The sequence below is a fragment of the Alosa alosa genome, chromosome 2 (assembly GCF_017589495.1).
Source record: "Alosa alosa isolate M-15738 ecotype Scorff River chromosome 2, AALO_Geno_1.1, whole genome shotgun sequence".
NCBI lineage: Eukaryota > Metazoa > Chordata > Actinopteri > Clupeiformes > Clupeidae > Alosa > Alosa alosa.
The window spans coordinates 14,205,114-14,488,593 of NC_063190.1; the positions used below are offsets into that span (position 1 = coordinate 14,205,114).

The 283,480-nt window shown below is 43.0% G+C and overlaps 6 protein-coding genes across 11 annotated transcripts in view; 4 read left to right on the forward strand and 2 right to left on the reverse strand.

The window, feature by feature from the left end:
• klhl13 (kelch-like family member 13) overlaps positions 1 to 10,965 on the reverse strand; it is a gene marked incomplete in the record, with an annotated part of 49,098 nt that extends 38,133 nt beyond the window's left edge. Inside the window, 1 exon segment of the mRNA XM_048233360.1 lies at positions 10,064 to 10,965. Coding sequence (XP_048089317.1) covers positions 10,064 to 10,161 — 98 coding nt within the window.
• Positions 10,966 to 45,938: 34,973 nt separating this feature from the next.
• Positions 45,939 to 64,333, forward strand: wdr44 (WD repeat domain 44). The gene is made up of 19 exons (XM_048266656.1): positions 45,939 to 46,556; positions 48,089 to 48,122; positions 49,051 to 49,128; positions 50,278 to 50,950; positions 52,129 to 52,262; positions 52,483 to 52,575; positions 52,736 to 52,872; positions 53,419 to 53,502; positions 54,083 to 54,341; positions 54,601 to 54,739; positions 57,236 to 57,300; positions 57,860 to 57,979; positions 58,714 to 58,836; positions 59,124 to 59,315; positions 61,113 to 61,214; positions 61,472 to 61,587; positions 61,838 to 61,965; positions 62,330 to 62,467; positions 63,489 to 64,333. The coding sequence occupies exons 1-19, from the start codon at positions 46,480 to 46,482 to the stop codon at positions 63,575 to 63,577; spliced, it is 2,781 nt and encodes a 926-aa protein (XP_048122613.1). The 5' UTR covers positions 45,939 to 46,479; the 3' UTR covers positions 63,578 to 64,333.
• A 540-nt stretch (positions 64,334 to 64,873) lies between these two features.
• On the reverse strand, positions 64,874 to 82,794 carry zgc:163098 (uncharacterized protein LOC100037380 homolog). 2 transcript variants are annotated; one of them, XM_048266679.1, is made up of 23 exons: positions 82,706 to 82,794; positions 81,758 to 81,842; positions 81,504 to 81,615; positions 80,967 to 81,082; positions 80,777 to 80,844; positions 80,567 to 80,661; positions 80,403 to 80,467; positions 79,961 to 80,126; positions 79,093 to 79,298; positions 78,265 to 78,308; positions 76,676 to 76,780; positions 76,284 to 76,350; positions 75,652 to 75,821; positions 75,061 to 75,223; positions 71,539 to 71,618; positions 71,320 to 71,407; positions 71,044 to 71,172; positions 69,320 to 69,545; positions 68,991 to 69,096; positions 68,066 to 68,213; positions 67,326 to 67,436; positions 65,655 to 65,833; positions 64,874 to 65,496 (listed from the first exon to the last, which is right to left on the reverse strand). In XM_048266679.1, exons 2-23 carry the CDS (start codon positions 81,833 to 81,835, stop codon positions 65,370 to 65,372), a joined length of 2,649 nt encoding a protein of 882 aa, XP_048122636.1. In that variant the 5' UTR covers positions 81,836 to 81,842; positions 82,706 to 82,794; the 3' UTR covers positions 64,874 to 65,369. The 2 variants fall into 2 exon arrangements, with proteins under 2 accessions (XP_048122636.1, XP_048122626.1); XM_048266669.1 differs by having other exon boundaries at positions 69,320 to 69,548.
• An 8,108-nt stretch (positions 82,795 to 90,902) lies between these two features.
• lrch2 (leucine-rich repeats and calponin homology (CH) domain containing 2) lies at positions 90,903 to 168,363 on the forward strand. Of its 5 annotated transcripts, XM_048231138.1 has the most exons (22): positions 90,904 to 91,170; positions 117,958 to 118,102; positions 119,875 to 120,001; positions 120,440 to 120,545; positions 120,646 to 120,782; positions 121,794 to 121,924; positions 122,271 to 122,358; positions 123,034 to 123,142; positions 123,346 to 123,452; positions 140,467 to 140,534; positions 144,194 to 144,298; positions 146,928 to 146,996; positions 148,426 to 148,485; positions 148,893 to 148,941; positions 151,137 to 151,175; positions 151,354 to 151,494; positions 151,962 to 152,012; positions 152,167 to 152,230; positions 156,556 to 156,668; positions 161,000 to 161,137; positions 163,505 to 163,582; positions 164,796 to 168,363. In XM_048231138.1, the coding sequence occupies exons 1-22, from the start codon at positions 90,930 to 90,932 to the stop codon at positions 164,913 to 164,915; spliced, it is 2,286 nt and encodes a 761-aa protein (XP_048087095.1). In that variant the 5' UTR covers positions 90,904 to 90,929; the 3' UTR covers positions 164,916 to 168,363. The 5 variants fall into 5 exon arrangements, with proteins under 5 accessions (XP_048087131.1, XP_048087095.1, XP_048087104.1 ...); XM_048231147.1 differs by lacking the exon at positions 151,137 to 151,175; XM_048231156.1 differs by lacking the exon at positions 146,928 to 146,996.
• Positions 168,364 to 171,251: 2,888 nt separating this feature from the next.
• On the forward strand, positions 171,252 to 222,813 carry il13ra2 (interleukin 13 receptor, alpha 2). The gene is made up of 11 exons (XM_048238062.1): positions 171,252 to 171,528; positions 199,555 to 199,670; positions 200,275 to 200,360; positions 200,635 to 200,795; positions 206,196 to 206,349; positions 207,586 to 207,706; positions 209,176 to 209,360; positions 210,135 to 210,292; positions 210,580 to 210,718; positions 214,410 to 214,527; positions 221,984 to 222,813. The coding sequence occupies exons 3-11, from the start codon at positions 200,297 to 200,299 to the stop codon at positions 222,078 to 222,080; spliced, it is 1,197 nt and encodes a 398-aa protein (XP_048094019.1). The 5' UTR covers positions 171,252 to 171,528; positions 199,555 to 199,670; positions 200,275 to 200,296; the 3' UTR covers positions 222,081 to 222,813.
• Positions 222,814 to 231,669: 8,856 nt separating this feature from the next.
• si:dkey-111e8.4 (uncharacterized protein LOC793802 homolog) lies at positions 231,670 to 240,080 on the forward strand. The gene is made up of 5 exons (XM_048237486.1): positions 231,670 to 231,830; positions 232,107 to 232,205; positions 232,312 to 232,416; positions 235,796 to 235,955; positions 239,680 to 240,080. The coding sequence occupies exons 2-5, from the start codon at positions 232,163 to 232,165 to the stop codon at positions 240,068 to 240,070; spliced, it is 699 nt and encodes a 232-aa protein (XP_048093443.1). The 5' UTR covers positions 231,670 to 231,830; positions 232,107 to 232,162; the 3' UTR covers positions 240,071 to 240,080.
• The last annotated feature ends 43,400 nt before the right edge of the window (positions 240,081 to 283,480 follow it).

Here is a 283,480-nt window from a genome sequence, read left to right on the forward strand (position 1 = left end):
AAAATGGATCAGTATGACACTTGGGAAGAAGTCAGTGTTGTTGATAAAAAGGCCCTTTATCAGATCCACAGACACTGATATGCTCATTCTGCTCCCCACTCTTTTGCATTGTATTTACTAGCAGTACTACAATACAGTAATTGCTTTGCTTTGGCTGTATATAAAGGCAGGAGAAAGGGACAAGAAAAAGCGAGTGAGAGGGAGAGAGAAATATACATATAAAAAAGCATGAGCAGAGGAGAATAGCATGAGCAGAGAGGAGAAGAGCATGAGCAGAGCAGGAGAAGAGCATGAGCAGAGAGGAGGAAGAAGGAAAAGAACATGAGCAGAACAGAGGAGAAGGAAACATGAGAGAGAGCATGAGCAGAGAGGAGAAGAGCATGAGAAGAGCATGAGCAGAGAGGAGAAGAGCATGAGCAGAGAGGAGAAGAGCATGAGCAGAGAGGAGAAGAGCATGAGCAGAGAGGAGAAGAGCAGGAGAAGAGCATGAGCAGAGAGGAGAAGAGCATGAGCAGAGAGGAGAAGAGCATGAGCAGAGAGGAGAAGAGCATGAGAAGAGAGGAGAAGAGCATGAGCAGAGAGGAGAAGAGCATGAGCAGAGCAGGAAGAGCATGAGCAGAGAGGAGAAGAGATTGAGCAGAGAGGAGAAGAGATTGAGAAGAGATTGAGCAGAGAGGAGAAGAGCATGAGCAGAGAGGAGAAGAGCATGAGAAGAGCATGAGCAGAGAGGAGAAGAGCATGAGCAGAGAGGAGAAGAGCAGGAGAAGAGCATGAGCAGAGAGGAGAAGAGCATGAGCAGAGAGGAGAAGAGCATGAGCAGAGAGGAGAAGCATAGGAGAAAATATGAGTGAGGAGAAGAGCATGAGCAGAGAGGAGAATATGGAAGGAAAATGAGTGAGAGAAGAGTATGAGCAGAGAGGAGAAGAGCAGGAGAAGAGCATAGCAGAGAGGAGAAGAGTGAAGGAGCAGAGAAAGGAGGAAAGCGGCTATAGAAGAGCTCTATAGATAAAGGGCAATATCGTCGGCTCAGGAAAAGCTCGTCGAGGCGGCTATCGTCGAAGAAAAAGCTCAGGAAAACCGTCAAAGAGCGATAGAAAGAAGCTCAGGCAAACTCGTCAGGCAGCTCGTCGAAGGCGGCTCGTCAAAGCTCGGCAGCTCCTCGACTACATGAGCAGAGAGGAGGAAGAGCAGGAGAAAGACGGAGCAGAGAGGGGAAGAAAGAACAGGAGCACATGAGAACAGCAGAGAGGAGAAGAGCAGGAGAAGAGCATGAGCAGAGAGGAGAAGAGCATGAGCAGAGAGGAGAAGAGCAGGAGAAGAGCATGAGCAGAGAGGAGAAGAGCATGAGCAGAGCAGGAGAAGAGCATGAGCAGAGGAGAAGAGGAGAGAAGGAGAAGAGCATGAGCAGAGAGAAAAGAGATTGAGCAAAGAGAACAGCATGAGCAGCTGTTTGGCAGTCAATGAGCCACCAGCTGTGCTTCATCGGAGGTAGCCCAAAGCTAACAGGAGTCATCAGGCTTTACTCCCAGCGTAAGGGCACAGGGGGTAGTCATGAGATGGACGCTTTTGTCATTACATTTTCTTCCAGCCATATTAGGCGGACGAGAGTCTGCTGCTGGACGCCGCCGAGGCTCAGCCTGCTCAATGCACAGGAAGCACCAGAAGCAGGTGCCTCCTGCACCTTCATGCTAAACCAGCAAAAGCGCTTCAAGAGCTGCTCTATTTAACTGCTCTAGGAGCACCAAGCCCTCCTCAGAGATGACCATCGCAAAAGACGCAAATAAAGAACAAGGGAGACGGAGGAAAAGGGAAAAAATGAAAGATTGAGGATCAGACACAATCAGGCTGCTCTTTGTCTCCGTATGTTATTCAGTTTGCAAGGGTAAACAACACAAATGTGTGTGTGTGTGTGTGTGTGTGTGTGTGTATGTGTGTGCGTGTGTGTGTGTGACGGCCAATTCTGCTCGTTTGTTACAGTTGTGAAGTGTCGCAGCCAGCCATGAAATTAATATGGTGGGTGCTTTTTGGGCCCCTCATGGTGATTACAAAAGAAGAGGATTGAGGCTTAGATGTGGGAACCCCACCCGCCACCACCAATCCCACCCCTCTCCAGTGCATGTCTTCATATGTTTGTGAAAGCAGCTTGATCAACCGGACTAATTTAGTGAACAGCAGTTTGTGTGTGTGCTTGCGTGCGTGCGTCTGAGTGAGAGATGGTTTAGAGCATCTGAGTGAGCATTGGGTTAAAAGGTCAAATCATTATTAAAGCATCAAAAACAAAGGCATCAGTAAAATCAAGACACAATGCACGCTAAAGGCTAACACAAAGTCCCAATACCATGATAATTATAACTATATTTACTATACATAACTATATTTCCTCATCGTCCTCAAGGTTAACAAATCGAAAAATGCTTAAGGACGAGGTAAAGTGTGTGTGTGTGTGTGTGTGTGTGTGTGTGTGTGTGTGTGTATACACACACGAGCACAACTGTGACTGCACATACAGCGAATTCAGCAGGCCTAGTGTGTGTGTGTGTGTACACACGTGCACATCTGTGGCTGCACACACACTTGGTAATGTGTGTGTGTGTGTGTGTGTGTGTGTGTGTGTGTGTGCGTGCGTGCGTGCGTGCGTGCGTGCGTGCGTGCGTGTCTGCACGTGTGCATGTGGTCTTTGGATAGATAGCAGTAATGGCCTTGAGATGGGAACAGGGGGCCCACTCCCCTTCTTTGCCTTGGGGTAACAGTCAAGGGCTTCTCTAAAGTCCTTATCATCATCATCATCACCACCACCATCGCTCTTAAGTAAAATTGGACTTTTCCGTTTCCTCTTGTTGCAACGAGATTAAACATCACACTCGTCAGGGGGAGAAAGGAGGAAGAATGGAAAGGAGAGAGAAAGAGAGAGAGAAAGAGAGAGAGAAATAGAGAGATGAAGGGAAAGGGCAAAGATGCAGGGAGCAAGGAGGAAAATAGAATGAGAAATGGTTAGACTAATAGAAAGGAGGGAGAGACATGCGCAGAGATGTGAGAGAGGGAGAAACTAGAGGGAGAAAAGAGGGGATCGTGACAAATCAGCTGTCATCTTCCTTTCTTCCACCTTGACGGCAGGTTAAAAAAAGACTCGATGGAGCAATGAATGGAGTCACAACAGAGGAGACCTACTCAACAAAAAAAGACAGATAAGAGAAAAGAAAGAAAGAGGGAAATAAATAGGAAGAGAGAAATGTGAACATGAGACCGAAAAGTAAGAAGTAAGAGAAAGAGTTACTCAAAGACAGGGAGAAAATGAAGACAGACATGGAAAGGGGAGAGAGAGAGAGAGAGAGAGAGAGAGGGAGAGAGAGAGAGAAAGAAAGAGAGAGAGGGATTGCATTTCCTATTCAGTAATCCTTTTACCTCCCAAATCTAGTAAAAGGTAAAAAAAAAGAGAAATGGAAATGTCAAACTGGAAAGAGAACTGTCAAGTAACAGCACAAATGAACTCTTGGCAAAATGTTTGCAGACGGGAAATGACGTTTGGATGGCACAGCAGTCACTCAGTGCAGAGGGCTGGGTAGGGTGGGGGTGGGAAGAGATGGGACAGGACAGCTCTCAGACAAGTGATTTGATATAGAGGTCAGGAAAGTGCATTTCATATAAAAACGCTTCCCAAAACCCCTGTGTGATTCAGCAGAACAGAGCCAACTGTCACAGCGATTCTTATCCACTGTCAAGATGCAACACTGCACGAAAGGGAAAAAAAAAAATATATACAATGCAGTGGATATGGGGGATGGGGAGTCTTTGATGTGTTACATTCTGTGAATTATTGCTCGATTTTACCTTGTCAATGTAGACATTGTTTGTTGTTTCCATCGAAATGAAAATGCATCGAACATCCAAAAAAAGGAAATAGCCTACAGTACAATTCAGACAAAACGCTTTCATCCAGGAATTGCTGCTTGGACAAAACATTGTCGCCCAGGAGGTACAGTTTTACAAAAGTACCATCTTCAAGGAAGATTCAAGGAAGGAACATTCCTAGCCTTTAATGCAGCTCTAATGCTACAGGCTAACAAAGAAAAAGTGTCTTTGTGACTTGTAATGCAGCCTACTTTACAGTCTTCTACTTAACCGTCTTCAAGACAAGCATGCTCATACACTCTTATACCATGAATACACACACAAGCACAGATTTATGGTTATGCAGACACACACAAACACACACGCACACACACAAACCCTGAGGATTTTGACCGTCATGCCTGTCTGGTCGTCTTAAGGGTCCGCAACGATGATGCAGCCAATTCCTCCCCCCTGCGTAACCTTCAGGAAGCACAGGAAGGTCAGAGAAAGCCTCCTGGTCTGAATGCTCGCAGACAAAAAGGGACACAGGTGCAAAGAGAAAATCCAGACAGGTGTGAGGAGAAGATAAAAAAAAAAATGAGAGAAAGAAGGAGAAAGAGAACATCAGGGTGCCACTGCTGTAGCTGTAGTTTTAACAGCCCCATAGACGGGTTTGTGCATGTTAACCTAAGGGGACAGAGGGGTTGAGAGAGAGAGAGAGAAATAATTTATAATTAAGGGAGACTTGAGCGAGTGCTGGCTGACAGGTTATTAATATTCACACTGATTAAGGGTGAGTGCTCCATCATGGCTGCATTTGGTTTTTTCTATATAAATATTGCAACGAACAAACTGTTATTGTTCTGTTTTTTTTTCTATCTGTCTGGGGGAAGAGATGGGTGGTACTTTTAAATTTACAAACAGACACCGTGAGATTTAAAGAGGGAGATGTGAAAAAATATCAATATGGCGTTGAAGACAGCCGGATATGAACTAAAACTATAAGTGGTACTGTAGTTGTTAAACCAAAAAAGTTCTTCCTTCACTCTGTTTCTCAGCACTTGTTGCCTACAACTAGCTAAATGGTGCTTACAACAGGGTCTCCTAACTCACTTTGGCTTAGATAGTTATGTCACTTTGCAGGTCGCTTTGGATAAAAGCATCTTCAAATGTCACATGTGCCTTCATATGAATCTCCACACTGAGTAAAGCAGATGGGAGCACTTAGGACACTGGGAGACTTCTGGTACTGGTCTGGCTCTCTGTGGCTACATCTACATTATGTCGGATACAAATGTATCCAACACACTTTTGTTACGATTTGCCCTCCCTTCCACATTAGACCATCAGATCAGCATATCCGAAGTGGAGCAATTTGGATCCGCTGGAGATCCTGAACTCATTTTGCTTCCCAGCCGTATCGGACGACTGTGGACTGTGTGTCTGTAGTGTGTTGCGGAACCATCTGAAAACAGATGACGTACAAGCCCATGTTCCCTTCCCTGATTCGTTGTGCTCGTTTCACGTGATGATGGCCATGCTGCTTTGTTTTCGTGAGAAGTAGCCTTTTATTCATTTGACAGCCATACAGTAAATGGCAACAGATTATATGCAATTTAAAGACACTATATTGAACTGTGTAGGCTATGTGAAAAATAAATCTCTCTTGATCATTAGGAGCACTGTGTAGGCTATGTTATAATGTCCGTAACACGAGGTAGGCTATTTTATTTGTTTGTCGTTAGTCGACAAAGCTACCTGGCATTCTGTGTAAACTATAGGCCTATTCCACTGCGACCAATAGGCACATGTAAAGAAGCAACAATCTAAATCGGGGATGGGCAACTGGTGGCCTGCGGGCCGCATGCGGCCCCCCTCCTCACTCAGTGCAGCCCGCGGATCAATTTTGAAATGTCATTAAAATGTTCGTTTTTACCACATCTAAACATCCTTATTGTAATGATACGGTCCACCGATAGGGGCGCTTCCTATATAAATAATCCCAGCGGAGTCAAGCTGTCTTCACTACAGCCAGCGAGCGAGGAAGTAGTAGTGTTGTAGTAGTTTAAAATTTACTTGCCAAAATGCATTAATACAAATACTGTATACAGCATTGGTGTTTATTGAGTTATTAGCGTTTTCCATTACTACTTGCTTGAGTGGTTGTCTCAATACCCATTTTTTAATTTCCTGATTGGTCATGGAAATTCAGGATTTTTGTCAGGGAAAAGTCATGGAATTTTACATTTACTTAGAGTGGGAACCCTGGTAAAGATACACTAACAACAGAGCCTTTTTACAAGAGCTATTACCCATCACAGTGGAAAAAAGGTGTATTGTGAATGTGTAATATTTTTTAGTTTACTTCAAGTTCATTGGTGAACAGAAGTAACATTAAAAATGCATTTGAGTATAGAAAATATTAAATTGATGCATGTTGGTTTAATAAACCGTACAGCCATAGGCTATACTGATTCCTGATTTCCCAGTGGTGGACGTGCACGGTCACATTTGGCCCTCTGACACCGACAAGAAAATTTTGTGGCCCTCTCCATCATCAAAGTTGCCCATCCCTGATCTAAATGTCTAAGTTGATTTCATTGTTGTTCTTTATACAATGACTGAAAGTGAGTGGGAGCAAAAACTTCTGACAGTAATATGTTTTTTGCAGCATGGTCACATGAAATTCACAACCCAATTATACAGATTATAATACTATGCGATAGCCTAGCTCACTGGGGTACATTGTGTACTGCCAAGTCGCAGCATGCTCATTAAGAAGCTAACTTTAAACATAGCCTAATTATTAGTGTTCGTTTGTCGTTCGTTGACAAATACCTGGCATTATAATGTGAATTTCTATAATGCCTTCTTTTGCACCCAGGCAGTAGCCTAAACATCCATTTCCCCCCAGTTATCAGATTTTATCTAATGGTTATTTATTCCCTTGTATCCATACTTATTGACTATGCGTTTGTCATAATTTTCAAGGATTTTTAAGGCTTCCCAACTGATAGGCTACAGTGTTTGTGGACGCAGATCGGATTTGATCCGGAACCCCGTATGGAAACTGAATCGGTGTAGTGTAGCAGAGGCCTGTGACTCTGTCTCTCCCTTCCTCCAGACAAGAGCGTGGTCAGGGTAGAGCATGGACACTATGGTGTGTGTGTGCGAGTGTGTGTGTGTGTGTGTGTGTGTGTGTGTGTGTGTGTGTGTGTGTGTGTGTGTGTATGTGTGGCTATGCCCACCCCCTTCCCTTTTACCAGACCCCAAACACAGTTTTTGTCAGGGAAGAGGAGTATGATTGCTTGATTAATACACAGCATATAACCACACATACTGTACACACACACTGTACACACACACCTCATCTCAAATGCACACACCAACAGGGAGCACAATCTCATTTCACTGTGACCCACCCCCACACCTCTGAATAATCCTCACCTTTCCTGTAGCGCTGCAAAAATAATCCTGACTGTGCCACACAATGTCTCACTCAAATCCCAGGCATACACACTCACTCACACACAAACAAACACACACAGTATATGAGAGGCCAGGCTGGAGGATATTTCAGGGTGCTGGTCCTTCTAAAGCCACCACTTCCACATCCTGTTCTGCTCACTGTTGTAAAAAATGACCAAATCAACACAGAGGAAAAATGCAAGTATATAAACACAGATGCACACACACACTCACACACACACACACACACAACTGACAGCTAAATTTTCTTTCAAAGCATGGCGCTTCCTCTCCCTCTGCAAACAGTGAGGAACCACAGCAAACCTATAATCAGACGCTCGCCATAAAACCCGGCTAAAGACACGGTGCACAATGCCGAGGGGCCAAAATAGCAACAGGGCAGGGTCACTTTCACATTCTGCCGCTCGGCTCGGCTCGGCTCAGCTGAGCCCGGCCAGGGAAGGGCACTTTAACAGCCTTTACAGTTCAGTGTGACAACACGACAAGAGGATCTGAGACAAAGAGCCCTAAGCAGCCTAACAGAGCTGTGACCCCGATGTGCCGGGACCATCAAGTGTTCCTGTCAGCCTACAAAAAAAGTAACAACTACATAGGATGAGGAAAATCTGTTATATAGGTGATCATGGATGACCTGACGTTTGGATAACAGAACATTTAATGGACTTTGAGGTTGCCACACATAGTGACATACACCACACATAGCAATAGTGTGATCCAATTTCCTTTTGGCTAGACTGCTAAAACTGACAAGTTTGTAGAAGTCTTTCTTTAAGCCACACATTGAGACTTTTCTTAACAGGACAGGACAGGACCTCAAAGGACAAACTGCCAGTACGACTTTTAAATGCATGGTTGTGTTGGTCAAAGCCCAGTGGTTTAGTTCCATGACTCTCGTTGCCAAGCGAGCATATCCCAGCATTCTGATGAGCATTAGCTTTGTAAAATCATGGTTGTCCTTAGCGTAGTACAACTAAATTAAAGCTATGCTAGACATATTTATTCAACATGTTACTACTTTCTGCACCTCCACTGATCCACCAATATGTAACAGTCTATAAAGATACAGCCTAAACTTTACACCATACCTGGCGAATTGGTATGCAGGTAAATATAGTCAAATATTGGGGATACATAAAAGTTTACTGATGTTCTAAAGAGCGTGTTGGAATAGGTATGTGGAAAATGATTGTGATGTGGTATACAATTTCAACTGAATAAAGAAGAGAATATCTGAATGCTTTGATCATTTGCTTTAATGTGTATGTTTTTTTGTAAATATTAATCATGCTAAGTGAAAATGAATAACTATAATAATGCTTTTTGGGGGAAGGGTGGGGCGCCACAGAGCAATTCTGCTGATGGCATCCAAATGCCCAGTAGTGAGAAAAAACAGAGAGATAAGAGCTTTACTAAGAGGCATTTGTGATTCCTATAATGATCGTACATGGTTTTTTTTTAATTGCCTTCTTATATATATATATATATATATATATATATATATATATATATATATATATATATAGCCTTACTGTATCTACCTAAACAATGCGAGTTCGGGCATTTCCGACTAACCTGCCCATCACCATCAGGAATTTTGACATTTTGTGAGCAATGTTAAGATTTAGCAGTCTAGGTTATGAAGCTATTTAAAACACCCCTTTCCAGTTTTTCACAAAAATGGGCCGTATTCATTCCGTGTAGGTTGGAGTCAAGGGAGGGGAAAGAGAGAGAGAGAGACACACACTGAAGTGAGGATCAAAGATCAGCATGTGCCCTGGGTTTGACCTAGAACTGTCAAAGTATTTATCCAGCTGATCTTCAGATTCATTAATCCACATGCCTGTTTAAAGCAAGAGGACAACACAAATGCAAGAGAGAATGAGAACGTCAGAGACTCCCCTAGACATATTTCTAGGAATACTGCAGGAATAGCTACACCATTCAAACTGTAAGACAATAGACGCACATATAAAAACAAACTCATGTATCCATATAGCGACGAACACAAATACTCTATCTGGATTCATCTATAAATATGCCTATCCTGTTTTATTTACCCTTAATCGTTGTAAGCGATCGTTTTTGGCCTGCGCATTAGGGATCTAATAAAGTTCCGTACTTCCAAGAACAGGGATACCGGAAAGGCGCTCACGGGCATGCGAATAGGCATACAAGCCCGTCTGTACCTTGCGCTTCCTGTTTTAGAAAAGGGGAAAGATTAAAATTTTGAGAAGCCACAAAAACCACTGGAAGTCACGACAGATAAAACACCCCGGACAAAAGACAGGCTCCTCTCGAGCAAACGCAAAGACACGTACACCGTGGAAGCGCATAAACATGGACCCGAGGAGGAGAGGAGAGCATCCGAGTCAGAGAGAGAAAGAGGAGAGAAAGAGAGGGGGAGAGTATATGCTAAGTACCACGACGGGAACGCTTACAAAATCACATACACACGGAGCCACTAGACACATCTAACAGAAAAGAATTTCACCGTACAGCCCTGGATCAAATAACATTGGATCCATCCATGCGCAAAACACCAGCACACAACAACCTCCGAGGTCCAATAAAACCGAGGAAAAGAGGGAGGGGAGAGGAGAGGATAGCGGTGACACAAAAAAGCAAACAGACGGAAACATTAAACCGAAAGAGACGTAAACAATGTAAAATCCTATCCATAACAGGTTCATATCATGCTACCTCCACAACAACAACCACCGTGCATGGTTTCGCTCGTACTTACATGTAGGCTGGCGAGAGTGGAGAGGACCTGGAGGTTTTAAGGACGGGCACTGGGAATTTCCAGCTGACGGGAGAACCGCTTTTCCATTTCAACGGCATGTTGTCACCACCGAAAGGCTACAGCTGCGATAACGACGGCAAACTGCGATTCCATGAACAGAGCAGCAGCGAGGGCGTCCATTCCACACTACCCACACCGAGAGCGGAGGGGGGGAGGATGGCAGGACGCAGCCAGCAACAGCAATGGAGGTAGCGGTAGCAGCAGCAGGAGCCGAGCAAGTTAAAGGTTAACAGCTCAGGCTAACGACAGTCTAAAGCTAATATCACTGCCACCCGCAACGCGAAATCGATGCCTCCTTTTCTGCCCGCAGCGAGATACGTGAAGGCTGTGTGGTATACTTCCTGAGAGGATGGGGGGGAAGAGAAGGCGCCTGCGTTCCTGTCAGATGTGCAGAGGCGCAGCGATGCTACTGCCCTGGCAGCTCAACAGTAGTGGCACCTTGTTAAAAAGCCCAGCAGCCTGCAGTGCCGGGTTGTTATAGGAAGAACTGGGAAGGAGGGAGGAGTGAAAGGGAGAGCAAGAATGACACGGAAAAAAAGACTGCGCAGGCACAGCGACTGATTTTCAGTTCAAATATATCTAGCGAAAGGAACGCAATGAATCATTACTAGACCTATAAAATCCAGAAACTTGCTACAAAAAAAGCTCTGAAATACATGCGATATGAACTAATCTAGACGAGCTGGTAAGTCAGTTGCTCCGAGGTCATGAGTGGTGGTGGCGGATGACTTCAGACGCACTTCGCACCCGGCAGCGAACTCAGTCGGGGCAATAACTACCATAGCTTCGCCCACGGCATCACGGCGGATTCGGGACTTGGAGCGCAGAATCTGCTGCCAGCGTTTTTCCGCCGTTGTCAGGTCAACTGCATCTCCGAGCAAGTCGAGTGCGGGACTGTCAAACCCAGGAACAGTGCTCGTTTTAGCGATTACGACCCAGCCCATCCACAGAGCTGTCAAGCAGTCAGAGAGGATGCCATCTCCTAGGCACGCACTGTACAATTCGCACCAGAATTCTCCTGTTTCGTCGTATAGACTACAAAAACTGCTCGCCCCCTATGGCCAGTGCATATTTGGGTCATAAACAGAATTTTGGCCTACATTTTTCAAAGCAATTTGGTAGACTCCAGCATTACTGAAAATATGTGTTGCCTCCATCTCTTTTGTTGTGCATTATCAAAGCCTCAAAAGAATGTGTTGTGTAATAGGTGACTGAATACAGCAATTGTGGCCAGTCAGTTATTGTGGGTTACAAGGCAATTCTCTAAAATCATACACACAAGCAAAACGGGGAGAGTTTGGGTGCTTGTGACAGACAATTAATTCTACAGAAATAATGCCAAGCCAGTAAATGTGATCTGACATTTTAACTATCTGTTAACTATGAATTAGGGGTCGACCAATTATCGGCCTGGCCGATTATTAGGGCCGATATTTAGCATTTTTATAATAATCGGTATCGGTCATTTTTTCCACCGATAAGCTGATATTGAAACGGATAAAGAAGGAAACGCACTATTTTGTCTGTAAAGCGTCTCACACTCCCTGCATTTACTACTCTGTGGTCAAGAACATTGTCCCGCCCACTACACCTTCTGATTTGTTAGTTAGCACGAATGCAGCCAATCAGGATCGAAGACTGAACACAGACAAAGTTTAGGATTCTCACTGAGGCAGACTGGGCTTCAGCTGTATAGCCTATGGAGCTATTTTCCGAAGGTAAGGAAGGTAGCCTACATTGCTGAAGTTGCAGTGAATCACAATCATCTACACTGAAGTTACAAAAACACCACTTTGTAAGCTATTGTCTCTTTGATCCGGATCAATAATTAAAAGCACCCACTTCCTTCATTTAGCGAATTCCCGATTAATGCACGTTACTGATGCTGTTTACTAGTTAGCCCACAAACTCGGGTGCTGCGCGTCGGGAGTTCTCTGCCTCCTCCTCGCTCGTTAATTGTGAATAACGGGACACCTCGGCAGACATAGTACAGACAAGTCCTAAATTATGCGATAGCGAACGTCAAAAAGTCTAATTGCTCCTTTTTGAAACGGACTGTTAGAAAAGATTACATGCACCAAGGGCCAACCGTAATTTAATCCGACCTGAACAAAATCGCGTCATGAGCTGGCTATTAACGTGCCTTTTAGGCTCTCAAAAGTGTAGATTATAGACTACACATGGACACAAATTGCATGCTTAAATAGCCTAAGAACTATTTTAAAACTGTTTTGTTAAACTATTCAACCGTAACACTTGCCATCACGCATGCACCTCTTCCTCTCCCTCTCTCGTGCACTCACACACACGATGGCAAAGCATCCTCTTTGTAACAGGTCCCTTAACAAGCACAAGTGATGCAAGTTGATAGACAATTGTGTGTCAAAAGAAGAAAGAAAAGTTTGCATAATTAAATTATATTTAATTAAATTTTTGCAGCATATAGCCTTTACTATCTACCCCCCTTTTTGACAACTGACATATCGGTTTTACATATCGGTTATCGGCCTCCTGTTTTGGTAATAATTGATATCGGTATCGGCCCTGAAAAAAACATATCGGTAGATCCCTACTATGAATGTCCCAAGGCAGTTGACAGGCCCAAAGAGGCAAGGACAAAAAACAGCATTCAACCAGAATTCAAAGGCTGCTGGCATATAAAGTCCAGTAGCGTTCTAAACCAAAAGATATGTGCAAACAGACCTGATCAATCTATCCTACCAACTCAAACATCTTCACACAGGGACAACTATGGGGCTCAAAAACATCAGATCTCCACTTCCTCCAGGCATTCTCCACACCACATCAGTCAGCCAATTGGACAGCACTTTTCCCGATCACCCACCAATCACATGCCAGCGTCATCCCCACATCTGACCCCGCCTTCTCGTCATCTTGGAAAAACCCAACCTCTCGCCTTGCATTAATCACTATCCACCAAAAACAATGGGGGGAAAAAACACCACTTCAATCTTTTTTTTCCTCCTGTGCTTTTTCAGGGCACAATGAAGAATCATTTCTCGGTGGTAATGGTGGCCGCAATGGTAGGGCTTTGGGGAGAGAGCGATAGCAGTGGAGGGCTCCCTCTTTTGTGTGAGTGGGGGGGCGAGGGGGGTCTGGTGTGATAAAGGGCGGGTGGGTGTGCAGACAAAGGCCATCCGAGGGGATTTATCCTCTTTTGTCTACAGGCAGAAGGGCTGAGTGGGGCCAGATTAGAGCCCATTAAATCGACAAATGAACTACAATGATTCATATTTCACTGTGTGTGTGTGTGAAGTGGGGGTCTCTGTGTTTGTGCGTGTGTGGGGATGGGTGTGCGTAGGGTGTGTGTGTGTGTGTGTGTGTGTGTTTGTGGGGGAGGGGCTGAGTGTATGCATGCGTGCGTGTGTGTGTGTGTGTGTGTCTGGGTGCAGTTGAGCAATTTGAAAGTATACAAGCCATTGTGTGTGGGTGTGCGTCTTTTCAAAGAGTGCAACAGTACATTGAGATGGCCACTTTGACCACTCACGGAGAACATGGGCCAATTAAACATACAGAGAGATTAAGAGGGCATACCCATGTGCCACAATAAACAGCAACAAACAATCACGCAAACACACACACATCTACAAGTGACTATGCACTCCCCTACAGTTCTGCAACCAATAGTCTATACATCCCACAGATTTAAGGATTTTGAGGGCTACGACAGCAGAATAGCATAATAAAGGATAATGCTTAATTACCAGCATTGCAAACGTCACTGACAGCATTCAAAATATATCAATTTATTCAAACCATTCCTATTGTCACCGTCAGAGTTGAAGCTGTCATTTATCCTCATCCGACATTCATTACCTCCCACACATTCATACCATCACACACGCACACGAACGCATGGACACAGAAATAAACACCCAGAGCGTGGAATTGGAGGAGCCAACAGAGTGATGGATTCAGCTCTGGGTAGTGCGAGCTGCTGCCGCCTGCACACCATGCTCCCTGAGCAGATCTTCCTTTGACTCATGCAGGAGGGGAAAGAAGCCGGGCCAATCACTAGGGGCGTGCTGCGCACACACGTTCTGTATGCAGACTGGTTGAGTTGTAGAATCAGGGGCATAATAATAACATAAGGGCAACATAATAATCCTAAACAAGACATTTGTTCCTCAGTCAACCCAACACAAATAACTTGAGGACACAAAATATAGTGTGCAGTGTGTTTATATTACATAAACACACTGCTTTACAGTAAGGTAGTGATGGGCAAATGAAGCTTCGGTGAACCACTAAACCACAGCAGTGTGAAGCTAGCAACAAATAAACCCCAGTAGATCTGCAGCACCGGTTTGGGGACATTAGCTTGGCTAGCAGAGTATTGCTGAATGCCTTACTGTAGTGATGGGCAAATTAAGCTTTGGTGAACCACTGAACCACAGCAGTGTGAACCTAGCAACACTAGCTGAAAAGCAAAAAGATGGCTGCCACATGTAGATTTTTCAACATAAAAGTCCTTACCCAAACCAGTAACCAAAAATATTGGTTTGCTACGGACTTTTATGTTGAAAAATGTATGTGTGGCAGCCATCTTTTTGCTTTTCAGCTAGTGTTGCTAGGTTCACACTGCTGTGGTTCAGTGGTTCACCAAAGCTTAATTTGCCCATCACTACAGTAAGGCATTCAGCAATACTCTGCTAGCCAAGCTAATGTCCCCAAACCGGTGCTGCAGATCTACTGGGGTTTATTTGAACTGGGATTGAGTTTGGGCATGTGACCACAATAATCACACTTTATTTGACAGCAGTAATAGCTTAACGTGAGACTGTTTAATGTTTTAAAAGGGGTTCATTGACATGACACTAGATAAGTACAGACACTGAGCAGTATTATTGGCAATGTACGGTATATAAGTACTGACCCTTTTGGGTATATGTAGGCGGGTATGTATATACATGTAAAGGTAAGTGTATGCATGCATATGCAAACACACTGTATTTGTTTGTTACTCTTAAAAATGTGAGAATGGGGGGACACAAATAGTTTCTGTCTCTGGACTGCTGACAAAATACCATCACTCTTGTAGATCTTAACATCAAGGTCGATACGCTTATTGAAAAGCATGGTAACTACCTTACTTGGCTTGTGGGAAAAGAAAATATCAAGATCTGGTCCATTAGCTAACATGCTGGGTCCACAGTGATCCAAGAGTGGCAAAATCGAGATGAAAAATTCATGCCGTCCAATTATAGCTTTTAATTAAAGAGACAGATTTCATAACGCAGTCTGTTTAGGCACACCTCCCTCTCTACATCCTTTTACCACTATTTGCAATTCCAATGATTCATTAAAAATCATAAAGCAACCCCTCCACCACCTCACCACATCCCTTTATCCTCCCCGCTCAAAAACAAAGAAACATCTGAACATGACAAACCGCATCCTTCCATGCAATCAAGTTCAGACGGTTCACTTTGATTTTTTCAAAGGAAGGGCCCCCGTGCCAAATCCAGGCAATCACTCTGAAACCGCAGCAGGCTAATGCGATGTGATGGAGATGGTATTGACTGCTAAGATATGCAGCACCAAAATGGTCCATGACCTGTAAGTCTATGGTAAACTTAGAGCAGATAAAAGAAGCATCATCGCATTAAAGCAAGCCACACAGATCCCTTAGGCAAAGCTTCTAAACGAAGCCCGTAACTAGCCCAAATTAATGTATTAGCACGAATGCAGTTAACCGCATGCTATAACCACATGGTAACCACATGTTCTCAGGCAACACTAACTGCCTACTAAGGCACCCAAAGGACAAAGACGTTGCCCAATGTATCCAATGGCAGCTAAATGCCAACATTTTCAGCAAAGCCCATACCACCTTATCCTCAAGCCTCCGTGTTACTAGATATTTTTGGCAGCTCTCTCCTGTTTGCCAGCATCACTTACCTAATTATGCATCTTAAAAACATGAGTGTGCTAAACAGAAACAAATATTACAACAAAATGAAAGCACACATTAACAGAAATTGCTCTATGTAGTACAGTGGACATTCAAAAGATGTACAGTCCCATAGGTTTGTTCACTCACTATACTTATTCTCCAAGGTAAACGTATGCTCCTGACATGAAACGCCATCACAAAAGGTCTTTGAGAACATAACATGCAATTTTTAGTAATTACACAAGGCCATTAAAACCAGTAGTCAAACACGCAAGGAGAACAGGCCAAAAGTGACATTCACACGATATATAAGACAGCAGATAAACCTCAGGTGTCCATTAGCCTCTATTGCCCTTGCTCCTTATAACATGATGTAATGGTCTCAGTTTCTTAAAAGCAAGCAGGTTACCTTCTGATGAAGGGGGGTCAGCCATTACACTTTGCACTGGACATACCTGTGAATTTGTTCTTCATCAGCCTGGGCTGAAAAGAATTCTTCATAAAAAAAAGGAGTTAAAAACATGGATGGGAGCAAATGAGAGCTGAGAAATTCGCCGGAATAACCTGCAAGACACCACAAGACAAATGGGCCCATTTTCCGCCTTGCAACAGACACCTCAATTAGCGCGCTAATCAGTATACAAATGAACAACCAGAGGCGAGTCTAACAAGTTAAGGCCAAATCCAAATCAATGGAGTCCACAGCCAACTGCAAATGGCCTGTGCTCCATCTGAAAGACGGCATCCATTAAGATGGTCCTGATAATGTGTGGAAAGAGACCAGGCAAAAGACCTACTCTTCTGTTCCTCCCATAGACAGACTCCGTCTATACACTTCAGGCTGCAAACCTATGAACTAGCATGCAGGGTACATAAATAACAGGCAAGAGACGCGCTGACAATAGCATTCATTACCGTTATACATCACCGTGGTTGGCAAGGGAGGAATATGTGAACATCCTGTTTTCCTGTAGTATTTTTATATCAATATGTGAGATCATTTCGGACACGAGACAGAGCTCTTAAGCTTGACAATGGCGCTTAGTGAATGACCGGTGTTGACTAAAGTGAAACAAGACAAAATTATCTGAATATTGAATATCACCAGGCAGGCTGTTTCAGATAGGACACACTAATACTATTAGCCAAACTACAGTGCACATATTTTTAACTTGGGTGGTTGGGACTGACTCTCTAAAGTTAGTGACTTCCACTCCTCTTTGTGGTGTGAATGGAACGTTCACATTCTTTTCCAAAATAGATGCGAGTGAGCGATGGCTGGCTGAGGATGGCTTAGGAGCAGCTGTTGGTGCAAAGTCATCTCCAGAAGGCAAAATCCTGTCAAACCGATTACGAAACCAATGGCAAAGGGAGAGGTAAATAGAAAGGGCTAAAAGCTATAAACATCCAAATTTAACAAGGAAAAAGTAACAACCTTACAACTGGACAATCTTAGCAGTGTGCCTTTGAGATCACTGGCGCATCCGTTTTATTTTTGCTTTCCTTTTTTTTTTCTAAGATCTATTGGTGATCTCATTTTCTTGCATTTTCAGTCTGGTGGAACAGGCACTGTAGCCTGCACTCTTCTATTCCGTTACAGCTGCGAATTCAATTCAGTACAAGTCAAGTTTAATTTCAGTCCTACAGGGAGGTTTCTTTCTCAAAGACAGCAGGCACTTTAACAAAACTGCTTTAAAGAAATCCAAAGCCGGCATCCCAAAACAGTGAGTGTTGGGTGACAAGAGTCATGCGACACTGTGTTCCAAACTGAGGACTGAGTGTGAGAGGGAGGGAGGGAGGGAGTGAAAGAGTGGAAGAGTTATCGACAGAACAGAGATGGCCCGGGCTCTGGGTGTTATCCGCCGTTTAGAGGGGAACATAGGCGTGTAATGGCCAAAGCCATGTGAGCGGCACTCACACTCCCCTACGGACACGAGGACATGCAGGGGGGCATCATTACTACTGCAGAGGAGCTGGACATGGCTAATGAGAGAAGGAGAGAGGGGGAGATGGAGAGAGAGCAATGGAGAGAGAGAGAGGACGACAGGGCTAATGAGAGAAAGAAAGAACAAAAAGAGGAGATTGAAGTGAGGTGGGCTGAGACAAGGAATTAGAAAGCAACTTCTGACATTTTATTAATTTGTGATTTTTCGAACTAAAAAATGACATCAGTCCAACTCACCAGAAACAACGCACCCAAACTTATAACTTGTTTTAAGGTTAAAATTGCAAATGTATAATGCAGCTCCATTTGGGCAGAAATGGTGTATGAAGGAGTGAAAAGGAGAGATGGAGTGTGTGTGTGTGTGTGGTCAGAGTACAAAACAAACCATCAAGAAACTCCCTCTCACTCCCTTCATGTGAAAACTATTCCTAGAGGAGGGCTCTAAGAGGAGCACTGAGGCATCAGGTTCCCTACTCATGTCATCTTAACACACCTACATCACTAAGCTCTGGTAACTCACCAAGACAAGCCCACAACAGTCCACATGCATGAGATGTGTGGGCAGTTACAGGTTTATACTATTTCAGGTGTATCCACACATGTGGACTGCCTGTATCCCTTGTCTGTTCCTGTAGAAATACCATTCTGGAATGATTCTCTCTGGTCAAACGTGTTGTTTTTAAAGACATCTTTGGCATTTCACATCCAAACAATGTCATTTACTTGTGCCATTACAAATAAACGTCCCAAGTGTGAAGTCTTTCGCACAAGCAGGGCAAGATATGCGACGAACAGACTGACAAAATCAAATGTACAGACAGACAGACATTTATTACTTTATAGATAGATGGGTAAGAGGGCTTCAGAAAGCCTGTGAAAAGACGATATCCCAAGCTATGGACTCACGGGAAATTTGTCTGTGTGGTTTGATGTAATAATAGTTGTTTTTACACTGAGATTGCACAACATTCCCGGGAAGAGGAGACGTCTTTATGCCGCATAGTGTGTCTAAAAACGAGGCAAAACATTGCCAGCCTGGTACTTCATACTGCGAGTGTTTACATATAAGCCGGCATATTGAGGAGCCAGGACCAAATAGCAAAATGAAGCGGGACGTGCAATATTGGGTGTGAGGAGTAGCCTGCCACATGGGAACACATGGGAATGAACAAATGATTTTCTGAACTGGGGATAATCACTAATTTTACCCCCATAACTGAAAATAAAATGTGACCATGAACAGAAAGCCTCTTCAATGTGCTTAATCACCATGTAGGCTAGCCTACATGTTAATCAAATTAATGTATGAAAATAAAGTTCAAAGAGTCAGATGTAGGCTACAGTTAAGTTATGTTGGCCATTCATCTACAAATGCTTTTCTTATTGTTGCCAAGGAGTTCATGCTTTGTTTCATCGCTGGATTTTAGGATAGCCTATAAGGCAACCGACTGCATTCCGACCTACAATCAACTCTAGCAGGCGTTAAATGACTGGAAGCTTTGGGGATTTAAAGATTGTCGTAATGTGCGGTCTCTGCTATTGCTGCTTTTGATTAGTCAGATTTTAAATCTCCTATGGTGGGTTGGACACATGTAGTGTCATCAAAACGCCCGCCCAGATTACCCCATTCCGCCTTAATGCATTTACACTGGTGCGGGAATGAATCGCTTCGCCTTTATGTCTACTCTACCTGGTGGTAAAAAGGGGCTAAAGAAACCTCTGTCCTACTAAAACAGGCCTACCTCAATGCTTCCTTTAGAAGTTCATTCTAGTCTTGACTACAGAGAAGAATACAAGAGAAAAGATAGGTGGTAATATTGAGATGCTTTGAAATTTAACAGGTCGTTCCTGGCAGTCGAATAATATGTTGTTTAATTATACAATGAGGCCTCTAGATCATCTACCTGAATGCCCTCTTATTTAAGTTCATTCCACGTTGAAATTGAACGTGCTGAATATGATAATAACCCTATGGGGATGAAATTCTTATGCAGGAACCCTGCTGACAAAATCTGTCCATGTAGCAGCAGATGTGAAGCGGGGCATCCTGCAGGTGGCCACAGCATTTGTCAGGGGTGAGAGATCACACAAACCTGGCAGAGAACAATACTCAACTTCTTACATGACTGATGGCTTCCTCTTCCACATTGCTTGTCAAAATACAAGCATTAAACAGAAACGTTACATTAGAATTAAAAAAAAAAAAAAAAAAAAAAAGTCTTTCTGATGAGACTGACCCATTTTCTCAAAAGCATAAACGTAAACCATGGAAGACAGACACAGAATTCATTCATCTGAGGGCCACTGTGCTATAGCTGGATAACCGACTAAGCACCTTTCTGTTTACAATCCGTGCAAAGCCTCGGTGCTGGCTAGCTTGCAGCTGAGCTGCAGGTCACTTTAGTTATGCTGAACATGCGGCCATTGAGAAGAGAGAGGCTGAATAGGGAATAGAGAAGAGAGGGCCGATAGGAGAGGACCCCCCCTTTCACTTCCAGCAGGGGTGTCATGGACGGATCTGCTGCCAGTTGAGGCAGCCTGGAGGCTGCCAGGTGCTTAAGGAAGCTGAGCTAACTCCATTACAGCATTAAACCGCACTAATGACATTAGGAGAGCAGGCACTGCAACTCCATGTCACACAACAGCACAACATGCAAAGGTTCATGAAGAGGGTGAGAGTGAGTGTGTGTGTGTGTGTGTGTGTGTGTGTGTATTCGTATGCACAAGAATAGAATGTACATGTGTACCCTATGTGTGAGAAAGACGAGCAATGCAGATGTGGTTTGCTTAATACGCATACTAGAGGAAAAGACACACAAAGTATACGTGCAGGTAAGTCTGTGGCTAAGTGTGGGGGTCAATATAAGACAATATATAGAATGCAATATATAGAAGTCAGTCTGCTTGTCTGCACTGTTCAGCTTTGTGAGTGGTTTGGTTGCGAACCGTGTCTGTGTGTTAGAATGTGTGCGACACAAAAGGACACACTCAGACAAGAGTTAAAATGGGCTTTTCTGAGTGCTTTCCTGTGTTCCAACATGTACACCTCTGAGTGCGGATTAATGTTCCATGTTTGTGTGTGTGTGTGCCCAAGAGAGCAAGCAAACGAGAGTATGAATGAGAGAGAAAGAGATGGAGGGAGAGGAGGGGGAGAGAGGAGGAGAAAGAGGACTGAACAGCATTAGTGACACACATTCTCAGGAAGCGGCTTGTTATTGCAGATAAACTCCTACCATCTACTGGCCACATGGGGAAGTGATTGGACTTCTGCAGAAATGCTGCACCGTCCTCCCTCTTCTCAGCAGCGCTGGCCACCACCACACAAACATGCTACTCAACACTTGTTGCACTCCGTCTCCGGTGTCACTTCAACACAATCAACATTTCAATTGCAAATATTAATCTACCAACAAATTGAATCTACCTCTCAGAATGAGAGAGAGAGAGAAACAGAGAGGGAGCAGGCAGGTGTGTGTGTGTATGACAGAGAGAGAGAGAGACAGAGAGAGACAGAGAGAGAGAGAGAGAGAGAGAGAGAGAGAGAGAGAGAGAGAGAGAGAGAGAGAGAGAGAGAGAGAGAGAGAAAGAAAGAAAGAAAGAAAGAAAGAAAGAAAGAAAGAAAGAAAGAAAGAAAGAAAGAAAGAGAGAGAGAGAGAAAGAAAGAGAGAGAGAAAGAAAGAAAGAAAGAAAGAAAGAAAGAAAGAAAGAAAGAAAGAAAGAAAGAAAGAGATCCCCTGTGACTAGGCAGAGCATAAGCACAGGCTGGCACCACACCTCTGTCCTCACCCACTTAATTAAAACCCAATCTACTGGCTCTGTGTGACACTGCTATTCATATACTTCTATAATTAGAGCAACTGAGCCACTGGGGCCTATATGGAGGGAGAGGGCTGAAGAAAGGGGGGCACAGGACTGTGCCCAGTGGAAGAATGACAACAACTATTCTAGCTCACCCTCTCTTCAATAAACTTTGTTTTGAAGAGGTAACAGATTTGGATGGTCAGGTCTGAACAGGTCAACATGGCATACTGTAGATAAAGATAATGGTATGGAAAACCATATAATTCTATGAGGAAATAGTTGTAACATTACCTAGCTGTAGCAGATCAGCTACATATTAATGGATCCACAGCAATGGCAAGAGAGTCGTGTGGTCAGGTGCTATAATGACGAGAAACGAAATCTGTCTTTTTTCGGAAGATTCAGTGTTTTTCGTGAAACCCATGTTCGGATAAAGGGACTCGTGTTCATGTTGATGGAAAAGTACCTGTATTTTGTGACCACAGTATACAAAATTATACTGACTGTATGGAAAAATGTAGGTGGTTTTTAAACAACATTGAGAGAGCTCTGAATTTTGCATGCAAGTGTATGGGAGCCATAGACTTTGTCACACTCACCAGCCCCGTGTGCCGACATAAAATTATTACCAGACAAAGCCCTAAAAATCCTCCATAAAAATGCATGGGGTTAGTTCGTAACGTCAATAAGTCTTAATGGCTGTGCAACATTTACAGGTGTTTAAATATATCTTTAGACTGTATTTGCAATTTCACCACCCAAAAAATGTCAGGTGGCACAACCAAAAGTTTCTAAAAAAAAAAAAAAAAAACACACACTTTTCTGAGTGTCAACAGTGCTTAACATTATTAATTAGTAGTTGACCTTGGTATTAAAAGTAACTCATGAATACTTTTCAATACTTTATTAAAAGGTGAATAAATGCTTTACAAATTAATTATTAATTAATTAAGTAATTGGTAGAATAATTAGGGAAAAGTACAACATATTTTTCAACCATTTGTTCACTTTAATCTACTATGCCTTGGTTTAAATTAGTATTTTATCTGGTTGCACCACCTGACAATGCACAATGTCACGTCAGCCTTGTGCACACGCAGTTCTGCCCGAAATTGATGCCCAAAGTGCGTTGCAATATGGCCGCCGAGTGGAGGGACTTTCCTAAAAGGACTTTGTTATTGCTTTGTACACACACAAGAAGTGGTTGTCGGCTCTACTTTCCCCATTTACCGTATGAATAACCAAATAATCATTTATGGATGTCGACACTTAAGGACAGTATTTTTTGTTGGTGTTTCGTTTTCTTACATTTTATTATCTAACAAACACACACACACAACTTTTTAAGTAATTGTGTGATCTAGCAGGCCTGAACATGGTGAAATTGACAGCAGAGGGCAAATAGAAGGACAGCGATTACTGATGGGTTTTAAAGAACAGTTGAGTGCAACACTAAAAAGGGAATTTTAAATCCTGTCTAACACATTCGTCTCTTTGAAAGTGGGTTCTCTCTTCTTGAAGGCTGCGTGTGGCAGAGGATGTGAACAGAGATCAAACATTTTTAAGGGTTCGGATTCATACTGCTTATGTCTTCTCTTACAGGAACAATTACTCAGAAAATTCAGTGTGTGTATGTGTGTGTGAGTGGGTGAGTGTGTGTGTAATGTTTTGTAGGTGCCCTCAAGAGCGTAAATGACATCTTAGTTTCAAAGTATCATCACGCTTGCTTCCCTACAAAATAAAGAAACATGACAAAAAAATAAAAATAACCTTACACCCCCTAAAAAAAAAAAAAAAAAGTTGTGCAGCTATGAAAATGCGCTTGTTCAGCTTCAAATCCAACAGTGCATTTTTAGCAGGGCTCAGCGCAAATCCACAATTAATCCGCATTTGTCATTTTCAAAGCATTTCTGCAGGGGAAAAACCCTTGAAAAAAATCGTGCTTAAGTACTTAGAGGAGAGGGAACTCAGCAGACGAGAAAGCCAAGAGAGTGAGAGAAATGGAGAGAGAAGGAGAGAATGAGAGAGAAAGTGCAGATGAGGGTGATGGAGGGAGGGTGGAGTGTTAGAAATGAGATAGAGGAGAGATAAACTGAGTAAGTGTGAAAAATGTAGTCTCAGGAAAGAAATAAGGAATGGTGTGTGAGAGAGAGAAGGAGGGGATTTTTTAAACGAGGGGGAGTGAAAGAGTGTAAATAAAATCCAGAAAGCTTTGGCATAAGAAAAAAAACAGTGAAGGATCATGGGAAGGCAAAGAGATGTATGACGTTTTGGATAAAGTGCCCTTTTGGATAAAGCAGGTGTCTTAGAGACCAAAGGATACTGAAAAAGTCTTGATGCCAATTTTTTACTTAAGTTTACCTTATCGCTGTGGTGATACTCGGTAGCCACTTTGGTCTACATTACCTGACATCAGGTACATAGACATAGGATAGTTAGTTTGTGGCCAGAGCATTGTGTGTTAGAGAAGTTTAAATGTTTTTTTTTTAAATCGATGCTGGTAAGATATTTTAAAACTTTCAAAAGGTGGGACCTTACTAAAAACATTACAAACAACTAAAACCCCACACACACACACACACACACACAATTTAATGCAACTTCACTGAAGGGCCTAGGGTTTTTTTATGCTTAAAACATTCCAAATTGACAACAGAATGTGAAGGAATACCCATTTTGATGTAATATCAAAAACATCTGTGATCAAGCCAGCTAGCTTCAGACTGTACTAGTCAGCAGTATCGATACAATGCAAGTCAATTGAAAATGACCATTGTGAATGTAGCCTAAATGTGCGTTCACCATCATTAACTCAAATCCTACAAAATTCTACACACAGCTCCTTCAAATTACAATTTGATATTCAATTTGAAATAGGTTATAGCAGCTTTCCACATTCGTCGAGATGTTCAAAGTTTCAATAGAAAAGACATTTACAAATACAAAGTCAAAGTAAACAACACAAATACATATCAGCCTAAAAAAATCCATCCATTCATTTTCAGACTGACGTCTTCCATCTCCCCAGGCGTATTAAAAATACTAACCTATGTGTCACATGACCTTCTTGAAGCATAGCCTCATAGCCTAACAAGGATATTTCATCACCAAATTAACAACACCTTCAGCTGTGCCGCATTATTCGCCTCACACCAATCCTCAAGCCACAGCTCCTGTTACTTCCAGAGAGCCCGCTAACGACGCAACGTTTACTAACTGCCTGGAAACAATCACCAAGGTCTCAGGATCCAGCGCTAGATCTGGTGTTTCATTTTCACCTTGTCTCCCAAGCTGGCTCCAAATGCCCAGGCAGCCAACAGGGACTTGATTATAGATACACACTGACGTCAGGCCATCAGCCTCATGCCATTGGAATGAAACCCTGTAATAACAAAATAGAATGGAAAAGAACAGAATACAATGGAATGGAATGACAGACCATTTGGAACCAAACAGAACCGTCGTGTTGTGGATTGAGCTCTTTGGTGGATTATGATGGAAATGAATACTGGATATGAGGGGGGACGGGGAGGAACGCAGTTCCGCCACCTCAGATAAATTAATAATAAATATATTCTTTCATACCAATGATATAGCGCGATGATATTGTTAAAATAAATGGTGAGGGAGGGAGACCTAGAAACACAAGTGGTTATCTGAGTGGGCCATGTCAATAATGGCATCTTTGAAGTGAGGAATAAAAAAAAACATATGGCCACCATCCTACACTGAGAATGCTCTAATAAGGAGCATATGGACAGAGTGGTATTGAGGAAGAATCCATAATGAACATTTTGAGAGCAATACATACTTTAAAAAAAAAGTTATCCAAGAATAAATCTACGCCTTTTAAATAAGCTATACAGTTATTTCTAGAGGTGGCGGGAAGGCTCTTAACAGAATGCAAATCACAAAACCAACACTGAACCTGCACCTGAGGCAGAGTAATCCACTCAAGGAATTTCTTTTAGTGGCTTTGACATTTCCCTCCAGTTCTACATCACTGGCCAGTGGGCATCACATTCCCTCATTTAATTCCTTCATCACCTCTAAACAAGTCTGTAGGCCTATATGAAAATAACATTTGGTGCTACAAATATTAGACAACACACACAACACAATTACCAAGTACGTAGGTGTTTTTTACGAGCTTTACAACATTATTAATAGTAGCCCCTCATGAACACAATGGCATTCATCAGACTGCAGGTGGCTTCAATGACAGCAGCAGCGGAAGTTGCTCAGTCGAGCAGATGGTTCTCTCCTATAGCCTGCATGCATAAGCAGGGTGGTGGAATGAGCCTGTGCGGTGAAAGTGTGGAAAATGGTATGAAACAAATGTAAGAAATAAACCTGTTTGTGGAGAAGCCAACAACACCTCTTTCAGACACCTTCCCATTGATATGGTACAGTTAGAAGTGGTAAACTCGTATTAATTAGAGGTGGAAATTGCAACAAACTTCATATTGCAATATAACTTCACTGCAATTCTTCCTATTTTGCAATACAGCAAGTACCGGTAATGGGATTCAATTCTGTGATAGAGTGATCTGAGTGATTCTGTGATAAATCTCAATTTATTATGTTTCTTATATTGAGTGCCTGAAGCGATCTTGGCCAGGGAAAACACCTCTACTAATCAAGGATTTAAAGACTATGCATTCAGTAGAAAACTCATCTGAGTAGATTTGAACCTAACTCAAGGCCTTGGTATTGTTACCACAGAAAGCAGGAGAAGAAATGAATGAGAATTGTACTGATAAGAGAAGAGGATTCTGACCCCACCGTTCAAATATAGCAGTCAGCATTATTTCAGCACCTTCATCCATGATGGCCCAACACCAACAATCCAAGCAAACTGAACAAGACCAGTCTGATTCTGGATCAGATCTGTCCCTGATCGAGACCGAATCCCTGCTAGATCATGCCATGATCCACTCCCCAAGTCTGTTGCCATCTGGGGCACCTATCTGACAGCGGGCACTGGTGTGTCACCACTGACACCACGTGGCAGGAGGATCAGGCTGGCACCACGTCATCCACACTGCCTGAGCACACGACGGCCAGTTAACCCAGTGCCACGACAGCACCATACCAACAGCTCCCACCAATCACCACTCGGCTCCAAAAACAGAAACACATGAGAGCCATTACGATCATGCAGACATTAAAAATAAGCACCAAGACTTGTAGAAAATGCCACAGGTGTTTTTTTAACCAGTGCTTCAAAAGCAGGTTAGCAACAGTGACAGAGGGCTCTGGGGAGCAGGTGGCTTTCTGTTACCGGATGAGAAAGGCACCCGTCTGCTGGGACACGTAATACTCAACACCCTCCACTCCAGCCAGCCGCAGAGTTGGGTTATGTAAACACGGACGCGACACCTCGGGTCTTCCTGAGCATCAAACGCTTCCAAGCACATAAAAAAAAAAACCTTCATGAGATCAAACAAGTGCTTAAGTGTGTGGGTTTAACATGTGTGTTGGCAGAAAACTGCAAATAAAAAAACAAACAAACATGAATAAAATAGAAATACAGAAAGAAGCAAACTAAAAAGTGTGTGCTGGCAGAGGGTGCCCAGTGGGTTGCGGTGGCAGTGATTCACGAGCAGGGTGGAAGGGGGAACGGCATGTGATGTGGGTACAGGAGTGGTGTGACAGGCGCAGGAACAGATGGGCCCTAGTGGAAAACAGCTTAGGGAACACAGGGGAACAATCCCTGCCAGGGGCACTCTCACCCACACCGGCCAGCCTCCTCCACTGTCAGCTGGGCCTCTTTCTGCGCCCCAACTGTCCACTTCAATGTGATGAGTGAGTGAGTGTGTGTGTGTGTGTGTGTGTGTGTGTGTATACACTTTCCTGTCTATCTTACACTGTGAGCCCTGAGGGTGTGTCTGTTTTAGTGGATGCTTTTAGGCTTCTGTACTTTTAGACCCTCTCTGTATGCTGCAGCAGTTTCCTATAAATGAACCAAATGCAATCAAATTGTCTGCAGACTCTGGGTGAGTCACTGCTCTCATCTGGTAAAATCTGATCAATAAAAAACAGCGAAGTTCCTCTAAATCAATTTGTTCTATGATAAGTGAATACAGTCACATATCAGCCCTATATCATAACAGGGACTCAGGGCTATTAGAATGCAGCAGGTAGCGTGTGCTGATGCGACTTCTATTTGTGCTCCAGAGAGGTGAAAGAAGGTTCAAGCTTAGTGGTTCAAACATCACTGGGAGACCAAACAGAACACTGGTGGATCCCATTACAACCATTATGTAATAGACCCTTTCAACAATAAAAACAAAAACAATGCTTGAACGTTCTATTTGGGCCCCAATCTACTTCCTCTGCATTAAGATAACATATGGAATGTTAAAACGGAAGTCTTGTGGGGCCAACTATGATGCTGATAATGGAACTCTCTTGAAAGGGTCCATACAACACGTTGCTTCTTGGAGAGGTTACAGGCTATTTCCATCGGCGCACATGCCATTCAAATCAATGTCAGAGCCTGGTTGGGCACCATGGGAAGGTTCTGCCCTCACATTCCATGCAGAAGTCAATTTAACTGACTAGGATCTGTCTCTCACACATGTTCACATGCACTCTTTCTTTCTCTTTGTCTCTCTCTCTCTCTCTCTCTCGTTTACACACATACACACACAGTGTCTCTAACTGTCACACACTTTCTCCCACACATGCCTCAGTGCACAGCGGTCTGGCAGTGCACTCTCTCGGCAACGAAAGCCATTGCCTAGCAACCCTTCACAAGCAGCCCTGTGAGAAGATGGCTAACTGCGAGGCAGTCTCGTATGCGCGCGCACACACACACACACACACACACACACACACACACACACACACACACAGATCAGAGGTGGCATGCAGCAGAGCCATGTTTTACAGGCTGTCAGAATCTACAAGCTTTTCTGCACATGCTGTAACCCTGCAGAAGAGGAAGGAAGGAAGGGATGGAGTCAGACTTCTGGACACAGAGACTTACCATCATCTTCTCAAGAGACACACAGATACACAAATTGCAGTTTAATTGCAGTTGCTTAATAACACGATGATCAAGGTGAGAAGTAAACATTGCATAAATTAGTTCAGCATTTTAGACTTTAAATGGTGCCCAGCTATTTAGAGGAGTAATGGAAATGACACATGGCAAGTTTTGACTGTCCGAAATGCCTCCACATGTGTGATTTGACTGTCCGAAATGCCTCCACATGTGTGATTTGACTGTCCGAAATGCCTCCACATGTGTGATTTGACTGTTCTGAAATGCCTCCACATGTGTGATTTGTCTGTTCTGAAATGCCTCCACATGTGTGATTTGTCTGTTCTGAAATGCCTCCACATGTGAGGAGTATAGATGCTAAATGTTGTATTGGAACGTCACCTATTTCCGCCCATGCCCTATTTCTGTGCATGTGTCATTTAATATTAATTTCTATACAAACCAAGACAGCGGATTCCTAAATTCCTAAATTCCTAAAAAACCCACCCCATAAGTGTATCTAAATTAGCTATGTACCAAAAATGAAATTTTACCGTGACCCGAAGAGCTGTAAACAGTGTTGTAAGGTTGCGTGTAAAAATCTGTTTGGGCCTCCAGTGGAATTTTGATTTTGTGATGAGAATTCTCGGCCTAACCGTTGAAGAGCCGTGTGAGTGAGCGGAAATAGGGCAATAAGGTGGTAAATGCTCCCGTTAACCCGTTAAGAACCAAACCAAATTTTGTTCAAAACATGACACCTATGACTACTGAAAAATATTTATCAAATGTTGTTTTAGAATTTTTGAACGAAAGGGGCAGTAATTGGTGCTTTTATGATACCATGCTAAAATACCCACGATGTGTGTGTGTGTGTGTGTGTGTGTGTGTGTGTGGAGACATTGTGAACCCTGAACAGCTGAACCAATGGCATAGAGAAAAAAAGCTCAGCAGAGTGAGAGGAGGGCTGTGTTTAACATAACACACAGGGGAAAGCAGGAGCCAGCAGAAACAGGAGAAAAAGCAGTCATTCAAAATATCACCTAAATTCAGTATTCTCAGAACACTCCACTCTGCCTCTCATTCCACACACACACAAACACACAAACCCAAGTGCAATGGCAGCTTCCAGGCTGAGCAGTGTAATTTACAAACTGCGTGGAGGACCCCAACAGCCTTGAAGCCGGCACCACACTCAAGGCTTAAGCACAGGCCCTAATCACTGAGAGCCCAGGTAGGCAATCTTCAAAAAAAAAAAGAGGGGAGAAGACTGACGAGCCGCTTAAGGGAAGTGCACTAGAGGAAAGCAGGAAGAGGGAGAGAGAGAGAGAGAGAGAGAGAGAGAGAGAGAGAGAGAGAGAGAGAGAGAGAGAGAGAGAGAGAGAGAGAGAGAGAGAGAGAGGAAAGGAAAGAGGGGAGGAAAGATGGCAAGAAAGAAAGCAAGAATGTGAAAAAGTGACAGTGAGGGGAAAGAAAGAGCTAAAAAGAAAGGAGCAAAATAAAGAGTAAGAAGAGTAGAGTAATAACAAGGCCAGTGCATTGAGATGGCAGGACAATTGTGACCTCTCTTTCTCTCCTCTGGGAGACCTGGGAGTCGCCATCAATTATGCCAGCTGAAAGTCCATTAGCTGAGAACCTGACCTGACCTGGGCCAGACGGAACACCGACAGCATTCAAAGAGTCGCCACATGGGCCACTCAATCCACTCCATTTTACCTCACATCTGGGACATTCGGCTGAGACTAACAGACCGCTCCATTAGAGCCGAAACGTGAACAGAATGCCATTAGATGTCAGACAGAGACATATTCACACGTATTTCATCAGCTGATTAGTGCGACATCAGGATATGCTTCCAGGACCACTCACTCACACCTAATGTGAAAGTGAAGCATGGCAGGCTGCTCTTCAGAAGCATGTGAAATATTGATGGGAAAGTAATGAACCCATTGTCTGCTGATGCAACAGGTGGTAAAAACATAAAAGCAAGGCTTATTAAAGTTAGCTGCTTTTATTCAGAACAAATACAAACTGCCTCAGGGTTCAAAAGTAACTTTGTGGTCCATCTCCCAATGGCTGGTAAACTGACAAAAATGTAAGAGGCATATTATTTTTCAACCTGCCATGAAGGCAGGCCAACTACAACTACAGTACCTAGAACTAGCCATTTGTAGCAAAGCATTGTGAAACCAGCGGTCATGGCCCCTAAGACAGCTTACAACAGGACCAATGTCGCTGACCCCTAAGACAGCTTACAACAGGACCAATGTCGCAACACTTGTCAAACTCCTTGTTGTTGCCTGATACAAGCAAGCTGGTTATTGGTTGGCCAACAAAGTTAACCAACAAGCTCACTAGGCAGTAGTCTGTGAAATAGAGATGCACCGATTGATCGGCTGGTGACCGGCCATGACCGGCGACCACATGCCGATTTTATGCCGGTCAAATGCAATCGTGGGCCGCACTTGAAACAGCATCACCCATCAGAGTTTGCAAAGTTTGAAGGAGCTAGCAAAAGCCAGCACTCACAGCTGGATGTACAAAGAAAGCGCTAATACCGAGTTTTTCTATGTGCAGAAAGTGAACGCTGTGCTTTGCTTGAAGCTGTCACTTCAGGCTACGTAAACAGCGCTCATCACCGCCCATCCCTGCCGCTAATTGCGTGCCCACAGCTGAACCACAAGCGCAGCTGAGCGGAGTTAACCGATTGAGTCATTAAAAAGAATCAAAGTTTAGCGATCACAGGCTACATGATAATAAAATGTCAACAAGCAGCGACATACAGAGTAGGCCTAGTAGTTCTACTCCACTTAAAAAATACTCAAACTATTTACTGCACGTAGACTATAGGGCTATGCCTTTATACCCTAGTCTAGCAGATTGGGAAGTGGATGTTGTTGTAAATGTGAACATACGATAACCAATTAGAAAGGCAAACAAAAGTTGAAGTTGCTTTTGACATAGTAGCCTACAGTAAAGAAAACTGGTGCTCGGAATATCCTACTAAGTTCTATGTATTTAACCGGAATTAAATGGATTAACGTAAAAACAGACGCGCAAAACCGCAAAACAGACGCGCACTGTTTTCATACATATAATATATTGCGGAGCACCTAATCGATCGCTTTTAGCACTTCTCCCCCGTGTTAGCGTTATACTCCCATAAATGCATCAATGCATATGAAAATATGTTCCATGGCAGCATGTTCAAATGTATCATGACATTTTAAGTTGGATATTAGATGGAAGAAGAAAAAAATGGGTGTTCCATAACACAGTGCATTTAGTAGTGTGTGAAATGAATGTCCCACACTGGGAAGCATTATAGTTTGATACTGCAGCTGAAGTTAGACTTGAAGAAGAAACTGTCACCTGATCCATTTTTGTTAACAGCCATTCCATTATTGATAAGTTCATTACATTTCTATGTTAACATGTTCTATTAAAGAAAAGATGGAAAATAACTCTTTGTGTATGCTGTAAAGTGGTCAGAAGAAATGAAATCGGAATCAGCAGATCAAATTCTATGAAAAATCGGAATCGGCCCAGAAAATTGCAATCGGTGCATCTCTACTGTGAAATTGTGTTTATTTTTATGAAATTGTACAACATCTGTAAAAAGGTGTATGCTTACTGACACTGGCGTTCTTCAAACCAAGTTAATACGTTTTTATGTGACCAAAAGCCTGAGATGATGCCATGCCATGTCTTTTGAAACAGCATTAGATGGCTTGCAATGAATTCCCTCCATTGCAACAGTTTTGTCTTGTAGTGATTCTTTGGTGTGATTTGGTCTGAATCATCATCGCTTGCATCAACCTATAGCGACTGTGGACAGCAAGGGTCATTCAAGATTGCAAAACTTAGACATCAACTTTATGTGTTACAGTGATGGAAGTTTGTATTGATGTAGGCTTATTTCAGCAACCCACCAATTGGAACTGACCTCACTTAATTTATTCGCCAAGAAGATTTTTTTACTTTTATCTGGTGAGTGGTGGGTGCAAATTCTGGACCCTGAGCTCCCCCACGGCATCTCTACCTATTGTAGATGCTGGTGCGTACTGCACAGAGACTAAAATGACAAAGTATCTTTTTGCAGGAAAGTACAAGGAATGAGTAATTGCCACTGATCTGTGCTGGAAGCTTTCGTAAACAGATCGATGGTGCGCCGAAAGGAAAGGGGGTGTGTTTGAAGTTCTTTACGAGTAATAATAATCGTGGGATTTTTTTTCTTTTTGGGGGGGGTTGTGGGGGACACCTGTTCATGGACAGTCGCGGATGTCCAGCTGTGGGGGGAGTGCCTGAGGAGATATGATGGAGGTGAGGAAGCAGAGGGAATCTGTGAAGGAGACACACACATTGCACAGTACCTGTCATGAAGTCCGATGGACATCGTATCCCCTCGATGTACAGGGTGGTCCATGCCCTCGCCAAAGCCCACGCCACTGAAAGAGATCAGGAGCAGGTCAGTGATCAGAGATCTTGGGTCATGTCGTAATATAGTTAGTAATGTGAAATAATACATGGATGCACCAAAGATCCTAAAACCTGGCAGTAAATTGTCATTTCCCCTTGAGGACTTGAATTTCCCCTTGAGGATCAATAAAGTATCTATCTATCTATCTATCTATCTATCTATCTATCTATCTATCTAAATGACAAAAACATTGTTTTTAAATTAATAAAGGTATGTTTAAAAACAATGACAAGAAAAATGGCAACAGTGTGTGCGCTATATTGACAACTAGCATGTTTTTACTGGAAAACAGTTTGATTTAATTCAATCGTTTCAATTATTTAATTAAGTCAGTATTACTGTACTCCAGTGATATTTTGTTCACAAAATCACAAAACCAGGTTTGCACTGGAACCATCAATCAGAAAGGTATTGTCAAGGCCCCTGCCCTGCAAATGAAGCCCTGGACCAAAAGCCTAATATCTGTCGAACTGAGAAATCCAGTGGCAAAACGCTGCACAATCCCCTACTTTCATAACACATGATATTTGTGACGTCATTTCTGACCTTTGTTTGTGTTTCCCTACGTCTGATCCCAACACTCTTACAGTGGTACAACACAGACAGAGGAACCAAACAAATCACCATGGACAGAAGAAAACACCCACAACACACATGTAATCATTTGCAGCGTCTCTTTTCTGCCTGATCCTGCCAAAGTGTACTTCTTTGTCTCTGAATCAGTGAATGATTCTCTTACATTATCCAGCTTTTCTCCTCTCCTTCTTTTTTACCTTTCCCAAGGTTCCTCTCTTCCTTTGTTTCTCTTTCCACTGTGCATCACTGCTCATTCAGATGAGACGAGTGCTGGAACTAACTTCGGAGGGACTCAGTCCTGTCTCCCTCTCTATCCCTGCTCTACGTCTCACTAATCTTCCTGTCTGTCTGCCTGCCAGTCTGTCTCTCCTGCTCTCCTGTGCATCACTGCTGCTAAATAAGGAAGTTTTCTGCCTCTCTAACCCCCGCTACTTTCACTCCTTGTGAGAGAGCAGCATGACGTCAGGCATACAGAACACTGTCTCTCTCCCTCTCTCACTCACACACACACACACACACACACACACGTGTGTGTGTGTGCATGTGTGACCACGGACACATGTATGCACACATTAGCTCCTATCTACTCTATTCACGTGCTGGATCCTCGCTCTCCCTCTGCATGTAGGCTATTTGTGGAACGAGAGCATATGGCCTTTCTATTAATATTTCAGACTCATATTTTGGGGCGTTGTCTGCCTTCTGGCTGGACAGCCCCAGCACCCAACAGTTACGAGCGTTAGCCCTCAGAGAGACAAAATCAGCTGGGGTGATAACAGCATCAGGGCCCTCCCAGAGGCCCTTAGGCAAAAGATAACAGTGGCTATGACTGATGGCATGTGTGTGCAACAGACATGCAACAGAAGATGGACAAGAGGAGGACAAGTTGAAGAAAGAAAAAAAAACATAATAGATAAGGCCAGATATGCTAGATAATACAGAAAACATAAGGCCACTGTGTGGCCGACATGATATCAACCTGCAGAAAGAGAGAGAGAGAGGAGAGAGAGAGAGAGAGAGAGAGAGAGATCAGGGAAAACACGGGAATCCTCTGGAGGGCAGCGAGAAGGAGCCGCACTGAGGATGAAGAGGAAATGGAGTACAAACTGAAGTTGCAGACCCCAAAACTAGTCAGAACACAGACATCATGGCTCATGGATGAGGTCATCATGAGCAGACAGCATGAGCCATGAGATCATCCACTGGGGACAAGATAGGGCAAGATCTATGAGGGCAGCATTTCCTCCTCACGTGCTGAGCTCACATGCTGCTGTGGGTGCTGGACGGTCAGACCCCTTGGGGATTTCCCATCCCACGCTCCTCATCATGTCATAAGAGACAGACCCCATGGTCCACTCCCCTAGGCCAATCTGCCCAATACTAACAGCAGGAACATGATCATCTTCAATCATCTGAGTGGGAGTTGACCCAATTCTCTATAGAAGAATCATATTCCTTCATTTGCTACTTTTTAGACTTTGTAATAGCCTTCCAACATTTCCTTACCAATATGCATATGTAATAGCCTTCCAACATTTCCTTACCAATATGCATAGACATGGCAACCTGGCACCCTGCATAACACATTAGGCCTACACAAACATACAAACAATGTTAACAAGTACAAGACCCTTCAATGTTGATTGTGACATAACACAGGGCCACCACATCATAACATTAGTGCTTAATACAAGCATCAGTGTTTTTGTCATGTTTGCCTAATGGAAACAATTTTGAACTTTTTAAATCACTGCAACTTCTTCAAAGACATTATACATAACAAAAAATCATAATAATATTGTATTGTGTGTGAACTGCGTATAACCTAAACATTTCTAAAATGAAATCAGTTACATTTTGTCAGTTTTAATTTAAATACGTCTAAGGTCCACAATGGCTTATGTCTGATCTTTAAAAACAACTGAACTCCAGTGTTTACTTGGAGCAAGATTTGTCATGCAATGCTTAGGCCCAACATCGCCATTTTTTTTAGCAAAGTGCTCATTTTCAATTCAATGCAATCGTCTGAGGTTATAGTCTTCAGATATGTCTAAATCAACTAAGCTTACACCGAGCTTTTTGACAAAAGATGAAGCGGCAAAGCTGCTTTACCCAGAACTCATATTTAGGGATTAAAACACACAAACACACACACATACACATACACACACACACAGAGTAATATTCTTTCTGCCCCTCTGTGCCCCTCTGTGATTCTGTTGTGATGGTACAGTACAGGCCATTTCTGCCGCAGTGGAGTCGACATAAAGGCTAAAGATGGCGGGCAGTACATGCTTAAACAAGGCATCGTCATGGCAAGAACCCACAAACACTTGCCATCATTTTATGCACACCATCAGACAACAGGAAGATCGAACCTGGTTTATCAGTATCAGTTACACCAGTATTAGGAAAAATATAAAAATGAAATGAAATGGAAACATCATGTTAAAACAGATTAAAGTATGGTCGAGAGATAGAGAAGGTACAGAGAGTAAACCAGAATGTAGACCAGTCTAGTAATCATTCATTGAGAGGTGAAACAGGGCAAGCTGAACAATTTCACAACAAGACCAGGAGCAACAGAAAAATACAGCAAAAAAGTGTCAGACCTGGTTGGGTCAATATGGATTCGGGTCAGCTGGCACAGTAGAGACAGAGACCAGACCGAGGTTGATTATTAATGGGACAGAGCAGAGCTGCTCCACCGTGCATTAGGAGTCGCTCTTACAGTGGGGCCAGATGGGGTGCCCAGCATAAAATTCCCCCTTAACCCAGTGGGATTGCAGTTTACCGCTCAATCATCTCAAAAGGTCAGAGGACATGGGGCAACCACCAGCCACTTCCCAAAACACAGGGCTGCAGTTCAGCAACAAGTAAAACAAGGATTTAGCCTACTCATTAGCAATTCAAATAAATCAACAACAAAGTAAATCACTCACCAACTACCAGTGTTCCACTCATTTGAGACAGCACAGGCTTTAAAATTACAGCAATTGATGGCATTGTTCTTGGCGCTGAATTATCAGTTACAAAATATTTCTGCTCTCCCTTTTCAGTGTTTTGACTGAGATTTAGCCTAGCCTAATCCCACAATGAACGGAGATAATAGGGTGTTACCTTACTTGCAACCTGTTATCAGGGTGTGTCATACCAATTACGATTTACACCAGATTGATAAGTTGGCTTTGACAGTTGAGTGATCCTGCATTGTGCTACACGCGACAAGATCGCCTTATTCTGAGACTGCACATTCTACAACAAGGCCTATTACAGGAACTAAATACAAACTAGCTTAACCTTCCAAGCACAGCATGCGAGACAGAAATAGTCAGCATAAGAAGCCAACATTAGTTTAAAAACATTTTTAAGAGGGTGACTAGAGCTACATTTGCCCTGTGATAATGTTCACCCCACACACCAGGGTCTTTACTGGCGAGTAAACTGAGCCGCAGCCCTTTCTTGCAGTGATATTTGGCTGCTGCTGGCGAGGAAGACAGCTGAGGGAATTTGCAGTGGAGCCTGTTCCCTGGTAAGAAATGACAGAAAAAGAAAGGCAGGGCTGAGTTTCGCCCCGAGCCTGTGCTCAAATGTAGAGAGGGCCCGTGAGTTATTGGCGCTTTGACATTTTTAGGATGTTCGTGAAAGACAGACCTACTGCAAGACAGCTCCAGGGGAAACTGACACCGCAGGTCATGTCTGCGTAAGTGCCGGCAGTGTCACAACTAAGAGAGAGTCACAGACGTCGAGATGAGGAATGAAGAAATAAGAGCAAGCATGTCGTTTCTTAAAAGCATGTGGAAATAATTAAGACTTGCTTGATACTCTAATGTCTAAACACCTGTCTAGTAGGAAAGAGCTCACTACAAACCAGTTCCACTGTCATCACACATGGGTTTAGGAGTAGGCCTAAAGAAAACAAGCAAAGCAAACAAAAGACCAGATAAAATGAGAAAGTGCAGAATCCAGAATGCCTGAGCCCTGACCCCACAAAGTGGACCATTCACCAACAGTGGAACAGTTTAAAAAAGCTGAGCTGTACCCTTCCCCACCATCTTCTTAGTCATTGACTTCCATGCCTCTGGTCTGAGAAAAAGCACAAGCACAGAGTAAAAGGATGCCCATTCAAAATATTGCTCGGCCCCTTCACAGCCATGTAATCCTGCTTCTGTTTTTTTTGATCTTGCAATGGATGCCACACACTCAGAGGATGCCAGTTTTGAAGTGGTCTGCTGGTGTAGGATGGATTTCCGATAACTTTGATTAAATACCAGGACGCCAACACTCTTGAATGGACCATATAGGCTACTGTGTTTGGAATGTACTCGGAAGCAACAGGTCATGCTCGTCTAAGATGACTGAACACCAGCATTTTAAACGAAAATGCATGCATGGCTGGTCAAGGTCCTTCAAAGCTGTTCTTCTAATATGCTGGCATAAAACCAACACTGCTGAGCTTAGCCCAGCAACAGGCCAGCTTTGCTGACCACGAACCTGCTTAGACCAGCAGGTGGTCTGTAGTTTTCTAGCAGGATGGTATGGGGAGTCACAGCCAGGGCAGGCGAACTCTATCAGACATAAATGATCCATTTGGCAGAGCAAACTTGATCCCTTTGTTCTCATCAGCCTTTCCTTTTTTTTTTTTTTTTATTGCTCTTAGTCTTTGCATTTATTCATTAGGCCTGCCACTCTTATCTACAGTTGGACGGCAAAATGTTCTCTGCATACATTAAACTTGATGTGACTCAAAATCAATATTTCTGGAAAGTCAATGTTGGTATCAGCGCAGCGGAATGTTTAGAAGGTTATGGCTAAAATTCAAACTACACTTTAAAGGACAGCGACATTCTCTGCTTCGAATGTCAAACTTCTAGGCAAATCAGAAATAAGGAAATTAGAACAGTGACTATCATGTGATTTACTTCATTTTAAAAAATTGGGAAAGATTGAAAGTTAGAGTGAACATTACAGTGCAAATTTAAGTGAACATAACACAATATTTTTGTCACTTTACACCTTGCCACATGAAGACAGGACAGGATTGCTCCAGGAGCTCTGAGTTTAGCTATGCTCCCTCGGCCTGGAGTTTATACCAGAGTGAGAGACAGATCACCTCCTCTTCCCAATCTGCCCCCCAGAACCCTCATGTCACACACTGACATCTCCATCTGTTGCTATGATGACAACACAATTAAAATAATTATCTTCATAGCATTTATGTAAATAAATGCTGGGCCACTCGACGATGATGAACCTGGCATCATTGAGAATCCTTTGAGAAAAATACACTGAAATGTTCCTTGGCCTTGGATAGGCTAACAAGTTAAGGATCCAGACATCAAAGTAGGTAAAGCAAAACAAACATGAAGGAGGAAGAGGAAGAGAAAGGAGACAAAGCATGTCCTCGCTTGATCTGGCAGAAGACTGAAGGAGGGAGGAGAGGAGGGAGGAGACCCTCTTGACATAACATGCTGTAAAAAGCTCCAGGTCGGCACTCTAGGGGGGACCACTCCAGAGACCCGCAATCCCACCTCACAGCGGTGACTCATCACAGTGATGGGCAAGCGCTTGAACGTGACACTCTGAGGCCTGAAACATAACACACAGTTTCACAAGCACTCTCTGACTGGCCATAACCAACCCCCCCTCACACACACACACAGGCTCAAACATGGTAAATCTTTCAGTTGACAGCCTTTTAAGAACCTGCTTGCTGGAACAGAAAGGGGTTTGGGATAGAACTACAGTGTTTCCCCTACAGTGTATTTAACAGCGGCGCAGCGCCGCCGCTGGATTTTCAGCGCCGCTGCAACATAATATCACGAGATTCACTTAACACACTGTAAAAGCACAACGGCCAACGTCATCTCAAATTGTTTTCTGAAAGTCTTGAGTAAGTTAAGTGCATCAAACCGCGACTTAGCCTCTCATTATTCAGGACATATATGCGGCATGATGTGTCAGGTGATTACAAGCCCAAAGACAAGTCTGCAGCCCATTTGGCTAGCCTACGTTCTGAACACGGTTACATTGTTTAGCTATCTGACTGATGGGGTCTTGCTCCGTCACAGTGTAGCCTATGGTGTCATCGTTCACTTGTAGGTTACACAATAAATAGCCTACTTATAGGCCTGGTGACAATAAAAAATGATATTAGTTATATTTCATCACGAAGCTGTTTGTATGCCGTGAATTCGCTTGTAGCCTATGCCATATGTTAAGCTTGAGCAATTCCTCTGATCCAAAGCCTGCTTTGACACATTGACACTAATGTGAAACATGCATCCTCCTCTCCTAGCCTACATCAAATAAAAGAAACCAATTCATGATTACCAAATGAATTTAACATGGGGAAAAAAAGTTTGTTGCGATTTAGCTACTGTTGTGATGCGGTTCTTTCTGCTGATTGATTTACGTCCGTGTCGTCAACTCTGAGAACTATTGCTCGGCTGACAATTTTATCCAGAGCTGAGATTTCCCAAAGATGAGCCTCCATCAACATTCAACGACAAATTATTAAAACGTAAGTAATGCAATCGAGTAAACCAATGTGCTACAAGGTGTATGGTCTTAACGCAATTGTAGCCTAGACTTGTAACGTTAGTGTAGGGCTACATGTAATGTTTGCATGGGAAAGCTAGGCTTAACACAGTCTAGGCCTGTTTAAACTTTCTGATAGTTAAAGGAAATATGCTCATATGTTGGCATATACGTATAGCCTAAATTCTGTCCACTTAGCTATAATAGGCTATCACAAACAGACCTTTTCACGCTTATGCATTAGACATAGGAGCCTACATTCTCTTATCAGAAAGACGTGTTCTCATAACTTCAGCGTTCTCTTGACGGTGAGATCTAACGGTCGCACTTCAATCAAGTAGCCTAGGTCCTTTCGAAGTTAATTGTGAGTGAGTTGTATGGTAACTGTGGGAGTGATGTAGAAGAAAAGTGAGTATTTACTTTTTATAATGGGGTTTGTTGTTTTGGGACTGAGAAATAGACTACAAGGAGAGCATCTGGCTACGTGCATGCCTGTCAGCATTAATGCCCCCAACAATTCAATTCAATTACCAAAGAGCCTTAGAGATGTTCTTTGAAAAGCCCAGAAAAATTAAGTGCTCGCCAGATTGGGTGTGGCCTTTGCCATTAAGACAAATTTAAATAAATTGTAAATAATCTTTTTCTGGGTTGTGCCATTTCATTTTTCTTCTATCATGTAAAAGAAAGCTGAAAATGTCCACAAAAGAAACACGAAGGTATGATATATATATATATATAAAAAAAAAAAAAAAAAAAAAAACAACCCCCAGAAATAGCAATCACCCTGCTGGACAAATTTCTAGGGGAAACACTGAACTATATAGACCTCGCTTATGGTCTCTTAGCCCATCTCCCATCACACACATATACACAACACACACACACACTGTCCTCTTTGTTGTACCATCTCCTCAGAGGGCTTAAAAGAACCGAGTGAGCTGTGGTGATCTTCGGCGTTGCTGCTGGCTTGCGTCCACTGCCAGAGAGCTGTCACTGCACTAATCCAGCCTGCCCTCACTGGCCCAGAATCCTGACACCTGTTGAACTCCACCTGAATTGACGGAGTGCAATGCCATTTCTTCAAACCAGTATTGGTCTTAAGTGTTAACGGTTCACTTAATGTCTCAATTGAGGGTTTCAGAAACGGACACATTTCTGCATCAGTGTGTGTTTCCTGAGCCTTCCCACATATAATCCTTCGAGAGAGCCTAGGCGTAAGACTTTGATGCTAATACACAGCGACAGTTCATAAAAAATAAAGAAAGACCCAGCGACATAAAAAATAAAGAAAGACCCAGCTAAAAAATCAATAATGGCAATGATGGCAAACAATGAAAAACAGATTACACAGTACTGTGGAGCCAGGGAGCATTATTTTATGCATCTTCAACACACCACCACTGACATCTCGTTTTTAATACAGACACACTTCTTATTTCTTACCACTATTTTTTGCTAGCAGTGAATCAGTGTCCTCACAGACCACACCAAATCTATTATGCTGACATCACTTTGCCTCTTTTCTTGTGTGTTTCCTTTTGAAAAACACTGTGTACACACACAAAGAAAATTTGCCATTTGTCACAAAAACATAATTTCAGAGGCTGTCTTAGTGCAAAATAGCCAGACCAGATTCGGTCGCAAGATAAACAGCCTTTCCAGATGCATGACTGGAGATATGTTCTGACGCTTATGTTGCATTTTCAGGCCTTCATCTTTTGCAGCATGGCCACTGTTAATCGGAATGGGTTGCTTAACAAATGGCATGGTGCACTGCCATCCAACCTGGCTGAGAAGTGAAACCAGGAGAGTGAAAAAATAAAAATGACTTTCTCTGAAGACAGCAAATCACTCTGCTCTCCAAAATGGTACATTTTTAAAATAGGCTAATCGTTACACAAAACCTGTGCTTTGTGTGCTGACACATTTAGGCCAACTGCAAAATAAGGCAAAAGGCATCACTGAATACTAACCACTTGAACACCCCAATTTATTTCTAAACAGCATGTTTTGCCTGCATCCACTGATTTTGAAGTTGAGAGAAAAAGTGGCATTCTTGGCACAATTTGTGTAATTTCCAAACTATCTATGCACAGAGGTGGCAGACATCACTCTGTAGTGTACCAATTTTACCGAGTGAAGTGTCTTGCCATGCAAAGAAAAACTGGAATCCAATACTGATGCCATGGCCTCTGAATTACAGTTACGCCTATCAATTGGTAGTGTGCAGAACAGTGAAGAGAAGCCGGCACTTGAGGGAAAGCCTCTTTCACTCTCTGACAATACTGGAGGACGGCCAAAAGACATTTACCTGCAACTCACAAAGCTGGGCTTACGAGAAGCAGCTTTTCACTGTGCCATACGTGTTGTAGCCTTGTAGCCTACTAGTAGTCCTCCATTTAGCCATAGGTGAAAGAAACTTGTCTTGTTGTGTTACCAGGTGACAACACACTACACCCCTTTCAAACAGTCACTGACACTGAGGAACTGAAAGGAGCTAGTGAGTATTGATACAGGACTGAACAATGTTGGGAAAATATCTAGGCCTAATTGCGATTTTGCTGGATTTTTGACTGATATTGCGATTAGATTTGGATTCATCTTTCGGCCCTTACTGATAGCTTACCCCTGTAAATTATGCTAAGCCTACATGTTCAGCAGATCTCTGATTAACATTTCAGTCATAAAAAAAGTAATTTTGACGCTTTACAAACAAGTCAAGATCTTAGCACACAGGTTAACACACACACCCTTTTTACAGCCGCTGCTGCCCGGACTGACTGGACTGAGCATACGAACAAAAGCTCATTAAATGGGTACACCAATGCAATCTGCTTAACACACCATGGCATGCAACAGTATCCACAATAGCACACTATTTTTATCACGTTTTTAAGACCCCAAAAATGGATGGTATAGGCACATGACATTATCTTTTCTCAAAATAGAGAATAAAGACAATGGAGAAATGTTTCAATAAGGACAAGAAGCTAGATATTTCGAAATATTTTCGAAATACAAAACAATACACATGATAAACATGGATGGTTGACCTCAATCAGAACAACTGTTCCAGACACTAAAAACAGCTTGGAGCCATCAGTAAATTACTAAAACAAAAGAGCTTTTGCTAGAAGCCTCGTGATCGTGTGGAATCCGCTGTGCTTAAAAAAGGATGTGCTTGTGGGGAAATGGCCTTTGTAATTTCAACTTAATTGACCCAGCACTGAATGTAACACAACTACTTCTTGTATGAAGAGCCATTTTGTTATCTATTATGGACTCATGGAGCAATTCTACAAGATATGCTATAGTGTAAGACTTCACTCCAGGGGAACCACAGTCTGGACAAACATGAACATATTAACAACTTCTACAAGTATTTCACATTATACTCAGCTACAGACCACGTCTGGTGGATCAGCCAAACAACCTGCATTACATTTCAGACACTAGTCAGTCCCCTGAAACCCAATGAAAACACAAAACGTTACCTCAAAGAAATGGCTGTGTTAGGCGATATACAAGTCTCATAAGTACAAGTGTAAGTTTCTGTCAGTAATATCAGGACTTGTTATAGGCCTGGCAGTTTTATAGTTTGCAATTTTGTTGGATAATGGGAGCGAGAGCCAGATGATAATATTGCTTAATGGACCGATTCATAACATTCAGCAATATCATAGACATCCATTAAAGATTATTACAGCTTCCTAAACCAATCTTAGATCATAATGGGAAGTGCAGACACTTGTCAGAGAACTCGAATAGTCTACATGTCAAACTAGTACGTTACAGAATCTGATGCTTGTGTAGAAGAACAGTAATGCCAACCTAGCTTGGGTGCTAATTACATTTATTTGAATGAGAACCGCAATTCAGACACATTATTAACCTGTTGTAAAGCTAAAGCATTTTATTTATACATAGACACACAGGGGTTTCCAAGACGGACAAGCCTGCTCATGTTTATTTCGGAACTTCTAAAACTTAGCTGGCTAACCACCTAGCTAGCAAGTTAACCATCCGTATAACTTCAACCATCCTAAGGTACTACTGACTTTATCAGACCATAAATATACACGGTTAGGGTACGAAACAACATCAACCACTGTTTAAGTTTGTCTATACGATCCCGTATTTAACATGACAACTGTTAACTTCACCGGGTTAGAGGATTTGAAGAAAGGACAAAACATGAAGCATGGCTACGTTTCGCTGAACAGATTGGAACATAGCGGTTTAGCAGGTTAGCGCAATACACAGTACTTCAGGAAACGCGCAATTACCCTGAAGGCATTTGTATAACTATAGATTGTACTTCAAACACATCGAATAAACTTTTACATAGTGATTTCCCTACCTGCAACAACGGGATTTGTCCTTGTTTTCCTCTTAAACCCTCAAATCCACTCCACTCATGGACCTCTCTTAGGGCCCCGCCTCCTCGATAGTAAGTGGCTGTTTGTCGTTGAGAACAAAAATGTTCTCATCGTCAAGTGGGGAAGCAGTACGCCAATCAACATGACGTGTCGAAAACTTCCGTTACCAAAAGAAGCCAGTTGCGCAGGCACCGTAGGCATATAACGCTGGGATTGGTGGATATTGTAGCCGTTTTACAGTTGTTCATTCGTCTGTGCATGTAATAAGTGTTTGTGTTTTGGCCAAAAAAAAAAGTTCGATAATGTAAAAGCAGCAGCTCCACTGTGTGGGTTAGAGGCCACAGCACTACAAGACTAGCCAAACCTTGGGCTTAAACATTAGACAAATGTATTTTGTAGGCTAGAAGCAAAAACACATGGCCATACGACCCATCATAATGATTAGTTTGTTGTGTTTTACATATAAAGGAGTATTTTTAACTAAAGGGTGTGGTTTTTTAATCCAATACGGTTTGGACAAATGCATTGTTTGTATAGCTTTCCAATCGATGTGGAGAACTCTGTCCCTGCCACAGTATCTACCCAGCTGTCAAGTTGGTCGCCTTGTGGCGCATGGACAGAAAAACAACGAGGGGTGAGAGTTGGGCGCTGCTGCTGACTACTGAGGAAGCCCGATGTGACTGCACACTCCAGTGGCTAAACGTGGAAACTATGTTGAATCAGGGGCTGACCGCACTTGCACTTGCACCTGCACCCACAGCATTAAAGCCAAGAGAATTTGATACATTGCTGCTCAGTTAAATTCAAAACAAAGATAAATAAATATAAACAAAGTTAATCGTACAATTATATAGTGAAATAATCTTGTCTCTGTCAATAGCTTTTCTATGTTTATACTGTATAATGTAGAACCATTTGCATAACTTGTTGAGTCTGTGAACTGGCCACGCCCACCCAGTGGATGAGTGGTTTTACCAGACTGCCGTGTGACACGTTCATGCCATGATGTGCATTGACAAAGCATAGACATTATGGCATCATAACAACAATATTATATTCTTCGGCTATTTTTGCAATAACATGAAAATGTATGGAGCCAACTCAAGAGTGGACCTTTTCTCTCTATCCGTCATACAAGCCCATCTGTCCGTCATTTGATATGGAACTAGCTGTCAAGTGGAATCACGCGAGATTTAACCGAGATTTCGAGGTTCGCGAGAAAGTCACTTGGCAGTCAGCTTCCTTCTCTTGTTTTTATCACTCATCATGCATAGAGCGGTTTGTCTAACGATATTGCTTTCGTCCAGGGAACGACGTTAATAACTATAATCAGCGTTACAGGATATATTTAATGGTTCTGTTTAACAGTCCGGGATATTCGGAATCTATCTGCAACCTGCCAGCTAACGTTAGGCCACCTACATCTAGCTTCGACAGCTAGCCAACTAGCCAGCTAGCCGTACACAGGTGACTTGTCTTAAAAGTGGCCTCTCCCATTTCTTATTGGTGTCTACCCAGGCAGTAATTCTTGAATTTGCAACGAGGATTCTTGGGATGTATGCCACGGAACCTGTATATGTTCCACTCTCCGTGTAACGTGACTAGTTTCGTATGATTGTGTTCTTTCAATCTCAAATCTAGCTAGCTGACGTTAACTCCCATCGCAGCGATTATTGAGTTAGGGCCTTTTGCATGTAGCCTTCTAGTCTAGCTACCCATAACGTTACTCAATGGCGTCGGATACAAGTGACACAGAAGAATTCTATGATGCTGCGGAAGATGTACATTTTACCCCCTCTCCAAATATGTAAGTATGCCCAAAAAGTTCCTCTTCATTTGATAACTATTGTTTTGGTGTTGATGTTTCATTGTTGTTATTGTGACCAAATGTATCCATACCCTAACTAGAAATCCACTTGGGTTACATGTTGTTACGCTTTGCCTCGGAGGGTCCGCTAATTTGCCTGTGCATTATTTCTGACGTCACATTGTCTTGAAGTAGCCTACATAAAAGGCGTAGGCTATGCTGTAATAAGATCTTAATCTTGCTAAATGATTTACTGAAAATTTCTTAAAAATTAGTCTATCCCCAGTCTCAGACATTCGAAGTCCACTGTCATTTTGTTGACATGTTTAGATGTTATCTACATTTGCTGTTGCAGAGGCAGACTCCTGACACTGGTAAAATCCCTCTCTTAGATGTTGGCCTATCAACTATTTGGGGATATTTTGGAACAGTCTGACCATTTGTTAACTAACTCTACTATTCCTGTGTGGAAATCTTGGCCTTGAAATGATCTGGTATTTGGGTGTTTGTTTTCACAATACTGTCAGGTCAAAACAGGATGGAAAGCGAAAACAAATCTCTCTCTCTCTCCGGTTGTACACGCACACACACACACACACACACACACCTTTCCATCTATACCTTACCTTACCTCAAGGGTTTTCCACCTATAATCCTTTTGGAGCTTGGAGCTCTGTTTGGGTCCTTGGGCATAACTAAGTTGCCTTGATGTCAGATATTCCCTGCTAATGTGTACACTTCATTTTAGCTGTGACGGTAAGAGAATTTGGCCAGCGAAGTGTCTTTCTCCACATCCTCATAAGCGGAGCGTGTTGCCATGCTCTTGGCATAGACAATGGAGACAGATGGCATGAAAGATGAACAGACAGAATTAGTGATGGCATGGAAATTTGCTATATATGGTTTGATGTCACAGATTAGCCTTGATACTTTGCAGTCTTATTTGTTTGGTTTTGCTAAAGATACAATAGACAGCTCTTCACCAGCAGGAAACCTGAAGCCCATGTTCAGTAACGATTTCCCATCAGAAATCACAAGCAAAAAAAAAAAAAAAAAAAACCACTTTTAGTTTGACAACAGCCTAGGCTTACAGCATCTTGAGGAAAAGGGAAAAAAAAAAAACAACCCGGGGGGTGAAAATGATCTGATGGCCCAGCCTAATGTCTAGGTTGTTTCTTATAGCCTAATATTTCGGTTGTTTCTATCTAACATGCACACATGCTTGCCTTTGTCTGAGAGTATGCAGATGAAGATGGAATGGAGACATCCTCGAAGATCATATACTATAGAAATAAATGCATGGGCTGGCTTACTAGTTATCCATTGCCATATTTTGTTTCTGTTTACTCAGTGTGGGGGTTTTAGGGGTATATGATTGAGCCATTTTAAAGCATAGGCCTGTTGACCACAACTTTGCTTTAAATGAAATTAAGTGGTGTGAAGTGTATAGTTTAAAATGTTATTTATTCCCACCTTGTCATTTGTTCAGATACCGTAACATTCCCTGTCATTGTTTTGTTTTTGTCTCACAGTTCACCTGCAAAGTTTGTCCTTCCCACTCCTCAGGTAAGATCAACAGCACTTCCCCAAAGCACCACATTGACCTCACTGTGCCCTCTATTTATGGTGTTAGAAGATATTGTTTTCTCTGTGAAGAGCGTATCCTTGCCTGGGGCGAACAACATCTCCCTGTGTGTTCACGAGAGGTGACACAGCTTGGGGTCAGAAATGAAGGGCAGTCAGCCGGTATGTCTGAGTGCCAAGGCCCCTGTTGGTTTTTAGTTTAATTATTAGTCTGACACGGGACAGCCAGACCCAAAGCAGGCAACAGGGAGAAGAAGAAGAAGAAGAAGAAGAAGAAGGAGGAGGAGGAGGGAAACAAGGACAGAGTGAAAGTTGACCACCTTGAAGAGCCTGTACTTTCCCCCTCTGGCTAATATACACAGTGTGCTTTGTTGCTTTATGTGCGGCTCGGTTTTAAATGTTGATGTTTTTGTCATGTTTCTGTTTCATGATACACCTCTGCATTTTATGTTGAGTATCCTGTATATGTGTATGTTGTCAGCAAAAAAAAAAGATGGCCGGATCAGCGTATTCTATAAAAGAGAGAAAAAGGGAAAGAAGGACACAGCTTCTCGGTCGGTCAAAGTTCTAAACCAAGACTCTCTCACTCTATATAACTCCTCCTGAAATCTTTATTAGATCACAACTCCACAATATTCTACTGTCAATCCTCAGTCTCCTTCAAGGCTTCAACCAAAATAAACTAGATTAGAACATTAGCACACCTTATCAGGTGTCATGCTGTTATGAGTGCTATGTACACCAAACTCAAACTAATGAACCTGAGACACTCTGTCAAAATGATGTTTTCTAACAGGCTTGCTTTGGCTGAGGCCTTCACAGGGGCTTCAGAACTGTTAGATATTTGCGTGAGTTTTGCACTGAGTAACGTGTGTGTTTGTGTGTGTGTGTGGCTTGGGTTTGGTTCTAGGGTGCTAAGGAAAACCTAGTCCAGGAAGTGGCAGTAGGATTAGCCATACCAGAGTCCCGTAATGATGACTCCTTAAAGGTGGGTGTTTTGGAATATACTGTGTTATATGAACTGCCATGCTACTGTCAGTGCCATTACTACAAAAGAGAAAGCATAACCATGTGGAATGTCTGTCAGTAGGCAGTTCATTTGAAACGGTAATAATGAATTTGCACGTATACAAACAGGAAATCTAGCTGTAGACCAGTATGAAGATGCACAACAACCAATCCCTATTTCTGTCTCCGTGTCCTCATTTTCTGTCTTCATATTCTGACAGTTTCCTGTCTCTGTGTTGGCATCACATCTCTCTATTTTAAGTCTCCCTTTCAGCGTGAATTGTCCTGTCTGTTTGGTCTCCCTGTGTTTATGTTGCCCCTACTCTGTACTTAAGGATGCAACAGAGCTGTCAATGCCTATAATTACTTTTCCTTTCACAGAAATGTCAGGTATAGGTCAGCTTTAGAAGCATACTGTTCATTACAAATTCATACTATTCAACTCACTATTTCATTAGGATTTAGGAGAACGAGCAGGGAAGATAGTTTTAAGTAGTATAACGATATATTGCTGTAGTAGTTTTAAGTGACTCAAGAGTGAGACAAGCAAGGAAGTTTGAAAGTAGTTAGTGAGGGGGTCTGCTCTATGAGAAAGTTAGTCAACTTCACCTTTGCAGTCAAAGTCCACATGTCTGGGACTATTGCAAGGCTCCGCATAGTAAGCATAGCTTACTTTAGAATTTTTTACTCTCTGTTTCCCTTATCTCTGTGTCCATCCTGCTGTTAGAAGAAGCTGGAAACAGATAACTGTCTGAACATAACTTATTGCTTTAGTCTGAGCCCTAGTACACACACACACACACACACACACACACGCTCAGTTTTTATTCATCCAGAGTGTTTTTCGTATGGCTTCCAACCCAACTCGTACTTTTTGTTTCTCATTGTGTCTGTTGGCCTGCGTTCCAACCTCCCTCTGTCAATAATCAAGGACTTAAATACCCAGGGGAGGACAGGTCATCATAATGCATTTGGTTTCACCTCACTAGTTACATGGCTTAATGACACCGCAGCAGAAACATAACACTTATAACACACAAAGCCACACTTGGCTCCCATATCTCTGTTAACATTTGTTTAAACCTTACACTCTTTGTCTCGGTGTCTATCTCCCTTTCTCTTCTGGCAGATCATTGACAGCATTATTGAGGAGAGCCAAAAGGACAACGGAGGGGATGAGGGTCTGCTCCAAGGGGATCAGGGGGAGAGGAGGACGGAGGAGAGGTCAGGAGCCGAAGAGCAGGCAGCATCAGCAGCCAGTGGGTCCAATGAGACGCCTGAAGTCCTCTCAAGGATGGGTCTAGCGTCTGGAGGCGGCCAATCAGAACAGGAGGCGAGGGTGGTGGAGCAAGAACAGGACGTGAGCGCACAGGAAGATGCTGCACCGGCAGTTGCGGAGGCTCCGGGTGCGTCTGTGTCCGCAGGTGCATCGGCGACTCAAGAGCAGGCCCCTGCCCCGACGCCGCCCCCTCCGGACATCACCAGTGCCCTCGGTGGCCGGGCCGCCATGGCCGAGCTGTCGTGTGGCGGGGACGCCGACACGGAGCCTAGACCGGCCGACATCCTGGAACAGGTTCCCCTCACACACAACATGGCTACGGACCAGGATCCCGGAGGGCCCTCCAAACCCCCCCGGCAGTTCACAGTGGAGCCCGACATCGTGGCCAGCACCAAGAAGGCACCACCGTCCAGACCGCCTCCTCCGAGTGGAGCGCCGCCCCCTCGACCGCCCCCACCCTCGCGCCCCACCCTCCTGCCCAGTAAGAAGTCCCAGGAGTCCATGCGGCCCACTGCGTTAGCAGGTAAGGCAACAGTGTTCGGACGGTCCTCACATATGCTCCAGTCTCACACTGGCCCACTGAGAGTCACAAACCGGGCTAAGAAAAAGCCCCTTGCACACTTTTGGTCAGGGTTACTAAATGTAAGCAAGCCGTGAGTCAAACAACAAGCCCTCTGTATGCAAGGTTGAGCCAGTTGTTGGATTTGCTGGCTGAGTACACCCTGTTCTTCCCTTTGACCAGCAGGGATTTTCCTGCTTCTGCAAACAGCTAGCATGAAATATGCTTTAACACAGTTCAGTTTTGTTTCAGCTCCTAGTATTGTGAAAAAATCCTAAAGCCATGAGGAAAATTAGCCAGTTGGCATCAGATTTATCCAGTTAGACGGTCCATTTTGGTATTGTGGACTTGGCCTCCTGAAGGTGTCCAAAAAATCCTCCCACCAGAATACCAGAATTATACCAGAATTCTGTAATCGAATGAACCTATTATTTCTCATTGCTGAGGCAAATTTATGGCTGGTACATGTTCACCTGTTGGGGACCTCAGGTAATTAAGCGACATGCCGGCACAATTCTCGCACTCCCACCTACACACACACACACACACTTACTCACACACAAATGAAGTGAGGCGACAGCTTTTTCACGAAACATATCGGAACATAATGTTCCCTAATTAGCGTTATTGGCTGTTTGGCGACGTCATTAATTATGCATTGTGCTGACATTTATGAGGGGACTGAGTGTTCCTAATTAGAGCGGCACGTCAATTTTGGAGACAAAAACGTGGGGAACGAGGGCAGATCATTAGTGCAATCTCTACATGGGCTGTGAGTGCGGGCCAGACTTGGAGAAGTTGGGCAGGAGGGAGGGACTGCTGTGTCATTTGTCAACACCAGTTTGTGTTGCACTAATAAGATCTGAACTGTTATTGATTTGTGATGGCTTCAGCCAAATTTGGGTAGCGCATTGCCGTGGGAATTAGCATCATGATGGATTGCTGTTGTTCAACAGCTGTAGAATCTCAACCCATTATTCTCACAAGAACGCACAGGTTTTGTGGATGAAGAGTCATGAGGATGATGTGGATGAAGAGTCCTGATGAGTGTGATGTGTTCTGATCAGAGCTCTGGTTCTGATGTGCGTGATCTGTCTTGTGATTGGCTGCTGAGTTCAACGGCGCTTTCTCTGCTTGGTCAGTTTCCGCAGAGCCGGACGAAGAGCCCTGTGGCCTGGTGTCTCCCAGCTCGACGGTACGCTCCCTCACCAAAGAGCTGCAGCACTCCCTGGACCTCGCTAGCGCCACCAGTGGGGAGAAACTCGTCACCGCACAGGTTTGTGTGTGTGTGTGTGAGTGACAATCATGCAACCAGGAAGGGCTAAGATGCTTTATAATGACACAGAACAGTTCTGTCCACACCAGGAATACAGTGACCCTGAAGTTGTTGAGTTGGGATGACATATGGCATGACTGTGGTCAAAGGGGGATAATCATCCACTTAAGATTTGAAATATCAATTTATGTGTGTGTGTGTGTGTGTTTTGTGTTTTCAGGAGAATGGCGAGCAAGACTCTTGTGCCAGTGGTAGTGAAACACCTGGACCACAAAGACCGCGCTCCAACTCGGGACGAGAACTCACTGATGAGGTGTGTGTGTGTGTGTGTGTGTGTGTGTCTGGAAGGTCATCATGATAGCTGTTTTTTTCCCCATTCCTTTTCCTGCTGAGGATGGAACTGCTTTTGCACTAAAGCATGTGGTTGTTGATGGGCTACTGAAGCTTTCTGACAAGGTGTGTGTCTGTGACAGGAAATTCTGGCGAGTGTGATGATAAAGAACCTGGACACCGGTGAGGAGATTCCTCTGATCCAGGCTGAGGAGAAGCTGCCCACTGGTATCAACCCCCTCACCCTGCACATCATGAGGAGGACCAAAGAGTACATCACGTAAGTGCATCATGGGAGCTATCCACAGAACTATCCACTGGACTACATTACCCATAATGCTAGACGATGCAACCTTTTACACCACACAGCTGTGTACATTACATCTGATAATAATACAATTATGCATTTTTGTTTTGTATCACAGCCATGGTTTACCAGAATTCTAATAAAGTCAGTTGGTTATATTTTCACCAATGAAAGTCAGTTCCTAAAAGCTCAAATACTATGTTCACTGTCTTAAGCGTGTGTACTAGACCCATGTCATAAACCTGTGTACTCCCATTTCTCATCAGCTCTCTTTAATTACTGAATCACCCTTTTAACTGGGTCTTGATTTTCATGGCCACTGTTTCAGTCTAGTCCAATTCTCCGGGGCTTGAGCAAAGACTGGGTTGAGTTAATCCACTTTTCCACAGTCTGATGTGGCTCAGCTCACAGAAACACACACACACACACACACACACACACACACACACACACACACACACACACCTTGGGCTCTCGCAGCTGTGGGCCCTGAGCTGTCAGTCTCATGTTTTCCCTCAGGAATGACGCAGCGCAGTCGGACGATGATGACAAGTCCTCGGCCCCCCTCACAGACACAGATGGAGGAAAGTTGAAGCAGAAGACGTGAGTGCTGCAAAGGCTTTGTGTGTGTGTGTGTGTGTGTGTGTGTGTGTGTGTGTGTGTGCGCTACTGCTCCTCTGTTGGTCCCTTCTCAATTCCCCGTCGCTCAAGTGAAGGTCTTGGAGACACGGAGGTCCTATGCGCATGTCTAAGCTCAATCACGGATGAAATTCATGCAGTCATGCTACTGTAAGCTCTCACCGGCTAAGAGTGTCTGTGAAATCTGTGACAACAATGACAGGTCTTATTCGTTGAGGGAGAAAGGAAAGAGGGCTTGGCTCTGCTTGTGTTTTTCTGAGTCAGCTGCCTGACATTAGACGTCATCTATGTTTTTTTTTTTATCTCCGGATGTTACTTTAAAAAACTGTTGAAATGGTCTGCTTGGTATTATTGTCTTTGAATTTGAGCGTTCCAAGAGGAGGTGTACAATAGTATTAGAATTGGCCTGTGTATAGGTAACTGTGTTAGTCAGCGTATGAGTGTGTTGCCTTTGGTGTTTCTTGCTGTGCGTGTATTTGATTTTGTGTGTGTGTGTTTGTGTGTGTATGTGTGTGTGTGTGTGTGTGTGTGACACACCCTGCAGCACGCAGCTGAAGAAGTTCCTTGGCAAGTCGGTGAAGCGGGCGAAGCACCTGGCCGAGGAGTACGGCGAGAAGGCGGTGAACAAGGTGAAGAGCGTGCGGGACGAGGTCTTTCACACGGACCAGGATGACCCGTCCTCCAGCGATGACGAGGGCATGCCCTACACGCGGCCTGTCAAGTTCAAGGCTGCGCACAGCTTCAAGGGGCCCTTCGACTTCGACCAGATCAAAGTGGTCCAGGACCTCAGTGGAGAGCACATGGTGAGGGGGGGGGGGTGGTGAGGGATGGAGAGGGGGACAAAACAAGGAAGGATGTAGGAACTGGTCGAGTAGCTGTTAAGTGTATACATTTATTGTGTGTGTGTGTATTTACCTTGTACATTCTTCTGTCAGGAAACACAATTGTGCTAGCTTTAAGAGCCTTTTGTGTTCATGTTCTCGTGTGAGTAAATGTATGTTGCGTGTGTGTGTGTGTCTGGGTGTGATGGAGAGAGTAAAAGCCTCGTTCTCTTCTCCACAGGGAGCTGTGTGGACGATGAAGTTTTCCCACTGTGGCCGGTTGCTGGCCACTGCAGGGCAGGACAACATGGTCAGGATCTGGGTTCTCAAGAACGCCTTTGACTTCTTCAACAACATGAGGATCAAATACAACACAGAGGGTAATGTCCAACAGACGCATGAATAGACACTCGCACTAAGGCATGAGGTGTATACACACACACACACACACACACACACACACACACACACACACACACACGCACAGTATGTGGACAACCAAAATAGTAACCTATACTGCTAGCTCTGTGCCAGAGGTCTAACTAATTCATCATCACTGCTTCATAATGAATAAAGAATGGTCTAATTAGACCTCGTTGATATCAGTCACACACACACACACATTTTCTGGATCAGCTGATTTATTTAGGATTACATTGATACTATATGAGGACAAAGTGTAGTGACATGCATGTGCTTTAACATTAAGCCACTGAAGCCGTGGTTTTAATGATTTAAGTATGTCTTAGCCACAGCTTAATGGTATTACTATCTTCTCCAGTGTTCAACATAAGCCACTTTAGCAAGCTCTCTTACATGAGCTTTAAGGAATGGCACTGCTTTTACTTATTGAACTAATGGAAAAACTTCTAAAGGATGTCATGTCTTTCATACTTTGTTTGATTGTAATTAGTGTGTGTGTGGTGTTCGTTTGTGTTTGTGTATGTGTGTGAGGGTGTTCACATGTATGTTTGTGTATGCATTCCTGGTACAGTTTTTTGGACTATAAATTCTGCACATTCCACTGGCTTCGTAATCTGGCTAAAATATCCACTGTGTCACCTCATGCACAAACATGCTGAACGTGCTCTCTCTGAACTGACCCAAGCCATCACCTCATGCACAAACATGCTGAACGTGCTCTCTCTGAACTGACCCAAGCCATTACCCGTATGCCTGTTGCCCTTGACCGATGTTGGCAAGGGAAGTGTGTCAGGGGACCACTTGCAAGTGTGTCCAGTGCAAAAACACCCTGTGTACGTCTTCTTGTGTGAGTAGTCTCATAGCTGAAGAAGTGACTTTCAGAGTACAAACACATCTAAATTACATGTAAACACTATTATAGTGGCAACAATAACAATTTGAGCTGTCTTCCCACGGGTCATGGAATATCTGGAATATCATGGAATTTTGATAAAGTCTATTCCACACATAGCCTGGGTTTTCCAATGCTGCCTTGCCTTGCGCACGATTTTATTCACGCTGCTAGGCAGCCTGGATTCTATGGACTTCGTTTTCACCTCAATGAAGAAACCAATCACAATACGGAGGAAGGGCAGCAAGACGATGATGACACACCGAAGCCGTTATGAGCTACGTACATTTGATACGCATTTGATAGACATTCGTAGCGCCCAATAAACGGCTCTGGGCATTCGTAAACCACGTTTCAAATACGAGAAAATGAATGTTTAGTTCCCAGACCCCATCTCAATGAGATGGGGTTTGGCGTTAGCCAGGCTATTCCAGACATTGGAAGTCAGGGAATTTTATCATGTTGTATACGTGATACGCTAGTACGCGGCTGCTCTGAAATCTTTGGTCAGTATATTGTACCATTCACTATGAGTGTTTGAAATTCAGTTTTTTGTCAGGGAAAGTCAGGGAAAAGTTATGGAATTTTACATTTGACTTAGAGTGGGAACCCTGTGTCTTGCTGACACCCGTCCTTAATGTAATTTCCCGCCTGTTAACCAAAGCATTAATTTTGCAAAATGTCTTCAGCTTTCAGGTTAATACACAGGGGCTATACATGGCAATGCATTTCTTTTCTTCATTCTTCTTTATGAATAAAGCATGATCTGATTTGGATTCATTGGGCTCTGTGGTTAATACATAGATGTTTTTATGTTTTGTTTTAATTAGCATAAAACACTGTCTTGCAGTTTATACACTATGTGGTTAATACACTTGAAATTACTGCAGTTTGACAAAAAGCACCAGTTTCCTTTGCCGTCTTAAAATTTGATTTGCCATTATATGGTTGAGCTTTGCTTTCACAAAGTATTTTATTGGCTTAGATCATCTCAGATTTACTAAATACACTGATCGCTTCCACTCCCGCTAATATTTTGCTCAGATGCATATTCTAATATACCAGACATACATTGTGATATATGGACCCGGTGGCATATTCCAATGTGTCTAGCCAGAGACTTTCTAATGAGGAGACACAGCACTCAAAAAATCATCCATCGAAATGCATGGGGTTAGTTTGTAACGCCAATATGGCCGTTGTCTAAACATATCCCACCCCTTCCTTGCCAAAACGTCAATATGTGTATACATTGAGCCAATTATGTGATGTGTTGTGCAGTCATCGTGCCAATCATGTGTTGTGAACGCCGCTGAAGCACGTTTGGTGTCGTGAAGCCTTGCGCACGCGCATTTCTGCCGAATAGGATGCCCAATGAGTGCAATATGGCCACTGAGTGGAGGGACTTGCCTAAAAGGACTTTGGTCTAGCTCTGAGACTACTGTGTGCACAAACAAATGGCTGTGCTCTCCCCTGATCTCTGGCTGGGTGCCACCTTCCATTCTTTCATCCATCTTTTCTTTCTCTCTCTCTCTCTCTTTCTCTCTCTCCCCCCCTCAAGGTCGCGTGTCTCCTTCTCCGTCCCAGGAGAGTCTGTGTTCCTCCAAGTCTGACACCGAGGGAGCAGTAAGTCTCTTCCGAAATCTCCAGCGTAAACAAGTCCCAGCTTTTATGTGTGGGCACGCCTGGCTCACCTCAACGTGAGGGCGCTTGCTCAAGTGCTTTGTTTGCTGTCAGGTGGAGTTTATGGGGCAGGTTTGGTCATGCAGCAGGAAAGAAAAAAAATAGAATCAAATCTAGAAAAGAAAAGAAACTATTGTCCTTCCTCAGATCAAGTCTGCAGCACTGTCACTACTGTCTAGTTCTAGTAATGCTTCTTCTTTTCTTTTGGCCATTGTCCCTTGGCTATTACTGAATGAAGACTACCAATGGTGCTAGCAATGGTACATAATTACACTGGTATTAGCAATGCATGGGGATCTCTCTCTATTCAATGGTCTATAAAGTTGCCAGAAATGGTAAATATTATTATTATTTTTTTTTATTATTATTATTATTATTATTATTATTATTGAGTGAAGGTCAATAGGACACTGAGTGCAGAAGAAGGAAGAGCTGTGTGAATACAGTAATGTAATGTTTGCTTGGTTGAACACCTTCCTGAATCTTCACTGTTGTTTTACAGATGGGCAGTGGGGTTTCAGAGGACCCCGACATGGAGGACAGGAACGCCCCCTTCCGGCAAGTTCCGTTCTGCAAATACAAAGGACACACAGCCGACCTGCTGGACCTGTCTTGGTCAAAGGTCAGTGAGGACTTCTATGTTGGCCCGTCAGAGTGTTGACAAATAAGGTTACTAAGGCGCTAAGGCGGGTTGGAACATTCATCTCAACTTGTTTACGTTCCACCCTCTCTCAGCTTGAAGGCATCTCACGTCAACACGTATGCTATCTCTCCTTCATCAAATCACTTACTGGGTGTTGGTTCTTACAGTACAAAGGCTTGTTGCATTTATATTCAGCAGATATGTTTAATACAGAGTTGTTCTCCCCACAGTGAGGGAGTAGAGTGACACACAAACAGACAAAAGTTAGGAGGAAAAACTGTCAACAAGAAAATAGAGAATAACTGTCAACAAGAGAATAGAGGCACTGGGATGACAAATGCATATTAGGTGCACACTACACAGGTGAGATTGTCACTGTCCAAACACCTCCTGTCATGATGTCAGTGTCTCACAGGTGCATCCTAGCTGATTTACCAACCCAACAGATGGGAAGTAATAACCCTGCTTGTGCATGGACATGCCATGGCATGACAGAACACCATTATAGGCCACAACAATGGGAACATGTAGCCCCGAAGGCTGTTTCTGGTAGAAGCCCCTTGCTGCCCCAGCTGAAAAGGCCATCTCCTGAAAATGCCCTGCCTGCCTCTGAGCTGGTCCTTATCGCCCTTAAAGCCAGAGCTCCTGTCTGTGTGTATCGTCCCTCCGGGCCCCACTTGAGAGTCCGTCTCCTGTCTCTGCCTCTGACACAGAACTACTTCCTGCTGTCGTCGTCCATGGATAAGACAGTGCGTCTGTGGCACATATCCAGACGGGAGTGCCTCTGCTGCTTTCAGCACATAGACTTTGTCACAGCTATCGCATTTCACCCCAGGGTGAGTGTCAACATTCACTATTCACTGTGTGTGTGTGTGTGTGTGTGTGTGTGTGTGTGTGTGTGTGTGTGTGTGTGTGTGTGTGTGTGTGTGTGTGTGTGTGTGTGTGTGTGTGTGTGTGTGTGCACTTTCTTTTTGTCTCTTTCATTTTACGTCTCTCAGTGGACTGCAGACTGAGTATTCATGCAACTGTACTTGGCTGTGTTTGTGTGTGTTGAATTACAATTGAATCGTCCCCTCTCGCTGTCTCGCTCTTCCTCTGTTCCTCTGTGTCCTCCTTTTTCCAGGATGACCGATACTTCCTGAGTGGCTCTCTAGACGGTAAGCTGCGGCTGTGGAATATTCCGGATAAGAAGGTGGCTCTGTGGAATGAGGTGGACGGCCAGACCAGACTCATCACCGCAGCCAACTTCTGCCAGAATGGCAAATACGCTGTCATCGGCACCTATGATGGCCGCTGCATCTTCTATGACACAGAGGTGTGTGTGTGTGTGTATGTTTAGATGACTGTGACTGTGTGTGTGTGTGTGTGTTTCTGTATCAAAAATCCCAAATCTATTCACGATCCCAGGAGTGTGATGAAAACCACCCCTCTCACCTGGCCTTTTGTTTGGGTGAAACTGACTGGCGGAGACCCAAATTGCCACTCAATGCTGTCTTTGTGCCCTTGACTGCGCCAGAGGGATGATCTCAGATCAGTCTGCCTGTGTTCAGGCTCCAGTCTCCCTTCAGCGCCATTGTTTTGATGCCTTTGATGAAACGTGCCATTTTCACTTTATGAACGACTCTGAATTGTAGTACAACAGCACTAATGAAGTCACTCAACCAAACAACAGGGAGGGACTGTGGGGAGTCATTCTCTACGTGCAGTGAAATGTTCATCATGATTAGATTTTAATTGAGTTGTTGTACATAGAGGTGTGTGTGTGTGTGTGTGTGTGTGTGTGTCTGTCTGTGTGTGTGTGTGTGTGTGTGTGTCTGCGTGCATGCATATGCATGTGTATGTATAATGAGAGATGAGGTGTGTGTGTGTGTGTGTGTGTGTGTGTGTGTGTGTGTGTGTGTGTGTGTACTGATTATTGATTATATTTTGAGAGCAATTACGGGAGTAAGTGTAAGTACTGCTCAGCAGATGGAGCATGAAACTGTAGCCTCTTGTGTCAGAGGGCTCGGTGCTTCTGTGAGCTCATACACATGGGGACGTCTCTATTGCAAACCTATTCAAATTCCTGGAGCAGAGATTACACAAACAAAGCAAGAAGTACCAGTTCAAAGGTCGCGAGCCGCATGCGGCTTTTTGCCTCCTCTTGTGTGACTCACGGCTGCTCAAATATGTTCTCACTTTTCATTGGATTTAAGATTTTTTTTATTTTTTAAATATATTTCTGATAAATCATAGCCTGGAGATTCCAGACCCTGGTAATCCTAGAAAGATTAAGGGTCTGGCCACAAATAATGTAATGGCCCAACTCGAGGGGCGGCACCAAGCGTGTATTTGAAAATCTCACTGCACGCAATTGGATAAGACTATACCAATGTTTACTGACTGTTTACTGACTAATTCCGGACTTCGACACAATAACACTCCCAGCGATACAAGTGGCAAAAGTAATGTGCATCATTACTCATTGCCAGAGTGTCTCGCAGAGACAATTCAAATTGTGCTCTTGTGAGAACTCTGGATTTTCCAGGGGTAGATAAATCAAAATGCATGCAAATATTAGCTAAGCACAAATCGAGGAACACATGACATTCAAAAAGGATTTGTAGCAAAACATGTTTAAAACCACAGTTACACAACGCCATAACAAAACATGTTCTGTATGTTAGTTTGGTACTTGGTATGCCAGACTTAACTGATGCATAAAGCTTCACACCTGAACATTTCCAGAGTTTTCCAAAAGACACTGACCTTCGCCAGGACAAGGTAAAGGTAGGCTATTCAAACGTCAGTCAGAGAAGCAGACTCGTTTTCTTTCTGTTCATTTTCTTTTCGAAAACTGTAGGCTCTTTTGAGTGGTGTGGATTTTTCTTTTTTTTGGCTCTTCATGCTGGACTGATTAGCCACCCCTGTACTAGTTGAATAGAAAGACCGTAAACCCTTTTGTAATTGTTTGCTTTGAATGTTACATCTAATGTCTTTTTGTATTCATCACTTGACTGTCTGACATTTTTACTATTGATTTATTCTGAATATCTTGTTTTGTGGATTTTGAGTCAAACATGAATACATGAATTTGTGTGTGTGTGTGTGCGTGTGTGTGTGTGTTTTCCAGCGGCTGAAGTACCACACCCAGATCCATGTGCGCTCCACCAGGGGCAGGAACCGCGTGGGCCGGAAGATCACAGGCATCGAGCCTCTGCCGGGGGAGAACAAGGTACAGCAGTGATGCCAGAACAACTGCCCAATATCTCATCTGTGTGTTTGCGTGTGAATGCTGCTGCTGAATGGGAATTTTTGATAATTGATTTTTGTAATTGCCATCCAGTCACTGTGTCTCCAGTATTTCTTATACAGAGAACTGTCAACTGTCAACAACTATTTTGAATATTATTTGAACAGTCTGCCATATATTAATTAGTATTGTACTATTATCATTATTATTATTCATTTAAAACAATTCCTCCTCCATAGATCCTGGTGACATCCAATGACTCCCGTATTCGCCTGTATGACTTGAGGGATCTCTCTCTGTCTATGAAGTACAAGGGCTATGTCAACAGCAGCAGCCAGATCAAAGCCAGCTTCAGGTGAGACACACTGCAGTGTGTTGAGTTGGGTTTCTCCAAAAATAGGATAACTGCAGGTGTAACACATGTTAGATATATAGTATTAGTGTCACAGAATTCAGTTTACTTGAAGTGTTACTGTAAGATTTATTCATGAGCAAAGGTCACAAACGTAAACGGAATCAAATTGCAAAGATATACAGTAATGTGTGTTTACAGTAAATGTGTGTGCATATGGGTGAACTGTACGTACGTTCATGTGTCCCTGCAGCCATGATTACTCCTTCATCGTGAGCGGCTCCGAGGATAAGTACGTGTACATCTGGAGCACGTACCACGACCTCAGCAAATTCACCTCAGTCAGGCGTGACCGCAATGACTTCTGGGAAGGCATTAAAGGTAAGAGTTAGGTCAGGAGTGGCATCAGAGTTGGCCAATGTTTGACATCTGGCTGCCCACCATTGCCCATCTACTCCAACTATTAATCTGTGTAGACATAATTATAAATTAAAATGATAGTGAAATGTTATAAACAGTAAACAATTACTGGCACTGTAGCAAAGGCTGAGAACAGTTACCCCATACATACTCAACTGTAAGGAGACATTACTCCTTTAAAATGGCATGTTAATCAGTAGTAGCCAGTTAGGGCCCCTGTGGAATGCTGATGTGATGGTCATCAGTGTGTTAAATGTTGATAGGTGCCTATTTTTAGCTCTGGTAGTGGTTGAGAGCCCTGACCTCTGCTCACTGTGTTCCGTAGCCCACAATGCCGTGGTGACGTCGGCCATCTTTGCACCCCACCCGGGGCTCATCGTGCCTCAGGAAGCAGGGGGCGCTGAGAAGCCTGACCCTGAGGTCAAGAGCAATGACTCTACCGACTCCGAGACCATTCCCTCAGGTAAGAACACCTCGCATCAGGGGTTGAGCGTGCTGACAATCGAGCTAAAAACCCAGGCTGCTTGTTTTCATGCCAGCACTGTTCTTGAGGCATCGGAGAGGGAGGTAAACAAAAGCTTCTTTACAAGGGCCAAGACCCAGAACTGAGGTCTCTGCTCAGAAATGATACAATTCAGTTTTCAGTGGAGAGTTACTGCTGGGAGGGGTAGCTATACAATGGTACAATTCAGTGTCTGTCTCTCAAAGACATGAGCATAGCTTGTCTTCTGGAGCTCAAAGGGATGAGGTCTTGACCCACAGAAGACATCCTTTGAAGTACAGCACTTGGGCCCTAGTGGCAAGAGCACTGAATCCCAGCCACCTTGTCTCTCATCCGTGGAATGTTTCAAAGTAGAAAAAACACACTTGCAAACTTCAGCATACATGACACATTGGATTTTTGCGAACAACATAAAGCATAACTGAGGCATAAAACTATCTGAAGTGTTGAGTTGAGTTGAATGAGTTTGTGTAAAGACGGAGATTGTGGCTTTAGGAGACAATGTACTTGTTGTGTGCTCTGCCTCTCCTCTGGACTTCTTGAGTTACCGTGACTGACGGAGCGTGCAGCCTCCTCAGAGGCTCTGTTCCCTTGGCAACACATGGCCATAGCACTGAAAGCTCCAGTCTGCTACTCCGCTGTGCCGGTGTACAGAGAGAGAGAGAGAGAGAGACACAGAGACACACAGAGACAGAGAGCGACTATTGACTGCTAGTTGACAAGTTATCAGCCATTTGTTTTGTCGCCATATGAGCCATGGCTTATATGGAAGCCTGGGCTTTCTTGGACTACATACATAAGCTTTGGATATTGGGACTTGACATGGTAATAGTTGAGAGTTGGTTCTTGCAGAGAGAAAAATCATGCTTCCTTGCTTCAACAGTAATGCTGTCAGCAGACTTTCTTCTCATCAGAGAAAACTCTGGCTCCTCTTACCAGTCGGTGACTGTTCTGTTTTATTTTTGTCCTCTGTCTCCTTCAGGAGCTCTGAAAACAGACCACAGTGAAGTGCTCCTCTCCGCAGACTTCACCGGCGCCATCAAAGTCTTCATCAACGTCAAGAAGTACTGATCTCTCCTGATGCCTTACAGTCGCTCTCTTCTCCCACTGACTGTCCGGAAGAGACAAACTCCCCAAGAACACATCAACAGTTGTTTTTCCCCCCAAAACTGGATGGGAGTTCGGTCCACTGTTCCCCTCTAACCACCAATCTCCAGCCAGAGAGTGCTCTGGGGAGGACGGAAGTGACATTCGTAGAAAGCATTCCGCCTCCACGGAGAACAAGGACCCTGACACTACGGGATTACGGACATGCAGAGGAACATGTCAAACATTTCAACAAAACGCCACAACGCCATGCCTTTCATGATATCCTTATCTTTTCCTGTTTGTGTATAACATGAAACTGTGTTCTTAGTTTGGAGAAATCTATTGCTTGAGGAGAGTGAGTGTGGAATGACAGTTCACAGTAGCATATACTGTAGGATGAGACAATGATCCTGGTTAGATGAACCCATTCTCCTGGATGATTGATAACCCTGTAAGACATTAATAATCACTTACAGCATTGTGGTGAATGAGGTGATTTGTCCTCTACGTAAACTGACACACATAAACGATTATTCGCTCTCGCGGCTTTTTTTAATCTTCTTCCGTCTGCCTCATTAATAGTCATGCGATGGCTTTTCAATGGAACGGTTGTCATCGTACATTTCAAATTTAGGACTAACTCTGATCATTTCCGTTACCTATTCTTATTTGTGTATTTGTCAGTGTTTATTTTATGTGTTGTAAAAAAGAACAATAAATTGAACCACTTTTCTAACAGTTTATGACTCATTTAATAAACTATTATGGGTTTATCATGCTTAGTGGAGCTGAGCTTTGGTGAAATGCAATATAAAGCATGAAATCATAATTTTCGAGGGAGGCTTCATTAGTGTAATGCTAAGCACAGGACCAATAATAATGTGATCAGTGCATTATTCATCAAGGTGATGTCTCAAGAGATATTGTGTAACCTCTAGCAGCACGGCATCAGGCCAGGCAGGGACTCCCAACAGCAAGCTACAGGATTGAGGTCAATGGTCTTATTAGAGAGAGACTATATGCTCCCTCACCTGGTGAAATGTGTGGATGGCAGCGTACAGAAGAACCACCAGAGCCTCTGTCTGGGTCACACACACACACACTCATTACACTTTAGCAGATAAGAGTACACAAACAGAATAACAAGCACCAGAAAGATGGGCATTTATCTTGTCCAAGCCTTTGCCTTTTTGTGCCTCTGATAAAGCTGGTATCCCAATTCAGTTGACAAGCCAGATAAAGCTGTTTTTCTACAAATTTACACACGCACACCCCTTATCCAAGATCTTTTTTGTATTTAATGTAAAGATTGGGGGAACAATCTTGCAACATTTTCCACTTTCATTCAAAAGACCTTAAGAGACAAATAATAATAGCACTTAACATTCCAAATAAAAACAAATAAAAACACAAAAAAGAGAACTGTACAGTCAACATGGGAACCTGTGTCTTATAAAAATGAGCCGTGGGGTGGGAGAGGAGCTGGAGCAGCACTGACATGAAGGCGGTGGGCTGGGGCCAGGTAACCGTGATGCACTGTGGGAAATCATCAAAACCGAAGAGAGGCCTGGGAGGACCGGTCCATTCCCGGAGCACTGTGGGACACTGGAGGCAACCGTGTGGTACTGCTGGGGAAGGGCTGTCGGAGTGATGATTGGCAGAGTGATCTGTCCCTTGATGCCCTCCTCCACCACCACCAAAACCCACTCACACACCCCGCCCTCTATAGGAAGCTTATGTGTCCGCTAAGGGGCCAAGGTCCAGGGGTCAAATTTCAGTGTTTGTTCTTCTTGGACTTTTTGTGAGAACGGTGTGGCGAGCGGGACGTCGACCTCCGCGACTTCCGGACAGGTGACGGGGAGCGGGAACGCTTCGACCTCTTGGGAGACCTGGACTTTGTCCTAAGACAGGCACAACCACAGGAAAAGTGCAAAAAAAAAACATCAGCATACCTACTGGAAGCCACACAAGCAGATGTGAAATGGACGGTAAACCTCGTGAAAATCTATGTGCCGTCTCTCACGAGCATTTTGAAGGACAGGAGAAGGTGAAGACGTACCTTTCTCTCCTGTCCTCCAAGTCTCTTCCCCTCTCGCGGTCTTCGCTCCGTTTACTCCTCTCCTTCTCCCTCGTTCTGCTCCGCTCCTCCGTCCGCTCCTTCTTCTCCTCCTTCTTGGACCGTTCCTTTGGTTTCTGCGATGACTTCTCTTTTTTCTCCTGCTCGTCCTTTTCAAACTCCTGTGGACAGAACCGAAACGACAGAACGAGGACAGGATGTTAACAAAACCCCCCCCCATCCAAGACAGCATCTGACTCTGGAAGAACTTCGAGCCGGAGGCTGCCCAGCGTCTGCCGTCATCGCATCTGATCCCTGATCAGGGCCAGATCCATCACAGTCACGTCTGCTTATCAGATCTTCCCCCAAAACCCAGGCTCAGGTCCAGTCCAGTGCACTGCACTCCTCAAGCACGTATGGGCTGTAACCGAACCACTGCCTAACCAGTAGGCCGGACTTAACCCAGCTAATTTAGCTAACGTTAAATCAAACCCACAGGAGTTCCAGATTTGAAGAGATGGCCATGATAGATGAGTTTTAATTAAAGAGCTAAAATGATCCTCTCTAGGAGAGCTGAACTGCTTTTGAGAAGCAATGATAACACACTGCGGTACATTTTTACACTGTATGAATTAATCAAGCTCATTTCAAGATGACTGCTGCAAATTAAAACCATTGATTGCTTTTTTCCACTCCAGTTATAAGCTCGGTGTCCTGCTGCTGGAAAGTAGACAGCACGGTGTGTTTGAGGTCTCCTTGCTCATGATTTTACTAATGGCTTCATTACTTTCTGATTATCTCAGACAGGTGCAGTAAAACACCTGAAGTGATTTGAGAAGGCCCACAAGTCCTGTCAATTTGCATTTAGAACGTCTTGAGACCACAACCCTCATGCGCTATGCATTTAGAACAACCGCTGGCTTGTGTGCTGAGTATTAAGAACATCTGCAAGCCATTTAGAACGTCTGAAATTCCAGTAAGCTAAGCATTAAATAGCATGTGCTCAAGCCTTGTGATGAAAACTTTTCTCATGATCCTGAAAACTTTCATCACAGTGCCCTTATTGCAAATAGCATAGGTTTTATCCAACTGTAACAGCAGGCTGTATTTCAACCACCCACTGAGCCAACTGCTTTGAGTGAGCTCAGTAAGCATGAGGTGACAGCCGGTGAAACCCTGCATACTATTCCAAAACCGGCATACTATTTGCTCCTTCGATAGACCAGCTCTAACCTGACCCTAGCCAGATGAATTTCCCTCCGCCTAGCTCCACTCATCTATCTGGAACCGATCCATTGAAGTGTTGCTTCAGAAGGCTGGGCCTAATCAAAAAATGCTTGCATATGATTTAATTAGCCACTTGTCCGTCATCTATTGACGTGCTACTTCAACCACTCACATCGAAGCCAACCCGTGACGCTAATAACAGTCTCACAGTCGCTTCTACGCTATGTCACATCTATGAAACTCCCGCCCTGCGTCCTTGATTGGCTGAACCATAAAGTCGGTTGCAGAAATCAGTCTCAATGGAAGAGGTCCCAGATGGATGTGAGTGAAGCTAGGCGGAGCTAAGCGGAACGAAATTCATCTGGCTAGGGTCAGGTTAGACCAGCTCTGCCCCAACAGTCAACCCCCACGGCAGGCCTGGTTGAGGTGTCTGACCTCAGCACTGACCTTCTGGAGCAGCTTGTTCCTGTAGTGCTGGACCTGCTCATGGACGCTCATGCCCGACTTGCGGTTCTTCTTCCCCGACTCCAGCTCATCTTGGAACTTCATCACCTTCACCTGAAAGAGAGGGAGAATACTCAAACCAAATCCTTCTACTGCGAACACCTCATCCTGGCTTCAAACACAATTATCTGGACAGTGGTGACCATAACGAAAACAAAACACAGTAAATCGGTTTCATTGACATGGAATGGTAATTAGAATTTCGATCTACTTGTTGGTTGTCCTAGTATACAGAGTATATCTAGCACCTAGAAGTCGATCTGAATTAATCTACCTAAATGGTGTGATGTGAGGGGCAGCCGTGGCCTACTGGTTAGCGCTTCGGACTTGTAACCAGAGGGTTGCCGGTTCAAACACCGACCAGTAGGCACGGCTGAAGTGCCCTCGAGAAAGGCACCTAACCCCTCACTGCTCCCTGAGCGCCGCTGTTGTTGCAGGCAGCTCACTGCGCCGGGATTAGTGTGTGCTTCACCTCACTGTGTGCTGAGTGTGTGCCGAGTGTTTCACTAATTCACGGATTGGGATAAATGCAGAGACCAAATTTCCCTTACGGGATCAAAGAGTATATATACTTATACTTGATGTAGCTACAGCTCCAAAACACTAAATACAAATCTGATGCTTCAGAGATGCGAGGAATATGTTGTTTAGTGAGACAGCGATAGAAGACGCTGGCTGCTAACCTCCAGTTCACGCAGTTTACTCCTCTTGCTCTCGGAGAGCTCAAAGCTGGAGACGGAGCTCTTGAAGTCAGCCGCATCAAACTTTGACGGGCTGGAGGAGCTGTCACTGCTGTCATCGTCTGACTCCCCTTCCCCGTCCTTTCCATCTCTAGTGCAGAGAGGGAGGAGGGAGACAAACACAAAGAATCGACTGAAAATCAGAACCATTATTGTTTTAAATCACATATTTCTCCCCAGGAAGAAAGAGAGACAGAGAGGGGGGTAGAGAGAGGGGATAGAGAGAGGGGGGAGGGGGAAGAGATAGAGAGATAGAGAGAGGGGGAGAGAGAGAGAGAGATATGAAAGCAATTAAGAAAGGAGAGAGGAAATGAGGAGATGAATAAACGGGGCGATGTAAAAGGTCTCCCTCTCGTTTCACAGCTGTTAAGGGAACTTGATTAAAGGTTAACTCCTCCTGCATCCAGCACAGGGCTCATCCATCATGTCATAATGGCTTACAGCTGGGGCCGGAGCTGGACCCAGCACTGCAGTTTATTAGAGCCACGAGCTAGAGGAAGATGAACAGAGAGAGGGAGAGAAAAGAGAGGAGGAGAGAGGAAGAGTGAAAGTGAGAATGAGAGAAGAAATGGAGAGAGGGAAAAGGGATTGAGGAGAGAGACAGGGAGGAAGAGAAAAATAGAGGGAGAGAGAAGGAGAGAGAGAGAAGGACAGAGGGAGAGGGAGAGAGAAGGAGAGAGAGAAGGACAGAGGGAGAGGGAGAGAGGAGAGAGAGAGAGAGAGAGAGAGAGAGAGAGGACAGAGAGAGAGAGAGAAGGAGAGAGAGAGAGAGAGAGAGAGAGAGAGGAGAGAGAGAGAGAGAGAGAGAGAGGGAGGGAGAGAGAGAGGAGGGAGAGAGAGAGGGAGGGAGAGAGAGGCCCTCCCTTACCTGCTGTCTGCATCTGTGCTCTTCAGAGGCTCTCCATCATCCACTCGCTCCCACTTTGACAAAGTCACTCTGGCGTGGGGGACTCCTCGCTCTGTGCCTTCATCCACTGGAACAGAGAGCGCAAACACATACACAAAAACGTTCAACATATAAACAGCCACACACACACACACACACACACACACACACACACACAAAGAGACAAGGACAGGCATAATGGTTAACACATGGTTCACTATAATTGATATTTAGAAATTTTACTAAAATGTAATCAATACACATACACAAACAAAAACACACCTTTAGGAATTTGGGTTGCATATACTTACGTGGCATTCCATCAATGTCATCTATAGACGATCCCAGGGGGACACCATCAATGTCATCCACAGGTACACCGTCCAGCGACGCAGGGTCCCACCCCATGGGTGATCCATCCAGGTCGTCCAATGGCGTCCCGTCCAAAGGTGCCCCGTCTATGAGAGCCCCATCCAGGGGCACTCCATCCAGTGGCACTCCGTCCAAAGGAGCTCCATCCAGGTCCAGAGCAGAGGCCTGCTGTTCCATCAAACACTCAGTTACCCCCCCGTGGATAGACACTTTTGCATGTCAACATTTCCCTTCCATGTCCCTTGCATGTCCTTTCCACTGACACCAAACGGTGCCGAAACCAAATGACAATACAATATGGCTCCAGCTTTATGCCAGGAGTCAAGCCAGGTTTATGAGACTATCCCACTCCCGGCCGAGTCTCTAATGGAAACTTAATGACCAAAACACTCCCAAACTCCAGTCTCAGCAAAAAGTCAACGACTCAACAACCTCCCACACAGCACTCCCACGTCTTAATCAGTTCATTTAATCAGCCAGTCACACAATCCCCCCCCCCCCATCAAGAGAGAAAATTCAGCAGTCACATCACAACACAATCCTTCTGCTTGACTTGGGCTCCAACAAAGACGCAATTTTGCACAATTCAACCCCCTAAATCACCGCTGATGAAGTAGACTGCTGAGAAGAGAGCCAGTCAGTCACAGCAACTGCTGGACTCCAGCTTACCCAGGATGCACTGCTTCAAAACTGCAGATATTGTATCCAGACACTCAATGTTCCACACAACATTTATTTCCTGAGAGATGTTAGAAGAAATCCGGTACCCTTCATGAGACAGCAGAAATGGCCCACTTTTTAAACCTCGGCTTGCCTGTTTGGTTGTTATTCCTTCAGGAGACCCAGACTTTTGCTGAAGTGAAAGAGCCATTCTCCATCTACACACTGATACTTCAATTACCCAGAACTCAATTATCCAAAGTGCACAGCTCTCCCCCAGGCTCATATAGAAGATAAACTGATTTGAAACAAACACAGCACTGAATACAAAAGATGGCTGAATGCATCCAAGGTCCATTACATCAGCACAACACCTGCCCCACAATGGACAGACACACACACACACACACACACACACACACACACACACACACCAAATCTTCACTACAAATACTCACACTAAGCACTGGTACATCACTCACAGAAACAAATTAAAAGTGGGTAGAAGAGTGAACAGAAGATTGGAGAAATCCCCAAGTATCAAATCAAATGTACCTCTGTTCATTTGGTCATTTGTGCAGTCTGCTTTGTCACAGAATAAACACTGACACAATCAATTTGATATAGCAGACGGAAGTAAACACTCAGGTGATGAAGGGCTTAGGCAAACCACAATAGCAATTAATGTGTGTATGTGTGTGTGGGTTTGTGTTCTACATAAAATGCCCCTACATGGACAACAGATTTGTAGACCTTCTAACAGAAAGACTAAACAACTTGCCAGGCACTGCTCTGCGTCAGCGAACTGGTAATTTCTCTGGAAACTCTACAATATATGGATCCCACCATAATATGTATTTTGTGTGGGTCTGTGTGTGTGTGTGTGTGTTCTGCATGCTCATCTCTGGCTGTTCTATGACCTCCTCCACCATAATATGTATCTTGTGTGTGTGTGTGTGTGTGTGTGTGTGTGTGTGTGTGTGTGTGTGTTCTGAATGCTAACCTCTGGCTGTTCGATGACCTCCTCTCCAGGTTTGACCAGGCCCAGGAAGATGTTCTGCAGCTGGATGAGGTAGGACTCTGGGTAGATGGCCCAGTCCTCCCACGCCCGGAAACAACCCATGATCTTTTGCTATTGTGGGAGAGGCCAACCATGAGACAGACAGAGAAAGAAGAAAGGTGGAGGAGAGAAGAGAGAGTCAAAAATGCATATGGGATTCAACATTAAGAACAAGAGAGGGAAAAAAAAACACAGCCTTTATTAAGAATGAGACCGCACCTTGAACTGTTCAGCTTGCAGACGGGCACGTATGTTTCTGTAGGCTTCACTGATATCTCCAAATATCTGGGGCAATTTGGACTCAAAGCTTTTGATGGTAATTTAGAGGAAATGGAAAAACAAGAAAAACAGATGGATTAGCAATCAAAGACTGCACAATGCCTAAGGAATCTGATTCATCTTCCATGCTTTGGTGATGAGACTGATTTTAATACTTACTATTTTCTGTAATATGACGCATTGGCAACTTTGGCACAGGAGTTGTAAAGAATATCAGAGACTAAATACAATCTGGCAACCTGTTCAGAGAAAATGAAAGACAGCAATTAAAATATCACTTGGCTGAGCAGGAAATAACATTCGATATCAAAAGCTTCAATTAACACACGAATCCTTTAATCCAACACTGAGCATGCAAGACTCTGTCTATCTGCATGGGTGATGAAATTATATGGAAGCAAGAGAGTGGATCACAGTGCATTATTTTTACAGTGGTGTATGCTTCATCAATGGTGTGTTCACTTTATGTGAATGTCATTTCTGTGCATGTCTCTGCACCTTATTCAGAAGCTCCAGTATGGACTTCATATCTAATATCTCTGCACTATTTCCTGCACTGATATCTCTGCACTATTTCCTGTACTAATATCTCTGCACTATTTCCTGCAGTGGTGTATGCACTAAGGCCATCCTTAAAAATATTTTCGTTTGCTGTAACCCGACCGACCCTGTCAATTTAGAACCGACCCAAATATTTATTTTTTTCCCCTTTTAGTCCGACCGACTTGCCGGTTGTAAACTTGCGTTAATACCGACCGATTGTTTTTTTTCCTCTAAACAACCAATACAAATGCAATAAAATAATATTTATTTTAGTAGGCCCAAGTATTATGAATACAAATTGCCTACATGCAAACGTGGCTCACTTAAAAAAAAAACCTGTGGCGTCATCTCTACACCATTGGTTTTACGCATGCCACACTCTGGCCTACGCTTCGTTTCATTCACACAAACTGATAACGCTTTTACTTGGCACGGTTCTGGAAGAACTGTGGCCAGATCTTTTCTCATCCCTTCTCCCCTTAGTCTAACGGTGACCCTGTCGGAGTATTGAAATTGGTTGTGGTCTATTCAGCATTTCTCAAAATATGGGTCCGCAACATGGAGACTGCTGGTCCGCTGGAGTCGGGAGGAAATTAGGCCCGTGCTTCATCTGATAATTTGCTGCGCAGTTGATCAAGAAACCGCTGGATCGACGAAAAAAAAAAAACAAACGCTTCTGCTATCGATGTCATTAAACATGGAGCCCTACAATTAAGTGGTGGTATGAGCATTCATTCAATGCGGCGTCTGCGCCGAGAGAAACTGAAACTAATCGATAACGTTGGTATCAAAGCTCCGCTTCAACCTGTTGGAAGGCTATTTATTTATTTAACTAAACTTAATAGAACGACGTTGTTTTTGAACTTCCTTAGAAACAGAGCAGAGACTGTATAATACACTGTATAGCATTGAGTATTGTATAGTCAAATTTCAATATAACGTGGCCAAGAGCTATTGTAGCCTTCTTTCTGGGTACATGTAGATGAGCCCTATGACCCAAAAGTCTGCCATGACCGGGCCTCAGGTCAAAGAAGTTTGAGAAAGGCTGGTCTATATAACCTGCATCAGAATGAGGTTTGCAATGGTGCTACTGAAGGCACGGGTTGAAGACCCAGTCAGTTACGCCACGATATGCACATTTGTGTAAATTCATTCCTACGTAATCACCATGACCAAAATTGTACTTTTTTTTTTTTACTTTGAATCTTGAAAAAAAAAATTTTGACCTACCTACCGAACCATTTTTAATTTTTTTTGGCTGTTACTGCAAACAAAAATATTTTTAAGGATGGCCTAATATCTCTGCACTATTTCCTGCAGTGGTGCATGCACTGGCTACATGTATGTGTGCTTGTGTGAGCATTTGCACTTATATGCATACTGTCCACACATGCCAATTGAAATTGCGCATGAATGTGTGCTCTACCCCTTCTGCAGTGATCACAGCACTGACTCTTTGTGCATATAGTCTGTCTGTCTCTGTCTGTCTGTCTGTGTCTGTCTGTCTGTGTCTGTCTGTCTGTGTCTGTCTGTCTGTGTCTGTCTGTCTGTGTCTGTCTGTCTGTGTCTGTCTGTCTGTGTCTGTCTGTCTGTGTCTGTCTGTCTGTGTCTGTCTGTCTGTGTCTGTCTGTCTGTCTCTGTCTGTCTGTCTGTCTGTCTGTGTCTGTCTGTATGTCTGTCTTTCAGACATGCTGTCTGTAAGACTGTCTGGAGGTTCTGTGTCTGTATGGATGTTAAACGGTTGGGCGGATGTTAAACGGTTGGGCCGTATATCTGAACAACATAAACGGTCATATGGAAGTCAGAACTTAGCCGGTTGTTCTACTGCTCCCCTCCTAGTAGAACGGAGCGTAGAACATGCGGTTAAAATTCACACCTAGTGAAAGGGTGTGTCGATGACGTTTCTTTCATGCGTCCATGTGGCAGGGGCACTTAAATCTGACTTAAATGCCAGTGTCATGATGGAGTGGCATAGTGCTGTCCAGAAAATCTCCGACCTGGAAAGACGCAGACATCACAGAGCTACTGTCCATGAGGGCAGACAGCGTTGTGATAGAACACATGAAGGGAATGGCAAGGCACGTTGAGGTAGCCTACAACCGCATGGCAAGGCCAAAGGAATTCAAAAGACCAAATCATAAGCAGAAGGCGCTGAAAAGGCAGTAGCCTACAACGACGTCGTTGACGACAATAACAGGAGTAGACTATTTAATAAATTGTTAGCCAACACGGTCGGTTTTCTGTTCATTGATAGCCTTTTCATGACCTCACTGCTGAACCCGATATTTGTTGAGAATAAATATGCCTAGAGAAAATGAAAACGAAGAAAACACAACTTTGTTCCAAGCTCCTTACATAAATGCAATAGACACATGGGGAGAGGATGCTTTTGGAAAAATAAACTATGAAAAAACGAACCACCTCACTGTTATGTTAGTATTTTGTTTGTTGTTTAAAAATGTTGTATATGATGGCCTTGAAGTCTTGAGTTACTGAATTGGCTGGTACAATGAAGCCTACATGTTTGTGCATGCTCTCTCCAACACTCCAAGATTTGGGCCAAGTGATTATGCTACATAACGTTGAAAACAGATACATGTGTATTTGAAGCACACATACAAATACTGTAGGTCAGCTTCAAGTATGCGAAGGCTGACCCAGTTGTACTTAACTTTGTCGACCACTTCAAGTATTAGCCAGACTCATATTTCTTCTTCTTTAGCCTACATAATGCATACATTTTGTAAACAAAAAGATGGCCTCGGTGGTTCTCAGCTGTGACAGCGGATGACAAAACAGAGGTGCAATATGCTCCCATATCTCCCTTGCAACTCTTGAGAAACATTGCCAAGCCCCAACAACCACACGGAGATTCTGTAATGTGTTGGCGGTATGTCGTTCACACATAGGTCTGTATAATGTCCGCAGGTTAGCATCATATCTGAATGATCCGAAGGGTAGGACCTCCGTTTGACAAACCTCCGCATATACTCCGGAGATTATATCTGAAAGCCCTTTCTGTGTGTCTGTGTCTGTCTGAGTGTGTGTGTGAGTCTGTCTGAGTGTGTGTGTGTGTGTGTGTGTGTGTGTGTGTGTGTGTGTGTGTGTGTGTGTGTGTGTGTGTGTGTGTGTACCTACCTTCTTCTGCGGTGGTGTCTGGATTAAGGACAGGGACTCGGAGATGCAGGCCACCACCTCCTCGGCAGCCTCGGCTTTCTCCAGGCAGAAGAGCATGGCGTCGCCTATCTCGTCCCTCCGTGGAGTCATCCTCTGCAGCAGAGACTCCAGCTGCTCCCGGTGCCTGTGGGGACGCGGAGGAGGTGATTAGCCCATGGAGGACCACTTATCTGCGAGGCCAGCGTGGGTGCTTTCATAGCTACATAGCTGATTGGATAAGACAGAAATACCTGACTGGTACTTTGAGTGATTGGTCATAGTTAGCGTACGTGTTACAAACAGTCACATGGTCATATCTCTAAACCCTTGCTATGAACAATCTTGACTAAAAGTGGAATTAAGGCGGGGATCACATTGACCAGTGGCAAGCGGCAGGTTTCCTATGGTTCGGCAGTGGAACGGTGGCAACGCAAACCGTTTGTGTTACCATAGGAACGATACAGAACTTAGACAGCTGTTATATGTTGTGAGAGAGCATTTTAAAAGAAAGAGACAGAGACACCAGCACCAGAGTGCTGGGCAGTGTGTAAGACTGCTCCCCTTGGAACTCACTCGCTCTTCAGCTGGCCTTTCCTCAGCTCCTCCTCTTGCGTCACAGGCACCTCGTCTTCAAGCACCTCCTCGTCACCATGGAGATATGGGTTGAGGAGGGGTGGCCTCCAAATGGAGCCGCCGCGAAACATGCGGAAGTCTGCCGTCCGCCACTGACCGGGGGACTCGCCCTGAGAAGATGGAAAAATCCAGTCTGTCAAATCACCCCGGTTACCCTCCCACTTACACACACCCAACAGTCTACGGGGTTTATGGTGGACTATGGAGCTGGTCTAGGGGTTTATGGTGGACTATGGAGCTGGTCTAGGAAAACATCAATGGATCACGTATACTATTGCACAATATCTGGAAGAATGTTTAAGTTGTCTCAAAAGGAACCTGGATTAATTTGCATTATTATTATTATTATTATTATTATTATTGGCAAGCAATACAATTTTTGCGCTTACTCGTTCAATTACACAGGCTGTGTACACCTTTATGACTGCATCTAACATCATCCACAATACAAATACAGGCAGCATCCTTTTTTTTTAAGCAAGAGAAATTTGCATGGCAGTTTGGGATCCGGGACAAGTCATCACAGCTGTGAAAGGCAAACAGCCCAGCGGGGGCAGAGGAGTAGGTCTTACCTGCAGGATGGTGTAGAGCTTCCAGCGGTAGTACACATGCTCCTGACTCTTATTTTCAAACAGAAACCTGGGAGACAAACAGCCAACACTTACAACAATGAACCGGCGACACGGTAACACTCGTGAGAGGAATATCTTGGACTCAAATATATGGCTCGTGTCAAGTATTTACATTGGAAGTAAAATGTATAAGAGTGAGTGACAAATGGACTTAGTGTATTAGTGATGGAGTACACGTATAAGCAGACGCAAGACAAGGACATGACTACATGCAGTGGTGGGTGTACTCTAGTGAGTCATATGCCATATGTATACTCTGTGTGCAGCGTGTGTGTGTGTTTGTGTGTATATGTGTGTGTGTGTGTGTGTGAGAGAGTGTGTGTGCAATTCACCTGAAGTCTGGGTTGCTCTTCTCTTTGCTCATGATGATTGCTTCAAACATAGGCCCTTCACGCACCACAAACTCTATCATTCTGTGGATGAGACCTAACAGGTGTCTGCAGACGAGAGAGAGACAGGATGAAGCTGGGGACCACAGTTTCTCACCACACCCCCTCATCCTCCCATAACACATCTGTTTATGCACTCTCACTCACTCACTCTTTCTCTCTCTCTCTCTCTCTCTCTCTCTCATCCATTGTCTGTCTCACTCTGCCACTCATTCTCTCCTTCACCCTTCTGCCTAACTATGAATGAACACACACTCACACACAAACCACACATACTCACACACAAACAAACATACGCACAAAAAACAGTAACATAGGATTAATGAAGTGTTCCATTCAACTCCTATAGTGTTGCACATAAACAATGGGGGGGGAAAAACAATAATTTCCTCTAAGCTTTTGCACATACACAGCAAAGGGCTGGCTGGTGTTAGTTCATCCCTTCATCTCTCTGAGAAGCTGACATGCAAAGGTTTTTTTGCACTGGTGTGAACAGAAACAGTCTAAGTCATTGCAGAGCCAGGCCCTCCCTGAGAAATAGCCGGTCTATAGTACACATCAGACATATGGAGACAGACCACTACTGACTTGGTCTACGTCACTTACTACTATTAGCTACTACGTATCTCTGATCTACAAAAAACTGTCATGATGTCTCAGTACGGACTGTGTGTGTGTGTGTGTGTGTGTGTGTGTGTGTGTGTATATATATATATATATATATATATATATATATATATATATATATATATATATATATATATATATATATATGTATGCGTGTGGTTGCAAGTGTGAATATATATATTATGGTAAACAGGCTGAGACGAACAACAATAATAAAGCGGAAGACTTAAAGGTTAACAAAACTCACTTGTTGACTCCAACACATATAAACACACACATTTAACTGTGCTGGCATATCAGTAGTCTGCAGGTGACAAAGACCGCAACTAATTATTATAGGCTATATTAAGACTTTCCTTTTAGGTCAGACGGGTGTACCAATATACAGCACAGTACAAGTATACTCAAAGCTGTGAAATGGATGCTAGTAACTTTCAGCAAATTTAGTTTTTAGCATTGCATTTCAATGTAATGGCATGACAATGGCTATTAAGCTAATTTCAGGAGGCACGAGATATTGTAGCCAAACAAGTACACTTTTAATAACAACGTGTGTATTCTGATCTAGGCCAATTAATGAATGTAACAATGCAGACGCTTTTCTACAAATAGAGGAACAGGTCAAACATCCCCGAAGAGCCTCAGCAATATTACATAGTCCTGACCTGGCAAAAATAAATAAATAAATAAATAAATAAGTAAACAACCCTGTAGCTATTGTTGTTTCCTCCTGTAGCAGTTCAATACGCCCCCTTGTGATTCAGCAGCACTACTAAAAGAGTGTGCTATCTCTGGTAGCCTAACCCCCATCGCCCCCCACCCCCCGAGTCCTTCCCTTCAGACAGGAGAGAGTAGGCTTTTGGAGTCGTAGTAGCAGTAGTAGTAGGAGTAGAGAGAGTGTGTACCTTTCTGTTGGGATAACCACTTTGACTACGGCTTCGGACAGAGTCTGTTCGTGAAGTCAAACCAAATAGTGAAGATATAAACAAAGTGAGTATATATACAGGTTGACACACTACAGGATACACACAGCACAGAACAAACCATACCACCGTTGCAGTCATTCGTAGTAGTGAAACTGGTTACTACAGTGAGAAGAAGGAAAAAATGTATCCACTTTGAGTTACTACTATTTTGTGCACTGTAATTGTCTGAGGATATACTGGTTGTTGTTACAAAAAAAGTCTGAGCTAATGAGCTAATAGTAAGTGCACAGCTGCTAAATGTCAATGAGGTAGAGTTAGATAGAGCTGTGTATCTCTGGCGCTGTCTGCCTGATAACATTCCTGTACAAACCATCTGTGTACTTGGTCTATGCGCTGAAGTAGTTTCACAAAAAAGGGTCCTGTACTTATCACAGGATAAAGCGACTGGAGTTCAGTAAGAGAAGTGAAGCTCGGAGCTGTAGGTCCATAAATAGCAGTGCTGTCCCTACAGACCGTCTCAAAAGCCTATTTACATGTGCAGCTCCCAGTCTCAGCTCGAGTTTTAAATCAATGTCCAGCATCTTTATCCTCTGATGGTTGTGGTGCCTTTTTAGTGAAGCTACTCAAAAATGACATGAACTAGAAACAAACAAACACTAAAACGTGTCCAAATGCTACCCAGGCATTAACTGGCTTTGAACTATAACTCCTAAACCTCAAACAGACCCTGCTAGAGACAATTCCATCCACTAGAGGACCATGCACACAGCCAATGACGCGATCAGACTGGCGGCGAGGGTTGGTTACCTTCTCGAACTCGTCTTTGGAGCGACTCCAGGGCTTGGTGAAGTCGTTGCGGAAGCGATCGCGGGGCTGGGCGTTGAAAGGCAGGCCGGAGGGTGGGGGCGGAGTGGACGTCTTAAGGACCCCGATGGGTGTGTAGAGGGGCTGGGGAGGGATGCGCACCGGTTTGCCCCAGCCCAGCTTCATCTCAAAGCCCATGATCGTCTTACCTGCAAAGGCGGCAACAACAACAACAACAACATTTGAGTCTGTGGGCACAGTACAGTCACTTTTCCAAAGAAACTCACAGTGTCACTATCCATATGAGAGCCTCAGTCTGTTTGGGTAATCTTTGAAATTGCACACAGTTCCAGTGTTGTCTTAGCCTACGTCAACCGCTGATACTGTCATTAGTTGGCCTCTGAATAAGTCAGTGGGCTGTAATTTGTGACGCTCAACAAGACAGGCATACACACACACACACACACTCAAATTTATGCTTGATTTCACCCTGAGCTGTGTCAATACATGAACAAATATTGGCATTACCACTTGTTCTCACTGCATGATAGCCTAAGCACTGAAACCAATCTGCAGTGCGCAATTGCAGTTTCAAATTAGAGCCCATGTGTCATCTTCTTCAGAAGTGCGACATCTCAGCACTGTTAAATTCAAGGGAAGCAAACTCAACACCCTGTGAAACTCTAGAATAGGAAATTATGAACACAAAGTAGCCCAGCTGAGCAAACAAAGCATGCCCGATATTTCCTGTAGATATAGAACACATAGTGTTCACCTGTAACCCTTAACAGCATAGGTCAACTTTTTGTTTATATTTACACTGACCTTAAGTGAACAGGCAAAAAACAAAAGAAAAAATGTAGTTCTGTACCGTCCAGTGCCGCCATAGCCCTCTCTGCATCCTTGCGTGTCATAAAGGCCACGAAGCCGCGGTTGGAGACGCGTGTGCGTTCCTCGTCCGTGCGCGGCCACATGATCTTTACGCTGGCCAGGGGCCCGTACTTTCCAAACTCCTTACACAGCATCTCCTCATTCATCTCCGCCGGAGAAGACAAGAGGGAAGAGGGAGAGAGAGAAGAAGAAGAAGAAAAAAAGAAGAGAGCTCACATCTGTTGTGCAGGCAATCTAACTTCCTTCTGTAGTGTCCTGAAAAGACCTTGGCAGAGGCCTGTGGCAGCTCAACAAGCAGCATTTTTTTCACTTGGGAAAGAAGCTTCTACGACAATTTCTGATTGGCGAATCAGTGTTTCTGTCCTTCATTGTATGGATGCATTACACAAAGGTTACTATGATTCTTCAGCTGTTGTACTTACCTTTGGGTTTATACAGCCAATGTAAAGGTTAGTTGAGTTAGGCAATGCCGGATCATCATCAAATACTGTCAGGGTGAAATAAGAATTTCAGTCAAATTAAGCCTTTATCTCAGATTTTAAATAACAGGACATGAAACTTTGTAAATGAAAGAATTTGGACTTACTTGATCTCCGTGATAGAGGTGCATCCAGATCAGGGAGGCTAGTACCTGGATCCCCCTTCTTCCTTTTGTATCGCTCCTCACGTTCTTCTTGGATTCTAACAAAGGATTGACAACAAAGGCAACGGATCGACACCTCACTCTCTTTTTCAGAACAGGACTGCATAACGACACAGACGAATGCTTTGGAATGAAGAGCACGAAAGGACATACTGTTTCAGCTCCTCTTTGAACAGCTCAAGGTTACTCTTCTTCTTCTCCTCTGTCTTCTTTTTGACAGCCTGTAAAAAGCAAACAGACATTTTCTACTATACATATCCTTAACTCTGTGTATGTGAGTGTGAGTGTGTGTGTGTGTGTGTATGTGTGTATTAACACAGTGACCATTCTCAACATCACTTACAGACTTCCTGAAATCTGGAGAGTGTGGTGGTGGCACAGCATTTTGGGAACCTGGAGATGAAAATTTTGTGGATGGTCTGTAGAGCTTACTCTTCTTCACTTCAGCTGCTTGCTCCTCTGTAATAGAAAAGAAGTCAAACGCTATCAAACCAGTTAGAGGAGCAATCTAATGCAAAGGGCACTGGCCTTTCACACAGACTCCATGCAATTACACTCTCATCAATGCTGCCATCAAGTCAAACCATGCTCTGTGGTTGCTTTGAAGTACTATATACTGTATAGACAGAGTAGTATACTTGTAACTTGTCTCTAAGATGCATTTCCTAAAAGGTCGGCTCATAAACTGGATATTACTGGAGAAGGCAAACCTAGTGAATGACAGATATTTGAGATAAACGTCTTCAGACTTTGTGTAATAACCATGTGTTACTCCACTATAATGACACTGTCATATGAAAACTGCCAATAGCACATGTTGCACATGTTTGGATAGTTATGAGGTTATAAACTGAAATATGCCATTTCTTAATTCTATCACCTTTTGTTGCATTCACAATTCCACCACGGACAAAAGTCTTCACGCCACTTTTATCGTTACTGTCGAAGGAGGCCAAAAATTCTTCAAAAACTTCAGCTGCCTTTTCTTCCTCCTGTGGAGATCAACAAATGCCGGGGAGGCATTAAGAAAAAGGCAAAGGGAAAATCAGTTGTGAACTTTCAGCAGTGTCTCTCTGATCTCTGGTTCCGAGCAATAATCCTGCACAGTTGTGGAAAGTTGTAATATCATCTCACCTTTTTCTTCATTTCATCTTGTTCTCTTTTACTTAATGATCTTTTTACGCCAGCGGATTTGCTTTTTTTGTCTGCCATGTTCCCACTGCAGTGAACAGATGAAACAGTTATTATTGGTCAGTAAGACCCCTGCCATTTATACTATAAAAGCAATTGTAGCACTATTTCACCGCCATGGCTTCTGCAAACATGTTCTAAGTTGTGTGACATCAACCACTATTCAATGAGTCTAAGTACTGTCAGAAGGTTTGGTTCTGCCATGTGATTCTGATAGCAGCCATTTATCGCTGTCTATAACACTGCTTGTAATGTTACCACCACATGCATGAAATACAACCCTTCCTCGCCATGCCATTGGCTAGCTGAAAATGGCATTCTTAACTTCCGCTATCAAACAATTGTGCACGAAAGTATATATGCGTGGATATTGGAAGCTCATCTGGTAACAGCACCATTGCAACAAAGCTAGGATGTCAATTGACTAGTCTTTGTGATCTCCAATGAACCTTGCAGTGCAACAACCAAACATGGCTAGCTAACGTTAGCTACAATTACTTCAGAAACAGACCAACTAAACACACCAACCATGCAATGGAGAAAACTATCGTAGCTAGGAATTTTAATTAACTTTAAGAAGAACTCATAGGACAATTGTTATTGCTACGTCTCTTCTGAACAATATCACACACGCTACCCTAGCTTAGTTGTGGTCCCAACCACTCTCAGTTGGCTATCAGCATAGATTGCTAGCTAGCCCACACGGCACCTATGGCACGCTAGCCACAGCCTTCGAGTTAGCTAACATGGCTATCTCCCTGATTAGGTTTCCATGTTAACTGCACTTTTGCGATCGACGGAACGCCTATGTGCATTTCATATTGCCCACAAAAAAAGAGCTGGCAACTCCCATGTTTCCCAAACCCAACACACAAAACCACTACTACTTACATAGCTGACAACAACGAGAATATGGACAGTGCGTTTGTTATTGATCCGCCATGTTGGGTTCACTTGAAGTGACGTCAAGAGCCCTCAAACCAATCAACGAGAGACAATGCTTAGCTGGGGCTGAAGGGGAGGAGGAAAAATCAAAGGCCTGGGATTGTTCTTAATTAGGTTATAACGTATGCGAGTATGCATAACAGATAGTTAGATAGCAGTGTACTTTTATTTTTCCATGGAAAAAAAGTAAGATGAAACACGAATATGCTCAAGTGCAGTTATATTGAGCTTACAGTGGTGGGCTTGTTGCCAAGTCCTTCTTTTTCATTTGAAGTAGCCTAAACTGCAAACTGCCTGGTTGCCTGGACTGGACTGGACAAACTGCTGCAATAGGCTACTTTTATTTCCATCCATATTTACAATAAAATCATCAAAGACCAAAGGCCTGAGATTGTGCTATATTATAACTTATATGAGTGGGCCTAGGCCTTTGACAGTATTTTTCCATATGCTCAAGTGCAGTTGTTGAGCTTTGCTGTTGTAGGCTTGGGGGAAATTGTGGATTGCCCTAATGTGGGAAATGTTTTGCTTTTTTCAGTTGTCTGTAGCTATTAGGCTACGATGTGAGGGCAACACAATAATCCAATTTTGATCACAGGACCCTACAGCGGCTTTCCCATGTTTCACTGACATTGACACGAGCCACACCCACTGGAGCTTAGGTGTCCCACATTAGGCAGTGTCCCACATTAGGACAATTTAGTATATTTGGAATAAAATGGGCCTATAGGCTACTGCAAAAACTGCCAATAATGTTCACTACTGGACATGAACCACTCAATTACCACAGCAATACTTTTATTTTCGTCCATATTTACAATAAATTCATCAAAGATCAACCGTTTAAAAAAAAAGAAAAATAACTAAAATACGACTGTTGGCAAGCATTTTTAACTCCATTTAAAGCCAAATACATTGAAGTCTTCCCCTCTCTTCACAGAAGTTAGCAAAATTATCAACATGAGGCATGAAGTTCATGTATAAAACTGAATCTGTCCTCTTGAGACATTTCAAAATGTTTTCTTAAAATTTTACCAGTTCTGATATCTGTAGTTTGGACCTACCATAAAATCTTAAATGACAAAACCGTAGACGAGATACTTCAGAAAACATTTTTCAGTTGTGTTTGATGCATACTTCATTTGCTTGTTTCAGGTATATGGTTTGGTTAACTTTTTCCTTACACTGCACAGCACTCTACCCATGTTCTTATAGAAAAAGCATTTATTTGACAACAAGCTACATCCTGAACTCTAAATGAATACTGCTACATGGAATCGGCCATCCTTCTCAAACACTTGGTTGGTTGCCACGTTCAGAGGCTTCATTGGTCAATTACAGTAACACAAAGGCAGATCTATCCTCCAACCTTTCGAGAGTGTATGGTCTACAAGAGAGCAGAAACTTTTCTCTATGCTAATCACTGGAGGGTGACAGTCCGATCGTCTCTCACTCCTTTACCTCTTCCTCTTCCTCTGTTACTTCTCCCTCCTCTTCCTCTTCCTCTTCCTCCTCGTCCTCCTTCAACCCCCCTTCCTCTTCCAATTCCCCCTCCTCTACTGACTGCCCCTCCTCTTCCTCTTTGTCCTCTTTCTCCTCTTCCTCCTCGTCCACGACCCCTTCCTCTGGCGTCACCTCTCCATGGCCTTTGGCCTCGACTCCAGATATTCAGGGTGGTGAATCGGTCGTTCAGAGTCACAGCCGTCTGAAAAAGTAAATGTAAAAAGTAATAATTGTGCATTAGAGAATGTTTTGTTGTAACATAAAACAAAAAAAGACACTGTAGAACTAAAAACACTACTTAGCCAACTTTATAATAATGCTCTGAGTGGTCAGGTTTAGATACTGTGAATTCTGCCTACTGTATATTATATTTCGAGAAGATTTCTTCACCAACTAAATTGCAATACTTTTAGAAACAGCACATGGGAATAATAAATGTGATATACCAAGGTGGAATGCAGAAGAGCATAGTGAAAAGAGATTTAGAGATACGTTTTATTATTAGGCAATTTTATGATATAATTGGACACGTTATTTCTGTATGTTTCACATAGCTTATCATACCCTCAACTTATTGCAACACATTACATATACATCACTTTGAGCTACATCACATTGTACAGTGAACAGAGAAATTCCAGTAGCCTATTACTTAAGTTTGAGAAGCCTGCCCTTGAGTGATCTACTCGCAATAACAGCACATGGCAGTAAAATGTGCAACAAGAACATATACTTGGGCATAAGAATTATAATTGGGGTGTAACCTATGCTCGCATTTCTAAAGATGATACAGTGGCACCAAAGCTCTTAGCATATAACTGTCTCTTAATTTTTAATTTGAGGTCAAATATTGAAAATGATATGCCAGAGTTGTTGACCTCTCCTTAAAATAGGACGCACCTGATTGGACATTGCCTTGAAGTTGAAGTGGAGAGGAATGCCTTTGGGCTGGGGGTAAGGACCGCCAGTCTCTGATGACCCCTCTGCGTTTGATCGCACTCTATGAAAAAGACAGAGGACATATTTCAGACACACAGTGTGCTGCTGTATATAGGGATTAACCACAGTGGGCAATCAACAACCAAACCTATCTCACATTGCAATATGAGGCGAGATTCAACGAGCAATGTTCGTGAGCATTTCACTGGGGTTATCAAGCAGGCACCTTCCTTCATTGGTGTTACATAGAATTAGGCCCACGACACCTCCAGTGGTGTCTGCTGTCCTGGACCCACACTCATGATGGGTTGGTAGATGTTACATTAACGACATCAACAAGTACCACTCCAGAAACACAGTGACAAGATTTCACATATCAATTCAGGTCCTACCATGACCCCAAGTAGTCTGTGAGTGCCTCAGCCATAACTACTGGCTTGCCTTTTTTTTAGCTGCCTCAGAAAAATCATTTACAGCTCCTTTCAGTGATCATCCATGAAAACCAAAATCTGACATAAGTATTGTGGCTGGATTTGCTACAAAGCCCTTTAAGTCTCCACTGGTCTTGTATGTGCTTGCCAGCCTTGTTCACTTGGTTTTGCTACCAGTTCTGTATTTAACGTTTTTCTTTTCTGTCCCTTTACACAAAAGAAATTCTACTGTCCCTGTAACTAACCAGCAGAGTTAACTTCAACGCTCTTGTTATTGAGCAAACAGTGACATTGCTTGCAACTACTTCCGTCTTCACCAACCCATTGATTGTTAAGAAATATTACACACATTAGAGTAGAAGAGGAATGTACTCTTAATCTCATACTTAATATCATACCTGCATGTTATCTCTCTATTCGTCCCTCTATCTTCCACAAATATATGGAAACACTGATGCACTTCTGAACCTAGACTCACCTGGGTTCGCTGGCAGCTTTTGAGTTGGGTAGTGACACAGTCAACAGGGAGCCACCAGAGGGCGCTCTATTCCAGCTTTAAACAAGAGGGATAAAGACATTGAAGAACACTTGTGATGTTACACACGGTTTTCTCATGCAGTTATGCTGAGTCACACTTTGTTGACCTCACACTCACCCTCTGACTTTCTGAAATCGCTCCAGTTTTCCTCTTCCTCTGGCAGTGGGGAACTAGGGAAAGAGGCAACAAGAAGGGGAAGAAGATAACAAACTTACACTTCTCACCCCGATGGCCTGGGTCACACCAGGGTTATTTGACCAGGGCGTAATTCATGTTTAATTTCACAAATTTAGAAATGCTCACAGATATGGCAAAGGCTCTGTGTTTGATTATTTGTTACCGTTATTTTTGACTCAATATACACATTAGTAAATAGGCTTATCATGAAATTGGTCACACACACATCCACTTAGGTAGCCAATAGAATTACATTTCATCTATTTTTTCCCTCCGTGTGTGTTTAATGTGATTCAATCTTGCCTGAAAATGTGTACTGTACAGTATCGGTGGGACAAGGAAATCAACATGGGGAATTACCATCTTATTTTTACTCATTTCTGTTAAAAACAAATTTGTTCATAAACATTCAGGTTCTCAGAGCATCATTCATGAGTAGTTTTCTGGATTCCACTGACCAATTCTCTGCCATGATGCCATGTCTTGGCTTAACATTTCATAGGCATGAGATCCGAACATTCTAAAGCCTTGCAAATGCAATTTGACACATCAAATTGGGCAGCCGTGGCCCACTGGTTAGCACTCTGGACTTGTAACCGGAATGGTTGCCGGTTCGAGCCCCGACCAGTGGGCCGTGGCTGAAGTGCCCTGAAGAGCAAGGCACCTAACCCCTCATTGCTCCCCGAGCGCCGCCGTTGAAGCAGGCAGCTCACTGCGCCGGGATTAGTGTGTGCTTCACCTCACTGTGTGCTGTTTGTGTTTCACTAATTCACCGATTGGGTTAAATGCAGAGACCAAATTTCCCTCACAGGATCAAAAAAGTATATATCCTATACTTTGCAATAATTTGCAACTCCAACAACTTTCAGCAATCAATTACCACAGCAACTTGTCTAAATGGTTACTGGCTGGCATTATGAACTTTACATTGTTTCTATTTAGTAAAATACCACACCTTTTCTTGAATTGTGAAATATCAATATTGTTGGAAAGATATTGACAAATTGTACTTTGTGAGCAAAGATCTGATCCCTACTGTACAATGTTATATAGATAGATTGGCCCACTTACTGCTCTATTCAAGACAAAGGGCCTGCCTCCCCTCCCATTGGTGTTTGCCTGGAACTGTGCCGTATTCCTTCCCCTGATTGGCAGAGAAGATTGATAAAATCAGTCAAAACATAGTCCGACTGATATATTCTGTTTACACATTAAGTTCTTCCAAATAATCACACGCATGCACATATACACACAGGTCCATTAGGCTATGTTTTTAATTCAGTTTACCTTCCTAAAGCTTGTCCTCGTCCACGATATGGTCGAGAAAAAGCACCCCTGAATGCAGATTTTGTCTGATCAAACTGTCCAGCAGCCTTCAAAAGACAAACATTGCATATATTTATTACATTTCATGTCAGCCTGACCTATAGAGTAATTAATTTGCATAGATGATTTAAACATTGTGAGGATAACATGAATTATGTTGCACAATATATGAATAAGAGCAGGGATATGAAATTGCTGAACTTATTTTGCATTGAAGTGTACACTGCTGTTCAATGTGGAGTCACAGAAATGTCCATTCCACTCCATTATAGACAGAATACCAGCTGAGATCAGTTGCATTGTTTTTTAATCAGGGCAGCAGTTTTCAGACATTATGTGCTTACATAATTGCAAAAGGGTTCTCCAATGTTTTCTCAGTTAGCCTTTTAAAATGATACCAGATTAGTAAAAGAATGTGCCTTTGGAACATTGGATGAATGGTTGCTGAAAATGGGCAATGTAGATATTACATTAAAGATGTATGAATTACAGCCATTTATTTCTACAACAGTCATTTCCAACATTAATGATGAAAACAAGGACATTTCTAAGTGACTCCAAACTTTTGAACGGTAGTGTATGTTGAACATCTCTTTTCATATGACCAACCTTGTCATTCAGAGCAGTTCTGTTCAGTGGGCTTATTCCTGTCCCACGAAAGGCTCCTCTGCTAAAACCAAATCCTCTCCTCCTGTAGAAGCCTCGGAAAGCTGTCCCTGTGAACCCAGACCTGTAGGGTCCTTTACAACACCATAATACAATCATTTTAATAGAGCAGTTATAGCTTACATCCAATGTACATGCATGAGTATACATCAAACACACAACACACAGAGAGAGAGAGAGAGAGAAGAAAGAGAGACTTCAAAGAAATAACTAAATATTCCATTCCATTTAAGTCCTTACATTTAAGTATCTGTTGTTTTACCTTGGAATTGATAGGCACCTGATTGCTGACCAACTTTGTTTAATTTCGTAAGAACATTGTTTCTGTTTGCCAGCCGTTTATTTTTGGCCCTTGTAGCCTTATTATTTTCTCGCTGTTCTTTCTTGTTCCTTTTGATGATTTCATCTAAAAGAGAAAACATTAACATTCAACTTTGTTTAGGAAAAATGACAGGTAACACAGACGAGAGTAGTGGGATGTTTCTTTTATCACAAAAATCACTGAGCTTCCGGTTATTTTAGGGCCGAATGAATGATAGACATGTGCAAGCAATTCAAGAGGCTGTGTATTCCAAGCTTATTAACAACGGAACGGGCCTAGTGAGAGACCTGATAATAGCCTACACTGTTTCAGTAAAATGTGGTCAAGCATTTAGCGCTGAAAAAGAAATAAAAATAATTTCAAACACTGCATGCGATAAAGAGATATCTGAAAAAGTGTCTGACTTTGGTGTTGCACAGCAAAAGACAGCTGCTGAATCTGTTTGACAGAGGCCAGGGTTATGTTAAGGAACGGTAGGAAATTACAGGCAACTATTTCTTTGTCACCATACTTGTTAGTGTAATGCCACTCTCTCTGAAAGATTACAAACCTAGTGACAAGTCAATTTTCTCAGAGTCTCGAGAGTCTGGTTCCTCCATCGGCATGGGCTCTGGCTCAGTCTGGTTTTCATTCGCGTCGCCCATTCTCGTCTTGGGACTGGCAGTGCCAATGTCACTATCTCCGCGGGGACAAAACTTTTCCTCTCCGATGGAAAATGTAAAGGGTAGTTTTATTCCGTATGCTTCCTGGAGGCCTATATTGACAACCTATCGACTAATTCGAAAGCCCCCTGGTGCGGTCGGCGACTTGAGATGTGGGACAGCTGGCAGAACTAACGCGCTCGCGCTGATCCCACTGTCCAAGTGAAACGCGTTACCCAATCCAGAAGCGCTGTGCATGGGACTGACTGCATAACTGAGACGAAAATAGCCCATGCCGTAGCAAACGTCCAGAGAGAGTAGGCTTAGCCTATGTTTTAACGGGTTAAGTTAGCATAGTTCAAATAAACTTGCATAGATATGATAAACTTGAATTAGGCCTATTAGCCTAGTTTATGCACTTATTCTAAGCTTTCATGTAACCTAATCATAGCTTGACTAATAGATTTAGATTAGATTAGATAGTTTTATAGATTCAACTTTATTGTGCAGAGTAGGCTACAAGTACAGAGACAACAAAATGCAGTTTGTGTCTAACCAGGAGTGCAAAAAAGCAGACAAGTGCAATGTGATATATAAAGTAGGTGGTGCATAGACATGGCAAAAAATATGTGTAGACAGTTGTTTTCAGAAGGTGGTTTAGAGTAGTAGGCTATAATAAGTATGTGCAGTGTATTAGCAGTAGGCTAACCTTAACCATAATATAACCCGAAAAGTCTGTGCAGAGGAAATTACTGACAGTTGCCATTTTTCACTGGGCCCACAATATAAGTCGGTGGTTTTGACTGATAATGACTTTTTCATACTTCTAGCTATAGGCCTATAACCCAGCATATAGCCTAGATAGCACTGTAAACTAAATCTGTACCAAACAACGAAGTATATGCCTTGAACTAGCACCATATTATGACTTACACTTTGTTTCTTGAAATAGCTTCTGATGTCCTCCACCTTTCTTTTCTTGCCCGACATCCTCGAATCGACAGCCAAGCAAATATACATTAGGTTCTGATCAATGTGTAGCCTATGCTATTTTTAGTCTATAATAATAATAATAATTATTATTATTATTATTAGTAGGCCTAGTAGTAGTAGTAGGCTAGGCTACCCCAGGTCTATACATTCTACTTGGTTTCTTCCTAAGAATGTGGTGGCAGCAACGTCGTCACTTGGCGTCGCCAGTGAGACAGTGAAAAAGAGAGAGAGGGATGGTGAAATGGCACTCAAATTCAGATTTTAATTTAGACCGAAGCCATTCGTATTGCATTCCAACCATGTTGATGGTCACACCACGCACATTGTGGCTGTTACAATGTGGCTATTGCATGGCCAAACCTGTGGCCAGAATTTAGAATGTAGCCTAACCACAATTTCAGACGCCGTTATTTTCATATTGCTTTCAGCCGAAACCTGTAGGAGCAGGATAACATATCTAAAGACCGACAAAAATAGGCGTGGGTGTCTACACAACGAATCTGTACCTGCCCTCGGACACACAGCTTTCCCCCCGCCCCATCCTGAAGGCCCTTCCCCAACAGTCTCCAGTCTATGCCGTATGCGCATGGGCGGAGAAGCGGCCTCTGTTATTATTGTAAGAATAATTTCACTTATGAAAATGGCGGCGAGTCAGGGAGGTGTGGGAGCCGTAACGGCTCTTCAAAGCCATCACTATTCGAACGGACCTCACTGGAACCCGGGCCTTCTACAGCATCAGCACCAGCTACACACTGCCCGGAGCTTGGACCGCGCTTTGGATGATGCCGTATGCTCGGGGATGTTGAATATTAGCGGCAGGAAATTGAGGGACTACCCTGGGCTCAACTACGATCTTACCGATACCACACAAGCAGGTGGGTCGCAAATGTAAAGTAGCCTACCGGCTGTTCCACTGACCCGGTTGGCACAGTTTTTGTTTGATGAATAAAAAAATGCAACGCGCACTGAATTGTGATTGAAGCCTATTGCGCAGAGTGTCATTTCCTTGTCGCGTAGGTCTATTTGCATGTGTCTCACAAAAGCGCTGTTGCTCCAGTAGTTCCACAGAAGAGGTGACATTTTATCTTATAGTTGCCATCCTTGTAGGTCGACTGCCGAACCTGATTAATTTTGCTACCAGAAGAAAAAAAAATCATTTCGGGGTTCTTGAAATGTCTATTCGGCAATGCAGCGGCAGCCACTGCTTGTTTTGGTTCCGTGCTTTCAAATCACACTTCGCTAGTAGTAGCCTTCCTTATGCATGAATGAAGCGTTGGGGCGAGGGGAATTGGCTTACATTAACCCACATTTAGTAATTGAGCTGTTTTGAAGCACGATGTCAAAGACAGAATGGATATTAAGTCCACACCCTATATTAAATGTACATGGAAGGCAACTGAATGGAGGTTAATTCTTTCGCACGCTATTTTATAACTAGAAGTCGAGGACAAAAGATGTACCATTTCCCTTGACTACAACGGGGCAGAGCGCAGATTCTCGCTCAGTAGATATATCGACTGGGCTGTTTAATTTTCTTACACGACCATGTGATTTTCATCTTGTGTCAGATTATTTAAATTTCATTGTCCGATTTAAAAAACGCAAAATCATCCAGTGAGGTTTGTTATGAGGACAAAGCAGAACGTTCGAATAGGGCTGTAGCCACACGGACTAAAACTGAGCAGGTGTTAGGCGTATATGGCATTTATTTTTCAAGTGTGCTCACATCCTAGTATTACGCTATCGCGGTCTTGGATAATTGGTGGCCTGTGCTTGTGCGTGCACCGTAGTGGTCCGTGTCCGTGGGTGCCATTTACTTATTGGTAGGCTACTAAGGAAGGTAGTAGCATACTCTGAATGCATATTCACATGGTGAATTCCAAACGAGTCCTTCAGTCGTTTGAATTACCACTGTTATAACTGTTGGACGTGGTATTTGCTGTTTTGCATTCAGATAGTCTCCAATTTAACATATCTTAAAAATGGACTAGGCCTACTTTTTGTGTATTCATCTTTGTCTTTTATATAAGCACGCTCTGTTGCCAAATAGTACTGAGCCAAATCTGAGGACATCTGTTTATACTAAACAACGGTCTGTGTAAGGTCCAGGCATGTCTCCTGTTAAAGCCTCATTGATGGACTTGGTGTCTGTGACCAGCTTGTGTTTGCAGTACAGGGGGCCAGTTGATCTGTAATGGACTTTTGGACAGAGAGAGGGAGAAGAGAGAAAGCGGACTGAATACGGTGTAACTAAAGTAAAAAAGGGTCTGCAGTCTGTATGCAATGTGTTCAATTTTTGGGTCAGAGAGGAAATGAGACATTTCCCAGTCACAGAACACTGACAGGCTAATACAGGAGGAAGTATGTGTCAGAGTAATACATCGAGAGATAGAGGAAGAATGAAATAGAGAGAGAGAGAGGCTGCTGAGTCAACAGGGGTCTTGTTATGAGTTTAAGAAAGAGTAGAGAGAGCACATAGGCACATTGTCAGTTGTTAGGGTAAAGTGTGTTTAGACACTAAGTAGACATGTGTGAATCTGCTTCATGATGCAATATCTAAAACGGCATTGTGCATTTTCAAAAAAGAAAGAGCTACTCTGTCGCTGAGAGAATAAAGCATAGGCTGTTTTTGTCTATCCATTGTCTGCATTTGTGATTGTGCATTTCAGTGCATTTAATTTTATGTGTAGGCTATATCTTGGGGATGCATATGAAATGCATGTTTAAGGTGCAAGACACAGAGAGAGAGAATGAGAGAGTGAGTGAGTGTGTGAGAGAAAGTTGTCCCTCTGACACAGTTGGCACACCCTTGTTGTGATGAGTAAGAGGTCAGTGTGGGTTAGATTACTGTTTGCCATACACAAACACATTCAGGTGAGGATTGCCTTTGGCTCGCTGAGCTCTAAACGATTCAGAGAGGAGATGTTATGCAGATGCTGCCAGTGCCTTTCAGACCTATCAGACAGCAGACATGGCAGGCTTTATTCTAGGTTAGTTGTTCAACCTTTAATCATCAAGAGCTTAATTTGAAGTGCAGAGAATAATCTCATAAACTGTCTGCTGGCGTCCTGTAAGTTGTAGCTTTAAGAAGTAAATGTATCATAAGGACAGGCAAGCTTTGGCATGGTGTTAAGGAAATTATTTAGTCTATCTCTCTTTGAGGTAGACAGGAGAATAACAAGTGGCTAATCATATGCATGTGTGTTGATGTGTTTCTGTTAGTTTGTTTATAATGAAGATGTTTTTTTTTCTTGTTAATGTCCTGTTGTGAAGCCCTGCAGTCTCCCCCAAAGCATTTTGGCTTACCTGCTGTATGCCCCCACCAACTTGGATGCATTGACTGCTACATACATAATGCACAGACTTCAGAGCTTACAGAAGCAGTGTGTAATGGATTTTGCCTTCCAGTGTCAACTTTGCCTTCACCACAGCAGTGGGCATACGCCTATGCAGCTCGCTCGACAAGACGTAGCTTTTATGTAAAAAGTGGCGTTGCTGGGACATCTTAAAGCGATGGTTCGGAGTAATTTCACCCTAGGGTCCTTTACACCATGACCCCGAGCCAAACACCCTCCCAGAACCTGTTTTCCCTTGGTCGAACCCTGGTCGAGTAGCGCTGTCAGAAACGAATGAGTTTCTGCAGGCGTAATGGAACCAACTTTTATCTCGTAAATTACCCCACTAATAATGCCCTGAATGGTACGAAACTTCTACAGTATGTTCTTTACTCATAAAACGAGGCATTGGAACATTTGTAGGTAGGCTACACCAGGAGTTTATTTAAATAACACTTGCCAGATAATAACACTATCTGCTACTATACCGCTGCGTCAAAGTTACTTTCGTGATTTGGGAAAAGCCAGTAAAAGTACTGGCAGGAAGCGATTACATCAACGTTTTTTGGTATATCCAGTTTTTAATATATTTTTTTCTGAAGTGTTACAACTTATAATAATTAGCAACTAATAATTGTTGCAAACTGGTACTACGAACAAAATATTAGTGCAGTCCTGGATCTACATCCTTATGCATGCTTCCTGCCAGGACTTTTACGGGCTTTCCCCAAATCACGGAAGTAACGTCAACACAGCTGTTAGCAGATAATGGCATCCATCAGGCAAGTGTTATTTAAATAAACTCCTGGTGTACTTACAAACTTTTCAACTTAAAGCCCCTAGAGATGGTTGCAGTAGACCTATATTTTTTTGGGGGGGGAAAAGACTCGTCAAATAAAAACTCTTTGGGAGATTACTATGACAAGAACTGTTTATAGTTCTGGTGATAAGGAGGTGGTGATTTGATTGCCATCAAGTACTCTATGGGGAGAACCAAACCCCTCACTGGATTGAAAGCTTGCTATTATCTGTGAGACTGAGCTTTGTCTGGAACCATATTGGATCCTTTGAAGAACTTTGTTGTGGGTACGCCACTACGTCAGGCTAAATTGGTACAGATTTTATCTACGTTCAGATGGTGTGCCCAACTCTGTTCTTTATTGCCCACACCACCACAGCTGTATCCAGTTTATGTGGCAGCATGTCAGAGAGCCAGCTTGATGTGGCACCAGATAAGAGCAGTGCAGAACCACGTGCAGGGGGGGATTGCTTACCATTTGGTTTTGGCTAAAAGTGCTGGATCAGGAGAAAAAGCTGCCCACGGTCCCATTCCATTTATACCAGATCAAAAGGGCCCTCCGCCTCACCAAATGATTCACCACACTCCCTGTTGTCTCATTTATACAGACAGTTTTCATAGTGACCGGTGGTTTAGTCTCAATGCTCAGTGGTTCTCAGATTCTCTCAACTGATGGGAATTTCCACTGAATGAGGCGACATGTGCAGGGGTGTATCAGACAGTCAAAGGGTGTTATTTTGAAAGGGACCCATGTCTGGGTTGTGGGCTTGGTCTCTGCTGCTGTGGTTAGATACAGATGTGGAGCAGGTCTCTACTGACAGGATGGTAATTACTCCTAGGCTGACACCCTGGTCCCATCTGTGCCGTGTCACCTTTGATCTGCACCATGGCATTGTGGTCTTTGTAGTCTGTTCTGCACAGTGCTCCCAGAGGACAGTTTGTGAGGTGAATGTTCTCAGCACATGCGAGAGATGCCATTTAGGCAAACCCCGCAGACTAGTCTTTTTAGTTGTTTTTTGGTTTGTTTCAAGCAATTACTTGCTTGAAAGTACTTTCTTGCTTTTTAATGTCACAATTTATTAAAAAAGATTACTGATTTATAGGACAGTTGCATGCGATCAATCCTTTCCTGCTCCTCCTTCTCCTCCTCTGCACAGCCTTGTTTTCTTTGGGATCCCGCTAAACAACAACATGAAAAGTGTCTGTGTCTGTTCTTGGCTGTCAGTCACATGCTTCTGTTGGGAATTTCCTGAAGAAAGCAACAACGATAGAAGTTTTTCAAAGGGCAGCACAGCAACACACTTTCCTTCACTTTTTTTTATCTTTGTCCTTTTTCATATACGTATTTCTATTTTGTGTTGGGTCTACATATAACTTATAGGCTTGAGCTGTGAGCAAGGCTGAGTTAACATTCATTGATATCCCTAATTTGGTTTGCCCTCATAGTCGCTTCTTCAGGGCTCTAAGTAGAACAGCCATGTCCATGACAGGCAGTTAAATGTGTTTTATCCCGTATAAAACCACAGATCACATCCCTGCTCAAGATGCCCTTCTTTAGTCAGCCTTCTAAATGTGTTTCCTAAAACCCAGCAGATGGTGTTGAACGAACCTTCAGTGGACATTCTTTGCGATTATTTTTCTGCCAGGGACCACTTCCAGCCGGGCGTCTGAAGGCCACTTCCATCGTTGCTGGGTGTTGGCCTAACTGGTAAAGCATGATAATAATGTGACAAACTCAGAGGCTCTCTTCTCAGGGAGCCCTGAAGCCACAGGCTATGTCTTTGCTGCTCAGTTCTAGCTGTCTGTTCAGTGTCTGTACTCCGAATAACTCTGATCTACATACACAGTCCTATAGTTTAAATAGGAAACACTAACATAGTGGTTTGGATCGAGCCATAAAAAGCTACAGCCAATCAACACATTGTGTCAGAAGCAACGTGGGGTGGGATTTGACTGGCTTGCTGAGCATAAACATCATCAACCTTCAGTCATGGAGTCATGGATTCCATCTTTAAGGTTGCTCTGTCCACAAACGTTTACCAATCTCAGCATGCATGGTAACTAATTAGCCATGACATGTGGATCCCATGGACAATTGGCTGACATGTCTTATGTTGTCATCAGAGGAATGACTTGAAGAGGGGGAAATACTGTGCAGTTTGTAACAACAAAGAAATCTGATCCCAGAGCCAAGGAGTTTGTGTTTGTGTACAGTGAAAGAGTAGGCTGTGCAAGCCTGGACCTGCCCCTCTCTTAAGTGCACTTCTGTGGTAAAGTGAGTTGTACCTTATGAAACATCACCTGCTCTTAGAGACTGTTTACCCAGGACTCTTTGGAATGTAATTACAACTGAAAAGTGCTGTAATGATATTTGATAAATACTTGTTTTTATGATTCGCAGATGTGCTTTCCATCAGCCATCAAAAAAGTTTTTTTTTCACATTGTACAAAGTCTCTGTAATCAGTTAACAGTATCAGTCAGGTGTGAAGTTTTGTAGTATTTCCAATATACACTACACTACAGAGAAACAAATAGCACTCAATCTACCTGTTTAATTCTATAATTCGATAATTTGAGCTAGTCTGTAAGTGACTGATATTGCATGTTCCAGAACAGACATAAAAATCCCCTAGATTCTAACTCATATTCTAGCTAACAAGCACACACCAAGGTAAACTGTGTAAAGCAGACGGAGAAATCAAACGTAGTTGATTATTCATTCCGTTCACCTGTGTTCATTTTGTTTCAGGCTGGTTCAATTCAGGTTCAGTTGTTCGTAGAATGGGCTGAAGAAATGTCCAATAAAATGCACTGCTGAGCCTTACTGTGCTGTCTATGGCACCAGGAAGGCCATCGAGGAGTGAGTCTAAGAGCCACTAATAAATCATAGCAGTACAGAATGAACCTGTTGTCGGTCGGGAAGTGGACCGGCTTCCTTCGGGTCGGATACCGCTGGTCTCACCGCTGACCTGCTGTAGGGTGAGGCTGTGTCAGGAGGACGGGGAGAGGGGTCCTTCAGGCGGGTGTGAGGGCCGGCAGCTGCATCTGGGCAAACACTCTCCACGGGTGTGACTTCCCAGGGCAGGATCCCGACAGCCAGCTGGGGTGGGGGCAGCTGTGTGTGTGTGTGTGTTTTATGTGTATTCTCTTCTGTGTGTATTATATTGTGTGCTTTTGTTTATTTCTTTGTGTTTGTGTGGATGGGTGTGTGTGTGTGTTTGGCACATGGTGAGTGGTGGAAGTGGGGAACAGGCCATTGTGCTGGGAGGAGAGGGAGCAGTGATGGATTAGCGTGAGGGCAGTTAGCATGTGAGGGGTCGCCCTGATAGCCGTTTAATGCCACAGGATTACACACCTACAGGGTGACACATCAGCACTAGTACGTCTAAGAGACTTAGGCCGGCTTTGCATCTGCCTGACCTAAATGTGTATAATTGCTTTAGATCTTTATGACAGGTTGAGTCTTGTATATTGCTAGTGAGGTCATTGTACAGTATGTTTGTATATGTGGAGGGTGGTGGTGTAAACAGTGCTCTGTCTAAGTTCTCCATAAAGTTCAAGAAGAGTTCCTGTTAGAGAACAATCACAGATTTCACTCTTCATATGAGGCTTACTCTGTACCGCAGGGAGAAGAACTAGTGTGTATGAAAGAGAGCATGAGAGGGAGTGTGTGTCAGAAAGGGAGGAGGAGGAGGAGGAGATTTTCCATCCGATAAGCAGGTCTTTTAGATGAAGTGTGCATCCCCTTAAGGGATTGGCAGCTTTTTAGTCCATGTGTTCACATCAAACTCTTCCCTTAGGCAAAGAGAAGAGCAGCAGAGAAAGTGGCTACTTCCCAACAGTGAGTGTGATATGCCTGCCCATGTGTGTTTGCATTAGTGTGTGTGTGTGTGTGTGTGTGTGTGTGTGTGTGTGTGTGTGTGTGTGTGTGTGAGTGTGTACAGAATGTGGGTCATCTCATTTTCACTTCTATGCGAGTCTCTGTATTTGCCACAACGTTTGTTTGGGTTTGATGTTGGGGATTGGACACACACACACACGCACACACACTAACACACTAACACCTCCACAGTCCACACAGATACTGTAGTATTCACAGCTGTGCTGTTTAGGCTGTGGTCCGAGGGAGAGCATTTTCCCATGGGAAAGCATGTCTGCTGTGAGAGGATACTGCGTGTCTGCACCGAGGCTGCTGAGCCAGCAGGCCCTGAGTACCTGTCCAAGCTGAGTGCCAGCGCTGCCATACTGGACAGGTCAGACCAGAGTGCCACAGCTGGTTTGGCTGCATGGGGTTGGAGACGGGTGAAAGGAACCTCCACAGGCAGGTTGGAGAAGAGTAAACACTCACACAGGAACAACAAGAAGAAGCTGAGGGCGAGAGATATTGGATGATGTGGATGATGAGACTCACCAAGATTTTATAGGGACAGAAACCAGACTAGAAAGAAGCGTGTGAGTAGGGATGCCATGAATATTGTCCTTTTCTTCAGATAGACAGACAGATGGAGAGATAAAAAAGAGCCAGCAAGCGAGAGAGAGAGAGAGGAAGAGAGGGGAAGAGATTGCCAGAGGGAGACAGCATGGAAGTTGACATCTGGGGCTGAGGCTCCTATGAAAAGACATGCCGTTATATAACTGAGCCCGGAAGAAAAATGTAATAAAAAGTATTATTATAAAAGTCACCGTAAATGAGAACAACCATGTGAGAAAGAGAAATGGGATGACAGAGAGAAAGATATATATAGAGAGAGAGAGAGGAGGAGGAGGAGAGGCAATGAGAGAGAAAAATGGAGATGAGGGAATGGACATTTGTAACGTCATGAAGTGCCTAAAATTCTTGAGATAGTTGTGTGAACACATTGTCTGGTGTTTCCGCACTTCTGTGTGTGTGTGTTTTCAGTTGACACGTTCACACAGGGCATTGTTAGCCACTGCTGGGCTTTGGGCCGAGTGGTCGACAACTGGACGCCTGCCAACAGACCCTCCGCCCCCCCACCCCCTGACAACCAGTGAAAACAAAAACGGTGTGTCGGCATAAACAATCTGGGCTTGTTTCACTCTCATCTACACACACTGACTCGCGCACACACACACACACACACGCGTCCTGTTTTATCCTGCTGGGACAGTAAATGATTATATTGTCAGTGGTCACCCTCTTTTAGAAGCCCTTGATCATGTTTTGCTTCACCCTTAGCTCCCACGCCTATGTACACAAACACACACACAGACGCACACGCACCCCTCCAATGCTCACCATTACACAGACTTTTACCATAAAAGGATCTGTATCCACTTTCCTCTCCTGGACTCTCCTTCCCATCTCTCTCTCTCTGTCTTTCTCTCTCTTTTCATGGCCTTCCTCAAATGCCTCTCCTATCATTCCCCATCATTACCTCTTGCTGTAATTCCACAATGCTGGGGGTAATTGTGGTAACCCATTGAGACGAATCTGCACACAGTGTTCCTACAATGAAGGGCCCATTGTATGCCCCCATGTTGGTCTCATGTTTGTCAAATGTGTTTTCCCTAATGCTTTCTTTTCTTTTTGTTTCCTTCATTTCAGTTTTCTTTTCTTTTGTCCTCTTCTCTTCCGACTGCATTATCATCATCTGTCATGTTCTGCCCTGAGGGCCCATTGACAGAACAGCCCTAATCCACATTTCTGCTCCTTGCCTTCCACAAGAGAACCGTTCAAGGTTCCCTCAGGTTCCTGTCGTGTTTAGACATGTCGTCTGCCGCCGGTGCCGAGAGTCCACCTCCAATAAAACCGTTTTTGTTTGTCTCGCTTCTTCGTTTCTCTTCTGCTTCTGGCTGTGAATTGAAGTCACCTGCTTTCCCTCCAGAGACATGCCAACTGGCTTTTAGATTCAGCCATTCAAATTAGATTTCCACCACATTCACAGAAAGGCATCTCTCATGACTGAGCATTTTTTCCATCTGAGGTGAATGTCCCATTCACTTGTCAGAGGGAGGTTAATTACAAAAGCATGAGTTCAGCGTTAACGTGTGCTAATATGAGAACACTCCACTGCTAATGTGATGCGGTCTGGCCATGTTGGTTCTTGACTCAGTCTCTGCCAACGGCAAAGCCGTTAAAATCCATTGGGGTGTTCTTAAATTTCACGAGTTACTCAACTCCTAGCCCTCCAGGCCCAACGAGTGTTGTTTTTCTTCTTGTGACAACCTGACAGTTTGATGTCTGTGGCACCTCATTGTGTCGACAGTGGTGATTCAGTGAAGTTGTTGTAGAGTAACAAGAATGTGATTTAAAATCTTCACATCTCTATCACATTCCTGTCTAAAATCAATCTGATAGGTACTCCATTTCACACCTCACTAGTGCTCTTCTGAGTGTGTGTTTATGCTTGAATGGATACTTTGAGAGGTTGGAGGTGATGAAGAAGGAGGGCATCAGATTGATTGGCAGGTGGCACCACTTCCTGTCTCTGAAATGTAAACCTGTCAGCTGTTTGAAAGGAGCTTTCAAGCTTCATTGTGGTCCACTGGCACGTCCGTGTCAAAGCCGTGTCATTCATGACTATCACTGTATGATATCACACCACCTCTCATCATCAGAGGCTGAAAAAAAGAGACTAGTAGAGATCGATGCCCCAGCGCCTAGGCATCGACAAAGCCAGCCGTTGCTGTGGAGGAATTCCGTCTGCGTTTGATCTTGGGACGTGCGGTGAATCTGCCAGAGCATGCAGGTGTTTAATTGGGCCTCGTCTCAAGACCCTCTCTCTCCTTACACACCTCAGGGGACGCTGGTGTGTGTGGGGGGGGGGGAGGGGTAGACTGACATTAAGCCTTCTTCAGAAGGCGTGTGTGTGTGTTACAGTGTATGTGGGAGGGGGGGTGTTGGTGTGTGTGTGTGTGTCAGTGTATGTGGGAGGGGATGTTGAGGGAGGTATATGGCATTGGAAGAGAGATGTGCAAAAGAAAGAGAAATGTGCCGTGGTGATGGAGCGTGGGAGTGTATTTAGAGGAGAGGAGGATTGTGAAAGAGACATCTGAAGGAGGAAGATTGTATGCCTTCTTTGTTGCTGTTGTGTGTGTGTGTGTATGCATGTGTACGTGTGCATGTGCCTGTGTGTGTTTTGAGGAGGGATTGGCCTAATTTTGGGATGTAAACAGGGGCTGGAAATGCCTCAGGATGCATTCTGAATGGGTAGATAAAAGGCTATTTTTTTTACGAACATAGGCCTACGTACTCATATACATGCGTGTCTATCTCAGTGTTTCTTGAGATGCACACGTGTGAGTGTGTGTGCATGCATGTGTGTGTGTGTAGGAAATGCTTTCATAACACGTAATCCATCTTAATCTAACCCAAAAGATATTAGACAATAGAGCACATCATTTCCTGCTGCACACAACTGCATGTGGAAAAGCACTCAGGCTGGGTTAGAGGAGGACTGCAGAGCTAAGTGATGACGGTGGTCAACCATTAGCTCCTTTATCCAGATCAGCCACATAGACGGTCATTCAATTCACAGAAAAAAACCTGATTAGCTATATTGGGACACTCACAGAGGTAGACCTCTGTTATTTATTTCGACTCCTGTGATGAGACTTAGTTAAATTCCCCCTTACAGGCTTGAAGATCTTCTGAGATATAAATCTAATTAGGGAAGCTCGAGGTGTGTGTGTGTGTGTGTGTGTGTGTGTGTGTGTGTGTGTGTGTGTGTATGACTGTGTTGCTTGCGTGCACACTGATGTCTTTGTTGGGTGGCCACACCAAATGTGGCGATGCCTAGTGAATGCTGTGGAGATGGGCAGAGGTGCTCCAGCTCAGAGCATAATGGTTCTTCCATGAGCTCCTCAGAGCAGATAGAGTGCGTCCAGCCCACTCACCATTTGGGTGATACTGAGCCCGACAGGCAGAGGTCATTGGCTGCCTTTTAAAATGTAATGGGTTCTGAGCTGCGTAGCCATTTGGAAATGTCACCCAAAGAGGAGCTGGCTCTGTGAGAGGGATCTAGTCCAGATGGGGCCTTGATCCTGATGGGATTACCAGAGCCTTCCCATCAGCTGGCATTGAGGTGGTTTTCCAGTCACCACTGGGATAGAATTTACCAAATGAGGGAAAATTTCAATAAGCTACTAAACTGAAAATCTTTTTTGTACAGAAAGTTGGTGATGAGAAGGGTGGCATTTATGTATATCGGTGCTCTTTAGAATCGTACACATGGTGGCTTGATGCAGATTAATCACAGTATAGCATTTATGAAAGCTTCAATCAGAGTAGAAAGATGCTTCATCTTAGACAGAAGTGTCTCCCCATGGCAACACTCTCTGTAGCTCCTTTTGGCTTTTGAAGTGCTGCTAAAAAAAGTAATGTATGCATCCATTTATTTTTCATAAGAAAAAAATCTCAGGAAGCCTCAAAACAAAATCAAACCTGTGAGGACATTTTTGTCTTTTACCATCAAACAGTATTACCGATATGTACTATGAGCCACAGCATTAGGTGTTACTGTTGAAGATTATTGTTCATGGGTTGATGCTGGATGGAAATGCTAACTGTGGCATTTGATTGGGGGCACAGTAACTCAGCAGCTGGGCTACAGAAAATCCTCCAATTATGAGTTAAAAATAACCCAACTAAGGACCCAACAGCATCCATCCAACATTTTTTGTAACTGTTGCTTTTGGGATGATTGATTTATCTAACTGTTGCTATTGGGCTTACCTGAGTCTCTGTGCTGAACTAACAGATTTATGTTGCTGTCAGGATAACTGATGCAGTCATCTAAAACTGTTGGTGTTGTAATAGCTGCTCTGTTGGTGTTGGGATACCTGATCTGTTGGTGTTGGGCTAGCAGCTTTGAGTAGCTCTTGCTGTTTTTCGGATTTAGTCGTCTAATTGTTGGTGTTGCTGCTGGTGTGCGTATGCTGGGTGAGAGGCTGTCTGCACGCTTGGTGTGTCTGTAGTTAAACTGTCATCTGCGGGGGTCAGCGAGGGGGCCTGTGAGCTCCAGCCGACAGACACGGAGCCTGCTGTCACCCCTCCACCGTCACAGATGGCACATGGGCAGGGGCTCGCCAGAGACACACAGAGAGGGAGAGCGGTTTGGACAGCTTCACAAAAGTACCTCTCTTTTCTTCCCTCTCTCCTGTCTCTCTTTTCTTCCCTCTCTCCTGTCTCTCTCTCTTTTCTTCCCTCTCTCCTGTCTCTCTCTCTTTTCTTCCCTCTCTCCTGTCTCTCTTTCTTTTCTTCCCTCTCCTGTCTCTCTCTCTTTTCTTCCCTCTCTCCTGTCTCTCTCTCTTTTCTTCCCTCTCTCCTGTCTCTCTCTCTTTTCTTCCCTCTCTCCTGTCTCTCTCCTGTCTTTTTTTTTCTCCTCTCTTCTGTTCCATTCTCTGCTCTCCACGTCTCTCTCTCTGTTGTGTGGACCTGTGGAGGTGCAGTGGAGGGGGAGTGAGGCAGACTTGGGGAGAGGTGAGGCTCTTTGTGAAGCTCAGTTGGGGGGGCTCTGGGTTTTAGAGGTTCATCAGTTCCAGAGTGAGGGAGAGATGGGTATGCAGAGGCTGGAGTAGTAGAAGTGTGTGTGTGTGTGTGTGTGTTTGTGTAGGTGTGTGTGTGTGTGTGTGTGTGTGTGTGTGTGTGTGTGTTTGTCTGTGTCTCTGTGTGTGTGTGTGTGTGTGTGTGTGTGTGTGTGTAGAGAGAGACTGTATGGAAAAACTAGAGAATGCGTTTTTAATTTGCCATTCAAATGTGAAATGTAAATGCCTCCAACTCCAGGTTGAACTGTTCAGGATCTAGGCTACCTCCCTCTCGCCGAGGCCACATCATCATTATGTTTAGAGGAGACAAGCAGAATGTTCTGCCCAGATAAAGCCGCTTAGGTAACCTTGGTAACATTTATTTTGTTTTTCAGTGTGGCATGTTCAGACTGGCCCTGTCCACATTCTCTCTCAGTGCTTATCTCTGTGGTGTGTTTTCGGGTGGGTTTGTGTTTTTGTGTTTGCGTTGGCACCAGAGGCGGCTTTCACTGGGGATGAGGAAGAAAGAAGTGCAGTCTGATATGAGGTCAACAAATAAACACATGAGGAAATGTAACAGGGCCTCACAGCTTGGGTAGGGATCCTGAGATCGGCACCGTGTGTGTGTGTGTGTGTGTGTGTGTGCGTGCGTGTGTGTGTGTGTGTGTGTAGAAATAAGAGAAGACTGGGCAAAGGGGCAGAAGGAGGAAGAGAGAGTAGTTTAAAGGGCTAAGAGGAATAAAGTAGACAGAGGGGAAGTGAGCAAGAGAGCAATAAGGGATAATATGACTTGTCGGGGAAAAGTGTACTTCTACCTTGGCCCTGATTTGCTGTTGTCTGTCATGGTTTCATGTCTATAAAACATTCTGAAGGTGCATTATGAGATACAGAGATAGATCGAGAGTTAGAGAGACAGAGAGAGAGTGTGTGTGTGTGAGAGAGAGAGAGAGAGAGAGCAGCAGATCTGGTGGGTATTTCTGGGAGATGGAGAGATCCCTGCATATCCATAATGTGCCATCATCCATCTGTCTGCAGTGGAGCTTCTGTGGGGGATGGGGATGTGAGAGTGCACAGGGGGGGGGGGGTGTTGGGGCATGAAGGGTGTGTGTGGGGGGGGTGTTGGGGCATGAAAGGTGTGTGTGTGTGTGGGGGGGGCTGGATGGCATGGTCAAGCCAAGTTTTCTCTCCCATCTCTCTCTATATCTCTCTCTCTCTCTCTATGTCTGTCTCTTACTCTCTTTCTGTCTGTCTCAGCCTTTCATCTGGCTGTGATCTCTCTCTTACACACACTTGCTCCCCCTCTCTCTCTCTCTCGCTCTCTCTCCTCCTCCTCTTCCCCTTCTTCTCTCTCTCTCTCTCTCTCTCTCTCCTCCTCCTCCTCTTCCCTTCTTCTCTCTCTCTCTTGTTCTCTCCTGCTCTCTCTCTCTCCTCCTCCTCTTCCCCTTCTTCTCTCTCTCTTGTTCTCTCCTGCTCGCTCTCTCTCCTCCTCCTCTTCCCCTTCTTCTCTCTCTCTCCTGCTCGCTCTCTCTCCTCCTCCTCTTCCCCTCCTTCTCTCTCTCTCCTGCTCGCTCTCTCTCCTCCTCCTTTTCCCCTCCTCCTTCTCTCTCTCTCTCGCTCTCTCTCTCTGTCTGGAGCTCTGAAGTCACAGCTATGGGAACAAAGGGTCGTTAACATTGAAGCTGACAGGCTGGATTGACTAGTGTGTGTCCGTGTGTGTGTGTGTGTGTGTAAGAGAGAGAAAGAGAGAGAGAGGGAGAGAAAGAGATTATTATGTTATCATTAAGTTATATATTACATAATACAGTATTATATTAATGTTAACACAAAATGTTGGAGGAAAAGACACCTCCATGTTTTGGTATTATGGAACAATTTTAATTTGCTCTTCGCTGCTGAGATGGGCAATAAATCTGTTCCTTCCCCAGGCACTCAACACATCACAGGGGGTCTGCACAAGTGTGTGTGTGTGTGTGTGCGTGTGTGTGCGTGTGCGCATGTGCATCTAGTGTCTGTGTGCATCCAGATGTTTATGTGTGTTTCAGTCTAGCCTTCTAGGTTTGTGTGCATGTGTGTGTGTGTGTTTGGGTTTGGGTACTGGTAGGCTTCATCTGTGGCTGTCTGGCAGAAACAGATAAAGACAGCATTCAATATGAGAGAGAGATGGAGAGAAAGAGAGGGAGGAAGGGAGACACAGAGGGTGTGGTGGACAGTGTGTCTGTGTATCTTTGCTGCTCCTTGTTGATGCTCAGGATTAATGTATGTGGTGTGTGATGAATGGGCCTGTGTCAGGATTCTGTGCGATAATGACTGCAATTTACTCTATACAAGGCCATTGACTGACAAACTGTTTACACACACATTCTCACACACATACACAAACACACAGACACAGACACACACACACACACACACACACACACACACACACACACACACACACACACACACACACACCCCTTACCAACATGTACACGACATGAAGAGTGCCCATGTCTCATCCCCTCCATTTGCTATACTCTCAAGGGTCTTCTGCATGGCGTCTATCCTATTAGGCCTAATCTGCATATGTTGTGAGGGTGTAATCTCTTTAATCATATGTAATGGTATATAGGCTAGGTGCTATGCATACCACTGATCCTGTTAATGAGTGTGAACGTGAGACTGTGGATCCTCTTTGGAGGGGGTGGCAAAGGGTAATAGAAAATGCAGAATTTTATATCAATCTAACTCACAGCAGTAGGTTTGTATCTTTGTGTGTGTATGTGTGTGTTTCAGGGGATTATTGGAGGGTAATGGAAACATTCAGGTTTTTATCGGAATCAGACACACAGCAGTGTGTGTGTGTGCGCGTGTGTGATATGTGTAATTACTCTGTCATTCTGTGATTATCTATTACTGGCCCCTCAGCTGCTCAGGCCCCCAATAGTCCAATTAAATCAGGCACCCAGAGGGGCACCTTACTAGGTTTGAGTTTAGGACCATGTGTTCAAGGGAGTGCTTTCATGCCTGTCTAGCAGTGTCAGTGTGTGCGTGCGTGCGTGTGTGTATCTGTGTGTGTATGTGTGTGAGTGAGCTCTTGTGTGCGTGCGTGCGTGCATGTGTGCGTGGGTGGTGTGGGGGTGTAGGTTTGAGTGTCTGAAAGGCAAAAGTACAGGGACTAGGAGATTAGATTGCATGTGCTTGTACAACAGGTGATGCACTCATTAGATTTTAGTAGAACTATTTGTCTGTTGTGATAGTTTTATTAAAAGAGCATTCCTCAATTCTTCACAAGAGGTTGACATATTTCTCTAAATTACACCATTCAATTCCAAAATGAGGGGATAGAATATTGGGGATTACCTATATTGCAGTGTTTTGTAAACGTGTTTGAAGATTATGTTCAGCACAGTAAACATTTAGTCTTTACTGTGTAAGATGAAACCACATACAATGCTCCTTTACTGTATGACCATCATGACTTCACTGAGAGGAGATGAAGAGTTTGGTTCCAAAACGCTATATCTCCGTTTTTAAAAACATTAAAATGTCAGGCTATTTAATTGTGTATTTCAGGTAATATCAATCAACTTGCAGTTGTGTTGTTATAATGGAGTAAAGATAAATCAAATAACAATACCCAATTACAGTTCTACTGAAATTACTTGGAAAATAAAATGGTGGATATAGCGTTTTGGAACCAAACTCTTATAGACCTACTTCTATATAATCAGGTTAGATATTTAATGAACTATATGTTCAAGTGGAGTTGAGTAGTTTGTCCATCAGGACGCCAACTTAGAAATAGGAGGGCTTCAGTGATGAAGGGATTAAATGCTGGAGAGTATGTACGTGCCTCCACACGCAGCCTGGGCCAGCTGAGCTTCCTCCCCTGCTCTAGCTGAGCTCTGACAGGCTGGACAGCGGCTCGCATTAGTATTGCTCACGCTGATGCACATCCACACATCCACAGTCTGGTCTGGTCATTAATTCATTAACATGTTTGGGCATTACACACACACACACACACACACACACACACACATGTGTGCACGCCTATCTACATTCAAAGCCTTATACATAAGTGCCCTGTAACCTTCCTGGGACTGAAGTATGAACCTGAATAACCAAAGAGTATTGATGGCAGTGATAACAACACCTTTATCATGAGATGATTGCCTAGAGTGGTCATTTTATGGACACGATGGGGGCAGGATTGAGGCGGACTCACTCAATCATGGTGTCGCCACGCTTGGCTTGGCCCGGTGTGTGTCCTTCAACCCTAATGAGTCCCCCGCTCAAGGTCACCGCAGTCTGGCCACTGGGGGTCCCCTGAGATCCACCGCCACTTTCAGCTCAATGGGCCCAGCCATGCATCACGCATGCAAAACACGGAGGCAGCCACGCACACACTCACACACACACACACACAAACACGCATGCATGCGTGAACACTGACAGACGTACTGACACACTCATGCATATGCACCAACACATAAATGTATGTGGATGTGAACATAACCAGGAGCACGCACACACACACACACACACACACACACACACACACACACACACAAAATACGTGAATAGCACTGTATTCATGTACAGTATCCATGGTCTCATCACACACACTACCACTACACTCAGTGATAGTGTGAGAAAGACCTGAGAGAATAGCCGGGGGTGTGTGGGGGTGGGCTGGGTGGAGGTGAGGTTCATGAAGGGAAGGCAGGTTGTGTGTGTGTGCGTGTGTGGGTGTGTGCTTCATGTCCCTGACCCGGATGAGGGGCCTCTCTAGTTTCCCGTTGGGCTAATGGACCTACTCAAGCATCTGCCATTTACAGCTCCGTCCCAGGGGTGGGTGTGTGTGAGTGGGTGTGTAGGTCTGTATGGGTGTGTGTGTGTGTGTGTGAGTGGATGGAGGGGTTCTGGTGTGTGTGATTTGACATGGTATTGTGTGACACGCCCCATCTAAATTGAGTGACCTCACAGTGGGGCTTGCTAGTCTCAGAGGGCTGTGTGTGTGTGTGTGTGTGTGTGTGTGTGTGTGTGTGTGTGTGTGTGTGTGTGTGTGTGTGTGTGTGTGTTCACCAATATGTGTCTGTCTGTATATATGAGCTTGCATTGGTTCCTGGAACCCTTCTGCTGAGCAGCTGACAGCAGGGACAAAACAAAGGAGAAAGAGAGAAAAACATGCCCCCCAACATCACAGTGGACCTCCATTATCTAAACAATACCATGCTTCACTGTGTAGCAAATCTTACTGAGTTGGAATCACAATCACAAGCACATACAGTATATAGATGTATGAAGCCACTATGGTTGTCTAAAAGCAAGTAGGTAACTGATTTCAGCCTCACCACTGTGATGGTCATTGTTCTGTTATGCCCATGTAGTACTTTGGTGGTAACTGGAGCTGAACACATATGAAATCACAGCACACTCATTGAGGCTGAGAGGTTTTTGTTTGCTTGGCTGCCACAGACACACAGCATTGAGAGATCATTCAGCAGAGCTGTCTGGAGATGTTTGGTCAGATCTTTTCCAACAGGCAAACTAGAACCAAATGACGTGAGACTGGGCCTGTTCCCTCATACTGTATAAAAATGTTAGTGTGTTATGAGACAGATTGTTATTTGAGATACTACACAGGCCAATGTCACCCAGTCTATAAACAATCTCCATACATATAGCCCATATTGATTTTGTAACAATGACCCAACAATGTTGATTGCCTCGATCACGCTATACTTATACAATAAGCAGACTACTGTTACGCAATAGTTAAACGTCAATTATATAAGAAGCTGTCTTCCTCCGTGTACACATCAGTGACTGATGTCGGATGACTGCCCTTGGGGAGGGAAGAACACTGCTCACTTTGTGAAAGTTTGCTCATTTTGTGACAGTGGAGACTGTAGCACTGTAACAGCAACTGCCATATATATATAACTGCAAACAAATGTCATGTTTTAATTATGTAAATAGAATTATCATTTGATCACAAGATTCTCACAACTGATATGACAATTAGTAGGAATCAAGATTCTGCTGTAGATATCACATCTGATCAAAATGGCTTCCATCCAAGCATATGGTTCACTTCCAGTAACACTGTTGTTGAAATGTTGCATATAACGTAGGCCTACCTACATTCACTCAGTCATGGCATCTGTGCATTTCTATTAACAGAATAGACCTCCTGTGCATCAAAACAGAAACGGAAACAAATGATGACAAGTAAGCCAACCAGTGAGACAAAAAGAAAGTGAACTAGTGGTAAAGTGAGTTAGTGAACAAGCCAGACTCACTGTGCAACAGTGAGTCAGTAGGACAGTTGGCCAACAGGCCAGACAGACTGTCCGGAATACTGTGATAAGAGCCAGCCAGCGGACCAGTACAACAGCCCACTTTCCAGGGAACCCTTGAGGCCGTTGGACAGTAAGTCACAGGTACAGATTAACCGACAGTAGAGAGAAACAGCCTCATCCTCTCGAGCTCATGCCCAGCTGCTGTGTGGACATATTCTGATTGCTTTGTGATCAAACATGCAGTAGCTTCATAGTGGTTCCCTTTATGAATGGGGTGGTGTGGCCGTTTTTTCCCCCCCTACTTTTGAATATTTCAACAGCTGTGTTGATAATGTCATCATGCTTTTTGACTCCAGCCTACTTTTCAGAGGGAGAAGTATTCCATTCTCGCTGCAGCCCAAAAAGAGGAAGTGAGTTATCCTTTCAGGGTGCCACATTTGGATTGGTGGAAAATCCCCTTTGGCCTATTTCAGGACTTCAGTGTTATCACTTTAATTTTGCCCTCTCTCTCCCTCTCTCTCTCTCTCTCTGGAGTGAATATAGGCCAGTGTGGTTGCATCTGAGACGGTGGCGTCTCTAAGCTCTCAGTGGGAGCCATGCTGCTGAGCTGACCTGTCTAGATGGTATTTCCTCTGAATATTTCATTCCTGGGTGCTGCTCCCTGCCTGCCTGCCTGTCTGCCTGCCCACATGGCTGGCTAGCTTGGCAGGCTACTACTGTGGAGTGCATCACGCTGGAGCTCTTAGTTATCCCGCCTCAGTGTTTGCGTGCTGATCAATCCTCAGCTTCGAGGAAGAGATACCAGCCTAGAGCTAGGCTGTGTTTTGCTCTCTCTGTGTGTCTCTGTGTGTGTGAAAGAGCGTGTGTGTGTGTGTGTGTGTGTGTGTGTGTGTGTGAGTCTGTAGTCAGGATCCTGGTGAAGAAGAGATCAGTGCTTCCCTGCTGAGAAAGACGCGCACACACAGACATCAACATAGACTCACACACACACAGACTCTCACACACACACACACACACTCACACACACAAAAGCACAGTCTACAGTCTCTGCTTCTCTCCCAGACTTTGTCAGTGAGTTTATTCCTACTCTTGTGCAGGGCTTGCCTTACAGAATCTCATTAGTTATACTACCACGGATTCTATTACAGTGTTTCCCCCAAAGCAGACTCGATAAAAGCCATTAATTGTTATTTCTGTCTGCATACTTATCATTATGGGGGTTTAGAGGACTTTTTGCTTACATGTGTCTCCTATTGTTACACTTGCCTCGTTCTATAAGCTCCCTCTCCTCCTCTCTCTCATCTTCTCCTCTCTCTCATTTATCTACATTAACCACGACAGACTATAACCAAGCCTTGCTCTTCCCATCTCGTCCCCCACCCTCTCTCTCTCTCTCTCTCTCTCAATTTGTCTATCCATCTCTGTCCATCCATCTCCCACCTTCCTTCAATCTCTTTCTTCCCCCCTCTCTTGCTTCACTCCTCTCCAATTCTGTTCCCGTGTCACATACGATGTTCAAGCCTCTGTCTGTGTACTTGCTTGCCAGCTGCTGCAGCATGTAGGCTAGCATGAGTGGGTGTTGAATTAGCTATGGCTGTAGTGATTGGGCAGGCCTGCCTGTCAGTCTGTATTTTAGTGTTGGTTCGAAGCTATGTATTTTATGTGGATTTAGTTTATGTTAGCATACATATATTTTAACCAGTGTAAACAGGCTACGTGCCATGCACATCATACCCTGATGACTGCTAGCCTGTGGGCAGGATTGGGAGGCTCATCCCCCCCTGACTCTCCGCACCTGTCCACCTGCATTAAGGCCCCCTTTCATCTGTAGTCCACTCTGGGTTTCTGGTGTGTTTGGGGCCTGATTCTGTGGCTTTGGCCATAAGGCCAGTGTGGCGGTGGGTAGTTTAGTTTGTTTTTAAATCTATTTTTGGTGGTTTATTAGATAAATGCCCATGTAAATTGCATTGTCCTTCCTGTGAGTCATGTGTTCTGAGATAGTTTTGACTGATTTGGAGGTGTGACACTTTTGTGCAAGTGTGTGCGTGTGTGTGTGCAAGCGTGCGTGCGTGCGTGCGTGTGTGTGTGTGCAAGCATTCGTGCCTCTGTGCGTGTGTGTGTGTGCAAGCATGCGTGTGTGTGTGTGTGTGTGTGTGATTTAAATAGCATGTGTCTGTGAAGAAGAAGATTACTGCACCTCCCTCTGGCTGTATGTGTTCTTTTGGAGGTCAAAAGAAAAGAAATGTCTCCTCTCATTACAAACAGATGTACACACACCCACCAACAAAACATATACAAACATCCCACGCTGACAGAATAGGTGTGCAGCTTCCTGTATGGTATGGTGTCTAAATCTCAGTCCAGATCTGTGCAGAAGTAGTGGTTGTCTGGGATCTAGCCTACTACTGTGCTGTTAAGACCCATGGAGGAACAAGAATGGAATGGCTGCATGACTTAATTAATATTCACACACACACAACACACACACTTTTGTAGTTCATACATTCTTTTATTGATTGTTTGGTCATTACCTTTTCACCCAGATTCTGTTATAAGCAGCTGAATGAGCAAAAATCTACTATTTCTGTGGGACTCACTGTGTGTGTGTGTGTGTAGCTTGCTTCATAGTGCTGTGGTGTGCGTGGTGGAGAGTGAAATGTGAACTGAGAATTGATTTAAGGCCTTTTGAAACTCAACCTGGTGAGCCTCACTCTGGTTGCAGGAGAGAGGGAAAAGGTTTCCATTTTGTGACCTGCATGTTAAACAGGCACTGGAGACCTTAACACTAGTTCCCTGTCCACAGTCTTCTCTACAGCGCTACCAGTCTGTGTGGAAGGCTTAGCCGTACCTTGTGCCATTTAGCATCACCAGCCTCAGGTTCCTTGTTTTGGACTCACTGAAACAGCTGTGGCTCGTTGACTGACTGACCCATGTTGTCTCTGTAATTTTGTCAGTAGCCTGCAGATGCACTAACATGCAACCCACTAAACCACAGTCCACTGGTTGTGTGGTATGCTGTTTGGTGGTTAACCCTGAGATTGTGTTTATTTCAATACACTGCATGGGAAAAGCACACTGTTTTTTCACTTGCTAAATGTGTAAGTGTAAAATAAATAGCATGCATTCTGGTTGTTCACTTCTTCCATCTCTCAGCATCTATTTTGGGTGTGTGTGCAGTTTCATTTCTTTTAAATATATATATTCCAGAGTGCACTTGTTAGGGTAGAGAGATTAATATGTCAGGCTGCAGGGACTGGCCCTGCAGCAACAAAGCATGCATCTGCAGAGATGACTGTAGTTTGGAGTGTGTGTGTGTGTGTGTGTGTGTGTGTGTGTGTGTGAATATGTGTGCATATTCCTAAGGGCGAGTGTCTGAATGTGTGGATTCACACACACACACACACTCACTGAGTGCCAGTGTGTCTAGAAGGGTGGGTGTGGGAGCTCCATTTGCAGGCAGACAGCACTCCTTGCCTCACCTTCTCACTGCGTGTGGTTGTCATGGCAGCAAGAAGACCTCCACAAAATCCTTCACTGACTGCTGCAGATAATTCCCTCTCAGCGTGTGTGTGTGTGCCCGCACGCATGCGTACATGCGTGTTTGTATGAGTGGGTGTAAGCAACATCCCTGTACCTTTAAGAGTGACATGCTTAAAAAGAGATGCAGTATATCACATTTTTACAAGAAACAAAGCAATGACCTACCTCTGTAGATTAGCTGACACCTTCTGAATGTGTATAAAATGTTTTCTCAGTGGCCTGAAACAAAGAAATGTCTAAATGTTCGGAAGATTGCTGGGGGGGATTTCAGGTTCATGGTCTGGAAATGAAAGGCAGGCAATGCTGCCAATTGCACCTATATAGGATTATGTACTGTCTATGTGTATCTATATGTTTGTTTATTTGTTTGGCTGTTGCTGCCCAAATGCAGTTTATGCATTGACGCATTACTGAAACCTCAGCCCACAAATAGACATTGCTGTATCAGTTCCTGCTATGGCCTGGCTAATGCTCTCAGGTGTGAAACAGTTTGTACATGTGTGCATGTGTGTCTGTGCTGGTGTGTGTGCGTAAGTTTCTGCAAGCGGGCGTGTGTGTGCATGTATCTGTTTATTTGTGTGTGTGATATCAGTTTATGCTGAGGAGATCAGAAATGTTTGTTTATTACACCACACAGTGCAGGGAAACATTTTGGTGAAATATTATGTGTTCACAGCAGCATTAAAGGACAGGATAGAAAGCTGATAGTGTTACTATTTGGATACAGATATACTATATATAGGCTAATACATAGAATGTGTGATATTAAGGTGTCTGAGTTTTTAATGAACAGCTGCAGTTTTATGAATGGGGAAGTTACAGTATGTCTGTGTGTTCAGTCTATGTGTGTGAGAGTGTGTGAGTACAAAAGGAGACAGAGAGAGAGAGAGAGACAGTTAGAGAGAGAGAAGGTAAAAAAGTATGCATACGCATGAGCATGAGTGTATTCTGTGTGAGCATTATTGGCCAATTAATGGCAGTAGAGCATCTCACAGAAGGGCAAATCAAAAGTGGGCGTTGGTCCAGGGATCATCTCCTGTTGGTTAGTTCATGGTCGGAGAGGCGGGGACAGTGTTGCCAGGCAGCTCAGCTGGGGTCTTGGAACATTTGTGTGGTGTCCCACTCATTGCAGCGAATCTGGGTCAAGAAGATGTTCGGTTCTTTCATCCGATTGGTCCATTTAGGCCACGCCCACTGTCTGGTAACAGGAAGCTAATGTGCCTGAGAGGGATTCTGAAATCTGTTCTTCTCTCTTTTTTCTCTCCCTCCATCTCTCTGAGCCTTTTTTCAGCAAACTATTTTTAAGCACAATGAATTTTTCAGAAGCCTCTTCCTCCTTTATGACACGGGCCAGTGGAAACCACTCAAGAAGTAAAAGACTTCCAGAATGCCCCTCTCAGCGATACAGCTGTCTGCAAATGTGGCTGTCCTATCTGTAGCGTGCCCGCACAGCCTCTCATTCTGTCAGTCTGTCTGTGTGTCTGTCAGCCTCTTTCTCTCTTTCTCTCTCTCACTCTCTCTCTCCCTCTCACACTCTCTCACTGTCATGCACACATGCAGATCCCCCCCTCACACACACACACACACAGAGACACAGAGACACAAATAGACACACTCTGACATGCTAACCTACTGTGTCTGCTCATATGTGACCTATTTATTACCTGCTACTGTCTCCTCAGTGGGGCCTGCTCTGTTTTGAAACAGCACTACAGTGATCAGTGCTCAGTCAGCCATCATGACAACCTGGTGTTCTGGTTCTTTGCCTCAGCGTCTGGCGTGTTTTGTCCATTAATCTGATGGTTAGGCTACAGGCCTGTGTTAGAGGGCAGTGGATTGACAGCCATGTTAGAATACGCTGCCGAGGTGAGCTCCTCTTGGCAAAGTGCTGCCTCTCCTCTGGCTCAGCTGACTGGTCCTCTCCCCAGTTCTGGCCCTCACCTCCCCTCCTCACCCTCTCTTCCCCTTCTCTCCTCTCCTGTGTCCTCCTCCCTGATGCTGGCTGCCCCTCCTCAGCTGCAGGAAGTCTGGCCTAGGGCCCCCTGCCCACCCGGGAGGAAGTGGATGGGAGGGGAGAGGAAGTGGAGGGGATGTGACTCCGCCTTGTGTGTGTGTGTGTGTGTGTGTGTGTGTGTGTGTGTGTGTGTGTGTCAGCACCTGTGGGTGTGACCCCACAAACCCAGTCATTTGTTGATGACTCTTTTTTTTCACCCCATAAGCAAAGGCATTTCATTGGTGGGTGGTTTTGTACTGATATTGCCACTATGTTAAAGTGTTTGTGTGTGTGTGTGTGTGTGTGTGAATGAGAAGCACTCTGGTAACTTGAATTGCCTGGTGTAAAGCAGAAGAACGCTGTGCGTTGGTCAGTTGAAATTGATACCGAATCTATTCCCCATCATCGAGCTCCTGTGTTACCATAGCCAAGTACTGGAAGGAAATCTACTGAGCAGCAGATTCAGGATCATGTTTCCTCTTGAGTGTTCCTTCTGCCCTCCCTAACCTTAACCATTATCAGCTAAATGGGAAACTGTTCCTGGATCAGCACTTACAGGGTGCTTTCCATCTCCTTGTAGTCCCAGAGGAATCGTCAGAGGAATACCAGTCAACATCACCCTCACATTAGCTGAATGAGACAGCCATTACATTAGCCATTTTACATGGCTGTTCTGGACCGCAAAAGACAATTACTTTATGATTGGACAGTGTGTGTAGTTCACAGTGGGTTGTGTGTGTACTAGTGTGTTTGTTGGTGTGTGTATTTGTGTATTGTGTACGGGCAATGTCAGAAGATCTCTGCCGTGTCACGAAAGGCCGATGAGAATCAGCTTGAGTAGGTGGCCCTCTCCGCTGATCGATCGCTCTCTCAGACAGATTGATTAATAATGTCTGGAATCAATGCACTTCCCTCCTTCAGTGCACCTTATTGAGCGTGCATTTAAATACTACCTGTGTTTGGAATCTTACTCTACATACTCACACCCATCACACAGAGGCTCGACAAAAAGGACGGACAGATATGTCTTTCACTTGGCCTGTGTATTGTGGTTGTGCATGTCATGTGTGTGTGTCTAGTGTCTGTACATTTCATCAATTTGTATCTTTTTTTAGTATAAGTAAGTATAAGTATATTTAAGTAAGTATATTTAAGTATATTTTTATGCTTTTAATTAGACAGGACAGTGGAGAATGACAGGAAGTGAGTGGGAGGGAGCGTGGGGGTGGGATCCAGAAAGGACCACGGGGCGGGAATCGAACCTGGGCCGCCAGCGTACGGTGCAGGTGCCCCAGCCAGTCATGCCACGACCAGGGCCATTAAATTTGCATCTTTGTTGGTTGGTGTCAGTGAGAGCTGATGGTGTGGGAAGCTGTTAAAGAAGACAAGAGGCACGGCTAAATCGGACTCCCTTTTGTTTTTGGCTGAGCCTTTTGTCCCCATCGATTAGATTCTCCCTCAAGGTGTCTCCTGCCCAGCACTGTGGAGACACAGTAGGATTGATTTATCAGTTAAGACTGAGAGAGCGGACTCTTCCTTCTCTGCTCGTCGTCAGAGTCATTAGGCTCCAGAAAAGAACTGGCTTTTACTTAATGTGTGTAGAGTTGTAGAGTGTGTGTTAGGAGTTGTGTGTATGAAGTGCTTCTGCTATTACTGTAAGAAGTAGATCTGGGAAATACTTGTGCTATTTACTCTCCATTAGATAAGATATTCTTCTTGGTAGGAAGCATGGCTTAGGCAGCTGTGGTTATTAGGCCAAGAATTACGTATAACATAAATGCATACATGCAGCATGACCATAGACTTCTGTTGATAATATGGTGGAAGTTTCACCCTTATCAACCCAGATGTCATTATTAATTAGATTAATGAAGAGTATGGGAAACAAGTAGGCCAATTACAGGGCCAACGTTAGGGTGAATAGGGTGTTGTCTCAGAGCATCATTGTGCTGCCACCATGCTAAGAGATAGAGAGAATGAGAGAGAGAGAAGAGAGAGTTTGTGTGTGTGTGTGTGTGTGTGTGTGTGTGTGTGTGTGTGTGTGTTTTAAACTAAAAGTCTCTAACATTTAATCATAATTCAATCATGTTGCTTGCTCAATGACATTTTCAGGAGATTCACTCCTGGGCAGTTGATAATTCAGTGTATAAACTCTTCTAGGAGAGTGGATTGGTAGAAGGGTCTTACTTATGTGCCTGTGGTTTTGTGTGTTTTACAGATTTGTCAAAGAACCGCTTCACAGAGATCCCTCCTGAGGTGTGTCTGTTCGCTCCGCTGGAGGCTCTGAACCTCTACCACAACTGCATCAAATGCATCCCCGAGGCCATCGTCAACCTACAGATGCTCACCTACCTGAACATCAGGTACAGCCCACTGTGTTTGTGTGTGTGTGTCTGTGTGTGTGTGTGCGTCTGTGTGTGTACGTCTGTGTGTGTGTGTGTGTCTGTGTGTGTGTGTGTGTGTGTGTGTGTGTGTGTGTGTGTGTGTGTGTGTGTGTGTGTGTGTGTGTGTGTGTCTGTGTCTGTGTGTGTGTGTGGATATCAGTGCATGTGGATATATCTGACTTTGCTTATTCGTTCACCCACCTTCAGCCTGTGTTGAAAAGCACTCTAACCAGATTTTCTCTATTGGGTTTCCAATGAAAATCACCACTTACTGCAATGACCACTTAACAAGATGAGTCATGTCATGTGCATTTCTGCCCGCCACGTGTACAACTAGAGCAGTGGGCACATAGTTGGCTATTCATAGATCGGTGAGCGTTTCTTTCTGTTGATACAATTTTCTCAAAACATGAGGTGGGCACCCACTTGGGCATGTGAAGATCCTATCCCTCCTCTTGAGTTACAGTCAGATTTTTATTGAAGTATTTCCCCCTTTTCTTATATTTATGACAGGCATACTTAAAGGACAAGTTCAGTATTTTACACTTAAAGCCCTGTTTTCAGATAGTTTATGATTAAATAGAACGTTTAAGATTGAAATTTGGACACATGCTGCTGTCCTGAGAATTTTCGGTTTCTGTGGTAGCGCCCCCCCTCCTCGATTTTTGTGTGAGCATATCAGCGAATACCCCTGACCACTCGGTGAGTTTCACGTCTTTGTAAACGAAAGTTTAATGCGTTTTAGGAAGGATTGTTCCAGTGCACCTATGCAGGGTTGTGGAGGAGGGGGCTACCACAGAAACCGAAAATTCTCAGGACAGCAGTATGTGTCCAAATTTCAATCTTAAACGTTCTATTTAATCATAAACTATCTGAAAACGGCTTTAAGTGTAAAATACCGAACTTGTCCTTTAACCAAATTAGCACATACATTAATACTGGAGGATTAGTCATAGCTGGAGAATGAGTGATCATCTGTGTGTGTGAATTTGTGTTTGTGTGTACATTTCTGTGTGTTTGTTTGTTTGTATGTGTCTGTGTGTGTTTGTGTGTATGTGTGTGTGTGTGTGTGTGTGAGTGTGTGCATGCGAATGTGTGAGCGGAACAGATCTGGTCCAGTTTTGGCCATATGTCTCAGCCTGAAGGCTTCCTCTTTCATGCCGTGTGGAGTTTAAAGTTTTCCAGTGGCACTTCCTCCTTCAAGAGACAAGATGCACACACACATACACACGCATGCATGCACACACACACACACATGCACCCATGCATGCACGCACGCACAAATTCACAAGCATACACACCCAGCCACTGTCAGAGCAATTATTCATAATTCATCCATGGTGATGCACTGACTTTCTGCCCAGTATCACACGCATGGGGCTATTTTGTTTTTTTTACGAATTTGTTTATTTATCTAAAACTCGACGAGTTGTAAACGAGTAAGAATGGACTTAAGAAATGAGATCATGCTGGATGTGTGATCAGGATGTGTGCATGCTAACACTCATAGACAACAGTTCTTTTCTAGCACTGCAGTGTTAAAAATAATAAAAAAAATCCCCTTTTGAGGTCTTAGGTGATGGTTTATTATGATCTATTTGGGTGTAAATGTGCTCTCTAGTCTTCACTGTTCCGTCTGTGTGTAAGAATAGCAGCATGAGGTGCTGGGATATATGGCCACTGGCAGTGTGTTGAGGCTTAGTCGTTAACCTGCTGATTGGCTGATTGATGAGTGTTTTGTGGTTTCCCAGTCGGAACCTCCTGTCCACATTGCCAAAGTACCTGTTCAACCTTCCGCTCCGGGTGCTGGTGGTCAGCAACAACAAGCTGGTGGCCATTCCCGAAGAGATCGGCAAAGCCAAAGACCTCATGGAACTGGTGAGTGCGTGTGTGTGTGTGTGTGTGTATTTACGTGTGTGTTTGTGTGTGTCTGTGTGTGTGTGTGTGAGAGTGACTGTGTGCAATTCGAGTGTTAAATTCATTCATTGACCTGCAAAGTAATGCTGTATGCACCCCCCAGACATGAACTTTACTGATTACTGAGTCAGCACACAGAAGTGTGTGTGTATGTGTGTATGTGTGCGTGTGTGTTTCCATTCTTGTGTCATTTGTCATTTGTTCTCGATGCCATGATCTACAGTGCACAGCAACTATAGTCTTCATTAGTTGAATGGTAATGTTGCTGACTATTTATTAAGGTTATCACATTATTGCATATCACACACAGCAATACAAAAATGTCTTGGTCTATTTAGAAGTTTCACAGTAGTAATACAATTGTCAGTTGTGTGACTGTGTGTTTGCTACCCCCTGCAGGACATAAGCTGTAATGAGATTCAGGTGCTGCCCTCTCAGATAGGGAAATTACTGGCCTTACGAGAACTCAACATCAGGAGGAACTGCCTTCAAGTGCTACCAGATGGTAACACACACACACACACACACACACGCACATTGAAACAGACATAGCCCCGGTATAAGTCCCAACTAACAGGTCTTCTTCTCCTCACCTCCGTACCCAGAGCTGTCAGATCTTCCTCTCATCCGTCTGGACTTCTCCTGTAATAAGATCACAGAGATTCCCACGTCCTACAGGAAACTGAGGCAGCTTCAGCACATTATTCTCGACAATAACCCCATGCAGTCTCCACCCGCACAGGTGTGTGTGGGTGTGTGTGTGTGTATGAGTGTGTGTGATCGTGAATGTGTGTGCGTAAATGCATTGTATATTGCCTTTTTGACAACTGATGGAATCCATTGGCTGTATAACGCAGATGTAGAATCTGGACAGATTGCTGAATAAATGAGGACTAATACATCAGACATCCCTTGGTCAGGCTCTCTATCAAACATAGCTCTCTGGCTCCATCTAGAGGACTGCTTTGACCAGTGACTCTAGCAGGGCAGTTAAGAGTAGACAAATTGTTTAACAGGATACAACACAATAGCAATTAAGTGTTATGCACATATTTTAACAGAGGATGCTGGCTGTATGCAAGACAAATATTAAATTGTATAGGTTGATGGGTTGTTGAATTACATCCCAACGTTGTCAGTTGATCCACTGACCACATGGTCATTATTATGTTTGTTTGATATTGTTATTGTACGGTCGGTTTGATTTGTGCTTTATTTTAGCAACAGGATAAACAGTGGTAATCATTAGCCTGAATAGCCATTAGTCAATTCTCTGAGATTTTGGTACCATATCAGTTAATTTTCGATTTCCAATGGGCGTTACCAAAGCTAGTTGGTACATCAACCTTTTACCGCTTTTTGTCAGAAGTTCAACAACACATATTTCTTGTCAATGAACCCTGTCATGCAGTTGTTTGCTCTTTTAAATAAAATCTATGGTCCGAGTCATTCAATACAGACATGACTACCTAGCATTTGGTTGTTTTCCAAAGTGCTCCAAAATGAACAGTTGTGAAAGACCCAGCAGGTTTTGGTTGGAGAGAAGTTTTGGTTTTAGAAAGAGTCTAGATACAGTATATACCAGAACTAATGCAATGAGCTCTCAGATTTTTCTGGTTCACAAGCTAGGTAATCATGATAAACGTGTTTGAAGTTTGTGAAGTCTTGGCCACTAGAGGCACTTTGGGCACAGAACACATCCTTGGAGCTGCAAAACAGCCAGTTGACTTCTGCCTCTGTCTGGTCCTTGCAGATCTGCCTGAAGGGCAAAGTTCACATCTTTAAGTATCTGAACATCCAGGCATGTCGCACGGACAAGAAGCCAGACTCCCTCGACCTGCCCTCCCTCGGGAAACGCTGCCTACCTCCACCTTTAACAGACAGGTACGCTCCACATGGTAGAAGGGCTACCTTTAAAATGAAATGATATAGCAAATTTGACCTCAAAGCATACTTATATTGGGGTGATTGGGGGTGCCAGTAACTTACCATTGTTGTCACTTTTCAATAAACTGTGTACCCCTTTGCCATAATTTTTAACGTCTGATAAACAGTACTTTCATGGAACACCAGGTTGGCATTTCAGAATGTGATGTTTGTTCTTCAATGGGAGGGTCTCCAGACAGAGCAAATTCAGATCTACTAAGAGGTTTGTCTGGGTTCACCCAGACTAATCGGACTCCCCAGTGCATAGAAAAGTGACTCTGGATCTCTGTCTGTGTGTGTGCAGCATGGAGGATTTTTACCCCAGTAAGAACCACGGCCCTGACTCAGGAATTGGCAGCGACAACGGGGACAAGAGGCTCTCCACCACAGAGGTACACCCATACACAACCCATACACAAACACACACATAAACACACTCTCACAGTCAGTACACATGAGATGTGGAAACATTTTAGTACACACACACACACACACACACACCATACAGACACACACACATATCCGTACACAAACACACAAGCACACACATAAGCTGACACATGTGGAAAAACACAAAAATAACACAAACACTTAAAATACAGATTCAACCACACACACTCACAGAGAGTGAGAATCATTATTAATACAACAACCAGTATTACTCCACCCTAATGCACTAGACATCTGGACATACAGTATTACCCAGAGGACATATAGCAGACATAGACGCCAGTAGAGTCCTGTGTCTGACTTTGTGTCTGACTCTCTTCTCTGTCCACTCTTCTCCATCCCTCCATCCTGTCCTGCTCTCCTGCCCCCTCCACTGCGCGCTCACAGTAACACGCCAGTCATCAGCACGCGTACATTCTCTCACTCCTTCACTTGCAACAGCAGTCATTGGCATTGTCCCTCCAGCATAACCCTGGTTAGCATTGCTTACACTTCTCTCCTCTCTCTCTCTCTCTCCCTCTCTCTGGTCCCCCCCCCCTTTTCCTTGTTTCTCTCTCCCCTCCTCTTCCCTCGTTCCTCTGTGCGGGTGTGGGTGCGGGTGTGCGTATGTGTGACAGCCCTCGGACGACGACACCGTCAGTCTGCACTCGCAGGTGTCCGAGACAGCAAGGGAGCACGGCAGGGCGGATACACACTCTCTACTAGTCAAGCTGGACTGTGGCAAAGGTGTGTACGTGTGTGTGTGTGTGTGTGTGTGTGAGAGAGAGAGAGAGAGAGAGAGAGAGAGAGAGAGGACTTGCTAGTGAGAGACAGAGAGTACATTTCTGAATTTTGGTGAGAGATAGAGAGAGATCTTGAAAATCACTAAAGTACAATCATAATGTGTTGTATGTCTGTACATTTTGTGTGTGTGTGTTTTCTCAACACAGTAGCAGATCAGGACCCTTATGACTTCATTGACCCAAACCAGGAGGAGGAGGCAGCCTTGTCGGAGGGAGATGTACAACAGAGCACCTCCTTTGTCTCCTGCATAAAAGTAACCCTTCACTCAAACCCCCAACACACACACACACACACACACACACTTACGTACTTTCTATTTCAGCTAGGTAGAGCATAACTAATCATGGGTTCCACAAATTTCAGGGGTCCTTCAATCATTTACAAGTTTGTGAATTTGAGAAATATAGTTCAAGGCCTTTGCAAGTTTTTGAAAACATCTATAAATTGACAGGTCATAAAGTGCTTGAATTTATATATTTTGTGTTAGGAAATTCAAGAGGCTGTACAATCACAGTAAGAAGTGAAAATGAAAAATGTTTGCTTGCGTTTGCTTTATTTTACAGCTTTGCCAAAAGTGTGATACAAAATTACAAACTGACTGTAAAGCATTTAATTTCAATATGGTTGCCTAAACTGGGTGAATGGAAAGTGTTAATAGTTTCAGATAATAGTTAGTACTAGTTTTAGAGAGAGAGGTTGTTCATCTGGCACCACTGTGAGAAGTTGTTGACCTCTCTTCTATAGGCCGTCTTGTCATTGTTGGTAATCAGGCCAATCTCTCCAGCGTTGTCGGCAAAGTTGTGTTTTTGGTGGGGATCAACTGACCAGTGGCAAGCGGCAGGTTTCCTATTGTTCTCTATTGTCCGGAAGCAGAACGGTGGCAGCGCTGGCGTAATGCTAGCATTGAATAAGCTGAGCATTGAACTTGGTTTCAACTTTCAAAGCGCAACGCGAGCCTATTCAATTGTCCGTAGTGCCGCTTCAGAACGAAATGCAGTAGAACTTATTATGGTCTGAGCGTTGCGTTGCGCTTGCCGCTGGCCATTGTGATCCCCGCCTAAAAGTATGCAACAGAGTTACAAACTGAATGAAAAATCGTGAAAGTGATGTTTGGCCACCCATGCACAGGGGTGGCCAAACGTGTATGTGCGTGACAGTTGGCCTTCTACAGAAGTCTTTCTACGTCTTTCAGTTGTATTTGATGTAATACTTACAAGTCCTTAGCAACAGTGGCTTTGGGGAAAACAAACAATGCCCCATGAACGGAAACACCACCCCTGCATAGGCTATATAAGCCTGTAGGGAAAATGACTTTTTAACGGTTACTTAAAAACTATTTTAAAAACAGATCATTTTTTCCAAAACACTGCACAATATGTACACAAAGACACACAAGTTGTGTGTAGTGTTTTGCAAATGTACTAATATTTGTGCTCATGTGGGCTGGGTCTTGCTAATTAATTGGTACATCATTATTGCTTTTTATTGCAGCAACACATAATAATAGTATTATATACGTGCTAATGCTTTGTGTGTTGTAGCTCTGTAGCATATGTGCAGGCTGTCTGATGTAACAGTGGGTGTGTGTGTCTGTGTGTCTGTGTGTGTGTCTGTGTGTGCGTGTGTGTGTGCATGCGTCCGTGCGTGCATGCGTGCGTGCGTGTGTGTGCATGCGTGTGTGTGTGTGTCTGTGTGTCTGTGTGTCTGTGCGTGTGCCAGCATTTACGGTACATGTGAATCGCATCCAATGCTGTTGTAAAAGCACAAACAAACATACAGTGGATGTACTCGATGGAAAGGGTAGAGTAGCTACGTAGCTTGGGGGGTGGGGGGGGGGGTGGTTACTGCAAGGCAGTATCATGTACCAGTATAGTACAGCACAGTACAGAGACTCCTGAGTGTTGAGTTTGGAACTACAGTATGTACTAACCGCTGAACTGTTGAAACAAACAGCAGTCTGGCATAAGAATGATTTTTTCTCACACTTGATGACACTTATCTGTGTGTATATACAGCCATTAAAAACTGTTTGAGTTCAAGGGAATGTGAACCCTGAGATGAAAAAGGTCCAGATGTGCCTGGACCACATAAATATTGATATCGGAGTCTATTTGTCTATAAGCTTCCATGGTGAGCACCAAGGTTTATGATCAGTGGTGAAGATAAGAAGGTGTTCGTTTTTCACACCACATCTGCTGTTTCTCTCTGTAGCATATTTTCAGGCTGTCATTAGGAATGTTTTAACAATTTTGTTGTTAGTGCTACCTGTGTGTCTGTCTTTATGTGTGTGTGGGTGTGTGTGCGTGTAATTGTGTGTGTGTGTGTGTGTGTGTGTGTATATGAGTGTGTGTGTGTGTGTAAATTTCAACTTCATCCGGCAACCCTTCGCTCAACACCACCCATTTGCAGGCCGATTTGTGTAGTCACCAAATGTACACATAAATAAATTTATTGTATGGCCCCCCTTGAACGGAATTCCACAAAACTCAGCATGCAATAAGAGGGTGTCATAGTGATTCTACAGATTACATTTTGTGCAGTTTTGAACACTTCAGCCAAAGATACCTGTGATTACAGAGCCTCAGTTTTGCTTTTTCATTTTTAACTATGTGGCGCTATAACCTAAATGAGTGGTTATGGGATGGGTTGAGATGACCCCTCGAGCCCAACATACAAGAAAAATATACTCCTCCTAGGCCCTACGGTTCTCGAGGTATTCACAGAAAACTGTGTCCGTCCTACCCTCCTTTCGGGGGTCCAGTCCGGCTGGGGCTACATGCCCACCATGTTTCGTGCAGCCAAGCCTTTCAGTGTTCTGGAAATTGTTAATTGTTGACACAAAATTACTGAAGGAAAAAAAAAACTCGCTAGAAATACACTACGCTAGTGGGAGTCATAAATAATCTCACTTCACAAAGCCTAGAACTCCTGAGAACAAGCACAACAACAACTCAATTATCCATCATCCATCATCCATTATTTTGACATCCTTTCTTGTGTCAGAAAAAAAATTTCTTGAAACTAGCAAGTCTGTGGGAAACCACTGATGTTAGTTTATGTGTGTGTGGTGTGTGTGTGTGTGTGTGTGTGTGTGTGTGTGTGTGTGTGTGTGTATAAAGACCAAAAGCCTATAAAGGAGAATTTATGGGAGCATGTGTTGCCATAATGACTGTCACATTATAAGTTGATTAATTGACATGATGGAAATTTTGATACCACAGATGAATGAAGACCCAGTCAGATTCAAATATAGTAAAAATGGACCAGAGTTTTATTTACTATGATGTGCATCAAGGGAGAGACAGCATGACTTCATCTTAAGATTCATCAGCTGCTCTAACTAGACAAGGAAATAGTTAGGGTTTAAGTATCCTTCCAGGCTGACGGGAGATGCCGTGGGTATTTATTTAGAGAAATAGTTTTGCATTCCCTCGCAATACTTTTGAGTTCCCTGGCAATGTTTTTGCGTTCCCTCGCAATACTTTTGCGTTCCCTTACAATAACTTGCGTTCCCTCGCAATAACTTTTTGCATTCCATCGCAATAAAATTTGTGTTCCCTCACAATACAGACTATTTCATTAACCTACAAGCACATTGAGTTGGCTAACCTAGGCTACTATAATTATGGAAAATATATTGAAGGTCCCTTTGAGTTAGCCTGGTCCTACCAGACTCGCGTACATTTCATAGTGTACAGAAAGTCTGGCCACTTTCCATTGCCAAGTGTTAACTTCCTTGAAGGCGAGTACTCTGTTGAAGTTTAAAACTATTGGATCTGCCCAGAGCCACTCTGGATCCGCCATAACCAATCGCTAACGTTTGGTCGTGACGTATTCTGGCTCAAACTAGCGCACGACCTCAACGTCATCGTTCTCAGCCACTCCCTCTGTTCGTTGATGGGACCTGCAGATTTCTGCAGGAGAAAACCCGCGAATATACCGCAGACCCAGACGACGTACTGAAGGGAAAATTGAGCGGAAGTACATAGGAGGGCGGAGCCAGGCTACCTTTGAGTTGGATCTGCTCCAAAAATGAATGGGTTTTCATTAGCCTGTGCTACACCTTTTCACCAAGTTTTGCTAAAACTGTACCTGTAGTTTTTGCAATATACACTGCAGTAGCCTATGATGGAGTAAATGGAAGCTCTCTGATAGCACATATGCCACTAACGCATGGCCGCTGTCACCAGTATTGCCACCGCAATACTACATTTCATTGTAATACTAGTTTTCATATATGACATTACTTAAGATTAGCCTACACTCAGTAAACATCACAAACTACTGCTGCGCCGTGCCGCGCTTATCATCATGACTTGGTGAACAGTGTTTTCCTGTGTTATTCCTGATGCATTCTACTGTCAGTGTAGCCTGGAAAATCCAGACCCTGGTAATCTAGAAAGATTAAAGGAAAATTCCGGTATTTAGCACTTTGAATCCCTTTTCTGGTTTGTTTTGGATGAAGTAGAGTGGTGGACACCGAAATTTTGATAATTGGTCCTGTCTCGACCTTTCTGAATCGTTTGAATCGCCTTTGACTTGTCAGAGTGGCTGCCAATAGGCATACTGTAGGCTACTCAGACATGTCCCAAAACAACCCTTAACGTTCGTTTTCAAAACTGTGCAACTCAACGAGTGGTTAGTGGTGTTCGTTGATTATTAAAAGCAAATATATCGGCGCAATGTATGATTTCCAGCCGTCTTATTTGTTATTGTGGAACTATTCACAACCGCTCAATATTTGAACCTGAAGCATAGACAGTGGCACAGTAATATCAACGTGCAATGAGTCTTCCAACAGAAATCAATGGGATTTTACAAAATGCCAAATAAAACACGACAGAAACTGTATTTCGCTACGCTACTTGTTTTGGAACATCAACGAACACCACTAACCACTCGGTGAGTTGCAGCAGCAGGTTTAAAATGAATCCCTAGCTGAAATTTAGTTTGAGTTTAAAGCAGTTGAGCAACAACATGAATCCAGGTTTATGTGAACATTTAAACCAAGATTAAAAGGATGGTTTAAATGTAAACCTGATTACCTTGTTACCTTACCTGATTAACTAGGTTTGAAGTTTGGTGCAGCTGGCTTAATGGATGAACCTTGATTTAATCCAGGTTACAACTTAATCCTTGTTGTTGCAACCCATCCCATAAGTGACATCAGGCTTAAACGTCCCACATACTCGACGCACCCGACCAGTAGCACGACAATGTGACGTCACAGAAGCGCCGTTACCATTTATACTCGTGCTAGTGGTCGCGACACTAGTTGCAATATTCTCCTGAACAGAGGTGTCGCTGTTGTGAAAAGACTAACGCTAACTACGTTACACAGCAGAAGAAACTGCAGTAAGAAACACTAGTAGCTACCTAGCTAGCTCTGTGATGGTACTTCAGACTTTGGTTGCTACTATTCACAACTACCATCATCATTATCATCTAGTTTCCAAGGTGTGTGCACAGGTAGATAGATAGATAGATAGATAGATGGATATATAGATAGATACCCGAGGGAAATTTTAATAATTTAAACAGTTTAGTTAGCTGGCTAGCTAGCTAGCAGCTGGCTGAGTTTGTGTAATTTCCTGAAGTGGAAAGAGATTTTGTTCAGGCTTAATAGATATCCTTTGTTTGAAAATAAATTGTTTCTATTCTTTCCTCTTAATTCCATGTGTTGCAACTCTCACTGGTAACTTTGTTAACTTATCCAGCAAACTATTAAAAATTCACGACTGTAACAAAACGTAAGTTACGCATGTAACTATGGATCTGTGAGACCGAGGGATGACTGTCACTACGGTCTAAAAAAGGAATGATCACCTTCATTCTGCCTATCACCGAGACCATATGTCAACAAAGTCATGCCCATGACCTCCGGAAGCAGAACGACTCGAGCTTGTAAATAGCGGAGATTGCTCCCGGTTCAGCCTCCTACCTTGAGGATAGTGACGGTCATCCCTCGGTCTCATAGATCCATAGTTACATGCGTAACTTACGATCTGTTTCGACCTCACTCTGACCGTCACTACGGCCTAAAAAAGGGATGACACATACCAAAGAAGTCGCGAGGAGCTCTAGACTAACCATTAAAACCTCGCTCGGTCACGGACATGAGGGCAGCGTGTAACCGAGCTGGGCTGAAAGTGGCGTCCACCCTATAAAACCTGGTAAAAGTGCAAGGCGTCGTCCATGAAGCCGCTGCACAGATATCGCTTGCTGGTACCCCCTTAAGGGCAGCCCAAGACGTAGCCATACTCCTGGTGGAGTGAGCCCTTGTACTCGAAGGGACTGGCCTGGCCGAACAAAGAGCCAGGAAAAAGCAAGTTTTCAGAGACAAAGATCGCAGATCTGCATCTAAAATGGGCTCATACGGGCCTTCAGTAAGCGACATCAAAACAGTGGGCAAATCCCAGTTTGGTGCCCGCAAAGTCGAAACTGGGCCGAACCCGGCGGGCCCCTTTTAAAACTGACCAATCGGTGGATGCCTACCCAAGGGTCTGTTATCCGCACCCTGGTGAAAGGCTGAAATGGCCAAGGCATAAACCTTCACAGTACTGACTGCCTTGCCTTGATCCAAATAGGACTGCAAGAAGCGCAAAACTTGTGGCACAGGGCAAACCGCTGACTCAAGACCCAAGCAGGCACACCAATCCGAAAATATCCTCCACCTGAGTGCATAGCAAGCTCTAGTAGAAGGAGCCCTGGCGTTGTTCAGAGTCTCCTGCACAGACTCAGCTAGCTGTTCAATGGCCGGACTCTGCAGGGGCCAAACCCACAGGCGCCCAGGGGCACCTGGGGTTGGGATGCCAGATCTGCCCTTCCGCTTGGGACAGAAGATCCGCCCGGCAGGGTAACTGCCATGGCTGACCCTGCAGGAGCGGAGAAGGTCTGGGAACCAAGGCCTGCCCCGACCACCGTGGAGCAACCAGCAGAACTGTGTGTTGGCCCTCCTGATCCTCCGCGGGACCTGAGGTACAAGAGGGGATGGAGGAAAAGCGCACAACAAGCCTGTCGGCCAGTCTTGTGACAGAGCATCCAGGCCCAAACTGCCTCCCTGTCCCACGAGAGTACCACTCTGGGCAGTGAGTCAAGCTCGCTGATGCAAACAGGTCCACTCGTGCAGTCCCATACTGAGCCTAGACCTGGCTGACCACCTCTGGGTTCAATCTCCATTCCCCGGGAGTGGCCCGGTCCTGGAGAGATGTCGGCCGCCCTGTTCTCCCACGCTTGGAACAGCGTACTGCCCTCACTGAAGCCAGGCGTGGCCATGCCCATGACAGCAACTCCTCCGCCACCTGGAGGCACCGCCGGACCTCGTGTCGCCTTGGTGATTGACATGATACACGCCCGGGTGCTGTCTGACCTCACCAGAACATGTTGGCCGCAGCCCTGGCAAGAACCTCTGCAGGGCGAGATGGATGGCCTTCAGCTCGAGGGCGTTGATATGCTCTGGCGTCCAGGAGGGAGGGCCCCGCCTCTCGCTGACAGCCCTTCCCAGACAGCTCCCCAGCCTGTCAGAGAAGCGTCTGTCGAGATGACTTGCCTCTTGTGAGGAAGGCCCCCAGTGGAACACCCTGGAGTAAGAACCTCCTGTCCCTCCAAGGGCCTTGGGGCTGGGATGCAAGCAGGAGAAACCCGCCTTCACATGCCTGTCGTCCCTCGGGTGGAGCTGAAAGGCATTGAACCAACACTGCAGGGGCGTGCCTTCAGCAGGCCTAATGGCAGTACCGCGGCTGCTGCGGCCCATTAAACCCAACAGCCTCTGGGCGTTGGGGCGGTGACCAGTCTGCCCAGCCCGAAAGCCTGTCAGAGCCTCGGTCAAGCTGTCTGCCCTCCGTGGAGTGAGAGGCGCCGTCATGCTGACCCGAGTCGAGGAGGACACCAAGGAAATCCGCCTGCTGGCCGGGGCTGCAAGTTGCTCTTTTTCCAGTTGACCGTGAAACCCAGGGCCTGGATATGGGTCAGAACTGCGTCGGTGTCGTGCACCACCTGCACCTGAGATGGGGCACAAATTAGCCAGTCGTCCAGGTATGGTAGGATCTTTAGGCCCCGGACCTGGAGGGGGGGCCTAAGCAGCCACCACGCAGCGAGTAAAATTTCTGGGAGCCAGCGAAAGGCCAAATGGGAGGACCTGAAACTGGAACACCCTGCCTAGGGAAGGCTGGAGGGAGGAAGGACCTGTGTGCTGGGCAGATAGGGATGTGGAAGTATCGTCTTTTAGATCCAGAGACGTAAACCACTCCCCTTCCTGGATGGAACGAATCACTATTCCAATGTGGACCATTTTGAATGGCAGCACCTTGAGGTACTGGTTCAGTGTGCCGTGCGTGCGGCGGTACTTCTGAGACGACCCCTTTCAGAAGCAACTCCTGGACCTCCTTGACAAGCACGGAATTTAAAAGGGGGTCTTTCACAGACATCATCTTGACCCCTGAAAGCGTAGGGGCATGGAAGTCGAAACTGTAGGCGCCGTGAGTCACCGTAGCCACAACCCAAGAGTCTGGCACAACCCTTCCCAGGAGGTCCTGGACAGCTGGGAAGGGCAATCGGCGGGCAGCAGGACCCCCACGCAGGCCTGCACCTCTGCCTGCACCTCTGCCCGTCGAGGTCTTCGCTGTCCTCTGGGCCAGGGAGTTGGGGCTGAGGTCTGGTCCAGTGCATGAAAGCACCGGTCCTGCGGGGCAGCATAGTTGATACTTACCTGTGGTGTTCGGGCGGGCTGCCACCGCCCATACCTACCTGATGCTGCCCCGTGGGGAACCGGAGCCTGCCTGTGGCCCATACGCTGACCAGTTTCCCTAGTTTCCCAGCCTGTACCACTCTGTCCAGCACCCCTGGGAGTCTGGATGGAACACACCTGGGCACCACGGGAGACCTAACAGGTCTGTCCTGATGGCATCAGGGAGAGAGGTTTGGGCAAGCCACACCTGTCTATGGCACAGCACCGCAGAGGCCATAGCACTCCCCACATCACGCGTCAGCTGGGAGTGGGCTGACAGTGCGGCATCCACCAGGGCCCTTGCATCATGGTCCTCCGGGCTCATCGTTTTTTAGCAGAGCGCCAGAGTGATAGCCAGGGCGTTGCCCATACGGGCTGCCCGTGCTGATGCGTCAAAGCAGTGCGTGATGAGACGATCCGTCTTGGCACACTCCTTACGCGGGCAGCGTGGATTGGGAGATGCATTGGCAGGCCCCAGGGAAGTCCAGGTGGCAACGGACTGCTCGACCGGTGGCATATCCCCCAGCCCCGAGTCAGCCGGATAGGCAGCCTTCGCCAGCTGACGGCAACCTGGATTGAATTGGGGGCGCTGTAGCGACTTACCCCATGCCGTCCGCAGCACCTTCATGTAATCCTCTGCCACGGGTATACAGGGTGGTGGGCTGCTGTGCGAGATGCCTTCACAGACGCCCCCAAGGGAAGCCATGTCTGGCATAGGGGCCTGAAGACCCAGGATCTTGGAGGCACTCAACACCAGTGACATCAAGGAGCCGACGGGGACCTCCCCCGGCACCGTGGATTCATCAGTTGGCTCCACCATGTCTGAATGTAGCTCATCCAGGAGGCCGTCCCCCTTACGCCATCAATCGAGAACGAGGGGCATGGGCTGACAGCACATCCACATCACCCAGATCAACATCCGCACCATGGCTCTCAGGCCTGGATGAGAAGCCTTCCTGGCCAGGGGGCAGAGAAGAGGATGACGTCCCCAGAGACGTGAAGTGACTCTGTGCCATCACCCTCGGTCACGGCAGCTGGAGCTGGGCGCTTAGCAGGTCCAGGGACCTCCACCTGGCCATGCCTGGAAGGGGACTCATGTTGCTGGTCCCGTTGCACGCTTGTGCGTGTATGCTTACGCCATGCCTATGAGAGTGGGACGGTCGCTCGGGATGAGCCGCCTGTCCCGCCTGCCCTCACGCATCGTGGCCACATACCTGGTCAGCCCGGCGGAGCCGTTCCTCCCTAGGAAGGTCACAGGCTGCGCTGCAGGGGCTGTCGACATCCTCCAGGAGGTGGGCGGCCCCAAGGCAAGCGGGATACTCCCTATGCCCGTCATTGGGGGCCATCGCGGCCCTACAGACTCTGCAGTAGTGTGCCTCCATAGCCTACCACAGAAAAACACAATGCAATACAATACAATACAATACACTAAGGCACTTACCTTGGCCGTTCAACGCACCGGGTCTGCAAGCAGCAGCCCGTGAAGAGATACAGCAGTGGTGTAATACAGTACAGGGTGGCCTGAAGCAGCGTCTTGGGACACGCTTTACAGGCCACACTGGCCCAGCTAGCTGCGGACAGCAGCGGCGGGGTACACAACAGATATACAAAGAAGGCGGCCACCAATCGCGCCGAACGCTAAGCGGCGCATACACCAGTGGACAACTGGAAAAAAGACACACAGCAGCCCGCACCTCGTGCAAGACTGCACCTAGCAGACACAAACAGCTAAACTTACCTTTGCAAGTAGCCTAGCACACAACAACAAAGCTAACAAGAAGCACACAGTAACATTAGCCCTGGCCGCGAGCAGCACATAGCGCTGATCAGGCCCACAGGTTCCGCCTGCCAGAGCAGTAAACAGAAATAATAACGGTGGCCCACGCCGGTCTCGAACGCACCCAGCAGGCTCCCACCAAGCCCAACCAGCCGCGAACAGCCAGATAAGGTACACAGTAGTTAACAAAAAACAACCCGAAACCTGGCACACACAAAAGGAAAATAACACTGAAACGGGCGTCCGCGGCAGTGCGCAAACGCAGGCAGCAGGCTCACACTAGCCCCTCCGCCGTGCGGTATGGGGTGAACTCAGGAAAGGCATCAACAAGTTAAACAAAGTTAAACGAAGTTTCCCGAAAAAACACAGGTTACTGCCACATGCAGACTAACAAACACAGTCAAAGCAAGAAAGCAGCGAAAGTCGCGCTACCGGTCGGGTGCGTCGGGTATGTAGAAGCCCTTAGTCTGCCACCCGTCCTTAAATTCAAGACCATTATCGCTTGTTTCAATTGGGGACCTTGCAGAATTGTTGTTTGTTTATTCAAAGTTTCAAGACAGTCCAAAGTAGCCTGGGCTATTAAAAGTGTCAGTTTATTGCACATCATTTTTACACCATTTTGAATAGCCACTGCATACCCGTGTTTGTTGGTGTGTTGTTGCAAAATCCACGGAATCATTTTATGCAAGCAAACTGCATACAGTGAGTCTTTATTGTTGAGGTCAGACATGCTAATCATCCAAACATCTTGAATCTTGCCCCCCCCCTGTGCCCTGATTCAGTGCTGCCAAAACTCTGCTTACCCTCTCTGTCTCCGGTCTTGCGCTGTGCTGTGTGAGAGGGGGAGTGGCTACAGTAGAGCAGAGAAAGTCAATGTGTGCTTCTTTTACCGATATATTTATCTATATCTTTTACATTTCTTATCCAAACAATGTCAGACTTGGCACTGTACTTGCTTGTGCCCGTAGCAAGACACCTGCCACGTTTGAAATCAATCGGACAAACGGTTGGAGAGATATGCGAATAACAGACACACAAACAGACAGACAAACAGACAGACAGACGTTCATGTCATAGACAGATGAGCAGGGCTGCAGCCAGCGCTGGAGAGAGTGTGTGAGTGCACTGCAAGAGAAAAAACAGCAAACTGGAGAGCACTGATTTTATCCACCCTCCACTTAGGCCATCCAATTAGCACACCTGTAGGCCAAAACAGGGAGAAGACAAGAGCAAGCCACATACAATGCACTGGCCAGCAAGGGAGAAAAAGGCAGACCCAGCACAGTAGAGCTGGGCCGTCACAATATAGCAGATGTTTTCTGTCTTGTAGACTGCATATATACATGTTCAACTGCATATGAGCTCTCGAGATGACGAACCCATGACCTTGGTGTTGTTACTACTATCTGGCTCCACATTTACATTTATTCATTTAGCAGACACTGTTGTCTAAAGTGACTTACATATGTCAACTATATTACAAGGGATTACAGTGTTTACCACAGAATTGAATTCCATTTGTGGTGGTAGGTTTGCAGACTTAACTTGAATACAACAGTTTTTACCAAATTAGCACAGCGTGGTTATGATGCTAACCAGATTTAAGCACAATTTAGTACAACCTGGAAAATCATTGTGTGGTGGTCAATGTTGATATTGTGGTGGGCCGCCACAAATAGGTCGATGTATGGAAAAGACTGGATTACATTGTTCCGAGAGCAACTTGGGGTTAAGGCCTAGTCCACACGTACCAAACCGATCTTTTTTTCCTCCGTCTTCCCTGGTACCGTATCAAGAATATTTGCGTCCAAATGGATCCATCTCAACACGACTCAACACGTTACTTCATACCCCAGGCCTATGGGTGGCACTGTGTCTTTACAGAAATTCACCAAAACTTGCAAAACTTGTGCTTTAAAAACAGACAGAATAGGCTACGGCGAAATGGCTAGTGCAAGGAAACCAGAATTGTTTGTGTGGACTGATGGTCAACTGTCAACTGTAGTCAACTGTAAAACTAATAAACTTTATTTTACGGTTTGTGAAGGGTGCAGTCCCGTCCCACAACCACACTTTTATTTGGCTAACGAGGTAGGCCTACTAATCACCTTTACTTTCTTTGGTTGTAGGATAGTCCGTGATTCACATTAGTTTTTGGCTATCACCGCAATTAGGTTACTAAACGCCATGCTTACCCAAGTTCTAGGCTATTCTGTCGCCACATTTATAATATTGCTATAAAACCTTTCGTTAGTAACAGTCAATACTTTTGCCTTCATCAAATCGTGCATTAAGTATTCAGTGTGCTACCATCGGCTTAACGTGAGTTCTAAAGCGCCTTTGTATGCTTATATCTGATTTTCACTCGACTGTGAATGCATGTATATATATTGTTGTAAGACATGTAAAATAAATGAATGACACTGGCACTACGCGACAAATTAATGTAGCCTAAACTTACACCACGACTTTCCTAATAACTTCAGTTCTCGGCCACTGACAGTAGCTAGAATGCATAAAAAAACCGGGAAAAACAGTGTTTAGTCCACCAAGTCATAAGCTATCGGTAGCTTTGCGCAGCATCAGTTGTGATATTTATCTTAACAGAGTGTAATCGTAGGTAATGTCATGTATGAAAACTAGTATTGTTAGGCAATACTATAAGTGCAAGTCCAGGGCAGCTGAGGTGTGGCGATGACATCATCGATACGCTAGCAGGATGTCGCGGTTTCGGCTGTCTAAACGAACTCAAACGGGCTACGGTTTCAGATTTCTCCACTCTGGGACCAGGTTTCAGAAAAGTGCGGTTTCGGGCAGTGCGTTTACAGGATTCGTTTGGACGCTCGGCCAAGACGAAGCAAAACCTCTGCGTTTAACCTAAAAAGCGTCTCCGTGTGGACAGGCCCTAAGTGCCTTGCTCAAGGGCACACTTTCAGGCTACTGCACACTAGCCTTAACCACTACACTACCACAGCCCCACCCGCTAGGAATACAAATACAGTGCACATTCACATACAGTACGTATGTGTGTGGTCATTTTTATGCTGGGAATATCCCAACTGACATCACATTCATTGGAACTTTCAGCAGCATTCTGATGATATATGGGGCAACAACCAACCAGAGCCATATAAAGGTAGAGTTGCGACAATGGGTGTTCAAAATTTGTTAAGGTCACGTGGTTCATGTAAACTTCAAAAAGTTCCCGGAAGTGATTGACAATGGATTAGAATGCATTAAATAAGCTACTGTTCAATGAGAGACAGAGCCACAATTTTGGGTAATTGATAGACAATAACTGCATTGATATACAATATTTATAACACAGTGTAATTATTGTGTAAACTGTGTAGTTATCCTACCATTACAACAATATTAAATTAAATTCCAGAGCTTGCTAAATGTTGGAAGGTGACCTTTTTTCCCTTTTACGTATGTGTCACTTAATATTAATTTCTGTACAAAACCAAGACGGGAGATTCTTTAGAAAAAGCGCCCACGTGCATTCACGGGCGTAGCACCCACCCCATAAGTGTAACCTAGGCCTATCTAAATTATTGTTATAAAAAAATAACCTAGTACGTGACTCAAGAGCTGTAAACAGTGTTTTTGAGACTGCGTGTAGCCTACAAAAGCGCATGGAGATTTTCATTTTGCAACGAGAAACTGTAACACAGCTAGTCTAAGTCTAACATTAACTTGTTTGAGTTTTCTCCCCAACGTTTTCTCTGGTAGTTCTTCACTGATCTGAGATAATTAGCGAACTACCTTAAGTAGCTAGCGTCTCGGGAGAATAAAAAAAAAGTTTAAAAGTTTTCTAACATCTCTCCAGTGTAATGGTGGGCATGTTAAGTTAACCGTAGCATTACCTACACAGTAACCCCATGGTAATGCGATACGAGTGATCATAATAACATAAAACGTGATATAGTCCTTGATAAATAACCAGGCTGAACTCATAAACAACAGGATTTTGTCACCGTTTGTCATTCACCGTGCTGTGAATACAGCATTAAGATGCTAGGCTAGGCTAAAGAGCTTGAGATTCAGAGAATTGATGCAATTTGATCAGTGATCATGCATCATATCAGCGCAAGCTTGGTTTGAAACTGGTTTCTGGGGGTGGGGTTTACACGATCCTTCACTGGGCTAGTGCCTGCTGTGTTAATATGACCGTGCTGATGCTGCTGCAGCTCCCTCAAATCTATATAGGTTCTCATGCATATTAGGCTAGCTTGCCAATGTAAATGAATGCAACATAAAAAAAAGAAATCAGTAGGCTACTGCTCCTAACTGAAGAAACGTTTACGTTACTGTCAGGAAATTATTATTATCATTGTATAACAATTTGTGTAAGCAGAAATATTGTTGTGCTAAGTTCTAAGAACAGAGAGTACAAGTTAAGTGTGCACCCAGACAGACAGGAACTGCACCCTGTCTGTGTGTGGTGAGATAAGAGTATGTCACAATGAAGTCACTATGTCTTGCTTCCTATTTTCTGTGTGCATCTGTACAATAAAAGACACAGCTTTTGGGCTGCAGAGTCAGAGACTGATGGTGTGAGGAATTCTTCCTTACATTAGCAGGCTCTCCTCTTGGTACCAGAGTTTGTGGGCAAAGCCATACAACGTGTTGTGGTTCTTGTATCTATACATGGATTTCTATGGAACGTCACGAAAACATTCGTGCGCAACCAAGAGGCAGAAAGCACCATATACAGCATAGAGCAATGCAAAAGAGCAAAATAATAAAATTTGTTTTTGTGCTGAAAACTGCACCAATTCGAAATCACGATGGTTAGAGAATGTTAAATATGTTCAATATCCCTAATAGAATGCATGTCTTCGCCAAAAATGACAAAATACGATGTTATATTAATAATCCAAATGAACGTCAAACTTTGAAATATAGTCTGAAATGAGATGTTATTATCATTGAGACAACAGGGGTATACAAAAAAATCCGATTGTAGCTTACAGCAGCCGACTATTTAGGTTAAGTTTATAACGTTGTGGACGGCCACCAAGCGACTTCTGCCTCAAGGCTGCGCGCGCATCTAGTTTTGTTGGTAAACGGGAAACCCGTGTATATGTTGGGGTTAAATTCCCTGACAGTTACCAACAATGTTAACAACAAACTCAGCTTCACTGCTGCAAACAAAGTTGGCTATATGCTTCGCCATATAACGAACCAGCTAGCCTTGTGAAAACAAAATCTTTACCTTTTGTTTAGTCCACTGAAAGTTATCCACATATCAAACGATTATATACACAGTTATGGAGGAATTGTTTTGGGGAAGCAGTTGCACTATATCCCACCTTTGCTGCCTTTAAGCCATTTAAATCCATAGCCTAGATGAGCATTGCGCATACGTTACAACTTGACGTGATGGTGAAGCTAAATGCCCAAGAAACGTCACGTCATAAAAGTTGTAGGCCTACTAAACGCAAACACTTAATGACAGCAGAGCCCGTCTGATGACAGCTTGTTGTGGTGGTGTAGTGCTGCCTAATTGAAATGGGATAGGCAAGGGTTATTTTATTTGATGAGGAGCTGATAAAGACTGAGCAGCAGAAAAGTCATAGTCAATACATAAATCATTTAATATTATAATTAGGCTATTGATAGCCTACTATTACTTTACTATTACTGTTATTATTATTATTATTCGGATGAGGCAAAGGAATGTAAATCTGAGTCTGAAATGTTGGCTACAAACAGTCTATGGTCTATACTGCTTTATACAACAATTGGGTTCTATCGAACTATTTATTTGTTTCTGATTGGCCGAGAGACGTTCCATGAGTTGGAATATCCCTGGACATTTCAACTCAGACTCAGCACAGCTAATAATAAATCACTCCGCGATACAATGCGAAGATTTGACACCCAGCTCTCCACTATTTCAAGCAATGGGTTACTCCTTAGCAAACCATAACGAAACAGTGCTTCAACACATCTGTGGATTAAGCCACACAGTCAACTCAATGCAAGTAAGATAAACGAGGATGCTAATTGTTCTCAGCATTGCCAGCATTGTGTATAATATGATTGTCACTTGGAGGAGACTTGTAAATAACTAACATTGGCATAATTAGCTTACCGCTGCTAACGTGCTAGCATTGTCACGTCAGGCTGTGCACAGTAGTGTAACATTTATTCACTATACATTAATAAAGTTGACTGGTTCTGCAATGTAGACTATGTTTCCGTTTTTTTGCAGTACCATGTCCCTTACATGACATGGACCAGTGTCCTTGTAACATGCATGCAGCAAACCTAGATATGAATGTGATTTCAACATTTCTTTCAAGAAGACATGTAAACCACAAAGACCCATAACGAGGGGAACAACACCCGTGGGAATATCCATGACCAACCCCACTCTCACTCGTGCTATATTGCTTAAGTAACTGCACTGCTGCTATTATTAATTGTTAACTTCCGGGAACTATTTGAGGATTCCATTAGCTGCCATTGTCATTGCCATTGAAAAAAATGGAACATTAGCCTCAATGGAGTTGTCGCAACTCTACCTTTATATGGCTCTGCACAGAACCAGCTCACAGTGTTCTGATTGGATGGTCGTGATAATTTGCCTTTTGATGATTAAAGTTCTCTAGAAAAAAAATACTGTCCAATATCAATGGGAACGTGCCAAAGCAGTATTACTCAGGACCATTGTCCAGCAACATTGCTCAACAAGCTTTGTGTATCATCAGTTTGAGGGGTCATATACTGTAATAATGTATCTTTACTTTGCAGGAACTTGAAAAGGTTCTCAACAAATCACACCAAAGCAAAGACAAGGAGAACGGGAAAGAGGAGTCAGGGTAAGTGAGCAGTGAGATTTCACAACTGTACTGGTACTGACAGTTCTGAGAAAAGCCAATTTGTAAACTTTGGCATCACGGCACTCATCAGACGTCGCCAGTGGGTGTTGGCCTTACGAGTAACAACCACTGAATGCCCTGGGGGCTCACATTATTATTGTTTGTTCTTTAGACTTGTTTGGCGGAGGGCAGTGAGACATGGAATGTAATTACCATCAGAGCTCTTTCTTGACATTTTATCACAGATTGACACATGTTGGTGGCAAGCAATGCAAAAAGTTGGGCAGGTCTAAACCCATAGCAAGGACATAGGTGTGGCACAGATTATTGTGAATTCTGAGGAAATGCCTCTATCTCTTGGAGGCTAAGTACTTTGTATTGAAGGTCTTGGGCAAGAACATACATGAACAGACTGTGCTTGTGAATGAGATCATACTTTCTCATTCTTATGAGACAGCTGTTTACATCTGCGTGCTGATGCACACCACCAACACCACAAATCTAAAAGCACAATCTGATGTTGTTGGATGTGATTCAATTGCACATTGATGTAATTACCAGATTCCAAGAAATAAAAAAAAAGAAAAGGACAAAATAGCCCAAATCAGAGTTAATGTTTCGGGAGGCTCTGGAGAAGCGTGAGACTGTCTTTTAGTGAAGTTGATTTTCAATATGTTCTTACATTGAAGAGTTGCATCAGCACCCTTGAGAAACTAACAGTGCCCCTCTTATCTACAAGTTAAGAGTATAGAAAAACCTTGACTATAGCAACCAATCAACGTTTAGAAACTCAACCATGATAAACAATTATGGTAACACTTTACTTGAAGAGTGACATGACACTGTCATAACCCTAACCCTAACTTGTCATGACAAAACCTGAATGACACTTAAAGGAGCAACCCGAAACTAAAAAACAGACCAGGCCTCTATTTGAGACCGACATTTAACCCAAACCTGTAGCCACACCAGGCGTTTAAAAGAGACAGGCGTCTATTTGGGACTCGGCTATTATTTGAAGTTTTACGGTATGCTGCCTACCAGAGACTGTTTTTAAGTCACATCGTGGCAAATTTCATATGATGATGCATCATTCCACAAAATGGTTTGTCTTCTCTATCATATAGTTATTCAATAGGCTTAACAATAAACATATAGCCTTAACTCAAACTTGCTGTTAAGCTTATCATTTTGATCTGTGAAAAATGTCACATGCAGCCATGCCTAAATTCTGCTCACTGCACATCTATTAAAGGCTAATTTATTATAATTCATATAATTATTAATAATAATAATAATAAGCAATGAATTAATATAATATCCAATGTTCATTATTGAATGCTTAGCTGGAATGATGCTTTTTCATATCATCCTGTTTTTAAAGCATGCCTACATACACGTTATGGGTTTTCTACATGAATAGCATGTTTGAACGGGCACGGCAAGTATAAACTGCTCACAATGTAGTTTATGGCAATGTGGTTATCACAGAACAAAGACCTATTCTTTCTATTTTATACAATCTTTTATTTCTTGACTGTATATGAAGAGCCTCTCATTAGGTGTCTAGTTAGGCCTATTCAAATACATAATGCCCCACGTTGATTACAACCTTGTTAACATTTTTACATGTTAAACATTTTATTAAAAATTACTGTCTGCCGATATATCGGTTATCAGTTTTTCAATAGCCTAACTCAAATATTGAAATGGGTAGGTTATCAGTCTTCAAAATACCATATTAGTCAGGCTCTATAGGAGATGGAGACAAATTGACATACACACACCAAATGCACACACACACACATCCACACAATTAGACACACACACACACACACAGAGGCACGCATATACAAGCATACGCAAAAGTTGCAAGAGTAGGGGGTGGAGTAGGAGATGAAGACAGATTGTCAAGCGGGAGAGGATGAGCAGGACTGAGCGGCGGTCATATTGTGTACCGCTATGCGGTACATCTAGTTGTGTTAGCTCTGCAATATTTCCCCACTCCAGGGAGAAAGTTATTCCCCAGCCGCCCCACCTCCTTCCCCTTCTCATCTTGTGTGTGTGTGTGTGTGTCACGGTTGCTAGGGGAGATCTGGACCCAAACGCAGGGCAAAGTACGGCAAGGCAAGGTAATCTTAGGCTACGTTTATACGGTGACGATGAAAAGAGAAGACGCAGAAGTGGCATCTCGTCTTCATTTTTTTATTTGCGTTTAGACGAGCATTCTCAGGGGGAAATCTTTGTTTATATGAAGACGCAAGAGTATGTGATATTCGATTGGATATGCATTCCAGACCGCTGGGTGCTGGTGTGATAGAACCCCGGTACGTCACGCGCAGACATTCTAATTTGACAGTTTAGCCAGAGAGGTAATCAAGGATCTTTGGTTTAGCCGTTTAGACGGAGACGCAACCCGGGTCGTCTTCAAAACTCTACACTCTGGAAGGAGTCTTCAGATTTTTGCGTTTTCAAGCCCCGATGGTGGGGTTTGCCGTGTAAACGAAAGGCATTTATGATAAAATATTTTGTCGTCTTCCTTCGCAATCGTTCTCGTATAAACGGCCCCTTAGAATTACAAGAATCTTTATTCCCAACTGAACAAACCGCATGTATACCTCTACACAAAACAACTAATGGCCGACACAGACTGAGGGGTTTAAATACACAGGAGTAACAGGGCACAGGTGGACAAGGAACAAGGTAAAACAAGAGGCAGGTGGAAACAATAATTAAACTAACAGACTAACGAGATCAGGTGAGGGGCAGAGACAGGGAACAAAGACACATGGCAAAACAAACAAAGGAACACATGGAACAGGACACAGGAAGTAAACAAGAGGAGCAGACATGAAGGAAAACACTAAACAGGGAAAACAAAACACGACAGGACCCTTACAGTGTGTGAGACCTCAGCACAGACGCCTGCAAAGTAGGCCTATGTAGGGTAGCCTTCCCACTCCCTATACATTGATATATGATTGACTTGATGCATAATAGAAAACTGATTAGCGCAAATGAAAGTGAAAAACATTGCTGTGACCCTGAGGGCATACACGTTGTTTTACATAGTGGGTTTCATTTAGGAAGCAATTCACAGCATATTGTCTCACCACCTTTTTCGCCATTGTTATCGTTTCGTAAGGCTGGGAGTGTCAGAATGTGCTTTTGTCCATGTATGAACGGAGAAGTCCTAATATGGTGTGAAGGGGAGGAGATGAAAACACACACACACACACACACACACACACACACAAGCACACACACACACACACACACACATTCACACACACACACACACACACACACACACACACACATGAGCACATACACACACATGAGCACACACACACACACACACACACACACACAAGCACACACACACACACACACACACACACACACACACACACACACACATGAGCACACACACACACATGAGCACACACACACACACACACACACACACACACACATTCTTGCTGTTGTATTTAAAGTGTGTATGGCCTGAGGTTCTGTGTCCTGCTACAGGGGCCTACCTCACATGCTCACCTTTTCTTCCCTGTACTGGGCCCCTGACTGAGTGCATCTGTGCCAGTTTAGCAGCTGAACACATTTTATTTGAACTAATAAATGTGTCATTGCATCTGTCTGTGTAGCTCAGAGAAAGAGCAGCTTGCTGAGGAAGAGGAGGATGAACTGAAGGAGGTGCTGGATCTGAGGAAGATTGCAGTCCAGCTGCTACAGCAAGAGCAGCAGAACAGGTATGATCTGAAACATTCTGAAACATGTACACATTGTACTTGACCCTCTTTTGTTCTGTTTCCTGTATTGGTATTCCTAATTCCTGCCTGTGGGGTTTGGGGTTGTTTATATGACTTTCCATATTAAACCACAGATGTGCTTGGCTTTGAAAAGGTTCATCCTTGATCTTATTAAATATGTCATCATCTGCATGACTCTTGATTTGCTTTCAGTCAATGTTGCTTTCTCCAGAAAAGTGTACAATGGCCAACAGGTGCAAACATACTGCATATTAAGAAAACACATGCAAGTTGACAAAACACACACAATTTAAAAAAAAACATCTTCATCGATTTGACAACACATTTAGAAAACATGCTGCAAATTCAGACTACCCATTATAGAAACGCAATGTATATTCACACAACTAGACGGAAGTATTTCCGGAGGATACTTCAAAGTGATTGACACATCTGGACATGAGCAAATGAGCTAAAACGTAAGTGAATGCCACCGTTAGTAACACCTTTACTTAAGAAAACATCTCTCAACCCTGCTCAAGTTGAGAACTACCGTCCTGTCTCACTACTACCTTTCCTATCCAAAGGTATCGAACGAGCAGTTTCCAAACAGGTCTCTGAATTCCTTTCACAGAACAACCTTCTGGATCCAAATCAATCTGGGTTCAAAAGCGGCCACTCTACCAAAACGGCTCTGCTGTCTGTAACAGAAGTCTTAAAGGATTTAAGACTTATTCTGCTTGACTTATCGGCTGCCTTTGACACAGTTAATCACCACATCCTTCTCTCTATACTCTCAACATGGGAATCTCCAGCTCTGCTCTCTCCTGGTTTGAATCCTACTGTACCTCACAGGACTCTCGTTTAACGTATCATGGCTGTCCGTACCTCACTATCTCACCACAGGGGTCCCCCAGGGCTCAGTGCTGGGCCCCCTTCTCTTTGCTATCTACACCACCTCTTTGGGACAGATTATCCATTCGCATGACTTCTCATACCACTGCTATGCAGACAACACACAGCTCTATCTGTCCTTTCCACCTGATGACTCCTTGGTCTCGGCACGGATCTCAGATTGCCTCTCGGACATATCTACATAAATGAAGGCAAACCACCTCCAGCTAAACCTCTCAAAAACTGAACTGCTGGTTCTCCCAGCTAAACCTACCATACATCATGACATCAACATCAAAATTGACTCCCTGTCTGTTGCACCTACCAGGGCTGCAAGACATTTAGGAGTCGTTCTCGACAACCAACTAACCTTCTCCGATCATGTTGCCTCGGTCGCCCGGTCGTGCCGTTTCACACTCTACAACATAAGGAAAATCAATTACTTGACTCAAGATGCTACCCAACTGCTAGTACAGGCAATAGTCATCATACGACTTGACTACTGTAACACCCTCCTGACAGGTCTCCCAGTCTGCACAGTGAAACCCATTCAGATGATCCACAATGTGGCGGTGCGCCTACAACCAAACCAAAAGGGCACATGTTACCCCGCTGCTCATCCAGCTACACTGGCTACCTATGGCCGCCCGCATCAAATTCAAGTCTCTACAAAGTAGTGTCCGTTTCTGCTCCCACCAACTTGAATGCCCTCATACAGGCATATGCTACCTCCCGACTGTTCCCGACTGCGCTCCACACAGACCGCTACCTTTTTAAGTTGTCCTAGAATTGTTGAGAGAATTGCTTTAAAAAGCTTAAACTGTTTATCATGTTGTTAGCCGCTTTGGCTAAACATATGTCAGCCAAATGTAATGTAATGTAACAAAGAAACTAGCATGTAGCGTGCAAAAGTGTAATCTGTGTAGGTCATGAAATAAATTAAAACAACCTTCCAGAATACTTGCTGTGGACATATTTGGCCTGAAGTGTGCATGTAACATACCCATCTAATTAATTTGCGCTAAGCCGTCTTCAGATGTGTTCATCACATTTACTGTAAGTATCCTCTGGAAACACTTTTGTTGTGTTGTGTGAATATGCATCACGTTTCTATAATGGGTAGTGTTGTCTGAATTTGCTGTGCATTTTCTAAATGCTGTGCATGTGTTGTCAAATCAATGAAAATGTTTTCTTAATATGCTTGTGTTTTATCGATTTGCATGTTTTTTTCTTAATATGCATTCTGTTGCACCAGCCACCGTAAAACTGAGTCTGCGCATTGACTCTTCCTGGAAACACTCAATGATCTCAGGGGGCCAGATACAAAGATAAGCAGCAAGCAATTAGATAATGCCTAACAGATTTGCCATTGCTACACATATTCAACACCATTGATTGAAGCCAGATAGCCCAGTGGTGCTTCTTATAGGCTGATGTTGATGGTGTTGATGGTTGATGGTGAAAGTTTATGGGTGTGGGTGTGGGAAAGTCTATGGATGAAGCCACACGTTGTGACAAAGTGTTGCCTCCAAAAAATATGACCCCAAGAGAGCTCTGAGACCTCTCCTTTATTTCTCCTCTGACTTTCTCTCTTTCCTCTTTTCAACTAACAATTATCACTCTTTTCCCCCCTCCTTTTCCTCTTCTTTTTCCATCCTCCTGCATCACTTCCTGCCTACTCCTATTCCTTGGACCTGATTGGTGTGCGTATGACATGTGACCCACTTCACCCCAGACGTCGGTCCTTAATTTGTAGAGCTGAGAGCCTTATCCACCGCAGGAGGGCTGCAGGCCGTGCTCACAGGTAGAGACAGAGAGAAAGAGAATGAGAAAGAGAGATGGAAAGAATGAGAGAGAGAATGCAGCAATCGGAGAGAATGAGCAAGCAAGTGAGCGAGAGAGTGAATGGGATGGGATGAGACTGATAGAAAAATAGTGGCAGAATGAGAGACAGTAAAAATGAAAGGTAGAGGGAGTGCATAAGTCTGAGAGCATGAGAGAAAGAAAATGAATGAGAGTGAAATGGAGAAAATGTCAAGAAAGAGAATGCTGAAATCGGATAGAATGAGACTGAGTATGAGTTTATAATACAAGAATGTGTGTATTTGAGAGAGAGAGATAGATAGATAGATAGATAGATAGATAGATAGATACTTTATTGATCCCCAAGGGGAAATTCAAGGCCTCAGTAGCATACAGACATCACACACAACATTCATAGAAAAAGTAATAAGTATATCATATAAAAAACACAACTAAGCAATAAGGACAGTAGAGATTAAGAATACCGGTATACTAAAATACAAATTATACTAAATAACACTAAATCTAAATCAAGTCTAAAACAGTATCCACATAGTGTGCCTTGGGGTGATTAAGCATGAGGCGCTTGCAATGACTGAGGCAGGGACTGAGCCTGTGATTCTCTGTGCATAGTAAGGTAAGGTGCTCTGTGAGATGCGGTTTAATTTGTATTTTTTGTATGCCACGCCAAGCTGTATGTGTGTGGTAGGGTGGATTCAGATTACATGCATCAGATTTGTCTCCAGCATATTCTACAGTCTCAACATTCCCTCCCTTCCATCTCATGGCGCTTCACACAATCAATAGCCATTAGCCAAGCAAGCACAACACAGGCAGGCAGCCATTTGCACCAGTGCTTACCCTGCTTTTAAAACATGAAACAATTGGATTTACATTGAGGCATTAGCCCAGAACTTTCTGGTGGTCACAGTTGTGCTGAGATGGAAGTAAGTTAAACGCCCAGGTTTAAAAGGGGCCATGAGAAATGAGCGTTATAAGTGAAGCGAAATGTTTTGTTATAAGACCCCATCTGGAGGATTAGACTAATGGGGTTGAGCATCTTTTTGTTTTTGTGTGTGTGTGCTTGTGTAATTTATCTGGAGGACTTCCCCCACCAATTTCCAAGGAACTATACATATGATCTCACTCGTATGATATGCTTTCTTTCTTGGATGTGAAAAGCTTTTGCCTGTGTGTGCCAGCGTTTGTGTGTCCCTGTGTGTGTGTGTGTGTGTGTGTGTGTGTGTGTGTGTGTGTGTGTGTGCGCGCGTGTGCGTGTATGTAAATAAGTCTATAAAGGAGAATTTATGGGAGCATTTGTTGTCATTATTTTATTATTATTTTTAATACTTACATTACTGTGGTGGGAACTGTGGAATTGTTTTGACTTTTCACATTTTAAATTGATTTATTGACATGCTTTTTTCCAGATTTCTTAGTCATTCTGGAGGAAGCAGCAAACAGAGGTCACCTTCTCAAGCCGTCCGGAGGTATGACAAAAGTGCACACGCACTCACACACACACACACACACACACACACACATACACATCATTACTTTATATAACATGCATCATAGTAGATTAGCAGTATGAGGACAATCATGTGGTTTCTCTTTAAACTACGAGAGTGCTATTCAGTTGACCCCTTCCATTATGACAACAGTAGGAAGGGAAGCTGCAGCACAACTGGCTACATGGCCCGTAACACAATCGGGCCCAAGTTCCCACGGGGACCCGAGTTTGAGTCTGACCTGAGTCATTTCCTGATCTCGCCCCGTCTCTCTCTCCCACTCACTTCCTGTCACTCTCATGACTGTCCTATGTAAAAAAAGCCTTCCCTCCACTGACTCAAACTGGAGCTGTTGCCCTAACAGAGTATCTTTGTCTGTTCCTTAGTGCGTCATTGGATGAGGGAAGCAGCTCTGCCTCACCTTTGAGTGGACAGGTACAGTCTTCACACACACACACACACAAACACACACACACACACACACACACACACACACAAACACACACTGTTACGCGGTCATCAAACAAACAGTTGAACAATACAACTATCACTATTGCTATGTGTGCGTACTTTCGTGAGAGTGCTGTTACTCTACTGGTGTATGCATAGGCTATGGTCGAGGCCACTGAAGGTTACCAACTTACCTCCAGTCCGGACCAGCGTATTTACAGACTGGCTGATCATTGTCTCTTAGACCCCATGTGTGAACAGCACAGTCGGTTGATTTCGGTTCAAAAGGATGGTTTTAACAAAAAGGGTCCACAAACGAAAGGCACCCCTGCAGTTAACTGACCCTTAAGATTACCTAACACACACACACACACACACACATACACACACACTGTGTGTTGCGCGGGCCAGATTTTGAGACTTCCAGGTAAAATCGCGGGTCGCGGTTGGGTCGGGTCAAATTTGATAGATAGGCTAGCAACGTTCTGGGTTAACATATTCATGTGCGTGTGCGGTAGGCTAAAGTGAAATTCCCCCCTTCTGTTCCTCTCTCCTTCTCCGTCTCTGTCTCACATGCACACCAGAGTTGATTGGGTAAGAAAATACCCCATTGGAGGGGACAAAGCATATCCATATAATAAAAAATAAATAAACAGTTGTTTGAACTAATTATCCAGACGATAGCTTTAATTAGCATATATTTCATAAAACACCTATGTACCCGAACAGATAACATTTAGATCCTAACCACGATTATCTGGCAACGTCTCTGCTGCTGTTGCGTGAGTTATTTCCACGCATGTTGCCACACTCCATAGACGTTAACACTGGCCTGTAGGCCAATTGTGTTTAGTTTATAGTCTGTAGATATTGTGCTGCCAAAATCCTCCCGGTCAAATTTACAGCAGAGAGCTGAGGTAAGAAATGTTAACGCATGTGTTTGAGTGCGCACGTGCCTGTGTGTGTGTGTGTGTGTGAGAGGGAGGGAGGGAGAAAGAGAGAGAGAGGATGGTGGCTACTTTGTTTTGAAGTCCATACTTTTCCCGTTTCCAGTTTAACATAGCCATAACGTTTTAGACAAGACTACATTGACTGCACTGCATTTATTTATTTATAGCCTACATGTATGTCTTGTGAAGTAATGTAGGCTAACATTCATTTTGGCTACATGATATGCAACCACGTATCGTTAAAATTAGGAATTTGCGGGTCGGGTCGGGTTTGATGTTAAACATACTGTATATATACTGTCGGGTTGGGCGGGGCGGATTGGATCTCCAAAATGGAGAGATGCAGAGGAACTGGGAATGAGCATATGCACGTGTGTTTCAGAGCAGCACCGTTACCCACCGCAACCTGTGACCCTAACCGCCCTGGCCTGAGCTGAGCTGACTGAACCCACCTCCAAAACACACACACACACAAACACACACACACACTCACACACACACACACACACACACACACACACACACACACACACACACACACACACACACACACACATGCATACATCAGGGCTTAAAGCAATAATGTCTGTGCCTGAAGTGCCTAAACACTTTAAGCCCTGATACATGATTGTACATGTAGTACGTGATGACATATATCCACAACCACATTTCCACCGAACTGAACGTATGTTATCAATTGTTCTGCTTGTAATGAGATTTACTAATTTAGTTATTGCTCTGGCATAACCCTTTTTAGTGTGATGTAATAGGCCATCCAGTGCCTTACAAGTGTGACTCACTTCAAAGTGCATATTCTATATGGGTGTCAGCTACAGTAACTCCAAGCAGACTATTCGTTGTAATGGTATTGGTCATAGGATTATTCACTTCCTCTCTTAACTTCAAGAATATTCAGAAATACCTCCTTGTAATGTTTATCATCCTTGTCTACCAACATAATAACCAGTCATACATATTAACAATAATAGGTTTCCTCCAAAAATTACTCGTTGCCATTGAAGTTGAGTGTAATTATCCTCTTTGGATTGGATTTTGTTTTTTGTTTGTCAGTTCCATCTCTCCACCCCCTCTCATATATGTTTTTTTCTTCTTGGTCCCTCACTTCCATTCACATTCTCTCTCCTTCTCTCTGTCTGTTTCTCTACCTCACCTCTCTCTCTCTCTCTCCCCCTCTCTCTTTTACTCTTGGACTTTCCTGCCATGGGAAAGGATGCTGATTTCACCGATGAGGACACAGCATTTTCTGAGGTCATCCATCTGTTTTTTTCTATCTCATTTTCATACCATCACATTGCCTTTATCCATTCCACTCTTCCATACTGTTATTGAATGGCCTGTTAGTTGAAAATGAGCCCGTATCATGTATCTGTATGTAGATAACAATCTCCCTTAAGCAAGAATAATCCCATCCCTTTTCCCCACACAGCCATCCACTTCCTGTTCATTTGACGGTAGCCTGAAGTCTGAGAACAGCAGCTCGGAGCCTAAGTGGCCCGAGGTACCACCAGTGCTGAATCAGAATGAGGACCGGCGCAGGAACAAGTACCTGAGGAAGGACTACCTGAAGGTGTGCCCACAAACCCGCTTTACCGTTGCAGCATGGCAAACAGACACTATAAGCCAAATGCATCTGTTAGCAAAACAGGTTTTACAGTAGTGTGAACACCAAAACAATAGCACAGAAGTTGAAGTTGATGTTCAGATAGCTCTGCACAGGTCAAGCAAGACCAGAGTTGTGGTGGTGACATCATTTACCCAGTTGTCACATTTTCATTTTGAATGTATAACTTCTAATGACTTCATCATTCACTGAATCATTTAATTAATATTTTATTCATTGTCTATCTAACATTGGCATGCATATCAATTTATTCAATTTCTTGTTAGTAAGTTAGTATACATAGATCAGTTACTCAAAACTTCAACTCCAGCAGCTTTTCTCAGCACCTCTATTAATTACATTGTAATTGCAGAGGATGCTATATCTATCTATATGCATATGCTTGATAATCTTTTCTTTTTCCCCTTTGACAGTACAAGTGCCAGAGTGCCCGAAGAAATTCCAGTGGCCATGATGATTGTGAGGTCAGTAGCTCTGTTTTGAAATAGAAGATCACAAGACAAGATAACAATCACATTTTGTGTGTGTGTGTGTGTGTGTGTGTGAGCGCAAGGACTAAATGTGTGCTTATGGGTGTATGTGTTGCTTGTAGTGATTGTGGTGGTCTTATTCTTCCAGGACGGAGTACGGGCATCTGATTTTACCACTGCACTCACTGTGTTTGGCCTGAAGCCCAGATCAGGTGTGTGTTTTTATTTTTTACTTTGCACTTTGGCCTCTCTCGCACACACACACACACACACCTACATTCACATGTGCAGATGCACACAATGATTCAGAAAGCACTGCTGAAATAAATTAAGGAAATGATCAAACAAAAAACACAGACAATCTAACATCAGAATATTCGCCTACAATACAGGGAGTCCCTAAGGCAAACATTCTATAAACTCTAGTAATCTAATAAATCTGATTACAGGAGAAATAATTCAATGGAAGAATCAATTGGTTTCAATACATTTTGGGATTACTTGAAAACATTACAAACAAAAAATCTGAGGATTTATCCATCCAAAATGGAGATGTATGGATTACTAATGTCAAATCCCTGTATGAGAAGACTTCAAAATAATTACAATTATTTTCCTGAAATATGACATGAAAGACTAAATTCATTAGCCTGGGTGCCATTCCGAACTTAGTCCCGCCCCACGGGAAGTTCGGTCTGGCATTGCTCCATTGTGGGGCAAGTATGCTCGCCCTAAATCAGGCGGACCAATCAAATCAGGCTTTACGATGATGGACAGGTGAGCAACAGCGCTTGGTCTATCACGTCATCTGAGCACACTTAGATTAGGCTTATGTTTGAAACAAAAACGCTGTGGCTAGAAGGATACATGGCTTTTAAGACCCCATATGGAAAATTCATATTATTTAATGAGTTTGTATCACTGAAAACGATTATTTCTGAAAACTTTGGCCAAAGTTGAGATGTAGGAAAACTGGTGGTTTCACTTTCATCAAGGGAAAACAGCGCTGTTGCATTGCGACATGTTCCCTCGTTCGTTTGAAATCTCTGATTGACCACCTGTTTGAGGGATTTGCGACAGCCTTTCCCAGCTGTTTAACATGTTTGTAGCATATCACTGTTCAACAGAATTATTTTAAAAACGGAGGGGATATAGGAGCAGAAGGATGGTTCGTGTGTTTTCTTCCTACACCGCATGGTAAGCTATATTGTTGCTCTGATTGGTTAGGTCTATCCAATTGAGTGCAGAGGCATTCCCCCCCTGTATCAGTTGAAGCACGCCCCATAATTACGTCCCAATGGAGCAGTATCAGACTCATATTCTGACTAGAATTTGAGTATGACAACGTCAGGCTATAAATTTTTGTTTTCCAAAGGAAATTTGCAACACCAAGTACAGAGAAACACACCATAAAATGGATGCAGGGCTGAACTGGGCCAGTATCCTCTCATTTTAAATATTAAAAATATTATAAACATTTTGGAAACATGTCAGAACAAGTGACCCCAATTCATTAAATCTTAAAGCTAGATCTGAAAAGACATAGAGAAGAGTCCCCTCAGCCCACTTACACTAAAACCTTGTAATCTCACCACTACTAATCTGACTAATCAATTCAGAATCAAACAGAAAAATCCAACTAAATAAAATTACATACACCAAGATTTTCCTATGGAGCTGTTTGGAAGAGACACCTCTACCTCAAGGTGCCATATTGCCAAAGCATTTGAAAAACAGTAATATTAATGGTACTAATAGTAAAATAGTAATAATATAATTAAATGAATATACAAAATGAATGTGAAAAATATATACCGTTTAAGGTATACAAAAACTGAAATGAATGATAAAGAATTACATAAATGCTGGAAAGCTAAAGTTTGTTTTGCAGAAGTTGAGCCATGAGCTGACTTTTTGATGACTTGGTGATCTCACACCTCGGTTTCATTAGTCTTTTTCCGTTCTAATCACAATGGTCTGTGTCCTCATCTGTGTTCAGATGGTAAGTGTCCCCATACAGCTCAGTGGTGGCCTGCATATTGATGAGCTGAGCTGTGAGTGAACGAGACAGCCAGAATTGTTTTTTGTTTTTCAATGTCGTAAAGCCACAAAAAAGGAGTCGACACAAAATGTTTTATAAGAAGGGAGAGATGTGGTGGGTGACTGTGTGTCTTTGTGTGTGTGTGCGAATTAATGAAGTCTTTGTCCCTCTCCTGCACCTGTGGTGCAGCTCTAGGCAGTCCCTAATCTTTCCCACATAAGCACTTCTCTGGAATCTGACCTGGAGGCAATGGCAGTGGGCCAAGATACGCAGTTCCATGGAAAAGAGGGCTCGCTGGTTCCCGTGAACTGTTACTTCATATTATACAACAATTGGGTTCTATGGAACTATGTATTTGTTTCTGATTGGCCGAGAGACATTCCATGAGTTGGAATATCCCTGGACATTTCAACTCAGACTTTGCACAGCTAATAATAAATCACTCCGCGATACAATGGGAAGATTTGACACAATGTTCTCATCCCAGCTCTCCACTATTTTAAGCAATGGGTAACTCCTTAGCAAACCATAACGAAACGTGCTTCACCACATCTGTGGATTAAGCCACACAGTCAACTCAATGTAAGTAAGATAAACGAGGATGCTAATTGTTCTCAGCATTGCCAGCATTGTGTATAATATGATTGTCACTTGGAGGAGACTTGTAGATAACTAACGTTAGCATAGTTAGCTAATCGCTGCTAACGTGCTAGCATCGTCACGTCAGGCTGTGCACAGTAGTGTAACATTTATTCACCATAAATTAATAAAGTTGAGTGGTTCTGCAATGTAGGCTATGTTTCCGTTTTTTTGCAGTACCATGTCCCTTACATGACATGGCCCAGTGTCCTTGTAACATGCATGCAGCAAACCTAGATATGAATGTGATTTCAGCCCGACTTTCAACATTTCTTTCAAGAAGACACGTAAACCACAAAGACCCGTAACGAGGGATCTGGAATTTTGGTTACCTGGCAACCAAGTGTTGAGTGTTGTGGAAGTATGGCACAGCCATCCGGCTTAGGCCGAAACCACTGATATGAACTTCTCTGAAACCAAGTTGCTGAAATGATGAAAATGGTATCAAGATGTTTTTCTAGGAGTGTATTAAATCATATTGCAGCTGGTTTATTGCTCATTGGCTTTCCCTGGGACTGAAACTCTTATTGGCCTTGTCAGCGTAGTGGTGCTATTACCCCATGTTTCGTGTGTACAGGTCCATCAGTGTCCCCTAAAATATCAGGGAATCAAAGGAAAAAAATGGGTAAACCTTTATGGCCCATAATAATTATCTTTTACTGTGCATGTCAACAGTATTACGTCAGAGGATAAGGACAGAGAAAGAAGCGATGACTGTAATGCCCGTAAATTGGATGGTACTTCTGGCTCAGGAAGCAGCAGGAAGCAGCAACACTGTTTTTGATTACTGCATATAATATGATAACAGCTGTATGACTGGAGAGTGTTTTACAATGGTCTTGAAAGCAAATCCTCTAAGCAAGTACATATAATTATAATTACAGTGTTTCCTATACGTTGACTAATCTGTGGCGGGGTGCCACAAGATCAACACTGGCAGCCACACAATAGTGCATTTAACAAAACATTAACAGTTTGTTGAAGGATTGTTGTTGGCACATAGAATTACGGGGCAGCCGTGGCCCACTGGTTAGCACTCTGGACTTGTAACCGGAGGATTGCCGGTTCGAGCCCCGACCAGTGGGCCGCGGCTGAAGTGCCCTTGAGCAAGGCACCTAACCCCTCACTGCTCCCCGAGCTCCGCCGTTGTAGCAGGCAGCTCACTGCGCCGGGATTAGTGTGTGCTTCACCTAACTGTGTGTTCACTGTGTGCTGTTTGTGTTTCACTAATTCACCGATTGGGTTAAATGCAGAGACCAAATTTCCCTCACAGGATCAAAAAAGTATATATACTTATACTTATACTAGAAGCATTGTATAGAAGACAACAGGCTGAATTGCTATTAAATCCGCTTAGCATCGTGACCATGCTGCGTAAATGTGTTAAAAACTGCTGCATTCATTATGTAATCAAGCTGTATCTGTAAGCTAACGTTAGAATACTGTTTGGATGTCGAGCTTAGCATGCTTAGTTACAGCTTGTCAATTTCGACTAGGTTACTCATGCAGGGATTTATTCATTTTATTGACTCTGACACCGAATGTTTGCAAAATCCCGTTGTAAATGGAAAAGTGTTTTCCAAGACTCAGAAGTGCTTGTCCCAAAACTGTGAGGGTTCCTCCCTCACAAATGTCTTAAAGTGACAGGCACTCAGAACCCCCCACACACACACACACACACACACACACATTGCCCAAGTGAGCTACCACCACAAATTGAATCTAATTCTGTGGGAAACACTAAATTATGTGTGTTTTTGTCATGTTATAAAGTGTATGTGGGCCTGCATCCTTACCTTAATTTCATCCTTACCTCAATTTCTTACATCCATAACCTTGATTTCTGTCCATTTGCAGCTTTCTCCCGAGGAAGCCGGCAGGAGTACAACACCATCGACCCCAGCTTCACAATGCGGAGGAAGATGGAGCACCTGAGAGAAGAGATGGAACAGATACGCCTCCTTCGACAGGTCAGACAGTACAAAAATACTTTACACTCTGTGTCATGTAGATTGATTAAGATATGGTATTGTTACAAACTCTAACTCGTAGTGACGCTCACAACTTAAGCCTAGGGTGGTAGTTGCCCAAACCATGGTCCTGAACCCAAATGTCTGCATTAGCCATATCAGCCAATAGTAGAAGGAGAAGGTGTGTGAAATGATGGCATCAAATGAAATAGAGTTTCAAACCAACCTTTGGTCGTGTAAAACCATTGTCTGCTGATGCTACAGGTGGTAAAGGCATAAAAGCAAGCCTTTACCACCTGTAGCATCAGCAGACAATGGGTTCAATATATCCCAGGGTCTCTTAGGTATTGGCAAGGGTTGTAGAAGGCCAAATGGACTGTTGGATGTCTTATTCCGGGTGCAGACAGGGCAGGCCGAGACAAAGCTGTGGACATCCTCCCTCATGGCGGGCCACCAGAACCTCTGACTGATGAAGGCTGCCATACATCTGTCGCCAGGGTGAGAGAGTCTTGAGAGTCAAGACAAGAGAGTCTTGAGAGTGTCCCTATAGGAGAACCTGGTTGCGGAAAGACCTGCTGGTCTGCTAGGAAAATACATCGATATCCCACTGGGCTGCTGCAACCAAACACCTCTTAGGGTCTATAGTGCAGAGGAGATTGCTCTACGACTACAGGGGAAGCTCAGCCTCCTCTAAAATATCACGGAAAATTGCATAAAATAACACTATTACATTAGCTTCTAGCCTACTATTCCAACTAGAACATGCTGAAAACATGTTCATCTTCATGGCTAGTTTGTTCAGCAATAAGGTTTTGCCGGTCATTTATCGTGATTTCGCACCCGTAATACATGCTGTGACGACACGATCCATCAAAAAAACATGCAAAAAACCCATCGGCTTCACTGGACTTTCAATGGCACTACAGAGTGGGCTTATCTCAGTGCAGAAAAGCTACTCGTTTATTGGACAAGCGATCGGACAGGTTCAAGGGATGCGTTAACGTTAGTGTTGGCATGGTGGTTGGCAGGTGAAGTCGAGAGGCAAGGCAAGTTGCAACTCAAATTCTCATTTGGGAGCAATACAGTCGGTTTCTATTTGTCTTTGTAAATAGCATACTGTAAATGAAACCGTAATGTGGAGTTACAGAGTTTGTGACTTTTGTTTCAGTTGTGTATTTAGGCTAAGTTAGGTAGCACGCTATATAACGGTGTAGGCTACTGTTTGGCCTATTCTGGGTTTTCGGATAATTTTTGCCCTCAAAGAACAATATAGCACCTTAATAATATTAATTTAATAATTGACCATTTTTGTCAGAGCTTCCCCTGTTCCAAAGAGCAGCAATTGCCACTGCTATAGTGGTGACTTCTGTAGACTCCTCAGATGCCAGGAACTGCTGGGAAAGGGCATCTGGTTTGCCGTTCCTAGAGCCGGGGCGATAGGACAGAATAAAATTATCGGGCCAAGAAGAGTGCCTAGCGGGCCTGGCGGGATGGAGGCGTCTTGCAGACCTGATATACTCAAGGTTCTTGTGATCTGTCCATACCAGAATGGAGGTGACTGGATCAGGCTGAGTAAGGATGGGAGCAGTAGTGAACCGCCTCTTAAGCTCTAAGAATGCCTTCTCAGCAGCTGGACTCCAAGAGAACCTCAGCTTGGAGGAAATCAGGGCAGTGAGGGGTGCAGCCAGGGTACAGAAGTTACGCACGAAACGGCGATAGAAATTGGCAAACCCCACAAAACGTGATGTGGGTTGGGACCAATCCTCTACCGCCTTGACCTTCTGGTAATCTATCTGAATTCCTCCTGCTGTGATGACATATCCCAAGAATAATGTGAAACATCCAAAAATCTGGTTCTCCAAGAGGCGCTGAAGCACTCGTCATACATGATGGATGTGTTCCGAGAGAGATGTAGACAATATCAGGATGAGGGAGGTGGCCCTTGTCTTGCTAAATACGGTCTTAAGATCTTAAGAATCCAGATATTTCGGAGGAACAGCAGACAAGTCAGGGAAATCATCTGGGGGTGACAGAACAGAGTCTGGTGCAGACTGAGCTCTAGATTGTGGATTGTGTTGTGCCAGCTGGGGAGGGTGTCCTGGAATGACAGATGCCTGAGGTGAGTCAATCAGATGGAACACAATATTCTCCCGCTGATTACCAGAGATGAGAAGACGCACCAGAGCTATAGTGTGGGTTATCTGGGCAAGCCTGACTCAAATTAGGGCATTGGCTTCCAGGGGTGTTAGTAACCGCATTGAGGGGATGCATAGCTTGGCAACAAGACCTACATTGATACAATTCCCTTCTGCCCCCGATTAGTACTGAAACAGTTTGATCCTCTGAGAACAAAAATGCTGAAAATAGTGTGCGAGAGGTAGGGAAGTGAGAGAGAGGAGTAATTAAACCTTCATGGCATAGGCCACTATACCCCCTGTGAGCTAAACTAATAACATTATTTAATGTCATTACATTGTTTTGGTGGTGGTCTAATTGAGTGCCCGCCCCTTTAAAGATGCAAGAGAGTAATTTGATTTCTGAGGAAGGCTTGCTTGAGTTTGGAAAAATAGTTGTGTATAATGCATAAGGAAATGTGGATGCAATTCATTAGTCTATGTTTTTTGCCATTAGTTAAACTAAATAAATAGAAAATGGAATAGAAAGGATACTCTATGGCTAGGTAAAAATGTATAGAGACCATGTAGAATGCTGCAATTCCAAAACCGCACTCCACAGTGTAGCAACCTCACCCCAGAACATGTAGATATTAGGCAGGGCTATGTTCATTTTTCTGAATAAGAACATATAGACTAACCAACCTGTAACTTTAGGAAGTCGCTGGTTCAGGCAGTTGTTTAATGGTCACGTTTTTTGTGTGTGTGTGTGTGTATGTGTGTCCAGCCCATTTTTTCAAAGTAGCCTACATGTCTTGAAATGACTTCATTGAGGAATTTATTAGGTCTGCTGTGTGTGTGTTGTCATAATGCGTGTGGTTTGGGGGCGGCCGGGTGACGTCCGGGTTAAATGAATAAATGATTATTGTTCATTAACGTTACTGAAAGTCGATTAAGACAATTCCTGTAAATTTGCAACCCTACCTGACAGTGAGCATCTGTAAAGCCTTAACGTGTGACTCCTTGGTCTCAAACTATGCCGTGTCAGGACCTTGAATTGGAGGGAATTTGGTGTTGATAGTAATAAAGTGTAGGGAGATGTAGGGTATGGTGAATGCAGAAAACAAAAAACATCTGGGTGGCAGACGACCGAAGAATGACCACAAATATAAATGTTCTCGGTAACACTGGAGAACACGGTAACACTTTATTTTAATGTGCCGCTGTTACAGTGTACCTACCTAATTAGGTACAGTGGTACAACCTGTGTAACAACATGTACTATCAGGTACTATCATTGTACGTGCATTATGTATTTGTGGGTACTTACATATAGTTGTTACATTGTAATACTGAGTGCTTTTACAAAACTTTGCCAATTTGCCTAAATTTTCATCAGAGGCAAAGAGCTGACCTGAGACCTGCTGGATGGGGTAAATCTGCCCATGATAGATTTGATATACAAACCATTCTTAGCTCCAGTCAAGGCCTCATTGTCTTCAGTGTACATGTACAACAGTGTACAACAGCTGTGCTGCTACAACCTTGTTACTCTTTGATACAGTGGAATAAACCTATTAAGTGTACCAGTTAATTACTTACATGTGACATGTATGTTGTGTCTTCGATGTCTTGGAACAGGTCTACTAATACTAATAAAAGGTCTACAATTTACAAAGTTTTGTAAAAGCACTCAGTATTACAATGTAACAACTATATGTAGGTACCCACAAATGCATAATGCACGTACAATGATAGTACCTGATAGTACATGTTGTTACACAGGTTGTACCACTGCACCTAATTAGGTAGGTACACTGTAATAGCGACACATTAAAATAAAGTGTTACCATGTTCTCCAATGAATTCCAGACCTGGCCACCGCTCTTGGAAGTTGCATGATTGGTTTTCTCGGTAGGGACTCACTACTTCTTTGCTGTATAGCTATGCTAGGTGAATGATTCACCTATTACAAGTTCGTTTACCATCCAATTGGCCTCATAAAGGTGAAAATCTTGCATAGTGTTCTTTTAAAACATAGTAATGCAAAACACTGCAAAAATTATGTGAGTTTTAAGGGTTAACAGCTGCTTACTCTGCTAGTACAGTATGTGGTATCCATAAACATGCAACTACTCAAAATCCCCTACAAAGTGAAGGCTTTCTGTTTCACAGTAGCAGTGCATCAAGCATGGCTCTCTCTCTTACTCTCTTCAGAATCTGGAGTCCAGGCTGAAGGTCCTGTTGCCAGATGACGTTGGGGCAGCGTTGATGGACGGTGTGGTGCTATGCCATCTAGCAAACCATATCAAGCCTCGCTCTGTGGCCAGTATCCACGTGCCCTCTCCTGCAGTGGTAAGCCCGCGCATCCCTGTGCTAACACACATACCAGTAGTCTACCAACCACAATCATGAGCACAGTTTGTCACCCTTCCCATACTGCATGAGGGAGATAGATTTACAGTTCTGCCACGAGTAGGGATTGTTGGATTGTCTGGATTTACAGTTTTTTTCAATCGCTAACAAGCGCTTACCCATACTTCAGATACTTTTTCTAAACACAGACTCACACCTACAAAACACAATTGGCCAAATGGATATTTTTCTTCTCAAAAACGTTTTTTGTTAAACACATACTAACACATCTTTTTCTGCACACACTAACTTTACCGAAACACTGGAAATCTGACTCAAAATGAAATTATTCAGTCAAAGAATAACTTTTCACTTCACAAGGTACATGCAGTCAATCAAAGTACACAAGGTTTAAAAATACTGGCTATTGTTGACATTACAAAAACTGCATAGACTTTTATGTTTCAGTTTTACAGGTATTTGCATGCAAAACATGCAATCAACCATTTCTACACTACATTTCTTGGTTGGGAACTGTATGTCCACATGTAATGTTCACATTAAAAAGTATTCCAGTAAAAAGCAAATCAGTTTTTTTTCCTCTAACTGTTTATTACAGGAGGTACAGTAGAAATACTGTTTACAGTTTTACAGTATTGCTTACAGTGAACAAAATATCCATGAAACACACAAGAGCATTCTGAACAAAAAAAACAACAGCAAAAAGCCCAGATAAAAAGGCCTTTTGGCCGTCGTAGCCCCTTGCGTTGGCCGTGAGGCCCCTTTGAAAATCAGAGGTTTACAGGCCACGGTGGCCTTGGTGCCCCCTTCTTTCAATATTCTGCTTTATGTCCTACTAATAGCGATTTTTTTTTTAGCCTGTGGCCTGTCAAAATAATCTTAGCATTCACAGCGCAAATTAATTTAGTCATTTACGCAGTGGAGAAAGTGGCAGCTAAAGAAAGAAAGTGCCCAAATTCACCCATTCTCAGTTGAACTACTTTCGCTAAGTAGCCTATTCATCACACAGACATCACACGATTATCACATGAAAGAGCTTTTCTCAGCTTTTAAACGATGTTAGCCGATAATTGCTGTGTTGAACGGTTCGCGAGAAAAAGTAAATAATATAATTCAATTTAATCATACATTCTACTGAAGGTTTTATGTCCCATGATCTCCACACCCATTCATCTCGGTGTAATACTTTACTTAACCCTTCTTTTAACACATGACAACCCATATATCAGAATAAACAGGAGACCTTACCAACACAAAGGTGTAAAGCAGTCCCCTGTACAGTTAGCCGCTCCAGAGTAATCCAGTTTTGAATTTGCAGTAAAGTTCGACATACATGGATGTCTCCAAATTTGGGCTTTAAGTTTTACAATGTGTTTAAATTGTTCCACATGATTTCATAATGGGTCAAATACAAAATAAATGTTACAAATATCGCCTATATATTGATAAATCAGAGGACAGCTGACTAAGAGTTTGTAAAAGTAGCCTTAATGATCACAAAATGCTAAGCATGCATCTAGGCTATTTGAGTTTCTTAAAGCTGAGCTGTGCTTAAATTGTTCAATACATGATTTCATAACAGGCCAAATATAAAATAAATGTTATATATAGCCTAGATATCTGTAAATATTAGATAGTCAGATGATTTACAGTTCTATGTAATATGTCATGTTTTCATTTCATGTTTTTGTAATGTTTCATACAGTGATGCAGGTCTACTGCAGTGAATAGGCTAAATACAACTTTGATCATTTTTATAGCCTACTACTAATAGTTAACTTTAAGTTAAGTTTTTCATCACTATATGAATTATGAAGTTTCTTGAATAAACTAGATGTACCACATACTGGTACAAAATATGGCCGCTGCTCAGTTCTGCACATTCTTAAGCAAAAATAAGTCACGTTTGCCAATTTGTGTTCATGTCATACTCCATCCCCTACTCTTGCAAGTCATGTACATGTAAGTGTGTGTGTGTGTGTGTGTGTGTGTGTGTGTTTTTGCTTCTGTGTGCATGTGTGCTCTCTCATGAGTGTGTGTGCGTGTTTGTGTGTGTGTGGGGGGCACATTTCACATTTCAACATCCACATTTTAATTACCCCCTACAGGCCACCCTTCACTCAACACCACACCACCAACTGAGATTGTGCTGTCTAGATGGCTGTGGTTAGTAGTAGGCCTACGGCTGTTAACGAGAAGTGCCTGGTTTTTATAATGCCCCCAAAAATTGAACGAAATTACACAAGGAAACTGACTACTTGTGGAGCACCATTATTGACAGATTGAACTGTGAAAAATTAAGACACATTCATATCTTTTTTGACGTATCCCTTTGTCTTTCATCAGCCAAAACTCAGCATGGCCAAATGTCGTCGGAATGTGGAAAACTTCCTGGATGCCTGCAAGAAACTTGGTGTGCCACAGGTATGCCTCAATCCACTTGCCCCTCAACCAGACTGTATTTTCTTACATTCTCAACGTATACAAGCATGTTGTGCTCTCAGATTGAATTTGGGCATTGCTCCAGTTCCTAGACGCCAGTGCTGCACATTTTGAAAAAAAAAAAACACTTGAAAATTGGCAAACTGGCTGATGATCTCATCTTTTACCATCAATGCCTTTTTAAGGATATATTTAAGCAATATAGCACGAGTGAGAGTGGGGTTGGTCATGGATATTCCCACGGGTGTTGTTCGGCCGTAGCCACGAGGCCAGAGGCCGAAAGTGGCAGGCAACAACAGCCGGGGAATATCCATGACCAATCCCACGATCACAAGTGCTATATTGCTTTTATACAACAATTCTACCACAAACTAAATAATCTGAAAACACCCCATTATTGTTTAAAAATGTTAATTTCAACATCGTTCTTACGCATCAAAAAATAGTTCCCTTTTCAATAGACAGCGTCTTGGTTGCTAGGTAACCAACATTCCAGACCCCTCGTTACAGGTCTTTGTGGTTTACATGTCTTCTTGAAAGAAATGTTGAAATCACATTCATATCTAGGTTTGCTGCATGCATGTTACAAGGACACTGGGCCATGTCATGTAAGGGACATGGTACTGCAAAAAAACGGAAACATAGTCTACATTGCAGAACCACTCAACTTTATTAATGTATAGTGAATAAATATTACACTACTGTGCACAGCCTGACGTGACGATGCTAGCACGTTAGCAGCGGTTAGCTAATTATGCTAACGTTTGTTATCTACAAGTCTCCTCCAAGTGACAATCATATTATACACAATGCTGGCAATGCTGAGAACAATTAGCATCCTCGTTTATCTTACTTACATTGAGTTGACTGTGTGGCATAATCCACAGATGTGGTGAAGCACTGTTTCGTTATGGTTTGCTAAGGAGTAACCCATTGCTTGAAATAGTGGAGAGCTGGGTCTCAAATCTTCGCATTGTATCGCGGAGTGATTTATTATTAGCTGTGCTGAGTCTGAGTTAAAATGTCCAGGGATATTCCAACTCATGGAACGTCTCTTGGCCAATCAGAAACAAATAAATAGTTCCATAGAACCCAATTGTTGTATAAAATGCCGTATACAAGATGTACAGTGAGGTGAAACTGAAGTACACTAATTAGAGAGTTTCTAAAACCATGGGTGTGTTTCCTTCTTTAGGATAAGCTGTGTCTGCCTCACCACATCCTGGAGGAGAGAGGCCTGGTGAAGGTGGGAGTGACCATTCAGGCTCTACTGGAGCTACCAGTCTCCAAGCCCCCCCAGCTGTCTACAATGTAGCCCCCAGTGCCAGCCCCTCACCCACACACACACACACACACACAGCACCACCACCACCACCACCACCACCAGTGTGCTTCTCTCCAGACTCTGTTGTACTCCATCACCATTTGAGGTGGCTAACACAGCACACGCTACGATAACAAGGGGTGAGAGGTCTGCAGAAACCATCCACCCAGCCGCCACTGGTAGACACACTGACTATCTGCACTAGACCTCAGTGACCCACCGGTGACCTCTCCACCGTCTTACATTCACCACACCTCCTGCTAGCCTGCCAAGTGCCGGGTCGCACCCCAGGAGTCCCTCTGGAGGAGAGACCCGTGATCTACTCTGCCCTCCGCTGTGGGCTGGTCAGCCCCCTCGGACTGAGGCAAAGGCCCCCTCTGCAATCCGAACTGTCCCTCGCCCTCCCAAAGCTGGTTGAATTTGGAGCGAGTGCCTGCCTGCACCCTCCTGCATGACGTCAGCTGGACTCCACCAAGCACGTCTCTCGCCTCTACCCACTGTACGTGGGAGTGTGTGTTGGTGAGAGTGTATGTGTGTGTGTGTGTGTGTGTGTGTGTGTGTGTGTGTGTGTGTGTGTGTAACTGTGTAAGAAAGACAGACAGTGTGAACATATGGGGGGATTTGGGAGTGTTTGTAGCCATGATTGTAATAGTTCAGGCTTTTATTTCAGAGGATGACAAGAAAACAGAGAAACAAACAAAATAAACATCATAAAGACACATAATGACAGACATGGCATAGGACAGAGAAGGGTCACCATGTCCCCAACAGCATAATAGTTTCACCATGGCAATCTGTCTTCCGATGAATACTTATGTGACAATAGAGATCTTTGCTGTGCAAAACAAAGATTTTAGAACGCTATGCTCTAAGATCTTTGCCGTGCACAGTGCTGGGTAGATGTGGAATTGAAGCAAGATTGGTCTGAATCCTGAAAGACCAATTCTGTACAGTCAAAGGTTCTCCCAACGGGAACTGCATGCAAGCATACTACCTATAGTTATACAGACACTCAAAAATCATTTTTTAAATCAACATTTTTAATCCCTAGTTTTTAAAGTGTTTTATTTGCCAGGAACATGTCTCCTATTTTATATTTCTCATATCAGAACAGGCCTACAACTGCCATGTTACCGCCCCCAGTTGCCATGGATACCGTAGCTGAAACGCCCCCCGTGGGGGAAAATGTTCAATTTATCTAGCGATTTTGCCCATTGACTCTAATTGTGTGCTGTTAGCATGTTTTCTCCCAACGTGGGGGCAGTAACCTTTCTGCCAACTGTATCTATAGTGGCGGTGAAATAGTCCATCCATGTTGTGCAGTGCACACACACACACATAAATTCACATGCATATAAACACCCTCTTCACACAGACACGAGGTGCACAAGGGTCACATTATGCTGGCGTGCTGTGTTGATATTGGCTGTGTTTAGATTGCTGTCACCTTAAGAACCAGAGGGCATAACTGGGAATGATTGCCAGTGTGAGACGGTTTTGTCTCATGATTGAACAAGTGGTGCAGTGTGTACAGGACGGTGAGTGTGTGAACACACCAATACTGAGATTATGGTGTTCATGCTTTATTTCCTTTTCCTTTCCATCTTGATGTGCTGGTTGTGTGCTTCGGCATAAGAAACAGCACATTGTGCACAGGGAATAGTGTGGTGTGCTCCAAGCAATGTGTCTCTTGTCATATTTACCTTTTGGATAATTTCCAAAAGGTTTGATTGGGATCAGTTTTTTTTATATATGTCAGTGGTTTTGTACAGTATGTATCTACTGTACATGACTGCAAGCCCAGGTGCCTTGGGCAGCACTCAAGCAAACACCACCAAAATGTGTGGACCGCCAAAACGCTTAAGGATCTTTTTTTCTCCCAGGATACGAAATTATGTGTGCGGAATTATGTACATCAAATGTTTTATTTTACTGGTTGTTATTCTTTACTGCAGTTGATGTGGTTTTGTTTGCTTTGTTTCTTTGAAGTTGTTTTTGTATTTTTGATGAACCTCCACTCTTATGGTCTTTTTAGCTTTATCCTTGTCAGTTTGAAAGTTACAAGTACAAGTGGAACACGAATCCTGGTTACAGTATTCCTGAAAGCCCTCCCAGGGTGCATTATTTTTCAGATTTCCCCTGCCTTTGAGCTGTGTCGGTTTGCTTGCGCGCTTGGTGGCCTGCTTTGTTGCATGGGCCACCCAGTCTTCAGACATAGACCTGAGAGAGAGAGAAAGAGTGTGTGTATGTGCTATGTGCATGTATGAGTCTACTTAGCCTTCAGATGTAATTTCTTTCTAAGCGGGTCATATAGCTCAGTGGTTTTGACCATGTCCTGACCTCAAGGTTTAGTTATTCTTGGTCATTCAGCAGGATATGAATCAGCGAGAGAAAAAGGAGTCAGTGCTAAATCAACACATTCCTTTTGATGTCTCATATTTTACTTAATTTAACACTAGTACAGTATTTTGTTTCTCCAGTGCTGTGCACATGGTATTGGACATCTACAGTATGAGATGGGTAGATAAAAATAATTTTTATTACAAAAATAGCCCAATCAATGACATTTTTGCATCTGGAAAAAAGCTCCAGAACTAGTATAACATGAGACTGTCTAGAACAGCTGTAGCCCTCTGTGTGTAGGTGTGTGTACTGTATGTGTGTGTGTGTGTGTGAGAGAGAGAGAGAGAGAGAGAGAGAGAGAGTGTATGTGCAGGTGTGTGTCCAGTTTGTGTTCTTCATATGCATTACCTCTAGGTTCTCCATGACAGCTGTTGTCATAACCACCACAGGCGTCTTTTCCAGTGTGCCATAATGTTCTTGTGAGAACAACCACAAGTAGTGTGTTCCATCCACTGCCTTCGCTCATTCCTCTGGACAACCGTGGCCATTTCATTTACTCCCACACACTGTACATGATTTCTTAGTCTTAGCCTTTTTTTTTGCACTGTCAAGCTGCCTTCACTGACACTGGAAAGACTTTAAAAATGTTTCCCGTCTGCTCAGGCCCACTGTGAAGTAGTTCTAGAGCAGATCTGGTCTCTGGTGCTGGCACTGTTCTGCATGCCTGGAGCCAGATCAGTCGCTACCAGAACCAACAGGTGAGTGAGACTTCTCTTCACAAAGGAAAGTGATCAGACCTGCCACCTCAGTCATGTATTCCCTTTCACTAGAGTTTTTTTTTTTCCTGTAAATATATTTATTCCATTTTGTTTTATATTTGGAAGAGATGCCGTTTGCCTACACTATATGGCTGAGTGCATTCAAATGTGTTGTGTATATAACTGTTTTTTTATGAAACGGATTGATTGCATGTCTGGACTCCATCAAACCCTTCTATGTGTACATATTCTCTGTATAAAATACTAGGAGGTTCTTTAAAAAAGTTTCAAGTTGAAAAAAAAAAGAGAATAAAATGGTCTTTTCCACATCTCTAGAAGACCTTTGTCATTATTGTGTTTAGTTTTGTATATCACACTGTAGCAGCTAATAATGTAATAACAGCCACTAACATAATCATTTTAATATAATAAAGCAAATAATGTAATAACTTGCCTATACTGTAATTATTGGCTGGTTAATCCGTTATTCGCTGGGTAAAAAAAACTTTGAAAATCTAATAACTGCAGCCAATTACTGGTATGTAATAACATACTGATATCACTTTGTTTAAAGTTCATTTACTGGATATAAATCACCATGTCACCACGGCACTGCACTTAGCTTTCAAATAGATGCGTAAAAACATGACAATACAATTGCGGTCATATACAAGTTGTCAATTTTTTATTTTTTTTTGTCTGATTTTTCTTGGTCAACGATTCACGGTACACCAAAACACTGGGGCTCATGAAACTTGGTGGGCATGTAGCCCCACTATATGTATATGGAAAATAAGCGCTTGGTACCCGGGGGACACCGAATGCAGTTTTGGTGTGGTTGAAAAAATATAAGCGCCTTTCACTTTAGATCAGGTTTTTCTTGGTCAGTGGCGTAATGTGTAAGATAGGGATTTTTGGATGCGCCAGACTACACCTGTTTCAATTTTTGACACACCCCTGGGTGCATTGTTTAATTATAGTGGATTGGAAAAACTCATCATAACTGAATTGGGTGTAAGATAAGAACAAGCCTTGCGTCACTCTTTGCGCCAGGTGTACAGTGGGCCACTTAGGGCCCTAAGTGTTTCATAGCACATAGGTTTATATATCAATCAATCCATCACATCCAGAAGAGCTGAAGGATGTTTTTACAGACATTTTCAACACCTCTCTGGAGCAAGCAGTCATCCCATCACTTTTCAAAACTGCCACCATCATACCCGTGCCAAAGAAATCATCACCATCATGCTTCAATGACTACCGTCCTGTAGCACTCACACCCATAATCATGAAGTGCTTCGAACGGCTAGTCATGTCACACATCAAAGCCACCCTACCCCCCACCCTGGACCCCTTCCAGTTTGCATACCGAGCCAAACGATCCACGGAGGATGCAATCTGCTCTGCCCTCCATCCAGCCCTCACCCACTTAGACAATAAAGACTCATATGTGAGAATGCTGTTCATAGACTTCAGTTCAGCATTCAATACCATAATACCACAACAACTCATCAGCAAACTGGACAAGCTAGGATTCAGTACCTCCCTCTGCAACTGGCTGCTGGACTTCCTGTTGCAGAGACCACAAGCAGTAATGCGTGTCGGGGACAACACCTCAAGCACTCTGACCCTGAGCACGGGGGCCCCTCAAGGGTGTGTGCTCAGCCCCCTGCTCTTCACACTGCTAACACATGACTGTACAACCACTCACAGCTCCAACCATCTGGTGAAGTTTATGGATCTACACAACACTGGTGGGCCTCATCACTAAGGGCTGATGAGGCTCACTACAGAGAAGAAGTAGACCTGCTGGCTAAATGGTGCAAAGACAACAACCTCCTGCTAAATGTCAGCAAGACCAAGGAGATTGTTGTCAACTTTCAGAGAGGCCACAAACAACTGCCACCACTGTCCATCGACGGAGATGCTGTGGAGAGAGTGAGCAGCACAACATTTCTGGGGGTGCACATCAGCGGCGACCTCTCCTGGACCACCAACACAGCATCACTGGCTAAGAAAGCCCAGCAGCCTCTACTTTTTAAATGGAATTGAAGAAGGCAAGTGCCACGCCTCCTGTCATGACTACATTCTACAGAGGGACCATCGAGAGCATCGCCTCCAGCAGCATCACAGTGTGGGGCTGGAAGCTGCACAGATCAGAACAGGAAGACCCTCCAGCACTGTTAACACAGCTAAGAGGATCATTGGAGCACCACTCCCCTCCCTGCAGGACATTTACACCACCCGCCTCACCTGCAAAGCACTAATGATTGTCAAGGATACAACCCACCCTGCACACGAACTGTTCAGCCTCCTGCCCTCTGGAAAGCGGTACAGGAGCCTCCGCCTCCCGCACCACCAGACTGGCAAGTAGCTTCATCCACCAAGCAATCAGGATGCTGAACACTCTACCCACTCTCCCATCACTGACAGCCCCCACCCACCAGCCAGCCAGGAACCTAGGAAACTAGGATCCTGTCTACCCTAACCCCCAACACCGCCTGTGGAACTGCACTGTGACTGGCGCGCCTAACGTGTTGCTGCTTCACATCAAGCCTGATATACTTGAAATTACTGCATACTGCATATCAATGTAAATATACCGGGTCACACAAGCACAAGTTTAAACTTCATGTAACTGTTAAGACTATATAAATATACAACACAACTACCTCTATTTTTTTATATATATGTCCTATATTTCTATTTTGATACATAATGTTCTATATTTCAGTCTTGCACTTTAATTTAATGTTTATTGTCTATGGCTATGTCTATAGTATGTCTATGTCTGTATTTAAAGCATGTCTATGTCTGCATGGGAAAGTAAGAAACGAAATTTCAATTATTTGTATGACCAGTGCATGTAAAGAAATTGACAATAAAAGCCGACTTGACTTGACTTGGGTTAATGTTGACACTATGGGCCCTATTCTGGCGATCAGAAATGGATGGTCAGAGTCGTTAAGTTTATAGACATTAAAGGTACATGTAGGAGCCATGAAGGTGTTTATTATTATTATTATTATTATTATATACAATCTGATTATTATGTAATGTTAAGTAATATAGTTTAATGGTTTATATTTGGGTTACTTGGGTTATTATATTTCGTTAGTTTTTGTTTAATTTGCATATCACCGTAATTGGGGGCGGTAACATTTAATTAATTTAATGGCAAGTGCACAGGCACGGGCGGAAGTAGCCTAACTAGAGAGAGGATGAGTGACGGGGAGGCGGTATTTCTTGTTGACCGCTGTTAACGCTGCTCCGCTGTTGAACTCTGTTTAGCCAATCAACTACACCCATACCTTAGCCTCTCAGCGACTGCTTTGCTTTGGATACAAGTCGCTACATTTTTGTCAATAACAGACGGCATTAGGAAAGCAATTGCGGACGTTTCAAGGATCAAATGGGAGAAAGGACCATCGGAGGTAAAGGACGGAAGATTGCACTGACTTTCGATCATTAGGCCACAGCCTCGGAAGACACTCAAAAGCCAGGTAAGGCTTGCTGGTGTTTATGCGCATTAAGCTGTATACATTGGAGGGAATGCGGCACGCATATGCTGTTGTTTGTCCATTGGGGACATTATTGGATTGAACACCGTTTAAGTTGGTCATACCGATCGCTGGCATTGATTGTGTGGATTCGGTGCTGTATATCCCCGTACTGTCAGATGATGAATCTCCGCTTTGTCTCTTTGAAATTGCCGCTGCTCTGCTAATGTGCGTGACGTTTCTGGATCTGTGAAAGTGTTTGGATGCACTGTAGCCTACCTCTATGCTACATTGAATCTCCGCTTTGTCTCTTTGAAATAGCCGCTGCTCTGCTACTGTGCATGACGTGTTTTGTACATGTTTGAATGTTGAAGTGGATGCACATGTATTGAGAAGTAACTGAAAAAAAAGAAAATGAGTCAAAAGGGTGTTTCAAGTTCTGAAATGGAGAGTGAAAAAAGGCAATCTAAGCCAACAGCAAAGGCTTTGGCAAACAAAATCGAAACGCTTCAAAATTAAAGGAGAAAGAGTGTAGATAAAGTTAAAGGATTCATACAACAAATGAAAACATTAATGAAAAATAAGGAAAATGTTTCACAAATAGGCCTACAATCTCTTCTGGAGAGTTTAATTGATCAGTGTGGACAGACGCGGCTCGTTCACTTGGGCAGGAGGGGCAGAGCCCTACTAAAGATTCATCCACTAGAAAAGTAGATCCACAAAATATTATTATTTTTAAATAAAATGTTTGTTTATTATTGTGTGGCAAAAATCAGTGGCAAAGTACTCAATCATGTTACATTTTTGTATGATTTGCAAAGAAAGATCGCAAAGATCTCGTTGATCATATCCGTAGTTGTTGTAGGCCTACTGTAACGTTACATTTCATTTCTGGTAGGACTGCCCTGAAGAAATTGAACAGCGCCTGCTGTTTGTCTATGTAAATCTGTCGACCGATAATGGAACTGCAGCTAGAGCGCGGTTAGTAGAAGGTCGGTAGATCATGCCACTGCCCACCCTATACGACGTCAGAACTTACTGCCTACTGTAGGTAGTAGCCTATGCCTACTGTATTAGTCCGCACGAAGTTTGTGAGGTCAGGCAGACAGTTGAAAAATGGCGAGTGAACAGCATGTGTGCAATAGTGTGGAGTTTCTCTTAAAGAACTTATTCGAAAGACTTGAGTTTGTAGTTAACTTAGCTATCAAAGACCTAGGACCTGATCAGCCCGACATTAACATCGTATACCAACAAACAAAGGACAAGAATCGGTCATTTAATCGGACATTTTCACGTTCGTGGTAGGCCATATGTCTAATAAGAAGCTCTGGTTGTCCTGAACGCAATAAAATGTTCTGTTTTCCATGCCTGCTTTTCCGATCTTCTGGGGGACAAGGGGATGTTTGGAGTAGGCTAGTGTAGGTGTGTGTGACATGAAAAAATTTTCAGAGAAGGCAAAAAACATGAGGCTAGCATCTGAGTTGTGCAAATTAGCCATTCTGGGGAAAGCTAATATTGCAGCACAACTCGATGAGGTCTACAGTGTAAGTGCTAAAAATGGAGTAATGAAGTTTGTTCACCTGAGAGTGACACAGATAAATTAAGGCTGATTGCACAGACATTTGATGGGGCTAGTGTCATGAGAGGAGCATCTGGTGGAGTGCGTAAGAAAGTGCAAGACGTGTAGCCTATTGCTATGCACATCAATTGAACCTGGTGATGGAAAAGGCTGCGTCAGCAGCATCCTCAGTGCGTGTCTTCTTCTCGGATTTTTATAGTTTCTCCGCTTTTTTCACAAGATCTCCGAAAAGATTTAAAAGCTTATTTTGGAGTGTTTCGAAATAATTGAAACATCTGGAGATTTTAATACAATCTCAGTTAGAGAGGCTAAAGGGTTTTCTCGAATGCTCTAAGATCCCGAGTTTTTATTCCTTACACCTGTTCTAAGATGCCCCGTGTAGATGTGCTCTATGCACAGCTGCAGAAAAGAGCAAACGATGCAGTGGAGGCACACAAGGTTACAGACAAGTTTGTGGCCAACATGAGAACGATAGGCCTACGTGATGTCCCTTGCCTTTGTGCAAAACATACCGGTGTCCAGGATAAGCGCAGGACCGCTTGTAACTTTGCGCAAATTGCCTATAAGTGTGTGACAATAGTTACCGCCACCTACAGATTTTCATTCACTGGCCATTTGTCTGCCGCCATCCTATTTGATGGTTCAAGCTTCCTCAAATTTTCCAAATCATTCCCCAAGGAGCTCTTGAAAAACTGCCCTTTTAATGCAGTATGTCACTTAATATTAATTTCTATACAAACCACGGTGGACACGCAAGTACTCATTCATACACACAGAATATTTACCTTTTTAATGAATAGCCTACTTTTAATTTACTCTTTAAAGTTGAGCTGGCTGTTGAACACAATAATTTCGTTCCTTATAATTTCTTTTATGAGTAGGCTAGGCCTACATGACCATAAACAACTTAAACTTGACTATGAGAGCTGAGTGGTGTAATTAAGGCGGCGTGAAGCCTACACTTGGAGCTCTAGTGGAATTTTGATTTCGCAACGAATTCTCGGTTATTTGTTTCCCTCTTGAGTTTTTCCCCCAAAGTAGTTCTCCACTGATCTGAGCTAATGAGCTGATTACTGGTACCTACATTGTAGCTTTTATTTGTCTGGAATATCAACATTTTAAACTTCACTTATGAATAAAATAACATTAAGTAAGCTAACATAGGTTAATAATGCATGAACAAAACGGTATTTTGACCGCAAGTGGTAACATTAGGCCTATGGAATTCCATTCCCCAGATTTCGCTCATAGCCTAGCCATAGAAAGAAAGAGTCGTAAAAATGAACAAAATCTCCGTGGACCGCCCTTGTGCGTCCAGTCGCCGGTGACCTGGAACAATGCCAATTTTTTTTTCTAAACTTGATCAACAGACTCTGCCCCACCTATTTGTCAACCCAGGAGCCGCTACTGAGTGTGGAAATGCCACCAAGTCACATGACCTGCTGATTCCTTTACTCCCTGAAGAGCAACAGAAGACCCATAATGAATGGTTTTCTAACATCATGACCTATAGCAACACATTTCAAAGGCGTGTTGAGCAGTAGTTGATTGAGTCGGATGAATTGCTTGAGTTACATGATCAAACTGATTCTGGTGAAATGAATGAACAGGAGTTGCCTCCAACACCTGATGAAACTCAGCAACAGACTGCCTTAGTCATTGATACAGATGAGCTGCAAGACAATGTAAAACCAAATGACTGTGTGTCAAATGTGGGCAGCAGGGTGTCCAAATCACAAAACTCTGCCACAGGAAGAGAGTCTGTTGCTTCCAGTATTTCTTCTGTACGTCTCAAAGCAGAGGCTGACTTGGCAGCTTTAAGGACAAGACAAAAATTATTAAAAGATAAACATGAACTGGAAGAGGAGGAGGAACGGCTGCGTAAAAGGAAAGAACAATTTAAGTTGGATGAGGAAATTGCAGCAAACATGGCAAAACTGGATGTGCTCAAGTCTCGGAGCATCTTGAGTGAGCGAACCTCTGTATCGAAGCGCTCTGATGGAATGAACTCCTATCTGGCAAAAGGACAAAAACTGATCCTCAATGCTAAAGCAAAGTAATTTGTACCACAAAGGTCACAACATGAAATCAACCATGCTTACCTGGATACAGGAACAAGACCTAAGGAGAGAAATCCATCTCAGTTAATTCATTTACATGAACCCAATCTTTATGCAGTGAATCACAGTACTCTAGAAGGGATACAAATGCAAGATGGAAATGCCTTAAACATTGGTCCAAATGAAGATCAAAGCAATGTGTTTGGCATTATGTGCAAACAAAATGAAATAACATTACTGTTGGTGCAGCAGCAGTGCCTTTCATCTTTGCCTAAGAGGGAGATGGCAGTCTTGACGGTGATCCGTTAAAATATCATGCGTTTGTGAAGGCCTTTTGAGAACGGTGTGGAGAGGAACCCTGCAAATCACAGTGAAAGACTGTATTTCTTGGAACAGCACACAAGGGGTCACCCCAAAGAATTGATCAGAAGTTGCCAGCATATGGATCCTGAAAGGATATGCTAAAGCAAAAGTGTTGTTAAAAGAACAGTTTGGAAATGAGCAGAGGATTTCATACGCATACATGGAAAAAGCTCTTTCATGGCCGCCGATCAAGAATGAAGATGCAAAAGCTCTTCGTGATTATAGCCTTTTTCTCAGAGGTTGCTGTAACGTTATGGAAGAGGTGCAATATATGCATGAACTGGACATACCTGCTAACATGCTAACCATCATAAAAAAGTTGCCCTACAAATTTCGAGACAAGTGGCGTTCTGCAGCATGTGAACTACAGGATAGGCGCAGCCAGCGAGCTACATTCATTGACCTCACAACTTTCATAGAGAAACAAGTGCGGGTTCTAACTGACCCAGTGTTTGGAAACATACAGGACACTCCATCACTGACGACTAATAGAGGAGTGAACAAGCCAAATCTACAAACTCGTTCTGGAATTAAGGGAACCAGCTTTGCTACCACTGTAGCTCCTGTGATACACAAGACTCAGCCTGGAACTAGAGGAAAGGAGCGTGTGGAGTTTGCGAGGAGAACATGCATCTGTGGAGAAGGACATGCTTTGGATTTGTGTCCACAGTTGGGGAAGAAGGCACACAAAGAGAAGATGGGCTTCTTAAGAGAGAAGGGTGTCTGTTTTGGCTGTTTGTGTATTGGACACATGAGCAAAGTTTGCAGAAAACGGATTTCCTGTGCAAAATGTGGTCTCAAACATCCAACTGTTCACATTCCACAAAAGGAAAAGGATAAGGATCCAGACCAAGCTGAGAGGAAATCAGAGGTGTCTGTCGACAGTGCCCTGATGTCAAGTGGGCTTACAGGGGCTGGTGATCACGACTGCAAACTTCCAATAGTTCCAGTGCAAGTTAAGTCCAAGAAGGGCAATAAGATTGTCACCACCTATGCTTTCTTGGACCCAGGAAGTACGGCCGTGTTCTGTACAGAGGCACTAAGGGAAAAACTTAATGTTCCAGGAAAGAAGGTCCATATTCTCCCTCACGGACGATGGGCCAAGAGAAAGTGGTGAGCAGCCACGTAGTTCCAGGACTGGAAGTGGCCGGTTTGACTGGGGAGAATTTCTGTGAGCTGCCCAAGGCTTACACACAAACACACATGCCTGTTCACAAGAGGAACATTCCAAAACAGAGTGATATTCAGAAATGGCCTTATTTGAAACATGTTCACTTGCCTGAGATTGATGCAGGGATTGAGCTGTTGATTGGGACAAATGTCTCCAAAGCCTTGGAACCCTTGCAAGTGATTCGCAGTGTAGGAGATGGACCCTATGCAATCAGAACAATACTGGGCTGGACAGTGAATGGGCCTCTAGATGAAGACGGAAGACTTCCCTGAATGCAGCGTGGAGGAACAGCCTGCCATGTCAAGAGAGGAACAAAAGTTCATGGAACTGGTTACAAGTTCAGCAAAACAGGTCAATGATCATTATCAGATCAACCTGCCATTGAGGAATAAGGACGTTAGTATGCCAAATAATAGGAAGATCATTGAGCAGCGTGCCTTACATCTGAAGAAGAGGCTTCAGAAGGATTCCTCATTTCATGCTGACTATAAGGCCTTCATGGAAGATCTGGTTGTCAAAGGCTATGCAGAAAGGGTGCCTGAAGAGGATTTGGGCATTAGTGATGGCAAGGTTTGGTACATCCCGCATCAAGGTGTTTACCATCCTACGAAGAAGAAGATCAGGGTTGTTTTTGACTGTGGAGCAAGTTTCCAAGGAACATCACTTAATGCTCAACTCTTACAGGGCCCAGACCTCACAAGTTCACTGATTGGAGTGATGAGCAGATTCAGGAAGGAACCAGTCGTCATCATGGCGGACGTGGAGGCGATGTTTCACCAGGTCAGGGTACCACCTGAGGATGCTGACTTCTTGAGGTTCCTCTGGTGGCCTGCTGGAGACTTAAGTCAAGATCATGTGGACTTCAGGATGCTGGTGCATCTCTTTGGGGCAACGTCCTCTCCCAGTTGTGCCAATTTTGCCCTCAGGAAATGCGCAGAGGACAACAAAGAGCAATTCAGCGAGGAAGCAATGGATAAAGTCCTACATAGCTTTTACGTGGATGACTGCCTAGTATCCGTGGCTTCGGAGGAAAGAGCTGTATCTCTATCATGAGCTCATCGCAATCTGTGCCAAAGGTGGGTTGTGACTACAGCACAATTACATCATTTCTGTGATGCAAGCGAGGATGGCTATGGAGCAGTAACGTACCTGCTGTCACGAAATGCACAATCACAGGTGCACAGTTCTTTTGTCATGGGAAAGGCAAGGGTGGCACCATTGAAACCTGCTACCATCCCCGAATGGAGCTCATCGCTGCCACCATGGCCAGTCGCATTGACATCTTGTGGAGGAAAGAGCTGCACATGCAACTTCAAGACTCTGTGTTTTGGACCGACAGCACTTCGGTGCTCAAATACATCAGGAATGAGACCTCCAGGTTCAAAGTCTTTGTTGCCAAAGAGTCACAGAAATTCGCAAGGCTTCACAACCCTCTCAGTGGAGGTATGTTGGAACAGCAAGTAATCCAGCCGATGTTGCCTCCAGGGGTGTGAAAGGTGATGCATTTCTCAAGGATGCAACATGGGTGTCAGGGCTTCTTTTTCTCCTTCAACCAGAGAATGAGTGGCCTGTCAACCCTGAGGATATTCATTTACTAACAGCAGATGACCCTGAGGTCAAGAAGGAAACCACAGTGAATGCTGTACAGGTCAGTGAGGAGGCTGATGCAGTATCTTGCATGATCCACCACTTCAGCTCTTGGATCCGTCTGAGAAAGTCTGTAGCCTGGATCTTGAGAGTCAAAACTTGGCTCTCATCTCTCTGTCAGAAGAGGAGACCGTTGAATGTGGCTCTTGCACAATCAAATTTGGATGAAGAAGGACTTCACACAGTTCTCTGTGAGGTGGAAGCCATTATCAATGGCCGACCGATAACGAAAGCTTCCATGGATCCTCATGACCTGGAAGCATTGACACCTAATCACCTGCTGCTTTTGAAGGCATTACCATCTTTGCCACCAGGAGTCTTCCAGGAAGCCGACATGTACGCACCCAGGCGGTGGAAGCAGGTCCAGTACATGTTAGACCTGTTCTGGAAGAGATGGGTTAAGGAGTACTTACCTCAATTGCAGGAGCGGCAGAGGTGGTCAGGAGCGAAGCGAAACCTTGTTCCTGGAGATCTGGTGCTTGTAGTGGACAGTACAGTACCTCGGAACTCCTGGGTCGTCGGACGAGTCCTACAAACCTTTCCGGACCGACGGGGCTTTGTGCGTCAGGTGCGCATCAAGACTAAGAGTAGCTGCCTGAACCGGCCTATAACCAAGATATGTCTGCTTCAGGAGGCCGATCCTGGAGGTGGGGCGGCTGTTGCAGATGACGAGGCCTAGACCACTGACTAGACGTCTGACTTAACTTTTGACGCTTGATTAATAGTGGCTGTGGTGAACAGATCACAGGGCTATGTGCTGGTAACCTCTGGCCCTACTGACTGACTTTTCACAAGATCATGAAGACGGAAGAAGAAGAAGAATGTAATGTGACTATGTATTCCGTTTAGTTTAATTATTTCATGACTCCTATTGTGTGTAATTATTAGGTAATAGCTTAATAATTAGGGGCTGGTGTGTAGGAGCCATGAAGGTGTTTATTATTATTATTATTATTATTATTATTATTATTATATTATTATTATATACAATTTGATTATTATGAAATGTTAAGTAATCTAGTTTAATGGTTTATATTTGGGTTACTTGGGTTATTATATTTCGTTAGTTTTTGTTTAATTTGCATATCACTGTAATTGGGGGCGGTAACATTTAATTAATTTAATGGCAAGTGCACAGGCACGGGCAGAAGTAGCCTAACTAGAGAGGGGGTGAGTGACGGGGAGGCCGTATTTCTTGTTGACCGCTGTTAACGCTGCTCCGCTGTTGAACTCTGTTTAGCCTACATTTTCTTTTTACTTTGAGCACATTATTATCACTGGATTAAGTTGGACTATCTTTTTCAATAAACCCGTCAAACGCATCTGGATCTCAGCGGATATTTTGTTTGGAACAGCGCGTCATACAATCAACTACACCCATACCTTAGCCTCTCAGCGACTGCTTTGCTTTGGATACAAGTCGCTACAGTACACTATGCAGGTTTAGGTATTTTTGGCGACTGTAGAGCTCCCTCTAGAGTCGTGATATATTTATATTTTACTCTGCTGTTGTAAATAGCAAACTTCGTGTGACTTATCCCCCCTTTACACAGTCAAAATGCTTTTGTGGAGGTGAAGGTAATGTTTCACGATTCTCGTGAGATTTGTCGGGCCGCCATTCTTGAAGTTGCATGGCTGGTTTTCTGGGTAGCAACTTGCTACGTCTATGCTGTATAGCTATGCTAGGTGAACGATTTGCCTATTACAAGTTTATTTACTATAATATTGGCTTTGTAAAGGTGAAAATCTTGTAAAGTGTATCTTTAAAGGCGTGGCCAGTCCACATTCTATAATTTAATGGCGCGATTTTGTGATCAAACGCTGGGCCCTGGGTGCAAAAAGGTTGTTCTTATGTTTCTTAATCGGTCATGGGTGTTTTGGGCATAACATCCTTTTAAACCAATGAGAATGACATCTGCCATTCTCTTTAACAGCAAGCAGCGCAACTTCAAACAGCGCATTGGTATTTTGATAGTGGCGCATTAGAAGGAATCTGCTTGCACACGAGACCATATGTAACAGGGATCCTTCTACTTCTACGGCCACTTTGAGGGACAACAAGGAGGTGGCCATCAAGGCTGTGGTCTCTGCAGATCACCAGCCCCTCACAATCTCCACCACCGATGTGTGTGCGGCACTGAGCAGGACTAATACACATAAGGCTGCTGGTCCTGATGGTATCCCCGGACGTGTACTTAGGGCCTGTGCAGTGCAGCTGACTGAGGTTTGGACTGACATATTTAATCTGTCACTAGCCCAGGCAGCTGTCCCCGCGTGCTTTAAAACCACCTCCATCGTGCCAAAACACTCCACTGCAACCAATGACTTCCGTCCAGTCACACTCACCCCCATCATCATGAAGTGCTTTGAGAGGCTGGTCCTGGCCCACCTCAAGACCTGTTTACCACCCTCACTGAACCCCTTCCAATTCGCCTACCGTCAGAACAGGAGTACAGAGGATGCCATCTCTACAGCATTTCACTCTGCCCTGTCCCACCTTGACAATAGCAACACCTATGTAAGAATGCTGTTTATTGACTTCAGCTCAGCATTCAACACCATCATCCCCTCCAAACTGATCACCAAACTCGGTGAACTGGGCAATACCTCCCTCTGTCACTGGATTCTGGACTTCCTTACCAACAGACCTCAGTCTGTTAGGTTAGATAATCACACCTCCTCCACACCACCTGGTGCTGAGCCCTCTCCTCTACACCCTCTTCACCTATATTCATTGTACTTATAGAGCGCCAAAACATTACACATGCATCATGGCGCTTTACAGAGTGTAGGCAATCAGAGAAAAAGAAAAGAGGGCGAAAAGAAAAGGAAGAAAGAAAGAAGGCCCATGGGTAACAGGGGCGAGGAAAAACTCCCTAGAAATGGAGATACATATAGGAAGAAACCTTGAGCAGATCCACGACTCAAGGGCCTGACCCATCTGCCTAGGGTCAATACGGACAGTAAGCTCTGTAAACAATGACAAATGCATATGACAGTCAGGTGTGGAGAATAGGACATGGTGTTTAAAGCACCTGAGGTGAAAGTTACAAGAGGTGGGATGATTACGTATCCGGTATGATAAAGCATTAATCATGTTTTAGTGAGAAAGTGCAAATAGTCCAGCGTCGGAATTGTCCAGGAAAGAAAGTTGTCAGGGGGCTTGTGGTGGGTCAGCAGACAGGCCAGAATCCGGGCAGAGTTGTCATAGGCAGGTGATGGGGCTGTACAGGCCAGGAATCCAGATAGGGGGACAGTAATCCAGGCGCACGGATGGTTGATGACTGGTGATATACCTCACAAGTGAGGTACAGTAAGGGGGAAGAAAGAGAAATGTAGAATGGGTTAGTATTACTTGAAATCAATGTGGTTAATGTCGATAAGTGATCAGTGGTGCTATATATTGTTACAGTAAATCATAGTGAGAATGGGCAAGAGAGGGACAGTTGAGAGAAAGAGAGAAGGGGAGAGAGGAGGGGGGGGTTGTACGGCATGGCACATGAGAAGTCCATGACAGCACTATAGCAGCATAACTAAGGCATGGTGAGGGGTAGTTGACACCAGCGCAGGTATGGTCAGGAACCACCATCTCACGCGCAACTGGGGTGCCAGTCACACGAGGACTCAGCAGGGTCCTCAAGATGGGTGAAGTTCCACACCGCACCATACCTAACTATGGGAGGCAGTAAAGAGGTATGTTTTAAGTCTAGACTTAAAAATAGGGAGGGTGCTAATTTAAAAAAATAGGGAGGGTGCAATTCTGCTAATCGAATTGAGGAAGGGAGATTATTTCAGAGGAGGGGTGCGCGATAGCTGAAAGCTCTGCCACCTACTGTAGTTTTTGAGATTCTTGGAATTACAAGAAGGCCAGTATTCTGTGATTGTAGCGGTCTGGGCGGGTTATATGGGACTAGGAGATCTTTAATATATTCTGGTGCCTGGCCATTAATGGCTTTGTACGTAATATCAAGAAGTAAAGTCCATGCGACTTTTAACAGGCAGCCAATGTAAAGATGCCAGGATAGGGGAAATATGTTCATATTTTTTTAGTTCTAGTGAGTGTGCGAGCAGCTGCATTTTGTATAAGCTGTAAGCTCTTTAGACGGGTGTTATTGCAGCCAGCATATAGAGCATTGCAATCTGTTTTGCAAACAGTTTTGGTAATCTGTTTTATGTGATTACTTAGTGATAGGTCAATTGTAACTCCTAGATTTTTAACACTTGTGGATGAGGATAGTTGAAGATCAGTAAATGTAGCCTGTGATGAGGATAGGATATCCCTCGTCTTTTTAGGACCTACAACCATGACTTCTGTTTTATCGGAGTTCAAAAGCAGGAAATTATTTGTCATCCATGTCTTTATATCTCTTATACATGTGTCAAGTTTGGCTAACGGAGTTAATTCGCCAGGTTTTATGGAAAGGTATAGTTGTGTATCGTCTGCATAAGAATGAAATTTGTACATTGTCCAGTTTGCAGATGACACTGGTGATTTGTCTCACCTGCAACAACGATGAGACGGCCTACAGGGAGGAGGTCCAGCACCTCGTATCGTAGTGATGACAACCTGGCTCTCAACACCAAGAAGACCAAAGAGCTCATTGTGGACTTCAGGAAGTCCAAAGCTGGCACACACACACCCATTCTCATCAACGGGACTGAGGTGGAGCGTGTCACCTGCTTCAAGTTTCTGGGTGTCCACATCTCTGAGGACCTCTCTTGGACCCTCAACACCTCTACCCTGATCAAAAAGGCTCATCAGCGTCTCTTCTTTCTGAGGAGACTAAAGAAGGTCCATCTGTCTCCTCAGATCCTGGTGAACTTCTACCGCTGCACCATCGAGAGCATCCTCACCAACTGTGTCAGTTTGGTATGGCAACTGCTCTGCCCATGACCGGAAAGCACTGCAGAGGGTGGTGAAAACTGCCCAACGCATCACCGGTTCCTCACTCCCCTCCATCAAGGCCATCCAGGGCAAGCGATGCTTGCGTATGGCGCACAGCATCATTAAAGACTGTTCTCACACCAACCACAGACTGTTCACCCCACTCCCCTCTGGGAGGCGTTACAGGTCTCTCCGCACCCGAACCAGCAGGTTCATAGGAAACTTTTTTCCTGCGGCTGTCACCCTACTAAACTCTAGCTCTGCATCCCGGTGACATCCAACGAACTAAGTCCCAATCACCCCCCGCCCCGCCCCGACCTGATGCCTCCTTGCCTGTGCCTGTTGAGGTGTCCACGACCATGGCAGCGTTGACCGGGACAACAAGGCGGAAATCCCCCACAACTGCACTACCCTATCCCATCCATAGTGTCTATTTATTTACAAATGTAAATAAATACATAGCTAGCGACGCGGTCATACAGTATAAGGGATTGGCAACGTTTTTTTTTGTTGTTTTTTTTCCCGTCATCTACTTCCTGAATTTTTGGTCAACGATACCCGGAACACCGAAACACCGGGGTACATGAAATTTGGTGGACATGTAGCCCCACTAGAGCCCTCCCCCCCCCCTGGGCCCCAAACCCAAAAAAATGCAGTTTTTCCTAAATAACTACCTGAACCGTGGCACCGAGGATGAATAACTTTTTATGGTATGTTGGTCTCAAGCCCACATTGGAGGCCCACATCAACCTAGCCCATAATCACTCATTTGTGATTTGCACCCCCCCCCCCGGTAAAAAATGAAAATGCAATATCATTCTGCTTTAAACGCCCCTCTCTTCATTTAAGATGTTTAGAACTGCACCAAATGTATGTGTATGATTAACCTGACATTATCTGGGGGTATGCCACATTTTGTAGAATTTCATCCATGGGGGGGTCTAAAAAAAATTAAGTTATGTGTACATTTAGTGACTGTACACTCATTGGCCTGTAGATGGTGGTGCACACATACACACGCACACACACACACACAGTTACACACATACTATCGGTATCGCAATTAGAACGGCCGATACATAATTACAAATTCAGTAAGATTAAAGGAAAACCAAATATTCGTTTCGCCAATAGTCGTTTGTCCACCAGATGGCGCATCGTTGCAGTGAGACGTAATTTTGTTGGAAGTTAATCTAAAGTGGGTTGGAAAGACAATAGACGCTTCCTACAAGGACAACACTGTAGTTTACCGCAGAGAACGTCTAATAAGGGTAGGATGATTTCCACATGAAATGTAATTCCCATTTTTTCCTGAAGCCGAAATAAATCTGAGAATGTTTATCGGACATGCTTGGTTTTTACTGTAGGTAGCAGACATCCCAAGTCTCCCGGAAGTTCCGGGAGTCTCCCGCATATTGATAGCGTTTCCCTGACGCCCGCAAATTAGATAAAATCTCCCGGAATCTAGAGCGAGCGATCAAGAGCGCAAGACGCCGAGGGGAGACCTAAAATCGCGTGTGCTTCTGAGTGTAGCGCGCACACGACAGGGGAGAGAGAGAGGGGTGGTGCGTGTGTGTCTGAGTGCATCCAAGACATAGAGCATCCTGATTGGCCTGTTTCGCTAAATCAACCAATCAGTTTTCAGTGTAGGCGGGCTTTTAATCTCTTTTCTCCCAAACTAAATCAGTTCAGTGTAGCCTATCTAGGAACAGGAGAGTCACGGCAGAGTCAGTGCAGTCACCCCAAAAAAAGGAACATGTAAGACCCATTTCAAAGTGTACCCTTGTTTATAAGAGTAAAAAATAATGATAGACCTAGTCTTGCACGATGCACTGTTTGTAACAGTGTTAGCATTGCCCATGGTGGGTTAAATGATTGCAAAAACATGTTAAGGTGAGTTTAACTAGTGTCAATTAATGTGCATATTATTCAGGCCTATACTAGATGTCTAGTTGCCAAGGCTACAAGACCAAACTGCAAGATCTACATATTTTATTTTCACAATTTGGTGTACTGACTATACATTATTGAACAAACATATTAATCTGTATTTCAGTATCTAAGTAGGTTAATTTTTTTTTTTTATTTTTTTTTTTAGTATTGTTATTTTTTTAATTAATTAATTAATTTACTTTTTTTTGGGGGGGGTGATACCTCCCTGAAAAGGCTTTTTGCAGGTTGGGATGTCTGAGGTAGGCTACGTTAATCTTAGCCTAGGACTTAAGTAAAATAATGTTATCGTTAGCATTGGTTGAGTGATGGAGGCCAATTTGATTTGATGTATTTGTAGAAAACCGTAAATGCGGTTATAAGCTACCAAGCAAATTGATAACAGCACTAATTCTATATTTCGACTGTCATCTCATTCTTTTCTGATCATAACCTAGGCTACTAGCAAAAGCTAAGTGAGATGGCCACAACACGTTCGCTAACGTGATGGTTTTCTAATGGAAAATACCTGAAAGATAACCTATGATGCATCCTAAACACCGGGCTGGGACATTAGCAAAAGCTAAGTGAGTTAGCCACAACACGTTCGCTAACGTGATGGTTTCAAAGTCTCAAAAAGCATCTGAGTCAACGTTCATTCCCAAAACACCCACTAGACTACTTCAATCCTCTATTTTCAAAGGTGATTCAAGTAAGAGCATGGCTCAAAGTAAAGTAACTAGGACTGAAACATAAATTCGTCAAAGTGAATAATTTGTGTCAACTCGCCGCAATGTAACGCACCCATGATGATCTACATCTCCATAAACCAAATGTTTTAGAGCGCACGTTGAGAGATGTATCCAGGGCAGGGCTGTAGGCCTACCTACACATATTTGTTGCACGTGCTACAAAAATCATTCTTTGGTAGGCACTAAATCATCCATCGCAATGTTACACCGGTCCGATACAGTTGAGACTGAGACGCTTTTTGTTTGTTCAAAGTGCATGTTTAGGGTGTGAGAGGGGAGTCGATGTGCTTTGATTCCAGCTTGGTAGTTGTAGTCTCCAAAGCGCTGATCCTCTCCCTCACAGGCTGGAAAAGTGACAAGACAAACACTCAGACAGCTACGGGCTAGACAGCGGCCCACTCATTCATCACAGGTGAGAAATATTACCTCCCTTTAGTAGGTGACTGCGTGCTTCTCTCCCCTTGCTGGTCCAGACACAGTCCCTAACTCCACAGCTCTCCGGAACCATAGACTGTTCTATATATACAGTCTATGTCCGGAACCATAGACAAAACAATGCAATTACAATCGCGGCAGTCCCGACACTGGCCCACTCACACAACAGTACAGCTAGGAATAGGTAGGCTACTTTCCTTTCGTCGGCATGTACGCATGCATTCATCCTGCAGACACCCGCCGATCTGCTTTCTACTGCATCTCGGATCGCGTCCCCCTCCGTGGCCATTTGGGAAGCCAGTTCCTCCTCTCTCCTCAGTCTCCGTGGGCCTGTATAAAAGCCCATGTCCCAATCATTCAATTAACCCCAACACCATTCCATTATAGTACAGCGGCTAAGCACCGGAATCGTTCAGTTTTTGCAGAAAGCATGAAACTTGGCACAGTTATACTACTACCCATAGTGATCAAAAATTGAAATGGACCCCAACATATAGCGCCCCCTAGTGGCCGCCATCTTGAATTCTAATATGCCTACCATTCTTAATAGAATTGTTGATACAACTTCAAAATTAAACAAGATAAAAAGTCTTAAGTTCTAAGACTCAATTTAGGGTCAAGGAAGCTATTGACATGATTTCCAAACAAACTTGATGTTGACCATTTTGAAATCCAATATGACGGATACCAAATGTGAAAATATAGACCATCTCTATTGTTATTGATGATAGAAATATCATTCAAAAACAATTTCAAAGTTTGAACAGTCATTTTATCACATGACTACCTCAATAATATACGAGGCATCAAGTATAATCTGGTAAGATTCCAATATGGCCACTATGTGTAAGAAAATAAGCCAATTATTGGCCAAAAATAAGCCAATTATTATCTTGGTTAATCGAAGTAACTACCTACATCAATAAATTCTTATTCTACCACCTTCTCTTTCTGAGCAAACCATAACTCTGACTATACACTGCTCAAAAAAAATATACATTTTAAAAAATAAAACACATCAGATCTCAATGGGGAAAAAACGTCATGCTGGATATCTACATTACATTACATTTGGCTGACGCATTTTTAGCCAAAGCGACCTTACAACCTGGTAAACAACAATTTCTCTCAACAATTCTAGAACAATTTAAAACAATTCAAAAAGGTAGAGTACAATAGGGAAAAGTGCATCAGTGAGTGCTGTTTTTATACAGTCAAGTCAGGTGGTAAGTGCTAGAATTAGCTAGTTGTAAGTAGTGCTACGAGAGGAGATTCTCTTTTTTTGAAGATTATAACCTTATAAGAGCAGAATAAGTCTGGCTATGTAATATAATACAGCGGCTAAGGCCAGATTTTTAACTGAATCGTTCAGTTTTTGCACAAAGCACGAAACTTGGTACAGGTATAGTACTACCCCTAGTGATCAAAAATTAAAATGGACCCCAACACATAGCGCCCCCTAGTGGCCCCTATCTTGACTTCAAATATGGCCACCAAAATATGCCCTTTTTTCTACATTTATAATGCTATGCTGCTTTTAACACATATGATGTGTCTATAGCCATCTTTCAGTATTATGAAATACATAATGAGACAATCATGCATAATTAAAATGGCAGACATGTTGGATTTTAAGGAAGTAGCCATACATTCTGACACCGAGTCAAAAACTGGGGTGCGTTTAGGCTATGTGTGAAGTTTCGACTGTGTGAATAAACCCTGCACTTGCCTGGACTCAATCCTTCTAATTTGCCCCCTAGAGGTTGGCATGCTACCAAGGAGGCTAAAACCCATGGATGCTAGTGTCTGTCAAGTCTCTTAAAGCAGTGGTTCTTAACTGGTTTTGCTTTGGGACCCATAGTTTTCTATGTTCATTAAGTCGTGACCCATATATTTTTTTACTGATCAAGCCAACAGATACGGTAAGCTACATGAGACACGTGAAGTGCCTGTAGGTTTACTTGTTTGGAACATGCTGGTGTTTGGCATTACATTTGTGAAGTCTTCAACTCCTGATGTCCCCCTTCAAAGTACTCAATAGGTTTGTCTTTGACAGGGGTGCTTTGTTTCCATGTTGCATTTTCTCTTATGTGCCAGCAATTCAGTGAACACTGCACACTGGGGTTTCGGTTTTGTCTCAATTTAATTGAAACCATATCCTACTTCAAATATTATAAGGGTCATAGCCTACTTGTCACCGCTAAAATTATGTCTAACATAACCAGTCACATAAATATTGTCTACCGGTATGTCCATGACAATGACTGACATAAAAAATGTCTTAAAATAAAGGTCCAACATTAGATCTGAGGTAGCATTTTAAATAAGTTATTTTGTTTTTGCTTGTTTTTAACCACAAGCTCCGCGACCCACCCAGAACGGTTATGCGACCCACTTTTGGGTCCCGACCCACCAGTTAAGAAACATTGTCTTAAAGAAACATATGCTGCCTTTTGGGAAATGAGCTATTTTGTCTTCTATCCTAGAGTTAGATAAATTAGTACATACACCCAGTCAGAGTTAGATAAATTAGTACATAACCAGTCCAACACATCCTACTGTCCTACAGCCTAATCAAATTGAGGTGGGTGGGGCCAATTAGCATATGCTAAAGTTTATTTAAGGCTCATAGTGATTGTTTGAAAAGGTCCATTTTGTTTTATTGTAGTTTAACATTTTGCATCCCATAAAATGATTATGCCTAAATGAAGCTAATTTAAATACGTAATACCTTACGAGTTTAGCTCCCTCCTGACCCATTAGGGCTCATGCTAGTCAGTGAACCAGCACTTTTAGGACACTGGCTAGTGCGTTCAGTGCCCAGTCCTTGGGCGTGCTTTGCAGAGGAAACACCAAAAGCTCAAGACGGGTAAAGTTGAGTATCGTCCGCATAGCAGTGATAATCAATTTCATGGGAGCGAATGGTCTCACCCAAGGAAGTGTTTAAATAGAGAAAAGTAGGGGCTCTAATACTGATCCCTGAGGCACACCTGTGGTGAGGTCATGTGCCCTTTAAGGTAGGATTTAAACCAGTCAAGGGCTTTCCTAGACATCCCAGTTCAGATAGTGTAGAAAGGAGAATGTCATGGTTAACAGTATCGAAGGCTACAGATAAGTCTAGTAGAATGAATACTAATGACTTAGCAACTTAGATGAAGACTTAGCTACTCTCAATGCTTCGGTCACAGACAGAAAAGCAGTTTCAGTAGAATGACTCTTGAAAACAGACTGCATAGGGTCTAGCAGGTTGTTCTGATATAGTAAGTCCAAGACTTGCTTGAAGACCACTTTCTCCAACAACTTTGACAAGAAAGGAAGAAGGGAAATATGTCTGTAAAAACAGGAATGGTTTTAGAGGTGGTGGCAAATTATACATTTTCCATCTTTATCCTCCTTGACTGATTTTTCAGTACCTGGAGCCTTCAGACGTTGCACAGGTAGTCCAACTCCTCCAGAATGGCACACCAATACGTTCCATTGCCAGACGGATTGCTGTGTCTCCCAGCAAAGTCTCAAGAGCATGTAGGAGATTCCAGGAGACAGTTGTTCTAGGAGAGCTGGGCAGGATAGTAGAATGTCCTTAACCCAGCAGCAGCACCAGTATCTGCTCCTTTTTGCAACAACAAACAGTAGGAGCCCTGCCATAGCCCTACAAAATGACCTCCTCCAGGCCGCTGGTGTGAATGTCTCTGACCACACTGTCAGACTTCATGAAGGTGGCCTGAGGGCCCAATGGCCTCTGTAAGGACCTATGCTCACTGCCCAGCACCGTGCAGCTCAATTGGCATTTGCCATAGAATACAAAATTGGCAGGTTCACCATTGACGCCCAGTGCTTTTCACAAATGAGACCAGGTTCACCCTGAGCACATGTGACGTCTGAAAATGTCTTGGAGACTGTAATGCTGCCTGCAACATCATTCAGCATGACTGGTTTGGTGGTGGGCCAGTGAAGGTCTGGGGAGGGATATCCTTGGAAGGACGCACACACCTCTACGGGCAAGACAACTGCACTCTCACTGCTCTTAGGCATCAGGATGAAAACTTCAGACCCATTGTCTGACCCTGTATTGGTGCAGTGGGCCCTGGATTCCTCCTGGTGCACAGCAATGGCTAGACACATGTAGTGAGAATGTGCAGGCAGTTCCTGGAGGATGAAGGCATTGATACCATTGACTGTCCCCCCACACTCCCCTGACTTAAATCCGATTGAACACATGCTGGGACCACCGACTCTCAGGCAGCTCATTGATGGCCATGTCCACATCTGGGAGCAAATCCCCCAGGACCTCATCTGCCGTTTCATTAGGAGCATGCCCCGATGCCATCAAGCATGTCGGGGCCATACGAACTACTGAGTACCATCATGTGTTGCTGCGCTGAAATTCAAGCAAAATGGACAAGCTTGCCGCGTGTAATTTTTTTCCACTTAGATTTTCGGGTGTCTTTGAATTCAGTCCTCTGTGGATTGATCATTTTCATTCCCAAATAACGAAGCGGCATCCTTTTGTTCCTAACACATTACCCAGTCCATATCAGTCTGAATCCTACCTCACAGGATGCTCGTTTAACGTATCATGGCTTGGACAGCTGTCCGCACCTTAGCCTCCTACCATAGGGGTCCCCCTGGGCTCAGAACTGGGCCCCCTTCTCTTTGCTATCCACACCACTTCTTTGGGACAGATTATCCATTCGCACAGCTTTTCATACCACTGCTATGCAGATGACACACAGTTTTATCTGTTCTTTTCCACCTGATGACCCCTTGGTCTCGCACGGATCTCGATTGCCTCTCAGACATATCTACATGGATGAAGGCACACCACCTCCAGCTAAACTTCTCAAAAACCAAACTGCTGGTCCTCCCAGCTAAACCTACTGCTCCCACCTACTCAAATGCCCTCATACAGGCATATATGCTACCCCCGACCGTTGCGCTCTTCAGACAAACATTGTCTAGCTCTGCCACCGGTATGCTCAGGTCAATCCAAACTTTTTTCATCTGTTGTTCCTCGTTGGTAGAACGCACTACCAGTTCCTACTAGAGCAGGGACATCCCTCTCCATCTTCAAAAAACTCCTGAAGACCCAGCTCTTCAAAGAATATCTCCTCTCATAGCACTACTTACAACTAGCTAATTCTAGCACTTACCACCTGACTTGACTAGATAAAAACAGCACTCACTGATGCACTTTTCCCTATTGTACTCTACCTTTTTGAATTGTTTTAAATTGTTCTAGAATTGTTGAGAGAATTGTTTTAAAAGCATTAAACTGTTTACCAGGTTGTAAGTCGCTTTGGCTAAAAATGCATCAGCCAAATGTAATGTAATGTAGATATCCAGCGTGATGTTTTTTCCCCATTGAGATCTGATGTGTTTTATTTTTTAAAGTGTATACTTTTTTTGAGCAGTGTATAGTAAGAGTTAAGGTTTGCTCAGAAAGAGAAGAAGGTAGAATAAGAATGTATTGATGATGTAGGTAGTTACTTCAATTAACCAAAATATAGAATAATTGGCTTATTTTCTTACACATAGTGGCCATATTGGAATCTTACCAGATTATACTTGATGCCTCATATATTATTAAGGTTGTCATGTGATAAAATGACTGTTCAAACTTTGAAATTGTTTTTGAATGTTATTTCTATCATAAATAACAATAGAGATGGTCTATATTTTCACATTTGGTATCCGCCATATTGGATTTCAAAATGGCCAACATCAAGTTTGTTTAGAAATTATGTCAATAGCTTCCTTGACCCTAAAAATTGAGTGTTAGAACTTAAAAGACTTTTTTATCTTGTTTAATTTTGAAGTTGTATCAACAATTCTATTAAGAATGGTAGCCATATTTGAATTCAAGATGGCGGCCACAAGGGGGCGCTATGTGTTGGGGTCCATTTAAATTTTTGATCACTAGGGGTAGTATAACTGTGCCAAGTTTCATGCTTTCTGCAAAAACTGAACGATTCCGGTGCTTAGCCGCTGTACTATTACTGCTAATACACTGCACATACTTAATTTATACTACTCTAAACCACCTTCTGAAAACAACTGTATAATACTGTCTACACTGCACTGTAACTTTTGTCCTGTCTATGCACCAACTACTTTGTACAGTATATCACATTGCACTTTTTCTGCTTTTTTGCACTTCTGGTTAGTCATAAACGGCATTTCATTGTCTCTGTACTCTTCACAATGACAATAAAGTTGAATCTAATCTAATCTAATCTAATATACAATATAAAATCAACAAAATAGCAAAAATATATAAAAGGCCTAAAAATATATATAAGAATCAGACTCCATGTTTACACAAGGAATTTGACTTACAGTAGGTAGGTGCTCTATACATTCAACAAATAGACATGTAGTAGACAAAGTAATATAGACGCATACTGTACAATAGAGACAACAATATACATATAGGTACATACAAACATAATATACAAAAAAATACAACTATACAAATAAGACATAATATCAATACAAGTACACATAGGTGGGACCAAGGGGGTAGGCGAATTCCCGGAAGTTGAACCACCCATGGAGCCGTGGTTATCAACTCTCTGCTAACCCCGAACGCCCATTCATTTGGGATTTTATTTTTTTGAAATCCTATAACTTCATATAACATATATCCTGTGCCGACATTGTAGTTTCTGTATTATCTATATGAACAATAGAAGGCAAATCAGGGCTCAACTACCTCGTACGTAACGTTGGGTTCCCATAAGAAGAATAGTTAGCATGTCCGGTTGTAGGGAAGCTAACTTTTGACGTAATTTGACGCAATTATGCCTGCGTCTTTCTGTCGCACAGTAGGGAAACGACCGTATTGTTTGGATAAGAAGCAAAGTCCTGCCAGCACGGAAACTCATGAACAAAGCTATGCAGCCTACAATACTGTACCATTGTATGTTAAGGTAAAGCATTAGAGCCTACATACTGTAGAGGCAAGTAAACCTAATAAAAAAACGGCACTAACGTTAATCATTTCAGAGGTTTTGGATGGATTGACAGTAGGTCGGAAAAGTGGAAAGAAGATCGGCTATAACTTTTTTTTGTTTTGTTTTACCATGATTGTGTTTGAAGATGATCATGTCTGGTAGTTTCAACATTAACACGACTTGAAATCGCTTGTGAGAATGATATTAATAACTAGATGTACCGCATAGCGGTACAAAATATGACCGCCGCCCAGTCCTGTACATCCGTTCCGCGAAAATAAATCACACTTCAATTTGTCTCCATATTTTACTCCACCCCCCACTCTTGAAACTTTTGTGTATGCTTGTTTGGCATGCCTGAGTGTGTGTGTGTGTGTGTGTGCGGCTGCACAGAAAGCATTGTTTAGAGATTTTAAAGGTTTTATAACAATCAAAAGTAGGGCAGTTCATCACAGTTCATCCATTGCAACTGGATTGATGAAAGGTCACTTACATCTGGCTACATTGTATTTGGGAAAAGCAAAAGGTCTCAGCATAATGTTAGTTAGTTATTTATATATATATAACAAAAAAACATCTCAGTCAGTTCCATGCCGTTTTCAACAGCTATCAAAAACAAAGGTCATTTTTGGAGGGATGGATTTTTTGTGACTGTTTCTTCTTCTACATAAGATTTTAGTCATCTTTAGTTCATGTAATACTTTATTGTCAATGCACAAATTAAGTAACAGTAGTCTGAAACGTTATTGTTAATGCACAAATTAAGTAACAGTAGTCTGAAACGAAATGCTGTTTTACATCTAACCAGTGGTGCAAATAACTGACATGTCCAAATGGGCCTTGATTTAAATAGACTGTTCATACACATTTTAACAGGCCAAAGTTGAAGAGCTGTTGTCCGTTATTGTTCGTGCAAATATAGGCTGATTCATGTTCCCTTGCATTGTGTAACTGAGGTCCATGGCTAGTCTGGCTTTCACCAGACCAAGCTCAATCTTTTAAGAAATCAAAAATATAGCGGGCAGATCAGGCTGGGTTCACCCAGCGTAGTCCATAGGCACCCGATATTGTTTAATTTTCCGATTGAGATATCCACGCTCTGGCTATTCTAAATGCAAAAATGCATCAGGGAGTTATGACAACTGTAACTAACAAACTAGATCCTAATAGAAAGCTGTTAGCTTCCCTAAGCTACAGGCTTATAAGGTAGGCCTATTTACAACATAAATTGTCAATAGGCTATGCTGGCGACACAAATAAAATCTCCTTTGGAAACTAAAGGCTTACGCCTTACAGTATCAAGCGGACTTAAATTGCCATTTTACATTTTTACATTACCCCTAGGTCCTTATTGATATTATAAGATTAACGTAGGCCTACCTGCAGTAAAAACCAAGCATGTCCGATAAACATCCTCACATTTATTTCGGCTTCAAGAAGAAATGGGAATTACATTTCATGTGAACATCGTCTTATTAGACGTTCTCTGCGGTAAACTACAGTCCTTGTAAGCGTCCATTGTTTTTCCAACCCACTTTTAACTTCAAACAAAATTCACTTCAAACAACATCTAGTGGACAAACGACTACTTATCGCCAATACTGGAAATGCAGCCATGATGATGATGAATATTTATTATTATTACAGTGCATGAAAATGCACTGTTCTGTTATCCGAAGTCTTCTTCTTCGTCTTCTTCTTCGTCTTCGTCTTCGTCTTCGTCTAATTCAGCTTCAACCGTTTAACGTAGAAACTTCGTTCAAACTTTGTAACATAGGTCTTGAAAAGGAGACTTGAGGAATGTATTTTTCACTTTTGTAAACTTTATACTTTTTGAGATATTAATAAAAAACAACAATATTTTTCCCCATAGACTTTGTATGGGGACTATGACATCATAATGGGCTAATTAACTTGATTTGCACCTGTATCAACTTCCAGCTGCTCAACTAGGTCCCATCAAAAAGCTAGTTAAACTGATTGCACCTGTATCAACTGCTTTCTGCTCAATTAGGCCAACTCTCTTTGTGTATCTCCATTCTACAAGGATATAAGGCACATTCCATCCAACTTTCTATCCATTCATCCTCTTCAAACCATTCACTCATCTACCCATTAAACTATCCCATCAACATCCATTAAACAATCTGCCTATCAACATCCATTCAACTTTCTGTCTATCAACATCCATTATACTATCTACATTTAACTTTTAAACTATATATTTTTTCTCAGGCTTTAAACATACAATCTGGCTCTACAGATCCTGTTCAACTATTTCCTCTGCCCACAACTGTTTCAAAATAAATGTCCTCACTACAATAATTCACTAATAAATAATTTAACTATTTAAACTACTCAACTATGTAACTGTTCAGCCATTTCAACTGTCAGTTGTTATCAACTATGACTTCTGCCAACTGTTATCAAATAAAAGTTTGTTTTGCATTTTATGTTAATATACAGTATGTTTATATTTTCATGCACTGGTAATTTCCTCGAAATTGCATTTTCTAGTTTTTTTTTTTTAATTCTACTGAATTTGTAATTATGTATCGGCCGTTCTAATACCGATAGTATGTGGGTGCCTGTGTGTGTGCATGTGTATATGTGTGCACCGCCATCTACAGGCCAATGAGTGTACAGTCACTAAATGTACACATAACCTATTTTTTTTATCCCCCCCCATGGATGAAATTCTACGAAACTTGGCATACCCCCAGAGAATGCCAGGTCAATCATACACATAAAATTTGGTGCAGTTCTGAAAATCTTAACTGAAGATTAAAAGCAGAATAACATTGCATTTTCATTTTTTACTGGGGGGGTGCAAATCACAAATGAGTGATTATGGGCCAGGTTGATGTGGGCCCTTGAGACCAACATACCATAAAAGATTCTTCATCCTCAGTGCCACGGTTCAGGTAGTTATTTAGGAAAAACTGCTTTTTTTTGGGGGGGGGGGAGTGGCCCCCGGGGACGAAACGAAATTTTTCCGTAAAAGTCTAGTGGGGCTACATACCCACCAAATTTCATGTGCCCCGGTGGTTCGGTATCCCGGATATCGTTGACCAAAAATTCAGGAAGTAGATGACGGGGTCGTGTAAAAGTAGCGGCGGTCATAATACATAAATAAATGTTTAACTTTGATGACTTTGAAGGTGAAGGAAGTGTGAGAAGAATTTCTGTGTGAACCATCTATCATACGTGTTACAAGATTCAGTTCGATGTCACAAAGTTAAGTGTGAGTCTGCGCAGTACGATGTCAAGCCAACTGAAATAACGTTCAATTTGCGTTAGTGCCCTCCCATTGAAAACAACGGAGTCTGTTCGTCCATTTCTTTTACTGTCTATGAGTGGGACGTAGTGCAAAGTAATAGTGCAAATGTAGTGTGCAAGATGCATATTGGAATTATAAAGTATGTAATGTGTAGGTGAATGGCCAAAGTGGGGATGACCCCAGTTATCTGCAGTTCAGGAGAGTGATGGCAGTGGGAAAAGAGCTGTTCTGTCTGGTTGTTTTTGTGTGCAGGGATCTGTAGCGCCTTAGCCTGGCGAGCCAGACCCACATTAAAATGTATGGTCTGGGCACTCACCGTTCGCAGTGCTCAGTCCGAGGGGCGGGATAATCGGTTGTCTTTCAAATTCCCTCTGCACGCAATAGGACACAATAGGATATTTGTTTTCAAGTAGCAGGGAATTCAAGCCAAACCGTTGCAACACTGCCATCAATCAATATGTTAAGCCCACCAAACGACTCTATACACGATTTCAATGTCCTGATTTAAGTTTCGATTTCTGGAGCTCACAAGCCAACAGAGAGTTGCTAGACTAGCCCTGGCTGCCGCTAGGGGCGCGTCTAGATTTCTAGGCTAGTAGCGCCTGCCAGAGGGGAGGAAGTTAAAGAGTGTGTGTGCAGGATATGTGGAGTCTTTGGTGATCTGCCCGCTTAGGTCCCAGTACAAGTCCTGGAGGGAGGATGTTTTGTTCCTCCTCTCCTGCAGCTCAGTGACTGTTGAGCAGGGTGACCGCAACATGTCATCGACTGGAGGAGAGGGAGATGACATGTTGCCTACATGCACCTGCACTCACCTATTATTTGAACTTATAGGCAAAGTGAAACTAACTTAACCGTGGTCTCATAGGCAACTACAAAACAGTTCTACACAGTTAATTACTTTCACTATTGACTGACAAGGGGTTACCATCGAAAACATAGCCTGAAAAAAACAACCCCAATAATGTTCGAATGACTGAATAAAAATCCTAAGGATATTTATCCTGCAGAAGGGTTGCTGCTTACATCTCGTGACGGTGCATCTTCAGCTGTGCTTTATATGCGCCTTTCGCTATAGACCAGGTTTTTCTTGGTCAGTGGCATAATGATTTTTAGAGGGTGTAACATAGCGATTTTTGGATCATGTGCCAGACCAAACCTTATGTTGTTAATTACCACACCCCTGGGTGCAAGGTTTAATAAAAGTGAAACGCATGACGAAAAAATCCTCACTTTATTGAGTGTAAGATGAGCATTGCGTCGTGCTTTGCTCCACCTCGCACGATTGGGTCCTATGACAAGTTCACATAACCTCATTATTAAGCTGTGTCGGTTTGCTTGCATGCGTTGTTACATGGGCCACCCAGTCTTATGCTCATTGAGGCCAAAAGTCATCATTGTTATAGCACATAGGCATAGACCCATTAACTAATAGAAAAAGGCTTAGATTTAGGGTTAGGTTCAGTTTGTAAAAATAATCAGTGTACAGTTTCAGATTTATTTCCAATTTCATCTCCCATTTGTGAAATAACTACTGTGACCATTGGCATAACATAATGAATGATGAAAGGATTATCACAAATAAAAAATTGTTTAAGTGTAGGGAAACTCAAAATAGCCAAAATAAATATTTAGAATGCTTTGGCCCTAACTGACCATAGATGCTATGCTAGCCCTTTTACAGTGCAACTACACTGGACTTTTCTTGGGCAGATTTAAACTAAACAGCACATGTTTATTATGCAGAATTATTAATATAAGACTAGGTCTGCTGTTGAGATTCATGTGATCTAAAATATCCAAATGCTGTAGCAGCTCTCTTTCCATTAACTCTCACTCATGGCTGTGAAATCTGGGTTCTTTCTACCTTCCTGTTTTCTTTGCCAGTGCTTCTGTTCAGGTAAAAGGACCTGACTTGCAATGTCCTCAGTGTGACCCAGGTGAGCCTTGAGAACTTATTTCCCCTGAATATGACGAAAGGCTTTCCTGGAGTACTTTTTTTTTTATTTATCTCAGATTTGACACAACAGCCACGAAATCACTTCCTCTGATGTCACTTTTTTTTTTTTTTTTTTAAACATGGGGGGTGGGGGAGGGGATGTGTTATATCAAGAAGAGAAATAACTCTTGATAGCATTTTTATCAATTATTTTATTTACCTTTGTCACTTTTGTAGTATTTTGATAATAAAACATTGTATTTTGTTAACATAATCACTAACTGACTAACCACTCGATGAGTTGCACAGTTTTGAAAACTAACGTTAAGGGTTGTTTTAGGACGTGTTTGAGCATGCTTGTAGGCAGCCACTCTGACTAGTCAAAGGCGAAATTTCTGTGTCCACCACTCATCCAAAACAAACCAGAAAAGTGCTAAATACCAGAATTTTCCTTTAATGAAGGGCACCTGTTTGCCTACAGTATTTAATGAGGATGAAAACTAGGAGATTTGTGCTATTCATTTTGATTGACCATGAATAATTATCACTGGAGGGACACACATTCACACAGACACATGAAGTAGATATTGTGTTCAACCCAGCATGCATCACATCAAGTCAGATCTGCATGAAGATAAACACGCCTATTAACAGTTTCCTAGAAATGTAGTCATCCTGTGGCTGGAAGGGCCGCAGCTTCGTCTGCATACCCAAGTTCTAATGTTGAAGTATGACATATCTGTTTGTTACACAGAATTTCTTTGTCAGATGAAACAGATTGATATATTAGCATCAAAAGACAATTGGAATTTCATCATGTTTCATGTCTTTTTGTAATGACTGTTCTGCTAACATGCCTTAAAGGGGTCACATCACCTCATTGAGGGAGGTTATAAATAGGCACATTGTATCTGAGCCCCAGGTTTTTGCCATTTGAGAGACTCTACCAACACTCAAGCCAGAACTCAACTGAACCCAGCTCGCTCCAGCTCTAGCTATTGGCACCGTCTCACACTCGTCTTTTTTTTTTTTTTGACAGTAGAGGGAGCTGCATGTCTCATAAGGGTGAGACTCTGTCTCCAGCCCATTCAAGACGCAAGCACAGCCAGGGGTCTGTAGTCACCCAGACTGAATACCCAGCTGCCCACTGTAAAGGTAAGCCCATCTCTTCTCTGCCATTTAAAAAAATAAAAAAGTAATTTGCTTGTTCCTTCCTTATCTAAATGATCTTGATGTTACTCTGCAGTAATAGGCTGTTGTTGTTATGACCATTTTCTGTAAAGTATGATCTGCCAAGGTAATTGGAATGTAAGTGATTTGTCTCAATTGATCCTAAACTGAAGTGTTACATAGGCTCTTGTATTGTTGTTTTTTTCCCATCTAAGCTGTGAGACAAGTTTGCTTGAGTTTTCATTTTCCGATTTGAAAAAAAAAAAAAAAAAAACATCTCTTGAAATCTGTAATAGTTAAAATATTATGATTATATGACTTGCCTACATAACTAATGTCAATGGGCTGAATACAACTCTTTTAACCACTTGATACATGTTCAGCATGATGTGATATGCAAAATGAGCATTGCTCAAACAACTAAAATGCTGATCGAATGGGTTTGGCAGACGTGAATTGGCGGTGGATGCATATTTCTGTCCGATTTCCATGCTCTGAGGCAGATTATCTATTTATTTTTTTATTGAGTGTGATGGTACAGTATGTCCTCATGGTACTGAGCGTGATCTCTTTGTGTTGGGCTCTGCAGGGGCACAATTGCACTCTCAGTCATGAAGGTATCCTCAGTCGTCCTGGTGGTGATTACGACATACACCTGGATGTGTCACGCAAAAGGTAAATGCCAAACACTAATTGCTCACACACACACACACACACACACACACACACACACACACACACACACACAGGAAACAGAGAGTGTGTACGATTTCAGAGGTTGGAGAGTGTGTGTGATTTGAGAGGTTGGATGGTGAGGAGTGCCCAGGAGGGGGTTTGGTTCGGAAGGATTTAATTTCACCTGTAGCACACCCAACCTAAAAAAAAACTTTGGTGGGTGTGAGTGTGTGTATTTGTATAATGTGTGTTAATATCCCTCTCTGTCCCTTAGTAACTTCAGTGGAGCCTCCTGACAACGTCACTGTGTCTGACCTGGGACTGCTTGGTCAGCTGATGATCCTGTGGTCCCCGCCGGCCAGTCTGCAGAATGTGACCGATTGTGCAGTGCGCTACCAGCTGGAGTACTTTAACACCTATAGAAATCAGTGGAGGGTAAGAGACACAATGATGGTGTGCTTTCCATCCCTCAAGCCCTCAAGATTTATGATGGAGAGATGACATTTAAATGCAGATGACTTACTGTGGTGGTTTCCCAGGGGTTGCAATTATGGACAATGATACTGTAGAATGATGACATTGATAGACAGATGATTCACAATGATGATTATCAGAGGAACACACACACACACACAGAAACACAAATTTGAAGTTTGAATCTGTTCACACACATGCATGTTGCCGAACAAGAAAAACAGCTTCTTGGCCCAAATCTACTGTACATCGCTTCCCACTGTATTAGCAGCACTTGAAGCAATCGGCTTGGCTCGAGTCGACCCGATGGGACACAATGCAATGCGGTCTAGCCCGTTGATACCGTCTGATATAGTCACAGATTCCTGACTTGCGCTCCATAGAATCCATGTCTCACTGCCATATACAGTAGCCCAGACAAGCTACATTTTTATTCTGGTTGTGGTGGCTAGATTACGGTTTAAGAAGTTGTGGGTCTTGAGCCAGACAAAGCTATGATATTTATGCTCTTCTAGAGGGACAGGTGGGCTGGTTCGGGATACGCAGTACCGTCAGCGTTTTGCAAGTCAAAGATATAACTTGTTTGCTTTTGGCCATGAGCCTCTGAGGGTTGAACAAGTTACTTCAGTGGCTGAAATCTACCATCATCAGTGCTGAGTCTGTCACAACAAAGAGTTATGGCTGAGGTATGATTAAAGAACATGGGGGCTCATACAACATCATATTGTTACTCTCCCATACATACCTTCACAGGGTTGGACACTAAGCCACTTGCACCAACTTTTTTTGGGGGCCAAGCAGCGAAGCTGCGAAGGCACCCATTGTGTTTCTACGTTTTCTTCCCTATTATTATTATTCCGCCATTGAAGTCAATGGCAGCCCATAGAACCGTCTGGTGAAATTTGGCACACTGATTAGGGACAGTCCCATGATTCATGTCACAAAGTTTCATGTCGGCACCTCCCGTGCTCTAGCGCCACCAACAGGCCAAAGTTGGACTTGCGTTCACGCATGTAACTTCTGACCTGTTAACCCGATTGTCAAAAATGAGGTATCATTGGAATCCTTGGACCAAGCCGAGTTCAACGTGCCCTATGACGTCATTTTCCGCCATGATGGATTTTCCGCCATTTTGGATTTCATCAAAATCACTTAAAACGTATCAGAGGTCACAAATTTTGTCCGATCGACACCAAACTTCACAGATATCATCTACAGACCATGCCTCATTAATGCATTGTGTTTTGTCTTCGGAACTAAAACCGTTCGCGCGTAACAGCCAATCGAAATTTGCAGCAAAGCCGCCAAACAGGAAGTGAGCTCATATCTCAGCAACCCATTCATCTATCATAACCAAACTTAGTCCATGGACTCGGGACCCAATCAGGGGGACGCTCAAGAAATCTGGTGACCTTTAAACTCTAGGGGGCGCTGTAATTAAGAAACATGCCTTTTGGCCTGTAGCAGCAGTTGTGCTTAGAATTAAAATGCACTAGTGGTGTCTGGTACTACTGTTTTAGGTCCTTAGGCCGACCCAAGCCAACTTGTGATGTCATTGTAATTGATTCAGCCGCCATATTGGATTTAATCAAAAACACGTACAAGTTTTCGCAGGTCACAAATTTCAGCGGATCCTCACCAAAATTGGCAGAGACCATCTTCAGACCATGCCTTATCAGTGCATTGCTTTCTGGAACAATTGACAGAAGCATTCGGCTGTAACAGCTAATCGAAATTCTGGTCAAGCAAGCCAAACAGGAAGTGAGGTCATATCTCAGCAACCCTTGCATGTATCAAAGCCAAACTGGGTGCATGGACTCAGGACCCAATCAGGGGGGCACTCAATAAATCTGGTGACCTTTGACCTCTAGGGGGTGCTGTAATTAAGAAACATGCCTTTTGGCCTGTAGCTGCTGTTGTGTTTGGAATTAAAATGTACTAGTGGTGTCTGGTAATACTGTTGGAGGTCCTTAGACCGACCAGGCCAACTTGTGATGTCATCGTAATTGATTCAGGCCGCCATGTTAGATTTAATCAAAACATCAAAAAGTTATCACAGGTCGCAAATTTCATCTGATCTTCACCAACATTGGCACAGACCATCTTCAGACCATAACCTATCAATATATTGCTCTCTGGAACAATTGACAAAAGCATTAAGCCCATAACAGCCAATTGAAATTGGTGGCGGCAGCCGCCAAACAGGAAGTGAGCTCATATCTCAGCAACCCTGCCATGTATCATAACCAAACTTACTACATATTTTCATGACCCCATTAGGAGGATGCTCAAACAATTTGGTGACCTTTGACCTGTAGGGGGTGCTGCAATATTGCATTTTGATCTGTAGTTGCTTGTGTTTTATCAATCTTTTATTTTTTGATGTGAAACTGATGACAACATGTTCCCTCCAGTTAATTCTAATGCGTGCGTGCAAGGGCAGGGCAGGACGGGGTGGGACGGGCAGGGGTGATTAGGTGGGGGGGGTGCTGGCTGGCGGAGGCGGTGGCAATACTCAACCCTGTTTCAGCCCTGTTGATCCCGGGTGTCTGCTGAGTTCTATCTTGTCACCGTGGCTACTCCGGCCTATTCTGCTTGGCCCCCTCATTGCTGCTTGCAGCTATATTTGGGGGCCAAGCAGCGAAGCTGCGAAGGCACCCATTGTGTTTCTAGCTTTTCCTATTATTATTATTACACATCTTTCCTCTGCCATTGAAGTCTATGGCAGCCCATAGAACCGTCTGGTGAAAAGTTGTGAAATTTGGCACACTAATTAGGCTGAATCCCAGGATTAATTTCACCAAATTTCGAGTCCGCTTCCCGAAGCTCTAAGCGCCACCAACAAGCCAAAGTTGGGCGTGCGTTCACGCATCTAACTTTTGACCTGTTGATCCGATTTTGAATAATGAGGTACCGTTGGAATCCTTGGACCAAGCCGAGTTCAACGCACCCTATGACGTCATTTTCCGCCATGATGGATTTTCCGCCATTTTGGATTTCATCAAAATCACTTAAAACGTATCAGAGGTCACACATTTTGTCCGATCGACATCAAACTTCATAGATATCATCTACAGACCATGCCTCATTAATGCATTGCTTTTTGTCTTCGGAACTAAAACCGTTCGCGCGTAACAGCCAATCGAAATTTGCGGTGAAGCCGCCAAACAGGAAGTGAGCTCATATCTCAGCAACCCATTGATCTATCATAACCAATCTTATTCCATGGACTCAGGACCCAATCAGGGGGACGCTCAAGAAATTTGGTGACCTTTTGACCTCTAGGGGCGCTGTAATTAAGAAACATGCCTTTTGGCCTGTAGCAGCAGTTGTGTTTGAATTGAAACCCACTAGTGGTGTCTGGTACTACTGTTGAAGGTCCTTAGGCCGACCCAAGCCAACTTGTGATGTCATTGTAATTGATTCGGCCGCCATATTGGATTAAATCAAAAACACAAAAAAGTTTTGGCAGGTCACAAATTTCATCTGTTCCTCACCAAAATTGGCAGAGACAATCTTCAGACCATGCCTGATGAGTGCATTGCTTTCTGGAACAATTGACAGAAGCTTTGGCCTGTACCAGCCAATCAAATATTTTCATGACCCCAAACAAACAAGTGATTTCATATCTCAGCAACGCTTTCATGTATCAAAACCAAACTTAGTACATGTACCTCAGACCACATCGGGAGGACGCTCAAGAAATTTGGTGACATTTGACCTCTAGGGGGCTCCGTAATTGACAAAAATGCATTTTGGCCAGTAGTTGCTGATGCGCATTATTTTGCAATGGAAGTCAATGGCAGCCCATAGAACCGTCTGGTAAAAAGTTATACAACTTTGCACACTAATTGGGGACAGTCCAATAATTCATTTCACCAAGTTTCATGCCGGCACCTTAAGCGCTCTAGCGCCACCAACAGGCCAAAGTTGGACTTGTGTTCACGGACGTAACTTTTGACCTGTTGACCCGAATGGCAAAATGAGGTATCATTGGAATCCTTGGGCCAAGCCGAGTTAAACACACCCTATGACGTAAATTTTTGACCTCTGTGTTTAAATCACAGCAAGTGTGATCATATCTCAGTCAATCTTTTATTTTTGATGTGAAACTGATGACCGCAAGTTCCATCTAGTTCATTCTAATGTGTGCATGCAAGGGTGGGACGGGGTGGGATGGGCAGCGGCGGTGGGCTGGCTGGGGGAGGGGGCGGCGACACTCAGCCCTGGTTCAGCCCCACAAAATCAGTTATGTTTTGATGTGAAACTTGACCTTGTAACTCAGCCAATCTTGGGTTGTATGGCATGGAACTTGCTGTGACTGCTTAAGGCTATATGTCTGATGCAACGGCATTGACTTACATGGCAAATCTGGCCTGCTGATCTCTCTGCTTGGCCCCCTCATTGCTGCTTGCAGCTATATTTATTATTGTTTTTTTATATATATTTTCCAACATTTAATACCCAGAGGGTATACATACAAGCCGAAACACAAAGAAAAGAAACACAGACAAAAAACAGACACAGACCATGTATCTGTGTGCGCAGTGTATGTGCATGTATGGAATGCATCATGTGCACATTATCTGACCCATTCCATGCTTTCAGAGCACCTTATCACCTTATGTACCAGGCCAGAGCTCTTGTCATTACTCGCGTGGGGGCGAATGCTGTCCACGGCCCAGGGGTATTGGGTTGGGGACCGACCATATGGCAGTATGATTAGCTCAGCTGCAAATAAGGCACACACCAAATAACGCTAATGTCTATCAACAGGCAACACCCAGTTTCTTAAAACATTTCACATTCATGGTACCCTGGAAATCCAGAGTTCTTGCGAGAGCACAATGGAATTGTCTCTGCGAGACACTCTGGCAATGAGCAATGATGCACGTTACTTTTTCCCCTTGCATTCCGGGGAACCAGCTAAACTGATAAAGACAGCGCTGCAACGTTGGAGGACAGTACACATTGGTCGTAGTGTTATCCAATTGCGTCAAAGTCCGAAATCATTCAGAGTAAACATGGTCTAGTGTTATCCAATTGTGTGCAGTGAGATTTTTAAATGCATGCTTATTGCCGCCCCTCGAGTTGGGCCATTACATTGTTCGTGGCCAGACCCTTAAACTTTTTAGATTACCAGGGTCTGGATTTTCCAGGCTACATTCATGGCAGGGTAACCAGGCGAATTAGGGCCACCTCAACCAAATCAGTCCCAAAATATTTAATTTGAGCATTTAATATGGTAAATCTAATCAAACATTTTTAATTATAAAGCAAAGAAAAGAGATTCAATTATAAACAGATACATTTTCTAATTGTCAAAATGGAGAATGAGAAACAATTTTCTCTCTTTCCCAGGGTGTCAGAACTTTCCGGACGAGCTTGCGAGCCCAGTTTGACCTTGAGCGGGACGTGCAGGTAAAGCTGCGCACCATGCTGAGGGGGAAGTGCACAGGTGGCGTGGAGCGCTCCAGCAGCACCTTGGAGCTGGTCTGGCCTCCACACCTGGCTGGTATGTAGATGAATAACAAGCAAGACGATGATGAGCTATGCACAGACGCATTTGATAGACATCCGTGGCACCCAATAAACGGATCTGGGCATTTTTTTCAAATACGAGAAAATGAACGTTTGGTTCCCAGATCACATCTCATTGAGAAGTGGTGGCACTAGCCAGGCTAGTAAATAATCTTGTGGGCAAAATGTTCTCATTCCTGCATCTGACATGGATTTTGGGGTAAGGCAACACATTACGTAACCGGATATCTGTAGTTCAGGTGAATAGCTGTTTGGTGAACGCGTCATTATGAGTAGATAGGTTGTGCAAATCTTTATCAAGGTATGTTTTTCTTGATCATGGTAAGATCTGACAAACAGCCCCTGTTCCCATCCTTCAGGCTATTCACCATGTAGTTTTGAGCCCCAGGACGGACACCCAGTAGCAATGTAAGAACAGCTTTTACTCCATGACACGGCAAATGCGTGTGTGTGTGTGAGAGAGAGAGAGAGAGAGACAGACTGAGCAATTGTGTCATCTCACGGTCTTCGGTTGGTGTGTGAGCCTTCATGTGATTGTGGCGCTTTTCTCCACCCATGACCCACTTTAAAGTTTCATGGCGCGCCTCATAATCAGAATAATAGATGGGTGGGTTAACATGCTGCACAATGACGGGTTGTAAGACACACAACACCCAAATACAAGGATGCAAGGAGGTTTATTTGTCAAATATGCATGCACACACACACAAAGACAAACAAGCATTTGTGTGTGTGTTTGTGTGTCTGCTTGTGGGGTATGAGGATGTCTGTGTATCCTTGCAATGTCATGACAAACAGTTGACGGTCAAGTAGGTTCCTGTTTTCAACATGCTGCAGTTCCAGAGAAACCAAGGACGCACACACACACACACACATGCAGAGAGAGGGTGAGAGAGTGTGAGGAAGAGAGCTCCTGAAATCCTTCCAGAAGTCCAGAATTTCCCAATTGAGACGTGTTTTCACATTATGTAAACACTTTCTCCCTCATTCCACCTTTCAAACCTGCACATACTGCAAAAACAAGCCTACAGGTCGATTGTTATTAATTGTTTTTTTTTTATTACAAACATTATCTCTAAAACAGCTCTGTGATAAGATATTTTCCTTTCCTTCACCTCTTCCTCTTCCTAGTAGTAGGTAGTAAAAGACTAATGATTGCTCTTTATAATACAATAATGTCTAGACATGTCCCCTGTCTATGTGTTTGCAGGTGCGGTGGGCAGTAGGGTGCAGGACTTCAGCTGTGTGTTTCACATGAAGGAGTACATGGAATGCACATGGGACAGGGGACCTGACGAGCCCCCGCACTCCAAGCACTTCCTCTACTACTGGTTAGCTCCCAGCCCTGACAATGCCATGCCTCTCACATACATCCACACAGTTAGCTGCTGCTGCAGCAAATGTTCAAACATCAGGATATTACTACTACCACTGCTAGAACTGCTAACTACTACTTGGACTTCTGATCATTACTATAGGCTGCTGTTATTTCTACATCTCCTACAACCAGTATAGTATTACTAAAACTACTTCTACTAATCAGGTTCACCGACTGCTACTAGGACTCCTGAGAACTATAGGGCAACTGACTGCTAGTGCTAAGGATACTTTTACTAGTATGAGGGCTACAACTAGTTGTAGCTGTATATTGCTGTACAAGATCTGAAGAACATCAAGACCACTTGTTCAGTATTAGTAAATGTGAGTGTACTACCTCAGGATATTGTTACCACTACTGCTTAAAGATAGACAGATAGAGATACTTTATTTTTCCAGAAGGAAATTAAGGATACACTATACTTATACACTCACACACACATACATTCCACAATGTTATACACAGAGAGAGAGAGAGGGAGGGACAAAACAACCCACACACAATGATATATATATATATATATATATATATATATATATATAGACAGACAGACAGACAGACAGGACAGACAGACAGACAGGACAGACAGGACAGACAGGACAGACAGGACAGACAAGACAGACAAGACAGACAAGACAGACAAGACAGACAAGACAGACAAGACAGACAAGACAGACAAGACAGACAAGACAGACAAGACAGACAAGACAGACAAGACAGACAGAGTTACTACAAAGGAAGTAGAGGCCAAGTTCAAGCCTGCTGTTAAGACCCTAAATATTTATCTTTTGGAAACCGGCTACTGACTTGGCCAAGTAGCAAAGGCCATTCTGTTATTTCTCAGAAGAACAAAAGATGTGACCTCATCACATCGAACATAAACCACATGTTTCCTGAGCTGTCACAATAGCCTGATAGAGGGTACTCTAGGGCAGATGTTGATTGCTAATCACCTGTTCCTAAAATACATAGTATATCCTGCCTTTCTTGTTGGTGGTTGGTGAGGTGATTGCAAGTCTGAAATTATCACATGCTGTCACAATCATGTTTACATATGAACTCCAAAACTGTTTCACAAAAATGAAATTCTTAGATCATGTTTGCTTTTCTGTGTTCTTGTATCTGTATAATGTCAGTGAATGAGTTTATCCACTGTAGGTGTCTTTATTTGATGAAAGACTCACAAGATGAGTCTTGTTGTGCCTGTATATGATGGTGGTCAGGCTACTGTCCATATAATCTGAGTAGTTGAGTTGGATCAGTTTACCTTGTAATGAACCTATACCAATAAGACTGACAATGGCTAATACACTCGTATTGGTGTGAAGTCTAAAAGACATAAAAAAAACATTTTAGTTTGTGTTGAAACCAACTTAACTCAAATGTATTTCAAACTTCAGTGACTGCAATCTGTTCTAACAGGCACAGTGGCTTGGAGTCCGTGGCAGAGTGCCCAGAGTATATTCCGCAAAGCGGCGACCGAAAGGGTTGTCTGTTCCCTCGAGACACAGTCAAAGAGTTCACTGACTTCAATGTGTGTGTGAATGGATCATCACCCGTGGGACCTATCAGACCAGCTTATTTCAACATGCAAGTCCAAAATTATGGTAACCTCTCCTCACACTTTCTCTGGTGCATTGTAAAGACTAGGCTCATTTTATCTAAAAAAAACAACACAACTAAATTTGTCTTTTTATGTGCAGTTTTTGCCAATGCCACCACACTCTGATGTGCTGGCATTGCCAAAATTGTGAGTTTTTATGGCTCTCAACCACACAACCCATTTGTGCCAAAGTGTAAAACCCAATTCACAAATAATCCTGAGCAATATTTGAACAATGAACTCCTGATGCTTTCATCATTGACTATACTGAATTCATTATGTTTTTGTATTTTGTATTATTAAAGAGTTATTATTAGCCTACTACTTCGACTACTACTTAAACGACTACTTTGTTTACTTAGTCTGGCCTCTCACAATTGGGAAACACTTCCAACTCTGTAATGCCCGTAGGCGCAAACAATTTTCAGTTTGCCTTGAGTTTTTGCAAACATTTGCAAACCCATACAAACAGTTTGAGGAGGTAGTTCTCTGTGAACATGTTGGGACCGAGAGTTACCGTTGAGATGGAATGTTCAAATGTGTCTGTTCGTACACACGTTTGCCGTGAACATTTGCCTCTATTTAAGAAATTTCACTTCTAATAACTCGGGGTACTGCACTTTGATTGCCATAGCTCACTTGTATGTCACTGGATAGTAGTGACTCGACTGCTGAAGAAATGCATGCCCATGTACAGTAAACAATGACCTCATAAAGAGATCAGTGTTAGTGGACTTGAGCTGACCCCTTGGTGCTGTCTTTGTCCATCTGCGTGCAGTGAAGCCGGGGTTGGTGGAGTCCGTGACCCTGGAGGCCGTTGAGGAGGGCGAGGAGGTGGTGCTGGAGTGGAGGCCTACAGAGGGACACATCCCACCCCACTGTCTGGAGTATGAGGTCATGTCAGAGCACACCAACCAGGATGGGACGATATGGACGGTGAGCTTGTCGTCCAAACACAACGCAACTTGCATGGATTGTACTGTGAGTTTTGTGCTCATGTGATGCCAACAGACTACATGAGTAAATCAAATCAGACTGTGTCTGTGGCGGACTGTTACTGAGAGATAAAAATATTGCCCTATTGGTGATGCATATTTTGCACTAAATTTATGTTCCCATCTACAGTATAGCCTATTCAATGAATGAATTAATTTAGTTGACGTCATGTTTTATACCCATTAATAGTTCCTCTATAAACTTGTGTTGGTTTGTGTGTCCATTAGATGGTGAATGTAACTGAGGATACCTCCCTGGTCTTGCCGGCAAAACAGCAGAGCTGTGCTCGGGTGCGGTCCCACGTGCACAAATACTGCTCCGGCAGCAGCTTCTGGAGTGACTGGACTCAGTGGCATTGTCTGCCGGGTAATACTGTACAAACACACGCATGCACACACACTAGTGTTAATTTTGTCACCTATTTTTAATTTAGTCTTAGTCTTGTGACGAAATGTCCTTTTTAGTCTTTGTCATATTTAGTCATTCAAATATCATTTTTGTTAGTCAAGTTTTAGTCGACTAAAAGTCTCGTCATTTTAGTCTAGTTTTAGTCAAAAGAAAACTAAAGGTATCTTAGTCAGTTTTAGTCAACACATTTTAGTCTTTTTTTTATAAGAAATTATTTCTGATTACCATTTGAGTCAAATAGTGTTTCACACATCTCAATTTTCCAACAATATTGTGTGTCCACAGGCCTACTCGTCTGTTATAATTACTCATTCAGATTTTTGTCAGTCCATTATGTTTACATGCACAGGTAAGTCGAGCTAGAGTTATAGCTCGGCTGGGATTTGACCATAGACAGTAAAAGATTTGACTGGACCACTGTCATATTTGTAGACCAGTGTTTCTCAAAGTGTTGTCCGGGGATCACTGGTGGTCCGCAAGCTATCCCAAGTAGTCCGCGAGCAGACGTGGTAAAATATAATATAGATGAGTTGTTTGCAATATTGAACCAACTTGTATGTAAAAACAGTTCTGCAACACTGTCTATGTAAGATATGCCAGTTTAAATCATACAGTATGAATCCACACAATAAGCAAAGTGCAAAGACAATAAGTAAGGTGGTTCAGTGAGTAGGCCTTTTGTGTAGACTAATTATAGGCTACTGTTGAAGTAGGTCTAATCTTTTTTTTTTTTTTTTTTTAGCTAGGGTTAGTTAAGTGGTCCTGAAACTGAAAATGTTTGAGAAACACTGTCATAGGCCAAAGTATTAATGTTTTACTCCGCCTCGCTAGATGGCGATATGCACCCAAACACAACACATTCCCCAATCAGACTCTCCATCTTAGCCATAGCTAACTTGCTAGCGAACTTTCCATATTAGCTTACTTGCTAGCAAACTTTGCATCATCAGTCTAACTAGTTAAATAGTTGACATTACATGATGAACATTTTCGTATGGACATTCTGGGGGATGTTAATTTGTATGAGAGAAGCTTCAACTTCTGGGTATGTAGCATTGTGGCATAAAGCTTAGGTAGTTAGCTTGCTAACTCTTGCAGAAATATCCAGTGTTCTTGTTCCATGTAGTTTCGTGTTGCAGCCACAGGGTTGCAGCAACAGCACTTAGACTAGCCTACAGGAAAGCTGTTGCGTATGAACTCATTCGGAATATTTTGAAAACATAACAGCTAGATATTCTGTCTTTTGTAGACGAAAATGAAGAGAGATTTTATCTTAGTTTTTATTTCATGCAAAACATTTTAGTCTCGTCTTTTTTCATCAACAGTAATGCATCTTAAGATAGTCTTAGTCAGTGTTTCAGGACAATACTGCCGTCTCGTCATCGTCTCGTCTTAGTCATGAAAAAAAAGGCCGTTGACGAACATATTTCCTCTCGTCTCGTCTGACGAAATTAACACTAACACACACGTACTGTACGTCAACTGATGTAACCTTTAATGATAGCAGTTCATGCCCTCAACCACACACACACACACACACACACACACACGCACACAGGATGTTAAAGATGAACTGAACTGAAATAATCAACATTGATAATGTGTTGATTATGACAATTAAAAATAAATGACACTAAAAAATGTAATTAAAAAAAATCAATACGTAGCCTTTTTTAAGCAACACCAAAATTGCGTTTGTTAGTATTAGAACGCTGCCCGTTTCAATGACGTCACTGGCATGGTAGGACCTGAGAAGTTCTATAGGCAACAGCTGCAGCATATTATGTATACACGAAAATTAGTCATTTTAATGGCATGGGTTACACATTTGAGCCTGTGAGGGACAGGCCTGTAGTGTCTTGACTACCACTAGATGGGGGACGATCGGTTTCAGGCTCCAGCTCAACCTTCAGTAGGATCATTTGGGTGAAAATGACTGTGTATGCCTGCCGAGCATGGACACTGGAATCTATCTGTTTCAAAGCAGTGGCGAAACGTAGGGAAAATGTTCGAGGAAGCCAAAGTGACGGGGAAAATATGTTTATTTATATATGTGTTTATTTCGGGACGTATACATTTTGTGCAATGTACAACATAGATACATTTTGTGCGGCACAACATAGGCTACTGTAGGCCTAGCCTACAGGTCATGTAGAAAACTGGACAAGGGGCGCTTGAGACAGCAACACGCACGCTGTCTCTCGGTCTCCCTCCATCCCTCACACACACACACATTGCCTACTGTACATCCTCCACACAACTGCATACTCACTCACCACCACTACATTAGGCCTATGCGAAGCTACGGTGCATACAAATAAGCTATATAACACGCATTGTCACGGCAATGTAGGCTAACGCAGTCTGGACTACTGGCACTCCTAACAGCAACTCACACGGGCTCTCTCTCCCTCCCTTGAAACTGTTAAAAACTTCGTCACCCCAAGTTGACCCCAGATACACGGAGGATACACGAGTTTGCCGTTTATTTTAGGCTAACGTAGTAACCTTGTGGATGTTGATATTGAGTCTCTTGGTTAGCAGCACTGCGAGTTAAACTCCCTTGCATCAACAATCTGCCCTGAGACGATGAACAACTGGCTTCAGGGTGAGTAGAAAGGGACATTGGATTCTGTTTACAGACCCGCTGTGGTTTAGTTACCAGCTAGTAAACGCATTATTATCGATCTGTGATATCGTCGGAGTCATGGTTTATACTCTCTATGGTCGGAGTGCTAGCTTGTGGAGTTTGACATAAGAGTGTTTCCAAGGTGTTTAGCTGCTAGCCCTTTCCTAGGTTGGATCGTATGGTAGCCTAACAGTGGACCTCATCTGAGGCTACTTTGAGATATTATTCCAAAGGGGACAGATAGGCTACTGCATTTAAAACTTTAAAAGATTGAACGAACCTTCCCGGACTTTGTAATTGGGCGACTCAGTGACTGCATTATGAACGGGGCCGAAGTTGAAACTTAGGCTCCATGGCACATAGACAGTGGGCTTGCCCTTCTACGAATTGAAAAAGACTACAAACTGCCCCACCGAGTTTGCGATAAAGTAATAAGCAAGAAAAGGTTTTTTTAAGTCAGGATATGTCGAGTCAATGGCATTTATTCGTCCAAAGTTACAGACCAGTTTCCATAGTGCACATCTTATCAATAGTTTGAATGCCGTGTGTGTTTCTGCTCATTGACAAAATAGCGTTCAGTATGATTCATGCCCAATTAATTTCCCCTGTTAAAGTGTTCGCCTTTGTTTCACTAGTTTGCTTTCATTTTGTATGAGATTTTGTGATGTAGGCTAGCCTAATTTATAAACAGCTTATGGCCAATATGTAACTCAGCTAGGCCTAATGTTAGTTTCCTTAGCCATGTCAGCTAGCCTCAGACTCATTATCTGCTATGGCTGCTAGTGCTAGTGCGGAGTAGCTTACCATGCCAGTGACGTAGCCGACTGTTGAAATCCAACATGGCGGCGCCCATGTAACAACAAACAACACTTTCAACGTACAATTGTATCCCTTTTAATAAATTCAGCCATTTTAATCATTGTACCAATGAGAAGAAATAAAATACATCTGTTATATCACCTTTACTTCAAATTCCAGTTCAGTTCATCTTTTAGGTTTCTTTCCCTCTCTCTCCACTAGTGGCATCCATCCAAGCAAAAGTCAGCCCAGCGATGGACATCGCACTGATCTGCGTGTTGGTGGCCTCTGCAGCGGCAATGCTCTCTCTTTGTATGTCACTGTGGATGTTCAGAAAAATGTAAGTGTTCAATCACAAAGCTTTTGGAAACCTACAGTACTGTATGTTCATGTGCTCCAAAGTTATGATGAGTGTAACAAAGAGCATGATCATGTCATGGCAAGTGTTCAGATATAAATCTCTCATCTACTTCATGACACGGGAGCTTACATCCATTTACATTCGCATTTATCCATTTAGCAGACACTTTTTCCAAAGTGACTTACATACGTCAATTATATATCAAGGGCATTGTTACATTGCTGGGAATTTCAGGCCACTGCATGCTAGCACAGCTTAACCACTAAGCTACCACCACCTATGCAACAGGTATCATTACTATGGGTTTTTTTTCCTGCCATTAATAAAATTAAAATGAAAACAGTGAAATTAAAATGAAAAACTCGTTTTGCCATTTAATTTTCAAAGTTTCAGTGCAATTATCCTGCCAAATTTAAAAATAAAATGAAATATATACATTTGGCTTTTAATTTTCCTGATAAACACGATACATTTGTGACAAAAATAAAAAATAAATTGAAAACGTCTATTTGTCATTTCATTTTCATTACCATCCTGGTATTTACTGCCAAAATGAAAATGTTAGTTTGAAAATGCAAACTTCACTTTGACTTTGCCTTTTCCCTGACAATGCTAATAATGTATGCCAAAATGATAAATAAAATGAAAACTGACACCTGCTTGGCATTTATTTTCCATTTCTCGATTTTCATTTTCATTTTCAAGTTCACAACATGCAAATGAGCTGCATTGTTAATGAGATGTATGTGGGTGGTGCTCTGGTGACGACAAAATTAAATGCCTACCATGATCATGATTTAGCTTTTAGATCAATAACGCTGTTGGTTGATCGCAGATGGTAGATCGTTCAAGACGAGGCCGATAGCGGCCCTAGAGTCCCCTTGTATCACACGAGGGCCGCCCAGGCACACAGGCCTCGCGGTGATGCAAGGGGGACTCTAGGGCCACTACGGCCTCGTCTTGGACCGATCTGGCTGCCATCTTGCCGTCAACCAACCGCGTTTATTGATCTAAAGCTAAATCTAGGGGTGTGACTTTCGAAACCGACGTATCGAATAAGTGTCGGCTTCGAAGCACAAGTGTTTCGAAACACTGCTTCGAAACGTGGTTTAAAACAGCCATGTCATGTGATCACTGCTTCGAAACATCGTTCAAAATCTCCATGTCATGTGACCAAAGTTAAGTGAACCTTCGGTGCATTTCACCGGTGTCGGCAGGCGTGCCCACGCGTTCAATTAACAGTGTAGCTTTCTCTTATGCAATAACCATGATGGTGTAGTGGTTAGTGAGGGTGTTTTTTGCACGGTAGCCCAGGCTGCTCAAATGTGGTTCGATCCCTGTTTGATTTGTAAGGTATTGTTTCAGATCGTATCTGTTTATGTTTTCTTACTTCACCATTAATCACACAGTTTCAACTAAACTCTCAGAATGGTCAAAAATCGAGAGTTTTTATAAGAAGAAAGTGATTTAGAGAACACACAGTGACAGCAATAAGACTCCCTTTATTGTGACTTCATGTGGTCTCCCATCCAGTAATTGACCAAGGGTATGCTGCTTAGCTTTTGACAAAGACTGAACACAGGTAACACAGCGAGCCACGAACTTTAAAGACTGCATCTCTAATAATGGGCGCATTTGACAGATTTGTTTCACCCCTAAACAGCTCTGAGGTGTCGGAATTGTTTCAAAGCTTCGGAACAATTCGGCACAATTGCTTCGAACGTTTCAGTGTTTCATAAAGCCTCGCTTTGCCCATCCCTAGCTAAATCATGATCATGGTAGGCGCATTTAATTTGTCGTCACCAGAGCACCACCCACATACATCTCATTAACAATGCAGCTCATTTGCATGTTGTGAACTTGAAAATGAAAATCGAGAAATGGAAAATAAATCGCAAGCAGGTGTCAGTTTTCATTTTATTTATCATTTTGGCATACATTGTGCGCATTGTCAGGAAAAGGCAAAGTCAAAGTGAAGTTTGCATTTTCATTTTCCAACTAACATTTTCATTTTTGGCAGTAATATACCAGGATGGTAATGAAAATGAAATGACAAATAGACGTTTTCAATTTATTTTTATTTTTGTCACAAATGTATCGTGTTTATCAGGAAAATTAAAAGCCAAATGTATATATTTCATTTTATTTTTAAATTTGGCAGGATAATTGAATACACTTTGAATTAAATGGCAAAACGAGTTTTTCATTTTAATTTCACTGTTTTCATTTTAATTTTATTAATGGCAGGAAAAAACCCCCCATATCATTACAGCATGAGAAATTAGGTATACAAGGGGCGGAGTGGGGCACTAAAATCCACTGGGAAAATCCCCTCCACGCAAACACATCAAAAGCACAAACAAAATATATGTCAATTTAAAATACTAATAGGCTACATTTGGAGAAAGGAACTATGGATTGTGCTAATGCAATACAACAAGCCAATCAACCACAAACTAGGCACTTTCAATAAATGTGTAAGGAACTAGATATTTAAGTGCAGTATAAAAACAGCTTTGTGGGTGGATGGAAATTTCAAGCATCATGCAAGGACATATCTGGGTATCATAGCACTCCAATAGTTGCCTGTATAAATTTAAAAAATGCCTAGCCTACAGACAATGTCAACCTAATAACACAGATTAAATAATTGAAAAACCAGGCACTTTGAATAGGTTTGTAGAGAATGATTAAAGTAGGCCTATATAGGCTTACATATAGATAGACAGTTCCAACGAGTTCCACAAACCATTTATCAGCCTGAGTGGCCCATTAATTAGTCATAGGCTAGGCCTAGGCTACATAATCAACATAAGACTAGCTTGTGCTAGTTTCCGCCTAGCAATAACGCCATTGCTTTAGCTCCGCTAACCTTTCTCTCTGCCTTCCATCCATGTGTAAAACAGCAAGCAAACATGCAAATCCGTCGACTGTTTTCCTCCAACTTGATCGTTTGTAGGGTCATGCCATTAGACGAGGGGCCGCTCATTTATCCCCCTACATTTCTGTAAATAGACTTGACCTGCAATCGGTTCATTGGATAAACCAGAAACACATTCCCCATTCCCAGGAGGCTTTGCTCCATTCTAGCCTAGGCCTGCGTTAATTTAAGAACTAACAAACAAATTAAATTGTCATTTATTTTTTATTTTTTTTATTTGTGACCATGAAAGTTCTGTAACGCCGGAATAAGACAATGAATTAAGATAAAAAATTAAGGCTAGGCTACACAAAAATCAGCATGGGAGAAATGACTATGCAGGGTAACCATGAATGACATATAGACAGTGAGCCAGTGGTATAAATATTGGTTGGACTTCTTAAAACTGAAGTGTAGATCTCGGAGATTTTCGTGGAAAATTCTAAATGTATGACTCACGGCCGCGATAAAAGCTCACCTTGCCCAGCCGACCGGGAAAACTTCCCACCGTCAGTGTTTGATATAGAGCTGCACAGTACTGCCCACAGCCGATGCCGGATGTAAAAAATCAATGCAATTTCTCCATTGACAATTGCGGTATAAGCCATAAAAACTTAACTGCACGTGGTAGACTTAAACCCAACTACGGCTGTACTAAGCGATTGTATATGCTCCTATAGACACCAAGAGTTCATGGGGCACTAACCTTGTTTTGAAATAAATGCCTTTTATTCGCGATCTCTTGGATAAGTACTTCATTACCCACAATCCTGAACAATCCCACAGTGATGCCTCTGATTGGTTGAAAGGCCGTTATGGTCATAGTTTGAAACTTTTTTCTCTGCGAAAAATATTGACAAAAATGGCGAAAATTTTAATGTGATTAAAAACTTTCTTGACGAATATTGGTACTTGTATCAACAAGGATTGGGGTTTATACATCACACAAACTTAGTCAGGGCCAATTCACTATCAAATAGACCACTGTAAATGTTAGTTTAAACACTCAACCTCTTCAGGTAGCCGACAGGCTAACCTTTAGCATTTCCGACATTGTATGTCATTACATAATGCAGCTAACATTAGCCTACATGCTGCAACACAGGTATGAAATATATTATGTTTTAGTGAGTGTCCAAAGGGTGAAAGCCACTTTAAATCGGGTCACATTATTGACTGTTGTGTGTCCGAGAGTCAGTTTGTGGGTTTTGTAAGTAGGCCTGTCAAACTCGATTCCTTTTAAGGATCCGGGTTATTCTGAGTCACTCACTAAACTGATCCGGGTTGAACGAGTCACTTGAGTCACTTGAGTCAGTATTGCTAAATCGCAAAGAAATTCAGACTACGTTCAAGCAGTGCAGTGGGGTGCTTCATTTCGTTAAGTGCCTTCTCATGTTGGATGTGGATCCTCCATGATTTGAAACCAGGTTTTTGCAGTACTTGCATTTAGCCTAAGAGTTTTTGGTCTCCTGGTCAAAGTGCATCCACACATTGTTCATCTTTTTTGGTGCTCATGTTCAGAAACTTTGATCTTATTGACAGGGAGGGTAGCCTATATTATAATAATTAATTATTTGTTGTTGTTTTGTTAACAATAGAAAATTTGCCTAGGTCTAATGCTACTCTGCTACAATGTTTATTACCACTACTATATACTAATAGTAGGCTACTAGGAATCTATTCTAATAGGTATTATAGGCAGCTAATAGGCCTACTAGGCAACTAATATTATTAGCCTATTAATCATAGCTATATATATATATATATATATATATATATATATATATATATATATATATATATATATATATATATATATATATATAAAATAAATAAATAATGTTAGGTAGCCTAATATCATATCATATATAATATAATATAAAATAGCCTAATATAATAGCATCAAAATCTCCACCCACTCACGGGAAAGAAAGCAGTTTGAGCCAGACTGTTTATTTATTGTGTTAACCTAGCCTAAGCAATTGACTTTCAATGTAGACATAGAAACAGGAACGTAGAAATGCCCTGCAGTGACTGAATTATTATTATTATTATTATTATTATTTTTACTACTACTACTACTACTACTACTACTACTACTACTACTACTACTATTCTCATTAGGCCTATTATTATTATCACCTTGACACGAGTAGAAACTATAGGCTACTTGCTCGTCTACAGATCCACTCATGACAATGTAGCCGGCTGATTCGACTGACTCGCACTCATAACAACATAATGTAACCGGTCCGCCCGCGGCTGATCCAAATGACCCAGGTAAGCTAGCCTACTCAAGCAACTCCATACAGAGCTTGCAATGTTTCGGACATTGCAACTGTCTTCGCGACCTAATTGCATTTTAAAGTAGGCTATCGTGCAGAATATATGTTATTTCAGAAGTGAAAGAATGGCTTTTGTTGTGGATTTTCTTTAACCTTGACGAGGTTACCGTTCCTCTAAAGGAGTCATGACAACGCCCCTTCGGCTGACTCTAACAACAACGTGATCCACTGGCTAGCCTATGACCAATGTTTCAGACTGTCTTAAGGCTTTTAAAGATTCGCTATATGTTATTTCAGAAGAGCACTCATTTTCTTTTAACAACGTAACCGCTCCTCTAATGATCCACTCATGACCACGTGCTGATCCTTCATAACAACGAACCCGGCCTGCTGCAGAGCAGCTCCATACAGAGCTTGCAATGTTTGGACTGTCTTCGCGACCTAATTGCATTTTAAAGTAGGCTATGCCTACGTGTAGAACATTGTATGCTATTTCAGAAGTGAAAGAATGGCTTTTGTTGTGGATTTGCTTTTCACCTTGACGAGGAGTTACTCGCTCGTCTACTGATCCACTCATGACAACGTAGCCGGCTGATTCGGCTGACTCGCACTCATAACGTAACCGCCCGGCCCAGCGATCCGACTAACCCGGGTATACAAAGCAGCTCCATTAAGAGCGTGCAATGTTTCGGACTGTCTGCGCGACCTAATTGCATTTTAATATGCTACATCTATACACCAAATCTAAAGTATGCCTAGGCTACATGCAGAACATTGAATGTTATTTAAGAGGTGAAGAATGGCTTTTGTTGTGGAATTGTTTTTCACTTTGAGGAGGAGCTACTCGCTCGTCTACAGCCACTCATGACAACGTAGCCGTAGCCGACTCGTACTCAATGTAGCCTAACCGGCCGGCTGATCCGACTAACCCGGCTCTGCGGGAAGTTAACCAGTTATCTCAGACTGCCTGCTCACTCAGTCGCTTGAGTTGATTTGTGGAGTTGTGGTTATCCTACTTACGAAATTGTTACATTTTTGGCAGCTATGATGGCTAGTAGGCTAGCTAATGTTGCAAGAGGTTTGTGTGTGGCGCTGTTTATCGTTTTAGATTGAATTGTAGTAGGACTCAACTGATCCGAGTTAATGATACTAGAGACTCGCGACTCATGGGTTAATTTAAAGATACGGGTGAAAGATCCGAGTGAATCACGACTCAAACAGGCGTATTTGTAAGGGCCAGCATGAGGGACAAGACCTACAAAGTTGTGGTGAGTTAAGCAGGGAGGTTGGTAATGTTAATGCTGCTAGCAGTGCTAGTTAACATTAGCTAGGCTACTGTAGCCTTCATACTGTATGATTCATATCAATCATTAACCTAGGAATACTAAGTGCATTTAATGAACATTTTGTGTAATAATTCACGGCAAATTAATGAACTGAATATGGTGGTCCAAGAGCAGACCATGCACCAGTCCGTGCATCAGCCCGACTGAGCAGTGATGACCGCATAGGATGAATAAGACCGCATAGGTAACGTTACGAAGCACTGCCACGTTAACGGCTTTCACACACACACCACGATATAAAATACACGATGATAAATATAAAATTCAATATCAAAACACTATTATTTACACGATTACTCCTGAAATAACTGCTATTAACTGCACATTCACTATATAAAAATCACTGTTTGGAGGAAAGGGTTCGCGTGCGGTCGCCGGTTGGAAATGGCAAAATAAATCGCGCCGATTTTGCCTATATTATTCAGTGAGGCGCGGTGGTTTATGGGATGAGTAGTTCCTTCGCTCGGAAATGAAAATATGTACACAGTCTTGTACCTTTGACTTTTTTTGGATTTTCTCTTCGTTTTTTCACTCAAAATTATATATGGTATGCTTATGAGTTATGCCGTAGCTGGTTAGCCTAAGACATGCTGTAAAACTCTTTAGATTTAGATTTTTCCAAACGTCGATGGGACAAATGAATGGGAATCTTACATCCGGCACCTAACCGCATTTTACCTGTGGGCGGGACTGTGCAGCTCTATTGACGGGGATTTAGCAGCTTGCAGTAACTTGTATGGAGAAAATATCAGTCATGATGATGAGAAACACACAAACAGTTTTCACCTTAATCCTCCTCCACCACCTTTTTTTCTACGACTTTCGTTTAAAAAGATCCATACAAATAACTAACTTAAGCTCTATGCTGCTTTTGGCCTGTGCAGGTGGATGAAGAGAAGTGAGCAGAAAATGTTGAACAGCTCTCTCTTCTGGGAGAACCAACAACACCTGAAACTGTCCCCAGCTTTGAGCCATCCCTGACCTGAACTACCCCAGAGGCTTCAATCCCTGCTTCAGCTTTGCACTGTTGGAGTCAGCCCACATGCCTGAGGGGGGGGAGTGCTAGAACACATGTTGGAGCATATGCTGGCCTTTTCCCAGCACCAGAAAACCAAACAGACTGATGACTGGTGGATTCGGGCTGTTGACTGATGACAGTGGAAATTAATTCAGTGGTTTTCTTGCTATTGTTTGCCATAAGAATATTTCAACATGACTTTCATTACTCTGGTTTAGGTGTTTTACTTGGCAGATTTCATGTCCCAATAAATCAGAGAGTGGTCCATGAGATGTTTTTAGAGCATAGCAGCATGTCACAGAAGCTGTCATTTAAGATCAGAGGTGCCATGATAATAATTCATTTGATAACATGGTTATGGATATGGTTATGTTAAGTTTTCTAAGTCAATGTCATCAGTATTGGCCAGTTGAATGTTAGACTTCGAATTAGTCTAATGTGAAGTTTCCACATTAATTCTGTTAGTTACTCAAAAAAGCCTGTTGTCTTGCCATATTTTAAAATGGAAAGAAGAAAGAAAGAAGAAAACTATTTATCTTGTTTTGCACTGTATACAGAGTTAGTTTAGCTGCGAATTATAATACATCATTTCATTTGTACTATTATTGTTCTCTTTTATTGCAAGAAATGTATACTGTTTTGTGGTTCATATTAGGCTTTAAACCTGCTGCAATAAACATGTATTGAAGACTGAAATCTAACACTGTGCAATAAAACATCAACACATGGCATTATGATGCCTATTACAAAGACTGGAGACAACTCTAAACATTTCTGCTGCATTCCAGTTGTCTCATAAAATGACTCGTGCTTGGAAATTGTGTCACATCCATGTAAAAACCCGAGCTGGTTGCATTCCAGTTACCTCATCAAACGATTTGGAGCTCAGGTTAGGCTGTTGGTGAAACCTTTTACTACTGTAGAAGTTTCTTACCATTCAGGGCATTATTATGACCGCCGCGCAGCGAAGCAGATTTTTTTTTTCTTTTTCGCATGCCCAAATTTCCGTCAATGATTCCCGGGACACTGAAAGACCGGGGTACACGAAACTTGGTGGGCATGTAACCCCACATGGATAGCATGGAACCATCGTTTTTCGTTTTGATCTGTAGCCCCCCAGCTGGACTGGACCCCGAAAGGAGGGTAGGGCAGACACAGTTTTCTGTGAATATCTCAAAACCGTGGGGTTTAGGAGGACCATTTTTTTTTTGTATGTTGATCTCAAGGGGCCATGTCAACCCATTCCATAACCACTCATTTCATGTATAGCCACCTAGTTAAACACAAAAAGTAAAAATAAGGTGTTGTAATTGAAGGTATCTGTGACCTAACATAGTCAAAACTGCACGAAATTGGAAGTGTAGGATCATTATGACACCCTCTGTATGCACGCCAAGTTTTGTGGAATTCCGTTCATGGGGGCCACACAATAAATTAATTTATGTTACTATACACCAACTGGCCTGTAGGTGGCCGGAGACAGTTTTCTGTGAATATCTCGAGAACCGTAGGGCCTAGGAGGTCCACCTTTTTGTGTATGTTGGTCTTAAGGGGCATGTCAACCCATCCCATTACCACTTATTTCATGTATAGCGCCACCTAGTTAAAAAATTAAAAAGCAAAAAATTAGGTGTTTTTCATCACAATATCTCTGGCTGACAAGGTCAAAACTGCACGAAATTAAAAGTGTAGGATCATTATGACACCCTCCGAATGCATGCCGAGTTTTGTGTACTTTCGTTCATGGGGGCCTTACAATAAAAATCATTTATGTGTACATTTAGTGGCGTACACCAACAAGGATTCCCGGACACTGAAAGACCGGGGTACACAAAACTTGGTGGGCATGTACCCCCACATGGATAGCATGGAACCGTCATTCTTCGTTTTGATCTGTAGCCCCCCCGCTGGACTGGACCCCCGAAAGGAGGGTAGGGCAGACACAGTTCTCTGAATATCTTGAGAACTGTAGGGCCTAGGATGACCAATTTTTTCCATATGTTTGCCTCCAGGGGTCATGTTAACCCATACCATGTGCACACATGTGCATAAACAGATACACACACACACACATACATTTACAGTAATCATACGTATGACACATACTCACACAGTAGACATACAGTGGGCATCGCTTTCAAATGACCACTTCATTCGCGCATTACGCGGCGTGAAGCTGCGTGAAGCTTTAGTACCACTTTCAGCCACTGTGCGTCGCTCTACCACTGTACATCGCTCTGCCTGCGGTCCCTTCTGAAAAAGCAGGATCTACCATTAAACATAATTGTTGCGAGAGTAATCCCAGCCTACTTAATTCAATAACAAAATAAATCATGCATAATTAAACATTACCTCGATTTAGGCTACTTGGGTATGGCTTAAGGCTTGACTACACGGTGGTAACGAAAATCGAAATTTGCTGTCTACATTATTGTCAGTGTTGGGGTTAATGCAACTACGCAAATCAAAACAGTGGTGTGATAATTGAGCCAGTAGAGAAATAACTGTTCAGAATTAATCTGTAGCCTTGGGTAGGCTTCTGCAGAAAACAATGTTGTTGCCGATTTAATACTATCTGGCGACATTTTTAACAGGCTACGCAATAGAGGCTTAGACAACTATGACCCACGTTTTGGTTTTGTAAATTAATTTGTCCTACTTCTTGACTGCAATGTAGTCAATTGACTGCTTGACATGTCATTTTTATTTTTCTGTACAATAAACAAATACATCTGCTTTATGCCGCAGAATTACATTCATATTTGGAACTTACATAGTCCAATGCATCGTTCCACTACGTTAGTGTTTCCCAAAACCATAGTAGCAACGAACGTTCGCAACCACTATCGTAGAGTTGTGTATTACAACTACACCTCTCGACCTGTGGTAGAATGCTAGAAGCATAGTTCCAGGGATCTTCATGTCAAAGACGTCACTGACGCCAGTTATTTGTTTGCAAATTAATAATTATAAATACATTTAGGTTTCTTATTGATATTTACACTTCTAACCACCATACATCCATATTTTAAAATGCCCAAGGCAGAAAATACATAAATTAAAAGTCAATTTGCAGCCATGTGCACGTAAGTAAAAGTCACACACTTGCAGATAATAACTATGTACCGCATAGCGGTACAAAATATGACCGCCGCTCAGTCCTGTACATCCGTTCCGCGAAAATAAATCACACTTCATTTTGTCTCCATATTTTACTCCATCCCCCACTCTTGAAACTTTTGTGTATGCTTGTTTGGCATGCCTGAGTGTGTGTGTGCGGCTGCACAGAAAGTAGCCTACTGGTGCTGAAAAGGTGAATAGATTGTAGAATAGCCAAAGAAGATTAGCATTGTTATAAAACCTTTAAAATCTCTAAACAATCACAAGTAGGGCAGTTCATCACAGTTCATCCATTGCAACTGGATTGATGAAAGGCTACATTGTATTTGGGAAAAGCAAAAGGTATCAGCATAATGTTATTTATTTATTTATTTATTTATTATGTATTTATAAACAAAAACATCTCTGTCAGTTCCATGCCGTTTTCAACAGCTATCAAAAACAAAGGTCATTTTTGGATGGATGGATTTTTTGTGAATGTTTCTTCTTCTACATAAGATTTGTGTCATCTTTAGTTCATGTAATACTTTAATACGTCAATGCACAAATTAAGTAACAGTAGTCTGAAACGTTATTGTTAATGCACAAATTAAGTAACAGTAGCCTAGTCTGAAACGAAATTCTGTTTTACATCTAACCAGTGGTGCAATTAACTGACATGTCCAAATGGGCCTTGATGAAATGCGTCGCTAGACTGTTCATACACATTTTAACGGGCCAAAGTTGAAGAGCTTTTGTCCGTTATTGTTCGTGCAAATATAGGCTGATTCATGTTCCCTTGCATTGTGTAACTGAGGTCCATGGCTAGTCTGGCTTTCATCAGACCAAGCTCAATCTTTTAAGAAATCAAAAAATAAATAGTGGGCAGATCAGGCTGGGTTCACCCAGCCTAGTCCATAGTCACCCGATATTGTTTAATTTTCCAATTGAGATACACGCTCTGGCTATTCTAAATGCAAAAATGCATCAGGGAGTTATGACAAAACGGTAACTAACAAACTAGATCCTAATAGAAAGCTGTTAGCTTCCCTAAGCTACAGGTAGGATTATAAGGTAGGCCTATTTACAACATAAATTGTCAATAGGCTATGCTGGCGACACAAATAAAATCTCCTTTGAAACCAATGGCTTCGCCTTACAGTATCAAGCGGACTTAAACTGTCATATCGTGGCGAAAAGTTGTAATAACATTCACGCAGCTCCATGAGTCAAGGAAAGCGCGAATGAAGTAGCCACTTCTAAATGGGACCCACTACACAGTAGCATAAGGTGTTTTGCTAAAGCAGCCATAATGAAATGAAGGTGTCATTGTTTGGATACTTCACACACACGCAGCTTTTAATTTCACAGACTACAACTACCAAGCTGTAATCAAAGCACATCGATTCCCCTCTCACACCCTGGCGCCAAGACTTAAAACAAAAATAAACAGGTGTCTCAGTCACGCATGTATAGGCAAAACTGTATCAGACCGGTGTAACGTTGGTAAATCTTCCATTGCACAGAATGATTTTGTAGCACGTGCAATAAATGACAGTCGAAAAGATGCAAACAGTGCTGCTATCAATTTGCTTGGTATAACCGCATTTATAGTTTTCTACAAATGCAATCAATCAAATGCCTCCATCACTCAACCAACGCTTAACGGTAACATTACCTAGGTCCTTATTGATATTACAAGATTAACGTACCTGCAGTAAAACCAAGCATGTCCGATAAACATCCTCAGATTTATTTCGGCTTCAAGAAGAAATGGGAATTACACTTCATGTGAACATCGCCCTATCCTTATTAGATGTTCGCTTTCGTAAATTACAGTCCTTGTAGGAAGCGCCCATTGTTTTTCCAACCCACTTTTAACTTTCAACAAAATTACGCCTCACTGCAACGATCGCCATCTAGTGGACAAACGACTACTTCAAATACTGAAAATGCAGCCATGATGATGATGATGAATATTTATTTTGGCTTTCTTTTTAATCTTACTGAATTTGTAATTATGTATCGGCCTTTCTAATACCGATAGTATGTGGGTGCCTGTGTGTGTGCATGTGTATATGTGTGCACCGCCATTTACAGGCCAATGAGTGTACAGTCACTAAATGTACACATAACCTAATTTTTTAGACCCCCATGGATGAAATTCTACTGAAACTTGGCATACCCCCAGAGAATGCCAGGTCAATCATACACATAAACTTTGGTGCAGTTCTGAACATCTTAACTGAAGATAGGGCGATTAAAGCAGAATAATATTGCATTTTCATTTTTACCGGGGTGGGGGTGCAAATCACAAATGAGTGATTATGAGCCAGGTTGATGTGGTCCCCGGGACCTAAAATGAAATTTTTCCGTAAAAAGTCTAGTGGGGCTACATACCCACCAAATTTCATGTACCCCCGGTGGTTCGGTGTCCCGGTATCAATGACCAAAAATTCAGGGAGTAGATGACGGAAAAATTCTGAATTGTGTGCATGTGTGCGTGTACAAATTTATGTTTATGTGTGTGGGTGTGTGTGTGTGTATGTGCGTGCTTGTGTGTTTGCCTCATGATGTGTGTTTTGCATGTGCATGCATGCATACATATGTCTACTGTGTGAGTATGTGTCATAATTATGATTACTGTAAATGTATGTGTGTGTGTGTGTATCTGTTTATGCACATGTGTGCACATGGAATGGGTTAACATGACCCTGGAGGCAAACATACAGAAAAAATTGGTCATCCTAGGCCCTACAGTTCTCAAGATATTCACAGAGAACTGTGTCTGCCCTACCCTCCTTTCGGGGTCCAGTCCAGCGGGGGGCTACAGATCAAAAACGAAGAATGACGGTTCCATGCTATCCATGTGGGGGGTACATGCCCACCAAGTTTTGTGTACCCCCGTCTTTCAGTGTCCCGGAATCCTTGTTGGTGTATGCGTCACTAAATGTACACATAAATGATTTTATTGTAAGGCCCCCCATGAACGAAAGTACACAAAACTCGGCATGCATTCGGAGGGTGTCATAATGATCCTACACTTTTAATTTCGTGCAGTTTTGACCTTGTCAGCCAGAGATATTGTGATGAAAACACCTAATTTTTTGCTTTTTAATTTTTAACTAGGTGGCGCTATACATGAAATAAGTGGTAATGGGATGGGTTGACATGCCCCCTTAAGACCAACATACACAAAAAAGGTGGACCTCCTAGGCCCTACGGTTCTCGAGATATTCACAGAAAACTGTCTCCGGCCACCTACAGGCCAGTTGGTGTATAGTAACATAAATTAATTTATTGTGTGGCCCCCCCATGAACGGAATTCCACAAAACTTGGCGTGCATACAGAGGGTGTCATAATGATCCTACACTTCCAATTTCGTGCAGTTTTGACTATGTTAGGTCACAGATACCTTCAATTACAACACCTTATTTTTACTTTTTTGTGTTTAACTAGGTGGCGCTATACATGAAATGAGTGGTTATGGAATGGGTTGACATGGCCCCTTGAGATCAACATACAAAAAAATGGTCCTCCTAAACCCTACGGTTTTCGAGATATTCACAGAAAACTGTGTCTGCCCTACCCTCCTTTCGGGGGGTCCAGTCCAGCGGGGGGGGCTACAGATCAAAACGAAAAACGATGGTTCCATGCTATCCATGTGGGGTTACATGCCCACCAAGTTTCGTGTACCCCGGTCTTTCAGTGTCCCGGAATCATTGACGGAAATTTGGGCATGCAAAAAAAAAAAAAAATCTGCTTGGCTTCTTGGGCGGTCATAATAATGCCCTGAATGGTAAGAAACTTCTACAGTAGTAAAAGGTTTCACCAACAGCCTAACCTGAGCTCCAAATCGTTTGATGAGGTAACTGGAATGCAACCAAATGTTTAGATGGATGTGACCAGTTTTTGTAATAGGCATTTATACAACTGGAATGCAGCAGAAATTTTAGAGTTGTCTCCAGTCTTTGTAATAGGCATCATAATAAGGTTTAAAATGCACTTTTTGACTTTTGACGAGTCAGCTGAGAATATGTAGCCTTTGATGGGGGGGGGGGGGGGGGGTCCTTGTTAGTTTACGCAAACCAAGCCAAGAAGGCTGATTCTGATTTTGATAATATGATCTGCACAAAAGATAAACTTAGGTAAACAACGATGTCAATATTGTTGTCAACGTCTTAACCCAGATTCGAACTCTTGGACAGGGGACTGGTAACTGCTGTGCAACGGCGGTTGTCATCTGCCGGCCTTAACGCAATGCGCCACAGAAATATGTGCAGATGCACGTTCACGTGCTACTAAACATCATTAACCACCTTAGTCCAGACTACTGAAGTTTGGAAACTATCATGGTCCAAACTTACAGTACTATTTAAGTACGACAGTTTTGGGAAACAGTCGTAACTTACATGTTGGTTAGTTGAACGATGCATCCTGTTAGTAAAAAGCTAACCTCCGTAGTTGTACGGGAAACGCCCCCCAGATCAGCTTGTAGGCCATTAGCAATCTGTTTATTTTATTTTATGAAGCCTCACATGGGTGAGCTCTTATGACCTCTGGGTGAAAAGATGTTTCCTTGCCTCATTAACATCCAAACATGTACTAGTTCTGTCATAGATGAGCACAACAAATTGTCTAGTTGAGACACAGGAAAGATTGTGCAACTGTTGTGGGTCTGTAACATTTCATTGAAAGCCTCTGTAACCTCTGGATATATTTTTTACCATGACCACAGAAGGCAGATGTAGGGACACATAAAGTGAAAGAATGAAATGCTAGCGATGTGGAACTAGAGGATGGACCGAGTACAACACTACCAGCTTCAAAGGCAATCCACATTTCCTCCATGTTGACTCTCTGAAAGACAGCTACTGCCAAGATGACCACATCAACAGTTCGAGCCAACAGTTCGAACCACCTTCTTGGCTCCCTTGTTGACAGCATCTGCCACATAAAGAAACAAGACGTGTGTCAGCTTCTTCATGAGTGCACGGAACCAGGAGACTCACATTACAGCCAGGAGGAGAACAGAGGACAGTGTTATCTTTTGTGGCATAGACTTCTTTGTCAGGATGCAATGGTAAGAAAACAAGAAATCTTTCCACTTCTTTAGTATTAAACCTTAGTTTAGTAGAGTGTCCTTCAGGTCCCCTCCCCCCTCATCTGTCTTGTCATGGCTTTCAGGCAGGCTGTTTGTTTGGTATACATCCCAAACAATGTCAATGAGTTTTGTATCGGTCAACTGTGATGCTATGAATGGTACAGCATAGACCTGGGAGGTTTTACCTGGTTTCGACATATGTGCAGTTGCAGCACCATCAATAAATATAGCCTCTACATGACCAACAGAGGTTTCTGACAAGCCAGAATTCATTGATGTAAGACAGTGCACAAGATCTGATGTTAAACCCTTTCTTAACATGCCTCCTTGAGATAACGATGGCAGTGCTGGCTTGTTCTCATGGCTGATCCAGATCACCCTCCCCTTTTTGACATGATACAGACGAGAAAACAGGCTACAATCACTCTTCAGTGCAGCAAGATGTGCTTTGTGCTTCGACCGTGTCTTTAGTGGTGGAGACCTAAATAAGGGCAGCTTGTTCTTTGGAATTGTGTCTGTAATAGTTGTGGTGTGGTTAATCAGGCGGTCCGCCATGAATTTCTCATACTGCACCCTACCCAAGGCTTCAGCTATCCTGACAGTATTGGCGACAGAAAGATTAGCTACATTTCTGGTATTCAGTACCAGCAGCCCCCTATGCCATATATCAAGAATAGGTCCCATATATGCACTAAAAGCTTACACATGTACTACTTTTCTTGCATATGCACATGAAAAGCTTGTACATACACTACATTTTTTCCCCACGTGCAAATGAAAAGCTTGCACATACACCAATTTTGTCTTACACATCCCTGTCAAAAGCTCACACATACTTTTACATTGCACATACACCACTTCTATCTTGTACATCCACGTAAAATGTACGCAACACAGTGGTAAACATGCTGTCCCAACTGTTTTGAGAAATGTTGCAGGCATCAAATTCAAAATGAACCTATATTTTTGATAAAAACTATAAACATGTTCTTGTTCAACAGTTGATATGTTGTCTTTTAACTTTTTCAATTAAATAGAGGGTTAACATGATTTGTACTCATGCCATGCTGTTTTTATTCACATTTTACACAGCGTCCCAACTTTTTCGGAATTTGGGTTATATCTAATCAGCAAATGAAAAACAGCATGGCAATAGGGTTGGGTTTAAATTATTTTGTAGGTTAAAAAACATACCCACTGAAAACAAACTAGAAATGTAAATGGTTTATAAGACAATTAGGCTAAACAGTAGCCTACTTGTTCACATTAAGAGGTAGCGATCAGGAAAATCAAAATGGGAACTTTCCAATAGTGACATCATAATTAGGTTCCAAATTCTATTTGACACATAAATGCAACTCAAGCATGCAACTCCTGGGTTATCTGAAAGTAACTACTGAGTTTTCCTCAGCCTTTATTTTTATACTTGACTTGATGTTAATGAAGAGAGGATGGCACTCCTGAAAATTAAGTGATCGTCATCCTACAATGTAATTTCAAAGACTAAAAGTAAGTTCATAAAAATAATCTACTATGTTGTGGTTATGGCTTTAGTAGCAGATGCTTTTGTCCAAAGCGGCTTACACACTATCTTTGTAATGCAAATATGTAACATTACACTTTGGTGAACTTACTTCTGAATCCCTTTTACCTGATCCATCATTCAAATCACATTTGCCTTTTCATTTATTAATTATTATGTGTATTGTCTTCTTTTAGCACTTTATGGACAGATATACAGATATATACCAATTTGCAGCTGTTCTTCCATCCTTTTACCGACAGGCCAACCTAGCATAATGTGGAGGCTGCAGATTCCTCCATAGCTTGTGGACGCCCATATGAGAGAAGCCCCACAGGGCCTTAGATCTATGCGTGTTTCAGGTTGGGCTGCCCTTGGTTTATGGCTTTGGTAGCGATGTGGTCACCTTTTGGATTTGGCTATTGCTGGCCATTGCTTTCTGGTTAAGGGCTCCCTCTTGCTGTGTAGGGCTGCAAGTGCTTCCCAAATCCCAGGAACATCCACCTCCTCCAGGCCTCCTAAGACACTTACTCCAGCTGTTCCCAGAGCCACTGTGTCAGTTAAACAAAACAGGTAGGGAATGTTTCCTATGCTGAGTACACACACACACACGCACACACTCCAGTGGACAAATATATGCGTGAGAGATGCTGCCATATTGTTACACATGTTGGTAACAAACATTTACCCAGTAGCAGAGAAGGGGGATTAATATGGAATGGCACCACCCAAACATGTCTTAACCATGCTTTTGGATGTGTTTATACTCATATGTGAAATCACATATATGTGATTTCATGCATACATATAACGCAAGATTACCACTGATAGCAGGACTGGCATGCTCTTTGTAACTACCCGCTGGTCAATAAGTAAGTACATGTCTCATACTGGTCTCATACTGATATCCGTTCGTTTTATTTTATTTTCATTAATGGACCACCCTGAAAACTACAAACATTAAACAAACAACACACAAACATAGTTTTACACAAACAATATCACACATAAAGGACACATACCAGCAGTAGCATTTGTTCATGGGGGATTTAAAACGTGTCTGTCATTCAAGTCCATGCCTAGCACTAGCACTTCCAGGTTAATAAAGGTATAAGTATATATACTCTTTTGATCCTGTGAGGGAAATCCGTGAATTAGTGAATTTATCCCAATCCGTGAATTAGTGAAACACACTTAGCACACAGTGACGTGAAGCACACACTGCTACAACAGCGGCGCTCGGGGAGCAGTGAGGGGTTAGGTGCCTTGCTCAAACGCTCTTCAGCCATTCCCACTGGTCGGGGCTCGAACCGGCAACCCTCCGGTTACAGGTCCAGGGCGGAGCTAGTTGGCTAGTTCAAACTTTTGCCAACTTAAAAAAGCTTAACTCATGTCACACTGTTCGCCAACAGCAACATCCACCTTCTTTGTAGCAGGGAATTCACGCTGAACTGATTCAAATCAAATTGGCTGCCGCTATAAGGTGCGTCTAGATTTCTAGGCTACTACTGTTGTGTTCCCGGTCAAAAATGACCGCTGCATTATAACGTGTTATAAATCCATAGTAACACATATTACCATCTAATGTAGACCTTCTGCATCAACTTAAATTCTAGTGGATATTACCAGTTCTGAACTTCCATCTGTTATTTAAGCCCACAGGCCTCATTGCCCTGAGCTCATGCAAGTCAGAAAGGGGAAAATATTGGGGAAAGGTTCCAGTGGGGGCTGGCATAGAAGCAAAGAGGGGGAGTGAGGGTGTGTGTGTGTGTGTGTGTGTGTGTGTGTGTACAGTGGTGTTTTTGCATGTTTGTCACACTTTTAAAAATGTTTCAGATCATCAAACACATGCAAATATTAGTCAAAGATAACACAAGTAAACACAAAATCCAGTTTTTATATGTTGTAAAGGTTATTCAGGGAAAACAAAATCCAAACACACATGGCCCTCTGTGAAAAAGTGATTGCCCCCTAAACTTAATAACCGAGGTGCATTCAAATTCGCAAACATAGGCGAACGTTTGCAAACAGTTTTCCGTTAGCCTTGAGTTTTCGGCGAACAATCGCAAACAGTCTGAGGAGGTAGTTATCCGCGAACATACAGTGGAACTGGACGTAAGTTTGACGAAGGCAACAATGCAGTTACAATGGAATGTTAACACCAAGTCGTTCAAATGTAATGAATGTTCGCCACTGTTTGCCAAATATGAACACACCTCTGGTTGGGCCACCCTTACCAATAACAACTGCAATCAAGCGTTTGCAATAACTTGCAGTGAGTCTTTTACAGCACTGTGAGAATTTTGGCCCACTCATCTTTGCAGAATTGTTGTAATTCAGCCATTGGTGGGTTTTCGAGCATGAACTGCCTTTTTAAGGTCATGACACATCTCAATAGGATTCAGATAAGGACTTTGACTAGGCCACTCCAAAGTCTTAATTTAGTTTTTCTTTAGCCATTCAGAGGTGGACTTGCTTGTGTATTTTGAATCATTGTCGTGCTGCAGAACCCAAATTCGCTTCAGCTTAAAGTCACAAACAGATGGCCGGACATTCTCCTTCAGGATTTTTTCGTAGACAGCAGAATTCATTGTTCCATTTATCACAGCAAGTCTTTCCAGGTCCCCAAGCTGCAAAACAGCCCCAGACCATCACACTACCTCCACTATATTTTACTGTTGGTATGATGTTTTCCTAAAAGTCTTGGGGATCATCAAGATGTTTTCTGGCAAAAATGAGATGAGCCTTAATGTTCTTTTTCCTCAGCAGTGGTTTTCATCTTGGAACATGCAAGCCATTTTTGCCCAGCCTCTTTCTTATGGTGGAGTCATGAACACTGACCTTAACTGAGGCAAGTGAGGCCTGCAGTTCTTTAGATATGTGTCTTTTGGGACCTCTTGGATGAGTCGTCGCTGCGCTCTTGGGGTAATTTTGGTCGGCCGACCACTCCTGGGAAGGTTCACCACTGTTCCATGTTTTCACCATTTGTGGATAATGACTCTCACTGTAGTTCGCTGGAGTCCCAAAGCTTTAGAAATGGCTTTACAACCATTTCCAGACTGATAGATCTCAATTACTTTCTTTCTCATCTGTTCCTGAATTTCTTTGGATCTCAGCATGATGAGCTTTTGAGGATTTTTTGTCTACTTCACTTTGTTAGGCAGGTCCTATTTAAGGGATTTCTTGATTGAGAACAGGTGTGGCAGTAATCAGGCCACAGTTATGTTATGCACAGTTTTTTTCACATAGGGCCATGTAAGTTTGTGTTTTCCCTTAATAATTTAATGACTGCCTTTTGTGCTTACTTGTGTTATCTTTGTCTTATATTTACATTTGTTTGATCTGAAACATTTAGGTGTGACAAAACTCTGTTAACAAACTCATTGAGCCTTATGATAGTCAGAATAAATGAACAATAATTTTGAGAGAAAATAATTGTCAATCAGCCAAATTTGACCGCGAACACAGCAAGAGGGTTAACTCATGAAACACCCACACACCATACAGCTGACCAACCAGCGCCATCTACACTCTTATACTTGCTGTGAAGATGTTACCTCAGGACATATAGTTTTACAAAAACACAATAATCTATAGGAAATAATATTACAGTTGAAACATGAATGTAAAACAATACATAATTAGTGTTTTCCTGACTTTTCACTGTGATTAAAATGTTTAATAATCAATCTTTACATGTCTTATGTTACATGTAGCTATTGTAACATTATCGTATACTTGTGGTTTCATATGAGAGAAGAAAGACGATCTATGTGTTAATGCTTTACTTTTTTAAAACCATTGCCGCCCTCCTAAAACATCTTTATTAAAAGAAGCAAAAGAAAACCTTGAAAAAGGCTGTGTATCAATGCAACATCAGCACACCGTCTGAGACATGGGCTGGGGTGGGGAGTAATTAACCTTCTAAATATCACTAGTCTCTCTTTTGCAGGCATGGACAGTGGAAGCCCTCAGTACGGCACCCTGGCTGATTGGCTTCAGTCAGACGTGTTTATCGTGTTCGTGGTGGTTATGGTTCTGCTCGGCTTGGTTCTGACGGCAGTCTGCTGGGTCTGGCGGCGCCAGAGACGATCCAGACAGTCCACTTTACAGTACATTCTCACCTTCATTTCCCTGTGAATTGCGGTGTTACTATTCTGTTGTAGTCAGATGTTTTTTTAGTGTTGTAATGTTCCTTGTGAGCCACCATGTTAAATTCCCTGTCAGCAACCCTGATTACAAGCAGATATTTTGTTGCCAGTTGAATAATTGGAGTAACCCCATTAAATAAAGTCTGTTGCTTAAATAACACATATAATCAATCAGAAATACAAACATCCAATGAAATGGCCAGAGGTGGAAAAAGTACGAAAATATTGTACTCAAGTAAAAGTACCAATACCTTGATGAAATATTACTCAAGTACAAGTTAAAATACCGATCTGAAAATGTACTTAAGTAAAAGTAAAAAGTAGTTCATTTAAAATGTACTTTAAGTAAAAGTTACTTAGTTACTTTTTTTTGGGGTACCAGAACAACCAGTTTTACCAGAGACTTTCTAATGAGAAGATACAGCACTCAAAAAATCCTCCATAGTAATGCATGGGGTTAGTCAGTTGTCTACAAATATCACAACCCTTCCGTGGTAAAACGTTGACATGTGAATACATTGAGCCAATCATGTGGTGTGTTGTAAAATACATTGAGCCAATCATGTGGTGTGCTGTGAAGACATCGTGCCAATCATCTGTTGTGATCTAGCTGCTGGAGCAAGATTGGTGTCGTGAAGCCTTACGCACACGCATTTCTGCCGAAATAGATGCACGATAAGTGCCCAAAAAGTGTTGCAATATGGCTGCCGAGTGGAGGTACTTGCCTGAAAAGGACTTTGGTCCTAGCTCGAGTTGCTGCAGCCAGCAGCTAAGGCAGCCATGTTCATGCTCCCACTGTGTAGCGCTGTAGCTGCAGCAACTCGAGCTAGGTAAAACCTTGTTTCAGTTTTGTTCATACCGACAGTACTCGGTGACGTTGAGAAATGGAGATGTATGTGAAAAATCACCGGAGTTCTCCTTTAAAAGAACCATATGTAAGATTGTGGCCAAGACTGGTACTGCAATCACTTTCAAATTACTGTAGAACGGTGTATCCCCTCCCCCTCCCCCCTGACTCGAGGTTGCCAACTCGGATGCCGAAACACTACTGACTTTTGATTAGTAGTTAGGTGGAGGGTGGCGCATCAGGCCAAAACATGACATGACATGACAAAACACAACATCAACATCAGTTGAGGGCTGCAACTTTTTAAATGACAATATCCTGGCCGGACTACTGTTCTCAGTAATATAAGTATTTGAAATGAACATGATTTCTTAATGTCTAGTGACATATCAGGGCTATTTTATGATTAATTGAAATACATTTCTTACATACGGTTCCTTTAAGTTTGAGCAGTAGTTGATTTTCAAAGTTAGTTGCACTCATCCTTCCGTCGCTTTGCAGTGAACAGTAATCCAGCACAACTGAAAAGCCCCTCACAGGCAGCTGAGGCAGGCAGGCCAATGTTGAGTTGCAGAGAGTTTTTTTTTTATATTTGGAAACGAGCAGAAGGTTCAGCAGATTAAAGGGCGTCGAACTGGGGGGGAGAGTGGGAAGTATAGGGCCCCAATAAGGTTATAAATAGGCTATAAAAAGGTTTTTCATTACCAAGGTGTCACACAAGAAACATTTCATGATGGATAAAAGCAAAAAGCTCTCTCAAGACCTTTGCAACCTTATTGTTGCAAAACATATCAATGAAACTGGTTACAGATGCATTTCAAAACTTCAGAATCTTCAGTAAGCAGCATGGGAGCCATTATCTGCAAGTGGAAGAAACATCACTGCCATGCAGGATCTCCTCGCAATATTTCTGACCAGGGAGTAGGAAGGATAGTCAATTCCAAGAGCCAAGGACCACTCGGAGAAAGCTCCAGAAAGACTTGCAGGCAGCCAATTCAATTAAATTCTATTAAACAGTTCTGGAAGTAACTAAAGATCAGGATTCCACAAAGTATTTTCCACAAAGTATTGAAGAAATTTCAGTAGGCACGTTCAATACTTTTTTCCTGTGTCATTCCACTTTAATACACATAACTCTTATGTTTGGATTTTTTATATGTGTGTTAATATAATGTGTGGTGAAAATGTCGAATAGACTCACTGGAAGTTTAAGCTAATTACTGAAAATATATATAGCCTAGGCTATATGTCCACCATATATTTATTTTACCTGAATATTTTAACTTCCAAATTAAATGTCAAAATGAATGTCAGACGAAATTTTAAGTTTGACTGACTGGATTTTGTATACAAAACATGTGAAAACTGTCTAAGGTCACTCTCACTCTCCCTTGTTAAAGATCTAAATGGTTTAGTCCGCCTGCACGATTCATAAGGTAGTCTATCTTTTGTTTATTTAGTTGAGCATCGCTAGTAGTGGACCGCTAATTGTTGTGCTGCTGGTGCAATGTTTTCTCCAAGAAAGCCAAGTCAGGTTACTAAAAAGAGAGACATCAAAATGAGCGGAAACAACTGCTAATAAACTTCTTTCCAAAGAAAAGTGAGCACAAACGTCAAAATACGAAATCCCATGGTGTTTGCTTGAATATCTCCGCTATCATTAGTGCTAAAACGAACTGAGACAACCCATTGAAATAGCGGAAAATACACTTTCATAGGTTAGGCTACACATGTAATCTGATGCATCTCGTGATCCAGCTCCATCTCCATCACTTTCAGAATGACTGCATGGCGCCAGCTTGATTCATGTCCTGTTGTAGGCTACATGCTGATCATTATCACTATAGTGGTTTAGGGCGATTTCTTGTCTCTCCCTTTCTGTTTTCGTTTAACTTTTTTTTTTACTCAAGTAAGGGATGGGATTTTTTTTTATGTAGCGAAGTACAATACTTCACTCAAAATGTAATCAAGTAAAATTTAAAATACCGATTTTATAAACTACTTAAAAAATACAAAATACACAGAAAAACTACTCAATACAGTAACGTGAGTAAATGTATTTCATTACTTTCCACCTCTGGAAATGGCACTGTATGACTGGAAACGGTATGGAGGGTTTAACTGACATTTAATTTACTTGCTGAATAAATTAATTGGATTGGGAGTGTTATCTGAGAGTAGATTAATCAATGACAAGCAGAAAGGTTATCATAAGGGGAAACACACTTCTGCTCTTTTGAAATAGATATGTCTGCTTCTGCTATAGCTTCTGGAAGGCCTTAGTGGAAAATCCTGGGTGAATCCAGATTTGTTACCAGATCGCTTTGGGTTGCACTCAAAAATGCACTATATACTGTAAATAAAAATAACTTGACTTGACTTGATGTCATAAAAATAGGCTATAATTCTGCTGCAGTTTGGCGAATTTTATATTATCTTATGTATGAAAAAACACCTATACTCTCTGAATGAGCGCTTTGGGTTGCATACAAAAATGCACTATATAATGTATAATTAATATATAATATATCATTTACATGACTTGACTTGACTTGAATGTATACGTTTTCAGATTAATTGTTGAGTTAACACTGGAAATTGATTTACACATGCATTATATTGTAGATTATACACTGGAAACCTTCATGTAATCTCAAGTGGTACTTCAGTTGGGATTGGTGAACTGACAAACAGTAGCTTTGTTATTCATGAACACATTTGATGCACATCTTTGGTGTAATACAGACCTGTTCACCCCATATATACAAGCTAGCTACCCCAACAGAGAGAAAGAAACTAAACTCAGACCAGCTGTTGGTGTTTGTTATGTGTCAATAGGAGGCTGACAGAGATTGAGATCTACCCAGTAGTGGATGGTTCAGTTGGGGAGGCGCAGCAGCAAAAGTTCTCCCTTAAGATCCGGACTGACCAGAGGCATGCTTCGGAGCTGGTGGGCATCCTGGCAGATCACATACGGCCCACTGGGTCGCACGCAACAGGTGAAATGTCTACAGGTGTGTCAGCGTCCAAAGCCACCCTAAACCCAACAGTGACACCCACACAGCCACTGGAAACACAGGTTAAAAAAGAGAATATAGGTGTGGCTGTCATAACATCAAAGACCACCATTCCTGGAGTTTTCATCCCCCAGGACTACAATAGCTCCAGTGACAGCAATGATGATCAAAATGATAATGATGACTGTAATGATGAAAGTGAGAGTGATTGATATAAATAAAGTGTTATGTTTAAAATTAATTATGTGCTATCGTGGATGTCATTGTTGCATTTATATCCAACCTGAAGCAGCAAAGCTGTAATTTGTAGCTTGCAAGTAATACAAGGACAAACTATGTTATAGCCTAATATTTAGATTAAAGTAATAACATTTTGCTTTATTTGTAGAGAAATTCAAAGGTATTGGGTGATTTATAAAAACAGACACATATGGCACACTGTACTTACACGTGGTCGTTGACCAGTAGTTTGGTGTGTGCGTCGTGAAACGCCACTTGAATTTGTAAAAGGCAAGCAGCGGCTCCCGGTCTCAGCTGCGGTCTTTCCTTGCCATGGTGTCCCCGTTCACCAAAGCTATCTTCATCGCCCTGTTTCTATTTGCCATTCTCCTCATTCTCTATGTGATCCTGTGGTATATATGCCGCGACGCCGATAATGACTACATCTAGACGGAGGAAGGTCACCGGGCGGACTGTCAAGGGTGTATGAGGTAAATGGTGGACCGGACATCTCTCAACGTAGCCTATTTTATTTTCTCTATATGTCAGTGTAACATATTTAGAAAAGCACATTATGTTTGCAACAATTTGTACATGCACTTTTGATATAGGCTAACGAGTAGCTTAGGAGGTGCGCTATTCTTACTTGTTGCATGACATGCTTCCGTATTTTGAGTTCAACATCCCCTCACCAACATATGTGTGAGCAGATGTTTACGCACAGTAGTTCTGATCAGAATTATTGCACTTCAGACATTATCAGGTTGCAGAGATCTCACGACCCCACGAGATCAGATAACCTGTGATGGTGACATTCAGAGCAGTCACTAATGGTAGTGATTTTAACATGAGAGTATGTGGACCATGTTGTTGGTGTTGTTCTCTCTCACGTGGTTGCTGTCTACGGTGATTTAAATTGCATAGGCTGAATGTAGGGCAGCGTAACTACGTGTACTACATCTATTTCTTGAATGGAAAATCCTTACAGCAAACTTTGGATAGATCCATAATATCGGATAAGATCCTCCATAGCCTATCGATTCAACACAAAAATATTGGATTCGACACCCTGGTGAATTTACATAAATATTCCTCTCCTCTCTTAAGGAAAACATATTTTTTCAGAAAAAATTGCACACCAAGGTAGTATCATGTGGTTAAAGTGGGATCATTTGGCAGGTGGGGGAACTCTGAAATCCAGTGTTGGTGCAAGGGGGGAAATGAGGGTTGGACAACATGAAACTATGCAGAAGTGGTCACCTGTGTTGTTCAGCTAGTTAATCTAAGATAAGCTAGTTTTCTTGGTCATTGTAATGGCAATTCTATATCTGAGTTACCCATCTGGGAAAGTATGATTTGTTTTCCCTTTTGCATTAATGTCACTAGGAAGCATGGCAATAGATTATTCATCATGCTATATCGTTGGTATGAATGAATCTATTTATTTATTAATTTATCTGAGATCGTTCCAGCCCACTTTAACCCCTGGTCATGTGTGTTAGTGTATCAGTGCTGACAATACCTCTGGGCGTTATCTCTGGGAGCGCCACGGAGTGTTGTGATACTCCGCATCCCCAGGCCGGCTCCACTGAAACCAGGATGGGCCACCTACACCAGTTACCAGAGTGGCGGCTAAACCCCCAGGTTGTGGCAAACAGGACAACTTGATTGCATCAAGAGGAACTGCCCATTATGAGCTGTGGTTCTCAATTCACAATGACAACTCGCCACTCAAACTCGATGTGTTTGCGCACGCATGAGTACAAATGTTCCAGCATGCTTTTCATCCCACTCTCGCTCATCCCCGCTCTGCTGGACAGAGATGGCCACTCAGTTTTCCTGATTGCCTCAGCCCTGGATGTCAGACCTCAGGCTGATGCTGTGCGGCCAGCCACTCTCAAAACTAGTATGAAAGCCAATCAGTGCTTACATTACTACAGCACCTATTTGAGCAGGGATGCTCCTCCTCTACTCCTCAATGCACACAGTGGCTAACTCTGCCTGTTTCCACAGATCCTGCCTGGTGTGAGCTCTTTGTGCCTACACCAAACGATCATGCAGGACTGAACAGGAGGGCAGCTGTTCATCAGCTGATCTCTAGCGGATCAAGACTATCTCTCCACTCTGTTACATATTCCATATGTACTGGGAATCGACCCACTGTAGCAAGTAAAGTGGATACTCTTTAAGACAGAGTTGCATCGTCCATGGTAAGACATGGTTGCACCGGCCACGCCCTTGATTAGTGCTGCATTAAAGCATCTGTGCTGGTGTAGGACTAGTGCTTCAAATTGATCGACACACGTCTCAGAGCGGCATTGAGGGGGAGAGATAGTGTCTCCACTTAGAAAACAATGGTTACAACGTAATCAAATGTTCGTCTGCCATGGGGCTCAGGCAGTCAGCTGTGCACTATCAAAACAGAGGCTCTTTCACTGGTGGGTTGATGTCATCAGTCTAGTGTACAAAGACTAGTATCCTAATCAACACCCTCAGTGTGGGTTAATTGGTTTGGTGTCATTTTAGAACCAATAGTCATTTAAGTTCCCTCATTTAAGTTTTGATTTACTGTGCGTGTGTGTGTGTGTGTGTGTCTCTTTTGTGTGTGTGTGTGTGTGTGTGTGTGTGAGTATGTGTGTGTGTCTGTGTGTGTGTCCCTCTGTGTGTGTGTGTGTGTGTGTGTGTGTGTACACTGCCTGTGTGGTTGTGTGGGTATTTCAACCCCATCAGAGGAATTGACCTTGAAGTGGAGCCTCCTGGATCACAGTCTGGAGCTGTATGATGGACCACCACAACAGACCATGAGCTGCTGCAGCAGTGAGGCATGTGCGCTCGCACACACACACACACACACACACACACACATACAAGGGTTACAAACCTTACATTTGAGGTTTAACAGTGTGACCAATCAATTTGGACAAGTTTTACAGCATGTCATATCTTTCATTGACACACTGTAACTTCCATGTTTGTGTGTTTGTGTGTGTGTACACATGTGACTGTGTCTGTGTGTGTACATGTACTTATGTTGGGGGAAGTCAAGGGCATTCATATTTATTTGCCAGCTGTACTGCTTCATAATCAGTCATGTCCGACGCATACAAATGAATTTGTGCCATGCTAATGCCATGTGCTGTGTAAGGTGACACTGAGAGGACGACATGGGCCTGGCACCACCGTCTCCCAGTCCGTATGTATGAGCTGGTGCATTTTGTTGTCCTTGTCCACATGTAGGTTATGAGATGCAGAGAGTTGCCCACTTTCATCCATGAAGACTGAAAAGACTGTTTTCCCCAGAGGTTCGTCTTTCACTTTTGTCACCATCAGAATTTGCTCTTTTGCATTCAACCACACTTGCATTCAGACTTAGCGTCTTTTTCTGACAAAAGAAGTTATGCAGACCGCTTTTTCAGTTTAAAAAAAATCTGCCAGCGTTCTTGTTCCAAAAAGCAGCCGGAAGCGTTAATCGCGGAAGAAAAAAATGGGGTTGGCTATTGCTTTAGTATGTTATGGTAAAGTTGTGAAGTCATATCAAACAATTCCGTATGCTCAGACACTAAAACGAGTCCCTCGACCGGTGTTCTGTCACCTTCCCCATTTTTTACTTGTTGTCATGGGAAACCACAGGTCTCGGTAATCCGCTTCTGATTGGTCAGCTGTAAAAAAGACAGCATGATGTATGGCGTTTTTCCGCTAGAAGTTGAATATTTCTCAACTTCTGAGCTGCAGAAAAAGAGGGTTGCATTCACGTTTTAAAAGAAGCCGACGACTTTTTTGAAAACACGGTCTACTCCATAGAATTATGATGTAAAATGGACGCCGGCAATTGCAAAAAAGATGTTTAGTCTGAAGGTATCCTTACTGTCACAGCTTTAAGCAGACTGTGCACATGAGTAACCGCACACACAAACTTGGTGTTTGTTTGGTAAACCTTTCTTGTTCATTAAAATTGCTTACTTTTAGTCTTCGCTGTTTGTATTTTTTTTTTTGTATTTTTGTATTACTTGAATTTTTTTGCTGTGAGTAGAAATAGGATGGAACCCTCGAACATATACACAGATGTACACACAGACATACTCTCACATACACACGTCCACACTCACACACACACACACACACACACACTCTGTCTCACATACACACACACACAAACACACATACACACATGTAACATGTCTCCCTCTGTCTCTGCAGGTTTGTGAATTATGGCTTCCCAGGCTCTAGAGCAAAGCAAGAAATCGGTCGACATGAGAGACTGTCGACACTGTCTGGGAGACAAAATGATACAGATCCATGCTCCACATTTTTCTTGCACTGAAACCACAGAAACCATCACACACACAAACACACACACACACACACACACCCTCCCTCTCTCTCTCTCTCTCTCACACACACACACACATACCTATACACACACAGGGCTCCACAATGGCTTACTTAAAAATGTCACTACGCAGCTATAATAAATAATGGCAAGCAAAAGTCTAATACATACAATAACCACTAGATGGAGTGAGATTCAGTGATTCATCATCAAACAACTATCTCTGCCATTGCTAGTGATAGTCTCAGAATATACCCTGTGTTGTACCTTTCTATATGCAAAATAAATACATGTGAAATTAGTTTCATATCCTTTCATATCCTTTTCCCTTAACTGTTTTTTTTATCCTGAGTCTCATTCAGTGGTAATGGAAATGGACATTTAATTATGTAAAGGATAATGTATAGGCTACAATGTATAGAACGCCGGTCATTATTGGAAAATAAATCCCTTCAGAGACAATAATGACCGGCGTTCTATACACTATCCCGCTTATTATACGGCTACTTGTCAAAAAGAAAAAATAAACTCCACAATATGTCTCTTTACATTCATTGTTCTACCGTTTCGTCGTGGCTTTTGCTGAGAAACAAATAGTTCAACACACGCTGAACTTGAATCAAACATGCTATAGAATACAGCTGATCAACCGTCTGCTTTCACTTTTCAATGAAGTTTCAATGCAAGAAGTGACCGGACTACTTGCGAAGTAATAAGAAAGGCTTAAATCAGAAGCACAAAACCTTGCCATGGACAGCAGTAATTATATGTTATGTTTGCAGCAGTAATTATATGAAAATAATTTACCGTAGAACGTTGGGAAATTCAAGTCAATGGAGCGTTCTACTAGCATTGTGAAGAGCCGTATAATAATTAATTATTTACATATTTTTAGATTTGTCTTCTTCCTATCTGCATTCTTCTTCCTTTGTGTGTGTGTGTGTGTGTGTGAGAGTGTTTATTTATGCCAGATGAGTTTGAGGCCTGCTGAAGGTTTCATATCCTGTGTCTGTACTGTAGCCAAAGTTATATTCATGTTTATATGGCAAGCGCACAGATGAAAGTCCAGATGGCAGGTTGAGGCCTGCAGCTGAGAGTGAATAGGCTGTCCTGACCACTCCAGATGAGTGACTCTGTTACTCCTGAGAGAAGCCAGACCACAGTGGACAAGGGAAAGGTCAAGTGTCTGTGAGGAAGAGGTTTGGCTCAGAGTGCTTTTATTTCAGAATGATGAAAAGATTTATAACTTGTGTGTAATAGTGTCTGTGTCTTACTATGCTTGTGAATGTTTGCACATCATGCTTGGACCTACTGATATACTGTACACTGTGTTTATGTGTGCCTATGCCACTATGTTTATCATTGTCACTGGCATTTGCAGGTGTGTGTGTATGTGTGTGTGTGTGTGAGGGAGAGAGAGAGAGCACAAGTATGTGTGAAAGTGACAAGATTCAGTGTATTAGTATGCATGTGAGTGGTTTCAATCTATGTTGTCTGCGTGTGTCTGTGTGTGTGTGTGTGCGTGTGTGTTATAGTGGTTGTGGCATTTAGAGGTGAGTGAATATGTTCACTTCCATAATCTCATCGTTCATGGCTATCTCCTTTTCTGGCGTGATTGATTCATTCTGCAGAGTAAAACAGTGGACTTTCAGATGAGTCAGACAGAAAATGACTAGTAGCCCCAATTTGCACGGTCATGAAGACCAGCAGCAACACCTTCACAGTTTAAGATACAGCAGGCATATGAGGGTAGGAGGCCCCATACACCTCCTTCTATTGCAGTTCATTATACAAATTCTTAGAATTAGAGACCCTTCATCAAGCTACATGAAACATCAAATTAGATGTTTGTGCACTAAAAAGCATGACAATGACTTATAATGTGCCTGCTTGCAATGAAACTCGACTTTGTATACCCTGGATCAAATTTGAACTTGACCTTTAATCTCATCAGCAGAGCATCTAATCATCTTGTTGATGATGAACATTTGCCTAGTAATCTAGACGCACCCTGGCGGCAACAAATGTAATTTGCTGCCAGGGCTAGTCTAGCAACTCTCCGCTGGAAAAATGAAACTTAGATAGGGCCAATCACATCGTGTATAGAGTCGTTAGGCGGGCTTAACATAATGATTGATGGCAGAGTTGCAGCGGTTCAGCGTGAATTCCCTGCTACTTGAAAACAAAGAAGATGGATGTTGCTGTTGGCGAACAGCGTGACACAAGTTAAGCTTTTTTTAAGTTGGCAAAAGTTTGAACTAGCCAACTAGCTCCGCTGGTGGGAAAACACATGGGACTCATGAGTTGTTGCGCTATCCTACTGCGTGCAGAGGGAATTTGAAAGACAACCGATTATCCCGCCCCTCGGACTGAGCACTGCGAATGGTGAGTCCCCAGACCCTACATTTTATTGTGGGTCTGGCTCGTCAGGCTAGATGAACATATTATGTCAAAATGCGTGAAAGTCCCTGAGCATGTGAAGTTCCACAAGCAGTGTGTTTGAGCAATGTCATGAATGACCTCATGCGACTTTGACCCTGTGACCTGCTGCAACTTTTAGCATCCCTACTCCTGTCTCTGTGCATAGTCATACTACAATTTAAGAAAAATGGAGATGTATTGGTCTATGTGATGAACAGCTCAGTTCTGTTAAATCTGCATTGGAGTCTTCTTTCTCCAGCACCAAACGTGGCAAATACTGTCAAGTCAAGTCAAGTCAGGTTTTATTGATATAGCCCATTTCATACACAGAACAGTCACCCAATGTGCTTCACATAGTCATAACAATCACATATTAAATAAAATAGTTAAAATGTCATGTAAATCGATAGAGGTGTAGTTTTTTGAAAATTCTAACATAAGATTCCATTCCGCAACAATTGAAGGTTCTAAAATTCTATGTTGAATTCATTAAACCCAGATATTCTTTAGAACGTTCATTTCCCAACATTCCCGTCACACCGGTGTGACGGTACTCCTTTAAGGGTTAAAGTAGTTAAAATAATTTGAATAAAATGAAAGCATGGGACTTCACAGGGAACATACTGTAGTATATATAAATGAAAAATGCAAAAAAAGAATTACAAGACAAATAAATAAAAACAAAACACAGCACAGATAAAAACATGAAAGCTAACAGACCACAGGTGCAGCTGTCCTGACCTGACACACAGAGAGCCCTCCAACAGTCCAGTCCAATTTAAGTTCAAAATATTTTGCTGTGTGTATGAAAAAGAAAGAACCTCACATCTGACTGGTCACATACAGCAAACTAAGTATATTTTTGGGGCTTTTGCCTTCATTGTGATAGGACAGTGAAGAGAGTGACAGGAAGCGAGTGGGATAGAGAGATGGGGAGGGATCAGGAATGACCCGAGTCGGACTCATACACGGGTTCCGCGGGGACTTGGACCCAAATGGTTTGGGTGCTGTAGCCAGTAAAAAAAAAAAAAAAAAAACTGTTTCTTTTTACTTAAATTCAACTTATTTATGACTTGGTAAGACATTGTATTGGCCATGCGATCTACATTGCCTGAAACAGTTTATTGTGCCTAATTCTAAAATAGTGAGAATGTGTGGTGTTGCATGACAATGGATAGTACTACATGGCTAAAAGCAATCAAACAACTATATATAAAAATACAATGGAATACAACTAAGAAACAAGAAACATCATCATGTGGCAACAATATCCATCCTGGACCTAAAATTAATAACAAAAGAGTACAGGCGCAAGAATGCACCATCCCCTCACTCCCCTAGGCCTCTAGGGCTGAGAGGAACCTAAAATGTGTTGACTGGGATCCTGTGGCTCCAGAGTCAGGGGAATGAGGACAGGTATTGTTGCAGTCATCGCTAGCTTCCTGTTCCCAGGGACAGAGAATCAGTGTCGAAGGGTGCAGAGATCCTGACCCCCCACACAGCAGGTGTGTGTGTTTCTGTGTGTGTCGTGGGAGTGGAGTGTACTGCAGGAATCTAGTTGAAATGGCACATCAGATTTAGTATATCAGTCCCCTGTGAATTACTCTGTGTCCCTCCACAGGGAAGTCACCCCTTACACACATCTTCCTCCTGCCAAGGAGGACAAAAGTGTGGTGGATAAAGTCATGAGGGGGAGGTGTGGGGAGGTGGTTGAAGTTCAAATGCCAGAACCTATATCTGGCCAGGATGTATGAGCATACCATATGTAGAGGGATACAGTCAATCTTTCATGACATGACTTGGATTCACAAACATTTTCTTTTGTTGGGATCTCAGTTGTAACTTTATTTTACAGTACCCTTTGCAAGTCAACGGTGAGAACCAAACTTGTGTTTATATAATTACACTTCATTTACACACATATATTTTTTTTCAAAATAAGTCTAAAGTCTAAAAAACATTAACATAACATAACACTGTTTGCAAAGGTTATAATTTGAAATTTAATGGTCTGTTTCATTTTTAACAGCCATTTAGGTAGTGTACCATTCTAAAACAAACTAGAAAATGTAATTTCGAGGAAATTACCAGTGCATGAAAATATAAACATACTGTATATTAACATAAAATGCCAAACAAACTTTTATTTGGAAACAGTTGGCAAGAGTAATAGTTGATAACAACTGACAGTTGAAATGGCTGAACAGTTAAATAGTTGAGTAGTTTAAATAGTTAAATTATTTAATAGTGAATTATTTTAGTGAGGATATTTATTTTGAAACAGTTGTGGGCAGAGGAAATAGTAGTCTTAAGAGAGCCAGATTGTATGCTTAAGCCTGAGACAGAGTATATAGTTTAAAAGTTGAATGTAGATAGTGTGATGGATGTTGATAGACAGAAAGTTGAATGGATGTTGATAGGCAGATTGTTTAATGGATGTTGATGTATAGTTTAATGGGTGGATGAGTGAATGGTTTGAAGAGGATGATGGATAGAAAGTTGGATGGAATATGCCTTATAACCTTGTAGAATGGAGAGACACAGAGAGTTGGCCTAGTTAAGCAGAAAGCAGTTGATACAGGTGCAATCAGTTTAACTGGCCCTTTGATGGGTCCTAGTAGTGAGCAGCTGGAAGTTGATACAGGTGCAAATCAAGTTAATTAGCCCATTGTGATGTCATCAGCCCATGTTAAGTCTATGGGGAAAAATAAGCTTGTTTTTTATTAATATCTCAAAAAGTATAAAGTTTACAAAAGTGAAAAATACATTCCCCACGTGTCCTTTTCAAGACCTACGTTACAAAGTTTGAACGAAGTTTCTACGTTAAACGGTTAAAGCTGAATTAGACGCAGAAATTTGGTGGGAAGAATAAGAAGAAGAAGAAGAAGAAGAAGAAGACTTCGGATAACAGAACAGTGCATTTTCATGCACTGTAATAATAATAATAATAAGAAGAAGAAGAAGAAGAAGACTTCGGATAACAGAACAGTGCATTTTCATGCAGTGTAATAAAAACAGAAGCCAGATTCAGCAAATTTGACATTTTAGCTTTGTTGTTAATGTGACGGAGAACGCAGGCCAGGGAATGTCTTTATTAACTGCATGCAGACAAAAAAAAAATACCATTAATAAAATAATAAGCACACACTGTCCCCTTGAGTTAAGATGAGCAATGGTGAGAGGAAAATATTGTCTTATAATATTGCCATAACCATAAAGAAACAAACCCATCATTCAAAAACAGGGGATACATAGCATTCTTCTTTTTCCTGATCATGTTTTGAAGGGATGTAAATTCAAATCATCCTGGAGCCAATGGTCATCAGTCAGACCCATTCTCATACACAAATCATAGAAAAAACACAGCAACTTGATAAACAACAAACCCAACCACTGAGAGCTCTTGACAGATGTGTTGAGGGAATTTCCAGGGAACTTGTATAATCTTATGCTGTCATGGCACTAAGGGCAGTCACTCCATTGCTAGCACGATAAAAGTGTGATATGGGAGAAGTGAGAGGAAATAAGGGGAAATAATCAGCAGACTTTGAGTTTCTGTTTCTTCCCCAGGATGGAGGAGGAGATGGGTGTGTGAGTGTGTGTGTGTTAGTGTGTGCGCGTGTGTGTGTGTGTGTGTGTGTGCAATGACTGCAATACTTCATCTAGCCCATGTCAATTCCAACACTGTCCTTGAACATTCATGAGACTGACACAACCATAGTATAGCTAAAGCAGACCTTATTTTGTCATTAGAGTTGCTATCCAATGACAAAGCATTGCAAAGTTCCCCCTATAGGTTATTGCTATGACAATTCTCAGGAGTTTTATGTTGCTTACAATTATATGATTTGGACAATTGAGTTTTTATTGCATTCAAATATTATACATGTATATAGAGCCGTCTAATGTCAGCAATGTTATTTGGGATGTTGGTATATCACTCGGCACCTGTTGTCATGACATTTCCTGGTAAGGACAGAATATGGCATGTGCCAGAACCTTAATCTATTCCATTTGACATAGATCATTGGAGGGTTAAAGTATAGAGCTGCTGTCAGTGCTTACTTTGATCAGATCGAGAAGTTTCACACCCCAAAAGGAGATACAATAGTTCACTTTCAGCCTATGTAGATTTTGTGGTCATGCATGGCATCTTGGTTTGTTTGATGCGACAGCCAGATATGACGTCTCTCTTCCTTTCCTTGCACTTGACTGGCTCTGTATGAGCATATAATGTAGATAAGATCACACTGTGGCATTTGGGAAATAGGTGTAGACCATGAATTGTCTGTATTTTTAGATTCCTTTTGTGAACCGACCTTGGTTGTCTTGAAAGGCGCTTTATAAATACAATGTATTATTATGACCGCCGCGCAGATTTTTTCTTTTTTTTAATTTTTTTTCTTTTTTCTTTTTCGCATGCCCAAATTTCCGTCAATGATTCCCGGGACATTGAAAGACCAGGGTACACGAAACTTGGTGGGCATGTAACCCCACATGGATAGCATGGAACCATCGTTTTTCGTTTTGATCTGTAGCCCCTCCGCTGGACTGGACCCCCCGAAAGGAGGGTAGGGCAGACACAGTTTTCTGTGAATATCTCGAAAACCGTAGGGTTTAGGAGGACCGTTTTTTTTTTTGTATGTTGATCTCAAGGGGCCATGTCAACCCATTCCATAACCACTCATTTCATGTATAGCACCACCTAGTTAAACACAAAAAAAAAAAAAAATGAGGTGTTGTAATTGAAGGTATCTGTGACCTAACATAGTCAAAACTGCACGAAATTGGAAGTGTAGGATCATTATGACACCCTCTGTATGCACGCCAAGTTTTGTGGAATTCCGTTCATGGGGGGCCACACAATAAATTAATTTATGTTACTATCCACCAACTGGCCTGTAGGTGGCCGGAGACAGTTTTCTGTGAATATCTCGAGAACCGTAGGGCCTAGGAGGTCCACCTTTTTTTATGTATGTTGGTCTTAAGGGGGCATGTCAACCCATCCCATTACCACTTATTTCATGTATAGCGCCACCTAGTTAAAAATTAAAAAGCAAAAAATTAGGTGTTTTCATCACAATATCTCTGGCTGACAAGGTCAAAACTGCACGAAATTAAAAGTGTAGGATCATTATGACACCCTCCGAATGCATGCCAAGTTTTGTGTACTTTCGTTCATGGGGGGCCTTACAATAAAATAATTTATGTGTACATTTAGTGACGTTACACCAACAAGGATTCGGGACACTGAAAGACCGGGGTACCGCGAAAACTTGGTGGGCATGTACCCCACATGGATAGCATGGAACCGTCATTCTTCATTTTGATCTGTAGCCCCGCTGGACTGGACCCCGAAGGAGGGTAGGGGCACCACAGTTCTCTGTGAATATCTTGAGAACTGTAGGGCCTAGGATGACCATTTTTTTCCGTATGTTTGCCTCCAGGGGTCATGTTAACCCATTCCATGTGCACACATGTGCATAAACAGACACACACTAATCTAATAAGGATAGGACGATGTTCACATGAAGTGTAATTCCCATTTCTTCTTGAAGCCGAAATAAATCTGAGGATGTTTATCGGACATGCTTGGTTTTTACTGCAGGTACGTTAATCTTGTAATATCAATAAGGACCTAGGTAATGTTACCGTTAGCGTTGGTTGAGTGATGGAGGCATTTGATTGATTGCATTTGTAGAAAACTATAAATGCGGTTATACCAAGCAAATTGATAGCAGCACTGTTTGGATCTTTCGACTGTCATTTATTGCACGTGCTACAAAATCATTCTGTGCAATGGAAGATTTACCAACGTTACACCCGGTCTGATACAGTTTTGCCTATACATGCGTGAGACTGAGGCGCCTGTTTATTTTTGTTTTAAAGTGCGTGCAGGGTGTGAGAGGGGAATCGATGTGCTTTGATTACAGCTTGGTAGTTGTAGTCTGTGAAATTAAAAAGCACGTGTGTGTGAAGTATCCAAACAATGACACCGTCATTTCATTATGGCTGCTTTAGCAAAACACCTTATGCTACTGTGTAGTGGGTCCCATTTAGAAGAGGCTACTTCATTCAAGGCTTCCTTGACTCATGGAGCTGCGTGAATGTTATTACAACTTTTAGCCGCGATATGACAGTTTAAGTCCGGCTTGATACTGTAAAGTAAGCCATTGGTTTCAAAGGAGATTTTATTTGTGTCGCCCAGCAAGGCCTATTGACAATTTATGTTGTAAATAGGCCTACCTTATAATCCTACCTGTAGCTTAGGGAAGCTAACAGCTTTCTATTAGGATCTGGTTTGTTAGTTACCGTTTTGTCATAACTCCCTGATGCATTTTTGCATTTAGAATAGCCAGAGATATCTCAATCGGAAAATTAAACAATATCGGGTGCCTATGGACTAGGCTGGGTGAACCCAGCCTGATCTGCCCCGCTATTTATTTTTGATTTCTTAAAAGATTGAGCTTGGTCTGATGAAAGCCAGACTAGCCATGGACCTCAGTTAAACAATGCAAGGGAACATGAATCAGCCTATATTTGCACGAACAATAACGGACAACAGCTCTTCAACTTTGGCCCGTTAAAATGTGTATGAACAGTCTAGTGACGCATTTCATCAAGGCCCATTTGGACATGTCAGTTATTTGCACCACTGGTTAGATGTAAAACAGCATTTCGTTTCAGACTAGGCTACTGTTACTTGATTTGTGCATTAACAATAACGTTTCAGACTACTGTTACTTAATTTGTGCATTGACAATAAAGTATTACATGAACTAAAGATGACACAAATCTTATGTAGAAGAAGAAACATTCACAAAAAATCCATCCATCCAAAAATTACCTTTGTTATTGATAGCTGTTGAAAACGGCATGGAACTGACAGAGATGTTTTTTTGTTTATAAATACATAAAAAAATAAATAAATAAATAACATTATGCTGATACCTTTTGCTTTTCCCAAATACAATGTAGCCTACAGGTGTAAGTGACCTTTCATCAATCCAGTTGCAATGGATGAACTGTGATGAACTGTCCTACTTGTGATTGTTTAGAGATTTTAAAGGTTTTATAACAATGCTACATCTTCTTTGGCTTTTCTACAATCTATTCACTTTTTCAGCACCAGTAGGCTACTTTCTGTGCAGCCCTTTTTACACACTCAGGCATGCCAAACAAGCATACACAAAAGTTTCAAGAGTGGGGGATGGAGTAAAATATGGAGACAAATTGAAGTGTGATTTATTTTCGCGGAACGGATGTACAGGACTGAGCGGCGGTCATATTTTGTACCGCTATGCGGTACATCTAGTTATTATTGTTGTTATTATTATTATTATTATTATTATTATTATTAGTAGTAGTAGTAGTAGTAGTAGTAGTAGTAGTATTATAATGCAGAGTTTGCTGGGGCAAACTATAGGCTGTGCTGCACTGAAGCTAAAAAAAGCCTAAAAAAAGACCCATCTTTCTGCTGAAATGTCTCTACTTGGTCAGCCAATGTGGTACATCCAGGAAATGTGGTACAGTCAGGCAATGTGGTTCAGAAAATGTGGTTACTGAAACAAGAAGCGCCTTTTCCTGAAACAAACTATGCCTTCAGAGCAGATTTAGATAGCTTTTTGTATCATCATCTCTCAGTTTTGAAGCCATCATGGAACTGACAGTGAGGAACAGAGTAGTGTCAAATGATTATGAGGAGCAGACAGACAAAACAGAAGATATCTATCAGAGCCTACAGTATCCACCATTGACAGTGAATGTGCCGCCAGAAACCAGTAAGTTTGTTCCGGTCTGCTTTTATGTTTAGGAGAGGACAGTGGTATTAGGAATCGCTAAGGAATTAAAAATAAAATTCAGTGCTTTAGCTGATTATACATCATAACTCTGACATGTCCTGACAAATGATGCCATATCGTGTCATGATGGTCCATATCAAATGACATATTACTATTACTTGTCATGGTCATGACAGCCAGTAGAGTTTTTGAATGGCAAACCATGCAGCCCATGTTACACGTTTATAAACTGTAACAGCATGAAACATTAAAAAAAGCGGTCAGGACAAATGTCAGAGTCATACAGTAATTTCCTGTGTATTAGCCGCATTGTGTATAAGCCGCAGGGCAGTGTTTCATGCAAGTTAAAAGAAACAAAGCCATTAACTGCCCCCGTGTATTAACCTCATAGCATTTTGCAAAATCAATGTATAAGCCGCGGCTAATAGTTGGGAAAGTACGGTATTGTGGTGTTATATCACTGGGCACGAAGGGCCCTATCATGACATTCTAAAGTGCATCTTCACTCGTCAAAAGTCTATTCAAATTTAGTAGGATGTCCAGTTCACATTGGAAGGGGTCTCGTTCTCAAAAGTGGAGCGCATGGCGTAACAAGGTGTTCCTAGGTTTTTTTAATCAGTCAACGCGCGATATGTCAAATAAATGCATCGGTATTTTGGCATTCAACGGCGCATTTGAAGGAGGCTGCTTGCGAGACCGGATGGAATAGTCATTCTTAAACCATGCTTTACGAAAACCTAGCATAGCCTTCACGCATTTGCACTCGTCTATTATTTGAACTCATTGGCAAAGTGAAACTAACTTCACCAAGGAGTCAGTCAACAAGGAGCCAGTCAGACAAGACAGTTATATGCAGTTACTTTCACTATTGACTGACAATGGGTTACCATCGAAAACATAGGCTGGAAAAAGCAACACTTACCCTAATGTTGCTCAAATGACTGAATAAAACAACATTTATCCTGCAGAGGAGTTGCTTATATCTCGTGACAGTGCGTCTTCAGCTGTGCTCCATACCTGTCTCTCGCCTCTCCCCTAATCACTTTTAACCGTCATTACCAATTTGCAAATGATGGTGAATAACTACTCATTATGAGATGTACAGTATTTCGTAATATCTTTATTCTATTTATGTTTCCCATTGTAATCGTGCAATTTGTAATGCTTTGCATGGACGTGCGCTGGTGTGTGTTCATGAATGATAGAAGGATGGTGCGTGCACCTGCCAATATGACTGTTGACATGCGCTCTTAAAATAGCATATGAACAACTCGCAACTCTGACCAGGTTTAGGTGGTGTATGATAGCGATTTTTAGACAACGCGCTAGGTCCCTCCCTAGGTTGTTAATTGCCACACCCCTGGGCGCAATGCTTAAAAAATAAACGTGCAAAATACCGAATTCAACTTTCCGCGGGTGAATAACGAGTATTACGCCATGCGCTGGTGGCCCAAAATACAGCCCAAAGTATGAAATGATTATACGATCTGTCAGTCTATCAGAGTGCTTATATATAAAGTAAGATAGTTTTCATAATGTTTTACTGTAGATTTGGTTTATCCTGTACTTTGCAATAGCTCCATGTTAAATCTCGACTGAATAGTTTAGCACTGTTGAAAAATATGCTTGACAACATTGAGTTTCACCATTTAGTTGTTTTGCTAAGACCAAATATGAACTATGATATAACACTATAATGTGTGTCTGTCTACACATTGAGTTTTATTTCTTTATTTCAGAGGACCAAACGCAGCATAACAAAACACAGTGCTAATGTAATATAGAGTAATGAAACATAGCGTAATGTAGCAGTGCAGTGTGACCAGGGTTGGGTAGTAACTGATTACAAGTAATCTGGATTACATAATCAGATTACAAAAAATAAGTAACTATAATCAGACCAGATTACATAAAAAAATGTGTAATCAGATTATAGTTACATTCTCGAAGATTACTTGATTACATTGTGTTTATGTGTTTTAATACATACAGGGATGGGCAGAAATACATCAGGAAGTAGTCTATTTTAAAATAAAATACCAAATACCCTCTTTTTAAAGTTTATCAAAATAAACTACAAAATACTGTATTTTGTATTTTTGAAAACACTCAAAATATGTTTTACATATGGAATATCACACACCAGAATTTCCAAAACGGTTCAATAGTTCTAAACAGGCAAACTTATGAGCAAGGATGGATTACTGAACAGGGCCCAGTTTCCCGATAACGACGGAGACATGCTCTTAAGAGGGTTTTCTACGATTCATCTTACGATCGTTCGTTTGGTTTTTCCGACTGTTTCCTGAACATGCTTGTAGCGTGAACGCGCGTGCACTGCTCTTAAGATGCTCTTAAGGGGATCTGTCCACGTTAATAGTTCTGAAATATCCTCTGATTTGATGGTGATGTCAGGTGACTGCACGTCACAGCTATAAGCCTACCGTTTAAACTTCGGACACATTAAATCACATCAATACGAAAATAGAAACACTTTGACATCTGCATGTAAGCATCCCAAGGTTATATACCACACACAGACATAAATAATTGCAATTATTTAAGATTAAATTGTTGCACCATGCAATAATTGTTCGCTATGTCACTTAAGAACACGTTTGAAGATAAGAAGAAGTCGAGTAAGAAAGTGAGAAAATGTGTAGGCTTAGATTTTGATGCAGTAGGCCTACAGACTAAACCACATGTTCCTTTCTCTGCTTTTACCTCATAGGCCTAATAAAATATATCCCTCACTTAGCAAAGATAATGGCAAACTATTCTGGCAACATCTCGTTTCATAACTTGATTGCATTTTTGTCCGCTTTTCATCACATTATTAAGACCATTAAATGTAGGCTATGCTATTTTGCACGCTAAAATCTGATTCATCACTGGTAAACACAATTACGGAATGGGAACGTAAGTTGTAATTCCTCTGTATGTCCTGTTGGTGACCTCAGTGAGAAGTACTGTTAAGACGCTCTTAGCCGGTAACGAGAACTCTGGAGCACTCGTAGATCAACGGTGTTTTCTAACGTTCTTAAGCTTCGATGGTTTTGGAAACAGTCGGCAAATCTTAAGACATTAAAATGAAGAGGGACTTTACGACGCTCTTAGGCTTAAGATGCTTTCGGGAAACTGGGCCCAGGCCTAACAGGCCCAGGGGCCCAAGTGTTCAGGGATCCCTGAAGCCCAAGCCTCTGCGTGAAGTCACTATGTTCTCCAGCCCTGATATCGGAATAGGGCCCCTCAGTCAAATAACATAGGTTATGTTATGTAATATGTAAGGGATAATGTATAGAGCGCCCGGTCATTACTGTGAAAATAAGTCCAGACAGGGCCGAACCGGACCCCGGCGCAGCGGAGGGGTCTTGTTCTGCCCTGAAGGGACTTATTTTCACAATGACTCGCTCGTACATTATCCCGCTTTTATCTGACTACTTGCCAAAGCGAAATAATAAACTCCCCACGATATGACTTTTAGCCTACATAACCTAGCCTATTTGTTACCGTTCATGGTGGCATTTGCTGAGAAACAAATAGTTCGCAACAACACACGCTGCTGAACTTGAATCAAACATTCTTTAGAACACAGCTGATCAACCGTCTGCTTTCCGCGTTTGAATGAAGTTCCAGTCCCTTGCGTAGTGATATGAAAGACATTAATCAGAAGCACAAAACCTGTTGCCATTGACAGCGGTGATTAAATGCTTTGCGGTGATTTATGTAGATTTAACATAGGCCCGAGCGTTGGGAAGGCCCATTCATGTGAATGGAACTTTCTGCAGCACTCTGAAGAGCCGTGTAATAAGTCTTAATAAGGCCCCTCAATCAAATAACATAGGTTATATTATTCCCCCTGATATCTAAACGGGGCCCCTCAGTCAAATAACACAGGTCACACTATGTGTGATAATCATGCTTTGTAATTGTAATCTTTTTTCACAGCAAGATGCCTTAAATGTGTTATATTGTTGTCTAAGTTGTCTATAAAGTGAGGACAAATTGGCCAAAATGAGGACACCCCCCAATGTCTGCTTCTAGGCCTATTCCAGTTGTGTAACTGTAGCTAGCTGGTACATATCTGTGCAGTATGTATGTTGTGTATGTTAACTTCCCTCCCAACGCCTAAAGAGTTGTGCTAGATGTGCCAGCAGCCTGGGCTTTTAGCTCGATTGTTAGCACACTCGACTCCCGAATCCAAGGTGTTGCTGTTTGCGGGGAGAGTGTAAGGCTGAGCGTGCAAATCAACTCAAGATATTGGTGCCGTGACCCAGATCAGAAGTGAGGTTGACATAAACATGCAATTTGAGTTTAAAAGGGGAAGTGGGGGCTAAATGTGTACCACGGGGCTGCCAACTCTCACACAATGGCCGTGAGAATCACCCCTGATTTCTCACGGTGAAGTGTCAACCAGTTGGTAAATTTATTTATACCTTTTTTACTGGGGCACGTGCCCCAATACTGAACTGCTGTGCCTCAGTAAAATCTCACGTAGTAGGCCTACTCGACACACATATATCACACAGCATATTACGTTATCGAAGGGAATCTAAGCTTTCCAATCATATTAGCACCAGGTTGCTGTGATAAATGGGCCTTAGGCATCATGTATTCTAAGTTGTAATTCCTCTGTATGTCCTGTTGGTGACCTCAGTGAGAAGTACTGTTAAGACGCTCTTAGCTGGTAATGAGTACTCTGGAGCACTCGTAGATATACGAGTGTTTTCACGATGCTCTTCAGCTACGATGGTTTCGGGAAACAGTCGGCAAATCTTAAGACGTTCGTAAGAGGGACTTTACGACGCTCTTAGGCTTAAGATGCTTTCGGGGAAGTGGGCCCAGCCTTTCTCAAACTTCTTTGACCTGAGGCCCGGTCATGGCAGACTTTGGGGTCATAGGGCTCATCTACATGTACCCAGAAAGAAGGCTACAATAGCTCTTGGCCACGTTATATTGAAATTTGACTATAGGCCTACAATACTCAATGCTATACAGTGTATTATACAGTCTCTGCTCTGTTTCTAAGGAAGTTCCAAAAAACAACGTCGTTCTATTAAGTTTAAGTTAAATAAATAAATAGCCTTCCAACAGGTTGAAGCGGAGCTTTGATACCAACGTTATCGATTAGTTTCAGTTTCTCTCACGCAGACGCGCATTGAATGAATGATCATACCACCACTTAATTGTAGGGCTCCATGTTTAATGACATCGATAGCAGAAACGTTTGTTTTATTTTTTCGTCGATCCGCGGTTTCTTGATCAACTGCGCAGCAAATTATCAAATGAAGCACCGGGCCAAATTCCTCCGCTCTCAGCGGACCAGCAGTCTCCATGTTGCGGACCCATATTTTGAGAAATACTAAATAGACCACAACCAATTTCTATACTCCGACCACGGTCACCGTTAGACTAGGGGGGAGAAGGATGAGAAAAGATCTGGCCACAGTTCTTCCAGGACCTCATGCCAAGTAAAAAGCATTATCAGTTTGTGTGAATGAAGCGAAGCGTAGGCCATAGTGTGACATCGTAAAACCAATGGTGTAGAGATGGCGCCACAGAGTTTTATTTAAGTGAGCCACGTTTGCATGTAGGCAATTTATATTCACAATACTTGGGCCTACTAAAAGAAATATTATTTTATTGCATTTGTATTAGTTGTTTTAGAGTAAAAAAAAAAACAATCGGTCGGTATTAACGCAAGTTTACAACCGCAAGTCGGTCGGACTAAAAGGGGAAAAAAAATAAATATTTGGGTCGGTTCTAAATTGACAGGGTCGGTCGGGTTACGGCAAGCGAAAATATTTTTAAGGATGGCCTTACACTTTTCTCTATCACTTCGTCTGAAACAGACAAAAAGGGTCATGCTCCTACCCGTGAGAATAACATTACATAATGCAACAGAAGGCATTCTGGGCGTGCAGACATGCTATTCAGTGTAGCATCAAAATTATCTTGATTGAGTGTGTTTTTTATTTAATGTATTTCATTTTTTTTTTTTTTTTTGAAGTAATCCAAAAATATTCAGATTACGTCAAAATATTTTTGTAATCCAATGGATTACGTTACTGATTACAAAAAAAGTCTAGCGTGACTTCATAGTAAACTGATCCCTGTTTCTTTTTTAGGATGGAAGGGAAAATGGATTCTGTGGCTGTCTGTCATTGGTGCAGTTATTCTGACCATCCTGACAACTGTTGTTGCAGTATTCTGTGAGTGTCCATACTGTGCACTAGTGATGCACGTGATACATCAGGTGTTTTATGAAATATAAGCTAATAGGCTATCATCTACAGTAGATAATTAGAAACAACTGTTTAATTGTATTGTACGGATAGGCTTTGTCCAATGGGGTATTTTGCATCCAATCAACTCTGGTGTTCATGTGCATTTGAGACAGAGGGAAATCTCACTTTAGCATATCACACACGCACATAAATATGTTAACCCAGAACGTTGCTATCACCCGCAACGTGGAAGTCTTACCCGCACCAGCCCACGCTTTACTTCTGTGCACTGTAGACCAGTGATGGGTAGCGTTTTTTGCGAGTACACATTTTGTTTGTTTTTTTGAGATAGCTGAAATTTCACACGGCCAACCGCACAATTGTGTGTTGAAATTCACACAAAATGTGTTGTCCCTCAGCACACTCAGCAGATGTGTAATTTTTTACACATCACTTAGGAGGTGTTAATGACAAGGAAAGGCAAAGTGCAAAAAACTGCCAAACTGCTTTTTTGTATTTCTTTTGTTAGATTGCTGTATAACTACCAATTATATGATTGATTAGATCAGAGTGAATTGAATTTCAAACGTATTGTAGGTAGCACATTCTAACTTCGGCCAGAAATGTACTGTTTATTTTCAAAGATTGTGAAACCAATGCTGTGAACCACAATGTGAACCACTTCTACAAAGCCTACCTAAAACAAAGCCCAACCAAAACAAGGCCCAGGTGAACTTTCTGACTCATTTTGTCAGCCAATGTGGTACACTCAGGAAATATACAGCCAGGCAATGTGGTTACTGAAACAAACTGTGCCTTCCGAGCAGAAATAGCCTACATTACATAACTTTTTGTATCATCTCTATGTCTTGAAGCCATCATGGAACTGACAGTGAGGAGCAGAGTAGTGTCAAATAATTATGAGGAGGTCAGACAAATTGAGCAGACAGACTCACAGTCAAAGAGCTAAAACAAAGACTTACTGCCATATATTACATTTTTCATGGTGAAATGCAGTTACTGCACTCGGCTTGGGTTTCACTGTGTATTTTTGCAGATAATGTAATATATATACATATATATATATATATATATATATTTCCAGAAAATGCGTAATGCAGCACACTACAAATATGTGCAGCCTATTAGAATAAAAATACATATCTTACTGCTGAGATCCTTTTCTTCCTGTATGCTGACTATATTTGCTGTGTATGCTCTCGCCTGTATCCTTTATTTTACAGACTTCATGGGCAGAATTGAGACTCTTTCTTTGATTGAAAGAGAGTCATGGCTTCTGCATAAGGATTTTTTCTATTTGCTTAAGCCAAGCTATGTTGCAGACTGCGATGAAGCAATTCAGTTCTGTGCCAGTAGAAACACCACCCTTGCTGCCATAAACCAGGTCAATATGGTACAGTATTTTTTATATGTATTCCTTATGCCTCATATGTACAGTATATAATTATTCACTAAAATATTTTTTGTTCACCTTGAATTTTGCACTAGTAAGTTGCTGTGTGGAATAACTAATTGTTGTTAAACAAATTGCATGTAATGTCAATATGGATGTATAAAATGGTGTGTTTGTGTGTGTGTGTGTGTGTGTTTGTTTGTATGGGCTGGCAGGACTGGTTACGGAAGATGGCAGAAGGGAGGTGGTTAATTCTAAGATCGGAAAAGGAATGGTCTGGCTCTGGCTCTGGCATTTTCATGGTGGGCTATTTTGAGATCTGTAGGCTTTGTTCTGTGGTTGCCTCTTGCTTTGCAGTTTGGAAGAATGTTGTATCAATGTTGAAGAGGCATAGGGAAAGTAATATCAGGAGAGAGAAAGAGAGGGAGGAATAAAGAATGAAAGGCAGACAGAAAAAGGAAAGGAAAGCAAGGAAAAACCCTTCATATCATGTTCTCTGTGTTCCAGGATAATGACTCTGATTCCCTGTGTGAGCTTCTCCATGACGACCCCTCTGCCACTCCGCCATTTGAACACACTTCTGCTTTGTGCATGCGGAAGGCCTGCTGATGCCTCCACCTGCAGAAGACTTTTACCCCAGGGGCAGTTTTAACACCTTTTACACCACAGCATTTTTGCCATCCTTACTAATTTTAAACTAACTACTTCTATCTCCACCCACTTTAATTCAATTTCAATTCCTATCGTCCAAACGAATCCTGTAAACGCACTGCCCGAAACCGCACTTTTTCGAAACCTGGTCCCAGGGTGGAAAAATCTGAAACCGTAGCCCTTGTGAGTTCGTTTGGACGGCGGAACCGCATAGCCTACTTGCGTATTGATGATGTCATCGCCACACCTCTGCCCTGGACTTGATACTTTATAGTATTGCCTAACAATACTAGTTTTCATACATGACATTACGATTACACTCAGTAGGATAAATATCACAACTGTGGTGATGGCCATAACTAATGTGAATCACGGACTATGCTACAACCAAAGAAAGTAAAGGAGATTATTCGTTAGCCAAATAAAGGACGGGACTGCACCCTTCACAAACCGTAAAAGTGAAGTTTAAACCGTTGACAATCAGTCCACACAAACAATTCTGGTTTCCTTGCACTAGCCATTTTAGCTCTTAGGCCATCCTTAAAAATATTTTTCGTTTGCCGTAACCCACCCGACCCTGAAGTTTATTTATTTTTTTTCCCTTTTAGTTTTACAGTTGACTACAGTAAAATGACAGTTCACGATCAGTCCACACCATTGGTTTTAAACAATTCTGGTTTCCTTGCACTAGTCCATTTTGGTTGTGGTCTATTCAGCATTAGCCTACTCTGTCTGTTTTGTATAGCCTACAGAGTGCAAGCTTTGGTCAATTTCATGTAACAAACAGTGCCACCTATAGGCCTGGAATATGAAGTAAATATGTTGAGTCAAATTTCAATATAACGTGGCCAAGAGCTTGAGATGGATCCGCTTGACCGGGCCTCAGGTCAAATATTCTTGATCAGAATGGTTCCAGGGAGTTTGGTTTGAATCGTGTGGACTAGCTAGCCCATTTTTTATTTTTTTTTTTTGGCTATTTTTTTAAGGATGGCCCCTAGACACACCAACCCGAACAAACAGTAATAGGCCTGGAATAGTCATCAGTATTGAGATGGATCCGTTTGGGCGAAATATTCGTCATTCGGACAGTTGGGCGAGTCAGTCGGACTTGGCCGATTTGACATGTCGCATCAACCAGTGGCAGTCAGCCTCAATGACCAATCTGATTAGTGGAGTGCTAAAACCCTTGACTAAACATTGCCTCAGATTAGGCCTACGACCATTGGCCCAACATTCAATGATGATAAAAGTTATTAATCCATTTTGATAAACTATCCTAAGCTATTTAGACTACCACAGAGTTGTTGAATGTATGTTATTTTAGGTTAGTTTGCAACTGTCACAGGCGGAGGGCGCTATTGCCTCCTTAACCCAATCTCTAGCAGTGGGGAGAACACTCTACTCCTCAATAATGCCAAGAGCCCGAGAAATATATTAAAAACCAGTATTTTATTAAGTTACATATAAAAAGAGCTAAATGCTAAAAGTCCCATCGACCAAATGAGCTCCCCTCCCAGTGTTCGAATGTCCAGCACCCCCAACGAGCCGGCGGCCAAGTCAGCGGAAGCAACTTTGCCCAGTGGTCGGCTCCTCCGATCGAACAGGTCCCCGTCCCAGCAGACCTGCGTCCCAGTGGCAGCTGTTTGGTGGCAGAACAAACAGAGGCTACTTGGTGAACGCCAGCTAAATCCCTCCTATAGACCCCAGCCCATCCGAAAACAAAACACAATTCACTGCACCAAAATACACACAGTTCATCACACGCTACATAAGGCCGATCATAAGCACAGAAATCCAACCACTGCAATCCACACCACACCACTTGGCTATTACACGACTTGGACTCGGGCTGTAGGCAAAGGGGAGGGTGGAGTTTAGCTACAGTTCATGAGGTAGTCAGCTGCAACGGGCAGACAACAGAAGCAGAGAGGTAAGGACACAAAGGTCAGAGGCGGGGTGGCTAGGCAGGGAGTGCAACCAGTCCAACACAGTTCTAAACAGCACCAAAAATGCAGTCGAGGGGCCAGGGATAGGAGCTGCTAGGGTAGAGACAGTCAATAATGCAGTGCAGTAGCACCAGAGTTATAGAAAGGCCTATGGCCCAGCAATGGGCATTCAAGAGGCAATTAACAAATACTTAGCTCTGCGGGGCGGACGCTCCACCCTCTGACATCCAATGACGCTTGAACACAGTCGGCCGCCGTTGAACAGGGACTGGCGAAGTCTGTAGCTTACTTGATAACTGGAGGCGAAGTTGTAAGTCGTAGCTTCACTTGATAACTGGAGGCGTAGTCCGTGAGCTCACTTGGATAACTGAGGCGGTAGTCCGTAGCTCACTTGATAACTGGAGGCGTAGTCGCGTAGTCCGTGAGCTCACTTGATAACTGGAGGCGTGTAGACCGTGAGCTCACTTGATAACTGGAGGCGTGTAGACCGTAGCTCACTTGATAACTGGAGGCGTAGTCCGTAGCTCACTTGTTAACTGGAGGCGGGTAGTCCGTAGCTCACTTGGGAACCGCCAGTGCGCCTCTAATGCAGGAGAAGAGAGGGTAGGCTCAGGAGCAATAGCAGTAATCACCGCACAGCAACAAGCAGAGGGTAGGCAGAAAACGGTACTTAGCTCTGTGAGGGGTGGACGCCTCCACCCCTCGGACATCGGCCTGGACAGCCTGGACAGACCGGGCAGACTTGCCCAAAGGCTTGATAACTGGAGGCGAGTGAAGTCTTTGGCAGCCGGCTCACACTCAGCGTCACACGCTGCTGTCGTGGTCGCCTGTAGCTCGCCCTCTCTTTGGGACTCCAGCTCCGCTGCTTGTCACGCCCTTCTCCAAAGGCTACTGCCCCACGACTGAGAGTGGCCACCCTAGAAAAAGCCCAGTCCCCCCCCAAAGTACTAATCACCAACCCACCGCTCCCGCTACACACCTGTGTCTAATTAATCTACACCTCAAGTGCCAATCACCCAAAACCATTCCCGCTACACACCTGTGTCTGATTTGTAAACACTGTGTGCTTAAGGGGGCTGCCATCTTGGCCTAATAGTGTTCCACCCCAAAACCAGTCCCCATGGAATTCCAGATGCCATTTTAGTTCCCACCCTGTGACACTCTCCCCCGCTAGATTAGTTCTAGTCCCGAGAACTAAAGGTTACGATCCCCAGTTTCCATACCTCTCAGGTGGTCTCCCCTGTGTGTGCCTCTGGGATTGCCGGAGCTCTGGGCCAGATTCTAGCCCTCCAGGTGGTTGGTTCGGCCCCACCTGTGCCCACACCCACCCCATTTGAGTTTTGCTGTTTCTCTGCAGCCCCCTCCCTAGCATGGGGATAATGTGGACATGGCCGCAGTAGGTTTCGATGTAGTACCCGCTCTGGGCCCGGCTTCCCTTCTGGTCTCACAACATAGACAGGTCTGTCAGCTTGGCGAGATCGCACAACATAGGGCTGGGGTTCCCATCGGTCGCTCAATTTCCCTTTCCCTTGCCTCCGGTTGTCCCAGACCAACACACGTTCTCCAGGTAGCAATGGGGCCTCCCGCGCCGTTTTGTCATAGTGGCTTCGACTCCTCTCCGCAGCCACCCCCAATTTCTCGGACACTTTGCTGTATGCATATCGGAGCCGCTCGTGGTGTTGCACCACACATTCGGAGACGCCACTCGCCCCATCTGATGGCGTGGTCCCCAGGAGTAGATCCAAAGGTAACCGTATGTGTCTGCCGAACATCAAATAGCTGGGTGCATAGCCTGTGGTTGCATGAACAGAGTTATTGTAGGCATGGAGCAATGCTGGAAGGTGTTCCACCCACCTGTTCTGCTGTTCTGACTCCAAGGTCCCCAGCAGATTCAACAGCGTCTGGTTAAACCACTCACAGCCGCCGTTACCCTGGGGGTGGTAAGGTGTAGTCGCGGGGTCTTGGCGACAGCCGCATAACTGGCATAATTCCCGGATGAGGGCGGACTCGAAATTTGGCCCCTGGTCAGAATGAAGGACCTCGGGGCAGCCAAATGGCTGCAGGACTGCGTTCCACAGAACCCTTGCGGTTGTGAGAGCCGTCTGATCAGTTGTAGGAACAGCCCATGCAAACTTGGTAAATAGGTCAGTAATGACCAAAATGTTCTGGAACCTGTCCGTGGGGCGACTAAGCGTCAAAAAGTCAGTAGCCAGCATATGGAGCGGAGCCTTAGGCTCTAGGGGGACTAGGGGGGCTCTAGGATCCTGTTTGGCCTTACGCAGCATACACCTCGGACATCCCTGAACAAAGTGGCATACTGAGGCCTCCATTTGCGGCCAACAGAAAACCCTCCTCACCAAAGACAATGTCCTGTCCTGACCCTGGTGGCCCGACTGGCCATGATATGCCTCCAGCAATGGGCGGACCTGGTTCTGGGGGACCACAATTTGATAATTTAGCTCCTGGGTCAGGGGGTCTTGAACAGTGCGACAGATGACCCCTTCTCTCAGACTCAGGCGACTCCATTGGCTTAATAGTTGTTGCACAAATCGAGACTGCGCCTTCCTCTCGGGGGCTGGAGGCAACGCCCCCTTCTCCAGATAAGTTCGTGTCACCGCCAAATTCTCGCCTGCTGCTTGTAGCCCTTGCCAATGTTCGGGGTCCCACCCCAGCAGGCATGGGGGCCTCATTACTTGACCCTGGTGCTTCCACTATGCCTACCAATAACTCTTCCTCCGCACGGGCAGGTGGCCAGTTGGGGACGGCTGTCGGGTGGGGAGTCTAGAGAGGACATCCGCATTGGTATGCTCCCTCCCTGGCCTATACCGTATGCTGTAATCAAAGTTGGCCAGCTGCGCCACCCACCTTTGTTCTACCGCCCCCAATTTAGCAGTCTTTAAATGGACCAGTGGGTTGTTATCGGTGACAACAGTGACTTTTGCCCCCCAAAGATAATCTTTGAATTTCTCACTAATAGCCCATTTCATGGCTAGAAGTTCTAGCTTGAAGGAACTGTAGTTGGAGTCATTTCGTTCCGCGGGGTGGAGGCTTCTACTGGCATAAGCAATGACTCGTTCTACCCCCCCCTGTTGCTGGGCCAGCACAGCCCCTAAGCCACTATTGCTCGCATCTGTATACACGGTGAAAGGCTGGGTATAGTCCGCATATGCAAGAATTGGGGCCTGTAACAGTTCTTGTTTGAGCCTCTGGAAGGCAACCTCACAGTCATCATTCCACTGAATTGGGGGTGACCCTCGCCTCTGGGGACGCCCAGTACCCGTTAGGAGCCCATTAAGGGGCTTAGCAATTTTAGAAAAGTCCTTTATAAATCGCCGATAGTACCCCACAAAGCCCAGGAATGCCCTCACTTGCCTAACTGTCTTTGGTGGTTGCCACTCCTGTACAGCGGACACTTTATCGGGATCCGGGGAGACTCCTTTGTTGCTAACACAATGGCCCAAGAACTTGACCTCCTTCCTGAAGAGTTGGCATTTTTCCGGACGCAGCTTCAGGCCGTATCGTTCCAGGGCTCGAAACACCTCTTCCAGGTGTTGTAGATGAACTGTAAAATTCACAGAAAACAGGATCACATCATCCAAATACACCAATGTAGACTCAGACAATTGCCCCCCCAGGCACCTCTGCATCAATCTCTGGAACGTTGCAGGCGCGTTGCAAAGTCCAAATGGCATACGGTCCCATTCAAACAGTCCAAATGGGGTAGTGAAGGCAGTTTTTTCACGATCCTTCTCAGCAACCCGAACTTGCCAATACCCACTCGCAAGATCTAAAGTCGAGTACCAGGCTGCCTGAGTCAGGCTGGTTAGCGAATCTTCTATCTTTGGCAATGGAAAAGCATCCTTTCTAGTTACGCTATTTAGTTTACGGTAGTCTACACAGAATCTCCAGGCACCGCTCTTTTTCTGCACTAGTACTACCGGCGCCGCCCAAGGACTACTGCTTTCCCGAATGACCCCGCTTCCCAGCATACCTTGCAACAATGTCCGGATCTCTTGGTAGAGAGTGGGTGGCACAGGCCTGTACCTCTCCCGAACTGGCGCAGCCTCACCCGTTGGAATCTGGTGCGTCACTAGGTCAGTACATCCGTAATCCTCGTCATGAGAAGCGAACACGTGTTGCCATCTGGTTAAGAACCGTTGTAACTGCAACTGCTGGTCGGTGTCCAAATCCCCCTGCAAGGACTCACACATTAAATGTTCAGGCACCGCCTCCACGAGCGTGTTGGGTTCAGCCCCCAACCGGACGACAGCTACCTCAATCACCCCTGGACTCACCTCAGTCAAGCAGACATCAGAGCCATCTCTCACCTGGGCGGTGTCCACCATTGTGACCCAGGCGATTTTGTAGTGCCGATGGAGGAGTACTGGGTGAGCTTGGAGGTTCCGCACTCTCACTGGAACTCTGCCCCTATGTACTTTAGTAAGGGCCCGGGCTACTTCAACCCCCTGGCCCTCCCCATGGGGCTCCACTAGTACACAGGAATTAGGATAATTAGCTCGTGCTGGTAGCTTAGCTCACACTAATGCTTCACTGTGTGCAGGGATAGAAATAGCAAACCGGCAAGCCACCCGAGCGGTGTCCGTTCTGTCCCGCTGAGCAGCCGAGGCATGGATCCGCTGGCAGTCTGCAAAGACCTGTTCCCATCCCCTCTCATCTGTTGCGCCCGAAGTCACGGTAGAGGTTGTCTTCTTGTGTTGGAAGAGTTCCTCCCAACAAGCTGCGATCACGTTCATTCCTAACAGTGCCCTATGTGACCCCAGACACTTGTCTCGAACCACCACCACCCCCCTTGCTGGCACTTGCACCCCCCTTACTTGAAAGTCCAACACTAGGTATCCTATATAAGGAATATCTAACCCATTGGCACCACGCAGGGAAAGCCAGGAACCATAAGGGCCCTGGGGTTGTTGGTCAGAGAAGAGTTCTTTACACAATGTTTCTGAGAACATGGTAACTTGTGAACCTGTATCTACCAGGCAACGTATATCTCTATCATTTACTTTTATGTCCACAAGGGGGCACTGGCCAACTAACATGTCTTTTGGATGGAGAGAGGGTCGGTGGGGTTTTTCCGGTCACTTGACCCACAGTGGCCGGAGACACTAAAAACCCCCTTGGGAGGCACGCCTAGGGGGACAGTGGCGGCTGACATGGCCTGCTTCACCACACTTATTGCAAATGGGGCGACCTCGGTCGCCCCACTGGAACTTCGGGTCTAGTAGGGCGGTTGGAGGGTCCTCGCCCCACCCATGTCCCTTCTGACTGAGAACGCGTCATGGGGGGGGGTGCCGGGGGGAGTCCGGCTCTTAACTCTTCTAAGATAGCTTTGGACATCACAGATAATTATGCTTTTAACATCCCTCATAATCTCTGTCCGTAGATCTTGTTTCCAGTCTGTCACAGGAACGGCCGCCACGGTTTCCGAGCTTCGTGCAGTCATGCAGCAGTGTTGTTCGCCCTGTTCCCCCTGGTCTTCCTCCAAGGCCAGGGCCTCCTTCCTTATGGCTTCGAAGGTCATTTCTGGGTTCCGCCGTACCTGTGTTTTCAGTGCCTGGCGGATATGGCCATCTCGCAGCCCCATCAAGAACTGGTCTCGGGCAAGGGCATCACCATCTCCCAGGCCTGCACTGCCTCTCCTTTTCAACCTGGAAAACATCTCAAGTATTTGTAGAGCAAACAGACGAATGGATTGCTTAGGGCCTTGTCGACAATTAAAGAACTGTGCTCTTAACGATGGTAAGGGCGTGTTGTCTCCATACAGTACATTCAGATGGTCAAATATTTTCTTCGAAGTATTGCGGTTTACCTCCTCTATAGCCAATATCTCCCTCTTAGCCTCCCCCTCTAGTGACCCGAGGATAAACTGAAGCTGTTGTGGTTCGGTAAGTCCCTGGATCCCAATCAGATAGTTAATTTGGGCTTCCCATTCTTTAAGAGTCAGTTCTGCATTTAGCCCCCCAAATCTCTGTGCCCAGGGGGCCCCCATAAAAAATGGCATCATTACCTGAGGCCGGCTAGCTGGTACTGACCCCTCCTGCATATTGAAGAGTATAGTATCTCAACCCACTGCGAAATCCTGCCGACTACGCCAAATTGTCACAGGCGGAGGGCGCTATTGCCTCCTTAACCCAATCTCTAGCAGTGGGGAGAACACTCTACTCCTCAATAATGCCAAGAGCCCGAGAAATATATTAAAAACCAGTATTTTATTAAGTTACATATAAAAAAGCTAAATGCTAAAAGTCCCATCGACCAAATGAGCTCCCTCCCAGTGTTGAATGTCCAGCACCCCCAACGAGCCGGGGCCAAGTCAGTGGAAGCAACTTTGCCCAGTGGTCGGCTCCTCCGATCGGAACAGGTCCCGGCCACAGCAGACCTGGCCCTCCCCAGTGGCAGCTGTTTGGTGGCAGAACAGAGGCTACTTGGTGAACGCCTTCATAAATCCCTCCTATAGACCCCAGCCCATCCGAGTAACAAAACACACCACTGCACCAAAATACACACAGTTCATCACACGTTACATAAGGCCGATCATAAGCACAGAAATCCAACCACTGCAATCCACACCACACCACTTGGCTATTACATGACTTGGACTGGGCTGTAGGCAAAAGGGGGGGGGGGGGGGGAGTTTAGCGACAGTTCATGAGGTAGTCAGCTGCAACGGACAGACAACAGAAGCAGAGAGGTAAGGACACAAAGGCCGTGAGTCGGGTGGCGCTAGGCAGGAGTGCAACCAGTCCAACACAGTTCTAAACAGCACCAAAAAAATGCAGTCGAGGGGCCAGGGATAGGAGCTGCTAGGTAGGGACAGTCAATAATGCAGTGCAGTAGCACCAGAGTTATAGAAAGGCCTATGGCCCAGCAATGGGCATTCAAGAGGCAATTAACAAATACTTAGCTCTGCGAGGCGGACGTTCCACCCTCTGACATCCAATGACGCTTGAACACAGTCGGCCGCCGTTGAACAGGGGAGGAGCGAAGTCTGTAGCTTACTTGATAACTGGGCGAGTTGTAAGCCGTAGCTTCACTTGGATAACTGGGCGTGTAGTCCGTAGCTCACTTGATAACTGGAGGCGTGTAGTCCGTAGCTCACTTGATAACTGGAGGCGTGTAGTCGCGTGTAGTCCGTGGCTCACTTGATAACTGGAGGCGTGGGACCGTAGCTCACTTGATAACTGGGCGTGTGGACCGTAGCTCACTTGATAACTGGAGGCGGTAGTCCGTAGCTCACTTGTTAACTGGAGGCTAGTGTAGTCCGTAGCTCACTTGGGAACCGGGCGAGTAAGCGCCTCTAATGCAGGAGAAGAGAGGGTAGCTCAGGAGCAATAGCAGTAATCACCGCACAGCAACAAGCAGAGGGTAGGCAGAAAACGGGTACTTAGCTCTGTGAGGGGGTGGGCGTCTCCACCCCTCGGACATCGCCCTGGACAGCCTGGACAGACCGCAGACTTGCCCGAAAGGCTTGATAACTGGAGGCGAAAGTGAAGTCTTTGGCGCTGCTCACACTCAGCGTTCACACGCTGCTGTCGTGGTCGCCTGTAGCTCGCCCTCTCTTTGGGACTCCAGCTCCGCTGCTTGTCACGCCCTTCTCCAAAGGCTACTTCGCCCGCCACTGAGAGTGGCCACCCTAGAAAAAAAGCCCAGTCCCCCAAAGTACTAATCACCCGAACCCACCGCTCCCGCTACACACCTGTGTCTAATTAATCTACACCTCAAGTGCCAATCACCCAAAACCATTCCCGCTACACACCCTGTGTCTGATTTGTAAACACTGTGTGCTTAAGGGGCTGCCATCTTGGCCTAATAGTGTTCCACCCCAAAACCAGTCCCCATGGAATTCCAGATGCCATTTTAGTTCCCACCCTGTGACACAACAACATACAAGTTTAACCAAAGTCCTTAGTTGCTACCTAGCTAGAGAACATTAACATTCCATTAATATTCACTTTTCGTTTACTGTGCTAACGTTAGCTCGATTAATGGCCAAAAATAAATATTTTTTTCTGTGTCCGAAAGAGTGTTTCATTGGCATCACACACAAGCAATGACAATAAAATATTACACTATATATATTTATATAATATATATATTTATATTTTCTTATTGCTTAATCAAGGAAGTCCGAAACTAGTGCCATTTCTTTCCATTGGCTTCTGTTATGGAAATGTATTATGTCTCGCACACTCGCAGAATGTACGCTTGGTGTCGGTGTCGCTTCGGTGTGTTCCGAGACACTGTTTTGACCGACTCGGGGAGACAGAAAACGACTGATCAGTCCGACTGCTTTTCTGCCGACGGTTGGCTGTCGGGTTGGTGTGTCCCGGGCCTTTAGACAGAAGGCATTTTTGTCAGTATTTTTGTAAGTGTAAAGAAAGGGCATACAAAATTGTTTACAAATAAGTGCAGTCAGTACTCTGGAAATCCAGAGTTCTCGCTAGAGCACAATTTGAATTGTGTCTGCAAGAGACTCTGGAAATAAGTAATGATGCACGTTACTTTTGCCCCTTGCATTGCGGGGAACCAATCACATTAGTGTATCTGATATAGGCGGGCCAGAGGTGAGCTAAACAGATGACGCTGCAACGTTGGAGGTCAGTAAACATTGGTCTAGTGTTATCCAATTGACCTGTCGCTAAGCCCCACCCCCCATTGTTGCCGTGTGAAAACTCAAACCAACAAACCAGACTTGATGATAAAAATATGGTGGACAATGGCAGCTGACAGTATATGAAAGCAGGCTTTGAGGACGTTTTGGTCGATAAAAGGATTTACTTTCCTCCAGAAGCTATCAAAAGGGACTTAATTATGCTATGGAGGGGTGTATTCAAAACTTTAGAGGTGACAAGCAGTTGTGGCGAGTAGCTGCAAATCCCACTGAAGTTATCTAAAGCTAGCTAGTGGAAAGATTGATACTAAAATATGTTAGGTTACGTCAAAATTTGATGTAGTAAGAATATAGTAGCTGGTTAAAATCCTGTCTGGCGTTAATGCTAGCTAGCTGGCTGGTGGAAAGATGATACTAAAATATGTTGAGTTACGTTAATATTTGATGTAGTAAGAATATAGTAGTTGGTTAAAGAATATAGTAGTTGGTTAATTAATGCTAGCTAGCTAGCTAGTGGAAGATTGATACTAAAATATGTTAGGTTACGTTAATATTTGATGTAGTAAGAATATAGTAGCTGGTTAAAATCCCACTGACGTTAATGCTAGCTAGCTAGCTAGTGGAAGATTGATACTAAAATATGTTAGGTTACGTTAATATTTGATGTAGTAAGAATACAGTAGCCGTGCAAATCCCACTGATTGCTAATGCTATTAGCTAGCTAGTGGAAGATTGATACTAAAATATGTTAGGTTACGCTATATTTGATGTAGTAAGAATATAGTATTGGTTAAAATCCCACTGACGTTAGTCAATGCTAGCTAGCTAGCTATGGAAGATTGATACTAAAATATGTTAGGTTACTAATATTTGATGGGTAGAATAGTAGTTGGTTAAAATCCCACTGACGTTAATGCTAGCTAGCTAGCTAGTGGAAGATTGATACTAAAATATGTTAGGTTACGTTTGATGATAAAAATATGGTGGACAATGGCGCTGACAGTATATGAAAGCGAGGCTTTGAGGACGTTTTTGGTCGATAAAAGGATTTACTTTCCTCCAGAAGCTATCAAAAAGGGACTTAATTATGCTATGGAGGGGTGTATTCAAAACTTTAGAGGTGACAAGCAGTTGTGGCAGTAGCCGCGGTAAATCCCACTGGCGTTAATGCTGGCTAGCTAGCTAGTGGAAGATTGATACTAAAATATGTTAGGTTACGTTAATATTTGATGTAGTAAGAATATAGTAGCTGGTTAAAATCCCACTGGCGTTAATGCTAGCTAGCTAGCTAGTGGAAGATTGATACTAAAATATGTTAGGTTCACGTTAATATTTGATGTAGTAAGAATATAGTAGTTGGTTAATGAGCATTTTCATCTTGGGATTTAACAGGGAACCTGTGCCCACGTTGTTGGCTTAGTTGCCTACATTACGTCGAGCTGTTGCAAACGCCGAGACGCCCTGTAGGCTACTTTGATGAAAAATATACCCGTTTTCTTAGCCTCTCGGGGGTACGGCTATCAGTATTACACGTCCCCAATGCAAAAACGTTTGACCATGGTTTATCCGTCGGGGTTTTTGAGTTAATAAACTCCATAAATAACCATTAATTTGTCATTTTATACCTGCCCCCTGTTGTTTCCTATGGAGTTGTCCGAGTCCCGTTGAGGCTGGACTGTCATTGGCTCATCAGCGTTCTAAGGGTGGCGCTTAGCGACAGGTCAATTGTGTGCAGTGAGATTTGCAAAATGCATGCTTTGTGCCGCCCCTCAAACATTACATTGTTTGTGGCCAGACCCTTAATCTTTCTAGATTACCAGGGTCTGGATTTTCCAGGCTATGCAGTCAGTGCATTACCTTACTAATACTTTACTAATACCTTATAATTCCGTGGAAATGCATGGATTCCAGTTGCTGCTACTGGAAGAAACTGGAATCCATGCATTTCCACTGAATTATTTTTGGAATCTGTTCCCTTATCATACCTGTTTATTCTTACTCGTCGCTCGATTTATCGTGACTAAATTCAAGATGGCTGCAAACGCTAAACTTCGTTAAGATACTGTCTGTATAAATCGTCTTGTAAGTAAACTACCAGTGCTTTTTCAAAGTTCTCAATGTCTCGTTTTAAATGTCATGGCATATGCTTAACAAACGCAAGTTAGTCTGTTAACATGAATATTTGCAAGCCTCCAAGCACAGACGTCATCACTTTAAATCCTACCTGTTATTCCACCACCATCCACTTATTTAACTGCTGTTGCATCCCTTGACATGCCATCTGCTTTTCCCTCTTTCTTTTTCTATTTTTAGCCGCCGACATCTTTTTTTTGCTGTATCCATCTTTTTCCATAGGCGGCATCTGACTAGGCTTACCTGCTCGCTCAGCGCTCACGGCGCTCCCACTCCCTCTTCTATGTCAAAATTCTATGATGGAATCTTATGAGATACAGTAGGGCGCCCACTCTAGCCTGTTAGTCCTCTAAAATGTTACATAATATTGAGGAAATGTTGAAATAATTTAGAAACGCACAACAGTAGCTACATATAGAAAATACCATATATATATATATATATATATATATATATATATATAATTTCATTTTTTTACCATCGCTTTGGCGTCCCTATGCGCTGCGTATAGCGCATACCCACTTTTTGCGCCACTGGGTGAGGTTGAGACAGAGATGCACTTTACTCCTATGCTGTCCAAAGTTTGAACAGATAAGAAAGGGATATCTTTTCCCAATTTTAATTCCCTTATTGACTCACCTGCTAGGAGAAGACTGACTGCTCCACTAGCTGCACGCTAGCTTGCCATGACATGAGGGACATGCGCCACAATGTCTGACCTAATGTCTGTACTTAATCCAAAGTATTGTAATGCATAGACTGTCTGTGTGTGTGTGTGTGTGTGTGTGTGTGTGTGTGTGTGTGTGTGCAAAAGAGAGAGAGAGAGAGAGAGAGAGAAATTGAGTCCCTTAATGTTGTCAATGTTCTACTTGTTACTGTAAAAATTGTTATGCTGTTTTGCTTGTGCTTTGGCAACACTGTACAGTCTAATAAAGCATTACATGCTAATAAAGCAACATGCTAATAAAGCAACATTGAATTGAATTGAAAAAAGTGTTCAATAGACACAGAAATCCAGCAAGTTTTCACATAGATCTCCACCGTTTCTTGAGGTCACCAAGTACTGTCGGTTCGGAAAAAAATGAAAACAATCGGTTTTACCTAACTCGAGTTGCTACAGCTAGCAGCTAACACAGCCAGTTACAGCGCTACACTCTGGGGGCATGTCTGTGAGCTCCCATGTACATGACCCCAGGGTGTAGGCTGTAGCTGCCTGGCTGCGTTGACTGCTGGCTGTAGCAACTCGAGCTAGGTAAAACCGATTGTTTTTTGGGTTTTTTGTACTGACAGTACTCGTGAAACGATTTATCCTTTAAGTTAGCCACAATCTTGGCCTACTGGTTAGCACTTCGGAATTGTAACCAGAGGGTTGCCGGTTCGAACCCCGACTAGTAGGAACGGCTGAAGTGCCCTTGAGAAAGGCACCTAACCCCTCACTGCTCCCCAAGCGCCGCTGTAGCAGGCAGCTCACTGCGTTGGAATTAGTGTGTCCTTCACCTTACTGTGTGTTCACTCTGTGCCGAGTGTGTTTCACTAATTCACGGATTGGGATAAATGCAGAGACCAAATTTCCCTCACGGGATCAAAAGAGTATACATATATTTATACTATACATACAATACTTATTTATGGTTTTATCATTAAGAGGGGACCACACACCTGTGTGATATTTTGGGATGTTTAAGCAGCATAATACAGCAATTATTGTATCATTCAGTCTCCTGTCCATGAGTTATTTGAAGAATTGTGTTGGTGTAAGGGGAAAAAATCCCCCATGCTGCACTTTACATAAGGTAGACCTCAAGACTTTGATGTCAGATCTGCGGTATTTACACCTTTCAAAGTGAAACATGGTACAGTATAGTTTTACTTGGGTGCTCAATTGTAAAGCAAACATACATTTGTCATAGTAAAGCCAAAACAGACCTTATCATAGAATCAAATAAATATAAATATATAGATTTAAATTAATACATATTTATTGATATCACTTATTAGTTGACACAGACTTATATGTCATCTAAAATTCTATTAACTGTCATGTTAACTGTCATCAGCTGTTGGCATACCTATATTCTATCATGTGTATTAGAAACTTTTGTCACTCATATGAAGGACGATAACACATATGAGGTTTATTTTGCTGTAAAACTTATAAAAACGTTTCAAGTTGGTGGAAAAAAGAAGTGAAATGTGGTCACAAAAACAGGAAGTGCCCTAAATGAATCACAGGAACAAACAGCATCTGCAAAACTGATTAAACCCGCCGGTCCCCAGTGAGTGTGGGCCGAGTGGCGCTCGCAAGATTATTATGGAACTGATGCTGAGGAACAGCACATTACCGGAGAGACACCAGCACGCAAACCACCCTCCAGCGGCAGACATGCAGCCCAACGAAACAGACAACATCCTGCAGTTTCCAGTCACTGCCATGGGCACCCAGCGAGAGACTGGTGAGTGCTGTCTATCTCTCTGTCAGTCTCACAATATATATATATATATATATATATATATATATATATATATATATATATATATATATATTCAGGGGTTGGAAGCTATATCAGGTAGATTCCTCTGCTCAGTTCTATAGTGATTCCACTGGGCTATAGTGATTTGATCCACTGCTCTAGTTCTTTTGGGTAAATGGGCTCTTGGCAGAGACTATGTTCAGATCTACTCCACTTTTCAATGGAGGGACACCAGCTGCCTCTGTCAGAGTGAGCGCAGCCGAATTCTGAGATCTTATTCACTTCCAAAATGTGTAACAGAACCCATGATTTATAGGTAGCTAAAGAAGCCACCACTACCTACAACTCTTTCTCACCACTTTTTCACTCATGTGAAAGTGTGCATCTGCACAACTGTGGTTTGCTATCTGCACCACTGACATCCTGTACGGTACCTCATCACATCATCTGCTACATCTCATGCAAAATGCAGAGCTCAAAGTTGGCTAGAATTAGAATTTTGTGCAACACTTTAACCAGTGTACTAGTGCTGTGTCAGAGTAATGCATCTACTTTAGGTCAGATTACTCTTTTCTTTAATTCTTTCATTTTTTCTTTTTGCATATGCTTGTGAACATGTATGGGAAATACATACACATTAATTTATGGTCTATGTCATGACCACAAATAATGTGTAACATGAGATTTGCCAGTTTTTATAGCTGCTGAAATCTCTGTCTTGACATTTCTTGTCATGTGAAATGGGTCTGATACAAATACAAAGCTACCAGTCAGTCTGGGGAAACTCCAAGGAGTTTTGGTGTACATAGATAAAAGAGGAATTTGATAAATAAATGACTGTGGCAGTAATGGGTAATACAAATATGAATAATGTGACAAGCCAGACATAATGTGTAGATTATATTTTATAGAGAAATGCATTAAAAGACCAAAAGAAGAAAAGATTAAAACTGAGTATGTCAATTGAAAGTGATTGGGCGAAAATGTTTATGCCTTTAGAGATGCACAGTATCATCTTTATTATTTATTAAGTATAAGCATTTAATTTTTGATGCCCATCTAATAGGCTACTTACTATTCTTTAAATATGCTTTACTAACACAATCAGTGAATTGTGTTTTGAATTGCTAAAATATAATTAAAATTGTTTAGATAATGGCTCATTCTTTCTACCACAAGGGGGCACTCCATTCCCACAGCACAGCATGTCTCAGCTTCTCTGTCTTACAGCAGGGCACAGGACACATGTACTTCATTGAGGGTCTGATAACAGTACAAGCTGTTGGTGACTAAACGTTCACTAGTGTTGATGTTGTATATATAAAGTAGTATGATAAGTGTATATTATGCCCTAGCTTTATGCACACAAGTCTTCTGACCCACTTGAAACATTTGAAAACATTCTCACTACCATGGCGACAGGCATTGCCAAAGCATCTTTAAAAGATGTCACTTTTTCCAAATCAAAATTAATAATTTAAAAAGGGTATGTCATCATCAGGGATTAGAAACGGTTCAAAGAACGAAAACGAAAAAACAAAAACCTCCCTTATCTAATAGAACTAGTTGATAAAAAGGATTTTCACATCCAACACTATGTACTGAAACATTTTGTGAAATAACATAGGCTACTAGGAAAATATATATAGGCCTGTCATGCCGTTGGTAGCACCACACATAGGTTAGGCTATTACAGCGCTTAAAGCAAGGACATTTTCTGTGCCTGAAGGCTGTCAGACATTTTTTAAGATGTAATAGGCCTAACTTGCCTACTTTCAAATCTCTTTAAAGGAATGTTATTAACCGTTCTTCTTCTCTAACCAAAATTAAAATCATTCTATTTTTAGTTGCTGAGGTAGCCTGGCTAACGTCAGACCTCATCTCATTGAGATGGGGTCTGGGAACTAGACATTAATTTTCTCGTATTTGAAACGTGGTTTACAAATGCCTAGAGCCGTTTATTGGGCGCTACGAATGTCTATCAAATGCGTCTGTACGTAGCTCATAACGGCTTTGGTGTGTTGTCATCGTCTTGCTGCCCTCCCTCCATTCTGTGATTGGTCCCCTAACTGAGGCGAAAATTTGCTCCATGTAAGGCAGCATGGGAAAACCCAGGCTATTGCTGAGGAGGAAATGGACTGATGACATACATCAGCCCACACAGCTCAGTAGTGTTACTTGCTAGGTTAGACAAACAATGTCCTGTAGACTTAGTAAGCATTAAAACTAGCAATTCTGATTCTTGAAAAACATAATAATAATAATAATAATAATAATAATAATAATAATTAAAAAAAAAAACGCAGTCAACAACAACAGCTTTTGTTATACTGTGTACACTCTCACAAAGAAATGTGTTGAAAATAACACAACTTGTGTTGTTGTGTTGTTTTTTAACAGATATCTATGTCCAGATAGGGACAACACAGTTTGCGTTGTTTCTAACACATTCATTTTAAGAGTGCACAGTGCATGGAATTACCAGGGGGTGGTAAATAGAACCAATGAGACCCACTCAGAGTGTGGCAGAAGTGTTGTTTGCCCTACTAAGAGTTTATGTGCCATCAGAATGATTTTGGAAATGTTGCTTTAAGGTAAAATAACTGTTTAGGGGGCCTTTAATGGCTGCATCAAGGTTGTAAGGCACATGTTGCTGTTAAGTTCAGTTCTTAACAAATGAAAACATATTTTTTTATTCTGTTTCAACTTTCACAGAGTACACATGTGTGACTCCTTTCTGGCCAAATTTTACACCTTTTAGGTCTTTGTGCAAATCGAATTAGAACTGAGAAAATAGACTAATGTTTTGTCCCGGTTTTCCCCTTAGACATCTGCTAAAATGGGCCGTCTTTGGAGGGTACAGTAGATGTACTTCACTGAGGGTCTGATAACAATACAAGCTGTTGGTGACTAAACAACCATTCACTAGTGTTGATGTTATATACTGTATATTTTATAAAGTAGTATGATAGTAAGTTGATATTATGCTCTAGCTTGTTCATTATGCACACAAGTATTCTGACCCACTAAACATTTTGATAACACTCTTACTACCATGGCAACAGGCATTGCGAAGGCAGCAGTCACTTTTTCCAGATCAAAAAGGGGATTTCATCATACAAAAAGAGGAAATGGACTGAGTGAAAGAAAAAAAAACAGAATCAGGAGCAATCATCCACTCAGGTTTTCAAGAAGTGTGTTCTGGTAGGCCTTGAAGTTACCATGGTAGTTGAGTTTAAGAATAGTGCTGTACCTAATACTTATGGGGAGGTAGAAGCGCCCAATGTGGACAGAATCCAGCCCAAAAAAGCCGAGGATGTCTATCAGACTTTATACTATCCATCGAGGCCTGTGACCATACACAGGGAAACTGGTGAGTTCTTCATTCATTTCTTTGAGTCTCAGGGCCTGTACAAGTATGATGGACTACAGCAGAGAGTTTCTCGAATGAGAAGACATGACTTTTCCTAAAACACAGCAGATTATATTCTAAAATGGGGTTCTTACCTGACACAGCTCTGACTAGTCTGGTATTTTGTGGTCTTGCCTTTGGGCTACATATCCTGTAGCCTATTGCACAGTAACACTTTTCATTTTGATGGCTAGTTTATTTACCATTAGTGGAGCTCTACACATACACCAATGCAATGGTGCACTGCTGGGCTCTTTTGTAGGGGTTAGAATGTAAAACTGTGATTACCTTGGCGAAGTTGAATAATGACAGTTCGGTATCCTATATAAAATGGAAATATAGTGAACCTCAATCCCATTGTAGTCTCCTTCATATGCAAATCCCACAACTTGAAATGACAAAATGGCAAAACTCAATGAAGACCCAATGTTACATATGTTTATATAAATATGTAACTATATGTTTAATACACCCCAAAAATACATCAGCCCACTCAGTTAAGTTAGTGGTTTGTTGTTTGTCTAGGTAAGTCAAGCAATGGCCTGTAGACTTAGTAAGCATCAAAACTCACAATTCTGATTCTTGAAAAACATAAACATAAAAAACAGTAAAATAACTGTTTAGGGGGCCTTTAATGGCTACATCAAGGTTGTAACAAAGGCACATGTTGCTGTTAAGTTCAGTTCTAAACAAACTAAGACATGTTTTATTTAATTCTGTTTCAACTTTCACAGAGTACACATGTATGACACCTTTCTGGCCAAATTTCACGTCTTGAGGTCTATCGTCTTTGTGCATATCAAATTAATCGTGAAAATAGAAAAGTGTTACAATTGTGCCGGTTCTCTCCCTACTAGACATCTGCTAAAATGGGCCGTCTTGTTCCCCAGCCTAATAAGGTAGTAAATGGGCTTGTAAAATAATCTGAGCTTGTTTTGGCAACCTTGTGTGGCCCCTTTAATGGTATGTAGCCTACAAATGATGATAACACCTAATCTCCTGAAATGGGGATGGGATACCTAGTGAACACTGAAACAAGTTGACCATATGCACATATATAATGATCTCTGAATATTGTTTCCTTTTTTAAATGAAGTATTTTACCATCCACACTTTTGTGCCCTGAATATTATTATGCCATTTCCAAATTACTGGTTTGATATGTTATACCTGTCTCCATGCAGGTTAAGTCCATGCAGTTGGCCCTAGTTGGCCCAAAGGTAATTGGCAGGCTATTAGCCCATGGAGGGTCAGTGGAAACACAGTTGGTCTTGGCGTAAACTAGCTTGCCTGAGTTTTGCCCAAGAGCAGCAAGCTTTAAACATTAAAGAAAGATATGGTGAAAATAATGAAGAACCAATAAGTACAATGTCTATACTGTAAAATGTGTGCTCTGATTTATTTTGATATCTGGTGATCCAATGAATCTATCAAAAAAGTGTGTTCGTTGGGTTGCCAATTACCATATCTGTGTTTTTATTATTACTAGTAGGCCTAGTATTATTGAGAACATAAGGGCATAGAATTATTGTCTGACAGTCAATGCTGCAATAAACCTCACTGTTTAAGGACTTTTATGGCTAGGCTACATTTGCACACAAGAATGTAGCAACTCAGTGTGCAGTGTTGTGCGTGAACGAGTTCAAAAGAAGGTGTTCATTGAACACGCTCATTTTTTCGTAAACGTTGAACTGAACGCAACTGAACTTTGAACTAGTTCAGAATTAAAATTGTGAACTTTGAACGTGAACTGTTCACTTTGAGCATGTATGAACTGAACTTGAACTAGTTCAGAAAAGCTGTGAACTGGCACAACACTGTCAGTGTGTTAACAGATGACTAGGCCTATTATCCCACTATTCCCGCATGTGGTGCTGGTGGCACAGTGATGAAAAGTTTCTCTCTCTGTCTCTCTTTCCATCTCCTGCCATGACATAGATCAGAGCACTGCTGTCATCCACATGCTG

What these genes read in the sequence shown, in the direction of transcription:
- wdr44 (XM_048266656.1), top strand. Translation starts at nt 46,480, where the DNA reads ATGGCGTCGGATACAAGTGACACAGAAGAATTCTATGATGCTGCGGAA. An exon ending in TTGTCCTTCCCACTCCTCAG is followed by an intron (nt 48,123 to 49,050) that starts GTAAGATCAACA and finishes GTTTGGTTCTAG; the next exon opens with GGTGCTAAGGAAAACCTAGT. An exon ending in AGTCTGACACCGAGGGAGCA is followed by an intron (nt 57,301 to 57,859) that starts GTAAGTCTCTTC and finishes GTTGTTTTACAG; the next exon opens with ATGGGCAGTGGGGTTTCAGA.
- zgc:163098 (XM_048266669.1), bottom strand. Translation starts at nt 81,835, where the DNA reads ATGGCAGACAAAAAAAGCAAATCCGCTGGCGTAAAAAGATCATTAAGT. An exon ending in GTGGTTATCCCAACAGAAAG is followed by an intron (nt 76,781 to 78,264) that starts GTACACACTCTC and finishes TCTCGTCTGCAG; the next exon opens with ACACCTGTTAGGTCTCATCC. An exon ending in TTGGAGGACAGGAGAGAAAG is followed by an intron (nt 65,497 to 65,654) that starts GTACGTCTTCAC and finishes TGCCTGTCTTAG; the next exon opens with GACAAAGTCCAGGTCTCCCA.
- lrch2 (XM_048231138.1), top strand. Translation starts at nt 90,930, where the DNA reads ATGAAAATGGCGGCGAGTCAGGGAGGTGTGGGAGCCGTAACGGCTCTT. An exon ending in CCTCCACCTTTAACAGACAG is followed by an intron (nt 121,925 to 122,270) that starts GTACGCTCCACA and finishes GTGTGTGTGCAG; the next exon opens with CATGGAGGATTTTTACCCCA. An exon ending in AACGGGAAAGAGGAGTCAGG is followed by an intron (nt 140,535 to 144,193) that starts GTAAGTGAGCAG and finishes CTGTCTGTGTAG; the next exon opens with CTCAGAGAAAGAGCAGCTTG.
- il13ra2 (XM_048238062.1), top strand. Translation starts at nt 200,297, where the DNA reads ATGAAGGTATCCTCAGTCGTCCTGGTGGTGATTACGACATACACCTGG. An exon ending in CATGCAAGTCCAAAATTATG is followed by an intron (nt 209,361 to 210,134) that starts GTAACCTCTCCT and finishes ATCTGCGTGCAG; the next exon opens with TGAAGCCGGGGTTGGTGGAG. An exon ending in AGGATGGGACGATATGGACG is followed by an intron (nt 210,293 to 210,579) that starts GTGAGCTTGTCG and finishes TGTGTCCATTAG; the next exon opens with ATGGTGAATGTAACTGAGGA.
- si:dkey-111e8.4 (XM_048237486.1), top strand. Translation starts at nt 232,163, where the DNA reads ATGAGAGAAGCCCCACAGGGCCTTAGATCTATGCGTGTTTCAG. An exon ending in GTGTCAGTTAAACAAAACAG is followed by an intron (nt 232,417 to 235,795) that starts GTAGGGAATGTT and finishes TCTCTTTTGCAG; the next exon opens with GCATGGACAGTGGAAGCCCT. An exon ending in TCCAGACAGTCCACTTTACA is followed by an intron (nt 235,956 to 239,679) that starts GTACATTCTCAC and finishes ATGTGTCAATAG; the next exon opens with GAGGCTGACAGAGATTGAGA.